At 41.2% G+C, this 243,450-nt stretch overlaps 2 protein-coding genes and 1 long non-coding RNA gene across 15 annotated transcripts; all 3 read right to left on the reverse strand.

Moving 5' to 3' along the window:
- Positions 1–12,952: 12,952 nt before the first annotated feature.
- Positions 12,953–122,214, reverse strand: LOC128694257 (serine-rich adhesin for platelets). 2 transcript variants are annotated; one of them, XM_070093571.1, is made up of 16 exons: positions 122,097–122,214; positions 121,378–121,556; positions 118,193–118,299; positions 61,009–61,276; positions 58,253–59,158; positions 53,668–54,139; positions 51,595–51,777; positions 46,492–46,696; positions 40,608–40,828; positions 39,747–39,926; positions 35,790–38,894; positions 32,546–32,705; positions 26,261–26,462; positions 24,321–24,406; positions 17,707–17,870; positions 12,953–13,068 (listed from the first exon to the last, which is right to left on the reverse strand). In XM_070093571.1, exons 5-16 carry the CDS (start codon positions 58,375–58,377, stop codon positions 12,988–12,990), a joined length of 5,184 nt encoding a protein of 1,727 aa, XP_069949672.1. In that variant the 5' UTR covers positions 58,378–59,158; positions 61,009–61,276; positions 118,193–118,299; positions 121,378–121,556; positions 122,097–122,214; the 3' UTR covers positions 12,953–12,987. The 2 variants fall into 2 exon arrangements, with proteins under 2 accessions (XP_069949672.1, XP_053640256.1); XM_053784281.2 differs by having other exon boundaries at positions 118,164–118,299.
- Positions 122,215–133,141: 10,927 nt separating this feature from the next.
- LOC128694258 (uncharacterized) lies at positions 133,142–144,612 on the reverse strand. The gene is made up of 2 exons (XR_011393089.1): positions 144,239–144,612; positions 133,142–134,942 (listed from the first exon to the last, which is right to left on the reverse strand). It is a non-coding gene; the product is annotated as an uncharacterized lncRNA (long non-coding RNA).
- A 9,967-nt stretch (positions 144,613–154,579) lies between these two features.
- Positions 154,580–219,396, reverse strand: LOC128694259 (inositol-tetrakisphosphate 1-kinase). 12 transcript variants are annotated; one of them, XM_053784293.2, is made up of 12 exons: positions 216,850–216,872; positions 213,096–213,209; positions 212,353–212,377; positions 207,513–207,611; positions 195,684–195,825; positions 188,442–188,537; positions 186,745–186,788; positions 180,762–180,921; positions 178,585–178,617; positions 173,189–173,318; positions 170,182–170,291; positions 154,580–158,110 (listed from the first exon to the last, which is right to left on the reverse strand). In XM_053784293.2, exons 2-12 carry the CDS (start codon positions 213,191–213,193, stop codon positions 157,941–157,943), a joined length of 1,107 nt encoding a protein of 368 aa, XP_053640268.1. In that variant the 5' UTR covers positions 213,194–213,209; positions 216,850–216,872; the 3' UTR covers positions 154,580–157,940. The 12 variants fall into 12 exon arrangements, with proteins under 12 accessions (XP_053640268.1, XP_053640261.1, XP_053640269.1 ...); XM_053784286.2 differs by lacking the exon at positions 216,850–216,872 and adding an exon at positions 216,483–216,619; XM_053784294.2 differs by lacking the exon at positions 216,850–216,872 and adding an exon at positions 215,256–215,423.
- Positions 219,397–243,450: the final 24,054 nt, after the last annotated feature.

A 243,450-nucleotide genomic window follows, 5' to 3' on the forward strand; every position in this document is an offset into this window, starting at 1 on the left:
TCATTACAATCGGGAAAAGATTCTCTATCATTTCATAAGAAAAAATAATTTTTTTTTTTTTAAATTTTGCGACACCAGGAGACACCTTCAGACTTCGCATCGCTATTGGGCCGTGCGGACGTGCTGTGCAGTAGCTCCTGATTGAGTTGGCTTTTGCGCAGTGTTGATGTGTACTTGGCTCTGTGAAGACCTGTTTGCACGCTCTCTAGAATTGAAGCAAGATGCCCTCCATCGAGCAACTTTACCAACAGCTTAAGGAAGAATTGAGGTTGGCGAATATGGAAATTCGGTGACTGACCGAGGAAAACAAAAAGATTCGGAGTAGTCCTCCTGTTTTGAGTCCTCAGGTCAAGAAGGGAAACTGGTCAGTGGCTGGACAGCAGGGAAAGAAGTTGACGATCAAGAAGACGAATGGAAAGGTAGAAACGATGAAGAAGAAAGAGACTGCCGTGGAAACTGTTGTGGAAACATCCAATACATTCTCAGTGCTACCCGACGAATGTGAGTCGACTACTGGGAACGTCACGACGAAAGACATTAAGGAAGGTACGAATATTGTTGTTGTTGGGGATAACCAAGTTAGGTATATGGATAGGGCGTTCTGCTTGAAGGACAGGAGTAGGATACAGAGAGTTTGCTTTCCTGGGGCTGGGATGGAGGATATTGTTAGCCATCTGGATGACATCATGAGAGGTAATGGGAGGAATCCTATTATCTGTCTCAGTGCTGGAGGCAACGATGTTGGCAGACGTAGGAGTGAGGACCTGATTAGCAGGTATAGGTCAGCAATAGAAATAATTAGAAGTAAGGGTGGGAACCCTCTCATATGTGGTATTTTGCCAAGGAGGGGAGTTGGAAATGAATGGTTGTCCAGGGCAATTGGTGTCAATTGCTGGCTGGACAAATACTGTAAGGAAAATGCGGTAACATTCATTGACAACTGGGACCTCTTCTATGGCAGAAATGACATGTATGCTAGGGATGGGGTTCACTTATCTAGGTGTGGGGTGGGAGCACTGGCAACTGCAGTGGAGGGAGCAGTTAGGACTTTAAACTAGGAATAGTTAGTGGTATGGGTTTTGGCAGTAAAACAGTGAAGTCCCAGTGTAGTAATATTACGAGTTCTAGGGGAACTAGTAATAATAAGAACGAGATAGATATTGAAAAGCCAGGGACCTTGGGTGATAAGGACAGTAATAGGTTTAGTAGAAAAATAGAAATGAGCAGGAAGGGTAAAGAGAAAGGAGAGTCTTTCAATGTTTATTATGCTAATTGCCGTAGTGCTAGGAATAAGATGGACGAGTTGAGATTAGTTGCTAGTGTAGGTAACATTGATGTATTTGCCTTAACTGAGACGTGGTTTAATTCAAAAAGTCGGGACATGCCTGCGGAATGTCATATTCAGGGTTTTAAATTGTTCCAAGAAGATAGAAGTATTGGGAGGGGGGGTGGGGTGGCATTGTATGTCCGAGATCGATTGAACTGTTGCATAAAAACGGGTATTAAGTCTGAAGTAACACATACAGAGTCTGTTTGGATAGAATTTTCAGAGGGGCATGAAAAACTGATTTTAGGAGTGATATACCATCCCCCAAACTTAGATAGGGACCAAGGGAAACTACTATGGGAGGAAATTGTTAAGGCCACAAGGCACGATAATGTAGTAATTCTAGGAGACTTTAACTTTAGTCATGTTGATTGGAATTTCTTGACTGGGAATTTAGAATCATACGACTTCTTAGAAGTATTTCAGGATTGTTTTTTGAAGCAGTTTGTGACAGAACCTACAAGGGGAAATAACCTGCTTGACTTAGTTATGGCAAACAATGAATCCCTTGTTAATAATTTAGAAATTTCAGAGGAACTGGGTGCTAGCGACCACAAATCAATTACATTTAGCATTGAATGGAAGTACGATAGTAGCGATAACTCAGTAACAGTCCCAGATTTTCGCTTAGCAGATTACGATGGGCTTAGAGAACACTTATCATCTGTTGACTGGGGTAACGAAGAGAGCTATCAATATGACAGTTTTCTGAACACTATACATGCTGCTCAAAGAGTGTTTATCCCATATAAAGAAATTAGATCAAATAGAAATGACCCAAAATGGATGAATAATAGGCTCAAATATCTACTAGGGCATAAGAAAGGAATTTATAGGCGTATCAAAAGAGGTGAGGGTCATCTTATGAATCAGTATATTGACATTAAGAGGGACATTAAAAAGGGGATAAGAAAAGCTAAAAGGGACTATGAAATTAAAGTTGCTAGGGATTCTAAAACTAACCCAAAAAGTTTTTTCCAGGTCTATAGAACAAAAGTTAGAGATAAGATAGGTCCCCTTAAAAATAACTATGGGCACCTTACTGACAAAGAGAATGAAATGTGCTTGATTTTAAATAATTATTTTCTCTCAGTTTTTACACAGGAAGACACTAACAATATTCCAGTAATTAATTTTTACAGTGGGCTAGAAGAAGATAAATTATGTAACATCACAGTCACTAGTGAGATGGTTGTGAAGCAGATAGACAGACTGAAGCAAAATAAGTCGCCGGGTCCTGATGAGGTTTTTTCAAGGGTTCTTAAGGAATGCAAAATGGAACTCTGTGAACCATTAACTAATATTTTTAATTTATCTCTTCAAACAGGTGTAGTGTCTGATATGTGGAAGATGGCTAATGTAACTCCTATTTTTAAAACAGGGGACAAGTCGTTACCGTTAAATTACCGCCCAATAAGCCTGACCTCAATTGTAGGCAAATTACTAGAGTCAATTATAGCTGAGATTATAAGAAGCCATCTCGATAAGCATAGCTTGATTAATGATACTCAGCATGGATTCACAAGAGGCCGGTCTTGTCTAACTAATTTATTAACTTTCTTCAGTAAAGCTTTTGAGGCTGTTGACCACAATAAAGAATTTGATATTATTTACTTAGATTTTAGTAAGGCTTTTGATAGAGTTCCGCACCATAGACTGTTAAAGAAAGTGGCAGCTCATGGCATTGGGGGAAAAGTGCTCTCGTGGATCGAGTCATGGCTCACTGACAGGAAGCAGAGAGTGTCCATAAATGGGGTTAAATCCGAGTGGGGATCTGTAACAAGTGGTGTTCCACAGGGATCAGTCTTGGGCCCGTTGTTGTTTATAATATATATCAATGATCTTGATGAGGGAATTACTAGTGATATGAGCAAATTCGCCGATGACACAAAGATAGGTAGGATAATTGATTCAAACGTAGATGTTATGGAACTTCAGGAGGATTTAAACAAACTCTATTCTTGGTCAGAAAAGTGGCAGATGCAGTTCAATGTAGATAAATGCAAGGTTCTGAAGCTTGGGAGTGCCCATAACCCTAGTACTTATAAGTTAAATGATGTAGAACTTAGCCATACAGATTGCGAAAAGGACTTGGGGGTTATGGTGAGCAGCAACCTTAAACCAAGACAGCAATGCCTAAACGTATGTAATAAGGCAAATAGATTACTGGGATTTATATCAAGAAGTGTAAGCAACAGAAGTCCAGAGGTCATACTGCAGCTTTATACATCATTAGTAAGGCCTCACCTAGATTATGCAGCTCAGTTCTGGTCTCCGTATTACAAAATGGACATAAATTCGTTAGAAAACATTCAGCGTAGGATGATTAAATTAATACATAGCATTAGAAATCTTCCTTATGAAGAAAGATTGAAGACTCTTAAGTTACATTCACTTGTTAGACGAAGAATGAGGGGAGACCTGATCGAAGTGTATAAGTGGAAGATAGGTATTAATAAAGGGGATATTAATAAGGTCTTGAGGATGTCTCTCCAAGAGAGAACCCGCAGTAATGGATTTAAATTAGATAAGTTTAGATTTAGAAAGGACATAGGAAAGTATTGGTTTGGAAATAGGGTAGTTGATGAGTGGAACAGTCTACCTAGTTGGGTTATTGAGGCTGGGACTTTGGGTAGTTTCAAATCTAGGTTGGATAAGTACATGAGTGGGAGGGGTTGGATTTGAGTGGGACTTTCACATCAGAGCTTATTTCTTGGGTGGCATTGAAAATTGGGTTGGGCAAATGTTTTGTTAGTGGGATGAATTGTAAAGGACCTGCCTAGTATGGGCCAGCAGGCCTCCTGCAGTGTTCCTCCTTTCTTATGTTCTTATGATTGGGGGTTGCGACAGTCAAAGGGTTAAACAAAAATGCCAACCAGTCCAACACTATGTCCCCCCCCCCTGCAAAAATTAATTTTTTGTTAATATTTTTTGGTATCTGAAATGGATTAATTGGGTTTACATTATTTCTTGTGGGAAATATTACTTCGGTTTTCGTATGTTTTGGATTTAGACCGACCTTCTGGAATGGATTAAGTATGAAATCTGGAGTTCCACTGTATATATATATATATCCTCTTTCAATGCACTGGCCATATCCCACCGAGGCAGGGTGGTCCAAAAAGAAAGTTTCTCTTTTTAACTTTGGTAATATACAGTGGACCCCCGCATACCGTACGCATCACATAACGTTCAATCCGCATACCGCTCGCTTTTATCGCAAAAATTTTGCCTCGCATACCGCTCAAAAACCCGCTCACCGCTCTTCGTCCGAGACGCGTCCAATGTGCGCCCTTAGCCAGCCTCACATGTGCCGCCGGTGGCATTGTTTACCAGCCAGCCTCCGCGGTAACATCCAAGCATACAATCGGAACATTTCGTATTATTACAGTGTTTTTGGTGATTTTATCTGCAAAATAAGTGACCATGGGCCCCAAGAAAGCTTCTAGTGCCAACCCTACAGCAATAAGGGTGAGAATTACTATAGAGATGAAGAAAAAGATCATTGATAAGTATGAAAGTGGAGTGCGTGTCTCCGAGCTGGCCAGGTTGTATAATAAACCCCAATCAACCATCGCTACTATTGGTGGTACAGCTGCTGCTGCTGTTGTACCACTGTCAGCTGCTGCAGTACCATCTGCTGCTGCTGTAGCACCGTCAGCTGCTGTTGTACCACCGTCAGCTGCTGCTGCTGTAGCATCGTCTGCTGCTGCTGTAGCACTGTCAGCTGCTGCTGTAGCATCGTCTGCTGCTGCTGTAGCATCGTCTGCTGCTGCTGTAGCATCGTCTGCTGCTGCTGTAGCACTGTCAGCTGCTGCTGTAGCACCGTTGTTGGTGTGGCTTATTGAGAATACCAAGAAACAATTAACCCCAGAGGATTTGCCACCCAGGATAACCCAAAAAAGTCAGTGTCATCGAAGACTGTAACTTATTTCCATTGGGGTCCTTAATCTTGTCTCCCAGGATGCAACCCACACCAGTCGACTAACACCCAGGTGAACAGGGAAAAATGCCTGGAACTAGTGCTCATATTGGTGAATTTAAAGCCAGCAAAGGTTGGTTTGAGAGATTTAAGAATCGTAGTGGCATACACAGTGTGATAAGGCCTGTTCTGGAAGAAAATGCCAAACAGGACCTACAGTACTCAGGAGGAAAAGGCACTCCCAGGACACAGTGTCTCATCAGTCATTGCTGCATCTTCAATAAAGGTAAGTGTCATTTATTCTTCATTTAGTAGAGTAGTACATGCACAATATATATTGTGCATGTACTACTCTACTATTGTGCATGTATCCTTCTCTTTGTGTGTAGGAAAATGTATATTTCATGTGGCAAAATTTTTTTTTTCATACTTTTGGGTGTCTTGCACTGATTAATTTGATTTCCATTGTTTCTTATGGGGAAAATTCATTCGCATACCGATCATTTCGCATAACAATGAGCCCTCTTGCACGGATTAGTCGCTATGCGGGGGTCCACTGTATACAGGAGAAAGGGTTACCAGCTTCTTGCTCCTGGCATGTTAGTCGCTTCTTATGACATGCATGGCTTACAGAGGAAGAATTCTGTTCCACATGGCAAATAATGTATATATACAGCCTCTCCTCACTTAGCAAAGTACTCATTTACTGACAACTCGGACTTATGACAGGCTTTTTGACCAGTATTCATACCTAAATAATGTGTTAGAGCTGATTTCCTCTGTATTCTGATTATTACAATATACTACTGTATAAACATTTAAAAATACAGTGGTACCCAGAGTTTTGAACTTTCTATGTTCCAGAAGGCTGCTCAAGTGCCGTTACTGAATGAATTTGTTCCCATAAGGAATAATGTAAATTAGATTAGTCTGTTTCAGACCCCCAAAAATACACTTACATAATCGAGTTGGTAGCCGTTTGAAACTCGGAGTACCACTGTATACCAGAAATGGTGCTAAGGTGAGTATGCTCCTCGCTTACCAACGAAACTCCGTCATTAAGTGAGAAGAGGCTGTATATATATATACACCTTTCAACACACTGGCTGTATTCCACCGAGGTGGGGTGGCCCAAAAAGAAAAACGAAAGTTTCTCCTTTTATATTTAGTAATATATGCAGGAGAAGGGGTTACTAGCCCCTAGCTCCCAGCATATTAGTCACCTCTTATGACATGCATAGCTTATGGAGGAAGAATTCTGTTCCACTTCCCCATGGAGATAAGAGGAAATAAACAAGAACTAGTAAGAAAATCCAGAGGGTTGTGTATATATATATGCGTGTGTAGTGTGACCTAAGTGTAAGTAGAAGTAGCAAGACATATCTGAAATCTTGCATGTTTATGAGACAAAAGACACCACCAATCCTACCATCATATAAAACAATTACAGGTTTTCATTTTACACTCTGCAGAATGGTGTTTGAGTGCTGTTACCAAACGAATAATGCAATTAAATTAGTCCATTTCAGACCCCAAAAATACACTTACATAATTGTTCGAGTTGGGAGCTGTACGAAACTTGGGGTACCACTGTACACGCTTAGTTGTAACTGTGGCTCTTGGCCTCACCAGTAACTTCAGCTTCCAGGTTCCCTGGTCTCATTTCTTTGTTGAGTCTAATGGCCATACATTCATTAACAACTACTTGTCTCCATGCATTATTATTACTTCAGTGGCCATCTTCTACCAAGTTATGTTAAAGAAGGAACTGTCATCTTTGTTCGTTTAATTGCTGTCTTTATGGTTGCCCTAGTAATAAGGTGGCATAGCGAGTTGCCAGCAATAGTGAATTCCTCCATTCTTGGAGCACAGAGGGATGCTTCACAAATGAAGGGGTCTGATAGAAAAATGGCAAACAAGACAAACACTTAGTATATCAGCGGTCAGCAATTTTGTTAGGCTGGGTTTAGAAATTGATGTTCTTAGGCTTTGAGTCTGGACTCATTTATAGTTACAGGGATAGTGTCAACTGCTGACACTCCTGGCCTTATTGTACCTTCTCTTAAAACTATGTATGGAGTCTGCTCCACCACTATCATTCCAAGTCCCTACCACTCTTGAAATATTTCATTTCTACCCTGTCAATTCCTCTGACCATTTTATATGTTATCTGTCCTCTGATTGTTCTATTAGCCTGTGCTCATAGCATACCTCTACACTTTCTCAACATTTTTGTCAGGTGTGGGTTCTATACTCCAAGACGGACCTGACATATATTGTATAAAGTACTCTGAATGACTGTTGAGATTCCTGAAGGCTACTTTTAGATTTGCCAGTTGAGCATTGGATGCAGAGGTAAGCTTCTTGCAGTATACAGTGGACCCCCGGTTAACGATATTTTTTCACTCCATAAGTATGTTCAGGTGCCAGTACTGACCGAATTTATTCCCATAAGGAATATTGTGAAGTAGATTAGTCCATTTCAGACCCCCAAACATACACGTACAAACGCACTTACATAAATACACTTACATAATTGGTCGCATTCGGAGGTAATCGTTATGCGGGGGTCCACTGTATTAGGCATTCTGCGTCCCTTCTCAATTTACGATGGGGTCAAATTCCAATGAGCCCTTCATAAACAGAAAATATCCTAAGTCAAATACGACAAAAGTAACTATTATAACTAAATACCATTATTTTAAATAAAGGTTTATCATATCAATAAATATATTATACTGTACAATACAAAAAAAGTTTTACGACACCATTGTAAAGGTGAATATAAGTGAGCATCTGTACTAGGATTAAAGTTAAGTAACCAATTATAATTTGTCCAGATCCATTTCCTTATCCTCATGTTTTATATCATTAAGATAAAGGGATACTGCTGACTTGGTCCCAGTACTGGTCTTAATAACAATCCTTGCTAGTTACTCTTTCCCCCATTCTGACAATCACTGCTCTCTCCCCTAAGGTACTCTTGGATCCACTGAGTACATTTCCCTGTTAAAGTTTTTTACCCCATCCTTTTGTGGAGCAGAATATTGAAATCCTTTCCAAAGTACAGTGGACCCCCGCATAACGATTACCTCCGAATGCGACCAATTATGTAAGTGTATTTATGTAAGTGCGTTTGTATGTGTATGTTTGGGGGTCTGAAATGGACTAATCTACTTCACAATATTTCTTATGGGAAAAAATTCGGTCAGTACTGGCACCTGAACATACTTCTGGAGTGAAAAAATATCATTAACCGGGGGTCCACTGTATATCTTTGGCACATTTTTTTCAACAAGTCGGCCGTCTCCCACCGAGGCAGGGTGACCCAAAAAAGAAAGAAAATACTTTCATCATCATTCAACACTTTCACCACACTCGCACATTATCACTGTTTTTGCAGAGGTGCTCAGAATACAACAGTTTAGAAGCATACACATATAAAGATACACAACATATCCCTCCAAACTGCCAATATCCCAAACCCCTCTTTTAAAGTGCAGGCATTGTACTTCCCATTTCCAGGACTCAAGTCCGACTATATGAAAATAAACGGTTTCCCTGAATCCCTTCACTAAATATTACCCTGCTCACACTCCAACAGATCGCCAGGTCCCAAGTACCATTCGTCTCCATTCACTCCTATCTAACACGCTCTCGCATGCTTGCTGGAAGTCCAAGCCCCTTGCCCACAAAACCTCCTTTACCCCCTCTCCAACCCTTTCGAGGACGACCCCTACCCCTCCTTCCTTCCCCTATAGATTTATATGCTTTCCATGTCATTCTACTTTGATCCATTCTCTCTAAATGACCAAACCACCTCAACAACCCCTCTTCTGTCCTCTGACTAATACTTTTATTAACTCCACACTCCGAATTTTCTGCATAATATTTACACCACACATTGCCCTTAAACAGGACATCTCCACTGCCTCCAACCGTCTCCTCGCTGCTGCATTTACCACCCAAGCTTCACACCCATATAAGAGTGTTGGTACTACTATACTTTCATACATTCCCTTCTTTGCCTCCATAGATAACGTGTTTTGACTCCACATATACCTCAACGCACCACTCACCTTTTTTCCCTCATCAATTCTATGATTAACCTCATCCTTCATAAATCCATCCGCCGACACATCAATTCCCCAGTATCTGAAAACATTCACTTCTTCCATACTCCTCCTCTCCAATTTTTCTTTATCTAAATCATTTGATACCCTCATCACCTTACTCTTTTCTATGTTCACTTTCAACTTTCTACACATTCCCAAACTCATCCACTAACCTTTGCAATTTTTCTTTAGAATCTCCCATAAGCACAGTATCATCAGCAAAAAGTAACTGTGTCAATTCCCATTTTGAATTTAATTATCCCCCTCTCCCGAACACCCTAGCATTTACTTCCTTTACAACCCCATCTATAAATATATTAAACAACCATGGTGACATTACACATCCCTGTCTAAGACCTACTTTTACTGGGAAGTATTCTCTCTCTCTTCTACATACACTAACCTGAGCCTCACTATCCTCATAAAAGCTCTTTACAGCATTTAGTAACTTACCACCTATTCCATATACTTGCAACATCTGCCACATTGCTCCTCTATCATATGCCTTTTCTAAATCCATAAATGCAATAAAAACTTACCTACCTTTATCTAAATACTGTTCACATATATGCTTCAATGTAAACACTTAATCTACACATCCCCTACCCACTCTGAAACCTCCTTGCTCATCTGCAATCCTACATTCTGTCTTATCTCTAATTCTTTCAATTATAACCCTACCATACACTTTTCCTGGTATACTTAGTAAACATATTGAGTTAATATATTTCATCTCAGTGAAATATATCTACATACCCATATAAGTGTCTGTAGTATCCTTTTCCCATATGGTTTAGCACTTTTTTGATAATATATTATCCTTTTAACCAGGTTTCCATACGAATAATTAAGTGACTAGGAACACATTGATGTCATAGTGTTTACTAAGAGAACTCTCATTATAGTTAAGTACCGAGATATTCTTGAAGATAATTTTTATGGTTAGCTGTTTATTATTATTAGTCAGAACTACGTACTAAACCCACATGATTCAAGGCTATTTCTATAACATTTGTAGTACTGGTCTTCAATCAGTAAATTTATTTATGGATTATAATGCAGCACTAAGGAATTAGAACAAATTGAGAAAACCAGTTAGTCAAATTTGAATTTTGGGGATGCACAGTGAAGGATAGGTAAGAATATTTGTGCAGTGGGTCATTTGAATTTTTGTCTGCACATTTGCCAACAAAGATATTGAGTGAGACCCTATATGGTAGGAAACATCTTTCATGGTAAAAATTATTAACCAGATTTTTGTCACAGTTCTGATTGTAATAATTAACCAGATTAATAATTTTTTATAGGAAATATTTTTGTTCCCCAGTATTTATTTTTTTATTCTGGAATTTATAGCTCTGAAAATTTTCAATGTTTCATATTCTTCTCTCCTAGATTGGACATGGAGACACATATTACCAAGTAGGTGCTTTTTCCCTTGTGGGTTTAGTGCTTAGTTATGATAATAATTTGCCTGTCATTTAATATTTTCTTTCAGAGGTCAGTATATCTTTAGGCAGGGCGTCTTGATGCAAGGAACTGGAGCTGCTCTATTCCTTGGATCAAACCTGTTACCTCCCATGTGGGGTTTGACACCTGGCTGCAATTCTTTTGGGGGACTCTTCAGGAAATGAGACATACATTTTTGAAGTGTTGTCATTGTAACAATGATGATAAAGTTTGCCAAGATTACAGTGAAGACCTTTACTTGTACAATGTTTCACCAAACATTAAGTTTTTGTAGATACAGACAATGGCTTAATAGTCCATAGGATATGATAACTTGTTCATGTGTAAGTAAAATTACTCGAGTGTGAAAGGCACACTGCAGGAGGCCTATTGGCCCATGTGAGACCTGACAAAATTACTTTAATAAGAAATTCCAGGTATTGTTTCAATTTGTCACATTCTAAGTATATTCAGTTTTGTCCTGTGCCATGAGGTGTGAATATGAGTTATAATACTATGTAACAGGCATTTATTCGTGTTCTGTTCTAAAAGTATGCCTGTGGACTTCTGGCTGTCTTGCCAGTGTATACCTGGTCATAATCACCATATAAAATTCTGTCCACTCTTACATTCTTGGGTCTGGTATATGGTGTTGAGGCTTTATGAAATCCCATATAATCTTGATAGTGACTACCATGACTGCTGGAAGACACTTCGATGGCACCTGTAGGTACATAATATGTTTCTCCATGCGTTGTTAGGTAAGACACATATACAACAGTTAGGTAATCTTTATTCGAGTACAGAAAAGTTAATATAAGCAGAAGAGGTATGAAGCTGATGTAATCAGTCCATCACCCTTGAAGTTTTGAGGTGGTCAGTCTGAAGCAATATATACCGCCAGGAGACGAGATGTAGGCCACTAATAGAGGTAAGAATGTAGTCGTTGGGAGGTCATGTCCCTCTCAAATCCAGCCATTCTCACTAGAAGTCCAAGTTGTTTTCTGTTCTGTACCAAGATACCATCCTGTCACTTCAGCTCCATATTGTTTCAGACTATGGAGCACTACTCTTCTCCAGACTGAGGGACTGACCACCTCAAAACTTCAAGGGTGATGGACTGATTACATTGTCTTCACATCTCTTCTGCTTATATGAACTTTTCTGTACTTGACTGAAGAAGCGTACTGTGTAGGCGAAATGTTTCAAAATAAAGATACCTAATAACATGTCGGTATTTTATACCATTTTGCTGTTCACTTCTCCACACGTTATTTTCCAGCATCTCTTCAGTTGTACATTTAGGGTATATACGAAGGAAACTTTAGGCTTGTGAAGGCATTCACTGCAGATTCTCAATACTTGCAGCTAGAACCTGATTAATACTCTTTGGATTTTACAGTGGTGGAAAAAGATATAGATGAAATTGTTTTTATTTCTCTCTCTAGTACTGTTGAATGCAATATCAAGAAAAGGAAGGGTATAACTCCCCTTGAGATGATAACTTATCTTATTAAACAAGGTAATCCTGAATCTCTCCATAGTTTATAAAGCAAGAAAGAAGTACTAATCAAGGTCTACCTGTGGGCAGTGAGGAATTGCCTACTTCAAGAATGCCTTCACTTTTAATTCTGTTCTATAAATATAAGGCCAAAGAGTATGCAAAAGTACCAGGAGTGAAGTAAACAACACCCAGAGGTACTCTCACATTCAGCATTGACAGGACCTTGACATGATATAGGAGTGGTAAATGTGACCAGGTATAAAGCAGTGAAACAGATGTCTATAGAAATACAGGTATGCGCTTAGATAAAACAAATAACCTCTGCATACAGCATCGCAACTCTATTCACACCTTGTGACATGGCACAAAACTGAAGTACTACACTACAAACATGCCTGAAATAATCAGTTATTAAACTAAAACAATAGGATATTTATTTTAACTGGCATAATACATATTTTCAAATAAAATGAACAACAGGGCAGTGTGCTGTCCATATACAAATATTTTAAACTTTGTACAAATATAGGTCTTCACTGCAATCATGTCTGTTATGGCCAAGAACATATATTTATTTACCTTCATCAAGTTTGGCTTTCAGAAAATGAAGTATCAAAGGAATTAAAATGTTAAAAACCACAGCATACAAATTTTATTACCTTAAAAATTTTTAATTATTTTTACGAGATTTTTTAGATTTCCAGTTTCCACGTCGTCTTGTCCGTTGGTGTTGTGTACGGAAGGTTATGCACTGAAAGAAAGAAGCTTCATAAATGTTTGGGCACTGGTGGACTTTCATACAAAAGAGTTGTCACAAATTCTTTTTTGTGGGGAAAACCTGATATTGGTGGACGAATTTGGGAGAGCACGGAAACGTTTGAAATTAAAAGAGAAAGGAGAAGAGGGATAATGCAATAATAGGTTGAATATCAATTTGGAATGCATATGAAGTGGATGGGTCTATGAAAATGAGGTGAAACAGGATAGGTGTGAGAAAAAGAAAAAGGTCAGTGGTGTGTTGAAATAGCTGTGAAAAGTTTATCCAAGAAGGCCAAAATTAATTTACCAGAGGATAGTGGCACCAACACTTTATTAACACACTGGCTGATTCCCACCAAGGTAGCATAGATTTCAAAGAGTGTAGTGAGGCAGCTAGAGGCAAAGGAATTCTCATGTTCAAGAGCAGTGTCTGCAGAGAATTATGATTATATTGGGGAGGGGGGGGGAGATTGCTAAACCCATAGGGATCATCTTGCACCTAGGGAATGGGAGGCAATCAGGTTCAATCCAAGTAAGGGAGGGAGGAGGTTGACAAGTTCAATTCCTTGGATCAAGATCCCCCTCACCAGTATCAAGAAACCTCCCATTAAAGAATTCTGAGAATAGAAAGTTTTGATAACACTGTTCTCTGGTGTGTTCCCCTTGTTGCCTCAACAGATGTACTTTTTTTTTTTTCCACAGATGCTTCAACGCTCCATTTACACCCCCCTTCCCCAATCTATGCTACAGTTAATCTAATCTTTCAGACTTGTCTGTAAATACACTTGCTCTCATCTAATTATATTCACATCCATACTTTCTCCAGTTTGATATCTAATCATTCACTGATTAGATCTGTTGCTCTAATCACTCCTCTCTATGTTCACTGTTAATTTCTTTCATAGGCCCTCTCAAACTCTTTCCCAACCTTTGCCGTTTCTCTTCAGTTTCCCAAAAAGTAGTGCATCACTGGCAAGGAATTATGACAGCTACTTCATGTAAGATAACTTATATTTTAGGTGTAGTCTCCTGCACATTAGCATTCACTTCTTTTACAACCCATCTATATTGACAAGCACAGGTATGTTCACTTTCAACTTTCTTCGTTTACAAAGCCCTCCTAAACTCCTCCACTAATATTTACAACTTTGTTTCCTTCTGAATCTCCCAAAAGTATCAGCAAAAACTGTCAACTCACATTTTGTATTTGATTCCCCATAATTTAATCCCACCCCTTTCCCCAACACCTTAGCATTTACTTTGCTTACAACCCCATCTATATGTTAAGCAACCATGATAACATTACATATCCCTGTCTAAGGCCTACTTTTACTGGAAAATAATCTCCCTCTCTCTTACACACCCTTACCTCAAAAACTCTTTACAGCATTCAATAACTTACTACCTATTCCATGCACTTACAACAGCTGCCATATTACTTCCCTATCCACCCCTCTATCATATGCCTTTTCAAAATCCATATAATATATATAGTGTGTGCTATATGATTTCAGGTAATCATACATAACCTGGAGAAGAGAGGAATGCAGAGGAGAGAGAGAGATTTTGGGAGATGTTAAGTGAATGTATAGGAGCCTTTGAACCAAGTGAGAGAGTAATTGTGGTAGGGGACCTGAATGCTAAAGTAGGAGAAACTTTTAGAGAGGGTGTGGTAGGTAAGTTTGGGGTGCCAGGTGTAAATGATAATGGGAGCCCTTTGGAACTTTGTATAGAAAGGGGTTTAGTTATAGGTAATACATATTTTAAGAAAAAGAGGATAAGTATACAAGATATGATGTAGGGCGAAATGACAGTAGTTTGTTGGATTATGTATTGGTAGATAAAAGACTGTTGAGTAGACTTCAGGATGTACATGTTTATAGAGGGGCCACAGATATATCAGATCACTTTCTAGTTGTAGCTACACTGAGAGTAAAAGGTAGATGGGATACAAGGAGAATAGAAGCATCAGGGAAGAGAGAGGTGAAGGTTTATAAACTAAAAGAGGAGGCAGTTAGGGTAAGATATAAACAGCTATTGGAGGATAGATGGGCTAATGAGAGCATAGGCAATGGGGTCGAAGAGGTATGGGGTAGGTTTAAAAATGTAGTGTTAGAGTGTTCAGCAGAAGTTTGTGGTTACAGGAGGGAAGAGGAGCGATTGGTGGAATGATGATGTAAAGAGAGTAGTAAGGGAGAAAAAGTTAGCATATGAGAAGTTTTTACAAAGTAGAAGTGATGCAAGGAGGGAAGAGTATATGGAGAAAAAGAGAGAGGTTAAGAGAGTGGTGAAGCAATGTAAAAAGAGAGCAAATGAGAGAGTGGGTGAGATGTTATCAACAAATTTTGTTGAAAATAAGAAAAAGTTTTGGAGTGAGATTAACAAGTTAAGAAAGCCTAGAGAACAAATGGATTTGTCAGTTAAAAATAGGAGAGGAGAGTTATTAAATGGAGAGTTAGAGGTATTGGGAAGATGGAGGGAATATTTTGAGGAACTGTTAAATGTTGATGAAGATAGGGAAGCTGTGATTTCGTGTATAGGGCAAGGAGGAATAACATCTTGTAGGAGTGAGGAAGAGCCAGTTGTGAGTGTGGGGGAAGTTCGTGAGGCAGTAGGTAAAATGAAAGGGGGTAAGGCAGCCGGGATTGATGGGATAAAGATAGAAATGTTAAAAGCAGGTGGGGATATAGTTTTGGAGTGGTTGGTGCAATTATTTAATGAATGTATGGAAGAGGGTAAGGTACCTAGGGATTGGCAGAGAGCATGCATAGTTCCTTTGTATAAAGGCAAAGGGGATAAAAGAGAGTGCAAAAATTATAGGGGGATAAGTCTGCTGAGTATACCTGGTAAAGTGTATGGTAGAGTTATTATTGAAAGAATTAAGAGTAAGACGGAGAATAGGATAGCAGATGAACAAGGAGGCTTTAGGAAAGGTAGGGGGTGTGTGGATCAGGTGTTTACAGTGAAACATATAAGTGAACAGTATTTAGATAAGGCTAAAGAGGTCTTTGTGGCATTTATGGATTTGGAAAAGGCGTATGACAGGGTGGATAGGGGGGCAATGTGGCAGATGTTGCAAGTGTATGGTGTAGGAGGTAGGTTACTGAAAGCAGTGAAGAGTTTTTACGAGGATAGTGAGGCTCAAGTTAGAGTATGTAGGAAAGAGGGAAATTATTTCCCAGTAAAAGTAGGCCTTAGACAAGGATGTGTGATGTCACCGTGGTTGTTTAATATATTTATAGATGGGGTTGTAAGAGAAGTAAATGCGAGGGTCTTGACAAGAGGCGTGGAATTAAAAGATAAAGAATCACACACAAAGTGGGAGTTGTCACAGCTGCTCTTTGCTGATGACACTGTGCTCTTGGGAGATTCTGAAGAGAAGTTGCAGAGATTGGTGGATGAATTTGGTAGGGTGTGCAAAAGAAGAAAATTAAAGGTGAATACAGGAAAGAGTAAGGTTATGAGGATAACAAAAAGATTAGGTGATGAAAGATTGAATATCAGATTGGAGGGAGAGTGTATGGAGGAGGTGAATGTATTCAGATATTTGGGAGTGGACGTGTCAGCGGATGGGTCTATGAAAGATGAGGTGAATCATAGAATTGATGAGGGAAAAAGAGTGAGTGGTGCACTTAGGAGTCTGTGGAGACAAAGAACTTTGTCCTTGGAGGCAAAGAGGGGAATGTATGAGAGTATAGTTTTACCAACGCTCTTATATGGGTGTGAAGCATGGGTGATGAATGTTGCAGCGAGGAGAAGGCTGGAGGCAGTGGAGATGTCATGTCTGAGGGCAATGTGTGGTGTGAATATAACGCAGAGAATTCGTAGTTTGGAAGTTAGGAGGAGGTGCGGGATTACCAAAACTGTTGTCCAGAGGGCTGAGGAAGGGTTGTTGAGGTGGTTCGGACATGTAGAGAGAATGGAGCGAAACAGAATGACTTCAAGAGTGTATCAGTCTGTAGTGGAAGGAAGGCGGGGTAGGGGTCGGCCTAGGAAAGGTTGGAGAGAGGGGGTAAAGGAGGTTTTGTGTGCGAGGGGCTTGGACTTCCAGCAGGTATGCGTGAGCGTGTTTGATAGGAGTGAATGGAGACAAATGGTTTTTAATACTTGACGTGCTGTTGGAGTGTGAGCAAAGTAACATTTATGAAGGGGTTCAGGGAAACCGGCAGGCCGGACTTGAGTCCTGGAGATGGGAAGTACAGTGCCTGCACTCTGAAGGAGGGGTGTTAATGTTGCAGTTTAAAAACTGTAGTGTAAAGCACCCTTCTGGCAAGACAGTGATGGAGTGAATGATGGTGAAAGTTTTTCTTTTTCGGGCCACCCTGCCTTGGTGGGAATCGGCCAGTGTGATAATAAAAAAAAATAATAATAATAAAATACATAACTAGATATTGCTCAGTTAGCTTCAGCACCATAGAAAGTTAATATTATTTTTTTGAAAGCTCTATAATCATACAAGAAAATTATATATTATAATAATTATTATTAGGGATGAGCACTTAACTCATGAGCCCCTCAATATAATTCAGGGGTCCTGTAAGAAAAGCTATATGTTTTTATAAAAGATAAAACTCCACAGCAAGATTTTCACAGTGATCCCACTATACAAAGTTTAAAAATTAATACTTACCTGGTCATCCAATAGGTTCAACAGGATCTTCATGCTACATTTAATACCATTGACCTTTAAGGATTCTTGCAATTCCTTTATAAAGATAGGTTCATAAAGCAAAACTTTATGGTGTAGATCTGGATCACTGGTGATGAACTGCAACACTTTACTATGAATATCAACTGTAATGAAATTAAAACTTGAATTATAACAATTTTACAAGCTGGTTGAAAAACTGCAGAAATATAAAAGGGGCCATCATTTTCCTAACTATTAACTTTTAAATATGAAAATCAGTCTACCCTAAAATATAAAATATTATACAGGACTTCAATATACAGTGGACCCCCGGTTTACGATATTATTTCATTCCAGAAGTATGTTCAGGTGCCAGAACTGAACGAATTTGGTCCCATAAGGAATATTGTGAATTAGATTAGTCCATTTCAGACCCCCAAACATGCACTTACATAATTGGTCGCATTGGGAGCTGATCGTAAAGCGGGGGTCCACTGTATATAACATGTTATTAATTAGTGATAGTTCCTGTAACCGAACTAAAAAGAGAGAACTTGTTTCCTTCAAATTTTTGATTGACTAGTTGGATATTTCAGGTAAATAGTTAATTTGATACTAGAAGAAAACTAAGTCAAAATAAAATGTTTCTTGAACAACTTGCAATACACAGGTCTGAGTCTACCACATGTGCACAAAATTACAACAAAAGAAAATGACAAGAAATCAATGTATTTGATGAAGATAATAAATGATGTTTAAGCCTTGCAAAATTTATACCTTGAAGCTGCAGCTACACACCCTGACATGCAGCCCTGATGGGACTCGTGCTTGATAGTCTGACACCCATCACTTTATCAAGAGGCATTTGCCACCTACCATCAAGCTGTTGAATGTTCAGCTTCCCACTTGACTACACTTGTCTCAAGCAAAATTTACAAAGCACACAGCGCTGTATGACCCTGCTGGGCTTAGTGCCTAGTTTTGATTATAATCATAATAATACGAAGCACATCCATGGAACTGATGGAAGAAGGAAATCATATCTTTATCAGAGTAGCAGAAATAAGCCAAGCCTTGCACTGGGCCAGCATTGGTGGCCTTGTCCATTAGACAAAGGATTAAAGACTGCAAGCTGGCAATTGGATGAAGAGAGAAAATAGTGCAAGGCCTTTAATATAACGATGTTTCACTTCAAGGGAAGCTTTACAGAAAACACACACTACTTATATAGGCTATCTGGTCAGGTGAGGACCTGGCTTATGGATTTGTGCTAATGCACAGGTGAGCTCCCATTTGGTCAGGCAAGGAGTAAGGTAATGACCTGACTTAAATGACTTGTTCTGCTGCATAGGCAAGGTAACAAGCTGGTCATTTGGCTAGATGGAGAATGAGGTGAGGACTTGAGTTATTTGACTTGTGCTACTGTGTGATGTCACATGCTGGCAGGTGGCAGAGTATCTGGACAACAGGTTTTACTAGCATGAATGAACCCATTTTGCTCTATAGTTACATGATCCTTGGTGGTGGTGGCTTCCAGGAATAAGTGTATGGAAGCTGCCTTCTTCAAGACCTGATACTACAGAGCAAAACCAGGGTGCATTCATGTTGCAAAAAATCTTTTGCCTAAATTCTATGTCACTTGTAAGCATGTGACCCAACCCATGCAGAAGCACAAGTCACATAACCCAGGTTCCCATCTCACTCTACCTCGTAGGACAGCTTATATAAGTAATAGTTTCTGTGGTTTTTGTAATGTAATTTTATAAAGCTTCCCTTGAAATTAAGTTGTTATAATAAAGGCTCACACTTTTGTGTTTTCATCCATAGGAGGAGTTCAAACCCAAGCCATTTCAATCACAAGCTGAGAGGTCAGTTCTCAGGACTTGCCAGTCCATAATCACATGGGTTGTCAGGGAAGGTACTCCACAAAGGATGACGGGATGGGGAAAAGATCCTCCAGATTGAATATCCAGGGTGGCATTGTGCTGTATGGGCTGTAGATTAGTAATTTTTATGTTTGCACATTATTTTCCTTACCACTCTCCCTTTTTATATGTCCTTTCTAAAATATTTTTCAATTCACTCTTTCTTTATTGCAAGATCTTTGTAATTTTTGTTGAACTAGACCACTTCCAGCAGTCTTATGTTAAGTTCTCATATACAGTAGGGCCCCACTTATACGGCTGGTTAGGTTCCAGGCTACCGCCGTAAAGTGGAACACCCTTTTTTTCCACTTACAAATGCATACAAACACTAGATAACAAGTTTACACTAACATATATTAAGTTAGCAATAGAACCAGGCATCAAAAAACAATAAAAAAGTACAATACACACATAGTGCACTCATTACTTACCTTAAAATATTTATAGTCTTAATCTAGGGTGAGACAAGTAGTATTTATTGTAAGAAATCAAGTGTGGTATGTATGGTAGTCAGCCAGGCTACCATACCAGGCCACCCCACCCACACATACAATTCTATGATATTTAAGCATCCCAGAGCGATAAAATGTATATACAGTTCACTCATTACTTACCTTAAAATATAGGGCGAGATGAGTAGTATTTATTGTAAAAAATCAAGTGCGGTATGTATGGTAGTCAGCCGGGCTACCATACCAGGCCAACCCACCTACACATAATATTCTATTACATTTAAGCATCCCAGAGCGATAAAATGTATATACAGTTCACTCATTACTTACCTTAAAATATTTGTAGTCTTAATGTAGGGTCAGGAGTAAGTAAATGAGATAAAACGAATAAATGAGAGAGAGAAAGAATGAGTGCATGAGAGAGTACAGGCGCAGAGTTATGTAAACAAACCAGGCGAAGGTAAGTTTTGTAAACAAAGTGTACACGTCTGGTTTGTGTACAAGTTACATTGTGTACAGGTTGTCTCTACATTGATACGGTAGAATAAATAAAGAAGAACACTCCCATTCTCATGTAACATCATTTTGAGAAGAAATGATGCTCTGAGTGAAGGCAATGGAAATAAGTCACTCTGACTTTTTTGGGTTATCCTAGGTTCTCTACACATATGTTGTTATGTATGATAATGTATGTAACTGTATTTGTGTATACCTGAATAAACTTACTTACATACATACGAAAGGAATAATTTTCTACAGTTACCCCCAGTAACACATTTTCTCTTATGTTAGATTAGAGAAAATGTTATTCTTGGCATCACTTGTACAAGTTATCTGGCTACCACATCTCATATTTATGTTTATTTATTCTATTGTGGGGTGTATGTATCATCTTTTTATGTTATGTATCGTGTTTATTATATAATTTTGAAAAAAATATCATGGATGGATTAATGAAAATGTGTATATTAACGCAATATACAACATTTAATGAGACTCGGTGATTATTATTATTATTTCTAATATGGAGTCACTTGTGCAAGTCGTCTGCTACCACATCTCATATTTATGTTTATTTATTCTATTGTGGGGTGTATTTATCATCTTTTTATGTTATGTATCGTGTTTATTATATAATTTTGAAAAAAATATCATAGATGGATTAATGAAAATGTGTATTTAACGTAATATACGACATTTAAATGAGACTCGACGATTATTATTATCATTACTAATATGACATCTGGAGACATAAGACACTCTTACTGATTTTAATGTGTACCTGCATGCCAGCACAGTATGTAAGTTTATTTAAGTACAGGTATACATAAGTATAATTATCAGAGTATATATAAAACATGAAATAACTTTTAAAAACATTTGAAATTTTGGAGTTTCCAGACAAAATGGAGAGACTTAGTGCTTACTGAGCTCACGAAGAATGTAAACAAACAGGGTGGGGCGCGGTGACCGTATTAGAAAGTCAGGTGGGGGGGAGCCGTATAGTGAGTTTTGGTCATAATTTGAAATGACCGTATTAGCGGAATGCCGTAAAGTGAAACGCCGTAAAGCGGGGCCCTGCTGTATACCCAACTACCTAATATGACAATATTAAAGCTTTCCCCTGGCAGTTAATACAAAAATACTAATTTCTTAATCACAAATTCATGTGCAAGAGTATGAAAAATTTAATCTTCACCCATACCAAAACTTTACCCCAATAAAACAGGCATTGGTAACTGTTTAACAAGTGGATATGAAAAACAAACCACCCTTGAAGTACCTGCTGTATATGAAATGAGTTGAAATTTCATCACTTGAATGGGAAGCATTTAGGTTTGATTCAAGGAAGGGAAGGAAATCAACTCCTTGTATCATAAGCCTTTGGCCAGCATCAAGGAACTTTGAGGGAAGATATGAACAAGACAGATCAGTAGTTTTACAGTATATTAAGAAGCATAATATTAACTGGGAGGCTGCCTCTATTACTATATATACAAATGTGAATAATAATAATCCTTATTTCTACAAGTACATGTACAAGGTACACAGGCCCAGCTGACAATAGTGACATACTACTATACAGAGAGCCCCCTTGTTATACAGAGCATTTCGGGCAAATTACGTCAGTTTTGTCCCAGGATGCAACCCACACCAGTTGACTAACACCCAGGTACATACTTTACTGAGAAGAAAACAGGGACAGCAGGTTACTTAACGAAACACGTCCTAAGGCTTCCACCCGTACCAGGGATCAATTCCCAGACTTCAGTGTGTGAGCAGAGTGCACTACATCTACATATGAGACCCTCAAATAAGCTTTGACCAGACTTAAAACCTCGCATCCCTCTGGGAAAGTTCCTTGATACTGGATAACTCTTGATGCAAGGAATCTGACCTGTTCTTTCCTTGGATTGAATCCAATTGTCACCCATTTCCCTAGGTAATATTTGACACCCTACAGATATACTGGTTTACCCTCAATATAATAATAATAATAATTCAAAACTCATTGATGGGCAATGAAAACCTGATGCTATATGACTATTACCCTTGCTGGAGGAAACCAAGGCTCTACAACAGAAATACTGTTAACCACCTGTTATAGTGGAAAGCCACAGTACCATGACTGGAACCATTCATAACACACTCAAATTGGAAATAAATTTCCAGACAGCATTAATTGTCCATGACCAATCAGAGTCATATAAAGATAAAATTAGTGTGGGTTAATTATGAAAGAAGACTTGGAAAGATGTTGAAAAGTTAATCAAAGGTGAACACTGATGTGCAAGTAAACTTGGATGAGGCAAATTACAAAACAGAAGGAACAAAGTTGCAAATGTGGAAAATAAAGACTAAAGTGGACATGTTTTACAAAAAGTACACTTACATAGAAGAGTTGATGAAATAGTTTGATCACTTAGTAAGAATACAAAATACTGATAATAAGGGCATATACCATATATTATATCTGGGGATGGATATAAGGAGGGTAGGAATAAGAGAGCTTAGGCATCCAGCAGGAATACACATGTAGTATAACCAGCACAGTAGACCCCTGGTTTTCGTAATTAATCCGTTTCAGAAGGTTGGCCAAAAACTGAAGTAATATTTCCCATGAGAAATAATGCAAATCCAATTAATCTGTTTCAGACACCCAAAAATATTAAAAGAAAAATACATTTTATAGAAAATAACTAGTTTTACATACAAAAATAATGAGAAATATAAATGACTAATTTTAATGATAAATGAACATTACATACCTTCACTGAAGACTCTTGTTGGCGAGTTGTATTTATTTGTAGTCCCAGACGGACTACATCCCAGGCGTGTACCTACTGGCTACGTATACTGCGGCCTACAGCCATATTATTACCATCAACATACCACATTCACTGAGTTTAATCATTTCTAACGACTACCTTTAGATGCCATCATAAACAAAGGGAAAAGTAATGAATAATTCATGTTGAGAATTGTAAACAAAAGCCTTATGTACTATTAAGGGCTGTTACTGGGCCAATGCAGATTCATACATGTTTTCTCTGAAGCTGGACCAGAGAAAGTGTAATGTTTCCCCTCCACCTGACCCCACCCCTTGATAGCATATAAATATTGCATGTTTATATGCTATGTAACGTGTTTCTTATATAATTTTTAAGAAAATATATGGATTAATGAAAATGCCTATATTAACGTAAAATAAGACATTTAATGTGCCCAAGAGTGATTATTATTACGTACTATTAGTATTACTATGGCGTTAAAACTAGAGAGTCACTCTTAGTGAACGAGTAACAAAGGCATGTTTATATGCTATGTAATGTGTTTCTTATAGTACTGTATAATATTGAAGAAAATATCATAGATGGATTAATGAAAATGTCTATAATAATCTAAAATAAAACATTTAATGTGCCCAAGAATGAGTCACAAATGTACGAGTGGACCAGGCGCATGGGTCTGGTACCAACGATTAATGAGTGGATGTATGAAAGCTGGGGTAAATTTCACTGAAAAAAGTGCTTGAAATCCGAATTGTATAATTTCCACACTGGCTGAAAACTGGGGGTCCACTGTATAATAAGACTTCATCCAATTTTAGTAAAAACTATGTACATTGTAGAAATAATTTTATGATTATAATGGAATAAGTGGAGACAAGTGGTGTTTGGGATTTAAAGGGCTTCCTGAGCATGATCCTGGAAATATTCCTGAAAATCCAACTTACCTTGTTGAGTTGAAGTAATATTGTCATCATCATCAATCCCCAACAACATCGATTCTTCATGGCAATCAAATGAAGACCCATCAGTACTGCAAATGTGAAAACATACTGTAATTAGCAAAACCTATACACTGAGCATTTAGGTTGCTTCCTATATACAAATTCTAAAAAAGACCCAACTAAGCAATAACAGATTTTCTACTAATTACAGGTATCAACTACAAGTAGTATCCTTGTTTGCAGATAATGTTAAAATAATGAGAATACCCAGTGAAGAGGATAAAAGTAGGTTGGAAGACCTGGATAGTTTTTTGGAATGTTCATATAAATGGTTGCTGGAGTGTAACCAGAATACAGGCAAAGTCATGAAGCTGAGAAACAGCAAAAGGAGGCCAAAATCAGAGTACCACATAGGGTAGGGTAAATAATCACAAACATTACTACAAACTTCTCTTGAGCAGCTTAAAGACAGCATAACATCTGTGAAGGAAATTCTCCAGTGAAGGGGGAGAGGGCTAAAGTCTCTCAGAGGGCTGAGAGATACCCCCTTTACAGTTGTATAACGTTTTTCTGGGTTTAGCGTTTAGTCTAATTATATTATTATTAACACTGCATACTAAGTCTGCAAACACAGGAGTGACATTCAAAACACACCAACTCTTATTCCCTGTCCTTCAAGGAGAGTTCTTTGATGCTGGTAGAGGCTTTTGATTCAAGGAACTGGAGTTACCCCTCATCTTTCTAGGATCAAACCTAATTACCCCCCTTTCTCCAGGTGTTGTGACTCCTGTGGGTAGTGCTTTCCATAAATATAATAATAATTTACCTCTTACACATGACGCATCATTAAGAATGCAATGATGGTGTGAACTTGCACCTAACAAAACAAAGTGAATCTTGAGAGTACAAAGGAAAGCATAGAGATTAACACTCGAGTTGAAGGTAATGAAACAATACTTCAGTGTAAGAGTGATAAATAAGTGTAATGAGCTGAACAATAGAAAAGTGGAAGTGAAAATAAGTATGATGGCTTTAAAAAATAAGTATAATAGCTTTTAATCACGATACTATTGAAAATTAAAGGCAAGGCCTTTTAACACTCACAAACTCAAATGAGTAATTACTGTACTATAAAGTATTTTTTCAGAGTGGCAGATTGCTGGACTGGGATTCAAGAGACAGTAAATGCTACCAATGGAATATTCAAGAAATTACATGACAAACTGGTCAGTGAAGACACGATATTCTGAGCAATCCTATTCCTGTACATGTAAATAACAATGACATTTACTTCAGAAGCTTGTGATGCTTATGATCTTTAACTCTGTTAACTATTTATGTTTCTAAAACATCTATTTACATATTTTTTTTTTCAATTTAATACACATTCTCCTTTCCTTGGTAATCAGTGATTAATAGCATCTTGTTTTCTTGGATGCTTGAAGGTAAACTTCATGAAAGATATTCATAATATACTGTTACACCACCATCAAGCGACAAAGCCTAAGATTTTGTTTTAATATTTAAATTCTTTACCTACCCCTTAGGCTGACATGTAGGTGAAAGGTGCTGCATATGATCAGGCAAGAACACACAAAATATTAGTGTCCACAGTAAACATGAAGTAGAGGAAAAAATGGAGAGGGATATAACGTCTGTATTTTCCTCATGTTAATTTACGTACAATTTATCTTTGTACAAAACGGCTGTGGTAAAAAAAATTAAATTATAAAATAGCCTAATCTCGTACAATCAGATTTTTCTCAAATGTACAGTATAACCATTCTTGTAAATTGTTCTCTTACATATAAAAGCAGTATAAAAAAAAAAAACCTTGCATACAATACTAATTATGTTTTGAACTAAAATGTGTACCAGTGGTCTATCCAACATTACAGCATGCATATATTACAGGCACTGATCACCATCCTCAGAAAAATTACCTTGTACTTGATATTTGAGAGGAATTAAGCTGGCTACTTTCTTCACCACTCTCATCACTATCCCCTCCGTCAATTACAATTACTTTCTCTTTATTTTCTGTAGTAGTTAACTTCTTAAATTGTTTACCATCTGCTTCAGTTGATGATCTTTTGTTCTCTGCTCTCATATTATCATGCTGAATGGCGTTATTTTCCATATTCGCTGCAAGAAATTGTAAAGCATAATGAGTGGTAACAAAACATTTAACAAGACACAACACACTGACAGGTGCACAATACATAGCAAGAGGTCCATTAATTACAATACAAGCGAATGCTAAAGATTTTGAGAAAGCACTGGTACTTTCTAAAACAACTGCACCAATCTAACTAAAAAATATATATTAAACAATTATTCACTCAACCTTCACTTTTCACATACATACCTTACCTTCCTCTTTCTTTTTCATAAAACCTCTCATTAAAAAAATATAAAACTCAAATTATTAAGGAAACACTGTTCAATTCTCCAAATCCTTAAAGGCAGTGAACACAATCTTCAGTTTAACAATACCCATTAACCCTTTGAGGGTTTCGGATGTACTAGTACGGCTTACGAACCAGGGTTTTTGACGTACTAGTACGCCTAAATTCTAGCGCCCTCAAATCTAGTGGGAGAAAGCTGGTAGGCCTCCATATGAAAGAATGGGTCTATGTGGTCAGTGTGCATGGTATAAAAAAAATCCTGCACACAGTGCATGAGAAAAAAAAACTTTGTTTTTTTGGAATAAAACAGCGACTTTGCACTGTATTTTCGTATGGTATTTATTGTTGTATTCTAGTTTTCTTGGTCTCATTTTATAGAATGGAAGGCATATCATAGAAATTGAGATTATTTTGACTGGTTTTACAATTGAGCTCAAAGTAGCAGAAATGTTCGAGCTTTACCAAAGTTCAAAAGTAAACAAATCATGCCAAGCGTCCAATACACGTCAACTGGTGAGTCTAATATTCTTTTGCAAGTGCGCCAATATGATTCATACCATTTTTTACACTAATGCAGTAGTCTGCATAACAGTAAATCTTCTATTTTTTTTTGAGAATAAAAATTCAAAGTGGAAAGCAAAAGAAAGTAAGAGGGGCCTTGAGACGTGACTAATGAACAGAGGAAATGTCATTTTAGTGCCAGGAATGTATTTCTTGTTTGTTCTGGACCCTATTCGGAAATTGGCATCTTTTGAAATTTGTGTGAAATTGGCAAAATTGCTAAATTCTGACCACTGTACTGGATAGTTGAAATTGGTAAATGGGTGGTTTCTTGCACTCATTCAATAGAAAAAATGGAGTTCTAGCGAAATATTCATGTTTTTTGTCAACTAGTACAGTGGAACTGGCCGAAAATGGGGCTCAAAGTGGGCAAAATCGCCGATCCGTAAACATCGCCGAGACCGCTAACTTCGCAAGAGCATAATTCCGTAAGTTTTCCATTAAATTTCATATTTTTAGTGTCATTATGATCGGGAAAAGATTCTCTTATCTTTTCATAAGAAAAAATAATTTTTTTTTTTTAAAATTTGGCTGACCCTGAGAACGAGTCTCGGAGAGGGCCTGTCGACCCTCAAAGGGTTAAACAGCAACTATCATCCTCATTGCAAAAATTGTCATATAAAATTAGTAAATCTGAAAGTTTTCTTATTCATCATGAATTTTACCTTGTGATTTTTTAATTGTTTCTGGTGTAAATTTATTACTTGTAACATTTAAAAAACTCATATACAGGAAGGCCCCACTTATACGGCTGGTTAGGTTCCAGGCTACCGCCGTAAAGCGGAAACCGCCGTAAAGTGGAACACCCTTTTTTTCCACTTACAAATGCATACAAACACTAGATAACAAGTTTACACTAACATATATTAAGTTAGCAATAGATTATTATTATTATTATTATAATCAAGGGGGAAGCGCTAAACCCGGAGGATTATACAGCGCCTGGGGGGGGGATGTGGAAGGCATTCAGGCTTAATTCGGGGAACTGGAGCACAGATCCAATTCCCTAAATCAAGAGCCCCTCACCAACATCAAGGAACCTTCCTTGAGGGGAGTTAGCAATAGAACCAGGCATCAAAAAACAATAAAAAGTACAATACACACATAGTGCACTCATTACTTACCTTAAAATATTTATAGTCTAAATATAGGGTGAGATGAGTTGTATTTATTGTAAAAAATCAAGTGTGGTATGTATGGTAGTCAGCCGGGCTACCATACCAGGCCAACCCACCCACACATATATTCCATGATATTTAAGCATCCCAGAGCGATAAAATGTATATACAGTTCACTCATTACTTACCTTAAAATATTTGAAGTCTTAATGTAGGGTCAGGAGTAAGTAAATGAGATAAAACGAATAAATGAGAGAGAGAAAGAACGAGTGCATGAGAGAGTACAGGCGCAGAGTTATGTAAACAAACCAGGCGAAGGTAAGTTTTGTAAACAAAGTGTACACGTCTGGTTTGTGTACAAGTTACATTGTGTACAGGTTGTCTCTACATTGATACGGTAGAATAAATAAAGAAGAACACTCCCATTCTCATGTAACATCATTTTGAAAAGAAATGATGCTCTGAGTGAAGGCAATGGAAATAAGTCACTCTGACTTTTTTGGGTTATCCTAGGTTCTCTACACATATGTTGTTATGTATGATAATGTATGTAACTGTATTTGTGTATACCTGAATAAACTTACTTACATACATACGAAAGGAATAATTTTCTACAGTTACCCCCAGTAACACATTTTCTCTTATGTTAGATTAGAGAAAATGTTATTCTTGGCATCACTTGTACAAGTTATCTGGCTACGATGGAAATAAATGGTATAAAATACCGACACAATGGAAATATAAACACAAATGCAGTATAATGTGATCCTTTATTGACTGCGTTTCGCCCACACAGTGGGCTTTTTTTAAGTCACAAACAGAACTACCTGGGGTGGAAGGAACGCGAGTATTTATAGTCCGGTTCAGAATGCTGAGGTCAGGTGAAGAATGTTGCATCTGATGATGTACCGAGTGGGGTTATAGAGTCTAAAAACTTGGGTAGCTTGGAAAGGAGATTATACAAGTTTATGAGCAGACCTTCTACAGTGTTCTTATGTGGGATAGCGACGAAGAAGTTTCTTGGCAAGTGGTTCAGCTATGTTACAGAAGCCACTATTCTGGTTGAAGTTGTCGGATATAGAAATAAGTGAAGATTCCAGGATTCTTCGGTATTGAGTGTTGTCTTCTGTGGCGATAAGTCTTGAGTTTCTGTAGTTTATCAAGTGGTTGTGTGAATTACGGTGTTGTACGCAGGCATTCCTTGTGTCGTCAGACCTGCTTGCGTATTGGTGTTCTGAAATGCGTGTTTGGAGGTCCCTTGATGTTTTGCCCACGTATAACTTGTTGCAGTCATTACAAGGGATTGTGTATACCCCTGCAGAGGATGGAGGCTTGTCCTGTCTACTACTGGTGATGTCCTTGATGGTCGTGGTTGTGGAGGTAGATACTTGGAATGATGTTTTGGCAAAGATGTTGGAAACATGTTTGGCAATGGAGTTGGTGGGAAGGACTAAACGCTTCAACTCCTAAACGCTTCAACGTTCAAGCTCTCCAAGACAAGCTCAACCAGGTCGAGCCTTCAATCCAGTTCACACTTGAAGAAGAAGTCGACAACACTCTTCCTTTCCTTGATGTCCTGCTCTGCAAAGCTGACCACGAACTTCGTTTTAAAGTCTATCGAAAACCCACCAACCAAAACGATCTTCTCCACTTCCACTCTCACCACGACACCAAAACCAAACGTGGTGTAATTATAGGCTTCTTCCTGCGTGCACTCAGAATCTGCAGCAACGAGTTCCTTGAGGAAGAATGCACTATAATTGAACAAATATTTTCTAAACTCCACTATCCTCGTCACTTCATCAGAGACTGCAGACGGCGGGCATTAAACATCTTCAACACACCCAGAGAAGACACTGCCGAGAAGAGATACATAGTCCTTCCCACCAACTCCATTGCCAAACACGTTTCCAACATCTTTGCCAAAACATCATTCCAAGTATCTACCTCCACAACCACGACCATCAAGGACATCACCAGTAGTAGACAGGACAAGCCTCCATCCTCTGCAGGGGTATACACAATCCCTTGTAATGACTGCAACAAGTTATACGTGGGCGAAACATCAAGGGACCTCCAAACACGCATTTCAGAACACCAATACGCAAGCAGGTCTGACGACACAAGGAATGCCTGCGTACAACACCGTAATTCACACAACCACTTGATAAACTACAGAAACTCAAGACTTATCGCCACAGAAGGCAACACTCAATACCGAAGAATCCTGGAATCTTCACTTATTTCTATATCCGACAACTTCAACCAGAATAGTGGCTTCTATAACATAGCTGAACCACTTGCCAAGAAACTTCTTCGTCGCTATCCCACATAAGAACACTGTAGAAGGTCTGCTCACAAACTTGTCCAATCTCCTTTCCAAGCTACCCAAGTTTTTAGACTCTATAACCCCACTCGGTACATCATCAGATGCAACATTCTTCACCTGACCTCAGCATTCTGAACCGGACTATAAATACTCGCGTTCCTTCCACCCCAGGTAGTTCTGTTTGTGACTTGAAAAAGCCCACTGTGTGGGCGAAACGTAGTCAATAAAGGATCACATTATACTGCATTTGTGTTTATATTTCCCTTATCTGGCTACGACATAAGATAAGATAAGATTTCGTTCGGATTTTTAACCCCGGAGGGTTAGCCACCCAGGATAACCCAAGAAAGTCAGTGCGTCATCGAGGACTGTCTAACTTATTTCCATTGGGGTCCTTAATCTTGTCCCCCAGGATGCGACCCACACCAGTCGACTAACACCCAGGTACCTATTTGCTGCTAGGTGAACAGGACAACAGGTGTAAGGAAACGTGTCGAATGTTTCCACCTGCCGGGAATCGAACCCGGGCCCTCCGTGTGTGAAGCGGGAGCTTTAGCCACCAGGCCACCATATTTATGTTTATTTATTCTATTGTAGGGTGTATTTATCATCTTTTTATGTTATGTATCGTGTTTATTATATAATTTTGAAAAAATATCATGGATTAATGAAAATGTGTATATTAACGTAATATACAACATTTAATAAGACTCGGTGATTATTATTATTATTATTAGCATTTCTAATATGGCGTCACTTGTGCAAGTCGTCTGCTACCACATCTCATATTTATGTTTATTTATTCTATTGTGGGGTGTATTTAACATCTTTTTATGTTATGTATCGTGTTTATTATATGATTTTGAAAAAATATAATAGATGGATTAATGAAAATGTGTATTTAACGTAATATACGACATTTAAATGAGACGATGATTATTATTATCATTACTAATATGACGTCTGGAGACATAAGACACTTACTGATTTTAATGTGTACCTGCATGCCAGCACAGTATGGAAGTTTATTTAAGTACAGGTATACATAAGTATAATTATCAGAGTATATATAAAATATGAAATAACTTTTAAAAACATTTGAAATTTAGGAGTTTCCAGACAAAATGGAGAGACTTAGTGCTTACTGAGCTCACGAAGAATGTAAACAAACAAGGTGGGGCGCGGTGACCATATTAGAAAGTCAGGTGGGGGGAGCCGTATAGCGAGTTTTGGTCATAATTTGAAATGACCGTATTAGCGGAACGCCGTAAAGTGAAACGCCGTAAAGCGGGGCCTTCCTGTACTGTATACAGTAGAACCCCCATACTCACAAATTCCGTATCCACAGTTTCAGTTATTCGCGGTTTACCATAGCCTGAAAATAACGCTTAATTTGCTAAATAATAGTCCCAAAGTGCAAAAGTAGTGATGCAAAGCCTAAAAGAAACCGTAAAATGCTTCCCATCAGTGGAAACTTGCTAATTCTAGAATTATTTTGCATAATTTATCAATTAAACTATCATAGGTATATGAAAAATGACTAGTAGGTCTTGGAACATATCTCTCGTGTATACTGTAATAGTTTTACAAGCCTGACTCAAGGCCAGGCTGCCATACTAGGAAAGCTCTCATAACCGGTCAAAGGTATACGTACTTACCAAAAATGCCATTACAATAATTTTTTACCTTTTTTTTCCAAACAAAAATTTTCCTGTTTCAGCATTTAACCTACAGAGAGAGATTTATTACCTGTGGTCCTGAGTTACAATCATGACATGGGTAAACATTTTTAAATTAAGGGAACTTACTTACATTTAAGACTTGCAAGTGTTTTTGGATTGGGAGTTTCACAAAAACTGCTGTCTGCCTCGCTATCAGTGACCAGGGGATGAGTCTGTTCATACAGATGTTGCAAGAGTACTACAGCTTTTCGGCGGCCCAAAGGTCGAACACCATACTTTGTTAACTGTTTCTGTTTAATATAATGTAAATACTGAACACATAGATTATAAAGAACAGAGATAAATACTGTATCTTGCCAAATAAATATTACCATAAGAAATAGTATTTTCTACATAGGCTGAAAAATACCCATGAAAACTCTGTTGCTTAACTAAAATAAATATTAAAGCATGGTAATCTATAATAATATTAAACTGTCCTATTTTCTGTACAAACAATTAAACTATTAAAACAGAAACTAGTCACAGACTTGACCACAGTAATTATTACTGACATATAATTTTAAGGTGTGTAGTTGCAAATTAGTTCATTTCATAATTATGAAAAAAAGTGAGGATTATTAGTTTCTGAGTGCTAACTGGAGAATGCCTTTCCTGACTGGCTTCAAAATTTCCCAACAGGTGTATTATACCAAAGAAATCTTTGTATTATTATTGGGTTTTGTACATGCCAGTTTGAAAATTTTATTGAACGAATTGGGATACAAGTTTTCATGCCCTAACTTAACAATGCCTCTCCTGATTAGTTTCATCCTTTCAACACTTAGTTGAAGGTTTGATTACTTTTGGGCTTTATGCATGCCACTTTGCCAATTTTATTATTATATTTGTGAGAGCACTAAAGCTGTAGGGGGCATACAGTGCTTGGGGAATGAGAGGCAATCAGATTTAATTCATGGAAGAGAAGGGAAGTTCCATTTTTTGCAGCACGAGTCATTCACAGTCATCAAGGCACCATGAGTCATTCACAGTCATCAAGGCACCACGAGTCATTCACAGTCATCAAAGCACCATGAGTCATTCACAGTCATCAAGGCACCATGAGTCATTCACAGTCATCAAGGCACCATGAGTCATTCACAATTAAGGCACCATCAGTCATTAATGGATATCAAGCCACCATCCCCCTTCCCTTGATGAATGTTATGATAAAAAAAATGCTGGTACTATTTATTCTCTTGGCTAGAAAGAGCAGTAGCCAAAAGGGAAGCAACAAAAGTGATAAAAGAAGGAAGTGAGATGGTGAAGAGTGCCCAGTTAAAAAGTTCCATTTTCAAGAAAGAAATGCAAATTGTAGGGAGAAAGATGAAGACAGTGAGAGTCTGAATAACAACAGCAGATGAAAGAAGACTATTAGTAGGAATATGCCAAAGAGTAAATTTTTTGAGGAGAGCAAGTTGTCGTAGCTTAGGGCAAACTACAGACTCTGAGGTCGAGACTGACTCATCACACCTAGAGGTAGAGGAAATGCTCAATAAATGGGGAAACATAAAGGAGGGGAAAGCTGAAATGCTGGTTATGCATAAAATATATGGAAGTGGAAGGAATCAAGTGTGAGGTGGAAAATTTGAAACTGATAAAATTTGAAGAGGTAAAGATGTCAGAGAGGAGTCACTTATAACAGTCTGCCATTTTAAGAGAGTAGAGTTATGACTTGGTCATAATGTGCATTATTCTTCTGCTTAGAAAACAGAGTTCACATTCACAAAGGAAGATGGAAGATGGTGTACTGGGAGGAACAATTAAAACAAGGAGAGTGCTTGAAAGAGGGATCATTATACAGTGGACCCCCGCTTTACGATCACCTCCCGATGCAACCAATTATGTAAGTGTATTTATGTAAGTGCGTTTGTACGTGTATGTTTGGGGGTCTGAAATTGACTAATCTAATTCACAATATTCCTTATGGGAACAAATTCGTTCAGTACTGGCACCTGAACATACTTCTGGAATGAAATAATATCGTAAACCGGGGGTCCACTGTAATTTGTGTCCCTACAGATGGGGCACTCTACATATAACCTACAGTATTTTGCTGAAAGGAGAAAGTGGCAGTTATAATATTGGTGAGAAGTTGGAAAAAGTTCTTTTATGGTTAACCCGTAAATGGTCCAAATGTATATATACGTTTTTTCAACATTAGAAAGCATGTAAAAAAAGTAGATCTTCTTTTTGTTTTTCTACATTTGAAAATGTGTAAAAAAACTTTGATCTACTTTTTTTTTTGTTATATTTGAAAATATGTAAAAAAAACTTAGATTTACGTTTGTAGCACTACACATGTGAAAGTAGATCTGCTTGGACCGTTTACGGGTTAAACAACGACTGAAGTTTTAAGATTTTCGGCTGGCAGTGAACAGTACAGGACAATTTCATTCTGATAATGACTGCTACTGAATAACTGAAAGGAAGGATGACAGTCCTGCTATTCTAACTAGGATGGGAAAGCTGGCAAACTGTGGAGTATTACTGAGTTTGAAGCTTTAACAGTTTGTTAGTTTATAAAATATCATTTACACAAACATGCATCTTTGGATTAACTCAAGTCAAGCATTATTAGCCAATTTTATGATCATCCAAACTACTTTCAGCAGCCAGCACTGGGCTGGAGTATTAAGAACTTTACCCACTTTTGAAGGCTGAAAACAGCAAGTAAAGATATGGGGATCCACTGATAGGATCTTAATTATAACATGAAAATGTCAAATATATTGTTGAAAGGTTTAGATAGATGTCACAAGAAATTATATTTTCTTCTATCCTTCCAACCACTTAGAAGCCAACAAGGCAGAGATCAGCCTTAGGGGTAATGAATAAATAAAATGAACTCTGAGAGGGTCTTAAAGCAACCACAGGACCAAAAAGCTGTGTTCCTTATTAAGCCTGACTGACCCATTAAGTGATTCAACAATTTATCTTGAAGGATACACAAATGACCCACACACAGGAGAATGAAACTTATGCTGATGCTTTGGTCCAACTTGGACCAGTAACAAGTCACACAAGTCCAACCAAAGAGTTGTCATAAGTTTCATTCTCCTATGTGCAGGTTTTGTGTATTGTTCCAGTCATGGTATTGTGCCTTTTTATTCAACTTGAAGGATCTCTATGCCCAGATAAATGAAGGGTTGCATGCAAATAAAACACAATAGAACAGCTCTTGGTCCTCTTTGCAGTTATGGCTCTATTGACATCGGAAAACCCAGCCAAAGCAACCCATGACATCTAAAAAAGGATCAAACTGTCCCAAAAGAAAAAAAAATGGTGGCTATCCCATGAGAAAAAGGTTAATGAAACTTTTTAATGTATCTTACCTTAAGATCTGGTGAAGACATATTCTTATAATCTGGCAATGGTGTAACATTTTTTCTCCTTGAATTCTTTTTCAGTTGAGGTGTCATTAGATCACAACAGGGAACATGAAAATCTCTAGAATCAAGCCTTTTTGGGGATTGTTTGCAACCTTCTGCCTCTTCAAATTCTTGCCATACTTCCTCACAATCTAGATGTTCTGTTATCTTAATCATAGTTTCATCACCAAGAAAAGAACCTGTTGCTAATAAATTTTGTTCCTTATCTTTTGCAAAAGCTTTTTCTGATTCTGTATCTTTACCTTTTATGTTGGATACAGAAGAGTCAGTCTCATCTAAATATAACCTTCGTGAGTCTTCTTGAACAGCCGATTGATATAATGCTGCAGAACTTGGTTTATACTGGAAGCCTATCTTTTCACAAATATTAGTTTTGGGACTAATAGCAGAACTTGCATCTTTCCTTACATGAGGAAAAGGTCTCAAAATAGGTGAAATATCATCAGTTGTCTTAGAATTAGCATCAGACTGAAGCCCACATTTTGCAGGAGTTGCATATGCATTTATAGGAACTGACATATCATTTTCTACATCATCAAAATCATCCCAAACATTACTATTATACGGCTTATTTACACTCTCTTGTTCGCCATCTGGGACATTTTCATACAAACTTTTACGTGACTCAAGAAAATCTTCTGTAATCAGATCTTGTTGGGAAATCTCATCAGTTCTGGGACTACTTATATCAGACCACAGTTTTAAAGGTTCCATTTCTTCCCCTTCTGAATGAAAATCGAAAGTGTTAATTTGATCCTTAATTAGAGCATCATGTGGGGAGCTTGCAGAAGAGTTTTCAGAATTACTACTGAGTGTTAGATCAATTATGTTGCCTCCTGCTTCAGGACAGTTGGATAATTTACTTTGAACACCTAATTTTAACAGGGAAGATCCTTCCCCATGGTCAGCATTATCTTTTCTTGGTGATGTACCACCAGTTTGACCACCCATGCTCTTATTTTGTATTTGTTTGATTTCTTTTGCCTGATTTACTTTGCCTGAATTCTCTGTTGAAATTTTTTTGGAGACAACATCAGGCTCCAAATGCACTGTGCGTGCGCTTTCCTCTCTTGGTGATTTCATGTTATTTAGCAATGTTAGAGGGGATTTAGATGAAGTAGAAACAAAACTTGCATCTTTAACAGGAAGTGATACATCAAATAAGTCAGGAGACTGACAGTTAATAATCTGCAATCCTTCTGACAATGAATTATCATCAGCTGTAATATTCAGTTCATTACTGCCTGTTAATGATATCCTTCTAGAACTTTTAGGCAGATTAATGCTTTTGTCAAAAGGAGACAATTTAAGACAACGCTTCACTGATCTACCACTGTCTTCATTAATATTTTCCATGTTTGATGTTTTTTTTATTACAAGAATATCAGCATTTGAATTTGATGTAGTGTTAAGAGGTTTATCACTCCTAGATCCTGTTTCTATTGAAGATTCAACATCTGTAGCAGTTGCAACATCAAAGATGGATTTGAGATATGATACAAGTTCTAGACATTCATACTCAAGAGCTAAATCAAAAACTTCCATCCACAATGGATCACCTCTCACCTTTATGCTACAGGTACCAGTATAGAGATATACTAAAAAAGTTGTTGCAGCTTCAAATGATACTTTGTCCCATTTTACTCTCATCTCTGCTGCCTTTGCTTCTTTATATAGTTGTGGGCACCTAGCAAGGAACACCAGAGAATGGGCTGAAATAATGCTACCATCTTGTGTTATTACAGTTACATCACTTGCATCTTCATTTGAAAATAAGATGCTCCAGTCATAAATAAATTTCTTTTGCATGGACCTAAATTCTTCACTTTTAACTTGTTCTTCCAGTGGTGATCCTACATGTTCTAGGTCATTACTGCTAATCCTTATTTGATTAGGCAGAGGTGCTGTAGGTGCCTCACAATTGCCATTTTCTTCTTTATTCATCAAGTGATCATTAATCTTTTCCCTGGATATTGGAAGTAATGTCTTCATTGATGATAATTCTTCCTTAGGATTATCAGCAAAAGTAGTTTCATCATTTAATTTTGTGCAATTGTTGTTAGACAAAACTTCATCAAAAAAGATCTGAGTTTTATCTGAATCATTTGAATACTCAGAGGTACAACTGTTTTCATCTACAGAGCTTGAGACCTTATTGGTCATTTCCTGTTGTGAAGTAGATGAGCTATACAGCTTTCCAGAATGCCTTTGTCTGTCTGTGCTGCTGCTACTACTACTACACCCAGAGGGACATTCTGCATCAGTAATACGATTTACTAACAGAGGAAGTAAGGTGTGACCTGAATTAATATTTGAAATGGGTATTACTTCACAATCTAAATTATCATTTTCTTTACATTTATTGTCAAGAAGATTACTCTTCAATGGCTCAGCATTTTTATGAAATACCTGATCACCCTCATAATTATCTTCTGGGCAATCAGTGACTAAAGCTACATTATCACCAACACTCTCCTCTTGATCACTAATGCTGACAATATTAAGTTCATCACTTGTCATATTACTTTTATCTAACTTAAATATTTCTGAAGCACTTCCTAAAGCACTATTATTTTCAAGAACCATACTTAAATCACTTTGTACAACTATGCATTGTTGCTTAGTAACTTTAACTGGCAAGATGTTGCACAGATTATCACTGTGAGATTTACTATTATTTTCACTACTGCTATCGCATATGCCAACTGGATTTTCCTTTTCTCTGCCTAATACCACACTTCCAACAATTTCACTTTCATCTTTACTATAATTTTTATCTGTATTATCACCAGACTTTAATGGAATTTCAAGATTTGCTGCACACACTGTTGTGTGAACAACCCAAAAGCCACTGCCAGGCTCTAGTATCACATCTGGGTTTGGCAAAGTATCCATATCTTGTGGAATTGATTCATCTTCCTCTAGAGAGTTACAAGCTCGAGTAAGTTCAAGACAATTTTGAGAACCCAAGAGTTCAGCCAGGGCCAACTGTGTGCAATACCCATTAACCACAGATGTCTCCTCACTTTCTGATCCCGAGTCAGAATTCTGATAAAGAAAAAACTAATTAATGTACTGCAATAAAAGTTAAAGCGCTATCATAAAATAAAATTAAAATTAATATACAGTAGTCCCCTGTATCCACAGGGGATACATTCCAAGACCTACCTACCCGAAACTGTGGATAGTAGCGAACGCTATATATAAGTTGTTTTTTCATTTACATACATACCTATGATAAAGTTTAATTGATAAATTACACACAATAAGCCAAGAATTAGCACTTTTTCACTGATTGGAAGTGATTCACAGCTTCTCTTAGGCTTTGAAGAACTGCCACCATCAATATTTGTGTGTCTGTGGCCATTATTAAGCAAAATTAAAAATTAGTTTTGGATCAGTAACTGAAACTGAATCTGCGGACACGAGGGTCCTATGTATAGCAACTGGTAATTCTGCCCAGTAAATGGTTTGAACTTTGGCTATTATCATGAACATCCTGAAAAGGATGGACATAAAAATGAACTACCAGAGTGTAAGCAAAATCCTCTACAAAGAAAATTTAACTAACACATGGCTGCAAAACTTACAATTAAAATAGAAAATAATACTATGATATATGCTAGCACTGTGCTGTACAGTACTATATGTACCATTTACAGTGCTATATGCATCATTTACCAGAACTAACTTATATAGTTAAAAATTATCAAGAATTTTTTTTTTTTTTATCAAGGTGACTTAGTATGGTTGTTTTATAAGTGACTTCAAATTCCAAGTAATTAAATGTGATAACCAAACATTTTCTGTCACAGTGCTTGCTATTAATGGGAACTGACTAACCCATTACATACAACTGTTTAATATCTCTATCTTTAATCTCAACACCATGTACCTTACCTCATCACTCATAGATTGTATAGCTGTCAGATTTAAGCGCCCGGGGATTTCTGATAGTCTTCTTAAAAGTCCCCCTACAGCAGTGTTCACTGGTTTAATATATGGCTCAAGCTCAGAAACATAAAACTCTTCAAGAGGAAGATCTGTAGAACTATGAGAAGCCTCCCACAGCCTGCAAGCCTGTTGATTAAGAAGAGTTCATGGAATTAGTGGTGAAATTTTTTCTTCTTTCACGTCACCCTACCTCGGTGAGAGAAGGCCAGTGTGTTAAAAAATTAAGTTAAGTAGCAACAAACTGAGGTTATCAGTTCATTATTTTGTTTTACACATAAACCAATGCAAATTAAAATTATTTATTGAAAAATACCAAAATGCTGAAATTTATAATTTATAAAATAAATGTTTAGTACATACAAGGTATTTAGTTCTATATCAGTGGTATTCAATACCAACAAGATGAAGGTAATCAGTCCTTCAATCTAGTGATGAGGATGGTAGTTAGATGAATCTCAGATTCTAATACACTTCAGTGCTCATCACCTATTCCTAGGCTGGGGTACTGATTACCTCATCTTCCACTGACTGCTGTATATATTTCTACAGTTTTCAAGGTTTTCCAGGGTTCCTTTATTTTGCAAGATGACCTTTGGTCTATAAAACATTCAGAACAAATCCTATAAATATGAAATTGAATATTTTTATTATTTTTTTTATATAATACACCGCCGTCTCCCATCGGGGCAGGGTGACCTGAAAAAGCATGGCTTATGGAAGGATTCTTTTTCACTTCCCCATGGAGATTTTATTTTATATTATATATTAATAATTACATATAATTAGCATCTAATATAGTACATTTACCTCATTCTTGAACTTTGAAAGACGGCCTTTCGCTCCAGAATTCCTTGTTTGTTTCCAGTTGACCCTTGGCATATCCTCATTAGTTAATATGGCTGCAACTTTTTCACTAACAATTCTCTCCCTTTCCTCAACAGAACGTGTAGATAAGGGCATTTTGCTAAAATTAACATGGCGCCTTCGTCTTTTATTTCCTGTCTGAGATGAGGCTGCTCTTTCATTATCTGGTGACAAAGTGGATATATGATACAAGGCATTACATTGTACAGTGGAACCTCGGCTCACGAGTGCCCCACCATACGAGTTTTTCAGGATACGAACAGTCACTCGGTCGATTTTTTGTTTCTGGATACGAGCAAAAATTCAGGATGGGAGGTTCCTTGATGCTGGTGAGGGGCTCTTGATCTAGGGAATTGGATTTGTGCTTCAGTTCCCTAAATTAATAATAATAATAAATGAATTTCAGAACATCGCCACTAGGTGGCACAGCCAATGCCACATCAGCTGAGCTGTGCAATGTGTTTTTGTCACCGTGGAAGGATTTCTCATATTACTGTCAAATTTCTTTTTTCTAACCATTGGTCCTAAGAAAGTAAGTGCAAAGGACAGTGCTGAGAAGAAAGAGAGGATGATATCCATGGAATTACAGCATGAAATCATAGATAAACAAGTGAGGTGTGTAGTGGCAGTAGGACCTAGTAGCAAGGAGCCTATCTTCCACCCTCCACCTCTGCCAGCATATGTATACTTTATAAAACCACTTTATTTCTTTACGTTCTCTATTATGTTTTTATACAATATTTCTTATTTATGAAACTAGTGCAGTTAGCCTCACAAACACTCCGTTTTCTCTTATAATAAAAGCTTGGGCAGATATAGTCAGCGGGAGAGGGAATGAATGCCGCCGCCACCACTTGCCATATTATGGCCTATTTTATTCATTCTAGAGTATATGTTTCTATTAGATGAATTGTGATAGATAAATAAGCCGTAGAGTTGATATTAGCGTCATATTGAAGTACAGTATTTTTGTCCTGCCTCCCAGAGCAGGAATTCTGCTGAAACAGATTAATGGCATTTCAATTAATTTAAATGAGAAAAATTGACTCGGCATACAAGCAGATTGGGATATGAGCAAGGTCACGGAACGGATTAAACTCGTAAGCCAAGGTTCTACTGTATATGTTGCAAGTACTAAAACCTTCTAATGAAGTACTTTAGGTATAAATATCTAAAATTAATATAAAAAAGATTAGCATGCAGTACAACACAACATTATGAAGAATAAAGAACTACAGTGGACCCTCGAGTTTTGGCAGCATTGACTCATGAAATTCGACCTTCGGCAAGTTTTTTTTGGCAAAATTTGGTCTCGAGTTTCGGCGACCATCCGGTACCCGTCCGCCTGTCACCGCGCACACCAAGCCAGTCTCCCACGCCATTCACGCTCAGTGTGCCATTGTTTACCAACACGTGACCATCACCCTGTGGGTTCATACAATACATTTCATAATTGTTTTTTGTGCTTGCAACTACTAAATAAGTCATCATGGACCCAAGGAAAGCTAGTGCAAGCCCTTTGGTAAATAAAGTGAGGAACATGATCCAGAGGGATTTTGAAGGGTTTGAGGCAGACCTTGTCCCTGCTGACCCTCTGCCTGTTATGGAAGGTGTTGTGGCATTGGGCAAGTCCATGGGGTTGGAGGTGAGTGACAGGGATGTGGAAGAGTTGGTGGAGGACCACGGAAGAGCTAACCACTGACGAACTGCAAGAGCTTCAACTGGAACAGCATCAGGCCACAGCCGAGGAACTTGCTTCAGAGGAGGAGGAAAAGAGAGTGAAGGAGGTTCCTTCTTCAGTGATTAAGGACATGCGTGGAATGAGTTGCAAAGCTTTGTTGAAAAGTATCACCTTGACCAAGCTGAAACAAGCCATATCTGCAACATGTACAATGACAGTGTTGTGTCCTACTTCAGGGAAATCTTAAAGAAACGCCAGAAAAAGACCACTCTGGACAGATATTTTGTGCGACAGGGGTCCAGTGACTCTCAAGTTGTTCCCGGTGGCATTAAAAGAAGAAGGGAAGTAACCCCAGATAAGGACTTGCTACCTAAAGTCCTAATGGAAGGAGATTCTCCTTCCAAACAATAGTGTACACCTTCCTCCTATCCCCTCTTCCCATTTTCCATCCACCCAGAAGTCTTCAGCAAAGGTAAGTGTAATATTATTATTTTTTATATGCATGTACTTGATTTCTCATTGATTTCAGTATATAAATCTTTATTTAATTTGAAAAAAAGTATTTTATTTTAATATTTTTGGGTGTCTGGAACGGATTAATTTTATTTCCTTTATTTCTTATGGGGAAAATGGTTTAGAGTTTCGTGAATTTCAACTTTCGGCAGGTTCTCTGGAACGGATTAATCACGAAACACGGGGGGTCCACTATACTTTATTTGTAGGGTTTGATAAACAACTAGGTATACAACCTCTTAAATGATTATATGCCTAAGCATGTTCAATATGAGACTGATTGTTCCAGTTCTAAGATCTGATTCAAGTAACATAAGCTACCACAGGTGACTTGGGAGGTGGGGGTCTTTGTGGTTTACTGAACCTTACACAGAAAATAGTATAGCCTCTCCTCACTTAGCGACGTACTTGTTTACCGACGACTTGGACTTACAATGGGCTCTCTGACCAGTATGCATACCTAAATAATGTAAATTAGAGCTTATTTCCTCTATTCTGTTTTATTACAATATACAGTACACTACTGTATAAACATTAAAAAATAACAGAAATATTATAAATGGTGCAAAGGTGACTTTAAAACAATATCAAAGATGGTTGACATAAACCCACTAACATTACAGTATGCTCCACACTTAGCAACAAATTTGTTTACTGACTTGGTCTTAGAAACGGAACTCTGTCATTAAGTGAGGAGAGGCTGTATCCAACTCTTTCAAGATACTGTATTTTGTGCACAGGGTTTGATGAACCACTAGTAATTCTATTAACAGTAAGTACCCAAGGTAGTTGAGAAATCTGAAGATTGCCATTATGTGGAAAAATGGCATAATGAATATAGAATACTACCTTAGAATACTGCCTTAACTGAGACGTGGTTTAATTCAAAAAGTCGGGACATACCTGCGGAATGTCATATTCAGGGTTTTAAATTGTTCCAAGTAGATAGAAGTATCGGGAAGGGGGGTGGGGTGGCATTGTACGTCCGAGATCGCTTGAACTGTTGCATAAAAACGGGTATTAAGTCTGAAGTAACGCATACAGAGTCTGTTCGGATAGAATTTTCAGAGGGGCATGAAAAACTGATTTTAGGAGTGATATACCGTCCACCAAACTTAGATAGGGACCAAGGGAGACTACTATGGGAGGAAATTTATTGATTGGAATTTCTTGACTGGGAATTTAGAATCATACGACTTCTTAGAAGTAGTTCAGGATTGTTTTTTGAAGCAGTTTGTGACAGAACCTACAAGGGGAAATAACCTGCTTGACTTAGTTATGGCAAACACTGAATCCCTTGTTAATAATTTAGAAATTTCAGAGGAACTGGGTGCTAGCGACCACAAATCAATTACATTTAGCATTGAATGGAAGTACAATAGTAGCGATAACTCAGTAACAGTCCCAGATTTTCGCTTAGCAGATTACGATGGGCTTAGAGAACACTTATCATCTGTTGACTGGGGTAACGAAGTGAGCTATCAATATGAGTTTTCTGAACACTATACATGCTGCTCAAAGAACGTTTATCCCATATAAAGAAATTAGATAAAATAGAAATGACCCAAAATGGATGAATAATAGGCTCAAATATCTACTAGGGCATAAGAAAGGAATTTATAGGCGTATCAAAAGAGGTGAGGGTCATGTTATGAATCAGTATATTGACATTAAGCGGGACATTAAAAAGGGGATAAGAAAAGCTAAAAGGGACTATGAAATTAAAGTTGCTAGGGATACTAAAACTAACCCAAAAAGTTTTTTCCAGGTCTATAGAACAAAAGTTAGAGATAAGATAGGTCCCCTTAAAAATAACTATGGGCACCTTACTGACAAAGAGAATAAAATGTGCTCGATTTTTAATAATTATTTTCTCTCAGTTTTTACACAGGAAGACACTAACAGTATTCCAGTAATTAATTTTTATAGTGGGCTAGAAGAAGATAAATTATGTAACATCACAGTCACTAGTGAAATGGTTGTGAAGCAGATAGACAGACTGAAGCAAAATAAGTCGCCGGGTCCTGATGAGGTTTTTTCAAGGGTTCTTAAGGAATGCAAAATGGAACTCTGTGAACCATTAACTAATATTTTTAATTTATCTCTTCAAACAGGTGTAGTGTCTGATATGTGGAAGATGGCTAATGTAATTCCTATTTTTAAAACAGGGGATAAGTCGTTACCGTCAAATTACCGCCCAATAAGCCTGACCTCAATTGTAGGCAAATTACTAGAGTCAATTATAGCTGAGATTATAAGAAGCCATCTCAATAAGCATAGCTTGATTAATGATACTCAGCATGGATTCACAAGAGGCCGGTCTTGTCTAACTAATTTATTAACTTTCTTCAGTAAAGCTTTTGAGGCTGTTGACCACGATAAAGAATTTGATATTATTTACTTAGATTTTAGTAAGGCTTTTGATAGAGTTCCGCACCATAGACTGTTAAAGAAAGTGGCAGCTCATGGCATTGGGGGAAAAGTGCTCTCGTGGATCGAGTCATGGCTCACTGACAGGAAGCAGAGTGTGTCCATAAATGGGGTTAAATCCGAGTGGGGATCTGTAACAAGTGGCGTTCCACAGGGATCAGTCTTGGGCCCGTTGTTGTTTATAATATATATCAATGATCTTGATGAGGGAATTACTAGTGATATGAGCAAATTCGCCGATGACACAAAGATAGGTAGGATAATTGATTCAAACGTAGATGTTATGGAACTTCAGGAGGATTTAAGCAAACTCTATTCTTGGTCAGAAAAGTGGCAGATGCAGTTCAATGTAGATAAATGCAAGGTTCTGAAGCTTGGGAGTGCCCATACCCTAGTACTTATAAGTTAAATGATGTAGAACTTAGCCATACAGATTGCGAAAAGGACTTGGGGGTTATGGTGAGCAGGAACCTTAAACCAAGACAGCAATGCCTAAGCGTACGTAATAAGGCAAATAGATTACTGGGATTTATATCAAGAAGTGTAAGCAACAGAAGTCCAGAGGTCATACTGCAGCTTTATACATCATTAGTAAGGCCTCACCTAGATTATGCAGCTCAGTTCTGGTCTCCATATTACAGAATGGACATAAATTCATTAGAAAACATTCAGCGTAGGATGACTAAATTAATACATAGCATTAGAAATCTTCCTTATGAAGAAAGATTGAAGACTCTTAAGTTACATTCACTTGTTAGACGAAGAATGAGGGGAGACCTGATCGAAGTGTATAAGTGGAAGATAGGTATTAATAAAGGGGATATTAATAAGGTCTTGAGGATGTCTCTCCAAGAGAGAACCCGCAGTAATGGATTTAAATTAGGTAAGTTTAGATTTAGAAAGGACATAGGAAAGTATTGGTTTGGAAATAGGGTAGTAGATGAGTGGAACAGTCTACCTAGTTGGGTTATTGAGGCTGGGACTTTGGGTAGTTTCAAATTTAGGTTGGATAAGTACATGAGTGGGAGGGGTTGGATTTGAGCGGGACTTTCACATCAGAGCTTATTTCTTGGGTGGCATTGAAAATTGGGTTGGGCAAATGTTTTGTTAGTGGGATGAATTGTAAGGACCTGCCTAGTATGGGCCAACAGGCCTTCTGCAGTGTTCCTCCTTTCTTATGTTCTTAAAAGTATTTATTCATACCTATTACAGGATGGGGAAATATAACAGGCTGAACTTGTCTGTCTTCATCCACAATCTGGTCTAGACCCAGAGCCAACAACTTCTCTTCCCTGGAAGCTCGTGCTACAGCTTCTTCTTCAGCAACTGAACGTGAAAGAGCCAAGGCCATTGCTAAATCAGGGTCTTTTCTGGCTCCTTTTATATATTGTTTAGCACTTTTTTTTACCTGGAAACAAAAAAAAAAAAAAGCCATGATGTGCCTTGTAAACATATTTTCTCATACTGCTTTTCAATGCTTCTGAGTTAAATAGTTCAAAAGTCTGATGGAAGATATGTGCAGTATAATCTCCTCACACATCAATTTGTATGGAATAATCAAACAAAAATATCCATAAAAATAATGAACACTGGGACTATCTACATTATATAACTCTTCTACTCTTCCCACCTCTTCACCATACTTTTTTTCTTTTAACATACTGGCCGTCTCCCACCGAGGCAGGGTAACAAAAAAAAAAAAAAAAAAAGCCATCATTCACACTATCACTGTCTTGCCAGAGGAGTGCATACATGCAGCAACACTGACATATAACAAAATGCCACTCAAGGCTTTGCTAAAACACCGTTCTACTCGTGTATTTATTTCCCAAAAGTTATTCTCATTTAGCTTAGAATAAAAAACAAGACACACAAAAGTAGGTACAGTGCATACTGGATAACTAATTCTTATATTTTTTTTTGCAGCAACACAATGCACAAGTATTATATTCTTTCACCAAAGATGAATAATTAACCCCTTGACTGTCGCAACCCCAAATCCTGAGGTGTCTCCTGGTGTCGCAAAAAAAAAAAAAAAAAAAAAAAAAATTCCTATGAAATGATAGAGAATATTTTCCTGGTGGTAATGACACCAAAAGAATTAAATTTGATGGAAAACTGACGGAATTACGCTCTCGCGAAGTTAGCGACCTCGGCGATATTTACGAATCAGGGATTTTGCCCACTTTGAGCCCTATTTTCGGCTAATTCCGTTGTTTCAGTCGACCAAACTTATAGCTATTTCTTTAGAACTCCATTTTTTCTATCGACTGAGTACAGGAAACTGCCCATTTACTGATTTCAACTACCCAATAACATGCTCAGAAATTTGCAATTTGGCCAATTTAACGAAAATTAAAAAATATGACAATTTCAAAATGGGTCCAGAATGAACAATGCAGACATTCCTGGCTCTAAAATAACATTTTGTTTGTTCATCAGTCACGTCTCCAGCCCCTCTGATATTACTCTTGCTTTCTATTTTGAATTTTTATTCAAACAAAAAAATAGAAGATTTACTATTATGCAGATTACTGCATTATTATAATAACTGTATAAATAATGTCAACCCATTCATGACTGCATATTAGAATGGCTACATGGACATTTATTGGACAATGACATAGTTTGTTTACTTTTGAACATCTGCAAAAATTAAACATTTCCCCTACTTTGAGCTCCATTTCCAGGTTCTTTTTATAGTAAAACCAATGAAAATCACTTCTATTTTTATAATATGTTTTCCATTCTATCAAATGAGACCAAGAAAACGAGAATACAACCATAAATACTATACGAAAATAGACCACAAAGTCGGCATTTTAATTAAAAAAAAAACGGTCGGAGTTTTCTTTTCTCATTATGCACTGCGTGCTGCAGGAATCTTTTTTATATGGTGCACACTGACCACACAGATCCATTCTCTCACATGTGGGCCTACCAGCTTTCTCCTGCTTGATTTGAAGCCACTAGAATTTATGAGCATATATACGTCAAAAACTGTGGCTCGTAAGACATATATACGACCAAAACAGTCAAAGGGTTAAAAGAAAAAAACAGTTTTTTAAATTTAGTATGGTATACAGAAGGGGTTACTAGCTCCTTGCTCCCAGCATTTTAGTAGCCTCTTATGACATGCATGGCTTACTAAGGAAGAATTCTGTTCCTCTTCCCTGTGGAGGTAAGAGGAAATAAACAAGAGCAAGAACTAGTAAAAAAATAGAAGAAAACCCAGAGAGACGTGTATATATATGCTTGTAAATGCATGTACAGTGTGACCTAAGTGTAAGTAGAAGTAGCAAGATGTACTTGAAACCATGCATGTTTATGAGACAGACAAAAGACACCAGCAATCCTGCCATCATGTAAAACAACTACAGGTTTCCATTTCACGCTCACTTGGCAGGACAGTAGTATCTCCCTTGTCGGTTGCTGTCTACCAACCTACTAACTAGGAAAGATGAATATATTTGGCACAAATTTTTCATTAAAATTTTACCTACCTTGATGGTTACATTTAAAAAAATCATAATGTTAGAATGCAATGTTGCTGCTGTATTGTTACAATGCAAAACTAGGCACTTTTAACATTTTCACTGTGATGATGTATAAACTTAAAGATTAAAGTAGTTAGTTGACTCCTTGATGGCATTTTTGCCTGTCAAGGCATTAATCTGATATAGCCTTTACAGTGATATAATTTAAAACTAAGTCAGCTCCCTATTTGGTATTTCTATATCTAGAGGTCTCTCAACACTTGTTCTATTCAACCAAATGGAAGTATCCTCCCTTCCCCCCAACTCAAGACTGAATTACTGAGGCTAGTATAACCTTACCCATCTTTATATCAGAAGAGCTGGATATGAACCAGTTAGATTTTTTTTTATATTAACCCTTTCAGGGTCCAAGGCCCAAATCTGGAGTCACGCACCAGTGTCCAAGAATTTAAAAAAAAAAAATTTGTTATTTTTTCTTATGAAATCGTAGAGAATCTTTTTGTGAAGGTAATAAAACAAAAAGTACGAAATTTGGTGGAAAATTGACGAAATTATGCTCTCGCGAATTTTGATGTGTCAGCGATATTTACGAATCGGCAATTTTGCCGACTTTGACTTCCATTTTAGGCCAATTACATTATTCCAATCAACCAAATTCTTAGCTATTTCACTAGTATTACTTCTATTCTATCGATTGAGCACAAGAAATCGCCAAGTCAACTGTTTCAACTACAAAATAAAGTGATCGGAAATTGTTAATTTGGCCAATTTAACACAAAGTTCAAAATATTCCAATTTCAAAATAGGGTCCAGAATGAACAATGTAGGCATTCCTGGCACTAAACTAACATTTCCTCTGTTCATTAGTTATGTTTTGAGGCTTTACAAATAAATTCCATTTTGATTTTTTATTCACATAATGAATTTTTATTCACACCAAAAAATAGAAGATTTACTGTTATGCAATACTGTAATAATTGTATAAATATCATCACCATATTTGTGAATGTATATTAGACCCACCAGCTGACATGTATTAGACGTGTGAGGTCGTTTGTTTACTCTTGAATATCGGCAAAAATTTAACATTTCCGCTACTTTGAGCTCAGTTTCAAGCCATTTCCAATGCTAAAACCAATCAAAATCATCTCTATTTCTGTAATATGTCTTCCATTCTATCAACTGAGACCAAGAAATCGCAAATACAACTATAAAAAACATACGAAAAAACACTGCAAAGTTGCTGTTTTAATCGAAAAATCATGATTTCATTTTTTTCTCTCATTATACACAGTGTGCTGCAGGATCTGTTTTATGTGGTGCACACATACCACATAGATGTATTCTCTCATATCTAGGCCCAAATGTACCACTCACAGTTTATCAGAGTGAGCTGAGCTCATGGCGTAGATCTACGGTTTGGACCCTGAACGTAAAGCCGTAGATCTACGGGACGGACCCTGAAAGGGTTAAGGAAACCATAAGTTATTGCTACATCACCCTTAATTTCTCCAGCTTATAACTGTAACAAAGAGCAAATCTGGCATACTTTTTTTTAACTTCTTACATTACCATATGTAAGAAGTTAATTTGTACCAGTTAGCTAAACTTGAGTCCTGGAGGTGAGAAGTACAGTGCCTACACTCTGAAGGAGAGGCGGTGATATTGAAGTTTGGAGGGGCATTTGAACTGCAGTATTGGTATATCTCTGGTAAGACAGTGATGGAGTGAGTGAAGGTCAAAGTCTTTCATCATTTTCAGGTCACTTACCTCAGTGGCAGACAGCCAGTGTTAAAATAAAAAATTACCATATGTCTAGGAATTTTGTTTGACCATAACCAGGTACCACCTTTGCCCCCCTACTACAATCACCTCTTCTCCACCAACCATTTTTTTCCCTATGCATAATTATATTTTTCACTTGTTCACAACCCTGTGTAATACAATAGGCCAAACTAAGACATGGCCATGTTTGTGTACATAATTACCTATTTGTAATTATTGTACTTATCTATAGCCAAGGAGCAGCTTTGTACAAAATAAAGGACAATCTCTCTCTTTAAAAACAAGTATTTTTCCTATCATTTATCATACAGATATATTTTACTCTTCATTGTATTAACCTTAGTACAGTACTTTACAAACTACTTGTTATCCTTAAATGTACTGATAAGAGTGTTACAATCAGAACTAAGCACTAAACCCACAAGGGTCCAACATGAAAGAGTTACACTCTTGTCAAAGACAGGATCTGCCAGTCGAAATGTTAATTTTTTTTTTTCCAGTGAACCAGCCATATCCCACTGAGGCAGGGTGACTAAGTTTTTTTTTTTTTAATTTAGTAATTTATACAGAAGGGGTTACTAGCCCCTTGCTCCTGGCATTTTAGTCACCTCTTATGACATGCATAGTTTATAGAGGAAGCATTCTTTTCCACTTCCCCATGGAGAAGCAATGTTAATATTTTTGTTTAATTACAGCCTCTCGTCACTTAGCGGCGTACTTGTTTACCGATGACTCAGACTTACGGCAGGGTCTCTGACCAGTATGAATACCTAAATAATGTACACATGTATTAGAGCTGATTTCCACTATACACTGCTGTATAAACATTTAAAAGAATACCAGAAATGTTATAAATGGTGCAAAAGCAACATTAAAAATATATCAAAGATGGCAAAGACAAACCCACCACCATTATAGTATGCTCCTCACTTAGTGACAAATTCATTTACCGACATGGTCTTAGGAATGGAACTTTCGTTACGTGAGGAGAGGCTGTAATGAAAATTACAACAATGCTCCTTACCTTATCTTCATATTTATGACTATCACTGTCCTTTTGTACTAGAAAAGGCAAACCTAACTTGCGTCTTTCTTCAGCTTGCTTTTCAAGCAATCTTGATGCTAGTAATAGCTGTTCTGAACTTAGACCATGAGCTCGAGCACAGATTTTCATGTGAGAATGACACTGGATCTTAGATTTCTGAGACTGAAAGAGATGGGTGTAGAACATTAAAAATTTTATCATGTCATGTAGACAAGTAATCATGTTAGGACAATTTACATTTATACCTTAACAAGGCTGGATCAGTTTATGGCAGCTTTGCAAATTTTCTTTTTTAAACTTTAGATTTCGTATTAGGTCCACAGAACCTAAGTATTGTTCACCCAAGAAAAAAATGAAAGAAAAAAATGAAGGCGGGGTAGGGGTCGGCCTAGGAAAGGTTGGAGGGAGGGGGTAAAGGAGGTTTTGTGTACGAGGGGCTTGGACTTCCAGCAGGCATGTGTGAGCGTGTTTGATAGGAGTGAATGGAGACAAATGGTTTTTAATACTTGACGTGCTGTTGGAGTGTGAGCAAAGTAACATTTATGAAGGAGTTGAGGGAAACCGGCAGGCCGGACTTGAGTCCTGGAGATGGGAAGTACAGTGCCTGCACTCTGAAGGAGGGGTGTTAATGTTGCAGTTTAAAAACTGTAGTGTAAAGCACCCTTCTGGCAAGACAGTGATGGAGTGAATGATGGTGAAAGTTTTTCTTTTTCGGGCCACCCTGCCTTGGTGGGAATCGGCCAGTGTGATAATAAAAAAAAAATAAATAAAAAAAAAATATAAAAAAAATTAGAAGATATGAATAGTTTTTTATGGCAAGAGCAGATTGGGAGAGTACAGGGATGAAAGGAAATAGAGAAGAGATAGATGAGAAAAGAGAGAGACTGGTGAGGTGGGAAAGTGTGTACTAAGCAAAAAGGAAATGAACATTCTGAAAATACCCATGAATAATCAAAATGAACTGCAAAATGACCTTCAGTAAAAACATGAGTACAATACAGTAGGATCCCCGTATCCGTTGGGGATAAGTTCCAAGGGCCTGCTGCAGATACCGAAACTGCGCATAGTAGCAAACCCTATATATAAGTCCTATACATACCTATTATAAAGTTTAACTGATAAGTTATGCATATTAAGTGGAGAATTATCATTTTTCACTGAGAGGAAGCATGTCATGGCTTCACTTGGGTTTTGAAGAACTACCACCTTCTCTCCTTTTGTGCTTTGGGGTCATTATCATGTAAAATTAAAAGGTATTTTTAGGCCACAGTAAACCATGGATAACAAACCGCAGACACCGAATCAGTGGATACAGGGGTTCTACTGTATAATCAAATCATGAGTATTATGAAGCAAGCAAATTCCAGGGTTCAGTTTTTAACATTATATGTAGTATTCATGGAAAGTGCTAAGCTGGCACTGTAACAAAGCTGACCACAGCAGCGAGGGAGCTCCATGGCATAGGTTGAATGGAGTGCCCAAGGCATAGCGTTAAAACAAAAAACTGAAAAAGAAATCCTAGATTTGGCAAAAACAAAGCTACAGATTAGTCTCTAAAAAAAGTCAGATCTTTTTTGATGTTATCAAATGTGCGTTATTGCACTACATATCAATAATGAATGACTCGTATAAGCTTAGCACATGTTTTTAATACAATAATACTAATGACAAAAAAAATATTGTTTGAAATAAAAACATTTGTAAGCAAATCATAGTTGCACTTTCTTAATATTTTCCCCTACCTTCAATGTATAAAATAACTGCACTCAGCATTTTTTTTTGGTGTACTTTTCTCACTCCATGAGTAATATAATGTATTTAGCAAACAATTATAGCAGATTCTGCAGATAAACTTGAAAATGTATAATGGGACTATGACCACAGTGTAACCATGAAAATGGCACATTTAACATAATGGCCAATCCTGTACCAATAGAATTTGTATTCCTTCACCCAGAGTTTTAGTTAAAGAAAATAAAAGGATTAAAAATCATCCTTTAAACAGTAGGGTCTAATCATGCCAATGTACCTAAAGTGAAAAAAATGTCATACCTTCATGCAGACAGGGCAAAGGAGTACTTGACTATCTTCAGTTTTTCCCAATTCTTTTCCTATTTCTTCTTTTGCAACTTTTGTAGACAGTCTTTCACATCCACTCTTAGTTAGTTTGAATTTTTGTAAACATTCTCTAAAGTGGTCACCAAATATAGCACAAGAAACAATGTGTTTACAACAGGGACACAATTTTTCAGATTCTGAGCATATAGATTTTTCCAATTCCACCAGGAAATTATTTTCGTCTGTCACTTCCTCTTGAGAGTCCTCAGACTCGGTGCATAGTGTGTCTGGCTGGTCTAGTAAAGAATCACTATCCACATCCAGTAATTCTGGTCTTTCTGTGTCTTTACAAGGTGCTACATCACTATGTGATACATTCTTTGTTCCAATTTTCTTGGGTCTACCACGAGGCCTGGAAGCTGCAGTGCTTTCTGTCTTGACTTTCTTCAGAGGTTTAGAAGGGAGCCTGGGAAAATAAAATAAAATGTTTTATAATACCACAACAAATTGTCTTAATGTAATTGTAGTTCTTCGACAGAATATTTTGCACTGGTCTGTCTTTAGGGTTTAAATAAAGTCAAACATTAACTTTAAACTTCAAGCATTAACCACAAAATAACTTTAGCCATAAACAGTACATGTTTACAGCAGAAATAGTATTCATAGAAAACTTCCAGGGACAGGGAACGGTTGACCCAAGGAATTTTTTTTTTTTTTTTTTTTCAACAAGTCGGCCGTCTCCCACCGAGGCAGGGTGACCCAAAAAAGAAAGAAAATCCCCAAAAAGAAAATACTTTCATCATCATTCAACACTTTCACCACACTCGCACATTATCACTGTTTTTGCAGAGGTGCTCAGAATACAACAGTCTAGAAGCTTAAACATATAAAGATACACAACATATCCCTCCAAACTGCCAATATCCCAAACCCCTCCTTTAAAGTGCAGGCATTGTACTTCCCATTTCCAGGACTCAAGTCCGACTATATGAAAATAACCGGTTTCCCTGAATCCCTTCACTAAATATTACCCTGCTCACACTCCAACAGATCGTCAGGTCCCAAGTACCATTCGTCTCCATTCACTCCTATCTAACACGCTCACGCACGCTTGCTGGAAGTCCAAGCCCCTTACCCACAAAACCTCCTTTACCCCCTCTCTCCAACCCTTTCGAGGACGACCCCTACCCCGCCTTCCTTCCCCTATAGATTTATATGCTTTCCATGTCATTCTACTGTGATCCATTCTCTCTAAATGACCAAACCACCTCAACAACCCCTCTTCTGCCCTCTGACTAATACTTTTATTAACTCCACACCTTCTCCTAATTTCCACACTCCGAATTTTCTGCATAATATTTACACCACACATTGCCCTTAAACAGGACATCTCCGCTGCCTCCAACCGTCTCCTCGCTGCTGCATTTACCACCCAAGCTTCACACCCATATAAGAGTGTTGGTACTACTATACTTTCATACATTCCCTTCTTTGCCTCCATAGATAACGTTTTTTGACTCCACATATACCTCAACGCACCACTCACCTTTTTTCCCTCATCAATTCTATGATTAACCTCATCCTTCATAAATCCATCCGCCGACACGTCAACTCCCAAGTATCTGAAAACATTCACTTCTTCCATACTCCTCCTCCCCAATTTGATATCCAATTTTTCTTTATCTAAATCATTTGACACCCTCATCACCTTACTCTTTTCTATGTTCACTTTCAACTTTCTACCTTTACACACATTCCCAAACTCATCCACTAACCTTTGCAATTTTTCTTTAGAATCTCCCATAAGCACAGTATCATCAGCAAAAAGTAACTGTGTCAATTCCCATTTTGAATTTGATTCCCCATAATTTAATCCCACCCCTCTCCCAAACACCCTAGCATTTACTTCCTTTACAACCCCATCTATAAATATATTAAACAACCATGGTGACATTACACATCCCTGTCTAAGACCTACTTTTACCGGGAAGTAGTCTCCCTCTCTTCTACACACCCTAACCTGAGCCTCACTATCCTCATAAAAACTCTTTACAGCATTTAATAACTTACCACCTATTCCATATACTTGCAACATCTGCCACATTGCTCCTCTATCCACTCTATCATATGCCTTTTCTAAATCCATAAATGCAATAAAAACTTCCCTATCTTTATCTAAATACTGTTCACATATATGCTTCAATGTAAACACCTGATCTACACATCCCCTACCCACTCTAAAACCTCCTTGCTCATCCGCAATCCTACATTCTGTCTTACCTCTAATTCTTTCAATTATAACCCTACCGTACACTTTTCCTGGTATACTCAGTAAGCTTATTCCTCTATAATTTTTACAGTCTCTTTTGTCCCCTTTCCCTTTATATAAAGGGACTATACATGCTCTCTGCCAATCCCTAGGTACCTTCCCCTCTTTCATACATTTATTAAACAAAAGTACCAACCACTCCAACACTATATCCCCCCCTGCTTTTAACATTTCTGTCATGATCCCATCAGTTCCAGCTGCTTTACCCCCTTTCATTTTACGTAATGCCTCACGTACATCCCCCACACTTACATTCTGCTCTTCTTCACTCCTAAAAGATGGTATACCTCCCTGACCAGTGCATGAAATTACTGCCTCTGTTTCTTCCTTAACATTTAAAAGTTCCTCAAAATATTCTCGCCATCTACCTAATACCTCCATCTCCCCATCTACTAACTCCCCTACTCTGTTTTTAACTGACAAATCCATATTTTCCCTAGGCTTTCTTAACTTGTTTAACTCACTCCAAAATTTTTTCTTATTTTCATTAAAATTTCTTGACAGTGCCTCTCCCACTCTATCATCTGCTCTCCTTTTGCACTCTCTCACCACTCTCTTTACCTTTCTTTTACTCTCCATATACTCTGCTCTTCTTATAACACTTCTGCTTTGTAAAAACCTCTCATAAGCTACCTTTTTCTCTTTTATCACACCCTTTACTTCATCATTCCACCAATCACTCCTCTTTCCTCCTGCCCCCACCCTCCTATAACCACAAACTTCTGCCCCACATTCTAATACTGCATTTTTAAAACTATTCCAACCCTCTTCAACCCCCCCACTACTCATCTTTGCACTAGCCCACCTTTCTGCCAATAGTCGCTTATATCTCACCCGAACTTCCTCCTCCCTTAGTTTATACACTTTCACCTCCCTCTTACTTGTTGTTGCCACCTTCCTCTTTTCCCATCTACCTCTTACTCTAACTGTAGCTACAACTAAATAATGATCCGACATATCAGTTGCCCCTCTATATATAATATATAATATAATATAATATATAATATATAATATAATATATAATATATAATATATAATATAATATATAATATAATATATAATATAATATATAATATATAATATAATATATAATATAATATATAATATAATTCATAATTCCTTAAGACTTGGTGCTCTTTCTACTTTCCATTATTACAGCACATTAAAATATTAATGCTAAACCCATATGGGTCATACAACTCTGCAATGTGGTGATGTTTAAGAGTAGAGTGAAGTTGGAGGTTAGGAAGAGTGCAAAATTAATATCAAAGTGCAATAAGTTTAGTTTTTGTTAAAAAGTCCGAGAGCTAGTCTGTGTTTAGAGTGCAACTTTCGACAATGAGGTTAATTTGGGTAGCAAGTTAGGTTTAAGATGTGCACATGCATTTCAGGCATATGCCTAAAATGCATGTGCATGATATTTATTTATTTTTTGTGCTCAACAATATTTATATATGAATGATGGTAAAAGTGTTGAACAATGATGAAAGTTTTTTTCTTTCTTTTTGGGTCACCCTGCCTCAGTGGGAAACGGCCGACATATTAACCATTAAACTGCCCAAGCAGATCTACATTCACATGTGTAGTGCTCCAAAAGTAGATCTACGTTTTTTTTACATATTTTCAAATATAACAAACAAAAAAGTAGATCAAAGTTTTTCTTCGTTTTCAAATGTTAAAAAAAAAAAAAAAAAAAATCTACTTTTTTTACATACTTTCAAATGTTGAAAAAACGTATATATACGTTTGGACTGTTTATGGGTTAAAAATAAAAACTTATTACATGTAAACTACATTTTTATACTGAACAAATAAAATTTATGTGCATGTTTGTTTGAAGTGACTCTACAACCATCTTTACAACACTTATGTTGTACCTTTTTGTTTTGCATATTTTTAACCCTTTACAGTTCAACATTTTGTGCTTCTTTATGCAAATATTCTGACTAATCCAGTGAAACAGAATTGAATCTCACAGATAAGGGCAATGCTAGTTTCTAACTCTGGTCATTATCAATACTCTATTTCACACCTTTATGTAACATAGCAAGAAATGTAAATAAAAGGTGAAAGAAAAGGAGCCCATCAATGAGTAATAATAGAGGACTTACACCAAGTAACAAGAGGAAATGTATATCGTTCATAATTGGAAAATTTAAGGCTTAATCATTAAAATTACCTAGTGCATCCAATACAATGCTACTAACTTAGCAAGTTTTCTGTAAAGCAAAAGTTAAAAAGACAAATTACCTGAAGAGTGTGGCACTATCTTGAAAATCATCAGTAATATCGAGTAAAGATGACCCAGACACAGACGGCATATCTGCATCAATTTTTCTCTTTCGAGAAAGGCGAGTGCCTCTACCAGCACTCATTTTAGGCTTAAAAATTTATTTCCTCTTTATTTACAGAAAAATTTATGTTCCTATATAGTATACATGTACTAACAATTTGTTTCTCTAGAAAATGAAAACTGGAGGAATTCTAAACATACAGGAAATGCATAAGTAATGCTGATCAATAGAAGTTTCATTACAAATAAAATATGTAAATTACCAAATGGCTTCTTGTACAATCAATTCTTTACATAGTACAATATAATTCATTCCATTACAAATGAAATGCATATCTCTTTGTATATACATGTACAAAATTTTTAAAATAATGCTGCAGGAAATCCATAACCAAAATAAATTACTTTCATATACCTGTACTCTGTACAAACTGAGGAATTACATATTTTTACTATCATTAAATCCATTAATGTTCTAACATTGACAAAATTGGTTTCCTTCATACAGTACAGCATATATCAATGATAACTATGCAGAACTTCAATAAATTCATGAGTATTATTCTAATATTTAGGTAAATTAATATTGTTAGAACTCCTTTCACATCCTAATAAGCCCTTCAGTAAAATTATAAAAAAATTATTTTCAGTTTTCAAGTAAAAAGTAATGTTGTGAGATGTAATACTGAAGAGGTGTTCAAGGAATATTCCCTTCTTCTCGGTCCTTTATTTCTTTTCTTATGGAAGCAGAAGATCTTGTTAGAGATTCAAGCATCAGCACTTTGCGACTGATGATAGCCTCATCATCATCCAAAGCTCCGTCTTTGATCTTCTGGACCAACACTTGTGAATGAGGCAGGTAACTGAGGAATAAAAAAAAGGGGGGGGATTGTTTAAAGTAAATTTAACTTAATTTTATTCACAGTGAATACTAATTTTTAATGTTCAGAGGTTTACATTTTAAGTGTGGTATTATTTTTAGCATTTTTACATTAAAAAATAAGCACTAAACCTGTATGAGTTACATAGCTAAGTATGATAACATGTTTTTACCTACACCAAGGAAGACCATGCAGTAATGTTTTTGTAATTTTTTCCAATGTTAAGTTTTTAATAGCAGAGAAGTTCCAATTTTCACTGAACATCACACTGTATTCTTTGGCCAACAGGAAACTCGGGTATACCTGGAGAGAGTTCCAGAGGTCAACGCCCCTGCGGCCCGGTCTGTGACCAGGCTTCAAAATTTGTCTTGAATGGATGCTAGGCATAACCCACCATACTAGTAATTCTAACATTATCTGTAATTAACAATTCACTACAATAACTTGATTTTGTAGAAAGCTGAAAAAATGTATCTGCACACTATTACACTTTTTGAGAAGTTTGAGATAGAAGTGTTGGAAACTTGTATGTATATAAATACTATTCACAATGAATATTAACACAAAACTGGGATGCTGAATGTAGTAGTGATTTCTCTGCACACAAAGGAAAGTGTGGATGAGATTAAACTAAGTATAGAGACAAGTTACAAGATTGGCTCAAAAGTGATGCATGGCTAAATACATATTTTCTCTATCTCCCAAAATAACAATCTGCACAAGAAACATTAATTCCATGGTGCAAAAAGCTTGTATGTATTGGAAAATGTAAGCTAATGCCTGAGTTCTGCACAGTAGTAGTAAATTATAGGCCAAAATATCTCAACAAAACAACAAACTCATTACTGCACATTTCAAACTAAAATAAATAGCTGAAGTTCGCCAAGTGAGAGTCGTATACTTTTAGCAGCACAATTATAATAATAATTATAATGTTATTTATTTCTACAAGTACGATACAACTTATAAAACCTAGCTGACATCAATGACATGCAAAATAGATGGTGTCCTGTGGCCTGGTAAGCAACACTTGTGTGTGGGGCTCGATCCCTGGCAAGAGTGAAAACACTGGGCATGTTTCCTTACACCTACTGTCCTCGTTCACCTAGCAAGTAAGTAGGTACCTGGGTGTTAGTTGACTGGTGTGGATGGCATCCTGGGGGGACAAGATTAAGGACCACAATGGCCTTTCTTGGGTTATCCTGGGTGGCTAACCCTCCGGGGTTAAAAAAAAAAAAATTGAACAATATCTTATCTTAAAATCCCTGGTTATTATTATTATTATAATCAAAAAGAAGCGCTAAGCCACAAGGGCTATACAGCAAAATCCCTGGTTATGCAGAGTATTTCAGGCAACTTAGGTTAATCTTGTCCCCAGGATGTGACCCACACTAGACGGCTAACACCCAGGTACCTATTTACTGCTATGTGAATAGTGTCAGCAGGTGTGAGGAAAAAGTGCCCTGGAGAGCGAAACGTTGCCACAATAAAATGTCTCATTAGTTCAACCAGTGTCCTTTTACCTAACATTTTGTAGGTAATTCTATCATTATTACAATTATTATTGCCAGGCAATTTTGATAAATTATGATAATTCAATACCCAAATACTACACACTTCAATTTCCTGAGATATTACATATTATATAGTAATATTCTACATTTTAAAACCCAATCAAATAGTTATAATAATAAGTTATAATAATCCGACACGCCCAAATACTACGCATTTCCCTTTCATAAGATTTTATTTTTAAATTCTAATATACTACATGAATTCATTCAGAGTTGTAATATTATACCAACAAGAGCAAAAACAACGTATTTACTCACTGAAAACCAATGCCAATCAGTCCAGATACTGCAAGAACTGCAAGAGAAACACGATGTCTGAAAGCTCGAAATTTTGTTCCTTTTGCACGACGATTATAATATGGATCCTCAGTGGTCATGTTAACAGCTGGTATTTTTTCACTCAGTATATGACCAATGTTCAGTATTATATAAAATACTGTGATATACTTCTTGGCGTGCAATGTTCCAGATGGTGCTGGGGTTGTAAGAGCACTGACAGCTTCACCCGTGTCCACCACCACTTCAACTGAAGTACAGAGAAGTAACCTTATTCACGTATACACAAATAGTTACATAATCATACATAGCAGCATATGTATAAAGTACCTAGGATAACCCATAGAGTGACTTATTTCCATTGGTGTCCTCACATAAATAGTTACGCAAATTATCATACGTAAGTAATGTGTGTGTAAATTACCTAGGATAACCCTAAAAATTCAGTTATTTATTTCCATTGGGGTTCTTGATTATTATTATAATAAAAAAGAAGCGCTAAACCACAAGGGCTATACAGCGGTGCAGGGCAGGGAAGGAAGCGAGGGTATTGGGCGGCCAGAAGGGGGAAGGGATGATTTTTTTTTTTTTTTTTTGACTAGAGTAGTAATAAGGATAAGGCTGCTGTAATGTGCCAGTCCCAAAAGAACTGACACGTATCTCAGAAAAATTTTGTGTTGATACCAACGTGCCAATCTAATTACTTAAAAACGAGATCCTAAGGGCTCGGTATCCTGGCTTTCAAGGAAATTTTAAACCCAGTGAACATAACCATCAGGCTTAGAAATGTAACCCTGGAAACCACACTTATATCTCACTGTGACAAACATTTATTTATTTATTTATTTATTTATTTTCAATTTGTGCACACATACAGAGGTACAAAAAAATACAGATAAGAGCAGTATGCCAAAGCCACTTATACTATGCATAGCATTCTCGTGAAACATGGCGTACCATCCATACCTAATTCTCACTACCTTCCTCTTACACACTACATCAGTTCCAGATAAAACCAAAAACAACCCCCCCCCTTTACATCCCCCCATAAGGAGACCACTCCTTTGTCCATCCTCAGGGACCCCGCCTAAGGGAACCCACAGTGAGGTTTCTATAACCTTCCGGGAAACTTTTTTCCCAAGACGCCTGGTGGCTAAAGCTCCCGATTCACACACGGAGGGCCCGGGTTCGATTCCCGGCGGGTGGAAACATTTCGACACGTTTCCTTACACATATTGTCCTGTTCACCTAGCAGCAAATAGGTACCTGGGTGTTAGTCGACTGGTGTGGGTCGCATCCTGGGGGACAAGATTAAGGACCCCAATGGAAATAAGTTAGACAGTCCTCGATGACGCACTGACTTTCTTGGGTTATCCTGGGTGGCTAACCCTCCGGGGTTAAAAATCCGAACGAAATCTTATCTTATCTTATCTTACCAACTTATTCCTACACTTCGTCCTATAGAATCTAGCCGCCAACGCTTTTATCTTCATATCACCCCTTAATCCCCTCATTCCCCATGAAATGTCCAGATAATCCACTATGATATACATTATAGCCCTTCCAACATCCCTAGGCACTCCCCTTACATCTAGTAGTAAAGCCCTTAAAAGCGGCAAACGACCCCCCCACCAACAGTCTGATAACCCCACCCATCCATGATCTCACCCCCTCCAAGGAGGTACAAAAGAAGACCACATACATGAAACGCCGTTTCAACATCACCACAAAACTGACAAAAAGCCTCTTGCACAAACCCCATACTACGTAACACCTCCTTGGAAGCCAGAATCCCCATGATAAACCTATATACTAATTCTCTTACTCTAGCCGGTATCCGAACCTTACTAAAATCTTTCCAAATAACCCCCCAATCATACGTTGGATACACGGCTACCCCTTGCATAATTCCTTGACCTTTCACTACCCTCACCAACCGTTTCACTTTGATTTTATCCACCTGTTGCACTGTCAATAAAAATCTCAACATATCTTCACAAACCCTCAATTCCTTCCCACTCCACCATTTACGTGCCTCCTCCATAACTCTTCCTACTTTAGCGCCCCTCACACCCCCTTCCCTCATATACCTCCACTTGATATATACAGCCATTACTCTCAGTCCTAAAGGCAACAAACCTAAACCCCCTCTCCGAACATCCGTCATAACTACCTCCTTACTTAACCATGCCCTCCCAAATCCCCACACAAACTTCAGCACCCTCCTCTGCATTTCCACAATATCTCGTACCTCTAAGGGAAAAACCTCTGCCACCCCCCATACCTTGCTATAGACAAGTGAATTTACCACCACTACCCTCTGATGTAAAGCTAAGTCCCTCACACTTAAACCTCCTAGTCTACTTAAAACCTTACCCGTGACAGACTCCGAATTTACCCTTCTGCATGCCTGCACTTCCGCCAAATACCATATCCCACATACCTTGATTCTGTCAACCACTGTCCTTCCTAACCCCATCCCCAAGCCCCCCCCTATCCAATTACCGACCTCTAGTAACCTTGATTTCACCGTATTAACTCTCATTCCGGTATTCATACCAAACATCTGAATCACTCTACCCACCCTCCTTAACTCCTCCTTACCCCTTAGCAAAACAGTAGTATCATCCACATACCCAACGATGCCCCCTTTGCACCCCCCTTCCATCTCCTGATTGTTCATTACCCTCTCAACAGACTCATAAAAAGGATTCTGCACACACGCAAAGAGCAGCTGTGACATCGGACAGCCCTGCCTCAAACCTCTCTCCATTGGTACACTTTCACCCAACCTCCCATTGACCTGTACCCTCACCTCTGCCCCATCATACAGGGTGTTCACCCACCTCACTACCCCCTCCCAAAACCCCAACCTCTCTAAGCAAACCCCTAAGAAATCTCTGTCCACGCAATCATGAGCATTCACCCAATTTAAACCTAGTATTCCCCCTCCCGTACATCTCTAGAAAATCCCTAATCAAACCATGTCCATCCCTCATCCTTCTTCCCGGAATTCCCAACTGTCCCCTATGTAACACTAAACCCAACACTTTCCTCATTCTGTTGCCCAAAACCTTAGCAAAAATCTTGTAATCCGAGCACATTAAAGTAATCGCACGGTAATCATTCAAAACTCGGCATTCCTTCTTTTTGGGCACTAAAACCGTGACACCCGTTCTTTGTGATTTCCCCATCCTCCCACTACTTAACATACAACTCAAAACCCCCACCAGACAATGCCGTACACTCCCCCAATAATACCTATAAAAATCGTTTGGTATTCCGTCTATGCCTGGGGTTTTACCCTGGCACATCCCAAAAACTGCCTCCTCCACCTCCTCTACATTAATACTACCCTCGATTCTGTCACTGTCCTGCTCACTTAATACCCTATTAAACCCTTCATCCCCAAACCGTCCCTCACCCACTCCCCCGCCAACCCTCCTCCACTTCTCCCTAAACCAAAAATCTGCATACAAACTAATATTTTCCTTGGTGGATAGGCCTTGACCCTCCTCAAAGCCACCCCCCCTGTACCTGCCTCAATATACGCCAAGGTGGTCTTCGCCTGCCGTTCCTTAAACCTCCTTAATACAAAACCCGATGGCCTATCTCCCCTTATGACATCCTCCAACCCTGCCCTAACTCGAATTGCCTCAAATTTTTCATTGTGAATTTCCGCCAACCTATTTTGCAAATGTTCCATGTCCTCACTCCGCCCCACCCATTCCTCTGCATAACAGTCATTTAACTGACCCTCAATATAATTTTGTAGGCCATAGCTCCACCTCGCCATCTCCTTACCCCGTACTTTAAAAAATTTCGCAATTTCAACTTTAGCCCTCATTTCCCACCAATCCAGCAAATCCATTTCCATATTCCTAGTCTCCCAAAAGGATTTCCACCAATCTTCAAACCCCGTAGGGTCACCCTCGTCCCTAAGTAGCCTCACATTTAATTTCCAGTATCCTGCATAAACTCTCACTATGCCATCTACCCTCAAATCTGCTATAACAGCACGATGATCAGAAAAACCCACATCGATAGTCCTCACCCTCTCCACACCTATGCCCTGCCTAACATAAATCCTATCTAACCGTGCCTCATATCCCCTACGAATAAAAGTGTGCTCTACTCCATATCCCTTACTTCCCACCACATCTACCACTCCAACATCTCGCAAAACATCCCGCAGAACCCCCAAAACACAACCCGCCCCCCTCGGAACCACATCACCCTTCCTAATGACACAATTCCAATCCCCACCAATCACCGTAAAAGCAGGCAAACCTCTCAAGTGATATACCATAACCTCGCGTACAAAATCCACCTTCACTCTAGCGTTACTAGTTGCTGGCATGTACACACCTACAAAACTAACCCTCCTGGCCCCCCAAAACCCATCCACCCTGACAACCCTCCCACCCCCCCCTCCTCCCAACCCAGGATACACAAAGGACTGGTCTCCTTTACCGCCACAGCCACACCTCCTTTCAACCTCAAAACATCACATGTAAACAACCTATAACCTTTCAACAACAACTCACATCCTAACCTATGGTTATGTTCCTGCAAAAAACAGACATCAATACTATATCTCCTCAAAACCCACTCTAACCATACCCTCTTGACCTCGGTTTTAAGACCGTTTACATTGAAAGTTACACACCCGAATTTTACAAGAATGGCGGCTTACCCCTGTGCCGCTGAGGCTTACTTGGTCCTCCTTTCATAGGTCTCGGTTCTTCTCTATCAATCCCTCGTTCCTGCCCTCCAACCCCTCCCTGTCACTTGCCACCTAGCTTCCCATTGCCCCCCCCCCTCCTCCCGGACTTGCCTTTGCTACCACAGCTGCCCACATCTTCTTCCCAGGCCTCTGCGCTGGTGTGAGGACTTCGTCCATGTCTGATGCCCCCGCTGATCTCTTGCGGGAGCTACCCTCTACAGCAAATAATAGAGCCTACTAGACTGGAGAATACACTAGACCTCATCTTCACTAACAATGATGATCTGATAAGAAATGTCACCATATCAAAAACAATATACTCAGATCACAACATAATTGAGGTTCAGACATGTATGCGTGGAGCCTCAGACCGACAAAATGAGACTAGTCACGAGGGAGCATTCACCAAATTCAACTTCAATAACAAAAACATAAAGTGGGACCAAGTAAACCAAGTCCTAACCGATATAAGCTGGGAAGATATACTAAGCAACACAGACCCAAACTTATGCCTAGAACAGATTAACTCGGTGGCACTCGATGTATGCACAAGGCTTATTCCTCTAAGAAAAAGGAGGAGTAGATGTAAAGTAGAAAGAGACAGGCGCTCCCTTTACAGGCGACGGAAAAGAATAACAGAGCGGCTAAAAGAGGTCAATATATCAGAAATGCGCAGGGAGACACTGGTCAGAGAAATAGCAAGCATCGAACTTAAGCTAAAAGAATCCTTTAGGAGTCAGGAATCGCGGGAAGAACTAAAAGCCATAAATGAAATCGAAAGAAACCCAAAGTATTTCTTCTCCTATGCCAAATCAAAATCGAGAACAACGTCCAGTATTGGGCCCCTACTTAAACAAGATGGGTCCTACACAGATGACAGCAAGGAAATGAGTGAGCTACTCAAGTCCCAATATGACTCAGTTTTTAGCAAGCCGCTAACCAGACTGAGAGTCGAAGATCAAAATGAATTTTTTATGAGAGAGCCACAAAATTTGATTAACACAAGCCTATCCGATGTTATCCTGACGCCAAATGACTTCGAACAGGCGATAAATGACATGCCCATGCACTCTGCCCCAGGGCCAGACTCATGGAACTCTGTGTTCATCAAGAACTGCAAGAAGCCCCTATCACGAGCCTTTTCCATCCTATGGAGAGGGAGCATGGACACGGGGGTCGTCCCTCAGTTACTAAAAACAACAGACATAGCCCCACTCCACAAAGGGGGCAGTAAAGCAACAGCAAAGAACTACAGACCAATAGCACTAACATCCCATATCATAAAAATCTTTGAAAGGGTCCTAAGAAGCAAGATCACCACCCATCTAGAAACCCATCAGTTACACAACCCAGGGCAACATGGGTTTAGAACAGGTCGCTCCTGTCTGTCTCAACTACTGGATCACTACGACAAGGTCCTAAATGCACTAGAAGACAAAAAGAATGCAGATGTAATATATACAGACTTTGCAAAAGCCTTCGACAAGTGTGACCATGGCGTAATAGCGCACAAAATGCGCGCTAAAGGAATAACAGGAAAAGTTGGTCGATGGATCTATAATTTCCTCACTAACAGAACACAGAGAGTAGTCGTCAACAGAGTAAAGTCCGAGGCAGCTACGGTGAAAAGCTCTGTTCCACAAGGCACAGTACTAGCTCCCATCTTGTTCCTCATCCTCATATCCGACATAGACAAGGATGTCAGCCACAGCACCGTGTCTTCCTTTGCAGATGACACCCGAATCTGCATGACAGTGTCTTCCATTGCAGACACTGCAAGGCTCCAGGCGGACATCAACCAAATCTTTCAGTGGGCTGCAGAAAACAATATGAAGTTCAACGATGAGAAATTTCAATTACTCAGATATGGTAAACATGAGGAAATTAAATCTTCATCAGAGTACAAAACAAATTCTGGCCACAAAATAGAGCGAAACACCAACGTCAAAGACCTGGGAGTGATTATGTCGGAGGATCTCACCTTCAAGGACCATAACATTGTATCAATCGCATCTGCTAGAAAAATGACAGGATGGATAATGAGAACCTTCAAAACTAGGGAGGCCAAGCCCATGATGACACTCTTCAGGTCACTTGTTCTATCTAGGCTGGAATATTGCTGCACTCTAATAGCACCTTTCAAGGCAGGTGAAATTGCCGACCTAGAAAATGTACAGAGAACTTTCACGGCGCGCATAACGGAGATAAAACACCTCAATTACTGGGAGCGCTTGAGGTTTCTAAACCTGTATTCCCTGGAACGCAGGAGGGAGAGATACATGATTATATACACCTGGAAAATCCTAGAGGGACTAGTACCGAACTTGCACACGAAAATCACTCACTACGAAAGCAAAAGACTTGGCAGACGATGCACCATCCCCCCAATGAAAAGCAGGGGTGTCACTAGCACGTTAAGAGACCATACAATAAGTGTCAGGGGACCGAGACTGTTCAACTGCCTCCCAGCACACATAAGGGGGATTACCAACAGACCCCTGGCAGTCTTCAAGCTGGCACTGGACAAGCACCTAAAGGCAGTTCCTGATCAGCCGGGCTGTGGCTCGTACGTTGGTTTGCGTGCAGCCAGCAGCAACAGCCTGGTTGATCAGGCGCTGATCCACCAGGAGGCCTGGTCACAGACCGGGCCGCGGGGGCGTTGACCCCCGAAACTCTCTCCAGGTAAACTCCAGGTAAACACACATTTCTTCTGCAACCACATCTTCTTGATGGACCTCCACCACCACATTGTTCTCCTTTCGAACCTCACTCAAGTCTTCCTTACCCTGCTTCTGTTCATCCATCACCTTATCATCACCTGACCTCACATCACTTTCCACACCATGCTCCGACTCTTCCAAAAAATCCTTCAGCACAGCCTCCAAAATCCCGTCCTGAGCTGACTCTGCAGTATCTAACGGTCTGTCTGACAGCGATATTCCCTCCCCCCCCCGTTTCCACTGGTAGTGTAACACACGTCTCCAAAACCACCTCTGCCCTGTCGACCTCCTCACTCCATAGGCCTGTACCCCGGCTTTCCACTTCACCCGTCATAACGTCCGTGGCTTCTAATGGCGTATCCACAGAAGCTGTCTCCTGACGCCTAGGGCCCTGTCTCCTGGGGCATTGTGCCACCATGTGGTCATAAGAGTCACATAAACGGCACGTCTTCCTCTGCCCCGCATAGTGTACAAAAACCTGTGTTCTATGGTTATGCAATGTAACATATGATGGTATCGGCCTCCTCAGGGTCATTTTCAGTGTGAAGGATCCTTCCGGCATCCCCTCATAAGGGCCGTCCCTCCACATTCCCATGCTCGTCGAGTGTACAGTCCCATAACCACTGAACACATCTTGTAGGCTGTTGCCTCAAAAGGTACATTCCTTACCTTCACCCAAGTAAAATACTTAGACACATCATGCAAGCATACTTCCACTGCTGTATTGATACTCATCCACCTTTCTTGAAATTCGTCGACGATGGTAGAATAGAAGTCAGCCCTCATGAACTTCACGAAGACCCTTGACATACCATTCAGTGCCACACCATACAGCTCTTCATTGGGGATGCCATAACAGTCCCTGATAATGCTTGGCAGGAGAACGTTCATCGTGGCGTTGCTTAAAGATCCTCTAACCAGCTCAATGCAGACAGTATTTATGCGCCGGTACAGTCGGTCCGCCATCTTGGTGCTAATGCTATGTTTTCCTCACCAGGTGGCGTGCAAGAGAACCTGTAGAAGCGTCCTCTCTCCCCGCAGGTCGAGAGACGAATGCTGAAGGGATGATTAGTAGGTTACAGAAAACAGCGGGGCAGGGGATAGTGCCGGGGTAGAGGGTAGCAAGACATTGAGGTAGAAAGGGCTGAGGGGAGTGCTAAAGGTATCATCATCAGAGTTTGTGCAATAAGTTAGTTGTCAAAAAGTCAATGAGAGAGTCCGGATGAAAGGTGGGTCCATCAGCAAGAAGGGAAGGTAGAGCAGCAGCAGAGCGAAGACGACATTGGAGGTAAATTCTGCGTGCTCGTTGATAAAGTGGGCAGTCTAACAGAATGTACATTAAAATGGTATAAAATACCGACAGGTTGTTAGGTAAGACACATATGCAACAGTTAGGTATCTTTATTACGAAACGTTTCGCCTACACAGTAGGCTTCTTCAGTCGAGTACAGAAAAGTTGATAGAAGCAGAAGAGACTTGAAGACGATGTAATCAGTCCATCACCCTTAAAGTTTTGAGGTGGTCAGTCCCTCAGTCTGGAGAAGAGCATTGTTCCGAAGTCTGAAACAATATGAAGTTGAAGTGACAGGATGGAGCCTTATATAGCGCCAGGAGGTGAGACGTAGGTCACTAGTAGAACGCAGATGTTGGGAGGTCAGGTCCCTCTCAAATCCAGCCGTTCTCACTAGTAGAGTTTGTCGAAGTTGATTTCAGGTCTGTACAAAGATACCCTTGTGTTGCAGTGTCTGACAGAATGAACATTAAAATGGTGGCTGACCGATACTGGAACCTGACAATTCTCACAGAGAGAAGCAGGGCGAAGTTGATTTCAGGTCTGTACAAAGATACCCTTGTGTTGCAGTGTCTGACAGAATGAACATTAAAATGGTGGCTGACCGATACTGGAACCTGACAATTCTCACAGAGAGAAGCAGGGCGCCTCTCCATGAGATATCCATGAGTAAGATGAGTATGGCCAATGCGAAGGCGGGAGAGAGTAGTCTCCCAACCTCGACACTGATGACAAGAAGACGACCAGTAACCTAGACTCGGTTTAATAGACTGAAGTTTGTTACCGAGCAGAGTTGACCAATGTTGTTGCCAACAGGTGTGAAGGTGGGTAGCTATTACAGCAAAATAGTCCGTAAATGGAACACCTATATGAAACCGGTAGGTCATGTACTGCTGACCGCGCAGCAGTGTCTGCCTGTTCATTGCCCTGTATGTCAACATGACCAGAGACCCAACAAAAAACAATATCTTTATGCTTGGTAGAGATGCAGCGTAGCCAAAGTTGGATACGGAGGATTAGGGGATGAGGTGTATCAAATTTTCGTATAGCCTGTAAAGCATTAAGGGAGTCTGAGACAACCACAAATGATGACACAGGCATAGATGCGATATGAATAAGTGTTGAAAGAATGGCATACAATTCAGCAGTAAAATTGCTAGCCGAAGATAGTAAATGCCCTCGCAGGATGCTGTCCCGAAACACTGCTGCGAATCCGACGCTGTCAGAAGACTTAGAGCCATCTGTGTATACTGCGATGGCATGAGAATGAGAGTGGAAGTGGTCAAGAAAAAGAGAGCGGGAAGCTACCGTAGGCAGTTGGGCTTTCGAGCAAGGGAGTGAGAAAGAACAGACTCGAACAGCTGGAACTTCCCAGGGGTAGGGAAAAGTGAGATGCTACATGAACATATGAAGGTGGTAACTGAAGGGAAGACAAGAGCGAATGTAGGCGAAGAGAGAAGGGACGGAGCAAACAGGGGCGGCGAACAAGTAATGTCTACTAGTATCAGTGACCATTTTATAAATGGAATTATTATTATAATCAAAAAGAAGCGCTAAACCACAAGGGCTATACAGCGCTGCAGGGTAGGAAGGAAGCGAGGGCATCAGGTGGCAAAAGGGAGATGGATGAGTAATAGGTTACGGATAACAACGGGGCAGTGGATGGTGAAAGGGTAAAGGGCAGCAAGAGACTGAACTAGAAAGGGCTGAGGGGAGTGCGAAAGGTATCATCATCAGAGTTTGTGGAGTAAATCAGTTATTGTCAAGAAGTCAATGAGAGAGTCAGGATTAAAGGAGGGTCCATCTGCAAGAAGGGAAGGTAAAGAGAGAGTAGTAGAACGAAGACGACGTTGGAGGTAAATTCTGTGTGCTCGTTGATAGAGAGGGCAGTTTAACAGAATGTGGCTAATCGATACTGGAACTTGACACTGCTCACAGAGAGGAACAGGGTGCCTCTCCATGAGATACCCATGAGTAAGATGAGTGTGGCCAATGCGAAGGCGGGAGAGAGTGGTCTCCCAACCTTGGCACTGATAACAAGAAGACGGCCAGTAACCTATGCTCGGTTTAATAGAATGAAGTTTGTTACCGAGCAGAGTTGACCAACGTTGTTGCCAACGGGTGTGAAGATGGGTAGTTATTGCTGCAAAATAGTCCAGAAATGGAACACCTCTATAGGAAATTGGTAGGTCATGTACTGCTGACCGCGCAGCAGTGTCTGTCTGTTCATTGCCCTGTACGTCGACATGACCAGGGACCCAACAAAAAATAATATCTTTATGCTTGGTAGAGATACGGCGTAGCCAAAGTTGGATACGGAGAACTAGGGGGTGAGATGTATCAAATTTTCGTATAGCCTGTAGAGCACTAAGGGAGTCTGAGACTACCACAAATGATGACACAGGCATAGATGCGATACGAATAAGTGCTGCAAGAATGGCATACAATTCAGCAGTAAAAATGCTAGCCGAAGATAGTAAATGCCCCCGCACGACGCTGTCCGGAAACACTGCTGCGAATCCGATGCTGTCAGAAGACTTAGAGCCATCTGTGTATACTGCGATGGCATGAGAATGAGAGTGGAAGTGGTCAAGAAAAAGAGAGCGGGAAGCTACCGTAGGCAGTTGGGCTTTCGAGCAAGGGAGTGAGAAAGAACAGACTCGAACAGCTGGAACTTCCCAGGGGTAGGGAAAAGTGAGATGCTACATGAACATATAAAGGTGGTAACTGAAGGGAAGGCAAGAGCGAATGTAGGCGAAGAGAGAAGGGATGGAGCAAACAGGGGCGGCGAACAAGTAATGTCTACTAGTATCAGTGACCATTTTATAAATGGAAGGTTTGCGGAGATCGTGAGAGCGTACATAGTAGCGAAGGCAATGGTCATCACGGCGATCAGACAAGGATGGAACATTCGCTTCTGCATAGAGGCTCTCAACAGGGAAAGAGCGAAAAGCACCAAGGCATAAACATAATCCTTGGTGATGGATAGGGTTAAGGCTAGAGAGAGTAGCAGGAGAGGCCGCTGAATAGATCTTATCACCATAATCGAGTTTCGATAAAATGAGGGCTCAATGTAGGCGAAGGAGAGTTCGACGATCAGCTCCCCATGAAAGATGAGCAAGGGTTTTAAGAAGGTTCAGCCGGCTGTGACAAGCTGCCTTCAGAGAGGTAATGTGGGGTTTCCAGGATAACCTACAGTCAAAGAGAAGGCCTAGAAACCTGACTGTATCACGTTCAGGGATACGGGAGCCATAGAGGTACAAAGGATTGTAATAAAGATGGTAGAATTACCGACAATATGTAAAGTAAAAGGACACAAGTGCAACTAATGTGACATTTTATTGTGGCAACGTTTCGCTCTCCAGGAGCTTTATCAAGCCATTACAAACAATACATGGACACAGAGGGTATATATAGGCTCAGAGTGAGGTGCAATACTAGTGAGGTACCATTTCGATGTTCACTAGTGGTGGTAGTAGTAGTAGTGGTAGTAGTGACAAAAGTAATACAATATGGTAGAGCAATTAATTCGTATATGAGGAAAAGGATATAAAAGCTATTACTTGGGTAATATAAAAATAGGTTGGACAAATATAGACTGGAAAGAGGCAGCTTGTTTCAGTGTTCACTCCTTGTATGTGCTTGTGTAGTATAACAGGAGAGACTATGTGATGGCAGGGTTTACTGTTTTCAGGAGGATTCTTGCTAAGACTTCGGAGATGGTGAAACTGCCGTTGTTTTGTTTAATTGTATTCGAAACAGCGATCAGTGCTGATTCGAGGCATTTGCGTCTACGGAAATTAGTTTCTTTGATCACTAATTGGGCGTCTCTGAATTTCATGAGATGATTGGTGGAATTTCGGTGTTGTACACAGGCGTTGTTCAAGTTATCGTTTCTACATGCGTAAATGTGTTCATTGAGGCGGGTGTCGAGGTTTCTTGCTGTTTCACCTACGTAAATCTTGTCACAGCCTCCACAGGGTATAGTGTAAACTCCTGCATTGACTGGTTCGTGATGCTTGGATTTTGTCAAGGACCATAACATTGTATCAATCGCATCTGCTAGAAAAATGACAGGATGGATAATGAGAACCTTCAAAACTAGGGAGGCCAAGCCCATGATGACATTCTTCAGGTCACTTGTTCTATCTAGGCTGGAATATTGCTGCACACTAACAGCACCTTTCAAGGCAGGTGAAATTGCCGACCTAGAAAATGTACAGAGAACTTTCACGGCGCGCATAACGGAGATAAAACACCTCAATTACTGGGAGCGCTTGAGGTTCCTAAACCTGTATTCCCTGGAACGCAGGAGGGAGAGATACATGATTATATACACCTGGAAAATCCTAGAGGGACTAGTACCGAACTTGCACACGAAAATCACTCATTACGAAAGCAAAAGACTTGGCAGACGATGCACCATCCCCCCAATGAAAAGCAGGGGTGTCACTAGCACGTTAAGAGACCATACAATAAGTGTCAGGGGCCCGAGACTGTTCAACTGCCTCCCAGCACACATAAGGGGGATTACCAACAGACCCCTGGCAGTCTTCAAGCTGGTACTGGACAAGCACCTAAAGTCAGTTCCGGATCAGCCGGGCTGTGGCTCGTATGTTGGTTTGCGTGCAGTCAGCAGCAACAGCCTGGTTGATCAGGCTCTGATCCACCAGGAGGCCTGGTCTCAGACCGGGCCGCGGGGGCGTTGACCCCCGGAACTCTCTCCAGGTAAACTCCAGGTAGATCCTTTATTGAAGTGCTAGAAGCGATGGCGACTCTGGTGTTAGCTTGTGAAAGTACTTTTGAGACGTTCAGTGCAACCTGGCTGTTGGGAAGAATTATAACTTTGTTGGGAGTGGTGTTGGTGCGTAGAGAATTAATGATCTGAAGAGCTCTTTTCTTGCAGTCTTTGATGAAAAAAGAAGGAAGATGTAACTCAGTGAATGTTTGGTGAATGTATGTACATTCCTCGTCAAGAAACTCAGGACTACAAATTCGGTATGCTCTTAGGAAAAACCCGATGATGATGCCTCTTTTGGTCTTGGTGTCATGACTGGAATAGAAGTGTGTGAGATCATTTTTATTGGTGGGTTTCCGATAAACTTGAAATCTTAGGTTGTTGTCTACTTTGTGAATGAGGACGTCGAGGAAAGGTATCTTGTCATTGGACTCTTCTTCAAGTGTAAACTGGATCGCCGGTTCAACTGCGTTGAGCTTTGCCTGAAGATCCCGTACATCAAAACGTTTGGGAGTTATTACGAGGGCGTCGTCCACGTAACGTAACCAAGTGACGCTTGAAGGGATGATGTTGGCGAAGTGTTCGGACTCTAGGTGTTCCATGTATAAGTTGGCTAGGACGGCACTGATGGGGGACCCCATTCCCATGCCGTAGGTTTGTTTGTATTATTATTATAATCAAAAAGAAGCGCTAAGCCACAAGGGCTATACAGCGCAGGTTTGTTTGTAGAACTTGTTATTGAAAGAAAAACAGTTGAAATTAACACAGAGTTCAATCAAGTCAACAAAATCTCCGGGAGGTAGAGGAAGATTAAGGTCCTGATTGACTTTACGTCGTAGAACCTCGATTGCTTTTTTGGTAGGTACTTTTGTGAAGAGGGAAGTCACATCCAAACTGCTTAGTTTCTTGTTACGGATGGAGAGGTTACGGATGCGGTTGAGAAGGTCGCCTGAGTGTTTAAGATGAGCGGGGCTGATGGTTCTCAGAAGGCAGGAAAGATGTTTGGCAAGAACTCCGGCTAGTTTGTGTGGAGCACTGCCTATTCCTGACGTGATTGGTCTGAGAGGAATATTGTGTTTATGGGTCTTGGGTAAACCATACATGTGTGCTGGTTTAGGGTTGCTTGGTAACAAGTACAGAAGTTTCTTCCCTTCTCTAGTGCGTTTGAGTATTTGTCTGGTTTTGTATAGAAAATCTTTGGTGAGCGTCTCCCACTGTTGAGTGCTGATGGGTTCGTATGTAGATTGATCATTCAAAAGGTCCATCATTTTAGTGTTGTAGTCACTGGTGTTGAGTATGACGACTCCACCTCCTTTGTCGGCGGTGGTGACGATAATGTTGGGGTCGTTGGCTAGGTTCTTAAGGGCAGTGATGTATCGTCTAGGAAGATTAGAAGAAGGTTCACATAAAGCTGCAGTGAGAAGGCCCTGTATATAACCTTTCTGGAAGTTGCTGTCACTGTGTCTATGGTTCCTGGTAACTAGATTGAGTTGATAGTTAGGTTTGCGTATCTTGGTGGTAAATTTGAGTCCCAGACTCAGTGCTTGTTTCTCGTAGTCGGTTAAGGTGCGTGACAGTAAGTTGTTTATCAGGGATTCGCGTCCCATTTCCTTCCATCGACTGTTAGTGCAGAGGTACTGAAGTTTGCGATTGAGTTTGATCTTCTGTTGGAGGTTAGCTGTGGTGACGAGGAATGTACATACATTCACCAAACATTCACTGAGTTACATTTTCCTTCTTTTTTCATCAAAGACTGCAAGAAAAGAGCTCTTCAGATCATTAATTCTCCACGCACCAACACCACTCTTGTGGCATGCAAAGAGTACGTAACCTTTATTCGGCGCATGTACACACCCTCATTTACAGACTATCTCCCCCAACCAGCGAACCAGGTTGCTAAGAGTTGATGATGGGGCCCCGTCGTTCAACTAGTGACTAGGTTCTAGCCAATAAGAAGATGGTTTTGGCAATCGCAGAGGTTATGTGGGTACCGCTCTCCTGTCTGCCCTTGTCATTCCCATTCTAGAGCTGGTTGAAGCACGGTCTGCTATCTTGTGGCTTCTATTTCTGCCTTGCTTACCGTGGAGTGCACTATACTTATCACTGTACATAGTGTACATATTGCTGTTCTAAATTGGTGAAGGATAATATAAGTCTATACTTTTTCTGCTGTGTTCATTTTGCTCCCATTACACCCGGGATAACAGGCCATTTGGAATCCTGGGTTGTAATATGGGTAGCCTGTCCGAGAGCTGGAGCTGGACTTAGAGAAACGGTTGAGCTTAGGGTGAAGCTCGTAGCAGGAACATTGTGCAGCTTGCTGTCTGGCATTGCTTTACAAATTTTGCGTGTCAGTTGCTTTATGATCAGCCTTGCTATTGTGTTATCGTTCAACAGCTCGCTACTAGCTTGTTCGGTGTGCTCGCTTCGCTACGGTCAATCTTCTAGAACAGTGTAGCTGTCTGGCATTGCTTTACAAATTTTGCGTGTCAGTTGTTACTAGCCTGTTCGGTGTGGAGAATTTTGCAGTCGGCTTTGCTTGTATGCGTATTCTGCAATCGTACTGTGCATAGCTAAGCGTGTTCTGCAAATTAACGTGTTACGTTGGGGTATTCTGCAATCGTACTGTGCATAGCGAATAACTTATGCCACCTAGACGAGTCAGAAATCTGGTGTCGGCATATACTTTGCATAACCTACCTAAATTGTCCCTACAGCGTTGTTGGCAAATTGCTCGTTCCATTGGCATTAAATACAAACGCACTCTCACAGCTGCGCAACTGCGTTCACTGATTGCTGACAAACTTATAGAAGAAGAGATGGCACATCAGACTCCTCCCTCTACGGGAGCTAGGGCAAAAACTCCTATGTTCTCGCAGGAGGAAGATGATACACCTACGGAGCAAAATGGTCAGTATAGTGCAGCTAGGTTGTCTCAGGGTGAATCAGCGTCGTTGGCACTTGAGCAAACTAGGGAACAGAGAGCATTCGCAAGGGAAGAATATGATAGGGAAAGAGAAAGGAGGCAGTTTTCGCATTCTGTAAATAATTTGTTTACAGAAAGCAGTACAGTTTGTTCCCCGCTTCAATGAGGCCGAACCAGAGCAATTTTTCGAAAGCTTCGAAAATCAGCCTCGAGCCTTGAGGTGGCCGGAACAGCATTGGGCATCGTTGGTTCATACAGCATTATTGGGTAAGGCACAGGAATTTACGTCAATATTAAATGACGCTGAATTTTCTGATTATCAAGTAGTGAAGACCACAGTGTTGGGAGCATATACATGTATCCCAGCCAAATACAAGAACAATTTTAAACTAAGCAGGCGGCAGCTTGGTCAATCCCTAGTGGACTTTGTGAGACAGCAAACCAAAGCTTTTACCAGCTGGTATAAAGCAAGTGGTGTCTCTACCTTTGAGGAGCTGGTGCAGCTTATTCTGATAACCTGCTGGAGTCTGTGGGACCAGAGGTTCGAGTCTTTCTGCAGGATCGTGACTTAACCACTGCATTGGAGGCAGCCAGGTTGGCTGATACCTTCGAAACTAACCGCTCCTTGTCCGAGCGGTCCCGTCTCTTTTCAACAGCCTGGCATGAGCAGAGATCGTCAACCTTGGAGAATGAAGTGCCAGCCGGAGGGAGAACGTCTACGTCAGCCAACTAAGTCACCTGGTGAGCCACGCTTCTCAACATATGGTCCACCTGCGGAGAGGCAAACTACTCATGGTGCATCTCGACAACAGTATCCAGAGAGACACCAGCCAGAACGACACCATTTGCAACGTCAGCAGGGAGTAAAGGGCAAGCCTGTCGTCTGCTTCCTCTGCAACAAAGTAGGTCACATCAGTCTCAACTGCCCCCATAAACCCCAACCCATTGGGAAAATCTCTAATATCCCTAGTAACATGTCCCCTAGAGAAGTAGAAAAAGGTATGGCCCCTTATTATTGCAAGAGTCTAATTTCCCTTCAGGAAAACTCAAACAACTAAAGTAAAAGACCTTTAGAGATACTGGAGCATATTGCTCACTTGTAAGAGAAGGAATATTACCCCTTTCAGAGAATACTTCTTTGAATTCCTCTGTTTTATTGGAAGCATTTGGAGGAGCTATATATTGTTCCTTTGCATAAAATTTATGTACAGTGCAAATATTACACTGGGTACTTGACTGTAGGTGTCTCAAAAGGATTCCCCAGGTATTACTGGGTAATAACATTACTACTGTTAGTTCGTGTCCTGAACCTAGAATGATTAATTCTTCTCCGGTGTTGGCCATAACTCGGGCAACATCCCAAGGGTTGTCTGGAGAGAATGTTGACCTATCCTTGGACGACTCCGATCTCGGAATAGCCATGTTGTTTTATGAGGCACACCGGCCGGAGCCTCGTAAATCAAGTGAACAGACCCCGATCAAGCCTTCCTATTCCCAGGTTGCAGGATTGCCAGATGTGTCTGTTTCCATGCCCGAGGGACTGTCCTTCCGGGAGGAACAACGAAAGGACCCTTCTTTAAAATTCGCTTTTCAGGCAGCCATGGGTAAATCCTCTTTGGGTCATCCGGTCAAGTATGAAGTTAAAAACGATTATTTGATCTGCACAGAGACTGGTAAGGAGATAGAGGGCCGGCAATTGTATGACAGGTTAGTAGTTCCAACAAAGTATAGACCTCAAATATTAAATATAGCTCATAATACGTCATTAGGAGGTCACTTAGGAATTACAAAAACCTTGTATAGAATCACAAAAGAATTTTATTGGCCAAAATTAAAGAAAGATGTGAAGAATCATATTAGGTGTTGCCGAGAATGTCAGCAAGTTGGAAAAACTGGACAGTCCATTAAAACTGCACCTCTCCAACCTATACCTGCTGATGGAGAACCTTTTGCAGATTTAATTATAGATTGTGTAGGTCCACTACCTAGGTCAAAGTCTGGAAATCAGTATTTACGATTATGGATAAAGTAACCAGATACCCTGAAGCAATTCCCATGCGTAGTATTAATACTAAAGCTATTCTCAAAGCATTAACAAAATTCATTTCTTGTTTTGGCATTCCTAAAACTATTCAAAGTGATCAAGGTACTAACTTTACTGCCAAAGCATTTAGGGAAGTATTAACTAGGTTAGGGATAATCCACAACTTATCCACTGCCTATCATCCTCAGTCCCAAGGCGCCTTGGAAAGATTCCATCAGACATTAAAAACAATGAGAACTTTTTGTATGCACTTTCCTACAGACTGGGATGAATCACTACCTTTGTTGCTGTTCTCGGTACGAGAGACGGTGCAAGAGTCTACAGGGTATAGTCCATTTGAGCTGATCTTTGGGCACAATGTACGAGGTCCTCTTCGGGTGCTCAAAGGATGGATGGATGGGAGAAGACGTTAGCTCAACACTCTACAACCCGTCTTCAAGGTTGCAGGTGGCACGTCAGTTAGCCAAGGCTAACCTAAAGACAGCTCAAAGTAAGATGAAACAGAGGTATGACAGAAGTGCACAATTCCGCTCCTTCCATCCAGACAAGGTGTTGGTGCAGAAACCTATACCTGGCCACACCTTGAAAGCTAGATTTACGGGACCTATACAGATTGTAAGTAGATTATCTAATGTAAATTATGTGGTAGCTCCCATTGATAAGACCTCAAAAACTAAAACTTACCACATTAATCAATTAAAGTACTTCCATACACCAGATAAAGTCCCAGTAATGACTCTGTCCTCTACCTCTGAGGACGACTCTGACTCTTTGCACTCTTATCTCTGAAATTAATATTAAACTTTCAAATTCTGTCCTCCTCAAGGATCCTAGCCCTTTAATGGAGGGATTATCTGAAATGCAAGCAACAAATTTAACGGATTATTATTATTATTATAATCAAAAAGAAGCGCTAAGCCACAAGGACTATACAGCGCTGCAGGGCAGGAAGGAAGCGAGGGCATCAGGTGGCAAAAGGGAGATGGATGAGCAACAGGTTACGGATAACAGCGGGGCAGTGGATGGTGAAAGGGTAAAGGGCAGCAAGAGACTGAACCAGAAAGGGCTGAGGGGAGTGTGAAAAGTATCATCAGAGTTTGTGGAGTAAATCAGTCGTTGTCAAGAAGTCAATGAGAGAGTCAGGATTAAAGGAGGGTCCATCAGCAAGAAGGGAAGGTAAAGAGAGAGTAGGAGAACGAAGACGACGTTGGAGGTAAATTCTGCGTGCTCGTTGATAGAGAGGGCAGTCTAACAGAATGTGGCTAATCGATACTGGAACTTGACACTGCTCACAGAGAGGAACAGGGTGCCTCTCCATGAGATACCCATGAGTAAGACGAGTGTGGCCAATGCGAAGGCGGGAGAGAGTGGTCTCCCAACCTCGGCACTGATGACAAGAAGACGGCCAGTAACCTATGCTCGGTTTAATAGAATGAAGTTTGTTACCGAGCAGAGTTGACCAACGTTGTTGCCAACGGGTGCGAAGGTGGGTAGCTATTGCAGCAAAATAGTCTAGAAATGGAACACCTCGATAGGAAATTGGTAGGTCATATACTGCTGACCGCGCAGCAGTGTCTGCCTGTTCATTGCCCTGTACGTCGACATGACCAGGGACCCAACAAAAAACAATATCTTTATGTTTGGTAGAGATACGGCGTAGCCAAAGTTGGATACGGAGAACTAGGGGATGAGATGTATCAAATTTTCGTATAGCCTGTAGAGCACTAAGGGAGTCTGAGACTACTACAAATGATGACACAGGCATAGATGCGATACGAATAAGTGCTGCAAGAATGGCATACAGTTCAGCAGTAAAAATGCTAGCTGAAGATAGTAAATGCCCTCGTACGACGCTGTCCGGAAACACTGCTGCGAATCCGACGCCGTCTGAAGACTTAGAGCCATCTGTGTACACAGCGGTGGCATGAGAATGAGAGTGGAAGTGATCAAGAAAAAGAGAGCGGGAAGCCACCGTAGGCAGTTGAGCTTTCGAGCAAGGGAGTGAGAAAGAACAGACCCGAACAGCTGGAACTTCCCAGGGGGGTAGGGAAAAGTGAGATGCTACATGAACATATAAAGGTGGTAACTGAAGGGAAGACAAGAGTGAAAGTAGGCGAAGAGAAAAGGGACGGAGCAAACAGGGGCGGCGAACGAATAAAGAATGTCTACTAATATCGGTGACCATTCTATAAATGGAAGGATTGTGTAGATCGTGAGAGCGTACATAGTAACGAAGGCAATGGGCATCACGGCGATCAGACAAGGATGGAACATTTGCTTCTGTATAGAGGCTCTCAACAGGGGAAGAGCGAAAAGCACCAAGGCACAAACGTAAGCCTTGGTGATGGATAGAGTTAAGGCTAGAGAGAGTAGCAGGAGAGGCCGCGGAATAAATCTGGTCACCATAATCGAGTTTCGATAAAACGAGGGCTGAATGTAGGCGAAGCAGAGTTCGACGATCAGCTCCCCAGGAAAGATGAGCAAGGGTTTTAAGAAGGTTTAGCCGGCTGTGACAAGTTGCCTTCAGAGAGGTAATGTGAGGTTTCCAGGTTAACCGACGGTCAAAGAGAAGGCCTAGAAACCTGACTGTATCACGTTCGGGGATACGGGAGCCATAGAGATACAAAGGATGATCGGAGATAACAGAGCGTCTAGTGAAAGTAATTTGGTGAGTTTTGGTACTTGAAAATTTAAACCCATGTGTGGTGGCCCAAGTGGAAACACGGTCGACCGCATGCTGGAGAGAAACTGCAATAAGGTGACAGTCAGCGCCTGCACAAGCAATAGCGAAGTCATCAACATAGAGTGATGACCAAATATTGGGTGGAAGAACAGAGGCCAAATCATTTATAGCAAGGAGAAAAAGTGTTGTGCTTAGAACACATCCCTGAGGGACACCTTCAGCTTGGACGAAGTCCGGGGAAAGAACATTATTGACTCGAACACGGAAATGTCTGTCAGTTAAAAAGTTCTTAAGGAAGGATGGTAGATTGCCTCGGAGGCCTAAGGAATGGGCCTGGGCCAAAATATTATACCTCCAAGTTGTGTCATATGCCTTCTCAAGGTCAAAAAATATGGCAATAACTGAGTGATTATTCGCAAAGGCATTACGAACATACGTATCCAAGCGTAGTAAGGGGTCTATGGTAGAACGACCCTTACGAAAGCCATATTGACTAGCGGAGAGACTGTTGTGAGTCTCTAAATACCACATTAAACGTCGATTTACGAGGCGTTCCATCACTTTGCAAACTGCACTTGTAAGAGCGATGGGGCGATAGTGGGAGGCATCATGTCCTGTAGTACCCGGTTTGCGGAAAGGGAGAACAATGGCAGATTTCCACAGCTGGGGAAGAACTCCTTGTGCCCAAATAAGATTGAAGAGGTGTAAGAGGACTACAAGGGCTGACCGATGTAAATGTTGTAACATACGAATATGAATGTCATCAGGCCCAGCTGCCGATGATCGGCAAGCTGAGAGCGTTGCCTCCAGTTCTTGAAGTGTAAAAGGCACATTATACTGTTCTTCTCCGAGAGAAGAAAAGTCCAAGGGTACTAACTCTCTGGCAGACTTTGAGGAAAGAAACGAGGGGCATAGATGGAGCCCTCGGGAAATACGGACCAGATGTGTGCCAAGTTCAATGGCAACGTCGAGAGGGTTTGCTATATCAACACCAGTGACCCGTAGAACAGGAGCCGGGTCAGGAGAGTATTTACCACTCAATTTCCTCACTTTTTTCCAGACTGCACTCATAGAAGAAGCAGAGGTGATGGTGGAAACATAGTCTCGCCAACAAGTGCGTTTAGCTTCACGGATGACACGGCGAGCGATCGCACGCTTCTGCTTAAAATCAACAAGTCTCTCAGCGGTTCTATTGTACCGGTACCTGCCCCATGCAGCACGTTTCAAACGTACTGCACGAGCACAAGCAGGAGACCACCAAGGCACGCACTTCTGAGAATGCCTGCCTGAGGTGTGGGGTATAGAATGAGAAGCTGCGGTATAAACTGATGTCGAGAAGATGTGTAGGAGCTCATCAATGGAGGATGAAGAAGGAACCTCACTAAAAGCAGTGAGGTGTGAGTAAAGATCCCAATTTGCCCGATCAAATTGCCAGCGAGGGCTACGGGAAGGTGGTGAATAGGAAGGAGAAGTAAGAATGATCGGAAAATGATCGCTGTCATGTAAGTCTGGTAGAACAGACCAGGTGAAGTCTAGTGCTGTGGAGGAAGAGCAGACTGATAGATCGATGCAAGAGAGAGTATGAGTACGAGGATCAAAATGGGTGGGAGTACCCGTATTTAAAACATGGAGGGGGTGAGAGGCAAGAAAAGCCTCCAACTGAATGCCACGTGAGTCACAATGAGACCCCCCCCAGAGGAAATGGTGGGCATTAAAATCACCAAGTAACAGAAGTGGTGGTGGTAAGGATGAAACAAGAAAGGCAAAGTCTGGGATAGAAAATGCTCGAGAAGGAGAGAGATATAAAGAACATATTGTAAACCACTTATTCAAGTGGATACGGGCTGCAGTGTAATGCAGCGAGGTATGGACAAATAGTTGACAGTACGGAATATCATTGCGTAGAAGAAGGGCACTTTCATTAAAGGTCCCATCTGAGAAAGGATCCGAAGAATACAATAAATTATAGCCTGAGATAGGTTGGAAAACAGCCGAGTGTAATTTTGGTTCTTGTAAGCAAGCACCAACAGGGGAAAACCTGGAAAGCAACATCTGAAGCTCACCCCGATTACCCCTGAGGCCGCGGATATTCCACTGTAAATAGGCCATGATTGGCGATGAAGAAAATATCAGGAATCTGTAGATAAAGGCACCTACGGACTAGAGGGGTTAGAAAAGTCAACGTGTGGTGGCATTGGAAGATGTTCAAGTAGCGAAGGAACGGAGCGTTGCGAAGAATGGGGTTGTGAAGATGGAGGAGAGGGAAGAGAAGGAACAGGAAGTGAATCAGTGTCCATTGAAGGTTTAGTCTCTGCAATATATTCTGAAATGGCTTCAAGTGTTTCTGAATTCAAAGATGTATGGGAAACCATATTGGAGATAGGAGGAGGAGGGTGAGTAAAGATTGGGACAGTAATGGACTGTACCAAAGTAGAGGGGGAGGGAAAAGTGTAAGGGACTGGAGATGAAGTGTGGGGGGGGACAGAAGAGGTAGAAACCTGGGAGGTGACAGAAGAGGGAGAAACTTGGGAGGGGACGGGGGTGGAAGGCATAGTACGAGGAGGAGGGTGAATCTCCACACTTGTAATAGAGCCAGAGAGAGGGGAAGAACTAGGTACAGAGACTGGAAAGGTAACGTGTGGAGGTGGAAGAAGGGAAGGAAGGGGCAAAGAAGATTTGAGCAATGTGGATTTTTTGGACTTCTGAGTAGAGGGGCGATTGGTATTAGGTGTCGTACGAGGTCTTGTCGATACTGGGGCTTGTGAGGAAGGACGCGAAGATGTGAGAACAGACTGAGTTGTAGTCGGGACGTCAGAGCCAAGGACAGCAAAAGGATTAGATGCCGTAATGGCTATGGGAGGGGTAACAACAGAGGAGGCTGCAGAAGATGGGACCCCAGAAGTGGGGGGATGTTTGGAAACACGAGAATAAGAAACACGGGGTAGTCTCCCTTGGAGGCGGAGATGAGTAACTGCCATAGCATAAGGGAGACCTTCTGCCTCTTTGAGGCAACGGATTTCACGTTCATTTAAGTAGACCTGGCAACGGCGGGAGTACGAAGGGTGAGCTTCATTACAATTAAGGCAAGATGGAGGTTGACTGCAAGATGTATTAGAATGGTTGTCGGCACCACAGACTGGGCATTCGGCCATAGATCTGCAATATTTCGCTGGGTGACCAAAACGCCAGCAATTTCTACATTGTTGCGGTGTAGGTATCACCTTTCGAACTTGTAACCGATGTCCCGCGACATATACAGAGGACGGGAGTTCTCGGCTGTCAAAAGTTAAACGAGCCACATTGCAAGGGTAACGTCTCCGCCCCCGGGCAGGAAGGACATAAGTGTCTACTTTGAGGATTGGGAGATCCTGGAGTTCCAGCTGTTCAAAAATGTCATTGCCACATGACTGGAAATTCTGTTGGACTATGGTATGGGGCAGAATGACAGTACCACTACAAGAATTGAGAGAAAGATGTTTTTCAATAGTGATAGGAGTAGTATCGATATTCGAAAGGAGAGAAAGATCATGAGCTTGGGTAGCATTCTGGACAGTGACGATGCGCGTACCGCTCTTGAGAGCGTGAAATGAAATATCTCTGCCAACATGACGCAGGAGCGCTTTGGCAATACTATGGTCAGAAAGGTAGGCAGAAGAAGAAGTTGGTCTTAAAGTAAAGAATTTAGTCCATTGTGTGGTCCGAAACTGAGCGTGGAGAGGGAGTGCTTGACGTGTCGGTCGTTTCCGAGTAGAATGGGAAGGTAACGACGGAGCATCATCAGGAGATTGACGTTGGCGTTTAGGAGTAGGACCGGAGTTGGTCCGGCATGAAATGGGTGGGCGATTCGAAAATTGCCGTACCGTAGAGGGAGAAGCCGGAAGCATAGTCAAAGGAGAGCGGAGTTCAGACAAATCGAAGGAGTCAGTCGAAGCCCCGGTACCTGAAGCGGGTGAGGAAACAGCACCAGCAAGAGGTACAGGGGCATCAGGAGTGTCCGAAGAGTGGTCTAAACACAAGGCAGGGTCAGAATGGGGTGCGGTATCAAGAAGGGGCCCGGGGGTAGTGGTTTCATGGACTAGGGCTGCCATGGTTAGGTTACTCCTTTGCTTTTTGTTTTTAAGAAAAAAAAAGAAAGAAGAAAAGAAAATAAAAACAAAAAAAAGAATAAAAAAAGGGGGGAGCGGGGAGGAATAGTTCCCAGGAGGAATGAAAGGGCCGGAAATCTCCCTCCGCGCCCAAGAGGACTCGACACCGCTAGTAGCGCAGATGCAGCATGGAACCCGTGCCATACCCTACCCTTCATGCCAGTAAACCAGCAATCCGGGATAGCAACCTCACATCTGCCGAGCTACCTCGGTGGACAAAAGAGAGGGCGGCCGGATATCCGCCACAAAGCATACCTCCTTCAGCCACCACCCCCGGAATCCGAAAGGTGGCTTCCAGAGATACACCCGTCGCCCAAAAGACACCCAAAGCTACTCCGGGATACCGGAGAGGGATCGGGACATCCCTAGGCAATCCAGATTCCACGGCAAACTACGCCACCGCCAAGAAACCTCAACGGAATGGGATCGACCCCGGTGTCCTTTCCCCTACCTAGGAACTAGCACGCCTGTGGGAGAAATCACGAAGCCACGCCTGTGGGAGAAATCACGAAGGCTAAAAAGAGGAAGGGCAAAAGGGAGGGGTGAGGAGGAGGAGGAGGAATGGAAAAAGGGGAGGATGGGGAGGATGGGATAGGGGAGGGGAGAATGGGGGGTAATTAGGTTCGGTCTGAGGAAGAAGACCGACAGGGCTAATTCCTCAGACCAAGAGCCTCTTCACCACGCCAAGGAGCCCCCCCCCTTGAAGAGGAAAAAATGTACGTTAGGTTATCATGATGTAGATGTGGGAAACTCTAAACCAATTAAACTCTCCCCCTACAGAGCTAATCCTGAAAAGCAAAGGCTACTTCAGCAGGAAGTAGAATTTTTGTTAAAGCATGGTTTAGTGGAGGAGTCATCTAGTCCATGGGCTTCACCGTGCATCCTTGTGAAGAAGGCTGATGGAGGGTTTCGTATGTGTACAGACTACCGTAAAGTGAACGAGGTCACAATTACAGATGCTTACCCTCTTCCTCGTCTGGATGACGTAATTGACTTTGTGGGTAAGGCTACTTTTGTGTCCAAGTTAGATCTCCTTAAAGGCTACTATCAGGTACCTTTGACAGATAAGGCGAAGGAAATCTCTGCCTTCGTAATTCCAGGTCATTATCAATACAGTTACCCCCTTCGGAATGAAAAATTCCCCCTCTTCATTCCAGAAACTTATCCATCAGGCTATTAAAGGACTTGAAGGCACGGCAGCGTACCTAGATGATATTGTTGTGGTGTCTAATACTTGGGATCAACACCTACTTAGACTTAAGGCTCTTTTTGAGACCTTTAAGAGTTCCCATTTAACAGTTAATTTATCTAAATCTTCCTTTGGCCAGGCCACTGTCACTTTTCTAGGCCATGAAGTAGGTAGTGGTAAAGTTGTACCTAAACTTGCTAAAGTTCTTTCTATTAAAGATTATCCAGTTCCTCATGATAGGAAATCTCTTCAACGTTTCCTAGGCATGATAGGATTTTACAGAAGATTCTGTAAGAATTTCTCAGATATTGTAGCCCCTCTTACCTCTCTTATCAGTCAAAGTTCCCTTTAATTGGACCTCAGACTGTAACACTGCTTTTAATAAAGCAAAAAGATTATTGTGTACTGCACCCATTCTCTTGTCTCCAGACTTCTCCAAACCTTTTTCATTACAGGTTGATGCTTGTGAGTCTGGGGTTGGCAGTACTATTACAAATCGGGAACAAGGAGTTGCAGCCTGTAGCATACTTTTCAGCCAAGTTCCAGCCACATCAGAGGGCTTACTCTACCATTGAAAAAGCCCTCGCGCTGGTACTGGCTTTGGAGCATTTCGATGTTTATGTGGGCCAGACATCGCAGGTGGTCAGTCTACAGTGATCACAATCCTCTAGTATATCTCCAAGCCATGAAGAACCACAACACAAGGCTTATGCGCTGGACGCTAAGGCTGCAGCCCTATAATATTTCCATTAAATATATTGCCGGCAAAGAAAATATGTTGGCAGACTCTTTATCTAGAGTATAATATTTTATTTAGGTTAGGATGTTATTTGTGGTAACCCCTTTTCACGCTCTTTTTTTTTATCCCCTGGTGTGGGTTTTTTTTTTTTTTTTTTTAGTGAGGCGATGCGGGCTACCGTCCGCCTGTATCTTGGACCTATGCTAGCCTGTCTGACTGCTGTCTCGCTCTAAGTTTAGGGTTTGGCTTTTGGTCACGAGAAAAGCTGAGCTCTATCTAAGAGTTGGATGGTGGAGAGGAAAGGCGGTCCCATTATTTTGTGCCATGGCAGCACGGTTACCACTGGGAGGTGGCAGCCTAATCCTGAGCCTTCTCGGGGTGGGGGTGTGGCATGCAAAGAGTACATAACCTTTATTCGGCGCATGTACACACCCTCATTTACAGGCTCTCCCCCCCAACCAGTGAACCAGGTTGCTAAGAGTTGATGATGGGGCCCCATCGTTCAACTAGTGACCAGGTTCTAGCCAATAAGAAGATGGTTTTGGCAATCGCAGAGGTTATGTGAGTACCGCTCTCCTGTCTGCCCTTGTCATTCCCATTCTAGAGCTGGTTGAAGCACGGTCTGCTATCTTGTGGCTTCTATTTCTGCGTTGCTTACCGTGGAGTGCACTATACTTATCACTGTACATATTGCAGTTCTAAATTGAAGGATAATATAAGTAAGCTTTTTCTGCTGTTTATTTTGCTCCCATTACACCCGGGATAACAGGCCATTTGGAATCCTGGGTTGTAATAACTCCCAACAAAGTTATAATTCTTCCCAACAGCCAGGTTGCACTGAACGTCTCAAAAGTACTTTCACAAGCTAACACCAGAGTCGCCATCGCTTCTAGCACTTCAATAAAGGATCTAACCAGGACAAAATCCAAGCATCACGAACCAGTCAATGCAGGAGTTTACACTATACCCTGTGGAGGCTGTGACAAGATTTACGTAGGTGAAACAGCAAGAAACCTCGACACCCGCCTCAATGAACACATTTACGCATGTAGAAACGATAACTTGAACAACGCCTGTGTACAACACCGAAATTCCACCAATCATCTCATGAAATTCAGAGACGCCCAATTAGTGATCAAAGAAACTAATTTCCGTAGACGCAAATGCCTCGAATCAGCACTGATCGCTGTTTCGAATACAATTAAACAAAACAACGGCAGTTTCACCATCTCCAAAGTCTTAGCAAGAATCCTCCTGAAAACAGTAAACCCTGCCATCACATAGTCTCTCCTGTTATACTACACAAGCACATACAAGGAGTGAACACTGAAACAAGCTGCCTCTATCCAGTCTATATTTGTCCAACCTATTTTTATGTTACCCAAGTAATAGCTTTTATATCCTTTTTCTCATGTACGAATTAATTGCTCTACCATATTGTATTACTTTTGTCACTACTACCACTACTACTACTACCACCACTAGTGAACATCGAAATGGTACCTCACTAGTATTGCACCTCACTCTGAGCCTATATATACCCTCTGTGTCCATGTATTGTTTGTAATGGCTTGATAAAGCTCCTGGAGAGCGAAACGTTGCCACAATAAAATGTCACATTAGTTGCACTTGTGTCCTTTTACTTTACAGGTACAAAGGATGATCGGAGATGACAGAGCGTCTAGTGAAAGTAATTTGGCGAGTTTTGGTACTGGAAAATTTAAACCCATGCGTGATGGCCCAATTGGAAACACGGTCGACCGCATGCTGGAGAGAAACTGTAATGAGGTGGCAGACAGTGCCTGCACAAGCAATAGCGAAGTAATCTACATAGTGTGATGACCAAATATTGGATGGAAGAACAGAGGCCAAATCATTTATGGCAAGGAGAAAGTGTTGTGCTCAGAACACATCCCTGAGGGGCACCTTAATTAATTCAGCTTGGACAAAGTCCGGGGAGAGCACATTATTGACTCTAACACGGAAATGTCTGTCAGTTAAAAAGCTCTTAAGGAAAGATGGTAGATTGCCTCGGAGGCCTAAGGAGTGGGCTTGGGCCAAAATATTATACCTCCAAGTTGTGTCATATGCCTTCTCAAGGTCAAAAAATATGGCAATAACCGAGTGGTTATTCGCAAAGGCATTACGAACATACGTATCCAAGCGTAGTAAGGGGTCTATGGTAGAACGTCCCTTACGAAAGCCATATTGACGAGTGGAGAGACTGTTGTCTCTAAATACCACATTAAACGTCTATTTACCAGACGTTCCATCACTTTGCAAACTGCACTGGTAAGAGTGATGGGACGATAGTGGGAGGCTTCATGTCCCGTAGTACCCGGTTTGCGGAAAGGGAGAACAATGGCAGATTTCCACAGCTGTGGAAGAACTCCTTGTGACCAAATAAGATTGAAAAGGCGTAAGAGGACTGTAAGGGCTGACCGACGTAAATGTTGTAACATACGAATATGAATGTCCTCGGGCCCAGCTGTCGATGTTCGGCAAGCTGAGAGTGTTGCCTCCAGTTCCTGAAGTGTAAAAGGCACATTATACTGTTCTTCTCTGAGAGAAGAAAAGCCCAAGGGTGCTAACTCTCTGGCAGACTTTGAGGGAAGAAAGAAGGAGCATAGATGGAGCCCCAGAGAAATATGGACCAGATGATTGCCAATTTCATTAGCAACATCTAGAGGGTTTGCTATATCAATACGGCAACCCGAAGAACAGGAGTCGGGTCAGAATATTTACCACTCGGTTTCCATACTTTTTTCCAGACTGCACTCAGAGGAAGCAGAGGTGATGGTGGAGACAATCTTGCCAGCAAGTGCGTTTAGTGTCACGGATGACACGGCGAGTGATCGCACGCTTCTGCTTAAAATCAAGAAATCTCTCCGTGGTTCTATTGGGCCCCTACTTAAACAAGATGCTGTCATCTGTGTAGGACCCAAGGAAATGAGTGAGCTACTCAAGTCCCAATATGACTCAGTTTTTAGCAAGCTGCTAACCAGACTGAGAGTCGAAGATCAAAATGAATTTTTTATGAGAGAGCCACAAAATTTGATTAACACAAGCCTATCCGATGTTATCCTGACGCCAAATGACTTCGAACAGGCGATAAATGACATGCCCATGCACTCTGCCCCAGGGCCAGACTCATGGAACTCTGTGTTCATCAAGAACTGCAAGAAGCCCCTATCACGAGCCTTTTCCATCCTATGGAGAGGGAGCATGGACACGGGGGTCGTCCCACAGTTACTAAAAACAACAGACATAGCCCCACTCCACAAAGGGGGCAGTAAAGCAACAGCAAAGAATTATAGACCAATAGCACTAACATCCCATATCATAAAAATCTTTGAAAGGGTCCTAAGAAGCAAGATCACCACCCATCTAGAAACCCATCAGTTACACGACCCAGGGCAACATGGGTTTAGAACAGGTCGCTCCTGTCTGTCTCAACTATTGGATCACTATGACAAGGTCCTAAATGCACTAGAAGACAAAAAAAAAATGCAGACGTAATATACACAGACTTTGCAAAAGCCTTCGACAAGTGTGACCATGTCGTAATAGCGCACAAAATGCGTGCTAAAGGAATAACAGGAAAAGTCGGTCGATGGATCTATAATTTCCTCACTAGCAGAACACAGAGAGTAGTCGTCAACAGAGTAAAGTCCGAGGCAGCTACGGTGAAAAGCTCTGTTCCACAAGGCACAGTACTCGCTCCCATCTTGTTCATCATCCTCATATCCGACATAGACAAGGATGTCAGCCACAGCACCGTGTCTTAATTTGCAGATGACACCCGAATCTGCATGACAGTGTCTTCCATTGCAGACACTGCAAAGCTCCAGGCGGACATCAACCAAATCTTTCAGTTGGCTGCAGAAAACAATATGAAGTTCAACGATGAGAAATTTCAATTACTCAGATATGGTAAACATGAGGAAATTAAATCTTCATCAGAGTACAAAACAAATTCTGGCCACAAAATAGAGCGAAACACCAACGTCAAAGACCTGGGAGTGATCATGTCGGAGGATCTCACCTTCAAGGACCATAACATTGTATCAATCGCATCTGCTAGAAAAATGACAGGATGGATAATGAGAACCTTCAAAACTAGGGAGGCCAAGCCCATGATGACACTCTTCAGGTCACTTGTTCTATCTAGGCTGGAATATTGCTGCACACTAACAGCACCTTTCAAGGCAGGTGAAATTGCCGACCTAGAAAATGTACAGAGAACTTTCACGGCGCGCATAACGGAGATAAAACACCTCAATTACTGAGAGCGCTTGAGGTTCCTAAACCTGTATTCCCTGGAACGCAGGAGGGAGAGATACATGATTATATACACCTGGAAAATCCTAGAGGGACTAGTACCGAACTTGCACACGAAAATCACTCACTACGAAAGCAAAAGACTTGGCAGACGATGCACCATCCCCCCAATGAAAAGCAGGGGTGTCACTAGCACGTTAAGAGATCATACAGTAAGTGTCAGGGGCCCGAGACTGTTCAACTGCCTCCCAGCACACATAAGGGGGATTACCAACAGACCCCTGGCAGTCTTCAAGCTGGCACTGGACAAGCACCTAAAGTCAGTTCCTGATCAGCCGGGCTGTGGCTCGTACGTTGGTTTGCGTGCAGCCAGCAGCAACAGCCTGGTTGATCAGGCTCTGATCCATCAGGAGGCCTGGTCACAGACCGGGCCGCGGGGGCGTTGACCTCCGGAACTCTCTCCAGGTAAACTCCAGGTAAACTGGTACCTGCCCCACGCAGCGTGTTTCAAATGTACTGCACGAGCACAAGCAGGAGACCACCAAGGCACGCATTTCTGAGAATGCCTGCCCGAGGTTTGGGGTATAGAATGAGAAGCTGTGGTTAAAACTGAGGACGAGAAAAGGTGTAAAAGCTCATCAATGGAAGACGAAGAAGGAACCTCACTAAAAACAGTTGAGAGTAAAGGTCCCAATTTGCCTGATCAAATTGCCAGCATGGGTTATGAAGAGGTGGTGAATATGAAGGGGAGGTAAGAATGGTTGGAAAATGATCGCTGTCATGTAAATCCGGGAGAACAGACCAGGTGAAGTCTAGTGCGGCAGAGGAAGAGCAGACTGAGAGAGAGTATGAGTACGAGGATCAAAATGGGTGAGAGTACCTGTATTTAAAACATGGAGGGGGTGGGAAGCAAGAAAAGCCTCTAACTGAATGCCATGGGAATCACAGTTAGACCCTCCCCAGAGGAAATGATGGGCATTAAAATCGCCAAGTAACAGAAGTGGTGGCGGTAATGATGAAACAAGAAAGGCAATATCCGGGATAGATAATGCCCGAGAAGGAGAGAGATATACAAAGAACAGAGTATATACCACCTATGCAAGTGGATACGGGCTGCTGTGTAATGCAGCAAAGTATGAACAAATAGCTGATGGTACGGAATATCAGTGCATAGAAGGGCACTTTCATTAAAGGTCCCATCAGGAAAAGAATCCGAAGAATACAATAAATTACAGCCTGAGATGGGATAGATAACAGCAGAGTGTAATTTTGGTTCCTGTAAGCAAACACCAACAGGGGAAAACTGGGAGAGCAACATCTGAAGCTCACCCCGATATAGGCCATGATTGGCAACGATAAAGATACTAGAAATCTGCAGGCAAGGGTACCTATGGACTAGAGGGGTTAGAAAAGTCCAAATTATTATTATTATAATCAAGGGGGAAGCGCTAAACCCGGAGGATTATACAGCGCCTGGGGGGGGATGTGGAAGGCATTCAGGCTTAATTCGGGGAACTGGAGCACAGATCCAATTCCCTAAATCAAGAGCCCCTCACCAACATCAAGGAACCTTCCTTGAGGGGTGAAAAGTCCACATGTGGTGGCAGTGGAAAACGTTCAAGCAGCGAAGGAACGGTGCACTGTGAAGAAAGGAGTTTCACAGATGGAGAAGAGGAAAGAGAAGGAACAGAGGGTGGATCAGTGTCTATTGATGGTTTGGTCTATGCAATATATTCAGAGATAGCTTCAAGTGTTTCGGAGTTCAGAGACGTCATATGGGAGACAATATTGAAGATGGAATAAGGAGGAGTTTGAGTAAAGATTGGAACTGTAATGGATTGTACCAAGGTAGGGGAGGGAAAGGGTGGAGGGAACTGGAGAAGTGTGGGAGGGGACAGAAGAGGCAGAAACCTGGGAGGTGGCAGAAGAGGAAGAAACTTTGAAGGGGACAGGGGAGGAAGGCACAGTACGAGGAGGGTGAACCTCCACACTTGTAACAGAGCCAGTGAGAGGGGAAGACCCAGGTACAGAGACCGGGAAGGCAAAATGAGGAGGTGGAAGAAGGGAAGGAGGGGTTAAAGGAGATTTTTTCGGACTTCTGAGAAGTAGAGGGACGATTCAGTGGAGGTGTCATACGAGGTCTTGTTGATGCCGGGGTTTGTGAGGGAGAACACGAAGAAGTGAGAACAGACCGAGGTGTTGAAGTAGGGACATCCGAGCCCAAAACAGCAAAAGAATTAGATACAGGGGGGCAACCGCAGAGGCTGCAGAAGATGGGACCCCAGAAGTGGGGGGGATGTTTTGAAACACGAGAATAAGAAACACGGGGTAGTCTCCCTTGGAGGCAGAGATGAGAAACTGCCAGAGCATAAGGAAGACCTTCTGCCTCTGAGGCAACAAATCCCCGCTCATTTAAGTAGACCTCGCAACGGCGAGAGTACAAAGGGTGAGCCTCATTACCTGGAGGTTACCTGGAGAGAGTTCTGGGGGTCATGACAATTAAGGAAAGAGGGAGGTCGACTGCAAGACGTATTAGAATGGTCATCGGCACCACAGATTTGGCATTCCTGGAGTTTACCTGGAGAGAGTTCCGGGGGTCAACGCCCCCGCGGCCCGGTCTGTGACCAGGCCTCCTGGTGGATCAGAGCCTGATCAACCAGGCTGTTGCTGCTGGCTGCACGCAAACCAACGTACGAGTCACAGCCCAGCTGGTCAGGAACCGACTTTAGGTGCTTGTCCAGTGCCAGCTTGAAGACTGCGAGGGGTCTGTTGGTAATCCCCCTTATGTATGCTGGGAGGCAGTTGAACAGTCTCGGGCCCCTGACACTTATTGTATGGTCTCTTAACGTGCTAGTGACACCCCTGCTTTTCATTGGGGGGATGTTGCATCGTCTGCCAAGTCTTTAGCTTTCGTAGTGAGTGATTTTCGTGTGCAAGTTCGGTACTAGTCCCTTTAGGATTTTCCAGGTGTATATAATCATGTATCTCTCCCGCCTGCGTTCCAGGGAATACAGGTTCAGGAACCTCAAGCGCTCCCAGTAATTGAGGTGTTTTATCTCTGTTATGCGCACCATGAAGGTTCTCTGTACATTTTCTAGGTCAGCAATTTCACCTGCCTTGAAAGGTGCTGTTATTGTGCAGCAATATTCCAGCCTAGATAGAACAAGTGACCTGAAGAGTGTCATCATGGGCTTGGCCTCCCTAGTTTTGAAGGTTCTCATTATCCATCCTGTCATTTTTCTAGCAGATGTGACTGATACAATGTTATGGTCCTTGAAGGTGATTATTATTATTATTATTATAATCAAAAAGAAGCGCTAAGCCACAAGGACTATACAGCGCTTGAAGGTGAGATCCTCCGACATGATCACTCCCAGGTCTTTGACGTTGGTGTTTCGCTCTATTTTGTGGCCAGAATTTGTTTTGTACTCTGATGAAGATTTAATTTCCTCGTGTTTACCATATCTGAGCAATTGAAATTTCTCATCGTTGAACTTCATATTGTTTTCTGCAGCCCACTGAATGATTCGGTTGATGTCCGCCTGGAGCCTTGCAGTGTCTGCAATGGAAGACACTGTCATGCAGATTCGGGTGTCATCTGCAAATTAAGACACGGTGCTGTGGCTGTGTCGGATATGAGGATGAGGAACAAGATTCAAATTCAAATTCAAAGTTTATTCTCTATAAGGATTACAATGATGAGTTTACAGAAATTTGGTTATTGTTTGGTTTACATGTAGTAAAATTGTGATTACAGAGTGTACCACTAGAACGCTTAGCATGGCTAGGCATTTCGGGCATACTTAGTTTTATTCTTAATTGTAAAATATTACAAATTATGAGGGATGGCAGTGAGTACTGTGCCTTGTGGAACAGCTTTTCACCGTAGCTGCCTCGGACTTTACTCTGTTGACGACTACTCTGTGTTCTGTTAGTGAGGAAATTATAGATCCATCGACCGACTTTTCCTGTTATTCCTTTAGCACGCATTTTGTGCGCTATTACACCATGGTCACACTAGTCGAAGGCTTTTGCAAAGTCTGTATATATTACATCTGCATTCTTTTTGTCTTCTAGTGCATTTAGGACCTTGTCGTAGTGATCCAATAGTTGAGACAGACAGGAGCGACTTGTTCTAAACCCATGTTGCCCTGGGTTGTGTAACTGATGGGTTTCTAGATGGGTGGTGATCTTGCTTCTTAGGACCCTTTCAAAGATTTTTATGATATGGGATGTTAGTGCTATCGGTCTGTAGTTCTTTGCTGTTGCTTTACTGCCCCCTTTGTGGAGTGGGGCTATGTTGTTTTTAGTAACTGTGGGACGACCCCCGTGTCCATGCTCCCTCTCCATAGGATGGAAAAGGCTCGTGATAGGGGCTTCTTGCAGTTCTTGATGAACACGGAGTTCCATGAGTCTGGCCCTGGGGCAGAGTGCGTGGGCATGTCATTTATCGCCTGTTCGAAGTTATTTGGCGTCAGGATAAGATCGGATAGGTTTGTGCTAACCAAATTTTGTGGCTCTCTCATAAAAAAATTCATTTTGATCTTCGACTCTCAGTCTGGTTAGCGGCTTGCTAAAAACTGAGTCATATTTTTAGTTTAATATGTTTATTATGCACCCCATACCTATCCTGTGGGCGGTAGTCAAAAGATTACAGAGGTACATAATTGGTCCAGGGACTGGACTCCAAAGTTTTGATAGCTGAGCAAGTTACAGAGGTAATGAATTCACAATTTACAAAGGTAATGAACTCCAGGTAGGTCTAGTCACAATCATGACAAGTTACAAAGGTATTTACAGATTACAGAGGTACGTAATGGGTCCAGGGACTGGGCCCCAAAGTTTTGATGGCTGAACTAGGTACAAGGTAATGAACTCAAGTTACAAAGGTAATGAATACTGTAAGAATGGTTACTTACGTTTATACATGGCTACAGTCATGAACAAATTATAGTGTAATGAGCAATTCACACTTCCACACCCGGTCACAACTGTAATGAGTTATTGGTGCAAATATTGATTGTTGAGTCACACACACACAAACTCACACACACACATGCGCACACACACACACACACACACACACACACACACACACACACACACACACACACACGAGCTTGGACTCGACCCCTGCAATCTCAACTAGGTGAATGCACACACACACACACACACACACACAAACACACACACACACACACACACACACACACACACACACGAGCTTGGACTCGACCCCTGCAATCTCAACTAGGTGAACACACACACACACACACACACACACGGAACCATACATAGTTTTAAGGCGAGGTATGATAGAGCTCATGGAGCAGGGAGAGGACCTAGTAGCAATCAGCGAAGAGGCGGGGCCAGGAGCTATGAATCGACCCCTGCAGCCACAAATAGGCGAGTACACACACACACACACACACACACACACACACACACACACACACACACACACACACACACACACACACACACACACACACACACACACACAACAGGCCTAGTGCCTAATCGACATGTGCCTAGGACAAAATGGTAACTAACGTGGTAATGCTTTATTTACAGCTAGCAAAGTCAGGGTATTTCTCCAGAATGGTCTGCAATATACCACTGTGGATAAAATACTTTGCCATTTCTTGAACTTTTCTGAGTGAGTTGTTTCTAAATTCATTAATTTTATCACACTCCAGTACATAATGACGCAGGGTGTGACAATAGTCCATCTGGCAAAGTTTACATTTCGTTTGGTCTACATCTGGTGGTGGTGATTTAACCTGCCAAAGATACTTGTAACCCAGCCGGAGCCGGACAGTAGTGACATCCAAGAGTCTGCTTATCTTGTTGGATGCACCATAGACATGTGGCTCCTCCTGCATGATAGAGTGATGATAGATGGACTCACTGGTGTCAATCTCCCTGAGCCTTAAGTCCATGAAATTCAGTTGAAGTTCTTTTCGTATTATTGTTGGGACTTGAGTATTATTATTTATTATTATAATCAAAAAGAAGCGCTAAGCCACAAGGGCTAGACAGCGCTGCAGGGTAGGGAAGGAAGTGAGGGTATTGGACGGCATTATTATTATTATTATAATCAAAAAGAAGCGCTAAGCCACAAGGACTATACAGCGCTGCAGGGCAGGAAGGAAGCGAGGGCATCAGGTGGCAAAAGGGAGATGGATGAGCAACAGGTTACGGATAACAGCGGGGCAGTGGATGGTGAAAGGGTAAAGGGCAGCAAGAGACTGAACCAGAAAGGGCTGAGGGGAGTGCGAAAAGTATCATCAGAGTTTGTGGAGTAAATCAGTCGTTGTCAAGAAGTCAATGAGAGAGTCAGGATTAAAGGAGGGTCCATCAGCAAGAAGGGAAGGTAAAGAGAGAGTAGGAGAACGAAGACGACGTTGGAGGTAAATTCTGCGTGCTCGTTGATAGAGAGGGCAGTCTAACAGAATGTGGCTAATCGATACTGGAACTTGACACTGCTCACAGAGAGGAACAGGGTGCCTCTCCATGAGATACCCATGAGTAAGACGAGTGTGGCCAATGCGAAGGCGGGAGAGAGTGGTCTCCCAACCTCGGCACTGATGACAAGAAGACGGCCAGTAACCTATGCTCGGTTTAATAGAATGAAGTTTGTTACCGAGCAGAGTTGACCAACGTTGTTGCCAACGGGTGCGAAGGTGGGTAGCTATTGCAGCAAAATAGTCCAGAAATGGAACACCTCGATAGGAAATTGGTAGGTCATATACTGCTGACCGCGCAGCAGTGTCTGCCTGTTCATTGCCCTGTACGTCGACATGACCAGGGACCCAACAAAAAACAATATCTTTATGTTTGGTAGAGATACGGCGTAGCCAAAGTTGGATACGGAGAACTAGGGGATGAGATGTATCAAATTTTCGTATAGCCTGTAGAGCACTAAGGGAGTCTGAGACTACTACAAATGATGACACAGGCATAGATGCGATACGAATAAGTGCTGCAAGAATGGCATACAGTTCAGCAGTAAAAATGCTAGCTGAAGATAGTAAATGCCCTCGTACGACGCTGTCCGGAAACACTGCTGCGAATCCGACGCCGTCTGAAGACTTAGAGCCATCTGTGTACACAGCGGTGGCATGAGAATGAGAGTGGAAGTGATCAAGAAAAAGAGAGCGGGAAGCCACCGTAGGCAGTTGAGCTTTCGAGCAAGGGAGTGAGAAAGAACAGACCCGAACAGCTGGAACTTCCCAGGGGGGTAGGGAAAAGTGAGATGCTACATGAACATATAAAGGTGGTAACTGAAGGGAAGACAAGAGTGAAAGTAGGCGAAGAGAAAAGGGACGGAGCAAACAGGGGCGGCGAACGAATAAAGAATGTCTACTAATATCGGTGACCATTCTATAAATGGAAGGATTGTGTAGATCGTGAGAGCGTACATAGTAACGAAGGCAATGGGCATCACGGCGATCAGACAAGGATGGAACATTTGCTTCTGTATAGAGGCTCTCAACAGGGGAAGAGCGAAAAGCACCAAGGCACAAACGTAAGCCTTGGTGATGGATAGAGTTAAGGCTAGAGAGAGTAGCAGGAGAGGCCGCGGAATAAATCTGGTCACCATAATCGAGTTTCGATAAAACGAGGGCTGAATGTAGGCGAAGCAGAGTTCGACGATCAGCTCCCCAGGAAAGATGAGCAAGGGTTTTAAGAAGGTTTAGCCGGCTGTGACAAGTTGCCTTCAGAGAGGTAATGTGAGGTTTCCAGGTTAACCGACGGTCAAAGAGAAGGCCTAGAAACCTGACTGTATCACGTTCGGGGATACGGGAGCCATAGAGATACAAAGGATGATCGGAGATAACAGAGCGTCTAGTGAAAGTAATTTGGTGAGTTTTGGTACTTGAAAATTTAAACCCATGTGTGGTGGCCCAAGTGGAAACACGGTCGACCGCATGCTGGAGAGAAACTGCAATAAGGTGACAGTCAGCGCCTGCACAAGCAATAGCGAAGTCATCAACATAGAGTGATGACCAAATATTGGGTGGAAGAACAGAGGCCAAATCATTTATAGCAAGGAGAAAAAGTGTTGTGCTTAGAACACATCCCTGAGGGACACCTTCAGCTTGGACGAAGTCCGGGGAAAGAACATTATTGACTCGAACACGGAAATGTCTGTCAGTTAAAAAGTTCTTAAGGAAGGATGGTAGATTGCCTCGGAGGCCTAAGGAATGGGCCTGGGCCAAAATATTATACCTCCAAGTTGTGTCATATGCCTTCTCAAGGTCAAAAAATATGGCAATAACTGAGTGATTATTCGCAAAGGCATTACGAACATACGTATCCAAGCGTAGTAAGGGGTCTATGGTAGAACGACCCTTACGAAAGCCATATTGACTAGCGGAGAGACTGTTGTGAGTCTCTAAATACCACATTAAACGTCGATTTACGAGGCGTTCCATCACTTTGCAAACTGCACTTGTAAGAGCGATGGGGCGATAGTGGGAGGCATCATGTCCTGTAGTACCCGGTTTGCGGAAAGGGAGAACAATGGCAGATTTCCACAGCTGGGGAAGAACTCCTTGTGCCCAAATAAGATTGAAGAGGTGTAAGAGGACTACAAGGGCTGACCGATGTAAATGTTGTAACATACGAATATGAATGTCATCAGGCCCAGCTGCCGATGATCGGCAAGCTGAGAGCGTTGCCTCCAGTTCTTGAAGTGTAAAAGGCACATTATACTGTTCTTCTCCGAGAGAAGAAAAGTCCAAGGGTACTAACTCTCTGGCAGACTTTGAGGAAAGAAACGAGGGGCATAGATGGAGCCCTCGGGAAATACGGACCAGATGTGTGCCAAGTTCAATGGCAACGTCGAGAGGGTTTGCTATATCAACACCAGTGACCCGTAGAACAGGAGCCGGGTCAGGAGAGTATTTACCACTCAATTTCCTCACTTTTTTCCAGACTGCACTCATAGAAGAAGCAGAGGTGATGGTGGAAACATAGTCTCGCCAACAAGTGCGTTTAGCTTCACGGATGACACGGCGAGCGATCGCACGCTTCTGCTTAAAATCAACAAGTCTCTCAGCGGTTCTATTGTACCGGTACCTGCCCCATGCAGCACGTTTCAAACGTACTGCACGAGCACAAGCAGGAGACCACCAAGGCACGCACTTCTGAGAATGCCTGCCTGAGGTTTGGGGTATAGAATGAGAAGCTGCGGTATAAACTGATGTCGAGAAGATGTGTAGGAGCTCATCAATGGAGGATGAAGAAGGAACCTCACTAAAAGCAGTGAGGTGTGAGTAAAGATCCCAATTTGCCCGATCAAATTGCCAGCGAGGGCTACGGGAAGGTGGTGAATAGGAAGGAGAAGTAAGAATGATCGGAAAATGATCGCTGTCATGTAAGTCTGGTAGAACAGACCAGGTGAAGTCTAGTGCAGTGGAGGAAGAGCAGACTGATAGATCGATGCAAGAGAGAGTATGAGTACGAGGATCAAAATGGGTGGGAGTACCCGTATTTAAAACATGGAGGGGGTGAGAGGCAAGAAAAGCCTCCAACTGAATGCCACGTGAGTCACAATGAGACCCCCCCCAGAGGAAATGGTGGGCATTAAAATCACCAAGTAACAGAAGTGGTGGTGGTAAGGATGAAACAAGAAAGGCAAAGTCTGGGATAGAAAATGCTCGAGAAGGAGAGAGATATAAAGAACATATTGTAAACCACTTATTCAAGTGGATACGGGCTGCAGTGTAATGCAGCGAGGTATGGACAAATAGTTGACAGTACGGAATATCATTGCGTAGAAGAAGGGCACTTTCATTAAAGGTCCCATCTGAGAAAGGATCCGAAGAATACAATAAATTATAGCCTGAGATAGGTTGGAAAACAGCCGAGTGTAATTTTGGTTCTTGTAAGCAAGCACCAACAGGGGAAAACCTGGAAAGCAACATCTGAAGCTCACCCCGATTACCCCTGAGGCCGCGGATATTCCACTGTAAATAGGCCATGATTGGCGATGAAGAAAATATCAGGAATCTGTAGGTAAAGGCACCTACGGACTAGAGGGGTTAGAAAAGTCAACGTGTGGTGGCATTGGAAGATGTTCAAGTAGCGAAGGAACGGAGCGTTGCGAAGAATGGGGTTGTGAAGATGGAGGAGAGGGAAGAGAAGGAACAGGAAGTGAATCAGTGTCCATTGAAGGTTTAGTCTCTGCAATATATTCTGAAATGGCTTCAAGTGTTTCTGAATTCAAAGATGTATGGGAAACCATATTGGAGATAGGAGGAGGAGGGTGAGTAAAGATTGGGACAGTAATGGACTGTACCAAAGTAGAGGGGGAGGGAAAAGTGTAAGGGACTGGAGATGAAGTGTGGGGGGGGACAGAAGAGGTAGAAACCTGGGAGGTGACAGAAGAGGGAGAAACTTGGGAGGGGACGGGGGTGGAAGGCATAGTACGAGGAGGAGGGTGAATCTCCACACTTGTAATAGAGCCAGAGAGAGGGGAAGAACTAGGTACAGAGACTGGAAAGGTAACGTGTGGAGGTGGAAGAAGGGAAGGAAGGGGCAAAGAAGATTTGAGTAATGTGGATTTTTTGGACTTCTGAGTAGAGGGGCGATTGGTATTAGGTGTCGTACGAGGTCTTGTCGATACTGGGGCTTGTGAGGAAGGACGCGAAGATGCGAGAACAGACTGAGTTGTAGTCGGGACGTCAGAGCCAAGGACAGCAAAAGGATTAGATGCCGTAATGGCTATGGGAGGGGTAACAACAGAGGAGGCTGCAGAAGATGGGACCCCAGAAGTGGGGGGATGTTTGGAAACACGAGAATAAGAAACACGGGGTAGTCTCCCTTGGAGGCGGAGATGAGTAACTGCCATAGCATAAGGGAGACCTTCTGCCTCTTTGAGGCAACGGATTTCACGTTCATTTAAGTAGACCTGGCAACGGCGGGAGTACGAAGGGTGAGCTTCATTACAATTAAGGCAAGATGGAGGTTGACTGCAAGATGTATTAGAATGGTTGTCGGCACCACAGACTGGGCATTCGGCCATAGATCTGCAATATTTCGCTGGGTGACCAAAACGCCAGCAATTTCTACATTGTTGCGGTGTAGGTATCACCTTTCGAACTTGTAACCGATGTCCCGCGACATATACAGAGGACGGGAGTTCTCGGCTGTCAAAAGTTAAACGAGCCACATTGCAAGGGTAACGTCTCCGCCCCCGGGCAGGAAGGACATAAGTGTCTACTTTGAGGATTGGGAGATCCTGGAGTTCCAGCTGTTCAAAAATGTCATTGCCACATGACTGGAAATTCTGTTGGACTATGGTATGGGGCAGAATGACAGTACCACTACAAGAATTGAGAGAAAGATGTTTTTCAATAGTGATAGGAGTAGTATCGATATTCGAAAGGAGAGAAAGATCATGAGCTTGGGTAGCATTCTGGACAGTGACGATGCGCGTACCGCTCTTGAGAGCGTGAAATGAAATATCTCTGCCAACATGACGCAGGAGCGCTTTGGCAATACTATGGTCAGAAAGGTAGGCAGAAGAAGAAGTTGGTCTTAAAGTAAAGAATTTAGTCCATTGTGTGGTCCGAAATTGAGCGTGGAGAGGGAGTGCTTGACGTGTCGGTCGTTTCCGAGTAGAATGGGAAGGTAATGACGGAGCATCATCAGGAGATTGACGTTGGCGTTTAGGAGTAGGACCGGAGTTGGTCCGGCATGAAATGGGTGGGCGATTCGAAAATTGCCGTACCGTAGAGGGAGAAGCCGGAAGCATAGTCAAAGGAGAGCGGAGTTCAGACAAATCGAAGGAGTCAGTCGAAGCCCCGGTACCTGAAGCGGGTGAGGAAACAGCACCAGCAAGAGGTACAGGGGCATCAGGAGTGTCCGAAGAGTGGTCTAAACACAAGGCAGGGTCAGAATGGGGTGCGGTATCAAGAAGGGGCCCGGGGGTAGTGGTTTCATGGACTAGGGCTGCCATGGTTAGGTTACTCCTTTGCTTTTTGTTTTTAAGAAAAAAAAAGAAAGAAGAAAAGAAAATAAAAACAAAAAAAAGAATAAAAAAAGGGGGGAGCGGGGAGGAATAGTTCCCAGGAGGAATGAAAGGGCCGGAAATCTCCCTCCGCGCCCAAGAGGACTCGACACCGCTAGTAGCGCAGATGCAGCATGGAACCCGTGCCATACCCTACCCTTCATGCCAGTAAACCAGCAATCCGGGATAGCAACCTCACATCTGCCGAGCTACCTCGGTGGACAAAAGAGAGGGCGGCCGGATATCCGCCACAAAGCATACCTCCTTCAGCCACCACCCCCGGAATCCGAAAGGTGGCTTCCAGAGATACACCCGTCGCCCAAAAGACACCCAAAGCTACTCCGGGATACCGGAGAGGGATCGGGACATCCCTAGGCAATCCAGATTCCACGGCAAACTACGCCACCGCCAAGAAACCTCAACGGAATGGGATCGACCCCGGTGTCCTTTCCCCTACCTAGGAACTAGCGCGCCTGTGGGAGAAATCACGAAGGCTAAAATGAGGAAGGGCAAAAGGGAGGGGTGAGGAGGAGGAGGAGGAATGGAAAAAGGGGAGGATGGGGAGGATGGGATAGGGGAGGGGAGAATGGGGGGTAATTAGGTTCGGTCTGAGGAAGAAGACCGACAGGGCTAATTCCTCAGACCAAGAGCCTCTTCACCACGCCAAGGAGCCCCCCTTGAAGAGGTATTGGACGGCAGAAGGGAGGAGGGATGATCAGTAGGTTACAGAAAACAGCGGGGCAAGGGATAGTACGGGGGTAGAGGGTAGCAAGAGATTGAAGTAGAAAGGGCTGAACGTATCAGAATTTGTGAAGTCAGTTGTCAAAAAGTCAATGAGAGAGTCTGGATGAAAGGTGGGTCCATCAGCGAGAAGGGAAGGTAAAGAGAGAGCAGCGGAGCGAAGATGATGACGGAGGTAAATTCTGTGTGCTCGTTGATAAAGTGGGCAGTTCAACAGAATATGGCTGACTGATAAACGAGCTTGGCAATTCTCACAGAGAGGAGCAGGGCACCTCTCCATGAGATATCCATGAGTAAGACGAGTATGGCCAATGCGAAGACGGGAGAGAGTAGTCTCCCAACCTCGACACTGGTGATAAGAAGACGGCCAGTAACCTATACTTGGTTTAATAGATTGAAGTTCGTTGCCGAGCATAGTAGACCAACGGTGTTGCCAACGGGTGTGAAGGTGGGAAGACATTGCAGCAAAATAGTCCATAAATGGAATACCTCTATATGAAACTGGTAGGTCATGTACTGCTGACCGCGCAGCAGTGTCTGCCTGTTCATTGCCTTGTACGTCAACATGGCCAGGGACCCAACAAAAAACTATCTTTATGCTTGGTAAAAATGTGGCGTAGCCAAAGTTGGATACGGAGGACTAAGGGGTGATTATTATTATTATAATCAAAAAGAAGCGCTAAGCCACAAAGGCTATACAGCGCTGCAGGGTAGGGAAGGAAGCAAGGGAATTGGATGGCAGAAGGGAGGGGGGATGATCAGCAGGTTACAGAAAACAGCGGGGCAGGGGATAGTACGGGGGTAGAAGGTAGCAAGAGATTGAAGTAGAAAGGGCTGAAGGTATCAGAATTTGTGAAGTAAGTCAGTTGTTGTCAAAAAGTCAATGAGAGAGTCCGGATGAAAGGTGGGTCCATCAGCGAGAAGGGAAGGTAAAGAGAGAGCAGCGGAGCGAAGACGACGACAGAGGTAAATTCTGCGTGCTCGTTGATAAAGTGGGCAGTCCAACAGAATGTGGCTGACTGATAATGGAGCTTGGCAATTCTCACAGAGAGGAGCAAGACGCCTCTCCATGAGATATCCATGAGTAAGACGAGTATGGCCAATGCGAAGACGGGAGAGAGTAGTCTCCCAACCTCGACATTGGTGATAAGAAGACAGCCAGTGACCTATACTCGGTTTAATAGACTGAAGTTTGTTGCCAAGCATAGTAGACCAACGTTGTTGCCAACGGGTGTGAAGGTGGGAAGATATTGCAGCAAAATAGTCCGTAAATGGAATACCTCTATAAGAAACTGGTAGGTCATGTACTGCTGACCGCGCAGCAGTGTCTGCCTGTTCATTGCCCTGTACGTCAACATGACCAGGGACCCAACAAAAAACTATCTTTATGCTTGGTAAAGATGCGGCATAGCCAAAGTTGGATACGGAGGACTAAGGGGTGAGGTGTATCAAATTTTTGTATAGCCTGTAAAGCACTAAGAGAGTCTGAGACAACCACAAAAGATGACACAGGCATAGAGGCAATACGGATAAGTGCTGTAAGGATGGCATATAATTCAGCAGTAAAAATACTAGCCGAAGATAGTAAATGCCCTTGTACGACGCTGTCCGGAAACACTGCTGCGAATCCTACGCCGTCAGAAGACTTAGAGCCATCTGTGTACACAGCAATGGCATGAGAATGAGAGTGAAAGTGGTCAAGAAAAAGAGAGCGGGAAGCGACCGTAGACAGTTGGGCTTTCGAGCAAGGGAGGGAGAAAGAACAGACTCGAACAACTGGAACTTTCCAGGGGGGTAGGGAAAAGTGAGATGCTACATGAACATAGAAAGGTGGTAATTGAAGAGAAGACAAGAGCGAATGAAGGGGAAGAGAGAAGGGACGGAGTAAACAGGAGTGGCAAACAAATAAAGAGTGTCTACTAATATCAGTGACCATTCTATAAATGGAAGGATTGCAGAGATCATGAGAGCTTACATAGTAGCGAAGGCAATGGGCATCACCGCGATCAGATAAGGATGGAACGTTCGCTTCTGCATAGAGGCTCTCGACAGGGGAAGAGCGAAAAGCACCAAGGCATGAACGTAATCCTTGGTGATGGATAGGGTTAAGGCTAGAGAGAGTAGCAGGAGATGCCGCTGAATAGATCTGGTCACCATAATCAAGTTTCGACAAAATAAGGGTGGAATGTAGGCGAAGGAGGGTTCGATGATCAGCTCCCCATGAAAGATGAGCAAGGGTTTTAAGAAGGTTCAGCCGGCTGTGACAAGTTGCCTTCAGAGAGGTAATGTGAGGTTTCCAGGATAACCTATGATCAAAGAGGCCACCCAGAAACTTGACTGTATCACGTTCAGGGATACGGGAGTCATAGAGGTACAAAGGATGATCGGAGATGACAGAGCGTCTAGTGAAAGTAATTTGGTGGGTTTTAGTGCTGGAAAATTTAAACCCACGTGTGGTGGCCCAATTGGAAACACGGTCGACTGCATGCTGGAGAGAAACTGTAATGAGGTGACAGTCAGCGCCTGCACAGGCAATAGCGAAGTCATCAAGATAGAGTGATGACCAAATATTTGATGGAAGACTAGAGGCCAAATCATTAATAGCAAGGAGAAAAAGTGTTGTGCTCAGAACACATCCCTGGGGGACACCTTCAGCTTGGATAAAGTCCGGGGAGAGCACATTATTAACCCGAACACGGAAATGCCTGTCAGTTAAAAAGTTCTTCAGGAAGGCCTAAGGAGTGGGCTTGGGCTAAAATATTATACCTCCAAGTTGTGTCATATGCCTTCTCAAGGTCAAAAAATATGGCAATAACTGAGTGGTTATTCGCAAAGGCATTACGAACATACGTATCCAAGCGTAGTAAGGGGTCTATGGTAGAACGTCCCTTACGAAAGCCATATTGACGAGTGGAGAGACTGCTGTGTGTCTCTAGATACCACACTAAACGTCTATTTACTAGGCGTTCCATCACTTTGCAAACTGCACTTGTAAGAGCAATGGGGCAATAGTGGGAGGTTTCATGTCCCGTAGTGCCTGGTTTGCGGAAAGGGAGAACAATGGCAGATTTCCACAGCTGGGGAAGAACTCCTTGTGCCCAAATAAGATTGAAGAGGTGTAAGAGGACTACAAGGGCTGACCGATGTAAATGTTGTAACATACGAATATGAATGTCGTCAGGCCCAGCTGCCGATGATCAGCACACTGAGAGCGTTGCCTCCAGTTCTTGATGTGTAAAAGGCACATTATACTGTTCTTCTATGAGAGAAGAAAATTCCAAGGGTACTAACTCTCTGGCAGACTTTGAGGAAAGAAACGAGGGGCATAGATGGAGCCCCAGGGAAATACGGACCAGATGTGTGCCAAGTTCAATGGCAACGTCTAGAGGGTTTGCTACATCAACACCAGCGACCCGTTGAACAGGAGCCGGGTCAGGAGAGTATTTACCACTCAATTTCCTCACTTTTTTCCAGACTGCACTCATAGAAGAAGCAGAGGTGATGGTGGAAACATAGTCTCGCCAGCAAGTGCGTTTAGCTTCGCGGATGACACGGCGAGCGATCGCACACTTCTGCTTAAAATCAAGGAGTCTTTCAGCAGTTCTATTGTACCGGTACCTGCCCCATGCAGTGCGTTTCAAACGTACTGCATGAGCACAAGCAGGAGACCACCAAGGCATGCACTTCTGAGAATGCCTGCCTGAGGTTTGGGGTATAGAATGAGAAGCTGCGGTATAAACTTACGTCGAGGAGAGGTGTAGGAGCTCATCAATGGAGGATGAAGAAGGAACCTCACTAAAAGCAGTGAGTTGCGAGTAAAGATCCCAATTTGCCCGATCAAATTGCCAGCAAGGGCTACGGAAAGGTGGTGAATAGGAAGGAAAAGAAAGAATGATTGGAAAATGAGCGCTGTCATGTAAGTCCGGTAGAAGAGACCAGGTGAAGTCTAGTGCAGTGGAAGAAGAGCAGACTGATAGATCGATGCAAGAGAGAGTATGAGTACGAGGATCAAAATGGGTGGGAGTACCCATATTTAAATCATGGATGGGGCGAGAGGCAAGAAAAGCCTCCAACTGCATGCCACGTGAGTCACAATGAGACCCCCCCCAGAGGAAATGGTGGGCGTTAAAATCACCAAGTAACAGAAGTGGCGGTGGTAAGGATGAAACAAGAAAGGTAAAGTCTGGGATAGAAAATGCTCGAGAAGGAGAGAGATATGAAGAACATATTGTAAACCACTTATTCAAGTGGATACGGGCTGCAGTGTAATGCAGCGAGGTATGGACAAATAGTTGACAGTACAGAATATCATTGCATAGAAGGGCACTTTCATTAAAGGTCCCATCTGAGAAAGGATCCGAAGAATACAATAAATTATAGCCTGAGATAGGTTGGAAAACAGCCGAGTGTAATTTTGGTTCTTGTAAGCAAGCACCAACAGGGGAAAACCTGGAAAGCAACATCTGAAGCTCACCCCGATTACCCCTGAGGCCGCGGATATTCCACTGTAAATAGGCCATGATTGGCGATGAAGAAAATATCAGGAATCTGTAGGTAAAGGCACCTACGGACTAGAGGGGTTAGAAAAGTCAACGTGTGGTGGCATTGGAAGATGTTCAAGTAGCGAAGGAACGGAGCGTTGCGAAGAATGGGGTTGTGAAGATGGAGGAGAGGGAAGAGAAGGAACAGGAAGTGAATCAGTGTCCATTGAAGGTTTAGTCTCTGCAATATATTCTGAAATGGCTTCAAGTGTTTCTGAATTCAAAGATGTATGGGAAACCATATTGGAGATAGGAGGAGGAGGGTGAGTAAAGATTGGGACAGTAATGGACTGTACCAAAGTAGAGGGGGAGGGAAAAGTGTAAGGGACTGGAGATGAAGTGTGGGGGGGGACAGAAGAGGTAGAAACCTGGGAGGTGACAGAAGAGGGAGAAACTTGGGAGGGGACGGGGGTGGAAGGCATAGTACGAGGAGGAGGGTGAATCTCCACACTTGTAATAGAGCCAGAGAGAGGGGAAGAACTAGGTACAGAGACTGGAAAGGTAACGTGTGGAGGTGGAAGAAGGGAAGGAAGGGGCAAAGAAGATTTGAGCAATGTGGATTTTTTGGACTTCTGAGTAGAGGGGCGATTGGTATTAGGTGTCGTACGAGGTCTTGTCGATACTGGGGCTTGTGAGGAAGGACGCGAAGATGTGAGAACAGACTGAGTTGTAGTCGGGACGTCAGAGCCAAGGACAGCAAAAGGATTAGATGCCGTAGTGGCTATGGGAGGGGTAACAACAGAGGAGGCTGCAGAAGATGGGACCCCAGAAGTGGGGGGACGTTTGGAAACACGAGAATAAGAAACACGGGGTAGTCTCCCTTGGAGGCGGAGATGAGTAACTGCCATAGCATAAGGGAGACCTTCTGCCTCTTTGAGGCAACGGATTTCACGTTCATTTAAGTAGACCTGGCAACGGCGGGAGTACGAAGGGTGAGCTTCATTACAATTAAGGCAAGATGGAGGTTGACTGCAAGATGTATTAGAATGGTTGTCGGCACCACAGACTGGGCATTCGGCCATAGATCTGCAATATTTCGCTGGGTGACCAAAACGCCAGCAATTTCTACATTGTTGCGGTGTAGGTATCACCTTTCGAACTTGTAACCGATGTCCCGCGACATATACAGAGGACGGGAGTTCTCGGCTGTCAAAAGTTAAACGAGCCACATTGCAAGGGTAACGTCTCCGCCCCCGGGCAGGAAGGACATAAGTGTCTACTTTGAGGATTGGGAGATCCTGGAGTTCCAGCTGTTCAAAAATGTCATTGCCACATGACTGGAAATTCTGTTGGACTATGGTATGGGGCAGAATGACAGTACCACTACAAGAATTGAGAGAAAGATGTTTTTCAATAGTGATAGGAGTAGTATCGATATTCGAAAGGAGAGAAAGATCATGAGCTTGGGTAGCATTCTGGACAGTGACGATGCGTGTACCGCTCTTGAGAGCGTGAAATGAAATATCTCTGCCAACATGACGCAGGAGCGCTTTGGCAATACTATGGTCAGAAAGGTAGGCAGAAGAAGAAGTTGGTCTTAAAGTAAAGAATTTAGTCCATTGTGTGGTCCGAAACTGAGCGTGGAGAGGGAGTGCTTGACATGTCGGTCGTTTCCGAGTAGAATGGGAAGGTAACGACGGAGCATCATCAGGAGATTGACGTTGGCGTTTAGGAGTAGGACCGGAGTTGGTCCGGCAGGAAATGGGTGGGCGATTCGAAAATTGCCGTACCGTAGAGGGAGAAGCCGGAAGCATAGTCAAAGGAGAGCGGAGTTCAGACAAATCGAAGGAGTCAGTCGAAGCCCCGGTACCTGAAGCGGGTGAGGAAACAGCACCAGCAAGAGGTACAGGGGCATCAGGAGTGTCCGAAGAGTGGTCTAAACACAAGGCAGGGTCAGAATGGGGTGCGGTATCAAGAAGGGGCCCGGGGGTAGTGGTTTCATGGACTAGGGCTGCCATGGTTAGGTTACTCCTTTGCTTTTTGTTTTTAAGAAAAAAAAAGAAAGAAGAAAAGAAAATAAAAATAAAAAAAAGAATAAAAAAAGGGGGGAGCGGGGAGGAATAGTTCCCAGGAGGAATGAAAGGGCCGGAAATCCCCCTCCGCGCCCAAGAGGACTCGACACCGCTAGTAGCGCAGATGCAGCATGGAACCCGTGCCATACCCTACCCTTCATGCCAGTAAACCAGCAATCTGGGATAGCAACCTCACATCTGCCGAGCTACCTCGGTGGACAAAAGAGAGGGCGGCCGGATATCCGCCACAAAGCATACCTCCTTCAGCCACCACCCCTGGAATCCGAAAGGTGGCTTCCAGAGATACACCCGTCGCCCAAAAGACACCCAAAGCTACTCCGGGATACCGGAGAGGGATCGGGACATCCCCAGGCAATCCAGATTCCACGGCAAACTACGCCACCGCCAAGAAACCTCAACGGAATGGGATGGACCCCGGTGTCCTTTCCCCTACCTAGGAACTAGTGCGCCTGTGGGAGAAATCACGAAGGCCAAGAAGAGGAAGGGCAAAAGGGAGGGGTGAGGAGGAGGAGGAGGAATGGAAAAAGGGGAGGATGGGGAGGATGGGATAGGGGAGGGGAGAATGGGGGGTAATTAGGTTCGGTCTGAGGAAGAAGACCGACAGGGCTAATTCCTCAGACCAAGAGCCTCTTCACCACGCCAAGGAGCCCCCCTTGAAGAGGGCGCAAGCAGGAGACCACCAAGGCACGCATTTCTGAGAATGCCTGCCCAAAGTTTGGGGTATAGAATGAGAAGCTGCGGTGAAAACGGAGGACGAGAAGAGGTGTAAAAGCTCATCGATGGAGGACGAAGAAGGAACCTCTTTAAAAACAGTTAGGTGTGAGTAAAGGTTCCAATTTGCCCGATTAAGTTGCCAGCGTGGGGTGTGAAGAGGTGGCGAATATGAAGGGGAAGTAAGAATGATTGGGAAATGATCACTGTCATGTAAGTCCGGGAGAACAGACCAAGTGAAGTCTAATGCGGCGGAGGAAGAGCTGACTGAGAGATCGATGCAAGAGAGAGTATGAGTCCGAGGATCAAAATGGGTGTGAGTACCTGTATTTAAAACATGGAGGGGGTGGGTGGCAAGAAAAGCCTCTAACTGAATTCCACGGGAATCACAGTGAGACCCCCCCAGAGGAAATGGTGGGCATTAAAATCACCATGTAACAGAATCGGTGGCGGTAATGACGAAACAAGGAAGGCAAAATCCGGAATAGATAATGCCCGAGAAGGAGAGAGAGATATAAAGAACAGAGCGTATACCACCTATGGAAGTGGATACGGGCTGCTGTGTAATGCAGTGAAGTATGAACAAATAGCTGATGGTACGGAATATCAGTGCGTAGAAGAAGGGCACTTTCATTAAAGGTCCCATCAGGAAAAGGATCTGAAGAATACAATAAATTATAGCCTGAGATGTGAGAAATAACAGCAGAGTGTAATTTTGGTTCCTGTAAGCAAACACCAACAGGGGCAAACTGGGAGAGTAACATCTGAAGCTCACCCCGATTACTACTGAGGCCGCGTATATTCCACTGTAAATAGGCCATGATTGGCAATGATAAAGATACTTGAAATCCGCAGGTAAGGGTTCCTATGGACTAGAGGGGTTAGAAAAGTCCACATGCGGAGGCAGTGGAAAACGTTCAAGCAGCGAAGGAACGGTGCGCTGTGAAGAAAGGAGTTGCGCAGATGGAGCAGAGGAGAGAGAAAGAGCAGAAGGTGGATCAGTGTCCATTGATGGTTTGGTCTCTGCAATATATTCAGAGATTGCTTCAAGTGTTTCGGAATTCAGAGATGTCGTATGGGAGACAATATTGGGAATGGTAGGGGGAGGATGAGTAAAGATTGGAACTGTATTGGACTGTACCAAGGTAGGGGGGGGGCGAAAGGGTGGAGGGAACTGGAGAAGCATGGCAGGGGACAGAAGAGGCAGGAACCTGGGAGGTGGCAGAAGAGGAAGAAACTTGGGAGGAAGGTACAGTACGAGGAGGAGGGTGAACCTCTACACTTGTAACTGAGCCAGTGAGAGGGGAAGAACCAGGGACAGAGACAGGGAGGGTAAAATGAGGAGGTGGAAGATGGGTAGGAGGTGTTAACGAACCTTTTTTTTGGCTTTTGAGGAGTAGAGGGACGATTGGGAGGAGGTGTCGTACGAGGTCTCGTCGATACTGAGGCTTGTGAGAGAGAACTCAAAGAAGCGAGATTAGACTGAGGCGTTGAAGTAGGGACGTCTGAGCTGAGGACAGCAAAAGGATTAGATACAGGAGTGATTATGGGAGAGGTAACCACAGAGGTGGGTGTAGAAGATGGAATACCAGAAGTGGGGGGACGTTTTGAAACACGGGAATAAGAAACACGTGGGAGTCTCCCTTGGAGGCGGAGATGAGAAACTGCCATGGCATAAGGGAGACCTTCTGTCTCTTTGAGGTAACGGATTTCCCGCTCGTTTAAATAGACTTGACAAAGGCGAGAGTACGAAGGGTGAGCCTCATGACAGTTAAGGCAAGAGGGAGATCGATTGCAAGATGTATTAGAATGGTCATCGGCACCACAGACTGGGCATTCGGCGATAGATCTGCAATATTTCACTGGATGGCCAAATCGCCAGCAATTTCTACACTGTTGTGATGTAGGGATCACCTTTCGAACTTGTAACCGATGTCCTGCTATATAAACTGAGGATGGGAGTTCTCGGCTGTCAAAAGTTAAACGAGCCACATTGCTAGGGTATCATCTCCGCCCATGGGCAGGAAGAACGTAAGTGTCTACCTTGAGGATTGGGAGATCTTGGAGTTCCAGCTGTTCAAGAATGTCAGTGCCACATGTCTGGAAATTTTGTTGAACTATGGTATGGGGCAGAATGACGGTACCACTACAAGAATTGAGGGAATGATGTTTTTCAAGAGTGACAGGAACAGTATCGATATGGGAAAGATGAGAGAGCTCATGAGCCTGGGTAGCATTCTGTACGGTAATGATGCACGTACCGCTCTTAAGAGCATGAAAAGAAATATCTTTACCAACATGGCGTAGGAGTGCCTTGCCAATACTATGGTCAGAAAGATAGGCAGTAGAGGAAGTTGGTCATAAAGTGAAGAATTTAGTCCATTGTTCAGTCCGAAACTGAGCGTGGAAAGGTAGTGAAGGACGTGTCGATCGTTTCTGAGAACAATGAGAAGGTGGAGAAGTATCATCAGCAGGTAATTGTCGTTGGCGTTTAGGCGTGGGACCAGAGTTGGTCCGACGTGGAACGGGTCGGCGATTTGAAAATTGCCGCACCGTAGAGGGAGAGGCCAGAAGCATAGTCAGAGGAGAGCGAAGGTCCGATAAATCGAAGGAGTCAGTCGAGGCCTCAGTACCTGAAGCGGGTGAGGAGACAGCACCGGCAATAGGTACAGAGGCATGAGGAATGTCTGAAGAGTGGTCTAAAGACGAGGCGGGGTCAGAACGGGGTGCGGTATCAAGAAGGGGCCCGGGGGTAGCAGGTTCATGGACTAGGGCTGCCATGGTTAGGTTACATCTTTCTTTTTGTTTTTAAGAAAAAAAAAGAAAGAAAAGAAAATAAAAATAAAAAAAGAATAAAAAAAGGGGGGACCGGGGAGGGATAGTTCCTAGGAGGAATGAAAGGGCCAGAAATCTCCCTCCGCGCCCAAGAGGACCTCAGCACCGCAAGTAGCGCAGATGCAGCATGGAACCCGTGCCATACCCTACCCATCATGCTAGTAAACTAACAATCCGGGATAGCAACCTCACATCTGCCGAGCTACCTCGGTGGACAAAAGAGAGGGCGGCCGGATATCCGCCACAAAGCATACCTCCTTCGGCCACCACCCCCGGAATCCGAAAGGTGGCTTCCAGAGATACACTCGTCGCCCGAAAGACACCCAAAGCTACTCCGGGATACTGGAGAGGGATTGGGACATCCCCAGGCGATCCAGATTCCACGGCAAACTACACCACCGCTAAGAACCTCAACGGAATGGGATGGACCCCAGTATCCTTTCCCCTACCTAGGAACTAGCGCGCCTGTGGGAGAAATCCCAAAGGACAAAAAGAGGAAGGGCAAAAGGGAGGGGTGGGGAGGAGGAGGAGGAAAGGAAAAAGGGGAGGATGGGGAGGATGGGATAGGGGAGGGGAGATTGGGGGGTAATTAGGTTTGGTCTGAGGAAGAAGACCGATAGGTCTAATTCCTCAGACCAAGAGCCTTTTCACCACGCCAAGGAGCCCCCCTTGAAGAGGGTTAAGGCTAGAGAGTAGCAGGAGATGCCGCTGAATAGATCTGGTCACCATAATCAAGTTTCGATAAGATAAGTGTGGAATGTAGGCGAAGGAGGGTTCGACGATCAGCTCCCCATGAAAGATGAGCAACGGTTTTAAGGAGGTTCAGCCGGCTGTGGCAAGTTGCCTTCAGAGAGGTAATGTGAGGTTTCCAGGATAACCTACGATCAAAGAGGCCGCCCAGAAACTTGACTGTATCACGTTCAGGGATACGGGAGCCATAGAGGTACAAAGGATGATCAGAGATGACAGAGCGTCTAGTGAAAGTAATTTGGTGGGTTTTAGTGTTGGAAAATTTAAACCCACGTGTGGTGGCCCAATTGGAAACACAGTTGACTGCATGCTGGAGAGAAATGAAAGGACCGGAAATCTCCCTCTGCGCCCAAGAGGACCTCAGCACCGCTAGTAGCGCAGATGCAGCAAGGAACCCGTGCCATACCCTACCCTTCATGCCAGTAAACCAGCAATCCAGGATAGCAACCTCACATCTGCCGAGCTACCTCGGTGGACAAAAGAGAGGGCGGCCGGATATCCGCCACAAAGCATAACTCCTTCGGCCACCACCCCCGGAATCCGAAAGGTGGCTTCCAGAGATACACCCGTCGCCCGAAAGACACCCAAAGCTACTCCGGGATACCGGAGAGGGATCGGGACATCCCCAGGCAATCCAGATTCCACGGCAAACTACGCCACCGCCAAGAACCTCAATGGAATGGGATGGACCCCGGTATCCTTTCCCCTACCTAGGAACTAGCGCGCCTGTGGGAGAAATCCCAAAGGCCAAAAAGAGGAAGGGCAAAAGGGAGGGGTGGGGAGGAGGAGGAGGAGGAAAGGAAAAAGGGGAGGATGGGGAGGATGGGACAGGGGAGGGGAGATTGGGGGGTAATTAGGTTTGGTCTGAGGAAGAAGACCTACAGGTCTAATTCCTCAGACCAAGAGCCTCTTCACCACGCCAAGGAGCCCCCCTTGAAGAGGGCCTGGTCACAGACCGGGCCGCGGGGGGGTTGACCCCCCAGAACTCTCTCCAGGTAAACTCCAGATACATAATTGGTCCAGGGACTGGACTCCAAAGTTTAGATAGCTGAGCAAGTTACAGAGGTAATGAACTCACAATTTACAAAAGTAATGAACTCACAATTTACAAAGGTAATGAACTCCAGGTAGGTCTAGTCACAATCATGACAAGTTACAAAGGTATTTACAGATTACAGAGGTACGTAATGGGTCCAGGGACTGGGCCCCCAAAGTTCTGATAGCTGAACTAGGTACAAAGGTAATGAATCCTTTAAGAATGGTTACTTACGTTTATACATGGCTACACTCATGAACAAATTATAGAGTAATGAGCAATTCACACTTCCACACCCGGTCACAACTGTAATGAGTTATTGGTGCAAATATTGATTGTTGAGACACACACACACACACACACACACACACACACACACACACACAGTCAATCTCCCTGAGTCTTAAGTCAATAAAATTCAGTTGAAGTTCTTTTCGTATTATTGTTCTCAAACTACTACATGACAAGCCAAGATTGTAATCTACTCCCTCTTTGAAAGCATACAGCTTAGCTAGTGTCCAGGGCGTTTCAAATATCAAGGTACAAGCCACGTTAACACAAAGTAACAAGACTGTGTAGTACCTTAGTAATTACCAAGTGACAACCATCCCCCTATCCCCCTCACCATAACCCTCCCACCAGTAACAACTAGCTACTCACCCCCAAACCCCTCCACCAGCAGCTAACCCCCGACCCTCCCCCTAACGACCTTCCCCCCTCTCCACAAACAACCACTGACGATATAACCCCCCCTCCTCCAGGTCAATGGCGCCATTTAGCCATGGAGGTCAAGAATAGTGGCCCCACTAGTCACTCCCCTGCCATCCACCACACCAACACCTCCAGCTCTTCCAGTTCCATCAACCTGTGGTAACTTAAACTTGGATTACTGTAATTTCATGGTAATTTTTGATAGATCAGCTTTGAGAATATTTTAGCAATGTTGAAGGAAGCATTTTAAATACAGACTTCAAACTAATCCTTACTGCAATTCATGAATAATCTTTGTAGATACTTTTGAGGTGTTGCTGCAGGTGATGACATCTGAAGACTTGCAGCTGCCCACGACACGGACTTCACCACACAGCAGCTGCCCACGACACGGACTTCACCACACAGCAGCTGCCCACATGAGGAATAGTTTCAGCCTACAAGATTCTATAAACTTAAGATCATTAATTTAAATGTAATAAATTTAATCACACCAATGTTCAAGGAACAAAATAAATAGCAAAAATGAAAAAACCGAGACAAGCCTCGATTGCTGTATTTGTCAGCAGGAGGGCAACATTCACACAATTCGAGAGCTTTAAGCTCGGGAAAAAAAAAATTACCTACCCCAACCCCATTAACAATAGAAGTAATGAGGTGGATAGCCTCAATACTGCCATTATTAATAGTTTGAGGTATGACACATTTTTAAATTTCATTAACTTTTGTTAGGAAGCTAATACAGACAAATGTTGCGACACTGGGCAGTACAATCTTGTCAGGAGGATTCTGCGGCAATTAAACAAGTTAAAGGAAAAAGTGAGTAACATTACAACCTAGCCAAACCTACTCCTAATATCTTAGGCGCCTGTATTTTAACTGGAAAAATCTTCATAGAAAGTCAACTTGCACTACTCTCCTCTGAAATAAACCTAATTGACTTTCATCGATCTGTTCCGAGAGTTTACCGCCCCGCCCCTCCCCCATTCAAACTATTTTACATACGTGCACATTTACCCAAATAAAATTTCCCCATAGATGTATTATCCATAGGGGTTATACAGCTTGAGGAATGTTAGGCAATCAGGTTGGATCCAAGGAAGGGGAGGGTTACTTGCAACTGCTTCTATCATGATACCTTCATTAGTACAGTCCCCTTGAAGGGCATCCAAATTTAACATGAAGGTAGTTGGGTTAATGATCCTAACACTTCCACGTCCTTCGTAGCACACTAGACTAACAAAACACTATGGATTAGCTAACCAGTTGGAGAACTGCCGTAAACCAGTTTCCTAAAACATTACTGTGTTAGCCTGAATTCATAACCTACCTTACCTGCTAGTTATGGCTGGAATCCTAGGCGCAACCTGAGGACCACTACATTCAAGCCCCCACACACTACCTCTACGGGTTTTTAACTCAGCAGGTTTAATAATCCTATTCTCACTAATACCAATCTAAATCACCCCCCCCCCCCCCAAGTATACTCATCAGATGTTAGTGAATCCTTTCTGCCGACTAACACTCCACTTCAGATCACAAGACGTTTTCATTATTTTCATCATTAGAATCTGCTGCCAGAAGTGTTAGACTTCACTATCAAACCAACTGCAATTCTGAACGCTAATATTTTATATTCATAGGAACCTGAACGCCGCTTAAATTTTCCAGAATGATGAAATTGTGTAACCTCAATGAATCAATATTTAACGTTGCACAGTTTGGCCAAAGGCATAAAATACGTAGAACACCCACCACAACCACTACCCAAAGCCCGAAACCCACCAACATCCCCACGGAAACCACGTGAAATAACAGATTCCACACAGCTACTGAAGGTCGTTGGTGGGTTCCCAGGCCCACAGTTCTACGTAATCTATGCCTTCAGGGGAGATTACTCTCCCCTGCTATATGCATTCATAATGCATATAGCAGATTCTCCAATTCTATACCTTCCCTATCTTACTTACCACCTAATTTGATAAGTTTTTATCAAAATAACTAAATAATTGTAGACCTACAAAGTGTTGTATATACTATACACCACAACTATGAAACATACTCCAGGTATAGGCCTTACTAATTTGCAGAGCAGTGGCGGCGAAAGAGGGGATGAAGAGAGGTAAAGGTAAGATCAAGGGGGTCTAGGTAAAATCAAGGGGGGTCCAGGTAAAATCAAGGGGGTCCAGGTAAAATCAAGGGGGTCCAGGTAAAATCAAGGGGTGGTCCAGGTAAAATCAAGGGGGTCCAAGTAAAATCAAGGGGGGTCTAAGTATGATCATTCTACAGTCTCTAAATATATGCTATATAACCCAATTTCAAAAATGCTCCCCCCCCAGACGCTCTAATACACTCGAGTCGTAAGCGCTAAACTCTCAGGGTTATACTACTGAAAATATTTTGAGGATTTCGAAGCATAAAATTACTTGGCCAGGCCCTCTACAACCTTACTGAAAATAGGAAGATGTTAATTCCACATTTCTGAGGAATTATTGATTTTTCCGGCTATAATATATTTTGCCTAAGGAAAATTTATCCCGTCATATGAAGCCAAAACTTTGGCTGCGTAGTTTTAAAAATAGGTTAGATAAACGAGTTGTTGAGTTGGACCTGTCTAACATGGGCCAATAGGCCTGCTTCAGTGCTTCTTTCTTATGTCTTAAATAACAGAAAAGGCACAATACCGTGACTGGAACGATACACAAATAACCCGCACATAAAAGAGAAGCTTACAACGACGTTTCGGTCCGACTTGGACCATTGACAAAGTCACACTTTGTGACTTTGTCAATGGTCCAAGTCGGACCGAAACGTCGTCGTAAGCTTCTCTCTTATGTCTTAATAATGGATATGCCTGATTTAATAGTATAATTATTAACCTGGTAGATTAACACATACACAATCAAGTCAATATATCTATGACATTTTTATTAGGGTATTTATACTCCCCCAGGATGCGACCCCTACCAGTAGGCCTGCTGCAGTGTTCCTCCTTATGTGAACGGTGCCAATGAATATAAAGGAACATACCCACTTGTGCCCGGGATCGAACCTGTTCTTCAGTTGGCGCCGCTACCAACTGAACCGTGATATATCACTGACATATCTCTGCTTCCTACAATCTTGCAGGATGGGTAGAGACTGCATAATATAGATATTACACTAACTAAAACTTCCTAAAATCTAATCAGTCTTCAATTCTAAGCTTTACAAACCATTTATCCATTTTTTTATTTCCACCCCATTCAAGGTAACCTATAGAATACATTCCTTATTATTTCCTGACCAGAGATTTCATCTCTGGTCAGCTTATCTCCCGACCAGAGATTTCATCTCTGGTCGGGAGATAAGCTAATACTTCCCACTAAGCTACTTATATCAGTTGCTTACAATCTTTCCTATACTCTCCCCACCACCTTCCCACCTAATACAATTACTATCCGCTTCAATAACCAAACTTTAGTGCACTTATAACCTGGAAATACGTACCTTACAAGTGGGCCCTGCCCACCTCTAACGACGTCTCCAACTGCTGTATCTCCATATAACACCAAATGTTATGAGTCAGACCATTTACTAGTGTGGCTGTCTCCACCCCTCAGACTGGTCAAAGTTGCCGAGTTGATCAATGTTCCAGTATATAGCCAGGAGCAGCAGTCCTGTTACACCTGAAACAAAACATTCGCATTATAACCATGAACATTGCACACATTTAGAGACAAACATTACCATGTAATATAAACTAGTAACATTACTGCCCGATTGATATACACATTAATGTTTAACATAGTAAAGCTATCTTTTTCTTTATATATTTCTTTCACATAAACCTGATGACTAACAGTTTGTTTACGTGGAAGTCTATATCTGGATCACAAGGCTCAAGTTTCTTGGATCAAGAGACCAAGTTATTTTTCAATAATGGAAAAAAATAGCCATAACTGGATAAACCATTATGCGTTGTGTAACGCCTAGTGTGAGAGTTATTGTTTGATCAGAGGAAGGGGAGTAGCTCCAGTTCCTCGCATCAAAACCCCTCCACTAAGGTCAATCACCCCCGCCCCCCCCTCTAAGATAGTAGACCCCAAAGAAAATTAAATTGACTATTAAAATATTAATAATCTGGTGACAAAACTGGTGGTGGGGACCAGGAGCTGCAGCTCAACTCTGCTGTTGTACTGACAAATACGTCACCAGACAATACTTACATTATTTAGGTGCATTAAAAAGATGAGCCGGCGGGGCGAAAGGTGGAGGAGCAACACATCACTTCTGTACGACCACTGAATTTCAACTGACCTTCAGTGACCTTGAGGTTGGTCACTGTCCTGACCTTCACTATAACACCATCACTGATAACCTGACTAACTCTGACTACCACCACTAGATAGCGCAACTACACCACCTCTACCATCACTAGATGGCACTACTACACCCTAACTATCAGTTCTCTACACATATGCTGCTATGTATGATAATTCTATGTAACTGTATTTGTGTATACCTGAATAAACTTACTTACTTACTTACTACTCATGGTAGAGCGCTCAATCACGGGGGGATCATGGCCCACCTGGGAGGATAACTTCACTCCCAGGTGACATAGACCACATTCCTTGGATCAAGAGACCCCTCACCACCACCTTCAGGGGTCCTATATCAAGGCCACCACTCTCACCACCAGAGGCGCTGAACTCCACTATTATTGTACCACTAGTACTAGGGCCGGATTTATAAGGGGGCAACTGCCCCGGGCCTCCCTACCAGAGGGGCCCCCAGACGAAGGACTTCCTTTATAACAAAATGTAATAATAAAAAAATAGTTTAATTAAAAATAGGGATTAACAAATAAAGTGTGTGGGGGGCATCAGAAAATAGAAAGTGTGCCCCCCACCCCCCTCTCCTTTGAATAACGTGACTTAACTAGTATTTCTGGTTAGCGTCAGTTTAGAGGTAAATGACCAGACAATGAGGTCAGAGCTGGACAGGGAGCACACGCACCCGCGCGTGTGTATGTGTACTCACCTATTTGTGGTTGCAGGGGTTGAGTCATAGCTCCTGGCCCTGCCTCTTCGCTGATTGCTACTAGGTCCTCTTTCTCCCTGCCCCATGAGCTTTATCATACCTCGCCTTAAAACTATGTATGGTTCCCTCCTCCACTACGTCACTTTCTAGGCTATTCCACGGCCTGACTACTCTATGACTGAAGAAATACTTCCTAACATCCCTTTGATTCATCTGAGTCTTCAGCTTCCAATTGTGACCTCTTGTGTCTGTGTCCCTTCTCTGGAACATCCCGTCTTTGTCCACCTTCTCTATTCCGCGCAGTATTTTATATGTCGTTATCATGTCTCCCCTGACCCTCCTGTCCTCCAGTGTCGTCAGGCCAATTTCCCTCAACCTTTCTTCGTAGGACAATCCCCGTAGCTCTGGGACTAGTCTTGTTGCAAACCTTTGCACTTTCTCTAATTTCTTGACGTGCTTGACAGTTACTAAAAACAACAGACATAGCCCCACTCCACAAAGGGGGTAGTAAAGCAACAGCAAAGAACTACAGACCAATAGCACTAACATCCCATATCATAAAAATCTTTGAAAGGGTCCTAAGAAGCAAGATAACCACCCATCTAGAAACCCATTAGTTACACAACCCAGGGCAACATAGGTTTAGAACAGGTCGCTCCTGTCTGTCTCAACTATTGGATCACTACGACAAGGTCCTAAATGCACTAGAAGACAAAAAGAATGCAGATGTAATATATACAGACTTTGCAAAAGCCTTCGACAAGTGTGACCATGGCGTAATAGCGCACAAAATGCGTGCTAAAGGAATAACAGGAAAGTCGGTCGATGGATCTATAATTTCCTCACTAACAGAACACAGAGAGTAGTCGTCAACAGAGTAAAGTCCGAGGCAGCTACGGTGAAAAGCTCTGTTCCACAAGGCACAGTTTCGCTCCCACCTTGTTCCTCATCCTCATATCCGACATAGACAAAGATGTCAGCCACAGCACCGTGTCTTCCTTTGCAGATGACACCCGAATCTGCATGACAGTGTCTTCCATTGCAGACACTGCAAGGCTCCAGGCGGACATCAACCAAATCTTTCAGTGGGCTGCAGAAAACAATATGAAGTTCAACGATGAGAAATTTCAATTACTCAGATATGGTAAACATGAGGAAATTAAATCTTCATCAGAGTACAAAACAAATTCTGGCCACAAAATAGAGCGAAACACCAACGTCAAAGACCTGGGAGTGATCATGTCGGAGGATCTCACCTTCAAGGACCATAACATTGTATCAATCGCATCTGCTAGAAAAATGACAGGATGGATAATGAGAACCTTCAAAACTAGGGAGGCCAAGCCCATGATGACACTCTTCAGGTCACTTGTTCTATCTAGGCTGGAATATTGCTGCACACTAACAGCACCTTTCAAGGCAGGTGAAATTGCCGACCTAGAAAATGTACAGAGAACTTTCACGGCGCGCATAACGGAGATAAAACACCTCAGTTACTGGGAGCGCTTGAGGTTCCTAAACCTGTATTCCCTGGAACGCAGGAGGGAGAGATACATGATTATATACACCTGGAAAATCCTAGAGGGACTAGTACCGAACTTGCACACGAAAATCACTCACTACGAAAGCAAAAGACTTGGCAGACGATGCACCATCCCCCCAATGAAAAGCAGGGGTGTCACTAGCACGTTAAGAGACCATACAATAAGTGTCAGGGGCCCGAGACTGTTCAACTGCCTCCCAGCACACATAAGGGGGATTACCAACAGACCCCTGGCAGTCTTCAAGCTGGCACTGGACAAGCACCTAAAGTCAGTTCCTGATCAGCCGGGCTGTGGCTCGTACGTTGGTTTGCGTGCAGCCAGCAGCAACAGCCTGGTTGATCAGGCTCTGATCCACCAGGAGGCCTGGTCACAGACCGGGCCGAGGGGACGTTGACCCCCGGAACTCTCTCCAGGTAAACTCCAGGTAAACTCCAGGTGTGGATTCCAGACTGGTGTTGCATACTCCAGTATGGGCCTGACGTAAATGGTATACAGTCTTGAACGAATCCTTACTGAGGTATCGGAACGCTATCCGTAGGTTTGCCAGACGCCCGTATGCTGCAGCAGTTATCTGATTGATGTGCGCCTCAGGAGATATGCTCGGTGTTATACTCACCCCCAGATCTTTTTCCTTGAGTGAGGTTTGCAGTCTTTGGCCATCTAAACTATATTGTGTCTGCGGTCTTCTTTGCCCTTGCCCAATCTTCATGACTTTGCATTTGGCAGGGTTTAACTCAAGGAGCCAGTTGCTGGACCAGGCTTGTCGCCTGTCCAGGTCTCTTTGTAGTCCTGCCTGATCCTCATCCGATTTGATTCTTCTCATTAACTTCGCATCATTTGCAAACAAGGACACTTCTGAGTCTATCCCTTCCGTTATGTCATTCACATATACCAAGAACAGCACAGGTCGTAGGACTGACCCCTGTGGAACCCCGCTTGTCACAGGAGCCCACTCTGGCACCTCGTCACGTACCATGACTCGTTGTTGCCTCCCTGTAAGGTATTCTCTCATCCATTGCAGTGCCTTTCCTGTTATGTGTGCCTGATCCTCTAGCTTTTGCAGTAACCTCTTGTGAGGAACTGTGTCGAAGGCTTTCTTGCAGTCCAAAAAAATGCAGTCGATCCACCCCTCTCTCTCTTGTCTTACTTCTGTCACCTTGTCATAAAACTCCAGTAGGTTTGTGACACAGGATTTTCCTTCCCTGAAACCGTGCTGGTTGTCAATTATACACTTGTTTCTTTCCAGGTGCTCCACCACTCTCCTCCTGATGATCTTCTCCATGACTTTGCATACTATACACGTTAGTGATACAGGTCTGTAGTTTAGTGCCTCATGTCTGTCTCCCTTTTTAAAAATTGGGACTACATTTGCCATCTTCCATACCTCAGGGAGTTGCCCAGTTTCAATTGATGTGTCGAAGATCTTTGTTAATGGCACACACAGTATCTCTGCTCCTTCTTTAAGGACCCATGGAGAGATGTAGTCTGGTCCCACCGCCTTTGAGGTGTCAAGTTCGCATAGCAGCTTCTTCACCTCCTCCTTGGTTATATGTACCTCATCCAGCACTTGCTGGTGTACCCTCCTGTTCTGATTTCCTGGAGTCCTACTGGTTTCCACTGTAAATACTTCTTTAAATCTCGTGTTGAGCTCCTGACATACCTCTCGGTCATTTCTTGTGAACTCCCCATCACCCTTCCTCAGTCTGATTACCTGGTCCTTGACTGTTGTTTTCCTCCTGATGTAGCTATACAACAGCTTCGGGTCAGACTTGGCTTTCGATGCTATGTCATTTTCATATTGTTGCTGAGCCTCCCTTCTTGTCTGTGCACATTCGTTTCTGGCTCTTCGGCTAATCTCTTTGTTTTCCTGAGTTCTCTGTCTTCTGTACCTTTTCCATTCTCTAGTACACTTAGTTTTTGCCTCCCTACACCTTTGGGTGAACCAAGAACTCGTTCTGTTCTTCCCATTATTTCTGTTTCCCTTGGGAACAAACCTCTCCTCTGCCTCCTTGCATTTTGTTGCCAAATAGTCCATCATTTCTTGTACTGGTTTTCCTGTCAGTTCCCTCTCCCACTGAATGTCTTGCAGGAAGTTCCTCATGCCTGAGTAGTTCCCCCTTTTGTAGTTTGGTTTTTCCCAACCTATTCCTGTTACTATCTCCACTTGAAGCTCAACTATGTAGTCGAAGCACATAACCACATGATCACTAGCTCCCAGGGGCCTTTCATACATGATATCCTCGATGTCTGAACTACTCAAGGTGAATACAAGGTCCAGTCTTGCTGGTTCATTCTCTCTTCTCTCTCTGGTAGTGTGTCTAACATGTTGATGCATGAGGTTTTCCAGTACCACATCCATCATCTGGCTCTCCATGTTTCGGGACCCCCATGGGGCTCCAGGTTTTCCCAGTCAATCTCCTTGTGATTGAAATCACCCATAACCAGTAACTTTGCTCCCCCATGTGTGCTCTCCTGGCCACCTCGGCTAGTGTGTCGACCATTGCTCTGTTGCTCTCATCGTATTCTTCTCTTGGCCTCCTGCAGTTCTGTGGTGGGTTGTGCATTACTGCAATTATCACCTTATGTCCCTCAGACTGGATTGTTCCTACTAAGTAGTCCCTTTCGCCCGTGCCATCCATTCCTTTCATTTTCTCAAAACCCCACTGGTTTTTAATGAGCAGTGCAGCTCCTCCTCCCCCTCTCCTCCCTCTGTCTTTCCTGAGTATTTGATATCCGGATGGAAAGATTGAATGTTATTATTCTGGTGAGTTTTGTTTCTGTGAGTGCTATTATGTCTCAGGATGTCTCCTTGATTCTTTCGTGCCACTCCTCATACTTATTTGTTATTCCATCTGCATTTTTATACCACACCTTCAACTTCTTTTCTAAGACTGTGGTCTGGGAGGTATATTGGGGTTGGGGAAGTGGGAGACCTGATAAGGAACTATGGGTGGTTGCTGTGGGGGTGGAGTTTGTAATGCAGTGGGTGGGGGCATTGGATATGGCATGGGTCTTTTGGTTTAGAGTGTTTGGTTGCACTGGGGTTGACCTGGTTGGGGGGCTTCTATAGGAAGTTGTGAGGGAGGCTGTATTTGATCTTCTTCCTGGGTCTGGGATCTCCTGTCTGTCTCCTCCATCCCTTCTCTTTCCTCCTATCGCCTTTGTACCATCTCTCTCAGTTTCTGCCTTTCTTCTTGTGTTCTGTCGTGGTCGAGATACACTTTCCTGTATGCCAGCATGTCCCTTAATCGTGCTTTCTCCTGCAGGATCCTGTTCCGAGTCGATTCTGCATTGAAGGTCACTGTGTGTGTGTGTGCATGTGTCTGTGTGTGCAAGGTAACTATTGTGTGTATGTATGGCTTTGAATGGTTATGTCTACCTCAGAAGGGCTATTTCTGTTTAGTATCAGTGCAGAGGTCAATAACCAACGAGTCAATTGGTGGCCTGGGGCTATATATGTGTCTGTGTGTGTGGGTCGACTGCTTTTAGTGCTGGGCAATGGTGTGCTGCAGTGGTGTCCATGTTTTAAATCTGTGTGCTGCTCACAAAGGTTTCTAATATATATAATTTTGCAAGTACATCTTACACACACATACACATCCACACACACACACACACACACACACACACACACTCACTCACACACACACACACACACACACACACACACACACACACACACACACACACACACACACACACACACACATACACACACACACACACACACACACACACACACACACACAGGAGGGTCAGGGGAGACATGATAACGACATATAAAATACTGCGTGGAATAGACAAGGTGGACAAGGACAGGATGTTCCAGGGAGGGGACACAGAAACAAGAGGCCACAATTGGAAGTTGAAGACACAAATGAGTCAGAGAGATAGTAGGAAGTATTTCTTCAGTCATAGAGTTGTAAGGCAGTGGAATAGCCTAGAAAATGACGTAGTGGAGGCAGGAACCATACACAGTTTTAAGACGAGGTTTGATAAAGCTCATGGAGCGGGGAGAGAGAGGGTCTAGTAGCAACCGGTGAAGAGGCGGGGCCAGGAGCTAGGACTCGACCCCTGCAACCACAAATAGGTGAGTACACACACTCCGAAGTGTCCCTGTTTGCAGATGACGTGAAGTTGGTGAGAATAATTCATTCGATCTAAGACCAGGCAGAGCTACAAAGGGATCTGGACAGGCTGCAGACCTGGTCCAGCAATTGGCTTCTGGAGTTCAACCCCACCAAGTGCAAAGTCATGAAGATTGGGGAAGGGCAAAGAAGACCGCAGACAGAATACAGTCTAGGGGGCCAGAGACTACAAACCTCACTCAAGGAAAGATCTTGGGGTGAGTATAACACCAGGCACATCTCCTGAAGCGCACATCAACCAAATAACTGCTGCTGCATATGGGCACCTAGCAAACCTCAGAACAGCATTCCGACATCTTAATAAGGAATCGTTCAGGACCCTGTACACCGTGTATATTAGGCCCATATTGGAGTATGCAGCACCAGTCTGGAACCCACACCTAGCCAAGCACGTAAAGAAACTAGAGAAAGTGCAAAAGTTTGCAGCAAGACTAGTCCCAGAGTTAAGAGGTATGTCCTACGAGGAGAGGTTAAGGGAAATCAACCTGACGACACTGGAGGACAGGAGAGATACCTGGAGTTTACCTGGAGAGAGTTCCAGGGGTCAACGCCCACGCGGCCTGGTCTGTGACCAGGCCTCCTGGTGGATCAGAGCCTGATCAACCAGGCTGTTGCTGCTGGCTGCACGCAAACCAACGTACGAGCCACAGCCCGGCTGGTCAGGAACCGACTTTAGGTGCTTGTCCAGTGCAAGCTTGAAGACTGCCAGGGGTCTGTTGGTAATCCCCCTTATGTATGCTGGGAGGCAGTTGAACAGTCTCGGGCCCCTGACACTTATTGTATGGTCTCAACGTGCTAGTGACACCCCTGCTTTTCATTGGGGGGATGGTGCATCGTCTTCCAAGTCTTTTGCTTTCGTAGTGAGTGATTTTCGTGTGCAAGTTCGGTACTAGTCCCTCTAGGATTTTCCAGGTGTATATAATCATGTATCTCTCCCGCCTGCGTTTCAGGGAATACAGGTTTAGGAACCTCAAGCGCTCCCAGTAATTGAGGTGTTTTTTCTCCGTTATGCGCGCTGTGAAGGTTCTCTGTACATTTTCTAGGTCAGCAATTTCACCTGCCTTGAAAGGTGCTGTTAGTGTGCAGCAATATTCCAGCCTAGATAGAACAAGTGACCTGAAGAGTGTCATCATGGGCTTGGCCTCCCTAGTTTTGAAGGTTCTCATTATCCATCCTGCCATTTTTCTAGCAGATGCGATTGATACAATGTTATGGTCCTTGAAGGTGAGATCCTCCGACATGATCACTCCCAGGTCTTTGACGTTGGTGTTTCGCTCTATTTTGTGGCCAGAATTTGTTTTGTACTCTGATGAAGATTTAATTTCCTCTATGAAGAAATACTTCCTAACATCCCTTTGACTCATCTGAATCTTCAATTTCCAATTGTGACCTCTTGTTTCTGTGTCCTATCTCTGGAACATCTTGTCTCTGTCCACCTTATCTATTCCTCGCAGTATTTTGTATGTCATTATCATGTCACCCTAACCCTCCTGTCCTTCAGTGTCATCAGGCCGATTTCCGTTAACCTTTCTTCGTAGAACATTCCCCTTAGCTCTGGAACTAGCCTTGATGCAAACTTTTGCACTTTCTCTAATTTCTTGACGTGCTTGACCAGGTGTGGGTTCCAAACTGGTCCTGCATACTCCAGCATGGGCCTGACGGACACGGTGTACAGAGTTTTGAACGATTCCTTACTGAGGTATCAGAACGCTCTTCTCAGGTTTGCCAGGCGCCCATATGCTGCAGCAGTTATCAGGTTGTGTACTTCCGGGGACGTGCGCGGTATTATACTCACACCAAGATCTTTCTCCTTGAGTGAGGTTTGCAGTCTTTGGCTGCCTAGCCTGTGTGTGTGTGTGTGTGTGTGTACTCGCCTAATTGTGGTTGCAGGGGTCGAGACTCAGCTCCTAGCCCTGCCTCTTCACTGATCGCTACTAGGTCCTCTCTCTCTCTCTCTGCTTCCAGAGCTTTGTCATACCTCGTCTTAAAGCTATGTATGGTTCCTGCCTCCACTATATCACTTGTTAGGCTGTTCCACTTCCTGACGACTCTATGACTGAAGAAATACTTCCTAACATCCCTCTGACTCGTCTGAGTCTTCAGCTTCCAATTGTGACCCCTTGTTTCTCTGGAACAACCTGTCTCTGTCTACCTTATCTATTCCACGCAGTATTTTGTATGTCGTTATCATGTCTCCCCTGACCCGCCTGTGTAGTGTGAGTTCGTAGGAGATATGATGGTTGGAGTTAAACACACTTGTTGGATGGTTACACTTATATTAGCAGAGTATGAAGGGAGAGAGCCCAAACTGCCTGTCCTATCGCCTGCTTGGATTACCGGGAACTGAGAGCGATGTAGCGCATCCCACTCACTCATGTGGGATCATGTGACGTCATACAAACTAATCACTAGGCCTAGCAAAGGGGTCGTGTATGTATAACTTATGGATGGTACTATGATACACAGATATCATATACATTTACAGGGGATCAGCAACTATGCTGACACCTGTCCTCCAGTGTCGTCAGTCCGATTTCCCTCAACCTTTCTTCGTAGGACATACCCTTTAGCTCCGGAACTAGCCTTATTGCAAACCTTTGCACTTTCTCTAATTTCTTGACGTGTTTGACCAGGTGTGGGTTCCAAACTGGTTCTGCATACTCCAGTATGGGCCTGATGTACACAGTGTACAGTGTCTTGAACGATTCCTTACTAAGGTATCGGAACGCTATTCTCAGGTTTGCCAGGCACCCGTATGTTGCAGCAGTTATCTGGTTGATGTGTGCCTCCGGAGACATGCTCAGTGTTATGTTCACCCCAAGATCTTTCTCCTTGAGCGAGGTTTGCAGTCCTTGGCCACCTAGTCTATACTGTGTGTGTGTGTGTGTGTGTGTGTCATTACATTGTCACTAAATGTCAAAAAATCTGAATATTTGTATTTTCAGAAGACCCCCAGTATGCCACGGAAAATTCAGTTGCCAGGACCTCAGAAAAGAAAGATTTCCAAAGAATCAAGCGAAAGAAATGCTCCGGTCTTGGTAGACAAAATACCTTACAGAATTTTTCTCTGCTTCCGTAGTGGAAAAGATGAAAGGTACTAATGAAGAACCAGTACAACTACCAGATGATGTTTCTTCTGAGGACCCACCCGCATTCTCAAGTACATCTGCAGAAAATAAAAAGAACATACCAAATCAAGATAGTAAAGGCTATGAATCACCACGACCACATTCTACAGCTACTTGCGTAGACATGGACAGTGAAGCGCCACCATGTGATTCAGACCCAGCCATGTGGTTTCCTGTCAGAGAAAAGTATGTGTCCTTTTGGTCAACTGCCACCATAGATACCGAAAATGTGACACCAAAGATATAAATACACATAGGTAATTATTAGTGTAAATGTAATATATTACAAGCTAAAAATTATAGTCGGTTATTCTTAGTCAATAAAATTGAGAAAAATAAAATAAGACGTCTTCGAAACCTAAGCAGCGCTGTATAGCCCTTGTGACTTAGCGCTTCTTTTTGATTATAATAATAATAATAATTCGAAATCTAACATTTTGTTTTTTTTTCGAAAACTGCTGTTTATCATTCATTTTAATTCATTTCTGATTTGTAATTCAATTTAATTACCATGTTTAGGGCCCCCCAAACCTAAAGTGTCCCGGGCCCCCCACGATCTAAACCCGGCCCTAACCATCAGTCACATACATTTAAAACATTCTGGCGACCTCCTCAACCGCATGCGACGTATCAACATCAGAAACAAGAAGCTCTTCAGCCTAGACGTCACATCCCTATTTACTAAAGTAACAAGAGCACAGAGAACTTCGACTTCCCTATTCTCATCGAATTATGTGTTGCTTTTAACTGTTTCTCTATTGAAAATTGTTTCGACAGATTTCCGGTCTACCTATAGGGTCACCATTAAGCGATGTTCTAGCAAACCTATACTTGGAACATCTCGAAGTTGACAGACTCATCATCACTCATAAAAGATTCAACACACTCATCCAGGTCAAGCCCTACATCCAATTCACACGGCACTCTACCTCTACTGGTCCCTTTTCTAATTTCATCTCATTTATACGAACTCTTTGCTTTCTGTATCAACCATGCCTCTGTCCATGACAAAACTTTTCCTTCTTCATCATAAAGTTCCACCTTTGTCAACACTTTTGTGTGGTGCTGTCAAAGGCCTTACAGAAATCCAAATGAACAACATATTTCTCATCGCGGTCCACTGCCTCAAATGCTTTACCGAAAATAGTTCGTCATACCAGAACGGTCCCTTGTGAATCCTCGTCGAGGCTAAGTAATCAAATTATATTCACCAAGAAGGCTTATTATATCGGCTATAAGTGATAATGTTTGCTTTCTATCGACTTTAGGCTTATTGGGCAGTAATTTGATAGGAATTACATCAGGTATTTTTCATATCTCGGAATTTCACTTGCACTCTTTAAGTACCCTTGGAAACATTATGTGAATGATTTAGAAAAACGATAGGTTGGTGAATTAAACACGTGTGCAACATTTGGGTGTCGTTATTGTGGAAACGGTGGAGGATGAAGATGATGTGTTCAGTTTACCAGTCTTGATAGAAGTACAACATACGCTTATATGCTGGAGGCAGGCGAGGCAAAGCAGTTGGAGGCAGTCACTTGAAGAAAAATCCACTAGTGGAAGTAGGTCATGGGAATAGGTTAGACAAGCGTTGAATAAATCCCTGTATCAAGATGTTGCTGTCTTGTCTGTCTGACACAGCAACATTTATTTATGTTTATTTAGTAGTATGGAGATCAGAATTGTGCCGGAATCCAAATGAGATCAGAAATGTAGAATAACCTTCAGACTTTGTGAGAATAAGACATGCACAATCAAGACATTTATCTAAGGGGACGTTTCGCCACAAATGGATTTTTCACTTTTAATACGGAGACAGAAAAAAACCCCGACAGGTTAAGGTCACAAATCGGAAATGAGTAGGCCTCCAATCCTATCACCCTTGAAGACAGTTTTGGTTGAGCACAAGCATTCTGGGAAGCCTAGAGAAGCTACATCTCCTTGGTGCACGTTACTTTCTATTTTTCAGGTTGATGATTCAACAAATGTTTCAACTACGTTATAGGATGTCTTTATCAGCATCTTTACAAAGCTTTCATTGTGTTTTTGCGTTTGGCATATTCCAGCTCCTTAACATAATTAATATTTTTTATCTTTAATATTCTGACTTAATTCAGTGATCGGGGTTTCAATTTCATTGATGAAAGCAATTATGGCTTTTGACTAAGTATTATTATTACCCTATTTCAAATTTTTATGTAGCCAGGAATAGTGTAAATAAAAATTAATAAAAAATAATAAGTATTAACAGGATCTTATTACTGGGTGACAAGAGGTAAGATATATCATTCGTAATTAGAAAATTTCAGGGGTGAGCATTTAATTAAAGAATGAAATTTTTTCCTGTAACTTATGATTTAGAAATAAATTACCTGATATCAAATAAAGATGATGCACACTGCAGAATTACAGCCCTTTTTTTCTTATGAGAAAGGCGATTACCTCGACCACCACTCATTTTAGGCTTCAATTATATTTTTCCTTCATTCGCATAAAATATAATGTTTATATATAAAGATTACTCGAAGCAATGAAATTAGAGCTATTCTATATATACAGGCAAGACAATTTACAAAGTCATGCATACAACTAATGCTGTTTAATCAATATTTCACTACAAATATATAAACTTATCAATAGTTTCAAGTGTAATGAATTAATAATATATAGTACAATGTGTTCCATTACAAATAAAATGAACATTTATGTATACAAGGTTTTTACTGCAATGTTGCATGCAGTCCATGACCAAAACAAAACATATATACTGTGCATAAACTCTATGAGGAATTGTATATTTCCTCGTCATTAAGATTACTGAAGTTGCACCAGTAACAAAATTTACTTTCTTCAAACATTACAGCATAGATCAATGATCACTATACAGTAATTACTGTTGTACATTCGTGTATATTATAATATATAAGCAAATATTGTTTGAACCCCTTACACATCCTTATAACAAATAAGGTTTATTGAAAAAATAAAATAAATTCATCAGATCGCTCTCGGTCTCGGTCTTCAAGGGAAAAATAATGTGAAAGTACTGAATATGCGTTTAAGGCAGATTCCCATTCTCCTCCCATATCTTTCTTGTGGTGTCTGAAGATTGGTTCGTCATCTCTTCATCAGCTGTGGCAGCCTCACTATCCTCCAGAGCTAATTCTTTGATCTTCTGAGACAAAGCTTGAGAATGAGGACGGTAACTGGGGAATAAAAAGTTCGACAGTGAATACGGTAATATATCAATAATTTAAGAAAAAATGTTAGCAACTATATAATAGTATGTCAGTGCTGTCAGCTAGGCCTATATACCTTGTACGTACATGTACTTGTAGAAATAAAAGATATTACAGTAACTAATTCCAAATATGAATAGGTTTAAATTTTACCTGTAGTTTTTATATTAAAAACAAGCACTGAAACCGTATGGGTCACATTACGCAAAGTGTATCTTAATAAATTTCTTCCCAATTTGACACATTTTCTTCCAGTTACAGAGGAGCACTCAGCTTTATTCTCGCTGAACATTATAACATTCAGCCCACTTGAAAATTTGGTATACGTACATCGCCTTGGAAGACCGTGTCCTCAATGGATGCTGATCAGAGTAACATGCTCTACCCTACTAATGTTAGTGTTATCTACTAAGGAAGATCTACTACAATAATTTACTTTGTAGAAAGTCGAAACTAAATATACCCACTTTATTATATTGTTGCTATACAAAACTGACAAGTGTATGAATAAGACACATGCGAAACACTTGGGTATCTTAATTGCCTGGAGAGTGCTTCGGGGGTCAACGCCCCCTCGGCCCGGTCTGTGACCAGGCCTCATGGTGGATCAGGGCCTGATCAACCAGGCTGTTATTGCTGGCCGCACGCAATCCAACATACGAACCACAGCCCGGCTGGTCAGGTACTGACTTTAGGTGCTTGTCCAGTGCCTGCTTGAAGACAGCCAGGGGTCTACTGGTAATCCCCCTTATGTATGCTGGGAGGCAGTTGAACAGTGGAGAAGTTTCACCAATCAGTCGTTTCATTACCTCATTACAGAGAATAATTCTTGAGGTGGTGGAAAATATGAAATATTTTGAGGTGATCATTCCCTCAGCCTAAATAAATATGTTGAAGACTTTGGAAGACGTGAAGTAGTAGTCTGAGGTGTAAATCCCTCAGCCTTGAAAAGTGTTCAGCCCATCATCAAGACTGACGGACTGAAGGCCTTCTTTGAAGGAAGTGGGATTGATCACTTCCAACTAATTCTTCACGTCTTCCCTCGTCTCCAGCAGATTCAGCCATGCTGACAGACTGATTATCTTTTAACTGCTTCTTCGTGTCTTCCACCGCCCTCAGGATTATTCCCTGAATTGGATTTATAAAGTCACTCGTCAGAGTATACCACATTATCACTCTCCCTCACACTGATCATAACAACAGTCTTCCTCTCACTAATCCTGACCACAGTGCCACGCTCCCTCACACTGACCAGTGTCATTCTCACACTGACTACCATGCCACACTCCATGGTTTTTGTGCCCCACCACTGTACCACTGTAGGTAGAAGTCACTGTTAATTCCATAGTGAGGACAGTGACTATCCAGTCTATCCAAGACCCAAAAGTGATTAACATTTAAATTTTAAAGTTGTCCGTTTTTTCTTGGTTATCTTGTTGCCAGACTCACAACCGTTTCTTTTAATATGCATATATGTGGTTAACAATGCAAAACAAGCCAACTAGGGATGGAAATCTTCAGCTGAAAATATTTATCTTAGGTGGAACTCTTTCATTGAGCTAAAGATTTCCATTCCCACATGGATTGTTTGCACTGTTGAGATTATCTGTTTACGATGGCATTGCATTTGTGGTTAAATATAACCGGATCGTGTACCATAACTTAACCCAACTTAAACTGACCTAAATTAATCTAACTTGTATAAATATAGTACATTAAGTCAAAAAATGATGTAGTAAACTGAGGTCAGGTGGTACTGTGTAACTTTAATTGGGTCATATCGAGTTAAAGGGCTCTTGATAACTTATAGTTTAAGCATACAATATTAAGTGGGTTTCGCAATGGATATCATTTTATGTTGTCCAAGTTTATATATATATATATATATATATATATATAATATATATATATTATATATATATTATATATATATTATATATATATGTATATATATATGCTGGTGTCTTTTTCTGTCTCATAAACACGCTAGATAACAGGGATATCTTGCTACTCCAACTTACACTTTGGTCACACTTCACAGACATGCACATGCATATATATATACATACATCTAGGTTTTTCTCCTTTTTCTACATAGCTCTTGTTCTTCTTTATTTCTTCTATTGTCCAAGGGGAAGTGGAAAAGAATCTTTCCTCCGTAAGCCATGCGTGTCGTATGAGGCGACTAAAATGCCGGGAGCAATGGGCTAGTAACCCCTTCTCCTGTAGACATTTACTAAAAAAGAGAAGAAGAAAAACTTTATAAAACTGGGATGCTTGAATGTGCGTGGATGTAGTGCAGATGACAAGAAACAGATGATTGCTGATGTTATGAATGAAAAGAAGTTGGATGTCCTGGCCCTAAGCGAAACAAAGCTGAAGGGGGTAGGGGAGTTTCGGTGGGGGGAAATAAATGGGATTAAATCTGGAGTATCTGAGAGAGTTAGAGCAAAGGAAGGGGTAGCAGTAATGTTGAATGATCAGTTATGGAAGGAGAAAAGAGAATATGAATGTGTAAATGCAAGAATTATGTGGATTAAAGTAAAGGTTGGATGCGAGAAGTGGGTCATAATAAGCGTGTATGCACCTGGAGAAGAGAGGAATGCAGAGGAGAGAGAGAGATTTTGGGAGATGTTAAGTGAATGTATAGGAGCCTTTGAACCAAGTGAGAGAGTAATTGTGGTAGGGGACCTGAATGCTAAAGTAGGAGAAACTTTTAGAGAGGGTGTGGTAGGTAAATTTGGGGTGCCAGGTGTAAATGATAATGGGAGCCCTTTGATTGAACTTTGTATAGAAAGGGGTTTAGTTATAGGTAATACATATTTTAAGAAAAAGAGGATAAATAAGTATACAAGATATGATGTAGGGCGAAATGACAGTAGTTTGTTAGATTATGTATTGGTAGATAAAAGACTGTTGAGTAGACTTCAGGATGTACATGTTTATAGAGGGGCCACAGATATATCAGATCACTTTCTAGTTGTAGCTACACTGAGAGTAAAAGGTAGATGGGATACAAGGAGAATAGAAGCATCAGGGAAGAGAGAGGTGAAGGTTTATAAACTAAAAGAGGAGGCAGTTAGGGAAAGATATAAACAGCTATTGGAGGATAGATGGGCTAATGAGAGCATAGGCAATGGGGTCGAAGAGGTATGGGGTAGGTTTAAAAATGTAGTGTTAGAGTGTTCAGCAACTAACCCATCTCTTTGGGAAGGACCTACTTCCACTGGGGAATCCCGCTTACCAGTGAATTTGCCCTCGTCTGCTTCACCTGACGTTACTATATAAGCGCCAGGATTCTTTCTTCTGCTTCAGAATCTCCACGACTATGGTGCTGTTCGCACCTACTCCTAGGTTGAGGGACTGATTACCTCATCTTCTGTACATAGTTCTACTGTCTTCAAGTTATGTCCTAGAATTTGTATTGATAAAGCCACTGGATGGCGAAACGTCTACAATAAAGATACCCAGATGTTGCACATGTGTCTTACTCTCATCTTGTCGGTATTATATACCATTCGTACACAGAAGTTGCAGAGATTGGTGGATGATTTTGGTAGGGTGTGCAAAAGAAGAAAATTAAAAGTGAATACAGGAAAGAGTAAGGTTATGAGGATAACAAAAATATTAGGTGATGAAAGATTGGATATCAGATTGGAGGGAGAGAGTATGGAGGAGGTGAATGTATTCAGATATTTGGGAGTGGACGTGTCAGCGGATGGGTCTATGAAAGATGAGGTGAATCATAGAATTGATGAGGGGAAAAGGGTGAGTGGTGCACTTAGGAGTCTGTGGAGACAAAGAACTTTGTCCTTGGAGGCAAAGAGAGGAATGTATGAGAGTATAGTTTTACCAACACTCTTATATGGGTGTGAAGCATGGGTGATGAATGTTGCAGCGAGGAGAAGGCTGGAGGCAGTGGAGATGTCATGTCTGAGGGCAATGTGTGGTGTGAATATAATGCAGAGAATTCGTAGTTTGGAAGTTAGGAGGAGGTGCGGGATTACCAAAACTGTTGTCCAGAGGGCTGAGGAAGGGTTGTTGAGGTGGTTCGGACATGTAGAGAGAATGGAGCGAAACAGAATGACTTCAAGAGTGTATCAGTCTGTAGTGGAAGGAAGGCGGGGTAGGGGTCGGCCTAGGAAAGGTTGGAGGGAGGGGGTAAAGGTTTTGTGTGCAAGGGGCTTGGACTTCCAGCAGGCGTGCGTGAGCGTGTTTGATAGGAGTGAATGGAGACGAATGGTTTTTAATACTTGACGTGCTGTTGGAGTGTGAGCAAAGTAACATTTATGAAGGGGTTCAGGGAAACCGGCAGGCCAGACTTGAGTCCTGGAGATGGGAAGTACAGTGCCTGCACTCTGAAGGAGGGGTGTTAATATTGCAGTTTAAAAACTGTAGTGTAAAGCACCCTTCTGGCAAGACAGTGATGGAGTGAATGATGGTGAAAGTTTTTCTTTTTCAGGCCACCCTGCCTCGGTGGGAATCGACCAGTGTGATAATAAAAAAAATTAAAAAATATATATATATATATATATATATATATATATATATATATATATATATATATATATATATATATATATATATATATATATATATATATATATGTTGCAGGTGTATGGTGTAGGAGGTAGGTTACTGAAAGTAGTGAAGAGTTTGTACGAGGATAGTGAGTCGCCGAGCTCTCAGTAGTAGTACCAGTTCCTAGTAACCAGTTACCAGTAACCAGTGTACCAATAGATGACTCACTACCAACCGTCTGTGTGAATCATTGACTGTATTCATATTGCTGCTGACGATAGCAGGATTTCAAACACCCTCACCCTGTATGTGAGTCAGCCGAAGATAGGCAGCAGAGAGAGGCAGGTCGGCTGTTGGCGCTTCCCATACTTCCCGATATATATTATACGTACTACCAGCCTACGTGAGTATTTTTACCCATCCACGTATCGAAAACCCACATGACATAGGAGGTAGGTTACTGAAAGCAGTGAAGAGTTTTTACGAGGATAGTGAGGCTCAAGTTAGAGTATGTAGGAAAGAGGGAAATTATTTCCCAGTAAAAGTAGGCCTTAGACAAGGATGTGTGATGTCACTGTGGTTGTTTAATATATTTATAGATGGGGTTGTAAGAGAAGTAAATGCGAGGGTCTTGGCAAGAGGCGTAGAGTTAAAAGATAAAGAATCAAACATAAAGTGGGAGTTGCCACAGTTGCTCTTTGCTGATGACACTGTGCTCTTGAGAGATTCTGAAGAGAAGTTGCAGAGATTGGTGGATGAATTTGGTAGGGTGTGCAAAAGAAAATTAAAAGTGAATACAGGAAAGAGTAAGGTTATGAGGATAACAAAAAGATTAGGTGATGAAAGATTGGATATCAGATTGGAGGGAGAGAGTATGGGGGAGGTTAATGTATTCAGATATTTGGGAGTGGACGTGTCAGCGGATGGGTCTATGAAAGATGAGGTGAATCATAGAATTGATGAGGGGAAAAGGGTGAGTGGTGCACTTAGGAGTCTGTGGAGACAAAGAACTTTGTCCTTGGAGGCAAAGAGGGGAATGTATGAGAGTATAGTTTTACCAAAGCTCTTATATGGGTGTGAAACATGGGTGATGAATGTTGCAGTGAGGAGAAGGCTGGAGGCAGTGGAGATGTCATGTCTGAGGGCAATGTGTGGTGTGAATATAATGCAGAGAATTCGTAGTTTGGAAGTTAGGAGGAGGTGCGGGATTACCAAAACTGTTGTTCAGAGGGCTGAGGAAGGGTTGTTGAGGTGGTTCGGACATGTAGAGAGAATGGAGCGAAACAGAGTGATTTCAAGAGTGTATCAGTCTGTAGTGGAAGGAAGGCGGGGTAGGGGTCGGCCTAGGAAAGGTTGGAGGGAGGGGGTAAAGGAGGTTTTGTGTGCGAGGGGCTTGGACTTCCAGCAGGCATGCGTGAGCGTGTTTGATAGGAGTGAATGGAGACAAATGGCTTTTAATACTTGACGTGCTGTTGGAGTGTGAGCAAAGTAACATTTATGAAGGGGTTCAGGGAAACCAGCAGGCCGGACTTGAGTCCTGGAGATGGGAAGTACAGTGCCTGCACTCTGAAGGAGGGGTGTTAATGTTGCAGTTTAAAAACTGTAGTGTAAAGCACCCTTCTGGCAAGACAGTGATGGAGTGAATGATGGTGAAAGTTTTTCTTTTTCGGGCCACCCTGCCTTGGTGGGAATCGGCAGTTGGAGGTAGTGGAGATGTCCTGTCTAAGGGCAATGTGTGGTGTAAATATTATGCAGAAAATTAGGAGTGTGGAAATTAGGAGAAGGTGTGGAGTTAATAAAAGCATTAGTCAGAGGGCAGAAGAGGGGTTGTTGAGGTGGTTTGGTCATTTAGAGAGAATGGATCAAAGTAGAATGACATGGAAAGCATATAAATCTATAGGAGAAGGAAAAAGGGGTAGGGGTCATCCTCGAAAGGGTTGGAAAGAGGGGGTAAAGGAGGTTTTGTGGGCGAGGGGCTTGGACTTCCAGCAAGCGTGCATGAGCGTGTTAGATAGGAGTGAATGGAGACGAATGATACTTGGGACCTGACGATCTGTTGGAGTGTGAGCAGGGTAATATTTAGTGAAGGGATTCAGGGAAACCGGTTATTTTTATATAGTCGGACTTGAGTCCTGGAAATGGGAAGTACAATGCCTGCACTTTAAAGGAGGGGTTTGGGATATTGGCAGTTTGGAGGGATATGTTGTGTATCTTTATACTTATATGCTTCTAAACTGTTGTATTCTGAGCACCTCTGCAAAAGCAGTGATAATGTGTGTGTGGTGAAAGTGTTGAATGATGAAAGTATTTTCTTTTTGGGGATTTTCTTTCTTTTTTGGGTCACCCTGCCTCGATGGGAGACGACCGACTTGTTGAAAAAAAAATATATAAATATATAAATATAAATATATATATAAATATATATATAAATATATATATAAATATATATATAAATATATATATAAATATATAAATATTTTTTTTTTTTTTTAACAAGTCGGCCGTCTCCCACCGAGGCAGGGTGACCCAAAAAAGAAAGAAAATCCCCAAAAAGAAAATACTTTCATCATCATTCAACATTTTCACCACACTCGCACATTATCACTGTTTTTGCAGAGGTGCTCAGAATACAACAGTCTAGAAGCATACACATATAAAGATGCACAACATATCCCTCCAAACTGCCAATATCCCAAACCCCTCCTTTAAAGTGCAGGCATTGTACTTCCCATTTCCAGGACTCAAGTCCGACTATATGAAAATAACCGGTTTCCCTGAATCCCTTCACTAAATATTACCCTGCTCACACTCCAACAGATCGTCAGGTCCCAAGTACCATTCGTCTCCATTCACACCTATCTAACACGCTCACGCACGCTTGCTGGAAGTCCAAGCCCCTTGTCCACAAAACTTCCTTTACCCCCTCTCTCCAACCCTTTCGAGGACGACCCCTACCCCGCCTTCCTTCTCCTATAGATTTATATGCTTTCCATGTCATTCTACTTTGATCCATTCTCTCTAAATGACCAAACCACCTCAACAACCCCTCTTCTGCCCTCTGACTAATGCTTTTATTAACTCCACACCTTCTCCTAATTTCCACACTCCGAATTTTCTGCATAATATTTACACCACACATTGCCCTTAGACAGGACATCTCCACTGCCTCCAACCGCCGATTCCCACCAAGGCAGGGTGGCCCGAAAAAGAAAAACTTTCACCATCATTCACTCCATCACTGTCTTGCCAGAAGGGTGCTTTTCACTACAGTTTGCACGAGTATTTCTTAACCAGGGATATCAATACCCTTTGGGGTATGTGAACCAAATAATGGAGGTATGGGACTCGATCTCTGAAGAATTAAAAAAAATTGTTAGATTTGAATAAACTATCACCTGTTCTGTTCCTAGCTATCCATATGTAAAGTAGAAACCAAGGTATTGACATCTTTCGAAGTCATACTGGTAACTAATATGGCCGGTGATGATTTTGACAGTCCGGCGAAGAGGGTATGACGACATACTGGGCAATCCATTGGGGGTTTGTAATCGTAAAAATGTTAAGAACCCCTGGTTTAGGTTAGGTTAGGCAAGGTTTGTCAGGAAACAGGTGTTTTCTGACGCGGGTCTTAGATGATGACCCGCCGTTGGAACTTTTGGTCATCTGACTGAAGACTTCCGCTGGCTTACCGGTCCATCCCTTTAAAAATTATGGTCATAGTTATAACCATTTCTTTTTTCATTAACCCCCTCAAAAAGTAAGTTTAACCAAATAATTTTAACTCTAAGGGAAATATAGTATGTTGTTTCAATTACTCCCCTCCTCTAAATATAACAATAATAATAATAGTAATAATAATAATGATAATAATAATAATGATAGTAATAATAATGATAGTAATATTAATGATAGTAATAATAATAATAATAATAATAATAATAATAATAATAATAATAATAATAATGATAGTAAAATAATAATGATAGTATTATTAATAATAATAATAATAATAATAATAATAATAATAATAATAATAATAATAATAAAATAATATTTTATACCAATTTGCACAAAAATTAATATTGTACACTGAAATATGCATTTTCAACAAACTTGGTGAAGCTCCTAAATCAGTTATTAATCCTAGTTATTCTGTTCATGAGAAACACTCAACCCATAAAGATTATACAGAGCGATGAGAAGCAATCATGTTTGATCACAGGAACGGAAGGGCAGCTCCAATTCCTTAGAAAAAGAGCCCTTCACCATCGTCAAGGGACTCTGAGACGGTGTATTATTTAAAATATTTTAAAACTGACTTGAAGACGAGCCTTGGCTTGATCTAATTATATTATGAGAGAAAATAGATATATGGTTTGGAAAAAGAAGTTTTTAACAACTGTGCTACTCACAAATATATTATTCACAGTGCTGCAATAAACCTATTTATTTTCAGCTTACTGATTAACATTACTTTTAACGGGAAGCGCTGAACCTGTAAGGAATATACATAACCTGAGGGAATGTGAGGCATCATCAAGCACTGTGTTTTGTCAAATTTTCTATGATGTTGAAACTAAAATACTAAACCTGAAAGGACCCCAATGGAAATAAGTCACTCTGTCTGACTTTTTTGGATTATCCTAGGTTCTGTACACATATGCTGCTATTTATGGTAATTCTATGTAACTGTATTTGTGTATACTTGAATAAACTTACTGACTTAATTCACACCAACTTACTAGAAGTAATATCCGGCGCCAGTAAAGGCAGAAGTTACTGCACACACCCTAAGTGCTCTCTTGTTGTGGAACACCACCTTCTTCACCCGCTTCAGGAAGGAAATATTCCTCTCACTCATATTAGCAGGACTGAGAGCTCTTGTTAGGCAGCCAAGATGAAAGTTGGAGGAGGTTACCTCGCATCTCCCCGCCATCAGCGACACTGGACTGCCGGGAGGCAACTCACGCTTATGTATAACTTGTCTGTCTTTATCCGACACGAGGAAGCGCTAAACCCGTAGGGGTCATAGTGGAGACTGGGCATTGAGGGGAAAATAAAATCTAGTTTGATCAAAGAAAGTCGAGGTTGGCTCAGATTCCTTGGATCAAGTCATTCATCGTGATCAAAATATCCTCCGTGAAAGAAAAAAAAAAACGTTTTTTTCAACATTTTGAAAAAATAAATATATTTACCTAATTACTATTAAAATTTCATACTTACAGCATATTATTATAAAAAGATATTTACATATAATATATACTCAAGTATTCAGACCTTATTTATGCTTCTAAGTATGGTCATTATTATTTTTATTATTACAATTATATTTTTTCAACACCGGCCGTTTCCCACCGAGGCAGGGTGACCTAAAAAAGAAAAATAAGGTGTAATGTATATAGAATGTAATATATACAGAATGTATACAGAAAGGGTTACTAACTGTAATGCCGTATGGATCATACAGGTGGCACTAAGACAGCAGGACCTACCTGTACAAACACAGCAATTGTGTATTTAAAATAATGGCCAATATTATACAAATAAATAATGTATGGCTTAACACAATATTTTAATTAAAACCACAAGAGTGTAATAACCAACCTTTTGTAATGAAGCAAAGATAGTGTATTTCTTAATGTAGCATACCCTCATTAATGTAGCATACCCTCATTAATGTAGCATACCCTCATTAATGTGGTACACCCTCATTAATGTAGCATACCCTCATTAATGTAGCATACCCTCATTAATGTGGTATACCCTCATTAATGTGGTATACCCTCATTAATGTGGTATACCCTCATTAATGTAGCATACCCTCATTAATGTGGTATACCCTCATTAATGTAGCATACCCTCATTAATGTAGCATACCCTCATTAATGTGGTATACCCTCATTAATGTGGTATACCCTCATTAATGTAACATACCCTCATTAATGTGGTATACCCTCATTAATGTAGCATACCCTCATTAATGTAGCATACCCTCATTAATGTGGTATACCCTCATTAATGTAGCATACCCTCATTAATGTAGCATACCCTCATTAATGTAGCATACTCTCATTAATGTGGTATACCCTCATTAATGTAACATACCCTCATTAATGTGGTATACCCTCATTAATGTAGCATACCCTCATTAATGTAGCATACCCTCATTAATGTGGTATACCCTCATTAATGTGGTATACCCTCATTAATGTAGCATACCCTCATTAATGTAGCATACCCTCATTAATGTAGCATACCCTCATTAATGTAGCATATCCTCATTAATGTGGTATACCCTCATTAATGTAGCATACCCTCATTAATGTAACATACCCTAATTAATGTAGCATACCCTCATTAATGTGGTATACCCTCATTAATGTAGCATACCCTCATTAATGCAACATACCCTCATTAATGTAGCATACTCTCATTAATGTGGTATACCCTCATTAATGTGGTATACCCTCAATAATGTGGCATACCCTCATTAATGTGGCATACCCTCATTAATGTAGCATTCCCTCATTAATGTGGTATACTCTCATTAATGTAGCATACCCTCATTAATATAGCATACCCTCATTAATGTAGCATACCCTCATTAATGTATCATACCCTCATTAATGTGGTATACCCTCATTAATGTGGTATACCCTCATTGATGTAGCATACCCTCATTAATGTGGTATACCCTCATTAATGTAACATACCCTCATTAATGTAGCATACCCTCATTAATGTAGCATACCCTCATTAATGCAGCATACCCTCATTAATGTAGCATACCCTCATTAATGTAGCATACCCTCTAATGTAGCATACTCTCATTAATGTAACATACCCTCATTAATGTAGCATACCCTCATTAATGTAACATACCCTCATTAATGTAGCATACCCTCATTAATGTGGTATACCCTCATTAATGTGGTATACCCTCATTAATGTAACATACCCTCATTAATGTAGCATACCCTCATTAATGTGGTATACCCTCATTAATGTAACATACCCTCATTAATGTAACATACCCTCATTAATGTAGCATACCCTCATTAATGTAGCATACCCTCATTAATGTGGTATACCCTCATTAATGTAACATACCCTCATTAATGTAGCATACCCTCATTAATGTGTATACCCTCATTAATGTGGTATACCCTCATTAATGTAGCATACCCTCATTAATGTAGCATACCCTCATTAATGTGGTAAACCCTCATTAATGTAACATACCCTCATTAATGTAGCATACCCTCATTAATGTAGCATACCCTCATTAATGTAGCATACCCTCATTACTGTACCATGCCCTCATTAATGTAACATACCCTCATTAATGTAGCATACCCTCATTAATGTAACATACCCTCATTAATGTAGCATACCCTCATTAATGTAGTATACCCTCATTAATGTAGCATACCCTCATTAATGTAACATACCCTCATTAATGTAGCATACCCTCATTAATGTAGCATACCCTCATTAATGTAGCATACCCTCATTAATGTAACCTACCCTCATTACTGTACCATGCCCTCATTAATGTAACATACCCTCATTAATGTAGCATACCCTCATTAATGTAACATACCCTCATTAATGTAGCATACCCTCATTAATGTAGCATACCCTCATTAATGTAGCATACCCTCATTAATGTAATATACCCTCGTTAATGTAGCATACCCTCATTAATGTGGCATACCCTCATTGGTGTGGCATACCCTCATTAATGTGGCATACCCTCATTCATGTGGCATACCCTCATTAATGTGGCATACCCTCATTAATGTAGCTTACTCTTGTTAATGTGGCATACCCTCATTAATGTGGCATGCCCTCATTAATGTAGCATACCCTCATTAATGTGGCATACCCTCATTAATATAGCATACCCTTGTTAATGTGGCATACCCTCATTAATGTGGCATGCCCTCATTAATGTAACATACCCCTCATTAATGTGGCATGCCCTCATTAATATAGCATACTCTCAATATGGCATGCCCTCATTAATGTAACACCCTCATTAATGTAGCATACCCTCATTCATGTGGCATACTTTCATTAATGTAGCATGCCGTCATTAATGTAGCATAACCTCATGCAAACATTGTAAGTGAACAATTGATTACTATTAAATTTCTCCTGTTTTCTTTTTATTTCTTTAGCTGCTTTCATAAACGCTCAATTCCTTTCTCAGTTTGAATTTTTGTAAACATTCTCTATCGAGATCAGCAAGTTTATCTTAAGAAAAAACGTTTACAACTGGAACAAATTTTTAGATTCCGAGCATATTAGTATCAACATCTCACTTTTGTTATGATTTTATTTTGTTTTATTTTGGTATTTCATTTTTTACTTTACTTTTTATGCTGTTAGTACTGTATTTTATACTGTAAGGTTTAGGATAAACACTGTACTACACAGTTTATTTCCCAGTAATTTGGCATAAAAAACATGGTCGTAAGTCGAGTGGTCATACGTCGAGCAGGTCGTAAGTCGGATGGTAGGTGTACAGCACATTCATTAATTACCTTAAAATATTTTTAGTCTTAATGTAGGGTGAGAGGCGAGTTTTATTTGTAGGAAGTCAGGTTTGGGAAGTATGGGCAACCAGCCAGGGAAGCCCTCCCCACCTCATCCACACGTAATGTAAACAAACCAGGCGGACTCACCTGGTTTTCGTCACTTTACGTTGTGTACAAGTTGTCTCCACGTTGATACAGTAGAATAAATAAAGAGAAACACTCCCATTTTCATGTAACATTATTTTTAGAAGAAATGGCGCCTCGAGTGAAGGCATACTTAGGTACAGGTACACAAATGTATAATCATCAGTTATAATAATATAGGGATGTAGTCCGCCTGGGCTACATAGCTACACGATATTTAATATAGCCCAGAGCCATATTATTACCATCAACATACAATGTTCACTGAGTTTAATCATTTGTAACAACTACCTTTAGATGCCATCATAAACAAAGGGAGAGGTAATGAATTCAAGCCGAGAATTGTAAACAAAAGCGTTATGTATTAAGGGGAGTGACATAATGTTTTCCCTCCGCCTGGCTACCACACCTCCATAGTATATAAGCATAAAATCTTTATATGCTATGTAACGTGTTTCTTATATAATTCTGAAGAAAATATCATAGATGGATTAATGAAAATGCCTATTAATGTAAAATAAGACATTTAATGTGCCTAAGTGATTATTATTAGTATTACGTAATGTTTTTCTTCCACCTGGCAACAACCCCTCCATAGCATATAAACAGCATGTTTATATGCTATGTAACATGTTTCTTATATAATTTTGAAGAAAATATCATAGATGAATTAATGAAAATGTCTATACTGACGTAAAATTAGACATTTAATGTGCCCAAGAGTGATTATTATTACATAATAGAGATGTGCTCGTAGAGAATGTAAACAAACCAGGTGGCATGCACCGTATTTGAAAGAGCACTTGCCATATAAAAAGTTTTGGTCATAATTTGAGATCGCCGTATTAGCAGAATGCCGTAAGGCGAAATGCCAAAAAGCGGGGCCCTACTGTACATATCTTTTACAGTTCTTTTATTTGCTTACTTATTTTAGGGATAAGGTTAACAGATAAAACACCAATCTTTCTTGATAAATGTTTTAAAACTTTAATTTTCTATCAGTTTATAATAAATAAAATTTATATATTAAAAAAATCCTTCCAAATAAACTATTATGTATACCCTATATACAATTTCCTGAGCTAAATATATATTAAGTTCAAAGCATATAAACACAAAACTAGTGCAGACATACAAACAGCACACGAAGAAGTATCATCATCTAAAGATATTAAGACAACGATACTAGGTTCTATTAACATTGTATCAAATACTTTATCAATCTTTAATATTCTTAAGCAATATAAATTTAAAAAACCCTATGAAATATGTATGCTAAAAGTTAGCTTAGTATCTTACAAGTCAATTGCCTTTTTTTTTTTAACCAATATTCAATTATTTCCTACAAATACAATAATGCATTTTTAACACTTGTAATGATAAGGCACTCGACTAATATCAGAATGACTTTGATCATTACCTCACATAAGCTCAATATGCATATGAAACATGCAAGTGTCAATCCTTTACCTAATAAAATCTTACTCCACTGACAAATATTTTAGTTTCTCTGCAGAATACTGCTTAGGAAATTAATAGATAACTTTGATTAACTTATAGCATCTTAATCACAGATTTTGCTAACACATTATTGAATAAATTTCTTAAAGCAATAAAATTTCAGAAATTTACCCAATTTCAACCTCAATACTGTATGTAATGATTATTTTAATTCCATCATTATGGAAATATCTTACTATAAACTGTACAACTACAACCTCTAAGTTCACATTTTCAGACACAGTCTGATAAATTGCCTTGCAAATATGAACATTGAAAAACTGATAATATTTACAGTACAGTACCTATCTTACCTGACTAGTTAAACACCCTTACAAGTGATTCTTGGGTATGCTAGCTATGTTGTTGACCCTTGTGTAAGCAACATTCAGCAGAAATATTGCTGTGGAAGTTTTCAAGAGGAGGCTCGACTGATACCTGCCAACTGAGCCTGGTTGACTAGGAAGTCAACAATGAAGTTCAGCCTCAGGATAAGCTTCAAGAGTAAAGGACTCTTGAACCCAGTCACAAGTATGTCACAGGCAAGGCTGAGGTAAAAAGTTATAATTACTTGTCTGTAAGGGCTCACAGGATCCAAGTTCCAAAACAACATTACAATCATGCCCTCAATAATTAACTATCAAATCTGAAAACTACGACTTTCTAATAATACCCACGGTCATTTTTTCCGGGAGTACAGTAAATCCCCCAAATTCACAAGGGTTACATTCCAAGAGGTCTTGTGATTCTTGTGTATTGAGACTCTCTCTTTAAATACCACTGAAATCTTGTTAATGTTGACATTTCTACAAAAGAGTAACCAAAAATATTTGGGCATGGGAAAGTCATTGAACACATTATGAATGAAATTCCACTGCTATTTTTCAATTTATAGTTTATGCATGAAGTCAAACAAAAATGGGCACTCCAAAACAACTGGCACATTACTGAAGATATTCAAAAGATGTTTTTCAGAAAAATGTTACCTTATTTTACAAAGCAGTTAAATTATATTACACCATTTATTCTGTGCTGGTATGACATGTATCTCAGTTGTCACTTTAACTTTACCCCCAATTAATAACCAGTCAAGCATTAGTCCCAAATATATTTACAGTTAATGATGATCCAGTATACAATTGTTCATTCCAATATAACTACTGATATACACAAGGACTTTTAAATCTATGTTAAATAGAATTCTCTTAGTTTCTTTCATGAGAACAAAAACCATACCTTAGCACCTCTTGGATAATGATGCATTATAAAAATTGTATTTGCTCAAAAGAAAACTAATTACATATCATTTCCCAATTGAATTTCTGGAAAAAGGGAGGAAATGAGTAGCTTTTGGTCCCACCTCTTAACTTTTGACCAACCAGAATGATTGAGTTCTACTGTATTTATATTTGAACACATGTATCGATTCTACATACACACTGCTATTCTTCGGCTAAGTCCGTTTAATTACAACTTATGCTGAAGTGATTCAAGATATCCCTATGGCTTGTTTGGCTGTGTAATTTTAAGTCATGAGCCATTGTTCTCGTAGTATCTCTTGTAAAGAGCCTATCCTCATTTACTCTGTCTATGTCCTGTATTTTGAATGTCATGATCATATCCCTTCTAGTTAAAGTATATACATCTGTCACAAGAGCCCCGGCTATTGTTTTAATGTATACAGTACTTGTTTGTTTTGTCATGGGGTGGGGTACTCCTGTTCTATTCTATTTAACTGGAAATACAATATAACTGACACACAGCTCTTTTGCATTTGAAAAGAACATTACATTATTTACAAACATTTCGGTTTTAACCAGCCCACCTAAAATATTATACAGCACAGAATCAATTAATTACAAAAACATACAGTATTCCCAAACTGAATTTGGCTATTCTTCAAAAATTCATATAAGAATACGTATTTATTATTATTATATGTATTATTTTTCCTCCATGGGGAAGTGGAACAGAATTCTTCCTCCGTAAGCCATGCGTGTTGTAAGAGGCGACTAAAATGCTGGGAGCAAGGGGCTAGTAACCCCTTCTCCTGTATATATTACTAAATGTAAAAGGAGAAACTTTCGTTTTTCCTTTTGGGCCGCCCTGCCTCGGTGGGATATGGCCAGTGTGTTGAAAGAAAGAAAGAAGTATTATTTTTTTAACATGTCAGCCATTTCCCACTAAGGCAGGGTGACCCAAAAAGAAAGAAAAAACTTTCATCATCATTCAACGCTTTCACCATCACTCATACATAATCACTGTCTTTGCAGAGGCGCTCAGATACAACAGTTTAGATGTCCCACCAAACTTCCAATATTCTAAACCCCTCCATTAAAGTGCAGGCATTGTACTTCCCATTTCCAAGACTCAAGTCCAGCTAACCGGTTTCTCTGAATCCCTTCACAAAATATTACCCTGCTCACACTCCAACAGCTCGTCAGGTCCCAAAAACCATTCATCTCCATTCACTCCTAACATGCTCACACACACTTGCTGGAAGTCCAAGCCCCTCACCCACAAAACTTCCTTTATAACCCCTCCCTCCAACCTTTTTGGGGATGACCCCTCCCCCGCCTTCCTTCCCCAATAGATTTACATGCTCTCCAAGTCATTCTACTTTGTTCCATTCTCTCTAATGACCAAACTACCTTAAGCCCTCTTCACCCTTCTGACTAATACTTTTAGTAACTCCACACCTCCTCCTAATTTCCACACTATGAATTCTCTGCATTATATTTACACCACACACTGCCCTTAGACACGACATTTCCACTGCTAAGTCCATAGGGGTCATACAGGATCTGGGGAATAAGAGGCTCTTGTTCCAGTTCCATGGAACAAGAGCCCTTCACTAGCATCAAGGCACCTCACCCCTTGAGGGGTATAGAGCAATAAATCATGACTAAAACTTAATTATCTTCATCTATGACAAAGCTGATCCCATGTATAAACAATCTTCCTCATGAGGATAAAGTGAAGCCACTGAATCTGCACTCTTCGGAAAGGTGTAGAATTAGGGGGGTATTTGACCAAGACATATAAAAGGAAAACAGGAAAGGGGATGTAAATAATGTGCTAAAAGCATCTAAGACAGGACTTGCAGCAATGGTTTCAAGTTGGAAAAATTTATATTTAGAAAGGATATAGGAAAGTACTGACTTGGTAATAGAGTTGTGGGTGAATGGGACAAAGTCCTGAGTAGCATCACTGAAGTAAAAACCTTATGTAGCTTTAACCTTTAAAATGTCCAAACATAAATCTATGTTCTTACTGCTAGTGCTCCAAACATAAATCAATGGTTTATTTTGCCTGCCTTCAAATTTGGCAATAGAAGCCTGATAGGCCTATACAGTATACACTGTGCATGTGCAGCATTAAAAAAAATCTGAGACCACTTAGTACCTTATGGGAGCACCAGTTCTACTGAACACTAGCTAGAGTAAACAACATGGCAAACACCAGGGATTCACTAATACCATGTCATATTAACTCTCCTTTTAGGAAGAAAGTGATGCTGACCCCAAATTTAGTGGTTTTGAGTTGGATGATGCAACAAGTGGGTGAGGAAATATAAAAAACCTAGCTTATAACCCGTGTGCAACATCTGTGCCACATCCTTTCAATTCTGATACTACGTGTTTGGCTGACCAGCCTAGCTGGCTTGTATCTCTCTCTCTCTCTCTCTCTCTCTCTCTTTGTCTCAGAGAGAGCTGCTTGTGAACCTGATAGTCATCTAGACTTTCAAACAGGTTTTACACAAGTTGCAGAATCAACACAACTACACAACTGGAAAGATACAACTGTGTACAGTATTACCTGCCACAGTAATGCTTATGCCTTATATCTACAAGCACAGTACGTATATCACTGTCTTTTTTTTTTTTTTTGGTTATCCTAGGTAATTTACACTATGTATGATAACTGTACTTATGTGTACCTATGCCTAAATAAAATTAGTCCCTGATTCTGTTCAAGGGATGCCTGTCCTTCAAGAAATATATACCAAGCAAATGTAATTGCTTGAATGACAGAACAGGATCAAGGACTAAGTAAGCTTATTTAGGTACAGGTACACATAAGTACAGTCATCATGCATAAATTACCTAGGATAACCCAAAAAAAAAAAGTGCTACACTGTGCTTGTAGATATAAGGCATAAGCATTACTGTGGAAAATAATACATATTTCAGCACAGTTGTAAGATTCCACAGAGAGAGAGAGAGAGAGAGAGAGAGAGAGAGAGAGAGAGAGAGAGAGAGAGAGAGAGAGAGAGAGAGAGAGAGAGAGAGAGAGATAGAGAGAGAGAGATAGAGAGAGAGAGAGAGATAGAGAGAGAGAGAGAGATAGAGAGAGAGAGAGAGAGAGAGAGAGATAGAGAGAGAGAGAGAGAGAGAGAGAGAGAGAGAGAGAGAGAGAGAGAGAGAGAGAGAGAGAGAGAGAGAGAGAGAGAGAGAGAGAGAGAGAGAGAGAGAGAGAGAGAGAGAGAGAGAGAGAGAGAGAGAGAGAGAGAGAGAGAGAGAGAGAGAGAGAGAGAGAGAGAGAGAGAGAGAGAGAAAGAGAGAGAGAGAGAAAGAGAGAGAGAGAGAAAGAGAGAGAGAGAGAAAGACAGAGACAGAGAAAGACAGAGACAGAGAAAGAAAGAGTACCTGATCCAGCAAGGGACCCTCCTTGGCTAGCTGCAAGAACTGTGTCAAAACTGTCAGTGGTGACAATAAGGCAGGAGGAGGTGCATTTCCTTCTTAAATCGCTTGACCAAGAAAAGGCTGTGGGCCCAGACAAGTTGAGCCCAAGATTGTTGAGAAGATGTGCAGACCAGCTAGCAGCACCTCTCGCATCTTTCAGGCACTGCCTAGTACAGTGTAAATGGCCCTCTTTATGGAAAGAGGCAAATGTAGTCCCTGTTCACAAAAAAAGAAGAGCAGAGCAGAAATCAGCAACTACAGACCAGTGTCACTCCTGTCAATCACTGGTAAGATCCTTGAGACAATAATCTCAAGACAAATGACAGAGTTTTTTGACTACCACTCACTACTTTGTGATCGTCAATATGGCTTCAGGAAAGGTTACTCTGCTGCTGATCTGTTATTAAACCTCTCCACTAAGTGGCACCAGTCACTGGATGAATCCAAAGTCAGCTGTGTGGTAGCACTGGACATTCCTGGTGCTTTCGACCGGGTGTGGCACCAGGGCCTCTTAGCAAAACTTCAAGCACTGGGAATTGCAGGCTCTACGCTATGTCTCCTCAGTGATTACCTTCATGGTAGATCTCTAAGTGTAGTTCTCAATGGAAAGGAATCAGCAAGACATCCTATTGGGGCAAGTGTTCCACAAGGAAGTGTGCTGGGTCCATTGTTATGGAATGTCTACTTCAACGACCTTCTTCATCTCATCCCAGAATCACATGCATATGCAGATGACTGTACACTCACATTCACTTATCCAAGAGAAGAAATGCCAGCTGCTCTAAGCTACATCAATCACCAGCTGAGAGCTATATCAGCTTGGGGAAATAGATGGCAAGTAACATTTGCACCTGAGAAAATGCAAATGATGATCGTCTCTAGGCACCATGATGGTAATGCTGGTGCAGTAGTAAGGATGAATGGGAGGGTGTTGGCACCTGGAGAAGAAGTTGATATCCTTGGGGTGAAATTTGACTCCAAACTAACCATGAAGAACCATGTTATAAATCTTGCAAACAAGGCAGCCAGGAAGCTTACAGCACTTTGCTGTATCTCGCATCTGCTTGACAATAGGGCTTGCAAGATTCTGTACGAGGCACATGTATGCTCACACCTTGAGTATGCTCCACTTTCTTGGTTTGCCTGCCCCCCCTCTCATCTGTGACTGCTTGACAGAGTAGAGAACAGAGCAAGACGTCTCATCTCTCGCCTGGACCCATCCTGGATAGATCTGTCATTTCAGCAGAGCCTTCAACATAAGAGAGATGTGGGTGGCCTTACTGTTATGTACAAGGCCAATATTGTCAAAATACCACACTTGGATCCGCTTCGAGGACAGCATGAAACAAGCTTTTATGCCACAAGACGGGCAGAAAGCAGCAACTTCACTCTGGCTGTACCCTTCTCCAGAACATTACTCCATCTGAGATCATACATACCCAGGATGACTCGAGTATGGAACACATTCGTACAGCATAATGATATCAACGAGATAAAGTCAGTTGATCAAATGAAAATGCTGGCCCACAGATGGCTCCAACTTCATCCTGTTCCCTACTTGTATGTCTCATAACAATAAAAATGCTTTCAAATGAGCTGATGTAGGTAACAGCTCTTAGCTTGCCAATAAAGTTAGGAATCCTTAACCTGTAAATAGCTTGTCAATAAAGCTAGGGATCCTTAACCGTGTCAAACCCTGTGTAAAAAAAAAAAAAAGAGAGAGAGAGAGAGAGAGACAGACAGACAGACAGACAGACAGACAGACAGAGAGAGAGAGAGAGAGAGAGAGAGAGACAGACAGACAGACAGACAGACAGACAGACAGACAGACACAGACAGACAGAGCAGAAACAAGTCATGCTTGTGTATGTGGAACAGTAAGAACAAATAGAAAACATGCCAAAGATCACTGGGGGCAGTGCTGATGGTACAGCAATTTTTAGTGACTGCACCATCAGCAATTTAGAGTCCCACTCTGTCTGACACTGTGCATCAAGTTGCATATACTCCAGCACTTCTAAAAATATTGCTGGGACTAATAAATAATTTGTATATACGTATTTCTAGACAACAGTATGTGAGTGAAACAGGTAAACATGTTTACCTGTCAGAAGCAGTTGAACATGTTTACCTGTCAATGTGTTTGTGACTGTTTACTTACTTTATCCATACTTAATAATTGTGTAAGAGCAAAGAGCAGCTATGATATCACACAATCTACTATAAATTGTAATTATCAGAACATAAAATCTAAGTAAATAAAAAAATGAGGAACATTTCTGCAAGCGGCAGGACTCTATGTTGCCGACAGATGAGCATCCAGTGCCAACTTTGCCGCCCTATATCTCGACAAATACTGGTGATAATTTTTTTGGGTCTGATTAATAACACACAGAAAACTGCCCTCAGTTTTAAAAAAAAAGTTTTTTTTTTTTAAATATTCAGAATGCTAGCAGTAAAAACATAGATCTATATTTGGACAGTTAAAGGGTTAAAAATAGGATAGATAACTACATGGGTGGGTGTGAGTTGAACCTGCCTAGTATGGACCAGTAGGCTTGCTGCAGTGCTCCTTCCTTCCATTTTATGCTCTTACTTTCTTATGTAACTGTGGGACATACTGCATTATATAAGTGGTACAGAAAAATAAGATTCATTTGCTTTGGTCCTCAATTCTAGCAGCAACTGCTCACTTACCAAGTGTTAAGTGAACCCCAGATATAAATACACTCACTGGGAGAATAATGTCTGCATCATCCCTAGGACTATATAAGTATTCTTCACCAATAATTGTGAATATAATTATCATAATAATAATAATAATGCTATAATCAACATCTAACAGCGCAAAGAGGAAATACATCCAGCACCAAAACAATACCATTACAACACTCAAGATTCATTACAATACGATATATCATACAGGTTTAAACATCAATTCTTTGCCCAAACGTAACTTGTTAAAGCCTAACCAATCCCAAATACTGTCTAAAAATAAGTATTTAACAGAATAATATAATATTTATTTTTCTAGTAGCTCATACAATGTTTTCAAGAATATCTAATTTCACTGGATATGTTGCATTCATAGAAAAAAGGCTAATCTTCAGTCCATCAGCCTGAAATCCTTATTCATACTATTCACACCCATCTAAACACTGAATAATAAAGAACTCAACCCTGGAAGCATAGCTATGTCACTTTGGTTATGACATGACCATGGTAACACACAAGTTCAAATTTCCTTAAAACAAATTCGTTGTGTAATATCATCTTACTATTAGACCTTTCCAATTCTAAGCCTATGGAAAGGTTTTTTCTGTAACAAAATTAAGCCTCAGAGAAACTATTAACTACAAAACTTTAATCGGATTCTTAAAAGTAGATTGAGCAATTTACATAAAATAATGCTTTTTAGTATCCCAAATCTAAAATACTGAATCATACTTTATAGGAGCAAGCTATTTTTACATGTGTTTGTAGAATATTACAGCTGACAAGAGATGTGGAATGCTTTTCAATTCTTTACACTTGACTAGTCAAATATGATAATGCGGTTCTGGCATGAAGTACTAGCCTGTATCTACACCTGAATCTTCCTGGGGATGATCTGGTGAAGTTATATGAATTGAAGTCCTTTTACTCTCCGATATGCTTGTGTTATTAGAGAGAGCTGAATGGTTCATGCGCATAACCAGAAGGTCTACAAGATGTTCCATCAGATTGGGCACTGAATCATAACCTAGAAAATTTGAATTAGTCAATAAAACAGCAAGGACAAACTGTAGAGGAATTCCCTGAGTTTGGAGTGGTTTTTCTTCTAAATGGCTCCAATTGCAACTTTCTTGCATAGGGAAAATCAATTAAGGTGTGTTTTTGTATACATGTACTGTCAACTGGGATGTTTTAAAATTCTTGTAAATACAGTATGGTTAAGACCTAAATGATGCCATATATTAATATATCAATTTGCATGAAATTTGCAACATTCCATGTTGGAACCATTACAGACATACATGAAAATTTCCATAAAGCTAGGGTTATCAGAAGCAGGGTTTGGAAAACAATGACACTGCTCCTAGTAACAATGAAAGAGCCCTCAGAAGACAGGAAGAAAAGAAGAGAAATGATAACTACAGTAATACCCTGCATAGTACAATTTTGAAAAGTAAATGTTTTGATAGTATGAATGATGATGAAATTATTCCTGTTTTGGGTCACCCTGCCTCAGTGGGAGACAGCTAGCACATTAAAAAAAATAATAATATAAATTTTATTTAACTGCATCATGCAATGTGAACATCACTATTGCTCCAGACTCCGAGCAGTGAAGTTGTGTAGTCTATTGGCAGAAAGATGGGCTAGTGCAAAGATGAGTAGTGGGGGAGTTGAAGAGGGTTGGATGAGTTTTAAAAATGCAGTATTAGAATGTGGGGCAGAAGTTTGTGGTTATAGGAGGGTGGGGGCAGGAGGAAAGAGGAGTGATTGGTGGAATGATGAAGTAAAGGGCGTGATAAAAGAGAAAAAGTTAGCTTATGAGAGGTTTTTACAAAGCAGAAGTGTTATAAGAAGAGCAGAGTATATGGAGAGTAAAAGAAAGGTGAAGAGAGTGGTGAGAGAGTGCAAAAGGAGAGCACATGATAGAGTGGGAGAGGCACTGTCAAGAAATTTTAATGAAAATAAGAAAAAATTTTGGAGCGAGTTAAACAAGTTAAGAAAGCCTAGGGAACGTATGGATTTGTCAGTTAAAAACAGAATAGGGGAGTTAGTAGATGGGGGGAGGGAGGTATTAGGTAGATGGCAAGAATATTTTGAGGAACTTTTAAATGTTGAGGAAGAAAGGGAGGCAGTAATTTCATGCACTGGCCAGGGAGGTATACCATCTTTTAGGAGTGAAGAAGAGCAGAATGTAAGTGTGGGGGAGGTACGTGAGGCATTACGTAGAATGAAAGGGGGTAAAGCAGCTGGAACTGATGGGATCATGACAGAAATGTTAAAAGCAGGGGGCCATATAGTGTTGGAGTGGTTGGTACTTTTGTTTAATAAATGTATGAAAGAGGGGAAGGTACCTAGGGATTGGCAGAGAGCATGTATAGTCCCTTTAATATAAAGGAAAGGGGGACAAAAGAGATTGTAAAAATTATAGAGGAATAAGTTTACTGAGTATACCAGGAAAAGTGTACGGTAGGGTTATTATTGAAAGAATTAGAGGTAAGACAGAATGTAGGATTGTGGATGAGCAAGGAGGTTTCAGAGTGGGTAGGGGATGTGTAGATCAAGCGTTTACATTGAAGCATATATGTGAACAGCATTTAGATAAAGGTAGGGAAGTTTTTATTGTATTTATGGATTTAGAAAAGGCATATGATAGAGTGGATAGGGGAGCAATGTGGCAGATGTTGCAAGTATATGGAATAGGTAGTAAGTTACTAAATGCTGTAAAGAGTTTTTATGAGGATAGTGAGGCTCAGGTTAGGGTGTGTAGAAGAGACAGAGACTACTTCCCAGTAAAAGTAGGTCTTAGACAGGGATGTGTAATGTCACCATGGTTGTTTAATATATTTATAGACAGGGTTGTAAAATAAGTAAATGCTAGGGTGTCTGGGAGAGGGGTGGGATTAAATTATGGGGAATCAAATACAAAATGGGAATTGACACAGTTACTTTTTGCTGATGATACTGTGCTTATGGGAGATTCTAAAGAAAAATTGCAAAGGTTAGTGGATGAGTTTGAGAGTGTGTGTAAAGGTAGAAAGTTGAAAGTGAACATAGAAAAGAGTAAGGTGATGAGGGTATCAAATGATATAGATAAAGAAAAATTGGATATCAAATTGGGGATGAGGAGTATGGAAGAAGTGAATGTTTTCAGATACCTGGGAGTTGATGTGTCGGCGGATGGATTTATGAAGGATGAGGTTAATCATAGAATTGATGAAGGAAAAAAGATGAGTGGTGCGTTGAGATATACGTGGAGTCAAAAAACGTTATCTATGGAGGCAAAGAAGGGAATGTATGAAAGTATAGTAGTACCAACACTCTTATATGGGTGTGAAGCTTGGGTTGTGAATGCAGCAGCGAGGAGGCGGTTGGAGGCTGTGGAGATGTCCTGTCTAAGGGCAATGTGTGGTGTAAACAGTATGCAGAAAATTCGGATTGTGGAAATTAGAAGAAGGTGTGAAGTTAATAAAAGTATTAGTCAGAGGGCTGAAGAGGGGTTGTTGAGGTGGTTTGGTCATTTAGAGAGAATGGATCAAAGTAGAATGACATGGAGAGTATTTAAATCTGTAGGAGAAGGAAGGCAGGGTAGGGGTCGTCCTCGAAAAGGTTGGAAGGAAGGGGTAAGGGAGGTTTTGTGGGCAAGGGGCATGGACTTCCAGCAGGCGTGCATGAGCGTGTTCGATAGGAGTGAATGGAGACGAATGGTATTTGGGACCTGACGATCTGTTGGAGTGTGAGCAGGGTAATATTTAGTGAAGGGATTCAGGGAAACCGGCAGGCCGGACTTGAGTCCTGGAGATGGGAAGTACAGTGCCTGCACTCTGAAGGAGGGGTGTTAATGTTGCAGTTTAAAAACTGTAGTGTAAAGCACCCTTCTGGCAAGACAGTGATGGAGTGAATGATGGTGAAAGTTTTTCTTTTTTGGGCCACCCTGCCTTGGTGGGAATCGGCCAGTGTGATAATAATAAAAAATAATTTACGGAAACCGGTTATTTTTATATAGCAGGACTTGAGTCCTGGAAATGGGAAGTACAATGCCTGCAATATAAAGGAGGGGTTTTGGGATATTAGCAGTTTGGAGGGATATGTTGTGTATCTTTATACGTATATGCTTCTAAACTGTTGTGTTCTGAGCACCTCTGCAAAAACAGTGATTATGTGTGAGTGAGCTGAAAGTGTTGAATGATGATGAAAGTATTTTCTTTTTGGGGATTTTCTTTCTTTTTGGGTCACCCTGCCTCGGTGGGAGACGGCCGACTTGTTGAAAAAAAAAAATGTATACACAATTTTTTTCTTCATTATATATGGTATTGGTACCCATTTTATATGCAAATATGAATGGAAAGATGAATGGAAAGAGGAAATGTAATGACATTGAACATTCTAGTAAATTTTTTTTTTCAACAAACCGGCCGCATCCCACCAAGGCAGGATGGCCCAAAAAGAAAACCTAAAGTTTCTCTTTTTAAATTTAGTAATTTATACAAGAAAAGGGGTTACTAGCTCCTTGCCCCCAGTATTTTAGTCGCCTCTTACAACACGCATGGCTTACGGAGAAAGAATTCTGTTCCACTTCCTCATGGAGATAAGAGGAATTAAACAAGAACAAGAACTAGAAAGAAAACAGCAGAAAACCCAGAGGAGTGTGTATATATATGCGCATATATGTATGCGTAGTGTGACCTAAGTGTAAGTAGAAGTAGCAAGACGTACCTGAAATCTTGCATGTTTATAAGACCGAAAAAAGGACAGCAGCAATCCTATCATCATGTAAAACAATTACAGGCTTTTGTTTTACAATCACTTTGCAGGACGGTAGTACCTCCCTGGGCGGTTGCTGTTTACCAACATACTAGAAATTATAAAACATAATGATAGTGTATTGTACACTAAAATAGCACATGAGAAAATGAACGAAGCATTGATATGTGCCCAAACATTCCTCAACCCCCCTTTTACACACACACACACACACACACACACACACACACACACACACACACACACACACACACACACGGAGAAGATCATGAGGAGGAGAGTGGTGGAGCACCTGGAAAGAAACAAGTGTATAATCGACAACCAGCACGGTTTCAGGGAAGGAAAATCCTGTGTCACAAACCTACTGGAGTTTTATGACAAGGTGACAGAAGTAAGACAAGAGAGAGAAGGGTGGATAGACTGCATTTTCTTGGACTGCAAGAAGGCCTTCGACACAGTTCCTCACAAGAGGTTACTGCAAATGCTAGAGGATCAGGCACACATAACAGAAAAGGCACTGCAATGGATCAGAGAATACCTGACAGGGAGGCAACAACGAGTCATGGTACGTGACAAGATGTCAGAGTGAGCGCCTGTGACAAGTGGGGTTCCACAGGGGTCAGTCCTAGGACCTGTGCTGTTTTTGGTATATGTGAATGACATAATGGAAGGGATAGACTCAGAAGTGTCCTTGTTTGCAGATGTGAAGTTAATGAGGAGAATCAAATTGGTCAAGGATCAGGCAGGACTACAAAAAGACCTGGACAGGCTACAAGCCTGGTCCAGCAACTGGCTCCTAGAGTTTAACCCTGCTAAATGCAAAGTCATGAAGATTGGGCAAGGGCAAAGAAGACCGCAGACACAGTATAGTCTGGGTAACCAAAGACTGCAAACCTCACTCAAAGAAAAAGATCTGGAGGCGAGTATAACACCGAGCATATCTACTGAAGCGCACATCAATCAGAAAACTGCTGCAGTGTACGGACGTCTGGCAAACCTAAGGATAGAGTTCCGATACCTCAGTAAGAAATCATTCAAGACTCTGTACACCATTTACATCAGGCCCATACTGGAGTATGCAGCACCAGTTGGGAATCCACACCTGGTCAAGCACATCAAGAAATTAGAGAAAGTGCAAAGGTTTGCAACAAGACTAATCCCAGAGCTAAGGGGATTGTCCTACAAAGAAAGGTTCAGGGAAATCGGCCTGATGACACTGGAGGAGAGGAGGGTCAGGGGAGACATGATAATGACATACAAAATACTGCACGGAATAGACAAGGCGGACAAAGACGGAATATTCCAGAGATGGGACACAGAAACAAGAGGTCACAATTGGAAGTTGAAGACTCAGATAAATCAAAGGGATGTTAGGAAGTATTTCTTCAGTCATAGAGTAGTCAGGCAGTGGAACAGCCTAGAAAGTGAAGTAGTGGACACAGGAACCATACATAGTTTTAAGACGAGGTTTGATAAAGCTCATGGAGCAGGGAGAAAGAGGACCTGGTAGCAATCAGTGAAGAGGTGGGGCCAGGAGCTATGAATCAACCCCTGCAACCACAAATAGGTGAGTACACACACACACACACACACACACACACTCACACTCACACTCTCTCAAGAAGAGCAAAGTTACTGGTTATGGGCGATTTCAACCACAGGGAGATTGACTGGGAAAACCTGGAGCGACACAGGGGTCCGGAAACATGGAGAGCCAAGATGATGGATTTAGTACTGGAAAACCTCATGTACCAACATGTTAAGGACACTACCAGAGTGAAAGAGGAGGATGAACCAGCAAGACTGGACCTTGTGTTTACCCTGGACAGTTCAGACATTGAGGACATCACATATGAGAGTCCCTTAGGAGCTAGTGACCACGTGGTTCTGTTCTTTGAATACATAGTAGATTTACAAGTGGAGAGGGTAACAGGAGTTGAATGGGAAAAGCCAGACAATAAAAGAGGGGACTACATAGGTTTGAGGAACTTCCTGCAGGAGGTTCAGTGAGACAGAGAACTGGTAGAAAAGTCAGTAAACGAAATGATGGAATACGTAACAAAATGTAAGGAGGCAGAGGAAAGGTTTATTCCCAAGGGCAACAGAAATAATGGGAAGACCAGAACGAGCCCCTGGTTTACCCGACGATTTAAGGAGGTAAAAGCTAAGTGCAACAGAGAATGGAAAAAGTACAGAAGGCATAGAACACACGAAAATAGGGAGATTAGTTGCAGAGCCATTAACAAGTATGCACAATTAAGGAGGGAGGCCCAGCAACAGTATGAAAATAACATAGCATCGAAAGTCAAGTCTGAACTGAAACTGTTGTATAGCCACATCAGGAGGAAGACAACAGTCAAAAACCAGGTGATCAGGCTGAGGACAGAAGGTGGGGAACTCACAAGAAACAGTCAAGAGGTATGTGAGGAACTAAACAGGATACTTAAGGAAGTATTTACAGTAGAGACAGGAAGGACTCTGGGAAGACAGCACAGAGGGGAACAACAACAGGGAATATACCAACAAGTGTTGGATGACATACGATCAACAGAGGAGGAGGTGTAGAAGCTGCTAAGTGACCTTGATACCTCAAAGGCGATGGGACCAGACAACATCTCCCCATGGGTCCTTAGAGAAGGAGCAGAGATGCTGTGCGTGCCCCTAACCACAATCTTCAATACATCCCTTAAAACTGGGCAACTACCTGAGATATGGAAGACAGCAAATGTAGTCCCCATTTTTAAGAAAGGAGACAGAAACAAGGCACTAAACTACAGACCTGTGTCTCTGACGTGTATAGTATGCAAAGTCATGGAGAAGATTATCAGGAGGAGAGTGGTGGAGCACCTGGAACGGAACACGATTATAAATGACAACCAGCATGGATTCATGGAAGGCAAATCCTGTGTCACAAACCTTCTGGAGTTTAATGACAAGGTAACAGAAGTAAGACACGAGAGAGAGGGGTGGGTGGATTGCATTTTCCTGGACTGCAGGAAGGCCTTTGACACAGTTCCTCACAAGAGATTAGTGCAGAAGCTGGAGGATCAGGTGCGTATAACAGGGAAGGCACTGCAATGGATCAGAGAATACCTGACAGGGAGGCAACAACGAGTCATGGTACATGAAGAGGTATCACAGTGGGTGCCTGTGATGAGCGGGGTCCCACAGAGGTCAGGTCTAGGACCAGTGCTATTTTTGATATATGTGAATGACATGATGGAAGGGAGACTCTAGATGAGGATCAGGCAGGACTACAAAGAAACCTGGACAGACTGGACACATGGTCCAGAAACTGGCTTCTCGAATACAACCCTGCAAAATGCAAAGTCATGAAGATCAGAGAAGGGCAAAGAAGACCGCAGACAGAGTACAGTGGACCCCCGCATAATGATTACCTCCGAATGCGACCAATTATGTAAGTGTATTTATGTAAGTGCGTTTGTACGTGTATGTTTGGGGGTCTGAAATGGACTAATCTACTTCACAATATTCCTTATGGGAACAAATTTGGTCAGTACTGGCACCTGAACATACTTCCAGAGTGAAAAAATATCGTTAACCGGGGGTCCACTGTATAGGCTAGGTGGACAAAGACTGCAAACCTCACTCAAGGAGAAAGATCTTGGGGTGACCATAACACAGAGCATGTCTCCAGAGGCACACATCAACCAGATAACTGCTGCAGCACATGGGGGCCTGGCAAACCTGAGAATAGCGTTCCGATACCTTAATAAGGAATCGTTCAAAACACTACACTGTGTACGTCAGGCCCATACTGGAGTATGCAGCACCAGTTTGGAACCCACACCTGGTCAAGCACGTCAAGAAGTTAGAGAAAGTGCAAAGGTTTGCAACAAGGCTAGTTCCAGAGGTCAGGGGAATGTCCTATGATGAAAGGTTGAGGGAAATCAGACTTACAACACTGGAGGACAGAAGGGCCAGGAGAAACATGATAATGACATACAAGATACTGCGTGGAATAGATAAGGTGGACAGAAACAGGATGTTCCATAGAGGGGACACAGAAACAAGGGGCCACAATTGGAAGCTGAAGACTCAGACGAGTCAGAGAGATGTTAGGAAGTATTTCTTCAGTCATAGAGTCGTCAGGAAGTGGAATAGCCTAGCAAGTGACGTAGTGGAGGCAGGAACCATACATAGCTTTAAGACGAGGTATGACAAAGCTCAGGAAGCAGAGAGAGAAAGAGAGGACCTAGTAGCGATCAGTGAAGAGGCAGGGCCAGGAGCTGAGTCTTGACCCCTGCAACCACAATTAGGTGAGTACACACACACACATACACACACACACACACACACACACACACACACACACACACACACACACACACACACACACACGCACACACATGCACACACACGCACACACACACACACACACACACAGAATGGAAAAGGTACAGGAGGCATAGGACCCAGGAAAACAAGGAGATTAGTAGAAGAGCCAGAAACGAGTATGCACAGATAAGGAGGGAGGCCCAGCGACAGTATGAAAACGACATAGCATCGAAAGTCAAATCTGACCCGAAACTGCTGTATAGCCACATTAGGAGGAAGACAACAGTCAAGGACCAGGTGATAAGGCTGAGGAAAGAAGGTGGAGAACTCACAAGAAACGATCAAGAGGTATGTGAGGAGCTAAACAAGAGATTTAAGGAAGTATTTACAGTAGAGACAGGAAGGACTCTGGGGGGACAGACCAGATGGGGACACCAGCAAGGAATACACCAACAAGTGTTGGACGACATACATACAGATGAGGAGGAGGTGAAGAAACTGCTAAGGGACATCGATACCTCAAAGGCAATGGGACCAGACAACATCTCCCCATGGGTCCTTAGAGAGGGAGCAGATATGTTGTGCATGCCACTTACCACAATCTTCAACACATCCCTGGAAACTGGGCAACTACCTGAGGTATGGAAGACGGCAAATGTAGTTCCCATTTTTAAAAAAGGAGACAGAAAAGAGGCACTAAACTATAGACCTGTGTCATTGACGTGTATAGTATGCAAAATTATGGAGAAGATTATCAGGAGGAGAGTGGTGGAGCACCTGGAACGGAACAAGAGTATAAATGCCAACCAGCACGGATTCACGGAAGGCAAATCCTGTGTCACAAACCTTCTGGAGTTTTATGATAAAATAACAGAAGTAAGACAAGAGAGAGAGGGGTGGGTTGACTGCATCTTCTTGGACTGCAAGAAGGCCTTTGACACAGTTCCTCACAAGAGATTAGTGCAGAAGCTAGAGCATCAGGCGCATATAACAGGAAGGGCACTGCAATGGATCAGAGAATACCTGACAGGGAGGCAACAACGAGTCATGGTACGTAATGATGTATCAGTGGGCACCTGTGACGAGCGGGGTCCCACAGGGGTCGGTCCTAGGACCAGTGCTATTTTTGGTATATGTGAACGACATGACGGAAGGGTTAGACTCAGAAGTGTCCCTGTTTGCAGATGATGTGAAGTTAATGAGGAGAATTAAATCTGATGAGGACCAGGCAGGACTTCAAAGAGACCTGGACAGACTGGACACCTGGTCCAGCAAATGGCTTCTCGAATTTAATCCTGCCAAATGCAAAGTCATGAAGATGGGGGAGGGGCACAGAAGACCACAGACAGAGTATAGGCTAGGTGGCCAAAGACTGCAAACCTCACTCAAGGAGAAAGATCTTGGGGTGAGTATAACACCGAGCATGTCTCCGGAAGCACACATCAATCAGATAACTGCTGCAGCATATGGGCGCCTGGCAAACCTGAGAACAGCATTCCGATACCTTAGTAAGGAATCATTCAAGACACTGTACACCGTGTATGTCAGGCCCATACTGGAGTATGCAGCACCTGTTTGGAACCCGCACTTGATAAAGCACGTCAAGAAACTAGAGAAAGTACAAAGGTTTGCGACAAGGTTAGTTCCGGAGCTAAGGGGAATGTCCTATGAGGAAAGATTAAGGGAAATCGGCCTGACCACACTGGAGGACAGGAGGGTCAGGGGAGACATGATAACGACATATAAAATACTGCGTGGAATAGACAAGGTGGACAAAGACAGGATGTTCCAGGGAGGGGACACAGAAACAAGAGGCCACAATTGGAAGTTGAAGACACAAATGAGTCAGAGAGATAGTAGGAAGTATTTCTTCAGTCATAGAGTTGTAAGGCAGTGGAATAGCCTAGAAAATGACGTAGTGGAGGCAGGAACCATACACAGTTTTAAGACGAGGTTTGATAAAGCTCATGGAGCGGGGAGAGAGAGGGCCTAGTAGCAACCGGTGAAGAGGCGGGGCCCGGAGCTAGGACTCGACCCCTGCAACCACAAATAGGTGAGTACAAATAGGTGAGTACACACACACACACACACACACACACACACACACACACACATGCATGCACACATGCACACACACATGTATGCACACATGCATGCACACATGCATGAAGCATTAAACTACAGACCAGTGTCACTGACATGTATAGTATGCAAAATCATGGAGAAGATTATCAGGAGAAGAGTGGTGGAACACCTAGAAAGGAACGATCTCATCAACAGCAGCCAACATGGTTTCAGGGACGGGAAATCCTGTGTCACAAACCTGTGTGTGATGAGTTCTATGACATGGTGACAGCAGTAAGACAAGAGAGAGAGGGGTGGGTGGATTGCATTTTCTTGGACTGCAAGAAGGCGTTTGACACAGTTCCACACAAGAGATTGGTGCAAAAACTGGAGGACCAAGCAGGGATAACAGGGAAGGCACTACAATGGATCAGGAAATACTTGTCAGGAAGACAGCAGCGAGTCATGGTACGTGGCGAGGTGTCAGAGTGGGCACATGTGACCAGCGGGGTCCCGCAGGGGTCAGTCCTAGGACCAGTGCTGTTTCTGGTATTTGTGAACGACATGAGGGAAGGAATAGACTCTGAGGTGTCCCTGTTTGCAGATGACGTGAAGTTGATGAGAAGAATTTACTCGATCGAAGACCAGGCAGAACTACAAAGGGATCTGGACAGGCTGCAGACCTGGTCCAGAAATTGGCTCCTGGAGTTCAATCCCACCAAGTGCAAAGTCATGAAGATTGGGGAAGGGCAAAGAAGGCCGCAGACGGAGTACAGTCTAGGGGGTCAGAGACTACAAACCTCACTCAAGGAAAAAGATCTTGGGGTGAGTATAACACCAGGCACATCTCCTGAAGCGCACATCAACCAAATAACTGCTGCAGCATATGGGCGCCTAGCAAACCTCAGAACAGCATTCCGACATCTTAATAAGGAATCATTCAGGACCCTGTACACCGTGTACGTTAGGCCCATATTGGAGTATGCGGCACCAGTTTGGAACCCACACCTAGCCAAGCACGTGAAGAAACTAGAGAAAGTGCAAAGGTTTGCAACAAGACTAGTCCCAGAGCTAAGAGGTATGTCCTACGAGGAGAGGTTAAGGGAAATCAACCTGACGACACTGGAGGACAGGAGAGATAGGGGGGACATGATAACGACATACAAAATACTGAGAGGAATTGACAAGGTGGACAAAGACAGGATGTTCCAGAGATTGGACACAGTAACAAGGGGACACAGTTGGAAGCTGAAGACACAGATGAATCACAGGGATGTTAGGAAGTATTTCTTCAGCCACAGAGTAGTCAGTAAGTGGAATAGTTTGGGAAGCGATGTAGTGGAGGCAGGATCCATACATAGCTTTAAGCAGAGGTATAATAAAGCTCACGGCTCACGGAGAGTGACCTAGTAGCGATCAGTGAAGAGGCAGGGCCAGGAGCTCGGACTTGACCCCCGCAACCTCAACTAGGTGAGTACAACTAGGTGAGTACACACACACACACACACACACACACACACACTCACTCTCACACTCTCTCACTCATTCTCACACACTCTCTCTCTCTCTCTCTCTCACTCATTCTCACACACTCTCACTTTCACTCATTCTCACACTCTCTCTCACTCACTCTCTCTCTCTCAACAACCCTCCACAACACTCATGCACCTTCAGCACTCCACTACACATCTTAACTGTTTGTACACTTATACAGACCTATATCTTATGATCTATGCAAGATTAGTGTTTATTGTCATACTTTTACAGGAGGTCAATAGCTTACCTTAAGGTGCACACTTGCAAATGGGATACACATGAACTAATTTAAGTTTTACAAATGCCGAGCTGTAGCAGAAACATGGAACATAGCAAATAAAATAAGCTAAAAAAAAATCAGAAAAATTACCATCTGAATAGCATTTACCAAATACTTCCAAGATATTAAAAAAATAAAAAAATCTATGCACTTACTAGGAAATGCATTAACATCAATGATGCCATATTTTCCAGTGCAGCTATCAATCACAACATCAATACCAAGAAGATCCATATTCAGTGCATCACGAAGATTTGTTACAATCCTGTAGAAACAATTATGAGAGAGGTTTTCTAATTTATAGCATGAAAATATGTACAACATTCAATATCTATCAATTATTCATGATGTAAGAGATAAAATTGAGCATTTCTGGGGCACTGTCTAGAAATAATGACTCTCCATTAAACTGAAAACACAGTACAGTAGGGCCTAACTTATATGGCAGGTTAGGGTCCAGGCTACTGCTGGAAAGCAGAACACCATTTTTTCCACTTATAAATGCATATAAATGCCAGATAACAAGTTTACACTAACATATATTAAGTTAGCAATAGAACTAGGCATTAAAAAACAATAAAAATTAAACTACACACACAGTACACTCATTACTTACCTCAAAATATTTGTAGTCTTGATGTAGGGTGAGAGGTAAGTAGTATTTATTATAAGAAGTCAGGTGTGGGAGGTATGGTAGCCCTGGCCAACCCACTCACACATAATATACTACAACATTTAAAACACCCTAGAGCAATAAAATGCCTATACAGTACACTCATTACTTACCTTAAAATACGTATTTGTTAGTCTTAGTGTAGGGTGAGGGGTGAGTAAACAAGATAAAAACGAATGAACAAGTGAGAGAGAATGAGTAAATGAGAGAACAGAGCCACAGAGTATGTAAACAAACAAGTGAACACATCTGGTTTTGGATAATACACGTTTATTTCCATGTCTGTGAATTTAATACCATAATACAAACACCTTACATTGTGTATAAGTTGTCTTCACATTGGTAAAGTAGAATAAATAAAGAGCAAAACTCCCATTCTCATGAAACATACCATTTTTAGAAGGAATAACACTATGAATGAAGGCATACAAAAGGAATAATTTTCAAGACTAATAAAATAGTCTTAGTGATTTTAAGATGTACCTGCACTCCAGCACAGGGTGTAAGTTTATTTAGGTACAGGTACACATAAGTATAATTATCAGAGTATATATAAAATATGAAATAACTTTCAAACACTTGAAATTTTGGAAAGTTTCCAGACATAATGGAAAGTTGTGCTCACGGAGAATGTAAACAAGTCGGGTGGCCCGTGGTGACCGTATTAGAAAGTCAGGTGGGGGAGCCATATAGAGAGTTTTGGTCATAATTTGAAATGTCTGTATTAGTGGAACGTTGCAAGGTGAAACATCATAAAGTGGGGCCCTACTGTACTTGTTTTCAGACTGATGCCAAATGTGTTATCAACTCAAATCAATACCATGCATAGTGTCATACTGCATACAGTATTGTAGTACATCAAAATTTTTAAAAGTACATGTGTGGATAACAAATGTAAAATCAACTGTAGTGATGGGAAGACAGCCCATGGCACAAAACCATAAGTAATGAAAACAATGAATTACACATTATTAATACAAGCAATAAAGTTTCCAAATACATAACATCCTCCAAGGTAAGAGGGTGCATTTGCAGTGTAACAGATATTTATACCAAAGTTACGCCCCACCTGTGGGAGGCCTAAGTTTTATCTGAATATATACAGGTAGGCTTCACTTATACAGCAGGTTAGGTTCCAGGCTACTGCTGTAAAGCAAAAATTGCTGTAAAGTGAAACAGCCTTTTTTCACTTTCAAATGTACATATATAAAAGCCTGATAACATGTTCAGACTATCATATATAAAGTGAGCAACAGAGCTAGGCCTAAGAAATGCATATACAATACACACACTACTTCTTCTTTCTTTCTTTCAACACACCGGCCGTATCCCACCGAGGTGGGGTGGCCCAAAAGGAAAAACAAAAGTTTCTCCTTTTACATTTAGTAATATATACAGGAGAAGAGGTTACTAGCCCCTTGCTCCCGGCATTTTAGTCGCCTCTTACAACACGCATGGCTTACGGAGGAAGAATTCTGTTCCACTTCCCCATGGAGATAAGAGGAAATAAACAAGAATAAGAACTAGAAAGAAAATAGAAGAAAACCCAGAGGGGTGCGTATATATGTGCTTGTACATGTATGTGTAGTGTGACCTAAGTGTAAGTAGAAGTAGCAAGACGTACCTGAAATCTTGCATGTTCATGAGACAGAAAAAAGGACACCAGCAATCCTACCATCATGTAAAACAATTACAGGCTTTCATTTTACACTCACTTGGCAGGACGGTAGTACCTCCCTGGGCGGTTGCTGTCTACCAACCTACTACCTATAACACACTACTTACCTTAAAATATTTTCATCCTTAGCTTACAGTGATTGGTGAAAATATTTTTTGTAGAAAGTCTGAATAAATGAAGGATGGGTGTAATTGAAAACCCGCTGTATTAGCAAAGCACTGTAAAGCAGGGCCTGCCTGTATAACATAGCAACATCATTTTTTTTTTTTTTAACAAGTCGGCCGTCTCCCACCGAGGCAGGGTGACCCAAAAAGAAAGAAAATCCCCAAAAAGAAAATACTTTCATCATCATTTAACATTTTCACCACACTCACACATAATCACTGTTTTTGCAGAGGTGCTCAGAACACAACAGTTTAGAAGCATATACATATAAAGATACACAACATATCCCTCCAAACTGCCAATATCCCGAACCCCTCCTTTAGAGTGCAGGCATTGTACTTCCCATTTCCAGCATCATATATTTAACATTATTACTCTTTCTATATACTACTCTAAGTCTCTTCCTCATAACATAAAACAGCTGTATGGACAGTGAGGTCTGGCACAATGTATACATAGATACCTATAACTCTGTAAGAACGTGTAGGAGATTATATACTGTACTGTGCATTAATCAAAATGAAGGTACTTTACTGTACGTGCAGGATCTACAATGAAACTAAACCCTGTTTGCTGAGAGTACATAAGGATGGAGAAAAGCAAAAGAGTATTGTTTCTTATGATAAGAAGATCAATTATACTATACCTATTGAATACTGCTGGATCAGCTTTCGGTAAATCTTCCTTCTTGTCGCCGGGATCAAGCTGAGTGAGCGGAGACTGAGAATCCGCTTTGGACACATTATTGGAGTTGAAGTGCACTGTTTCCTGCTCTACTTCAAGAACACAAAAGTGCTTTAGAAACATTGTCTATCAAAACACAAATTGGTTTTATTACTAGGTGGTAAACTAGCTGGTCTCTTAGCCTGTGAAAACACTATTGTGAGCATTGTAAAATGTGTAACCATTCATCCATTAATGATTTTTTACTCATCTACTACTCTATTTTCTCCACTGTTACATTGATCTGGCAACAAAGGTATTTCCACAGTCCTTTTTTTTCCTCACCTGCATGTTCATGCACAGTAAGACAAAACAGAGAGAAAAAATGGTAATATTGGCACCAATAGTACTACTATTGGTATCTACCAATAGTACCATTATTGTTGGATACCTACACCAATAGTAGTATGTACTATTGGTGTAGGTGTCCAGAAAGAAGAATCACCAATGGAACAAGGCATACCCACTTTCACTTTCCCCACAGTAGTGACCACAGGTGATCAAGTCCAACTGGACTGCTATCTTGAAAGGCACAAAAGATATAGCTAGGATTTATAAACATCACTCAGTCATCTATTTGAGTTCACAAAGGAAACAGTAAATTAAGCCTTAAAATAAACACACAATTTAATTACACAGTAATTAAAAATAATTAAAATTTACTATGCTGACACTTTCACAATGATGTATATTATTTAATCCCCAAAATTATAAGAGTCAAACTGCCTCTATTGGGTTAAGCAGAAAAGGATCATAAATGAGCAAACACACATTAACATAAAAATATTTAGAAAATCTTGTGCCCTTAACAGAGATATAAAAAATGCTTTAAAAGGAAATGGAAAGTATTATTCTATTATAATCATGAGGAAGTATTAAATTTATAGGGAGGTCATACAGTGCCTGGGTAATGGGAGGTAGTCAGATTTGATCCAGGGAAGGTGAGACTAGCTGCAATTCCTTGGATCAAGAATCCTTCACCAGAATCAAGGCACCCTTCTTTAAGTTACAAACAAAACTGAAGACAAATACTCTGCAAGATTACAGATACACAAGGATCAATGAATACTAAATGTTACAAATCAATTTTTTTTTCTTTTTCACGTGCCTGGAAGGAAGCACAGACAAGGTTAATTCCTCAGATATTATAAAGTTATGAAGTACAAATATTACTGTGATTTTTGTTCACACAAAAATCACAATAATGTGTGTAAATGAGCAACTTGGTGCCCCATCAGAGGCAACTGGATTGGTGAAACTATCAAATTTACTATACTTTTTAAAGCCAATAAATACAGCATTATAAATAGGATTAAAACTATGTACAAAAGTATTGCTGAATTTTAATAAAGTCATTAAAAAGATAGATAATGGAACTTATCAAGTGCTGAAACAGTCTCTCTTTTCAATTGTTATATTCATTAGAAATATAATAAGCTGATGTGATATTCAGAACTGTCACTAGATTATAAAGAAAAAATGCTGTCATTATCACCATTACTGATTAAAAAAGATGGAGTAAATTACAGTACTGAGGACAGGAACAAATCTGGTGCAGGAGGTCAACAGTCAAAAAAACAGATAAGAATCTACATTATAGGTGGGATTTTATGAGAGGTGGGAAGATAAGAGACATCGCACCAGGGTATTGAAGTAGCAATCAAAACAGAATGTGTGAGAACTTGGTTATCTTTATTTATAACTTAAATCTCACTAACTTTTACTTTTTTGCAAAATGTTGAAGTCGAATTTTTTTTTTTAAAACATCGCCTGTTTCCAACCGAGGCAGGGTGACCCAAATACGAAGAAAAAACTTTCATCATCACTCATACATAATCACTGTCCTTGCAGAGGCACTCAGATATGACAATTTAGATGTCCCTCCAAACTGCCAATACTTTGTTATACATAATACATACATTAATAATTTATCTTTCTTTTTATTCACATTACTGTACTGAAAAATTATATATTGCTTGTAATTCATACTAAATTAAAAATATGAAAAAATATACATAATACAGAATGAACTTAATAAATAATAAATAAACAAATAAATATATAAATAAAATCCACAAAGCATTTTTATACTTATTTATTTATTATTATTATTATTATTATTATTATTATTATTATTATTATTATTATTATTATAAATAAAAATATGACTTGAGCAACAAGTACCATTAATCAAGATCACAAATGCTGTCAGAATTAGCACTAAGTTTTAATTAAACATACTGGAAGTATAAAAATGATTTGATATAAATATTGCAACTGGGCAGACTTGGGATATTGAAAGGAAAATGATTACACTAGTTAAACATCCATTGTGCAATAGTGTAAATATGATTTTTTTTTTTTTTCAACAAGTCGGCCGTCTCCCACCGAGGCATCTGATCCTATTTTAAAAGAATACTCATCACTGAAGTCAAAGGACAAAATGCTGAATTAGACTACAGTAACTTTTTACAACCAACCTTCAAATAACCAACATGGCAAATGCAGAATGTCCCCAACATACAAACAAGTTGTGTTCGTGAATTTTCAATTTAAAAATGAGTTATTCATTTAGAAAGCAATCAGGAAAAGAATGGTCATACTTCACACATGCATATAGTGCAGCTCTATAGTGCCATGTCTATAAGTGTGTTTGTGTGTGTAATTGTGTTGTACTAAGAATTGAGCAAAGAATAGCAATAATTTAAGAGTCAAACATGGAACTTATTTAGTAAAACTATTATAGGTATTCCTAGGTAGTAGGTTGGTAGACAGCAACCACCCAGGGAGGTACTACCGTCCTACCAAGTGAGTGTAAAACGAAAGCCTGTAATTGTTTTACATGATGGTAGGATTGCTGGTGTCCTTTTTTTCTGTCTCATAAACATTCAAGATTTCAGGTGTGTCTTGCTACTTCTACTTACACTTAGGTCACACTACACATACATGTATAAGCATATATATACACACCCCTCTGGGTTTTCTGTTATTTTCTTTCTAGTTCTTGTTCTTGTTTATTTCCTCTTATCTCCATGGAAAAGTGGAGCAGAATTCTTCCTCCATAAGCCATGCGTGTTGTAAGAGGCGACAAAAATGCCGGGAGCAAGGGGCTAGTAACCCCTTCTCCTGTATAAATTACTAAATTTAAAAAGAGAAACTTTTGTTTTTCTTTTTGGGCCACCCTGCCTCGGTGGGATACGGCCGGTTTGTTGAAAGAAGAATTATAGGTATTATTAAATGCTCTAAAGTAATATTTCTGCTGTTCATTAATCACATCTTGAAGCCTCTCCTGTATTACACTTGCCCTCCATTTTGAATTCATCATCACTCAAAAAAGTGAAGTTATATCCAATTTCTTGGATAATAAAATATAACCAGGAATGACTCGTCAGTCTCATGCTCAAAGCTGATGATGCTGCTGAAACTGAGGGGGGTTTATAAATGTACAATACTGTACTCAGCAACCCAAGCATGCAAAAGCTTGTTTTTACATCAACAACATGATCAAAGAGTAAAGTAAAAGGACACAAGTGCAACTAATGTGACATTTTATTGTGGCAACATTTCGCTCTCCAGGAGCTCCTGGAGAGCGAAATGTTGCCACAATAAAATGTCACATTAGTTGCACTTGTGTCCTTTTACTTTACATATTGTCGGTAATTCTACCAACATTATTACAATGATCTAAGAGAGTGCTATCCTACACTTTATACAGCTGAATGTGAGAAAATTTAAGAATTACAAAGAAAAAGTAACATTAATTAATTACAATATGTTCACTTATTACTGGCTCGGGTTGGCTAGATCAGTGGCCTCTATCATGGACAAGAGAAGCTTTTGTCCTCCCTCTCTCCCTCTCCTCCCCTTCTCCTCACTCCCCTCTCTGCTTTCCTCTCTTTCTGGGGGTCACCAAGTCCCCATTAATACTATGCTGTACTAAGTGCTATCATGCTGTTAGGCAGACTACAGTGCTAAAAAGGAGGGCACTTTATATTCTCAACCTTAAGGTGTGATAAATATATTGATTAAAATTTAATTTTAGCTATACTTATCACCAAAATCGGTTAAAAATAAAGAACTTGCATAATTGCATCCATCAGTACAGTATTTTCACTATGTTGAGTTGTAATAGAGGAATCAGTAGAAACCATGATTATTAGTAGAGATTGTTGCCACCATAATTTTTTTGGAGGTTTTTCTGATCAAAAATTCAAGATAATACTGAATATGTATACTTTAGTGTACTTTCAATTTATTAATTAGTTTTACAGGTGTGACCATGGTGTAATAGCATATGAAATGTGTCCAAAAGGAATAACTGGAAAAGAGGACAGATAGATTTTTTTAACATCTTAACAAACAGACCTCAGAGTAATAGTGAAATAGAGGCTGCCACAGTAAAAAGTAGTTGAAGGCACAATATTTCACCCAAGTTTCTCATTCTTATATCTAATGTAAGCAGGACATAAATCACAGTGCTATATCATTCTTTGCTGATGACACTAAAATTTACAAGTGTCATCTGCTGAGGACACAGCAAACCTTCATGTAAATATAAAGTCTTCCAGCAAGCCAGAGACAACAAATTGATGTTTAAAGAGAACAAATTTCATTTTCTTCACTTTGGAAGAACTGAGGAAATTAAGACTGAAGTTCAATATGTGAGACTTCAAGTAACAATGACAGAGGATATCACACTCAAGGATCGCAACACTGTTACTATTGCAACCACAAGGAAAATGATAGGCTGGATAACTTGAACACTGAAAACAAGAGATGTCAAGCCAATGATGATTCTCTTCAAGTCACTTGCTCTCCTAGGCTGGAATGCTGCTGGATGCAAATGGCCCCCTTCAGGACAGGAGAGATTACAGAGATGAAAAATGTTCAGAGAACCTTTAGTGCCTGAATAAATTCAGTGAAGTATTTGAACTACTGGAAACACTGGAAGCCCCTTGAACTATACTCCTTGAAAAATAGGCAAGAAAAATACATCATAATTTACACTTGGAAAAATCTGGAAGCACTGATTTCAAATCTGCATACTGAAATCACTCCAAATGAGAGATGATGCAAAGTACCTCCAATAAAAAAGAGGGGCCTAGACTTTTCAACACCCTCTCTTTGTGCTGTCTTCAAGAGGAAACCTGATAAGTTCCTCAAGTAAAAATAATCAACTAAGCATCAAGCAAGACCCAGTGCTATATTACACATCTGCTCACTATACCTAATGAATGTGGAATACCCCAAGTCTACAGTACAATATTATAATACCCCAAGTCTACAGTACAATATTATAATAGAGTGTATATTATGTACCTGCAAGCTTGTTAATATCAAAGCAACCATCAACTGAAAAGAAAATAATAGGTATAGTAATCAAATCATAATAAGGATAATAATATTTACAGATAAATTATCACAACAGGAGCACATAAACATAATCATGCAATATTTGGGATGTAAATCTTTACTGGAAACCAAATAAAAAACAATATGTGACTTTTTCTTAAATAATTAAGTTGTTGAAATCAATAAAAATCTAAAACCATAATTAAAACTAGATAAAATTAAATGCTAATTAAATATACAAAATACAGTGGACCCCCGGTTAACGATATTTTTTCACTCCAGAAGTATGTTCAGGTGCCAGTACTGACCGAATTTGTTCCCATAAGAAATATTGTGAAGTAGATTAGTCCATTTCAGACCCCCAAACATACACGTACAAACGCACTTACATAAATACACTTACATAATTGGTCGCATTCGGAGGTAATCGTTATGCGGGGGTCCACTGTACATGATCAAAAAGAACAATCTTCAAGATGAAGAAGACAAGTCAGAAAAATAACTTGAATTGACACTAGGTATTCTACAAAGTGCTGCTGAGTAAAGATAACAGAAAAAAAAAATGCAGTATGCACACAGCACAATAAACATTCAATTGTTTTAACCCTTTCGGAATTGGTCCCGTAGTTCTACTGCTTTGAAGCCAGGGTCGGTCCCATAGTTCTATGCCATGAGCTCAGCTCACCCATATAAGCTATGAGCGATAAATTTGGTCCTAGATATGAGAGAATGGATCTGTACGGTAAGTGTGCACCATATAATAAAAATCCTGCAGCAAGCAGTGCACAATGGGAAAAACACTGCAACCATGTTTTTGGTTTAAAAAGCAACTTTGCAGTGTATTTTCCTATGATCTTTATGGTTGTATTCTTGGTTTCTTGGTCTCATTCATTACAACAGAAGATATATTACAGAAATAAAGATGATTTTGATTGGTTTCTGGACTGAGAATAGCTTGAACTTGAGCTCAAAAACAGCAGATATGTTTGATTTTTACGAATATATGTGTCGAACTTCCCAATCTAATACGCATTTTGGAATGCACTGACATTATTAATACAATTATTACAATAATGCAGTAATCTGCATAACAGTAAATATTTATTTTTTGTGTAAATAAAAATTCAAAATGGAAAGAAAGAATAATATAAGAGAGGCCTGGGGATGTAACTAATGAACAGAGGAAATTATTTTTTTAGTGCCAAGAACATCTACACTGTTTATTCTGGACCCTATTTTTAAATTGGAAATTGTTTAATTTTGTGTGAAATTGGCCAAATTACCAATTTCTGATCACTTCACTGGGTAGTTGAAATAGGTAAATGGGCAGTTTCTTGTACTTAAGCATAGAATAAAAGGAATACTAGCAAAACAGCTGTGAGTTTGGTTAACTGAAACAATGGAACTTGCTGAAAACAGAGCTCAAAGTGGGAAAATCGCCCCCGAGAGCAAGTTTTAGATCAGGGGTTCGACCCTCAAAGGGTTAAATAGATACAGTACCCATGTTTATGAGTAAATCTGCTTCTCTGAAAAACCCAGCAAACCTCTTTAGCAATACAAATATTTTGTTAAGGCAGGAGTGGAGAGATCAATTTTACACATATAAACTCTATCTAAGAGACAAAGAACAACACTGCACAGCCATATACAGTACACTATATGGCATGCTACACTTAACAGAAATAAAATAATTGTGAATGAGACATGTGCAATACATGGGTATCTTTACTACTGCTGAAATGTTGTGCCTGCACAACAGTCTTCTTCAGTCAAATACTGTGGTAACTTCTATACTGAAGATGTGTAGAGGTAACTGTAAGGCGTTCTGTCACTTAGCTTAAATCTAGAAAGATCACTTGTATTTGAGTTGAAAAAAAGCCTGTTGCACAGGCAAAATATTTTTTGCAACAAAGATAGCCAGATATTGAACATGCATCTTATTGATCAACTTGTCAGTAATGTATACGTTTAATATAAACATAAAATTTAATGTTATAGCAAAGTCAAGACAAAACTAATGAATAAAATTACATAAAAAGTGTCTATACATTATTCAAAATCTAATATTTATCAATTTCTTATTCTGATACCTTCAAAAAAAAAATTACCTACTTAATTAAACAATGCAAAGAAAAATCTGATACCTCCAGCATAGAAGTTCTTGAGTGATGGTCGCACAATAACAAACCACACAGGTCCCAAGACAAAAAGCTTGTAAAGAATTGCTCCGTGGTTAATGAATGACTGTGCAACACAGGGAAGTGTGCACTCAGAAATCCCACTTTCATTAAATACTACAGCCATCTGAAAGAAAATGTTATATATTAAAAAATCGGAAAATATGGGGAGGACTTCAGCTCCCCTTGCATCCCCATGTTGAAACCACCAATAAAGATATATACATTCAGTAATAATTGTTTTCCAAGATGACACATTAGTGTTGCAGAGATAGATGAAAAGTGTTTGTTCAATACATGGAAAAGCCTACAATTATGTAAAGCATTTTGGGCAAACTCAAACTAAGAACAATATTATTTTTTTTTATTAACACATCTGGAAATGGGAAGTACAATGCCTGCACTTTAAAGGAGGGGTTTGGGATATTGGCAGTTTGGAGGGATATGTTGTGTATCTTTATACGTATATGCTTCTAAACTGTTGTATTCTGAGCACCTCTGCAAAAGCAGTGATAATGTGTGAGTGTGGTGAAAGTGTTGAATGATGATGAAAGTATTTTCTTTTTGGGGATTTTCTTTCTTTTTTGGGTCACCCTGCCTCGGTGGGAGACGGCCGACTTGTTGAAAAAAAAAAAAAAAATCTGCTATTTCCCACCAAGGTAGGGTGGTCCAAAAAAGAAAAACATTCATTATCATTCACTCCATCTCTGTCTTGCCAGAGGCATACTTACACTACAGTTATAAAACTGCAACATTAGCACCCTTCCTTCAGAGTGCTGGCACTGTACTTCCCATCTCCAGGTATCAAGTCTGGCCTGCCGGTTTCCCTGAATCCCTTCATAAAAGTTACCTTGCTCACACTCCAACAGCACGTCAAGTCCTAAAAACCATTTGACTCCATTCGCTCCTATCTAACACACTCAAGCATGCTTGCTGGAAGTTCAAGCCCCTCGACACAAAACCTCCTTTACCTCCCTCCCTCCAACCTTTCCTAGGCCAACCCCTACCCTGCCTTCCCTCCATTACAGATCTATACACTATTGAAGTCATTCTACTTCGTTTCATCCTCTCTACATTTCCAAACCACCTCAAGAACCCCTCATCAGCCCTCTGGATAATAGTTTTAGTAATCTCACACCTCCTCCTAATTTCCAAACTATGAATTCTCTGCATTATATTTACACCACACATTGCCCTCAGACATAACGTCTCCACTGCCTCCAGCCTTCTCCTTGTTGCAACATTTACAACCCATGCCTCACACCCATATAAGAGCATTGGTATAACTATACTCTTGTATATTTCCCACTTTGCTAACATGGATAAAGTTCTTTGTCTCCACAAACTCCTCAGTGCATCACTTACCTTTTTCCCCTCGTCAATTCTATGATTTACCTCACCTTTCATAGACCCATCCGCTGACACGTCCACTCCCAAATACGTATCTGAATACATTCACCTCCTCCATACTCTCTCCCTCCAGTCTGATATCCAATCTTCCACTACCTAATTTTTTTGTTATCCTCATCACCTTACTCTTTTCTATATTCACTTTTAATTTCCTTCTTTTACATACCCTACCAAACTCATCAGCCAACCTCTGCAACTTCTCTTCAGAATCTCCCAAAATCACAGCGTCAATTAGCAAAGAGCAACCATGATAACTCCCACTTTGTGTTAAATTCTTTACCTTTTAACCCCACACCTCTTGCCAACACCCGAGCATTCACTTCTCTTACAACTCCATCTATAAATATGTTGAACAACCATGGTGACATCACACATCCATCTAAGGCCTACTTTTTTTTTTTTTTTTTCTCAACAAGTCGGCCGTCTCCCACCGAGGCAGGGTGACCCAAAAAAAAGAAAGAAAATCCCCAAAAAGAAAATACTTTCATCATCATTCAACACTTTCACCACACTCGCACATTATCACTGTTTTTGCAGAGGTGCTCAGAATACAACAGTCTAGAAGCATACACATATAAACATACACAACATATCCCTCCAAACTGCCAATATCCCAAACCCCTCCTTTAAAGTGCAGGTATTGTACTTCCCATTTCCAGGACTCAAGTCCGACTATATGAAAATAACCGGTTTCCCTGAATCCCTTCACTAAATATTACCCTGCTCACACTCCAACAGATCGTCAGGTCCCAAGTACCATTCGTCTCCATTCACTCCTATCTAACACGCTCATCCACGCTTGCTGGAAGTCCAAGCCCCTTGCCCACAAAACCTCCTTTACCCCCTCTCACCAACCCTTTCGAGGATGACCCCTACCCCGCCTTCCTTCCCCTATAGATTTATATGCTTTCCATGTCATTCTACTTTGATCCATTCTCTCTAAATGACCAAACCACCTCAACAACCCCTCTTCTGCCCTCTGACTAATACTTTTATTAACTCCACACCTTTTCCTAATTTCCACACTCCGAATTTTCTGCATAATATTTACACCACACATTGCCCTTGAACAGGACATCTCCACTGCCTCCAACCGTCTCCTCGCTGCTGCATTTACCACCCAAGCTTCACACCCATATAAAAGTGTTGGTACTACTATACTTTCATACATTCCCTTCTTTGCCTCCATAGATAATGTTTTTTGACTCCACATATACCTCAACGCACCACTCACCTTTTTTCCCTCATCAATTCTATGATTAACCTCATCCTTCATAAATCCATCCGCCGACACGTCAACTCCCAAGCATCTGAAAACATTCACTTCTTCCATACTCCTCCTCCCCAATTTGATATCCAATTTTTCTTTATCTAAATCATTTGACACCCTCATCACCTTACTCTTTTCTATGTTCACTTTCAACTTTCAACCTTTACACACATTCCCAAACTCATCCACTAACCTTTGCAATTTTTCTTTAGAATCTCCCATAAGCACAGTATCATCAGCAAAAAGTAACTGTGTCAATTCACATTTTGAATCTGATTCCCCAAAATTTAATCCCACCCCTCTCCCGAACACCCTAGCATTTACTTCCTTTACAACCCCATCTATAAATATATTAAACAACCATGGTGACATTACACATCCCTGTCTAAGACCTACTTTTACCGGGAAGTAGTCTCCCTCTCTTCTACACACCCTAACCTGAGCCTCACTATCCTCATAAAAACTCTTTACAGCATTTAATAACTTACCACCTATTCCATATACTTGCAACATCTGCCACATTGCTCCCCTATCCACTCTATCATATGCCTTTTCTAAATCCATAAATGCAATAAAAACTTCCCTACCTTTATCTAAATACTGTTCACATATATGCTTCAATGTAAACACTTGATCTACACATCCCCTACCCACTCTGAAACCTCCTTGCTCATACGCAATCCTACATTCTGTCTTACCTCCAATTCTTTCAATTATAACCCTTCCGTACACTTTTCCTGGTATACTCAGTAAGCTTATTCCTCTATAATTTTTACATTCTCTTTTGTCCCCTTTCCCTTTATATAAAGGGACTATACATGCTCTCCGCCAATCCCTAGGTACCTTCCCCTCTTTCATACATTTATTAAACAAAAGTACCAACCACTCCAACACTATATCCCCCCCTGCTTTTAACATTTCTGTCATGATCCCATCAGTTCCAGCTGCTTTACCCCCTTTCATTTTACGTAATACCTCACGTACCTCCCCCACACTTACATTCTGCTCTTCTTCACTCCTAAAAGATGGTATACCTCCCTGACCAGTGCATGAAATTACTGCCTCTGTTTCTTCCTTAACATTTAAAAGTTCCTCAAAATATTCTCGCCATCTACCTAATACCTCCATCTCCCCATCTACTAACTCCCCTACTCTGTTTTTAACTGACAAATCCATACTTTCCCTAGGCTTTCTTAACTTGTTTAACTCACTCCAAAATTTTTTTACTGGGAAATAATCCCTCTCACCTACATACTCTAACCTGAGCCTCACTATCCTTGTAAAGACTCTTCACTGCTTTCAATAACCTACCTCCTATTCCATACATTTGCAACATCTGCCACACTGCCTCCCTATCCACCCTATCATATGCCTTTTCTTACATGTTTCACTGCAAACACTTGGTCTACACACCCCCTACCTTTCCTAAAGCCTCCTTGTTCACCTGTTATCTTGCTCTCTTGTCTTACTCTTAATTCTTTCAATAATAACTACCATACATTTTACCAGATATACTCAACAGACTTATTCCCCTGTAATTTTTACTCTTGTCCCCTTTGCCTTTACACAAAGGAACTGCATGCTCTCTTCCAGTCCCTAGGTACCTTACCCTCTTCCATACATTTATTAAATAAAAACACTAACCACTCCAAAACTACATCCCCACCGCTTTTAACAATTCTATCTTTATCCCATCAATCCCAGCTGCTTTACCCACTTTCATTCTACCCACTGCCCCATACACTTCCCCCCTACTCACAACTGGTTCTTCCTCACTCCTATAAGATGTTATTTCTCCTTGCCCTATACATGAAATCACAGCTTCCCTATCTTCATCAACATTTAACAATTCCTCAAAATATTCTCTCCATCTTTCCAATACCTCTGACTCTCCATTTCATAACTCTCCTCTCCTATTTTTAACTAACATATCCATTCGTTCCCTAGGCTTTCTCAACTTATTAATCTCACTCCAAAACTTTTTCTTATTTTCAACAAAATTTGTTGATAACATCTCACTCACTCTCTCATTTGCTCTCTTTTTACATTGCTTCACCACTCTCTTAACCTCTCTTTTTCTCTCCATATACTCCTCCCGCCTTGCATCACTTCTACTTTGTAAAAACTTCTCATATGCTAACTTTTTCTCTCTTACTACTCTCTTTACATCCACTTTCCTGTAAACACAAACTTCTGCTGAACACTCTAACACTATATTCTTAAACTTACCCCATACATCTTCTACCCCATTGCCTATACTCACACTAGCCCATCTGTCCTCTAATAGTTATTTATATCCTACCCTAACTGCCTGCTCCTTTACTTTATAAACCTTCACCTCTTTCTTACTTGCTGCTTCCATTTTCCTTGTATCCCATCTACCTTTTACTCTTACTGTAGTTACAACTAAAAAGTGATATGATATATCTGTGGCCCCTCTATAAACATATACATCCTGAAGTCTACCCAAAAGTCTTTTATCTACCAATACGTATTCCAACAAACTATGTATTGTCATTACGCCCTATATCATAGCTTGTATATTTATTTATTCTCTTTTCTTAGAATATGTGTTACCTATAACCAAACCTTTTCTATACAAAGTTAAATCAAATGCTCCCCATCATCATTTACACCTGGCACCCCAAACTTACCTACCACACCCTCTCTAAATGCTTCTCCTACTTTGGCATTTAGGTCCCCTACCACAATCACTCTCTCACTTGGCTCAAACGTTCCTACACACTCACTTAAGATCTCCTAACACCTCTCTCTCTCCTCTACACTCCTTTCTTCACCAGGTGCATACACACTTATTATAACCCACTTTTCATATTCGACCCTTATTTTAGTCCACATAGTCCTTGAATTTAAACATTTATATTCCCTCTTCTTTCTCCATAACTGATCCTTTAACATTATTGCTACCCCTTCCTTAGCTCTAACTGTCTCAGATACTCCTGACTTAATCCCATTTATTTCTCCCCACTGAAACTCCCCTATCCCCTTCAGCTTTGTTTCACTTAGGGCTAGGACATCCAACTTCTTTTCATTCATAACATTTACTATCACTTCTTTCTTATCATCTGCAATGCATCCATGCACATTCAAACATCCCAATTTTATAACGTTCTTCTTTTCCTTCTTTTTAGTAATTTATACAGGAGAAGGGGTTATTAGCCCACTGCTCCCAGCATTTAGTCGGCTCCTACGACACACATAGCTTACAGAGGAAGAATAATACTAAACACTGATGCAGTGATATCTTACCTCGTGTGCTTCTATTCCACCACCTGCTGTTACTGGCTTACACACTGAGAAAAGAACAAAATTTATTAATCACTCATAACATCAGTGAAATGGTCATATTTATTTTAAAAGGAATAAGATAGTTACTGCTTTTAATATTCAGTACAAATACATGTACTGTATAAGAAAAAAAATTCCATTTGCAACAATATTAAGTAATAAAAATTTTTGCTCTGATTTAACATTACGTATTTGCATTTTTTAATGCTCTACAAAATTTGCACATGATTATAGTACTTTACACGAGTATTTTACTAAGCTACAACATACCATACTTTAACACCAATGAGGTATTTAAGAACTCATATACCTAACAAGAAATCCTTATACAGTGGACCCCCGCATAACGATTACCTCCGAATGCAACCAATTATGTAAGTGTATTTATGTAAGTGCGTTTGTATGTGTATGTTTGGGGGTCTGAAATGGACTAATCTACTTCACAATATTTCTTATGGGAACAAATTCGGTCAGTACTGGCACCTGAACATACTTCTGGAGTGAAAAAATATCGTTAACCGGGGGTCCACTGTAATTATAACATTAGTTTACTGAGTAAGAAATACAGGAGACTCCCACAATCACTAACTGATTAGATCTGCAAAAGCCATCATCAGTATACCTGGAGATACCTGGCCTGAAGAGGGTTTCGGGGGTCAACGCCTCCACAGCCCAGTCTGAGACCAGGCCAATGCGGCAAGTTGAAACATTTCCCTCTTGCACAATGTTAAATTGTTCAACAGGCTGCCTAGTCATGGGCCAGTCTGCCAGGGCACTGACCCCCAGAACACCCTCCAGGTATACATACTTTTAAGTCTCAGTTGAAACCACATCTTTTTTCTAGAACTTATGATCCTGATGATTATAGTCCCTTTTGAGTAAAAGCTTTAGTATTTCTTCTTCACTGTTGTTATTGTACAGCCTCTCCTCACTTACCAACGTACTCGTTTACTGATGACTTGGACTTACAACAGGCTCTCTGACCAGTATGCATACCTCAATAATGTACATTAGAGTTGATTTCCTCTATTCTGTTTATTACAATATACAGTACACTACCATATAAACATTTAAAAATGTATCAGAAATGTTATAAATGGTGCAAAAGTGACATTAAAACAATATCAAAGATGGTTGACACAAACCCACTACCATTCTAGTATGCTCCTCACTTAGCGACAAATTCGTTTACTGACTTGGTCTTAGGAATGGAACTCCGTCGTTAAGTGAGGAGAGGCTGTATTTAGCTTGGTGTGTTAGCGCTTGTGAATTTCTTAAAAGAACAGGCGTTGAAGAATAACAAAATCCCATAGTGCAAAATCCCTAAGTGCAAAAAGAAGATAAATTTCATTTCCTCTTTTTCAAGTTACCCTGCCTTAGTGGGAGGTGGCTGGTGTGTGTAAAAAGGAAAAAAAAAATTATTTTAGTCTAATAGATATAGTAACCCATGCCCAGTTTAGCAAGTGATGACAGCTACTATACCATTACACTCTTCAAGCTCAAAGTGTGCTTTGGGTAGCCCTACCCTGCTGGGACACACCAGATGTTACAAAAAAAAAAGAAAATTCTGCATTATAAATCATGAGCATTGAAAACTGGCAGAATTACTACCTACTCAATGTAAGAGAATTCAGTGTACTGACAGAATTACTACTTACCTACTGGAAATGTAACATTTGCTTCTTGAATTAGCATTCTGTTGTGTTGCAAATCTGTTGTAGAGAGCTCCACATATGTGGGAGTGAACACCTTATCTGTAAAACAAAACTGCAAATATAAGAAAAAACAAAAATAATTACCGGTATTTACCAAATCTTCCTCTAACATTATCTTAAGTACAAATAAGTTATAAAGATCACCACATTCTTAAATTTTTCAGAGCATTAACATTTAAAGTATTTCCCACTAATGTGGAAGGTCCATGATTTTTGCAGAACAATATAATTTCTCCAGAAAATCATAGTCCGAATAAAAGTAGTCCATTAATTCTTGCATTAATCTACAATACAACTTAGATATATAGTACAAATTAGGAGTACTGTACTGTACTTTACAGTACAATGCTTTCATTTAATCTTAAAAGATGGATATCCTCTTAAAGCATACAATTACTCAAAGCAGAATACAATAGCACAGTTGACAATTTTTAATTTCTTCTTTCAACAAACTGGCCGTATCCCACCAAGGCAGGGTGGCCCAAAAGGAAAAAGGAAAGTTTCTCCTTTTAAATTTAGTAATATATATCTTTCTTTCAACAAACCGGCCGTATCCCACCAAGGCAGGGTGGCCCAAAAAGAAAAACGAAAGTTTCTCTTTTTAAATTTTGTAATTTATACAGGAGAAGGGATTACTAGCCCCTTACTCTCAGTTTTTAATTTATAATCATATATTATGAACAAGGAAGTTTTAGGAGAGGTGTGTAAACCAAGTGTTTACAGTCAAACACATAGGTGAACAGTATTTAGATAAGGCTAAAGAAGTTTTTGTGGCATTTATGGATTTGGAAAAACCATACGACAGGTTGGATAGGGGAGCAATGTGGCAGATGCTGCAGGTGTATGGAATAGGAGGTAGGTTACTGAAAGCAGTGAAAATTTTTTATGAGGACAGTGAGGCTCAGTACGTAGGAGAGAGGAAGATTATTTCCCAGTAAAGTAGGCCTTAGACAAAGATGTGTGATGTCTGTCATCATGGTTGTTCAATATATTTATAGATGGGGTTGTAAGAGAAGTGAATGCGAGGGTCTTAGCAAGAGGTGTGGGTATTAAAATGGTATAAAATACCGACAGGTTGTTAGGTAAGACACACATGCAACAGTTAGGTATCTTTATTTCGAAATAAAGATACCTAACTGTTGCATATGTGTCTTACCTAACAACAAGAGGTGTGGGGTTAAAAGATAGTCTAACACAAAGTGGGAGTTGACACAGTTGCTCTTTACTGATGACACTGTGCTTTTGGAAGATTCTGAAGAGAAGTTGCAGAGGCTGGTGGATGAGTTTGGTAGGGTATGTAAAAGAAGAAAATTAAAAGTGAATATAGGATAGAGTAAGGTGATGAGGATAACAAAAAGATTAAGTGACGAAAGATTGGATATAAGACTGGAGGGAAAGAGTATGGAGAAGATGAATGTGCAGTAGACCATCATTTAGCACAAGCTTATTTGGCACGATTTGGGTATTGCACGATTGAAGAATTGCAACACAATTTTATGTAACATGTCGTATAATGAATTTAACATGGTTCAGTTTGTGGGAAGCAAAAAAAAATTCTCTTTTGCTCAAGCGGGCGCCTTGTTGTGGAGCGTCCGGGGAGCCCTATCGCCATCCCCGGCCACTCCCGCCATCCCCAACCACTCCTGCCATCTTCGGCCACTCCTGCCATCCCCGGCCACTCCCTGACACCATCCCAGCGTTCGTAATTCATACTTGTCTGGTCCGGTCTTTCTCTGCTACAAGGCAGCTGTGTTTGTGAATTGTGTTATGATATTTTTATTACTATATCTTGTATCTGCCAAGCAATCATGACACGCAGTAGCCATACCAGTGTTGCTGTAAGTGGCACGAACAGGTATAAGCACTTAAGTCTTAAAATTAACAAAGATATTAGACAAGAGATAACCTATAGCCGTAATGAAGCGTTAATTTGTACACAGAAAAAGAGGTAAACATTAGTTTGTGTGACTGACTTACTGAATGACTGAACTGACTGACTGACTTAGAGAAGGGTGAATAGTGCACTTAGGAGTCTGTGGAGACAAAGAACTTTGTCTGTTGAAGCAAAGAGGGGAATGTATGAGAACATAGTTATACCAACAATCTTATATGGGTGTGAAGCATGAGTGGTATATTTTGCAACAAGGAGAAGGCTGGAGGCAGTGGAGATGTCATGTCTGAGGGCAATGTGTTGTGTGAATATAATGCAGAGAATTCATAGTTTGGAAATTAGGAGGAAGAGTGAGATTACTAAAACTATTATCCAGAGGGCTGATGAGGGGTTGTTGAGGTGGTTCGGACATGTAGAGAGAATGGAGCGAAACAATGACTTTGAGAGTGTATAAATCTGCAGTGGAGGGAAGGCAGGGTAGGGGTTGGCCTAGGAAAGGCTGGAGGGAGGGGGTAAAGGAGGTTTTGTGTGTGAGGGGCTTGGACTTCCAGCAAGGAGTGAATAGAGATAAGTGTTTTTTAATACTTGATGTGCTGTTGGAGTGTGAGCAAAGTAACATTTATGAAGGGATTCAGGGAAACTGGCAGGCTGGACTTGATTCCTGGAGATGGGAAGTAGAGTCCCTGACTCTGAAGGAGGTGTGTTAATGTTGCAGTTTTATAACTGCAGTAAAGCGTGCCTCTGGCAAGACAGTAATGGAGTGAATGACGATTAAAGTTTTTCCTTTTCGGGCCACCCTGCCTTGGTGGGAATCGGCCAATGTGTCAATAAAAAATAATAAAAATATTATTCTTATATGCCTTTAATTGATTATGCCACAATCTATTTTCTGCATTATTTTACTAAAAACATTTATTATAAAATTAAATAGTATATAAAGTGTACAATATATTCAGAAGATAAATCTTAACACTATGAGCCAAGATTTGGAGTATCCAGCAAAAGGCCCATTTACTACCTATACAATAGTGTGCTTGTGGTACAGATGTTATTTCTTTGAATTTTAGCAAAATGTTATCTAATAAATGTCATACCTGGAGCATCCAGCAAAAGGTTCATTTATCTCCACAAGCAGTATGCTGGTGGCAAGATGCAATTTCTTCATACTTTAGCAAAATGTTGTCTAATAAATGCTTGCACTGCTGAGTGTCTTGCTTAACCACAAATACTTGAATTTTGCTTGGCATTATATCATGTTTCTCAAGTATTCCTTGGCAAAAAAAAGGCCTAGTTACTATAACACCAAGAAACACCTAATGTAAAAAAAAAAATGAATGCATTTCAAAGGAAATAACACTACCCAAAACTAAGCCTACTAAGCATGCTAAGTTACCTTTGGCTTGTGTATAAAAAAAAAGTAAAATTTGTAAAACTGTACAGTACATTCTTAAGTTAATTTGTTGAACAAAATGCCTTTAAGAATACATAAAGTACTGTACATAGAGGAATTAGTAAATTAATCAGCAGTACTAACATTCAGATTCTGGTAATAAAGTAATAGGAAAATACAATGAAAGGAGGTCCCTGTTAGAAAATAAAAGAGGTCCCTGCTAATAAAGCTCCAACTAGTAAAGTCTTAATCATTCACACTTGAGAGCATCTTGACCAACAAGCCAATCGTCATTACTTCCATGTGATTCATTATAGCAGAAGACTGCACTATCACTCCCACTGGCAACACCATGCTTAGAGAGCCATTGGATACCAATGTCTTTCTGCAATCCTTCAAGATAAATTGAATGACATGAAAAAATAGATGAAATGGAGAACAGGCAATATGGATGCCCACTATGTCTTGTACTTTTTCATAATGTGCCAGGCCTTATTCAGTCTAACCTATTTCCAAATGTTTAAATGCTCTTTTGACAGCCCAATACTATGTGAACTTGATAAACACCTGAAGTCAATATTCATGAAGAAGACCAGCCTTTTCCTCGACTTTCAATGGATCCACAGCTGGACTTAGAAAAGTCAATATACACAGTATTACTTGTGCAGTAGTCGTATAATTTTAATTATCTAATCCAAGTAGTGGACTGCCAACAACAATAATGAAGAAATAACACACACTGCAGAACAAGCTTGTATTGGCACAGTGTTTTGCTCTGAATCCAGCTGCCAGAGATGTTCTTCTGCATATCACTGCTGTAAACATTGTTATTTGAGTTATTGCCACCTTTCTGTAGGTGTGAACCAGTCCAGCCAGTCTCTTCTGACCTCTCATTAACAAGGCATTTTTTTCCCAAAGAAGTGCTGCTCACTGAATGTTTTGTTTTTTACACCATTCTCTGTAATCTCTTAGAGATTACTGTGTGTGCAAATCCCAGATCAGTAGTTTGTGAGATACTCAGACCACCCCATCTGGCATCAACAATCATTCCACAGTCAAACTCACATGTCTTCCCCATTCTGATGTTTGGTCTGAAAAATAACTGAACTTCTTGACCATCAAAAAGTGCTGCTAAGTGATTCACTGATTAGATATTTACAGGTTTACAGATGTTTATGAGCAGGTTTACAGATGTACCTAATTAAGTGGCCAGTGAGTGTACTAAAGTGTATAATATACACTTTAGTACACTTTAGTACGTACAGTGGATCCCCGCCGTTTGGTGGCCGCAACTTTCGTGAAATCTGACTTTCGGCAAGTTCTTTCGACAAAATTTAGCTTCGTGGTTCGTGATTGGACTCGTGATTCGGCGACCTTCTGGTATGCGTCTGCCCGTCAGTGCGCACACAAAGCCAGTCTCCCGCACTATTCACACTCAGTGTGCCATTGTTTACCAGCATGTGACCATCATCCCACGAGTTCATACAACACATTTCATAATAATTCATTGTTTTTTGTGCTTGCAACTGCTAAATAAGCCACCATAAGCCCAAAGAAAGCTCCTAGTGCCAGCCCTTTGGTAAAGAAGGTGAGAAACACGATAGAATTCAAGAAAAAACTCATGGCAGAGTACTAAAGTAGAGGAGGAAGAGAGAGGGGAGAATGTGCCTTCTGCAGTGATTCAGTGATTCTACAATATGTAGGTATCGATAAAGGCTACAGCTCCAGCCAGCAATAAAGGGTAGAATTAACAGTGTAGCAAGTAAGTTAAGCGAGTAAGCGATAGAAAAACAACATGAGAGTAACTCTCCAATGTTGTTGGATGTGTATAGGACCGCTGAACATACACCGCCCTGCTATCTTCCACCACCCTAAACCTCTGCCAACATCTTCATCAAACTAACTAATTAAACTAACATCTCCTCCAAGGTAATTGTAAATATAAGTGTAAGTATAAAAGTAAATATAAGTGTAAATATAAGAGGACACCAATGGAAATATGTCACACTTGAATTTTTTGGGTTATCCTGGGTACTTTACACATATGTTGCTATGTATGATAATCTATGTATGTAACTGTATTTGTGTATACTTGAATAAACTTGTTTATAAATTAAAATATAAATATTTCTTATTTATAAATTAAAATGAAAACATTTCTTATTTATAAATTACATACATTGTTTAAGTGTGATGGTGGTGGTGGCCAAAGCCTCCACCGCCACCAACACGGCTTCTTTCAGTGGCGGCCCTTAACCCAACAACAACACTTACACCATTTACTCCTCTCATACATTATGACATGTTTTATTCTAGAGTATATATCATGTTTCTATGTTATTAATATTGTTTATAATGTCATATTAGATGAATTGTGATAGATAAATAAGCCGTAGAGATGATATTAGCGTCATATTGAAGCATAATAAATTCGCCTTCCTCTTGCCTCCTACCTACCTCCTACACCAACAAGAATCAATAAAGGTTAAGTGTGATGTTAAATGTTTATTTATCCATTTTATTAGTGCTTTATATTTATTTGTCATTGTTTTCTGTATGTAAATCTACATTTAATCTTTAAAAAAAATATTTTTTGTTAATACTTTTGGCTGTCTGAAACGGATTAATTGGGTTTCCATTATTTCTTATGGGGAAAATAGATTCGCCAATCATGAATTTCGCCAGTCGGCAGACTCTCTGGAACAGATTAATCACGAAACTCGGGGGTCCACTGTATACAGAATTATAAGTGTTAAAAGATTTTACAAGCCAGTATATTGCTTTAACCCTTTCAGGGTTTCGGCCGTACTAGTACGGCTTACGCCCCAGGGTTTTTGACGTACTAGTATGCCTAAATTCTAGCGCCCTCAAATCTAGTGAGAGAAAGCTGGTAGGCCTACATATGAAAGAATGAGTACGTGGTCAGTGTGCGCAGCATAAAAAAAATCCTGCAACACACAGTGCATAATGAGAAAAAAAAAACTTTGACCGTGTTTTTGGATTAAAACAGTGACTTTGCACTGTATTTTCGTATGGTATTTATTGTTGTATTCTAGTTTTCCTGGTCTCATTTTATAAAATGGAAGACATATTACAGAAATTGAGATGATTTTGACTGGTTTTACAATGAAAAGTACCTTGAAATTGAGCTCAAAGTAGCAGAAATGTTCGATTTTTACCAAAGTTCAAAAGTAAATATATCATGCTAACCGTCCAATACACATCAACTGGTGAGTCTAATATTCTTTCACAAGTGCGTTGATATTATTTATACCATTTCTACACTAATGCAGTAGTCTGCATAACAGTAAATCTTCTATTTTTTGTAAGAATAAAAATTCAAAGTGGAAAGTCAAAGAAATATAAGAGAGGCCTGGGGATGTGACTAACTAACAGAGAACTTGTTATTTTAGTGCCAGGAATGTCTTTCTTGTTTATTCTGCACCCTATTTGGAAATTGGCATCTTATGAAATTTGTGAAATTGGCAAAATTGCTAAATTCTGACCACTTTATTGGATAGTTGAAATCGGTAAATGGGTGGTTTCTTGTACTCATTCGATAGAAAAAAATGGAGTTCTAGCGAAATAGATATGATTTTTGTCGACTAGTACACTGGAATTGGCCGAAAATAGGGCTCAAAGTGGGCAAAATCGCCGATGCGTAAACAGTGTCAGGACCGCTAATTTCGCGAGAGCATAATTACGTAAGTTTTCCATCAAATTTCATACTTTTGGTGCCATTATGATTGGGAAAAGATTCTCTATCTTTTCATAAGAAAAAATATATTTTTTTTTTTTTTTAAATTTGGGAACCCTGAGAACAAGTCTCGGAGAGGGCCTGGGGACCCTGAAAGGGTTAAAATGGCAAAAATCAAGCAGCAACTACAAGCAACAACATACTGACCATCATGTTTGAAGCACTGTTTTAGAAGATTATACGTTTGATTTCTCAGCAAAAGTCTGTAGACGCCAGGAAGGGGATCCATTACAATGGTTTCTGGGTGTCTTCCAATATAATTTTCAAACATTTTGATTGCAGTTATAGCCTGAAAAGATATGCATTATATAAATATTTATTATTTCAATTATATTAATACACTCACTCCAAAGTTTCCTGCTTTGCCTTATAAAGGTGAATCCCATTTTAGCATTAAGGTCTCACATTTGGTTACAAATTCCCTAAGTGTTACCAGAATCTCTCTCAGCATTCCTTTCACCTCCAGGTGCAAAAACTCTTTTTATAACCTAAATCTCACTTTCACTATTATTCTAAAACATAAATCTTAAACTTAAACATTAACACTCCTCTTTCCTTTCCATAATTGTGTATGTATTTCCCATCATGTACAGCTACTCTGTTAGCTCCTATTCTCTCAGATACATTTGATTCCACCTCATTTACTCCTCCCAATTCAAACTCTCCTACCCATTTTAGATTTGTTTCACTCAGTGATGACTTCAGCTTCCTTTCCATTATAGCATAAATAATCAATTCTTTCTTAACATCAGTACCACATCCAGACATTCAAACAAGTCAACTAATTTTTTTTTTTTTTTTGCTAAACTGGCCACATCCCACAGAGGCAGGGTGACTAAAAAGAAAAATGAAAGTCTCTCTTTTTAAATTAGTAATGCATACAGGAGAAGGTGGTTACTAGCCCCTTACTCCTGGCAATTTTTCTTTTTATTACTTTTAATTGCATACAGAAATAAATAACAAAAAGGCACAATACCGTGACTGGAACGATACACAAATAACCCGCACATAAAAGAGATAAGTAGGACCGAAACGTCGTCGTAAGCTTCTCTCTTTTATGTGCGGGTTATTTGTGCATACAGAAAAGAAGTTACCAGCCGCTTAGTTCCCAACATTTCAATCACCTTCTACAAGAAGTATAACTTTTGTTTTTTTAACACACTGTCCATCTCCCACCAAGGTAGGGCAACCCAAAAAAGAAGAAACACTCCCTATCATTCATTCAACCACTGTCTTGCCAGAAGTGGGCCGACATCATAATTCTGATGACCCTCCAAACTGCCGTATCCTCACACCTTCAGACTGAAGGCACAGTATTTCCCACCTCCAGGACTAAGTCTGGATAACCAGTTTCCTGAATTCCTTCATAAATGTTACCCATCTCATACTCCAACAACATATCGAATCATAAGAAACCACTCACCTCACCTCACTCCTAACACTAACACTAAACACTAACACACACACACTGTACATTATATAATTATAATTATAATTATATATATATATATATCTAGATTATATATATATATATATATATATATATATAATCTAGATATTATATATTTTATGTTTTTTTATTATCACACTGGCTGATTCCCACCAAGGCAGGGTGGCCCGAAAAAGAAAAACTTTCACCATCATTCACTCCATCACTGTCTTGCCAGAAGGGTGCTTTACACTACAGTTTTTAAACTGCAACATTAACACCCCTCCTTCAGAGTGCAGGCACTGTACTTCCCATCTCCAGGACTCAAGTCCGGCCTGCCGGTTTCCCTGAACCCCTTCATAAATGTTACTTTGCTCACACTCCAACAGCACGTCAAGTATTAAAAACCATTTGTCTCCATTCACTCCTATCAAACATGCTCATGCATACCTGCTGGAAGTCCAAGCCCCTCACACACAAAACCTCCTTTACCCCCTCTCTCCAACCTTTCCTAGGCCGACCCCTACCCCGCCTTCCTTCCACTACAGACTGATACACTCTTGAAGTCATTCTGTTTCGCTCCATTCCCTCTACATGTCCGAACCACCTCAACAACCCTTCCTCAGCCCTCTGGACAACAGTTTTGGTAATCCCGCACCTCCTCCTAACTTCCAAACTACGAATTCTCTGCATTATATTCACACCACACATTGCCCTCAGACATGACATCTCCACTGCCTCCAGCCTTCTCCTCGCTGCAACATTCATCACCCATGTTTCACACCCATATAAGAGCGTTGGTAAAACTATACTCTCATACATTCCCCTCTTTGCCTCCAAGGACAAAGTTCTTTGTCTCCACAGACTCCTAAGTGCACCACTCACTCTTTTTCCCTCATCAATTCTATGATTCACCTCATCTTTCATAGACCCATCCGCTGACACGTCCACTCCCAAATATCTGAATACATTCACCTCCTCCATACTCTCTCCCTCCAATCTGATATTCAATCTTTCATCACCTAATCTTTTTGTTATCCTCATAACCTTACTCTTTCCTGTATTCACCTTTAATTTTCTTCTTTTGCACACCCTACCAAATTCATCCACCAATCTCTGCAACTTCTCTTCAGAATCTCCCAAGAGCACAGTGTCATCAGCAAAGAGCAGCTGTGACAACTCCCACTTTGTGTGTGATTCTTTATCTTTTAACTCCACGCCTCTTGTCAAGACCCTCGCATTTACTTCTCTTACAACCCCATCTATAAATATATTAAACAACCACGGTGACATCACACATCCTTGTCTAAGGCCTACTTTTACTGGGAAATAATTTCCCTCTTTCCTACATACTCTAACTTGAGCCTCACTATCCTCGTAAAAACTCTTCACTGCTTTCAGTAACCTACCTCCTACACCATACACTTGCAACATCTGCCACATTGCCCCCCTATCCACCCTGTCATACGCCTTTTCCAAATCCATAAATGCCACAAAGACCTCTTTAGCCTTATCTAAATACTGTTCACTTATATGTTTCACTGTAAACACCTGGTCCACACACCCCCTACCTTTCCTGAAGCCTCCTTATTCATCTGCTATCCTATTCTCAGTCTTACTTTTAATTCTTTCAATAATAACTCTACCATACACTTTACCAGGTATACTCAACAGACTTATCCCCCTATAATTTTTGCACTCTCTTTTGTCCCCTTTGCCTTTATACAAAGGAACTATGCATGCTCTCTGCCAATCCCTAGGTACCTTACCCTCTTCCATACATTTATTAAATAATTGCACCAACCACTCCAAAACTATATCCCCACCTGCTTTTAACATTTCTATCTTTATCCCATCAATCCCGGCTGCCTTACCCCCTTTCATTTTACCTACTGCCTCACGAACTTCCCCCACACTCACAACTGGCTCTTCCTCACTCCTACAAGATGTTATTCCTCCTTGCCCTATACACGAAATCACAGCTTCCCTATCTTCATCAACATTTAACAATTCCTCAAAATATTCCATCTTCCCAATACCTCTAACTCTCCATTTAATAACTCTCCTCTCCTATTTTTAACTGACAAATCCATTTGTTCTCTAGGCTTCCTTAACTTGTTAATCTCACTCCAAAACTTTTTCTTATTTTCAACAAAATTTGTTGATAACATCTCACCCACTCTCTCATTTGCTCTCTTTTTACATTGCTTCACCACTCTCTTAACCTCTCTCTTTTTCTCCATATACTCTTCCCTCCTTGCATCACTTCTACTTTGTAAAAACTTCTCATATGCTAACTTTTTCTCCCTTACTACTCTCTTTACATCATCATTCCACCAATCGCTCCTCTTCCCTCCCGCACCCACTTTCCTGTAACCACAAACTTCTGCTGAACACTCTAACACTACATTTTTAAACCTACCCCATACCTCTTCGACCCCATTGCCTATGCTCTCATTAGCCCATCTATCCTCCAATAGCTGTTTATATCTTTCCCTAACTGCCTCCTCTTTTAGTTTATAAACCTTCACCTCTCTCTTCCCTGATGCTTCTATTCTCCTTGTATCCCATCTACCTTTTACTCTCAGTGTAGCTACAACTAGAAAGTGATCTGATATATCTGTGGCCCCTCTATAAACATGTACATCCTGAAGTCTACTCAACAGTCTTTTATCTACCAATACATAATCCAACAAACTACTGTCATTTCGCCCTACATCATATCTTGTATACTTATTTATCCTCTTTTTCTTAAAATATGTATTACCTATAACTAAACCCCTTTCTATACAAAGTTCAATCAATATATATATATATAATTATTTTTTTTTTTTTTTTTTTTCAACAAGTCGGCCGTCTCCCACCGAGGCAGGGTGACCCAAAAAAGAAAGAAAATCCCCAAAAAGAAAATACTTTCATCATCATTCAACACTTTCACCACACTCACACATTATCACTGCTTTTGCAGAGGTGCTCAGAATACAACAGTTCAGAAGCATATACGTATAAAGATACACAACATATCCCTCCAAACTGCCAATATCCCAAACCCCTCCTTTAAAGTGCAGGCATTGTACTTCCCATTTCCAGGACTCAAGTCCGACTATATGAAAATAACCGGTTTCCCTGAATCCCTTCACTAAATATTACCCTGCTCACACTCTAACAGATCATCAGGTCCCAAGTATCATTCGCCTCTATTCACTCCTATCTAATACGCTCATGCACGCTTGCTGGAAGTCCAAGCCCCTAGCCCACAAAACCTCCTTTACCCCCTCTTTCCAACCCTTTCGAGGACGACCCCTACCCCTCCTTCCTTCCCCTATAGATTTATATGCTTTCCATGTCATTTTACTTTGATCCATTCTCTCTAAATGACCATACCACCTCAACAACCCCTCTTCTGCCCTCTGACTAATGCTTTTATTAACTCCACACCTTCTCCTAATTTCCACACTCCGAATTTTCTGCATAATATTTACACCACACATTGCCCTTAGACAGGACATCTCCACTGCCTCCAACCGTCTCCTCGCTGCTGCATTTACCACCCAAGCTTCACATCCATATAAGAGTGTTGGTACTACTATACTTTCATACATTCCCTTCTTTGCCTCCATAGATAACGTTTTTTGACTCCACATATACCTCAACGCACCACTCACCTTTTTTCCCTAATCAATTCTATGATTAACCTCATCCTTCATAAATCCATCCGCCGACACGTCAACTCCCAAGTATCTGAAAACATTCACTTCTTCCATACTCCTCCCCAATTTGATATCCAATTTTTCTTTATCTAAATCATTTGATACCCTCATCACCTTACTCTTTTCTATGTTCACTTTCAACTTTCTACCTTTACACACATTCTCAAACTCATCCACTAACCTTTGCAATTTTTCTTTAGAATCTCCCATAAGCACAGTATCATCAGCAAAAAGTAACTGTGTCAATTCCCATTTTGAATTTGATTCCCCATAATTTAATCCCACCCCTCTCCCGAACACCCTAGCATTTACTTCTTTTACAACCCCATCTATAAATATATTAAACAACCATGGTGACATTACACATCCTTGTCTAAGACCTACTTTTACCGGGAAGTATTCTCCCTCTCTTCTACACACCCTAACCTGAGCCTCACTATCCTCATAAAAACTCTTTACAGCATTTAATAACTTACCACCTATTCCATATACTTGCAACATCTGCCACATTGCTCCTCTATCCACTCTATCATATGCCTTTTCTAAATCCATAAATGCAATAAAAACTTCCCTACCTTTATCTAAATACTGTTCACATATATGTTTCAATATATATATATATATATATATATATATATATATATTTTTTTTTTTTTTTTTCAACAAGTCGGTCGTCTCCCACCGAGGCAGGGTGACCCAAAAAAGAAAGAAAATCCCCAAAAAGAAAATACTTTCATCATCATTCAACACTTTCACCACACTCACACATTATCACTGCTTTTGCAGAGGTGCTCAGAATATAACAGTTTAGAAGCATATACGTATAGAGATACACAACATATCCCTCCAAACTGCCAATATCCCAAACCCCTCCTTTAAAGTGCAGGCATTGTACTTCCCATTTCCAGGACTCAAGTCCGACTATATGAAAATAACCGGTTTCCCTGAATCCCTTCACTAAATATTACCCTGCTCACACACCAACAGATCGTCAGGTCCCAAGTATCATTCGTCTCCATTCACTCCTATCTAACACGCTCATGCACGCTTGCTGGAAGTCCAAGCCCCTCACCCACAAAACCTCCTTTACCCCCTCTTTCCAACCCTTTCGAGGACGACCCCTACCCCTCTTTCCTTCCCCTATAGATTTATATGCTTTCCATGTCATTCTACTTTGATCCATTCTCTCTAAATGACCAAACCACCTCAACAACCCCTCTTCTGCCCTCTGACTAATGCTTTTATTAACTCCACACCTTCTCCTAATTTCCACACTCCGAATTTTCTGCATAATATTTACACCACACATTGCCCTTAGACAGGACATCTCCACTGCCTCCAACCGTCTCCTCGCTGCTGCATTTACCACCCAAGCTTCACATCCATATAAGAGTGTTGGTACTACTATACTTTCATACATTCCCTTCTTTGCCTCCATAGATAACGTTTTTTGACTCCACATATACCTCAACGCACCACTCACCTTTTTTCCCTCATCAATTCTATGATTAACCTCATCCTTCATAAATCCATCCGCCGACACGTCAACTCCCAAGTATCTGAAAACATTCACTTCTTCCATACTCCTCCTCCCCAATTTGATATCCAATTTTTCTTTATCTAAATCATTTGATACCCTCATCACCTTACTCTTTTCTATGTTCACTTTCAACTTTCTACCTTTACACACATTCTCAAACTCATCCACTAACCTTTGCAATTTTTCTTTAGAATCTCCCATAAGCACAGTATCATCAGCAAAAAGTAACTGTGTCAATTCCCATTTTGAATTTGATTCCCCATAATTTAATCCCACCCCTCTCCCGAACACCCTAGCATTTACTTCTTTTACAACCCCATCTATAAATATATTAAACAACCATGGTGACATTACACATCCCTGTCTAAGACCTACTTTTACCGGGAAGTATTCTCCCTCTTTTCTACACACCCTAACCTGAGCCTCACTATCCTCATAAAAGCTCTTTACAGCATTTAGTAACTTACCACCTATTCCATATACTTGCAACATCTGCCACATTGCTCCTCTATCCACTCTATCATATGCCTTTTCTAAATCCATAAATGCAATAAAAACTTCCCTACCTTTATCTAAATACTGTTCACATATATGCTTCAATGTAAACACTTGATCTACACATCCCCTACCCACTCTGAAACCTCCTTGTTCGTCCGCAATTCTACATTCTGTCTTACCTCTAATTCTTTCAATTATAACCCTACCGTATACTTTTCCTGGTATACTCAGTAAACTTATTCCTCTATAATTTTTACAATCTCTTTTGTCCCCTTTCCCTTTATATAAAGGGACTATACATGCTCTCCGCCAATCCCTAGGTACCTTCCCCTCTTTCAAACATTTATTAAACAAAAGTACCAACCACTCCAACACTATATCCCCCCCTGCTTTTAACATTTCTGTCATGATCCCATCAGTTCCAGCTGCTTTACCCCCTTTCATTCTACGTAATGCCTCACGTACCTCCACCACACTTACAGTCTGCTCTTCTTCACTCCTAAAAGATGGTATACCTCCCTGGCCAGTGCATGAAATTACCGCCTCCCTTTCTTCCTTAACATTTAAAAGTTCCTCAAAATATTCTCGCCATCTACCTAATACCTCCCTCTCCCCATCTACTAACTCCCCTACTCTGTTTTTAACTGACAAATCCATACTTTCCCTAGGCTTTCTTAACTTGTTTAACTCACTCCAAAATTTTTTCTTATTTTCATTAAAATTTCTTGACAGTGCCTCTCCCACTCTTTCATCTGCTCTCCTTTTGCACTCTCTCACCACTCTCTTCACCTTTCTTTTACTCTCCATATACTCTGCTCTTCTTATAACACTTCTGCTTTGTAAAGACCTCTCGTAAGCTACCTTTTTCTCTTTTATCACACCCTTTACTTCATCATTCCACCAATCACTCCTCTTTCCTCCTGCCCCCACCCTCCTATAACCACAAACTTCTGCCCCACATTCTAATACTGCATTTTTAAAACTATTCCAACCCTCTTCAACCCCCCCACTACTCATCTTTGCACTAGCCCACCTTTCTGCCAATAGTCGCTTATATCTCGCCCTAACTTCCTCCTCCCTTAGTTTATACACTTTCACCTCCCTCTTACTTGTTGTTGCCACCTTCCTCTTTTCCCATCTACCTCTTACTCTAACTGTAGCTACAACTAAATAATGATCCGATATATCAGTTGCCCCTCTATAAACATGTACATCCTGGAGCCTACCCATCAACCTTTTATCCACCAATACATAATCTAACAAACTACTTTCATTACGTGCTACATCATACCTTGTATATTTATTTATCCTCTTTTTCATAAAATATGTATTACTTATTACCAAATTTCTTTCTACACATAGCTCAATTAAAGGCTCCCCATTTACATTTACCCCTGGCACCCCAAAATTACCTACTACTCCCTCCATAACATTTTTACCCACTTTAGCATTGAAATCCCCAACCACCATTACTCTCACACTTGATTCAAAACTCCCCACGCATTCACTCAACATTTCCCAGAATCTCTCTCTCTCCTCTACACTTCTCTCTTCTCCAGGTGCATACACGCTTACTATAACCCACTTTTCACATCCAATCTTTATTTTACTCCACATAATCCTTGAATTTATACATTTGTAGTCCCTCTTTTCCTGCCATAGCTTATCCTTCAACATTATTGCTACTCCTTCTTTAGCTCTAACTCTATTTGAAACCCCTGACCTAATCCCATTTATTCCTCTCCATTGAAACTCTCCCACCCCCTTCAGCTTTGTTTCACTTAAAGCCAGGACATCCAGTTTCTTCTCATTCATAACATCCACAATCATCTCTTTCTTATCATTTGCACAACATCCACGCACATTCAGACTTCCCACTTTGACAATTTTCTTCTTCTTATTCTTTTTAGTAATCTTTACAGGAAAAGGGGTTACTAGCCCATTGTTCCCGGCATTTTAGTTGACTTTTACAACACGCATGGCTTACGGAGGAAAGATTCTTATTCCACTTCCCCATGGATATATATATATATATATATATATATATATATATATATATATTATAGGTAGTAGGTTGGTAGACAGCAACCACCCAGGGAGGTACTACCGTCCTGCCAAGTGAGTGTAAAACGAAAGCCTGTAATTGTTTTACATGATGGTAGGATTGCTGGTGTCTTTTGTCTGTCTCATAAATCTGCAAGATTACAGGTACGTCTTGCTACTTCTACTTACACTTAGGTCACACTACACATACATGTACAAGCACATATATACACCCCCCTCTGGGTTTTCTTCTATTTTCTTTCTAGTTCTTATTCTTGTTTATTTCCTCTTATCTCCATGGGGAAGTGGAACAGAATTCTTCCTCCGTAAGCCATGCGTGTTGTAAGAGGCGACTAAAATGCCGGGAGCAAGGGGCTAGTAACCTCTTTTCCTGTATATATTACTAAATGTAAAAGGAGAAACTTTTGTTTTTCCTTTTGGGCCACCCCGCCTCGGTGGGATACGGCCGGTGTGTTGAAAGAAAGAAAGATATATATATATATATATATTACTGTTAGATGCCCAAGTCCTCTGCACACAAAACCTCCTTTACCCCTTCCTCCCTTATAGGGAAGAATTCTAGTCAACTCTGCCTTAATTTTGAAAAAAAAATACTGAGATAAGATTTTGCAATACAATAAAGACACAAAAAAAGACACTTATGTACAGTTCAGGACATTTAAGTGTCTTTTTTTCACATCTTGCTGGTATCACTATACCATTTTTCAATAAAGAAACAACCAAAGGTAAGTGTATGCTGTCTCTTAGACAGAAAAACACCAACAATCATGCAGTACAAAACTTTTATCAGGATTCTATTTCACACTCATAAGACTGTACAGTAGTATCTCCATGTGTGTTTGATATTTACCATCTACTAATTACTATGTACCAACCTAATATTTATAAACAAATTATGAAGACAGTTTTTCAGGCCTTATGATAATTAATGATAAAATTGTCTAGAAATAATATTACTGGAAAAAAAAAAACTATGATGAAGATAACCCACTGAAAAACAAAAAAAGTGAAAATTCAAATAAGAAACCAATGGAGCAAAAGTATACTTGTCAGACTGAAACTGAGAGAACTCTTAATTTCTAGAAATTAACAAATCAGGGGCCACCTGACTTGATTCACACTAGTCAGGGTACCCCTCCACTAGCTTTTCCCATAGTTCATCCTCCTTCAGCTTATTTCTAAGCATGATATTTACACTGGTATACACATAAATTCTTACAACAATCACCTATTTACTGCTAGATTAAATGGGACAGTGAACATAGATTTACAAGCATTACCATCTATGTACTGTCACCCTATATCATTAATAAAAGGAGACCTGCACAAACATCTCACCCTGATCAGCGAATGAATCCAGAACTTTTGGTTGAGCCAAACACTGACAACTACACTACTCTATTATTCATATAACATGATGCAGAATAAGCCACATGGGGATGGAAATCTTTAGTTCTAGATCTTTTATACTCTTGTGCATTGTCAGGAACTACGCAATGTTGCAATGTTGCAACAGATAGGATGGGAAATTCTGTGAGGTAAGGCAGAAGGTATCAATGGCAGCCCATGACACAGAGTCATGAATATACCCAGTAATTTATGAACTATTCCCTAATGATTTTAATGCATGGACTTAACTGTGAAGGGTCCTATAAACAAGGAGTCAGGAAAGAAAGGACCAAGGTTAGTATAAACACAAGTGATATATACCTCATTTCAAATTCAGTTAGAAATAAATTGAATTACTATATAAATATAATTAAATTATGGTACAGTACTTGTATATGAAGAGCAAACAATGAAACATTTTTTACATTCAAAGAAGAACAGCGCAAGTGACAAATGAGATACATGTATATGTATATCCCACTTGACATTCATATATCTCTACCAAAAAAACTTTAGAGATTGGACTGATGACTGTGTTAATAAAGGAAGGATATCTCTATGTGATGTTACTAAAAACAAAAATTCCACAGGCCCTATGAGGCATTAATATTTTGTATATGCATGCCAGTAGAGATTTCAATTTTACCTGCCAACTCAACTTTTTGCAGTGATAAATAGTGAAACCCTAGGTAGTAGGTTGGTAGACAGCAACCGCCCAGGGAGGTACTACCGTCCTGCCAAGTGAGTGTAAAACGAAAGCCTGCAATTGTTTTACATGATGGTAGGATTGCTGGTGTCTTTCTCTGTCTCATAAACATGCAAGATTTCAGGTACGTCTTGCTACTTCTACTTACACTTAGGTCACACTACACATACATGTACAAGCATATATATACACACCCCTCTGGGTTTTCTGCTATTTTCTTTCTAGTTCTTGTTCTTGTTTATTTCCTCTTATCTCCATGGGGAAGTGGAACAGAATTCTTCCTCTGTAAGCCATGCATGTTGTAAGAAGTGACTAAAATGCCGGGAGCAAGGGGCTAGTAACCCCTTCTCCTGTATAAATTACTAAATTTGAAAAGAGAAACTTTTGTTTTTCTTTTTGGGCCACCCTGCCTCGGTGGGATACGGCTGGTTTGTTGAAAGAAAAAAAAATAGTGAAACACTGGCAGCATGGAAGAATCTATTTTCCTAAACATACTGTATGCAAAAAAAAAAATAAATGCAAGTACAAGAACTTACAATACCATTATCCACCCTAATTTCAAATGGAGAAATAAGAAGAATTTGAATTTCGACAGGCAGTCATCACCCTCATTACTAGTCTCGTAGATAGACTTACATACCTTACGGTCATGGTTGAGTGCCTGGGCAAATAATGCCGTCAACTTGTGAAGCAGCAGGTCAAAGGGCCCTTGCTCTTCCATGGGAGAACTCATGTCAATCTGAAGTAACAAAGAATCAAGCATCTTTTTCATTTACACAATTATAATTTACAATACCAGTTTAAACACTGGCACTGTACATTACAAGTGGTTTCAATAAGGGGGATAGATATGAATTAGTTTGCAGCCTCTCAAGAATGAACAGCCCAGGGTTGCCACAAACCCAGCAGTTAACAAATATATATAATGTGCAAAATTTACATTTCAATGTTAAGCTAAATTATGTCCATAAATCATTGAAAAATGTGTAAAGGACTTTTTTTATTTCATTGACACATTGGTCATTCCCACCAAGGTAGGGAGGCCCGAAAAAGAAAAACTTTCATCATTCACTCCATCACTGTCTTGCCAGAGGCATGCTTACACTACAGTTATAAAACTGCAACATTAACACACCTACTTCAGAGTGCAGACACTGTACTTCCCATCTCCAGGACTCAAGTCCAGCCTGCCGATTTCCCTGAAACCCTTCATAAATGTTACCTTGCTCACACTCCAATAACACGTCAAGTCCTAAGAACCATTTGCCTCCATTCGCTCCTGTCTAACTAGCTCACGCATGCTTGCTGGAAGTCCAAGCCCCATGCATACAAAACCTCCTTTACCCCCTCCCTCCAAACTTTCCTAGGCTGACCCCTACCCTGCCTTCCCTCCACTACAGATTTATACACTCTCAAAGCCATTCTATTTTGTGTTAAGGCTATCTACCTGAAATAAAATAATAGTTTGACTTAATTTTTTCCATAAAATGCAATTGTTACAGCAGTTTCAAAATAAGATTAATTAACTGATAACTGTATAGAGTGAAGCTCTTTCAAACAGATGGTTAACTATCACTGAAGTCATTTCTTATATTACAGCAAACATGATGACTATTTAAAATGTCAAATTCAGGTTCAACAAAGCAATACTTACATCAGTAACGTCAATGAAGAAGTATAAGAGTGAAAAGTGATTTTTGCCCCCCCCCCCACACACACACACACATGCACGCACGCACACACACATGCACGCACACACACATATATGCACGCATATGGGCGCCTACCAAACCTCAGAACAGCATTCCGACATCTTAATAAGGAATTGTTCAGGACCCTGTATACCGTGTACGTTAGGCCCATAATGGAGTATGCGGCACAGTCTGGAACCCACACCTAGCCAAGCACGTAAAGAAACTAGAGAACGTGCAAAGGTTTGCAACAAGACTAGTCCCAGAGCTAAGAGGTATGTCCTACGAGGAGAGGTTAAGGGAAATCAACCTGACGGCACTGGAGGACAGGAGAGATAGGGGGGACATGATAATGACATGATAATACAAAATACTGAGAGGAATTGATAAGGTGGACAAAGACAGGATGTTCCAGAGATGGGACACAGCAACAAGGGGACACAGTTGGAAGTTGAAGACACAGATGAATCACAGGGATGTTAGGAAGTACTTCTTCAGCCACAGAGTAGTCAGGAAGTGGAATAGTTTGGGAAGCGATGTAGTGGAGGCAGGATCCATACATAGCTTTAAGCAGAGGTATGATAAAGCTCACGGTTCAGGGAGAGTGACCTAGTAGCGACCAGTGAAGAGGCAGGGCCAGGAGCTTGGACTCGACCCCAGCAACATCAACTAGGTGAGTACAACTAGGCGAGTACACACACACACACACACACACACACACACACACACACACACACACACACACACACACACACACACACATGACATACAAGAGCCCCCTTGGGGCTAGTGATCATGTGGTTGTGAGCTTCAAATACACAGTAGAGTTACAAGTGGAGAGGGAAGCAAAAAGGGCAGGACGAATGGAGCCAAATTACAAGAGAGGGGACTACACAGGCATGAAGAATTTCCTACATAGGGTTCAATGGGACAGAGAACTGGCAGGGAAGTCAGTAAACGAGATGATGGGATATGTGACAACAATATGCAAGGAAGCTAAGGATAGGTTTGTTGTTTGTACCCAAGGAAAATAGAAATAACGAGAAAGCCAGGATGAGCCCTTTGTTTACCCAAAGGTGTAAAGAGGCCAAAACCAAGTGTGCTAGAGAGTGGAAGAAGTATAGAAGGCAAAGGACCTAGGAGAACAAGGAGAGAAGTCGTAGAGCCAGAAATGAATATGCACAGGTAAGAAGTGAGGCCCAACAACAATATGAAAATGACATAGCAGCGAAAGCCAAATCTGACCCGAAGCTGTTGTACAGCCACATCAGGAGGAAAACAACAGTCAAGGACCAGGTAATCAGGCTAAGGAAGGAAGAAGAGATCACAAGAAGCGACCACACAGTATGTGAGGAATTCAACATGAGATTTGAAGAAGTGTTCACGGAGACAGAAGGGACTCCAGAAAGACGGAGAGGTGGGGAGACCACCAAGTGTTGGACACAATGCATACAACCGAGGAAGAAGTGAAGAGGCTGCTGAGTAAGCTAGATACCTCAAAGGCAATGGGGCCGGATAACATCTCTCCATGGGTCCTGAGAGGGGGAGCAAAGGCGCTGTGTGTACCCCTAACAACAATATTCAACACATCTATCAAAATAGGGCAACTATCTGAGGTATGGAAGACAGCAAATGTAGTCCCAATTTTTAAAAAAGGAGAGACATGAAGCATTAAACTACAGACCAGTGTCACTGACGTGTATAGTACGCAAAGTCGTGGAGAAGATTATCAGGAGAAGAGTGGTAGAACACCTAGAAAGGAATGAGCTTATCAATGACAGCCAACACAGTTTCAAGGACGAGAAATCCTGTGTCACAAACCTACTGGAGTTCTATGACAGGGTGACAGCAGTAAGACAAGAAAGAGAGGGGTGGGTAGACTGCATTTTATTGGATTGTATGAAAGCGTTTGACAGTTCCACACAAGAAATTAGTGCAAAAGATAACAGGGAAGGCACTACAATGGATCAGGGAATACCTGTAAGGAAGACAACAGCAAGTCATGGTACGTGGTGAGGTGTGAGAGTGGGCACCTGTGACGAGTGGAGTTTCACAGGGGTCAGTCCTGGGACCAGTGCTATTTCTGGTATTTGTAAACGACATGACAGAAGGAGTAGACTCTGAAGTGTCCCTGTTTGCGGATGATGTGGTTGATGAGAAGAATTCAATCGGACCAGGACCAGGCAGAACTACGAAGGGATCTGGACAGGCTGCAGGCCTGGTCCAGCAACTGGCTCCTGGAGTTCAACTCCACCAAGCGCAAAGTCATGAAGATTGGAGAAGGGCAAAGAAGACCACAGACAGAGTACAGTCAAGAGGCCAGAGACTACAAAACTCACTCAAGGAAAAAGATCTTGGGGTGAGTATAACACCAGGCACAGACAGAGTACAGTCAAGGGGGCCAGAGACTACAAACCTCACTCAAGGAAAAAGATCTTGGGGTAAGTATAACACGAGGCACATCTCCTGAGGCACACATCAACCAAATAACTGCTGCAGCATACAGGCGCCTAGCAAACCTAAGAACAGCATTCTGATATCTTAATAAGGAATCGTTCAGGACTCTGTACACTGTGCACATTAGGCCCATATTGGAGTATGCAGCACCAGTTTGGAACCCACACCTAGCCAAGTACGTAAAGAAACTAGAGAAAGTGCAAAAGTTTGCATTAAGACTAGTCCCGGAGCTAAGTGGTATGTCCTACAAGGAGAGGTTAAGGGAAATCAACCTGACAACACTGAGGATAGGAGAGATGGGGGGACATGATAACCACATATAAAATACTGAGAGGAATTGACAAGGTGGACAGAGACAGAATGTTCCAGAGATGGGACACAGCAACAAGGAGTCACAGATGGAAGTTGAAGACTCAGATGAATCACAGGGATGTTAGGAAATATTTCTTCAGTCACAGTGTAGTCAGGAAGTGAAATAGTTTGGTAAGTTTTGTAGTGGAGGCAGGATCCATTCATAGCTTTAAGAAGAGGGATAATAAAGCTCATGGAGTGGGAAGAGTGACCCAGTAGCGGCAAGTGAAGAGGCAGGGACAGGAGCTGTGACTTGATCCCTGCAACCACAGCTAGGTGAGTACAACTAGGTGAGTACACACTCATGCACACACACACACGCACACTACACGCACACACATACTCGTGTGCTCATGTTTGTAAGTGTATACATATTTGATTACAAATAGGTAATCACATGTGCACAGATACTGTGACCATACAAACAGGATAGACAAAAAGAACAAGACACACTATATGCACCTATACAAGTTTCCTACCGTGATTTCCACTGACTCATACACTACACACAACTATAGAAGTGTCCTATCATTTCCACTGACTCATACACTACACACAACTATACAAGTGTCCTATCATTTCCACTGACTCATACACTACACACAACTATACAAGTGTCCTATCATTTCCACTGACTCATACACTACATACAACTATAAAAGTTTCCTATCATTTCCACTAACTCACAGAAGATATACTATACTGATAAAATATAGTGCATTACTACACGAGGATAACAAGATACAAAACACACACAGTTTATACAGGTGTTAGTTTTTCCATCATCATATCAATCTTCATCTTATCTGAGATAGTGAAAAAAGTACAGTACAGAGTATATTTTCACCGATTCATTTCTTTCTGTCCAAAGGTTAACAGCACTGGGTAACCTTTCCTTACAACATACTCCAGTGCATCACAGGTTAATAATACCATAACTGTGTATATTCTCATTCTTTCCTCCACACACTCTAAAATTACCTTGACAAGTTCTATTCCTCTTCTCCTGAAATAAAGAATAAAGTACTATAATATTATATGCAACTTATTACTGAAATATTATATATATATATCAGAGAATATAGACCATGTATTTTATTGTCAATTTATGTCACAATAAATAAGAAATGTTCAAGTTTATGTTCAATATTGGACCAATTTTTAGCAATCTTAAGCCTCTGCAGTTTTCAATTTAGAATATCACTTAAATACTATATGAAAAAGAAAAGATTAAAAAAAATTGAACATGAAATTAAATACAACTTCAATAGTCCTCATGAATACTATTGCTGCTTTCACATGGTAGTTTTTTTCTTTTCTGTGATCATCCAATCAGAGAGCTGGGCTGGAGATATTACCTTCAACAATATGTAATTGACTATAACCATTTCACTGATATGAATATGCTGTATATACAGTATGATCAGAAAATTAGCAATTTGTTGTTCTTCCAATTTACTTTTTAAATTGTGGGGACAGAATTTTACAAAAATGCCCAGATGCTGTACCCAACTCATCCAATTAAATGCAGTAAAACTCAGGATATGAGGAACTACAGTATATACAATATTTTGAGAGAAATGTGTCCAGGAAAATATTCTGAAAGCTTAAGATAGCCAAACACTAGATTCCTCACATTTTAAGTAATGAAATATGTTTCACACTACATATTAAAAACCTAATGCAGTGGATATTATAAAACAGATTTCTTCCCAGACACTCACTTGCATTCAGCATTCAATTCTGCTACTCCAAATTTTTGGCACTTTTTCTCGTTGAACCAGTATCCTATAATCTTAGGCTTGTTTACTGGGTGCTCCATTCTGCTGCTCCAGAGACTTCAAGAATCAAAAGTAAGAAACATGATTAATTCAAGTTAATTAATAAATTGCATTTAAAATATTGTACTTCTGAAAAATTAAAAAGTCTTATGAGAATGGTTGTACTGTATATAAAACAGCAGCTGTCTGATAGGCAATTATCCTGACTCCTTTTGGATGCTTGACTCCTACCACATCTGCAGAAATACCTGGAGTATACCTGGAGAGGGGTCCTGGGGGTCAACGCCCCCACGGCCCAGTCTGTGACCAGGCCTCAGGGTGGATCAGGACCTGATCACTCAGGCTGTTACTGTTGGCCGCATGCAAACCGACACATGAGCGACAGCCCAGCTGGTCAGGTACTGATTTCATTTAAAAAAGCAGCTAACAGCACAACTGAAATACCTATAAATTTTCTGCAAAAAGGTGCACAAGTAGGATTATCTCCAGATATTACTACAATTCTTTTCAATAAATCACTTGAGCAAATTTTTCCTGACATTCTTCTAAAATTTGCAAGGATAACACCCCTCCACAAAAGGTGATGATCCAACTGTTAATATGTACACATACAGACCAATTTCTAACCTACCAAACTATCATAAATATTTGAGGAAGTAACTGACATACAGCTGTACACTCACGTTCTCAACTAAAGCACAACATATACAACAACCCGCAAGTCAGACTGAAATGTGGTCATAATTTTCTTTCTCATATGTGCAGGGTATCTGTGTATTTTTCCAGTCACCGAATTATGCCTTTTTATTCTTTAACCCTTAAATGGTCCAAACGTATATATACGTTCACGCGTGTAGCACCCCAAACGTTTATATACGTTTTCTTTGTCATTCATTCAACATTGCCACGATAAGCCTGAGTCACCTAGACATGAGAGAATGGGTGTGTGCACTCACTGCATGCCATATTAAAATAATTGGGGATGCCTGGGTACCATATGCTCTTTTTTCCTATTAAAAAAAGACAATTTTTTTTCTCTAAAAAAATCTGGGGTGCTACGCGAGTGAACGTATATATACGTTTGGACCGTTTAAGGGTTAAAGCACAATATGCTTAATCCTTGCAAATTTGAATTCAGAGCTTAACCCTTAAACTGTCCAAACGTAGATCTACATTTTTTTCAACATTTGAAAGTATGTAAAAAACGTAGAGCTTCTTTTTCTTTTTTTACATTTGAAAACGTGTAAAAAAAAACTTTGATCTACATTTTTTTGTTATATTTGAAAATATGTTAAAAAACGTAGATCTACTTTTGGAGCACTACGCATGTGAACATAGATCTTTCCAGACAGTTTAAGGGTTAAAAAAAAAAAAGTGATCCAATCTTAAAAATGCATGAAACAGTTTTTTTCAGGACTTGAAAGAAATAAGTATCCCATTGGACTTTCTATAAAGTAGCTTATACATGTCAATTACCCTAACTGTTAACTGCACAGTACTCCACTTCATAAAGTTGTTGGTTTTGATCGGAAAAAGGTTTATACCTGGATGATGACCATAAGCTCATCCTTAACATTGAAAAAAAATATACAATTTTGCTAACAAACCACATCCATGGTTAAATATCAGAATAAATGAAACCAGTGTAGAAAAAAATTTTGATGGGAAAATTCTTGTGTAATAGTGGGCAACAAATTGAAAATTAATGTTCATATCCAACACCTAGAAAATGTACAGAGAACCTTCACAGCGCACATAACGGAGATAAAACACCTCAATTACTGGGAGTGCTTAAAGTTCCTGAACCTGTATCCCTGGAATGCAGGCGGGAGAGATACATGATTATATACACCTGGAAAATCCTAGAGGGACTAGTACCGAACTTGCACACGAAAATCACTCACTAAGAAAGCAAAAGACTTGGCAGACGATGCAACATCCCCCCAATGAAAAGCAGGGGTGTCACTAGCACGTTAAGAGACCATACAATAAGTGTCAGGGACCTGAGACTGTTCAACTGCCTCCCAGCATACATAAGGGGGATTACCAATAGACCCCTGGCAGTCTTCAAGCTGGCACTGGGCAAGCACCTAAAGTTGGTACATGACCAGCCGGGCTGTGGCTCGTACGTTGGATTGCGTGCAGCCAGCAGTAACAGCCTGGTTGATCAGGCTCTGATCCACCAGGAGGCCTGGTCACAGACCGGGCCGTGGGGGCATTGACCCCCGGAACTCTCTCCAGGTAAACTCCAGGTAAACTCCAGGTAAACACCTATGAACAAAAGTAACAATAGTTACAAGGACTCTCTAAAATTCAATACACATTATGTTCCATAATCCACGTTAAGATAAGATTTGTTTGGAATTTTAACCAGGAGGGTTTGCCACCTAGGATAACCCAAGAGACTCGGTTCATCATTGAGGATTATCTGTTTTATTTTCATTGTGGTCCTTCAGTCTTGTTCCCCAGGATGCAATCTACAACAGTCGACTAACACCTAGGTACGTACTTACCGCTAGGTGAACAGGGACAACAGGTGTAAAGAAACATGCCCAACATAATGCAGTGTGTCATTGATGTCTGCTAGGCTTGTGTACCTTGTACATGTACTTGTAGAAATGATATTATTATTATTATTATTATTATTATTATTATTATTATTATTATTATTATTATTATTATTATTATGTTTCTACCCAGCCAGGAGTTGAAACATGGATACTTTGTGTAAGGCAAAAAAGTTACCAACCGAGCCATGGAACCATCACAAACTTTAATTATAAGCCACACATATTGCCTTTAGTCAAGTCTAAACCTTCTGCTGTAGCTGTATAAATATGTCATTCATACATACTACTGTACACCCCACATATTAAAAACAATATAGTGGAATGCTGATGCTGATCCAAAACATTTTATAAGCAAGTTTATTCAGGTAAAGGCACACATTCATACAGTTACATAAGTTTTCATACATAGTAGCATATGTGTAGATTACCTAGGATAACCCAAGAAAGTCAGACAAAGTGATTTATTTCCATTGGGTTCCTTTATGGAAAACTGTAACAGAACACACCTAGGCATCACTAGGAACAAATAACTCTATGCTATCCCTCATTTTCATTTCAAGAACCTGAGAAATTCTATGCAAATAAAGAGCCAAAAAATGTGGAATAACTCATCAAATGAATTAAAAATTTGTAATTACTTAATGAATTAAAATTCAGGCCAAAATACCTTACAATACTGTATTCTACTGCCTCCCAATACCTTATATATTACTCCAAAGCATCATCTTATAAACTACTGCACTGCCGAATTTCAACTTACTGTATTTTACTGCCTTCCATTCCCTTACACTACTGCCTCACATTAAGAGTCAGCCAAGCCTTGTCTTATATACTACCATCTTGTCTTATCTTACCCCACAGGCTAGAACTGTATTGCCGGACACATTATGTTATAGTGTACCTTAAATACTACTGACAAGACTCGCTCTACTGCCTGCCTTACTTCACACATACTGCCTTGCCTCACCAGTTACTGCCTTGCCTCACCAGTTACTGCCTTGCCTCACCAGTTACTGCCTTGCCTCACCAGCCACTGCCTCACCACAACAATCACTGCCTCACCACACCAGCCACTGCCTCACCTCACCAGCCACTGTTTCAACTCACCAGCCACTGCCTCACCATACCAGTCACTGCCTCACCTCACCAGCCACTGCCTCACCTCACCAGCCACTGCCTCACCTCATCAGCCACTGCCTAACCACATCAGCCACTGCCTCACCTCACCAGCCACTGTTCCACCTCACCAGCCACTGCCTCACCTCACCAGCTACTGCTTCATCTCACCAGCCACTGTCTCACCTCATCAGCCATTGCCTCACCACATCAGCCACATCAGCCACTTCCTCACCTCACTAGCCACTGTTCCAACTCACCAGCCACTGCCTCACCTCACCAGCCACTGTCTCACCTTACCAGCCAGTCTCACGTCATCAGCTACTGTCTCACCACACCAGTCACTGCTTCACCTCACCAGCCACTGTCTCACCTCACCAGCCACTGTCTCACCTCACCAGCCACTGTCTCACCTCACCAGCCACTGTCTCACCTTACCAGCCAGTCTCACGTCATCAGCTACTGTCTCACCACACCAGTCACTGCCTTACCTCACCAACCACTGCTTCACCACACCAGCCACTGCCTCACCACACCAGCCACTGCCTCACCTCACCAACCACTTCCTCACCTCACCAGCCACTGCCTCACCTCACCAACCACTGCCTCACCTCACCAAACACTGCCTCACCACACCAGCTACTGCCTCACCTCACCAACCACTGCCTCACCTCACCAAACACTGCCTCACCACACCAGCCACTGCCTCACCACACCAGCCACTGCCTCACCTCACCAGCCACTTCCTCACCTCACCAACCACTGCCTCACCTCACCAAACACTGCCTCACCACACCAGCCACTGCCTCACCTCACCAACCACTTCCTCACCTCACCAACCACTGCCTCACCTCACCAAACAATGCCTCACCACACCAGCTACTGCCTCACCTCACCAACCACTGCCTCACCTCACCAAACACTGCCTCACCACACCAGCCACTGCCTCACCACACCAGCCACTGCCTCACCTCACCAGCCACTTCCTCACCTCACCAACCACTGCCTCACCTCACCAAACACTGCCTCACCACACCAGCCACTGCCTCACCTCACCAACCACTGCCTCACCTCACCAACCACTGCCTCACCACACCAGCCACTGCCTCACCACACCAGCCACTGCCTCACCTCACCAGCCACTTCCTCACCTCACCAACCACTGCCTCACCTCACCAAACACTGCCTCACCACACCAGCCACTGCCTCACCTCACCAACCACTGCCTCACCTCACCAAACACTGCTTCACCACACCAGCCACTGCCTCACCTTACCAGCCACTGCCTCACCTTACCAGTCACTGCCTCACCTTACCATCCACTGCCTCACCTCACCAAACACTGCCTCACCACACCAATCACTGCCTCACCTTACCAGCCACTGCCTCACCTCACCAACCACTGTCTCGCCTCACCAGCCACTGCCTCACCACACCAGCCACTGCCTCACCTTACCAGCCACTGCCTCACCTTACCAGTCACTGCCTCACCTCACCATCCAGTGCCTCGCCACACACACAGTCAAGTCAGCACAGACAGTAAACTCACCGCCTCCTCCTCCTCGCCTCAACACAGATAAGCTACAGCTGGCGCCTCCCACTCCACCTCTCACCACCAGTTCCAGCCACTTACCACCACTCTCCCACCAGTTAACCTCACCTTCCCTTATGGTACAACCTCATACATACATACATAACCTAACACCACCCCTCACAACATATTAATTAAGCGTATCTTAAGAAAACTAACCTTATTATTGTACATCAACGCCCCAATGTAAACTAAAAAAAATGTAAACAGGAAACTCCAGTTTAATGTGTATTGTATAGTGTTGTTATCTTTATTTTTTTTTTTTAATAAGATTTTGTTTGTATTTTTAACCCAGGGGGTTAGCCATTCATGATAACCCCCATTAAAGTAAGTGCGTCATGGACGACTGTATCTTATTTCCATTGTGGTGCTTTAATCTTGTCCCCCAGGATGCCACCCACACCATTCGGCTAATACCTAGGTACCTACTTAGTGTTAGGTGAACAGTGACGGCAGGTTTAAGGAAACATGCCAACGTTTCCACTTGTGCCGGGGTTCGAACCATGGACACAGTTTGTGAGCTGTGTGCGCTATCAACCGAGCCACAGGACAAATATTCTACAATGCTTGTTTTTCAATTCAATTCAATTTTACACGTTATTATGCACTCCCATGGAAATAAACAACACTGAGTTATAGTACATTAATCTAAATAATGTATTATATATATGGGTAATTATAGAGATTCGGTCCTTATGTAAGTTTAGCCATAATTTATTCCTGAAAGCGTTCAACATTAGGTTTGTTTTGTCATGGACATTACTTTACGTTGTTTAAATATAAGAAACGTAACCTAACATAACGAAAGCCAACCTAATCCAGCCTTAAATAACCTTCAGGTAACATAACCTTACTCAACCAGCAGTAGATATGGGACCAACGTACCTGTTTACGTTTAATTTGTTTTTGTTTAGGTTCGCTATGATTGACCAGGAGCGCCACTACTAACCCTTGGTTGACCCAGACGTGCTGCACGTCGCATAATAAATGTATTATTGTTGCCAATGTCCACCCCCCCCCCCAAAAAAAAAGGATATTTTGGACAAGAAATAGCAGTTTTTGCTGGGATACAGATAACATTGTTGTATTAAAAAAATGTGATTTTTCCAAAAGGACCGGATGTTCACGTTAGCCTTATCATTGACAACTCGTTGGTATTCCCATACCTCAAATACATCCATGTGTGACCATAACACACGTGTAAGTTTATTAAGGTAATACTACTACTACTAATGATGATAATAACATCTTTAGTTCAACAAGTTCTGTTCAAGATTCGCCGGTATAATCGCCCGACCCGGGCCTTTTCCAAGAGGTGGCCTTAGTTTAATATGTTTATTATGCACCCCATACCCATCCTGTGGGCGGTAGTCAAAAGATTACAGAGGTACATAATTGGTCCAGGGACTGGACTCCAAAGTTTTGATAGCTGAGCAAGTTACAGAGGTAATGAATTCACAATTTACAAAGGTAATGAACTCACAAATTACAAAGGTAATGAACTCCGGGTAGGTCTAGTCACAATCATGACAAGTTACAAAGGTATTTACAGATTACAGAGGTACGTAATGGATCCAGGGACTGGGTCCCAAAGTTTGGATGGCTGAACTAGGTACAAGGTAATGAACTCACAAGTTACAAAGGTAATGAATACTGTAAGAATGGTTACTTACGTTTATACATGGCTACAATCATGAACAAATTATAGTGTAATAAGCAATTCACACTTCCTCACCCGGTCACAACTGTAGTGAGTTATTGGTGCAAATATTGATTGTTGAGTCACACACACACACACACACACACACACACACACACACACACACACACACACACACACACACACACAAATTCACACACACACACACACACATAAACACACACACACACACACACACACACACACATACACACACATACACCAAGAGGCCACAATTGGAAGTTGAAGACACAAATGAGTCAGAGAGATAGTAGGAAGTATTTCTTCAGTCATAGAGTTGTAAGGCAGTGGAATAGCCTAGAAAATGACGTAGTGGAGGCAGGAACCATACACAGTTTTAAGACGAGGTTTGATAAAGCTCATGGAGCGGGGAGAGAGAGGGTCTAGTAGCAACCGGTGAAGAGGCGGGGCCAGGAGCTAGGACTCGACCCCTGCAACCACAAATAGGTGAGTACACAAACTCATACACACACACGCACACACACTCATACCGGTGAAGAGCAACCGGTGAAGAGGCGGGGCCAGGAGCTAAGACTCGACCCCTGCAACCACAAATAGGTGAGTACAAGTAGGTGAGTACACACACACACCCACTCATACACACACACACTCATACACATACACACACACACACACACACACACACACACACTCTCAAATACAACAGGCCTAGTGTCTAATCGACATGTGCCTAGGACAAAATGGTAACTAACACGCACACACAAACACACACACAAACACACACACACACACACACACACAAGCACTGGACAAGCACCTAAAGTCAGTTCCTGATCAGCCGGGCTGTGGCTCGTACGTTGGTTTGCGTGCAGCCAGCAGCAACAGCCCGGTTGATCAGGCTCTGATCCACCAGGAGGCGGGGGCGTTGACCCCCGGAACTCTCTCCTGGTAAACTCCAGGTAAACACACAGGAGCTTGGACTCGACCCCTGCAATCTCAACTAGGTGAATGCACACACACACACACACACACACACACACACACACACACACACACACACACACACACACACACACACACAAACACAAACACACACACACACACACACACACATGCACACATGCACACATGTGGTAATGCTTTATTTACAGCTAGCAAAGTCAGGGTATTTCTCCAGAATGGTCTGCAATATACCACTGTGGATAAAATACTTATCCATTTCTTGAACATTTCTGAGTGAGTTGTTTCTAAATTCATTAATTTTATCACACTCCAGTACATAATGACGCAGGGTGTGACAATAGTCCATCTGGCAAAGTTTACATTTCGTTTGGTCTACATCTGGTGGTGGTGATTTAGGGCCCGGCCTTGGTTCCTTGTTCCTATGTCTGCCATGGGAGGAGGTACATGTACCTCCTCGTCTTCTGGGACCAGGTGTCCCCAGGCCTAGCCCCATTCCCTGCCTCCACGGGGCTCGGAGGGGTGAGCTAGGCACCTTGAGCTGCCACAAACCCCACCCACACTGGGCTCGAAGGGTGTAGCAGCTGCATAGCAGCAGACGATGTCAGGAGGTGCAAAGGCAGCAAGCACTACAGGATCTTTTTGGAGTCACACCCAGCTTTGAACATTAAGCCCGAGCGCTGGGGAAGCTCAAGAATGCCTCTTGCTATGTGTTGAATACTCTTGGAGAGATTAGCTTTGGTGAGAGACGAAGGTGAAGTGGGGTAGTGGATTGATTACATCAGTCCACTACCCTTGATGCAATATAATCAGTCAACACGAAGTGTGATGAATTGATTACATCAAACTACCTTTCCACTTCGTTTCCTTGTCTCCCACCAAAGCTGAGCTCTTCAAGAGTGTAATTCGTCCCTGTTGCACATGTGTCTTATCAACTTGTCGATAATATATACTATCTGTATCAGGGGGCTCTTAACCGGGGGTATCCATATCCCTTGGGGGTATGGGACTCGAGCTCTGAACAATTTTAAACAAAAAGTTGTTAGATTAGAATAAACTATCACCGATGTCAATACGGATTGAGAAGCACTTTTGGTGTGAACAGATCGTTGCTTACCCTAGCTTGACCTTGTCGGTTTAGCGCTTTCTTTGATTATAATAATAATGATTATTACCCTAGCTTGGTGATAAGAGTAATGAAATTTTTGGTTCCCTTCACGACTATTTATCTCTGTGAAGCAGGATCCTCTGCATTATTGTACCTTAAATTAAAATGTTGAAATCGACTTGATGTGTCAGATGACATGCGAGTAACATTATCAATAACTATACCTCGATTCGATGTTTTGATCGCACAAAAACAGCAGCAAAAATCTCACTAGATGTAGCTAGGCCTGTGTATGTGTGGTATTACCTGGAGTTTACCTGGAGAGGGTTTCGGGGGTCAATGCCCCCGCGGCCCGGTATGCTGTTTTTCTATAAATAAATGATAAAAAATCCTTCTGATTTTCTTGCAGCTGTTCCTAGCTATCCATGTGGAAAATTGCATTTATCTGAATGTAACTAATTATGTACATAACAGTAAATGATAACAAAGATAATTATTATTTATCAATGTTACATAGACAAGTAGGAATTTGGGACACCTAGGTTGCAAAAGATGTCCCCCTTCGATACCTTCCACTGTCATAACCACAAGTTGCTCTGGACCTATTAATTAAATGAAATATACATACACCAGGAATACTGGTAAATATATAAATTTGTGGACTGTATATTAAAAATAATAAATGGTTATATATATACACAATTAAATAACAGAAGGAAAATATATCTTAATATCACTCACCAATTTGACTGGAGATTAATGTGTATCATACTCAGAAAACCTCACTCTAACTAAATCTATGAAAATAATGCTGGCCAGAATTACACACAAATCTAGAAAGCTTATCTGAGGTTCCTGGAGCTGTCTTGTCCAGTCGTCTGATATCTCAAGTTATGCAGGAATGCACATCCACCAATTTTGCCTCCTATTTGAGAGGTGTCAACACAATTTTAACCTCTAGAGCACGAAAAATTCTTCCCATTACACCAACGTTTGTACAAAATTCAAAACCAAGATGGCGAGTGTCTTTTCTTTTAAAAATACACTTATTAAATACAATATAGGGCATCTATTTAACTATAAATTACCGTATTTCCGGAAAATATACAGTATTTTCCACAATCCATATGAAAAGTAAAACCAAGCTATTAACATCTTCTGAATTCATACTGGTACCTAATAGGACTGGTGATGATATCGACAGTCTGGCGAAGAGAGTATGGGGACATATTGGGCAATCCATTGGGTTATATAATACTTGAGAGGGTTGTCTGCCGTCGATGCACAAGCTTAGTTTAGTTTAATATGTTTATTATTACCCATCCTGTGGGCGAGATGAAGGTACACACTATGTGGCTGTTTCACTTGGATATCATGTGTTGTATCTCGGCAGCCAGGTTTTATACGACGATGAGCAGAAATAAGTCCCTGATTGATGGATTCTCAGGGCAGAGTTTTCTAACGGGGTATTTGTTGGCATTATGATCATGATGGTGGGGAGGGGCTCTTGATATAAGACATTGCTGTTAATTTAATAACATTGTTATGAATCGCATACTCAACCTGTGGACGGTAGTCAGAGAACACACCTAATGAATTCAGGATCTGGGCATCACAGGCAGGAACACACAGCTATCTACCTGAAACACTTCTCTGCATTAACTGTGCTGTATGACCCTTGTAGGTTTACCTGGAGAGAGTTCCGGGGGTCAACGCCCCCGCGGCCCGGTCTGTGACCAGGCCTCCTGGTGGATCAGAGCCTGATCAACCAGGCTGTTACTGCTGGCTACACGCAAACCAACGTACGAGCCACAGCCCGGCTGGTCAGGTACCGACTTTAGGTGCTTGTCCAGTGCCTGCTTGAAGACTGCCAGGGGTCTATTGGTAATCCCCGTTATGTATGCTGGGAGGCAGTTGAACAGTCTCGGGCCCCTGACACTTATTGTATGGTCTCTTAACGTGCTAGTGACACCCCTGCTTTTCATTGGGGGGATGTTGCATCGTCTGCCAAGTCTTTGGCTTTCTTAGTGAGTGATTTTCGTGTGCAAGTTCGGTACTAGTCCCTCTAGGATTTTCCAGGTGTATATAATCCATAATATCATGTTTAGCTATAATACAAGTATAGTACTTGTTATTAGTATTATCGTTAATCTTGTTATATTTAGTTTCGTTTAATATCTTTAATATGCAGCCAAGAGAATGAGAGAATACAGTATATATAGTAGATACAAGAGGTCACTGATGTACATCAGGTGAAGGAGTCGGTCATTTAACAGTCGTGTCACCAGTCGCATGCACAGCACAGCTGTTGCACATGACTTCTTTCGAAAGGAAGAGGACACGAGGACGTTCCAAGGATACAACCGAGGACTCTGGTGAGAAAATGTGCAACGCAGATCTGGCGAAGCTGCGAAACCACTCACTGGATTCATCGGATAGTGAGACAAGTGAATCCAGCCGGGCCAGTCAAATAGGGATGGATCAAGAGATGCCCATCCTAACTACAGAAATACTGGATTGCGAAGGTTGGCAGGAAATACGATCCTCGAAGTCCAAGAGGAGACAGTGCTTCCTTGCCTCAGATCGGGCAAGACAAACCATCCATAGGTAACAAATTCAAGACTACAATGCTCTTCACCAACTCCAAGACTGAGGCACTGATTACCTCGACTTTTATATATAGTTCTAAAGTCTTCCCACTATGTCTTGGATTTGTATTAATAAAGCCACTGGATGGCGAAACGTCTACAAATACAAAAACTCAAATATTGCACATGTGTCTAATTCTTCATTCTGTTGGTATTTTGTACCATTCATTTACAACAAATTCAGGTTGATCAATAAAGAACATCACAACTCTCATTATGTTGCTATAATTCACCTCGAGAGGAAATACGTGCTGAAGATGTCAGTGTGTCCGAATCTGTAAGTGCATTTTATTCTCACTCCTCGAAAGGGTTGCCAAATGAATTTTTTAAATAGTACTCGAATCTTGCTTAAAAACGCGCTAAACTTACGTGATAAGATTTCATTCGGAGTTTTAACCCCGGAGGGTTAGCTACCCAAGAACGTTAGTGCGTCATCGAGTCAGGACTGTCCGTCTTATTTCCATTGTGGTCCTTCAATTTTGTCCCCCAGGATGCGACCCAAATCAGTCGACTAACACTCAGGTACCTACTTACTGCTAGGTGAACGGGGACACCAGGTGTAAGGAAACATTCCCAATGTTTCCACCCGGCCGGAGACTGAACGATGGACACTAAGTGTGTGAAGCGAGAGCGTTGCCTACCAGGCTGTAACACTATTAGTTACAAAAGATTCCGGGGCGTGGTAGGCATGTGTCCCTTGGTCTGGTAAACAACGCTCTCGCCTCACACACGGAGTGCCCGTTTACCTGGAGTTTACCTGGAGAGAGTTCCGGGGTCAACGCCCCCGCGGCCCGGTCTGTGACCAGGCCTCCTGGTGGATCAGAGCCTGATCAACCAGGCTGTTGCTGCTGGCTGCACGCAAACCAACGTACGAGCCACAGCCCGGCTGATCAGGAACTGACATTAGGTGCTTGTCCAGTGCCAGCTTGAAGACTGCCAGGGGTCTGTTGGTAATCCCCCTTATGTGTGCTGGGAGGCAGTTGAACAGTCTCGGGCCCCTGACACTTATTGTATGGTCTCTTAACGTGCTAGTGACACCCCTGCTTTTCATTGGGGGGATGGTGCATCGTCTGCCAAGTCTTTTGCTTTCGTAGTGAGTGATTTTCGTGTGCAAGTTCGGTACTAGTCCCTCTAGGATTTTCCAGGTGTGTATAATCATGTATCTCTCCCTCCTGCGTTCCAGGGAATACAGATTTAGGAACCTCAAGCGCTCCCAATAATTGAGGTGTTTTATCTCCGTTATGCGCGCCGTGAAAGTTCTCGGTACATTTTCTAGGTCGGCAATTTCACCTGCCTTGAAAGGTGCTGTTAGTGTGCAGCAATATTCCAGCCTAGATAGAACAAGTGACCTGAAGAGTGTCATCATGGGCTTGGCCTCCCTAGTTTTGAAGGTTCTCATTATCCATCCTGTCATTTTTCTAGCAGATGCGATTGATACAATGTTATGGTCCTTGAAGGTGAGATCCTCCGACATGATCACTCCCAGGTCTTTGACGTTGGTGTTTCGCTCTATTTTGTGGCCAGAATTTGTTTTGTACTCTGATGAAGATTTAATTTCCTCATGTTTACCATATCTGAGTAATTGAAATTTCTCATCGTTGAACTTCATATTGTTTTCTGCAGCCCACTGAAAGATTTGGTTGATGTCCGCCTGGAGCTTTGCAGTGTCTGCAATGGAAGACACTGTCATGCAGATTCGGGTGTCATCTGCAAAGGAAGACACGGTGCTGTGGCTGACATCCTTGTCTATGTCGGATATGAGGATGAGGAACAAGATGGGAGCGAGTACTGTGCCTTGTGGAACAGAGCTTTTCACCGTAGCTGCCTCGAACTTTACTCTGTTGACGACTACTCTCTGTGTTCTGTTAGTGAGGAAATTATAGATCCATCCGTGGTTCAATCCCCTGCCGAGTAGAAACATTGAACATTGTCTCCTTATACTTGTTCCTGTTCATCTAGCAGTAAGTAGGTATCTGAGTGTTGGTCGACTGGTGTGGGCCGCATCCTGGATGGCTAACCCTCCGGGTTAAAAATCCGGAAAATTTTTATCTTCTCAGCGTATGTATGTAGCTGTTTCTTGTTGTGATTGTTAAGAAGGATGATATGCATCCAGAACTTACTTTTCATATGACTTCTTTCGGTAGTTTGTAATCATAGCAGCATTTACTATGCCTTCTCAGTCGGTATTTAATAGTCAAAACCGGTTACGCAGTTTTGACTTTACAATGTTCATGTGGCTAAACACACGTTCCATATCAGCGTTAGAATGAGGTACATCAACCACTGTTTAAGCTAACTCTGAAAGATCTTAGAAAGGGGTTTCTACTGTGGCATCCTTGTATGAAGATATTTCTGCCCAGTCTTAGCGTGTCAGAGGTCTCTGCCCACTGTGTGTGATGAAGGATCTTCCACTGAAACTAGATCTAGGTGCGAGTTGAAGCATCTTCAGTAAACAGTTTTGCAAGATCTAATATGAAAATCTTAACTGGCTGTAGACATTCACTTGCACTCAGACGTGACACTGATGTCATCACTCTAACGTGACATTGACTTCAGCACTCTAACATTATCTGGCAAGCGTAGACGCAGTTGTGTCACAAGCTGGTTTAGCTCTTAGTTATGATAATAACAATAATAATAGTAATAATAATAATAATAAAAATAATAATAGTAATAATAATAATAATAATAATAATAATAATAATAATAATAATAATAATAATAATAATAATATATCACAAGCTCCACTACAAGGTGTATGCACCTTCCAAGAATTTCTTCGTCATCAGCAAACTTGCAGGTTGACACTTCCTCTTCATAATAAGTATTTAAACTTCAAACAATTAGGATCCAAATATTCTTTAGTTTTTAGTTTAATATGTTTATTATGCAGCCCATCATACCCATGGTGTGGGCGGTAGTCAAAAAATTACAGACATACATAATGGGTCCAGGGACTGGACCCCAAAGTTATGATAGCTGAACTAGTTACAAAGGTAATGAATCATCTACACTCCTATACATGGTTACAATCATGAATAAGTTACAAAGTAATGAGCCACTGATGCGTCCACACCTGGTCACAATTGTAATGAGTTATACATACAAATGTTAAGTGGGTCATACACCCACACAAGCGCGCGCACACACATACACACACGAGGGCGCACGCACAGATACATGCACACGAGCGTACACACATATGCATACACACAAGCACGCATACACACAAGTACGCAAGAAAACAATTGGAAAAAAAGGAATTGAAAGCATCATGAAACCAATAGAAGACGACATGACCCAGCTAGAAAATTTTCAGAGAATAGGGGGGTTTGTAAAAAAAAGAACCCGGCCAGTGAAAATGACCTTCAAGGCAGAATCGACTCGAAACAGAATCCTGCAGGAGAAAGCATGATTAAGGGACATGCCGGCATACAGGAAGGTGTATCTAGACTGCAACAGAACACAAACAGAAAGACAGAAACTGAGAGAGATGGTACAAAGGTGAAAGGAGGAAAGAGAGGGGATGGAGAAGACAGACAGGAGATCCCAGACACAGGAAGATCAAATACAGCCTCCCTCACAACTTCCTATAGAAGCCTCCCAACCAGGTCAACCCCAGTGCAACCAAACACTCTAAACCAAAACACCCATGCAACATCCCATGCCCCCACCCACTGCATTACAAACCCAACCCCCACAGCAACCACCCATAGTTCCTTATAAGGTCACCCACTTCCCCAACCCCAATACACCTAACAGACCACAATCTTAGAAAAGAAGTTGAAGGTGTGGTATACAAATGCAGATGGAATAACAAATAAGTATGAGGAGTGGCACGAAAGAATCAAGGAGACATCCCCAGACATAATAGCACTCACAGAAACAAAACTCACCAGAATAATAACAGATTCAATATTTCCATCCAGATATCAAATCCTCAGGAAAGACAGAGGGAGAAGGGGAGGAGGAGTTGCACTGCTCATTAAAAACCAGTGGGGGTTTGAGAAAATGGAAGGAATGGACGGCACGGGCGAAAGGGACTACTTAGTAGGAACAATCCAGTCTGAGGGCCATAAGGGGATAATTGCAGTAATGTACAACCGACCACAGAACTGCAGGAGGCCAAGAGAAGAATACGATGAGAGCAACAGAGCAATGGTCGACACACTAGCCGAGGTGGCCAGGAGAGCACACATGGGGGGAGCAAAGCTACTAGCTATGGGTGATTTCAATCACAAGGAGATTGACTGGGAAAACCTGGAGCCCCATGGGGGTCCCGAAACATGGAGAGCCAAGATAATGGATGTGGTACTGGAAAACCTCATGCATCAACATGTTAGAGACACTACCAGAGAGAGAGGAGAGGATGAACCAGCAAGACTAGACCTTGTATTCACCTTGAGTAGTTCTGACATCGAGGATATCATGTATGAAAGGTCCCTGGGAGCTAGTGATCATGAGGTTCTGTGCTTTGACTACATAGTTGAGCTGCAAGTGGAGAGAGCAGCAGGAATAGGGTGGGAAAAACCAAACTACAAAAGGGGGAACTACTCAGGCTTGAAGAACTTCTTTCAAGACATTCAGTGGGAGAGGGAACTGACAGGAAAACCAGTACAAGAAATGATGGACAATGTCGCAACAAAATGCAAGGAGGCAGAGGAGAGGTTTGTTCCCAAGGGAAACAGAAATAATGGGAAGAACAGAACGAGTCCTTGGTTCACCCAAAGGTGTAGGGAGGCAAAAACTAGGTGTATTAGAGAATGGAAAAGGTACAGAAGACAGAGAACTCAGGAAAATAAAGAGATTAGCCGAAGAGCCAGAAACGAATATGCACAGATAAGAAGGGAGGCTCAGCAGCAATACGAAAATGACATAGCATCAAAAGTCAAGACTGACCCGAAGCTGTTGTACAGCCACATCAGGAGGAAAACAACAGTCAAGGACCAGGTAATCAGACTGAGGAAGGGTGATGGGGAATTCACAAGAAACGACCGGGAGGTATGTCAGAAGCTCAACACGAGATTTAAAGAAGTATTTACAGTGGAAACCAGTAGGACTCCAGGAAATCAGAGCAGGGGGGTGCACCAGCAAGTGCTGGATGAGGTACATATAACCAAGGAGGAGGTGAAGAAGCTGCTATGCGAACTTGACACCTCAAAGGCGGTGGGACCAGACAACATCTCTCCATGGGTCCTTAAAGAGGGAGCAGAGATATTGTGTGTACCATTAACAAAGATCTTCAAAACATCATTTGAAACTGGGCAACTCCCTGAGGTATGGAAGATGGCAAATGTAGTCCCAATTTTTAAAAAGGGAGACAGACATGAGGCACTAAACTACAGACCTGTATCACTAACGTGTATAATATACAAGGTCATGGAGAAGATCATCAGGAGGAGAGTGGTGGAGCACCTGGAAAGAAACAAGTGTATAATTGACAACCAGCATGGTTTCAGGGAAGGAAAATCCTGTGTCACAAACCTACTAGAGTTTTATGACAAGGTGACAGAAGTAAGACAAGAGAGAGAGGGGCGGATCGACTGCATTTTTTTGGACTGCAAGAAGGCCTTCGACACAGTTCCTCACAAGAGGTTACTGCAAAAGCTAGAGGATCAGGCACACATAACAGGAAAGGCACTGCAATGGATCAGAGAATACCTGACAGGGAGGCAACAACGAGTCATGGTACGTGACGAGGTGTCAGAGTGGGCGCCTGTGACAAGCGGGGTTCCACAGGGGTCAGTCCTAGGACCTGTGCTGTTCTTGGTATATGTGAATGACATAACGGAAGGGATAGACTCAGAAGTGTCCTTGTTTGCGGATGATGTGAAGTTAATGAGAAGAATCAAATCTGATGAGGATCAGGCAGGACTACAAAGAGACCTGGACATGCTACAAGCCTGGTCCAGCAACTGGCTCCTTGAGTTTAACCCTGCTAAATGCAAAGTCATGAACATTGGGGAAGGGAAAGAAGACCGCAGACACAATATAGTTTAGATGGCCAAAGTCTGCAAACCTCACTCAAGGAAAAAGATCTGGGGGTGAGTATGACACCGAGCATATCTCCTGAGGCGCACATCAAACAGATAACTGCTGCAGCATACGGGCGCCTGGCAAACCTACGGATAGCGTTCCGATACCTCAGTAAGGATTCATTCAAGACTCTGTATACCATTTACGTCAGGCCCATACTAGAGTATGCAGCACCAGTTTGGAATCCACACCTAGTCAAGCACGTCAAGAAATTAGAGAAAGTGCAAAGGTTTGCAACAAGACTAGTCCCAGAGCTACGGGGATTGTCCTACGAAGAAAGGTTGAGGGAAATCGGCCTGACGACACTGGAGGCCAGGAGGGTCAGGGGAGACATGATAACGACATATAAAATACTGCACGGAATAGACGAGGTGGACAAAGACGGGATGTTCCAGAGATGGGACACAGACACAAGAGGTCACAATTGGAAGTTGAAGACTCAGATGAATCAAAGGGATGTTAGGAAGTATTTCTTCAGTCACAGAGTAGTCAAGCCGTGGAATAGCCTAGAAAGTGAAGTAGTGGAGGCGGGAACCATACATAGTTTTAAGGCGAGGTATGATAAAGCTCTTGGAGCAGAGAGAGAGAGGACCTAGTAGCAATCAGTGAAGAGGCGGGGCCAGGAGCTATGAATCGACCCCTGTAACCACAAATAGGTGAGTACAAATAGGTGAGTACACACACACACACACACCTAGGGGCCAGGAGCTAAGACTCGACCCCTGCAACCACAAATAGGTGAGTACACACACACACACACACACACACACACACACACACACACACACACACACACACACACACACACACACACACACACACACACACACACACACACACACACACACACACACACACAGGGAAAGCCGAGAAGGAAAAATGACAGGACACAGAGCCCATGTACAATAGATAGTGAAACTGAAGAAAGGAAAGCTGAAATGGAGGAAATTAAATTGAATGAATGGATACACAAGGATATGCAGTGGGAGAATGAAAGGGAGAGGTCAGTCTTTGTGTATGGGCTCCAGGAAGTTGAAGGTGAAACATACGAAGCAAGAAAACAAAGGGAAAAAAAAGCAATTGAAAGCATCATAAAAGCAATAGGAGAATAAGTAAGTAAGTAAGTAAGTAAGTTTATTCAGGTATACACAAATACAGTTACATAGAATTATCATACATAGCAGCATATGTGTAGAGAACCTAGGATAACCCAAAAAAGTCAGACAGAGTGACTTATTTCCATTGGGGTCCTTTTACCTTATTATTATAGTATAAAGGTTATAATATTTTCTTAATATTCTACAATGAAGATAACATCTTATTATCATACTAAAAAGACTATCTGCTACACCAAGGTCATTAAGACTATCTACAATACGAGGGTCATTACAAGGAATAAGGTAAAATTTACACGTATGTTAGCTAAAAAATAGAAAATCATTCCCCTCTCTTTCTGTAGCTACATTCATCAGACACCTTTTGGCACTCTTCTTGAACTGGTTCACGCTATGACTGGCTTTGACATGTGCGGGTAGTCTGTTCCATTCCTTTATTGCTGTACAATAAAAGGTGTTTGAAGCCTGGCCACTGACTGTGGGTACTACAAAGTTGTGCTCTCTCCCCCTAGTACTATGATTGCTTTGGTTCCCAACCTTGACAAAATTGACAGCAAGATATTCTGGACATTGTTTGTGAGCAATTTTATAAACATGATTTAGCTTCAGTTGTTTTACTCTGTCTTCAACATTCAGCATATCCAACTGCTGTAATTCATCCTGGCCTACATGTTCTCTTGGTCCCAGCCCCAGGATGAATCTTACGATTTTGTTCTGGGTGATTTGCAGTCTATCTTTCAGTTTTTTTGTCAAGGCAGAGTACCAAGAAGAGCAAGCGTAATCCATATGGCATTGTATAAGGGCTAGACATAGGGTCCTGCGAGCCTCAGTAGGTAGACACTGTGCTTGTCTATACAGGAACTTCAGTTTGGCATTCGCTTTCTTTACTACACTGTTCCCTATCAATTCTCCTGACATGCATGGGTCAAAGGGGATTCCCAAATATTTTACTGATGAAACCAAAGTGATGGGCTCCCCATTACATTGAACATTAAAATTATTTACCCTTCTCAGTTTATGTTTCGTGCCAAAGAGAATGGCTTCAGTTTTCCCTAGGTGTAATGATAGTTTGTTGTCTACTAACCATTTGCTGCAGGACTCCAGTTCCAGTGTTAAAACATTAGCAATATCTTGTGGGTCTTTACCTGACACTAACAGAGCACTGTCATCTGCATACAGTAGGAGTTTGCACTTGACACTGATAGGCATATCATTGACATAACATAAGAATAATAAGGGACCCAGAATACTACCTTGGGGAACTCCACATGTTATCGGCAGGGGTTCTGATTCTGTTTTGTTGATTTTGACTATTTGTCTCCTGTTGCTAAGGTAGGACTTAAACCAGTCTACAGAACCTATACCAATAGCTTGAAGTTTATTACATAATATATTGTGGTTGACAGTATCGAAGGCCTTTTGCAGGTCTAAGGTTACCATGCCTATGAGGTTCCCCTTTGACATTTCAGTTCTCAGGTAATCCATCAGATTAATAAGGGAGGTGTCGGTTGAGTAGGATCTTCTAAAGCCCGATTGATAGCTATGGAGAATGTTGTTGTCATTAAGGTACTTAACTACTTGAGAATACACCGCCCTCTCTAGAATTTTAGATATTATACTGAGTATACTAACAGGCCTATAGTTGCTTACATCAGACCTACTATTTTTCTTGAAGATAGGAGTGACTCTGGCCTCCTTGAACCCCTCCGGTACTGTATTAGTGGTGATTGATAGATTTATTATGTGAGCAATAGGGATTGACAGTTCAGAAGCACCATCTTTTAGGAACTTAGACGGGATGTTATCAGGGCCTGTGCTCTTAGTTGGGTTTAACCTGCTTAGTTCTTTTTGAATAAAGTCATGAGATACACTTACTAGTTGACAACTGTTTGGGGTTACCCCTTTGTTGGTATAGTATGTTTGAAACTTATCAGAGTCTGTGTTAAAGGTATTTGATGCAGCTGGTAGTTTACTTACTAGTGTTGATGCAACAGATGTGTAGTAGGAATTAAAGCAATTTGCCACCTTAGATGTTTCGTGGCATACCTCATTATCGATAGTGAGTACTATGTTAGACCTATCTACTGGCTTATGGCTATACCCCAACTGTTTTAGTTGTTGCCAGAGCTTTCTGGGGTTATGCTTATACTCTTCAATTTTTGAGCAGTAGTGCTTTGCCTTTGCTCCTTTTATAAGTCTCTGTACTCTGTTCCTCACCCTTTGGAATTCATTTAGTGCTGCAATATCCTGTCTGTTTGCTTTAAATCTTTTTAGCAGCTGGTCTCTGAATTTCATATTATCTAATATCTCAGTATTCATCCAGGGTTCAGTTCTTCGTTTAATCCTAACCTCTTTAACTGGTGCAATATTATCAAGGATGGCAGTGAACATTGTTTTGAATTTTTCCCAGGCATCGTTTACGTCCGTGCAACTTGTTATCTCTGTCCAGTCACAATTGTGTAGCCTATTTACCAGTGTTTCTTTACTGTAGTTTCTAGTTGACCTCATTTTTATTGTCCTGTGTAGGCCTATCCTATCCCTAGTTATTTTCCTGGTGCAGTAAATGATGAAATGATCACTAAGACCTGTGGTAATGACGCCTGACTGACTAATGTTCTCAGAGCGGTTACAAAGTATGTGGTCAATTAGGGTGGCTGAGAACTGTGTGATCCGGGTTGGAGTATTAATTAGTTGAGTGTAACTATTTAATCCTAGAATTTGCTTATACCTTTTGCATAGCCCGTTATTTTGCTGCTGAAAACAGATATTAAAGTCGCCCAGTATTATTGTCTCGCAATTGTTTTCAACTCCGGACAAGACTCTGGAAAAGTCTTCTAAGAACTGGTCCTGGGTAGGAGGGTGGTAACTAGTTCCTACTAAGATGGGTTTGGTCTTGGGAAGCAGCACTTCAAACCATAGAATCTCCAGTTTATTGTTATTTAAATCAGGTCTTGGGTTGTAAGCTAAGTCATTTCTAATGTAGGCACATACTCCACCACCCTTTCTGTTCCTATCTAAGCGTTTTATATTGTAACCATCTATTTTGACCTCGTCGTCAGTCACCGTATCATCCAACCAAGATTCAGAGATGGTTATAACTGCCGCCCTAATTTTGTTAGCTAGAATCCTAATCTCTGCCAATTTAGGAAGAAGTGATCTTGCATTGACATGAATAAAGTGAAGGCCTGTTTTCATAAAACAATCATAATCATCAATATATAGCAATGGGTCATTTGTATTAAAATTAGGTAAATCAATGTCATCACTGCTAAAGGGTAACTGTGCCAAAGTGCATTTGTTACACACAAAATGAATTCTGGCACCGTTGCTATAATTGTACATACATCCATCATGCACCCACCCCTTACACATTTTACATAAGGTGCCTTTTCTGTTTTTCATGCGTACTTTAGTACAGTGTATGCACCTGTTTGGTAGTGTTTGAGATAATGATCCAGCTAGAAAATTTTCGGAGAATAGGGGGGGTTGCAAGAAGAAGAACCCAGCCAATGAAAGTGACTTTCAAGGCAGAATCGACTCGGAACAGAATCCTGCAGGAGAAAGCAAGATTAAGGGACATGCCGGCATACAGGAAGGTGTTATCTCGACTGCGACAGAACACGAGAAGAAAGGCAGAAACTGAGAGAGATGGTACAAAGGCGAAAGGAGGAAAGAGAGGGGATGGAGGAGACAGACAGGAGATCCCAGACCCAGGAAGATCAAATACAGCCTCCCTCACAACTTCCTATAGAAGCCTCCCAACCAGGTCAACCCCAGTGTAACCAAACATTCTAAACCAAAACACCCATGCCATATCCAGTGCCCCCAAACACTGCATTACAAACTCCACCTCCACAGCAACCACCCATAGTTCCTTATCAGGTCTCCCACTTCCTCAACCCCAATATACCTCCCAGACCACAATCTTAGAAAAGAAGTTGAAGGTGTGGTATACAAATGCAGATGGAATAACAAATAAGTGTGAGGAGTGGCATGAAAGAATCAAGGAGACATCCCCAGACATAATAGCACTCACAGAAACAAAACTCACCAGCATAATAACAGATGCAATCTTCCCATCCAGATATCAAATCCTCAGAAAAGACAGAGGGAGGAGAGGGGGAGGAGGAGTTGCACTGCTCATTAAAAACCAGTGGGGGTTTGAGAAAATGGAAGGAATGGATGGCACGGGCGAAAGAGACTACTTGGTAGGAACAATCCAGTCTGAGGGACATAAGGTGATAATTGCAGTAATGTACAACCCACCACAGAAATGCAGGAGGCCAAGAGAAGAATACGATGAGAGCAACAGAGCAATGGTCGACACACTAGCCGAGGTGGCCAGAAGAGCACACATGGGGGGAGCAAAGTTACTAATTATGGGTGATTTCAATCACAAGGAGATTGACTGGGAAAACCTGGAGCCCCATGGGGGTCCCGAAACATGGAGAGCCAAGATGATGGATGTGGTACTGGAAAACCTCATGCATCAACATGTTAGAGACACTACCAGAGAGAGAGGAGAGGATGAACCAGCAAGACTGGACCTTGTATTCACCTTGAGTAGTTCTGACATCGAGGATATCATGTATGAAAGGCCCCTGGGAGCTAGTGATCATGTGGTTCTGTGCTTCGACTACATAGTTGAGCTGCAAGTGGAGAGAGCAGCATGAATAGGGAGGGAAAAACCAAACTACAAAAGGGGGAACTACTCAGGCTTGAAGAACTTCTTTCAAGACATTCAGTGGGAGAGGGAACTGACAGGAAAACCAGTACAAGAAATGATGGACTATGTGGCAACAAAATGCAAGGAGGCAGAGGAGAGGTTTGTTCCCAAGGGACACAGAAATAATGGGAAGAACAGAATGAGTCCTTGGTTCACCCAAAGGTGTAAGGAGGCAAAAACTAGGTGTACTAGAGAATGGAAAAGGTACAGAAGACAGAGAACTCAGGAAAATAAAGAGATTAGCCGAAGAGCCAGAAACGAATATGCACAGATAAGAAGGGAGGCTCAGCAGCAATACGAAAATGACATAGCATCGAAAGTCAAGACTGACCCGAAGCTGTTGTACAGCCACATCAGGAGGAAAACAACAGTCAAGGACCAGGTAATCAGACTGAGGAAGGGTGATGGGGAATTCACAAGAAACGACCGGGAGGTATGTCAGGAGCTCAACACAAGTTTTAAAGAAGTATTTACAGTGGAAACCAGTAGGACTCCAGGAAATCAGAGCAGGGGGGTGCACCAGCAAGTGCTGGATGAGGTACATATAACCAAGGAGGAGGTGAAGAAGCTGCTATGCGAACTTGACACCTCAAAGGCGGTGGGACCAGACAACATCTCTCCGTGGGTCCTTAAAGAGGGAGCAGAGACATTGTGTGTACCATTATCGAAGATCTTCAACACATCATTTGAAACTGGGCAACTCCCTGAGGTATGGAAGATGGCAAATGTAGTCCCAATTTTTAAAAAGGGAGACAGACATGAGGCACTAAACTACAGACCTGTATCACTAACGTGTATAGTATGCAAGGTCATGGAGAAGATCATCAGGAGGAGAGTGGTGGAGCACCTGGAAAGAAACAAGTGTATAATTGACAACCAGCATGGTTTCAGGGAGGGAAAATCCTGTGTCACAAACCTATTAGAGTTTTATGACAAGGTGACAGAAGTAAGGCAAGAGAGAGAGGGGTGGATCGACTGCATTTTTTTGGACTGCAAGAAGACCTTCGACACAGTTCCTCACAAGAGGTTACTGCAAAAGCTAGAGGATCAGGCACACATAACAGGAAAGGCACTGCAATGGATAAGAGAATACCTTACAGGGAGGCAACAACGAGTCATGGTACGTGATGAGGTGTCAAAGTGGGCGCCTGTGACAAGCGGGGTTCGACAGGGGTCAGTCCTAGGACCTGTGCTGTTCTTGGTATATGTGAATGACATAACGGAAGGGATAGACTCAGAAGTGTCCTTGTTTGCGGACGATGTGAAGTTAATGAGAAGAATCAAATCTGATGAGGATCAGGCAGGACTACAAAGAGACCTGGACAGGCTACAAGCCTTGTCCAGCAACTGGCTCCTTGAGTTTAACCCCGCCAAATGCAAAGTCATGAAGATTGGGGAAGGGCAAAGAAGACCGCAGACACAATATAGTTTAGATGGCCAAAGTCTGCAAACCTCACTCAAGGAAAAAGATCTGGGGGTGAGTATAACACCGAGCATATCTCCTGAGGCGCACATCAATCAGATAACTGCTGCAGCATACGGGCGCCTGGCAAACCTACGGATAGCGTTCCGATACCTCAGTAAGGAGTCGTTTAAGACTCTGTATACCATTTACGTCAGGCCCATACTGGAGTATGCAGCACCAGTTTGGAATCCACACCTAGTCAAGCACGTCAAGAAATTAGAGAAAGTGCAAAGGTTTGCAACAAGACTAGTCCTAGAGCTACGGGGATTGTCCTACGATGAAAGGTTGAGGGAAATCGGCCTGACGACACTGGAGGCCAGGAGGGTCAGGGGAGACATGATAACGACATATAAAATACTGCGCGGAATAGACGAGGTGGACAAAGACGGGATGTTCCAGAGATGGGACACAGACACAAGAGGTCACAATTGGAAGTTGAAGACTCAGATGAATCAAAGGGATGTTAGGAAGTATTTCTTCAGTCATAGAGTAGTCAGGCCGTGGAATAGCCTAGAGAGTGAAGTAGTGGAGGCGGGAACCATACATAGTTTTAAGGCGAGGTATGATAAAGCTCATGGAGCAGGGAGAGAGAGGACCTAGTAGCAATCAGTGAAGAGGCGGGGCCAGGAGCTATGAATCGACCCCTGCAACCACAAATAGGTGAGTACAAATAGGTGAGTACGTGGTAGTGCTTTATTTACAGCTAGCAAAGTCATGGTATTTCTCCACAATGGTCTGTAATATACTACTGTGGATAAAATATTTTGCCATTTCTTGAACATTTCTGAGTGAGTTGTCTCTAAATTCATTAATTTTATCGCACTCCAGTACATAATGACGCAAGGTGTGACAATAGTCCATCTGGCAATGTTTACATTTCGTTTGGTCTACATCTGGTGGTGGTGATTTAATTAACCTGCCAAAGATACTTGTAATCCAGCCGGAGCCAGCCGGTAGTGACATCCAAGAGTCTGCTTATTTTGTTGGATGCACCATAGACATGTGGCTCCTCCTGCATGATGGAATGATGATAGACGGACTGACTTGTTTCAATCTCCCTAAGTCTTAAGTCAATAAAGTTAAATTGAAGTTCTTTTCGTATAATTGTTCTCTAACTGCTAACTGACAACCCAAGATTGTAATCTACTCCCTTTATGAAAGCATACAGCTTAGCCAATTCATCAGTTCTATCATCCATCTGAAGACCAATGTGAGATGGAATCCACAGCATGTGCACTCTGACTCCACTGTCCATAATCTTACCATACCTGTGTCTGGCTTCTGACACAAGCGTGCCACAATTTATACTTCATGAGTTGAGAGCATTTATGGATGACAGAGAATCAGTTACAATTAAAGTGTCAACCTTAGATACATGGACGCATTTGAGTGCAAGGAGTATGGCAAACAGTTCTGTTTGAAGGGTAGAGACCCAGTTATTGATGCGTGCTCCAATTTCTTTATGAGAACTATCACTGTACGACAACAGCAGCACTACCAGCTGCACCAGTGGATTGGTGAACAGAACCATCAACGTAAATAATTTGTGAAAGAATGTTCTGTGTGACTAAGTTATCAATACAGCTTAAGGCATCATGTTTGGCTCCAAGACGAAGCTTTGGTTGTGATTTAAGAAGGGTTTTTGGGGGAAATGGAGGAATGGTAGTTTGGAATGGGGTAATATCCCTTGGAGCAGGAAAGTGCCTCTGTTGCCTAATTTGACATAGATCATGTAGCTGGTTCATGCGGAGGTTGGTTCCAGTTTTTTCGATCCATCTGGAAGGATGTTCACCAGTGCTGTGGAAAGTTTGGAGGGCTTCTGTGCAGGGATTTGAATGGGCTATTAGGATCCAAATATTCTTTAACTGCATCATCTTCATCGTTTTTCCAAGGATAACAATCTTAGTGCAGATGGAATCAACTCTTCTAACAAGGTCACTTAGTAACTTAGTCGGATTTTGTATTTTGGCATCGATTTTCTTAGTCACACTTTTAACCTCTCCAAGAATGTGCTATACGAATATGAGAAATACATAATTTTTCTTATCACAAAACATCGAATAAAGAAGTTCAGATGTTTAACAACTTTGGAACAGTTCACTAGCCCCTTCCAAAAGGGCTAAGCCCCTCAGAAGGCTGAGGGGACTGAGAGTTACCCTCCCCCCTTGGAAACTGGAGATTTTTCTCCACAGTTTCTTGCAAAATCAAAATGAGTTACAATTTCATCGTGTCTGGCTAAGCTGAACTAGTTTCAATAGAAGTTGTCCATTTATTAAGGCAAAAAGAATCATTTTACCTTGCTTGGAGAGAACCAGTTTTATGTTTCTCTGATGATTAAGTCTAAGTTCCTAGACAGACACTGAGTTGTAGCACGAGTTACAGCAAGTTCCTAGACAGACACTGAGTTGTAGCACGAGTTACAGCAAGTTCCTACCTAGACAGACACTGAGTTGTAGCACGAGTTACAGCAAGTTCCTACCTAGACAGACACTGAGTTGTAGCACGAGTTACAGCAAGTTCCTAGACAGACACTGAGTTGTAGCACGAGTTACAGCAAGTTCCTAGACAGACACTAAGTTGTAGCACGAGTTACAGCAAGTTCCTAGACAGACACTGAGTTGTAGCACGAGTTACAGCAAGTTCCTAGACAGACACTGAGTTGTAGCACGAGTTACAGCAAGTTCCTAGACAGACACTGAGTTGTAGCACGAGTTACAGCAAGTTCCTAGACAGACACTGAGTTGTAGCACGAGTTACAGCAAGTTCCTAGACAGACACTGGGTTGTAGCATGAGTTACCAGGTTCCTAGACAGACACTGAGTTATAGCACGAGTTACAGCAGATTCCTAGACAGACGCTGGGTTGTAGCATGAGTTACAGCAAGTTCCTAGACAGACACTGGGTTGTAGCATGAGTTACAGCAAGTTCCTAGACAGACACTGGGTTGTAGCATGAGTTACCAGGTTCCTAGACAGACACTGAGTTATAGCACGAGTTACAGCAGGTTCCTAGACAGACGCTGGGTTGTAGCATGAGTTACAGCAAGTTCCTAGACAGACACTGGGTTGTAGCATGAGTTACAGCAAGTTCCTAGACAGACACTGGGTTGTAGCATGAGTTACCAGGTTCCTAGACAGACACTGAGTTATAGCATGAGTTACAGCAGGTTCCTAGACAGACGCTGGGTTGTAGCATGAGTTACAGGAAGTTCCTAGACAGACACTGGGTTGTAGCATGAGTTACCAGGTTCCTAGACAGACACTGAGTTATAGCACGAGTTACAGCAGGTTCCTAGACAGACACTGAGTTATAGCACGAGTTACAGCAGGTTCCTAGACAGACACTGAGTTATAGCACGAGTTACAGCAGGTTCCTAGACAGACACTGGGTTGTAGCATGAGTTACAGCAAGTTGAAGGAAATGACACACACATCTAACTAATATCAGAAGAGGAACTCGTTTTTAATTTTGTATACATTGCATTGTTGACACCGGTCATAGCCAGCATTATCACCAGTGCCTAGAGCAAAAGCGTTTGTAACTCGAGTCCATTACTGTGGTTCAAGGATTCCTCTAGAGCCTCGCATATTGCATCAACATTACTGTCGTACAGTTCAACTAGGTCTAAATAAGTAACCACAACTAAATAAGCAACTAAATAAGTAACCACAACTTGCTTCTTCCTCTCAGAATAATACCTAACATATATACCTAATAGTTTAGTTACAGAAATATCATTACTTTTATCGATTAAAAATCAGCAGCTGGTGGTTAAATGAGGAAGAATATGCTCCAGGATGTGTGGGCATCAGACATGCACCTCATGTAATGGAAACGGGAGAAAGCGACAGCATGCCACGTTCAGAATACTGTGTGACAAAAATTTATGTGTCAGAAAGAAAAGATAAGATTCTGTGAGTCATTTTATTAAGATGATTATCACTGGACAATCAGGTAGAGGAAAGAGTGAGAAATTAGTGTGCTACGCCTAAGATAAGATTTGTTGGGATTTTTAATCCGAAGGGTTAGCCACCCAGGATAACCCAAGAAAGTCAGTGCGTCACCGAGGACTGTCTAACTTATTTCTATTGTGGTCCTCAATCTCTACCCCCAGGATGCGACCCACACCAACCAACTAACACTCAGGTACCTATTTACTGCTTGGTGAACAGGGACAGCAGGTGTAAGGATATATGCACGTTTCCACCCGTGCCGGGTATTGAGCTCCGGATATTCAGTGTGTAAGGCGAGAACGTTGCCCACCGCTGTTCACAAATTATACTAGGAAAAATTGGAATATGCAGCAGTAGTGTAGTGTCCGCATTTTAGTGGGGCCGAGTCCTAGCTCCTGGTCCTCCTGGCCTATATTACTTTTATCTGATATCTTAAGACCTATCATATCTGTTCTTGAAACTGTGTAGGGAGTTCACCTCCCAACTTCCACATCTAGTTCCTTCCATTTGTATATTATCCTATGACTGAGAAAATAGTTTCTAACATCCCTGTGACTCATTTGCATTTTAACTTTCATCTATGTCCCCGTGTATGTACCTGGTCCATCTATGTTCCCGTGTATGTACCTGGTCCATCTATGTTCCCTTGTATGTACCTGGTCCATCTATGTCCCCGTGTATGTGCCTGGTCCATCTATGTTCCCGTGTATGTACCTGGTCCATCTATGTTCCCGTGTATGTACCTGGTCCATCTATGTCCCCGTGTATGTACTTGGTCCATCTATGTCCCCGTGTATGTACCTGGTCCATCTATGTTCCCGTGTATGTACCTGGTCCATCTATGTCCCCGTGTATGTACTTGGTCCATCTATGTCCCCGTGTATGTACCTGGTCCATCTATGTTCCCGTGTATGTACCTGGTCCATCTATGTCCCCGTGTATGTACTTGGTCCATCTATGTCCCCGTGTATGTACCTGGTCCATCTATGTTCCCGTGTATGTACCTGGTCCATCTATGTTCCCGTGTATGTACCTGGTTCACCTATGTCCCCGTGTATGTACCTGGTCCATCTATGTTCCCGTGTACGTACCTGGTCCATCTATGTCCCCGTGTATGTACCTGGTCCATCTATGTCCACGTGTATGTACCTGGTCCATCTATGTCCCCGCGTATGTACCTGGTCCATCTATGTTCCCTTGTATGTACCTGGTCCATCTATGTCCCCGTGTATGTACCTGGTCCATCTATGTCCCCGTTTATGTGCCTGGTCCATCTATGTTACCGCGTATGTACCTGGTCCAGCTATGTCCCCGTGTATGTACCTGGTC

Source organism: Cherax quadricarinatus, chromosome 43 (assembly GCF_038502225.1).
Source record: "Cherax quadricarinatus isolate ZL_2023a chromosome 43, ASM3850222v1, whole genome shotgun sequence".
Lineage (NCBI taxonomy): Eukaryota > Metazoa > Arthropoda > Malacostraca > Decapoda > Parastacidae > Cherax > Cherax quadricarinatus.

Coding starts and splice junctions, on each gene's coding strand:
- LOC128694257 (XM_070093571.1), bottom strand. CDS start 58,377: ATGAGTGCTGGTAGAGGCACTCGCCTTTCTCGAAAGAGAAAAATTGAT. Junction 51,778..53,667: donor TTTGCCCTGTCTGCATGAAG/GTATGACATTTT, acceptor CATCTCTTTCAG/TCTCAGAAATCTAAGATCCA. Junction 17,871..24,320: donor TATTACTTCAACTCAACAAG/GTAAGTTGGATT, acceptor ATTTCATTACAG/TTGATATTCATAGTAAAGTG.
- LOC128694259 (XM_053784283.2), bottom strand. CDS start 215,091: ATGTTGCATCGTCTGCCAAGTCTTTTGCTTTCTTA. Junction 195,826..207,512: donor CACTCAACCATGACCGTAAG/GTATGTAAGTCT, acceptor ATATCTTTTCAG/GCTATAACTGCAATCAAAAT. Junction 158,111..170,181: donor TGATGTTAATGCATTTCCTA/GTAAGTGCATAG, acceptor CAAATTTTCTAG/GTTATGATTCAGTGCCCAAT.